The 288,358-nt window shown below is 42.2% G+C and overlaps 2 protein-coding genes, 1 non-coding gene and 1 pseudogene across 11 annotated transcripts; 3 read left to right on the forward strand and 1 right to left on the reverse strand.

Moving 5' to 3' along the window:
* The first annotated feature begins 1,658 nt into the window (after positions 1 to 1,658).
* LOC147424547 (uncharacterized) lies at positions 1,659 to 10,472 on the forward strand. Of its 6 annotated transcripts, XM_086499831.1 has the most exons (11): positions 1,659 to 1,846; positions 2,847 to 3,040; positions 3,114 to 3,158; positions 6,720 to 6,818; positions 6,949 to 7,131; positions 7,213 to 7,916; positions 8,000 to 8,073; positions 8,162 to 8,231; positions 8,336 to 8,458; positions 8,594 to 9,470; positions 10,000 to 10,472. In XM_086499831.1, exons 2-10 carry the CDS (start codon positions 2,989 to 2,991, stop codon positions 8,615 to 8,617), a joined length of 1,374 nt encoding a protein of 457 aa, XP_086355957.1. In that variant the 5' UTR covers positions 1,659 to 1,846; positions 2,847 to 2,988; the 3' UTR covers positions 8,618 to 9,470; positions 10,000 to 10,472. The 6 variants fall into 6 exon arrangements, 5 of the variants coding, with proteins under 5 accessions (XP_086355957.1, XP_086355953.1, XP_086355956.1 ...); XM_086499827.1 differs by lacking the exons at positions 8,000 to 8,073; positions 8,162 to 8,231; XM_086499830.1 differs by lacking the exons at positions 8,000 to 8,073; positions 8,162 to 8,231 and having other exon boundaries at positions 7,051 to 7,131.
* Positions 1,731 to 1,815, forward strand: LOC147424548 (small nucleolar RNA SNORD25). The gene has a single exon (XR_015186515.1). It is a non-coding gene; the product is annotated as a small nucleolar RNA SNORD25 (small nucleolar RNA).
* Positions 10,473 to 37,856: 27,384 nt separating the features above from the next.
* Positions 37,857 to 56,614, reverse strand: LOC147424549 (aspartyl protease AED3-like; annotated as a pseudogene).
* Positions 56,615 to 88,694: 32,080 nt separating this feature from the next.
* On the forward strand, positions 88,695 to 183,535 carry LOC147424550 (adenosine/AMP deaminase family protein). Of its 4 annotated transcripts, none has more exons than XR_015186486.1 (11): positions 88,696 to 88,952; positions 89,038 to 89,108; positions 89,191 to 89,282; positions 89,402 to 89,461; positions 124,149 to 124,355; positions 124,419 to 124,495; positions 124,615 to 124,684; positions 124,769 to 124,882; positions 151,344 to 151,410; positions 152,258 to 152,880; positions 152,984 to 153,224. XR_015186486.1 is itself a non-coding variant. In XM_086500695.1 (11 exons), the coding sequence occupies exons 1-11, from the start codon at positions 88,768 to 88,770 to the stop codon at positions 183,041 to 183,043; spliced, it is 1,188 nt and encodes a 395-aa protein (XP_086356821.1). In that variant the 5' UTR covers positions 88,700 to 88,767; the 3' UTR covers positions 183,044 to 183,535. The 4 variants fall into 4 exon arrangements, 3 of the variants coding, with proteins under 3 accessions (XP_086356823.1, XP_086356822.1, XP_086356821.1); XM_086500695.1 differs by lacking the exons at positions 152,258 to 152,880; positions 152,984 to 153,224 and adding exons at positions 182,515 to 182,619; positions 182,904 to 183,535 and having other exon boundaries at positions 88,700 to 88,952; XM_086500697.1 differs by lacking the exons at positions 152,258 to 152,880; positions 152,984 to 153,224 and adding an exon at positions 182,475 to 182,597 and having other exon boundaries at positions 88,695 to 88,952.
* The last annotated feature ends 104,823 nt before the right edge of the window (positions 183,536 to 288,358 follow it).

Consider the following 288,358-nt stretch of genomic DNA (forward strand, 5'->3'; position numbering starts at 1 on the left):
ACTTCAGAAAGCTCAGAAAAGTGCTTGACAAGCTTCCTACCCAGAATGTCATTTCTTTGAACGAATTGATTGCGGGATATTCTCAACAAGGGCAAGGCCAAGAAGCTCTAGGTTGTTTCCATTGGATGCAAAGCAAGAGCATTTCTCCACATGTAACTACTCCAGATTGACAACATTGCAAGGTCCGTTATTTGTATTCGAATTTCTTATAATTTTTGGAGAGACCACAGTGCCAACTCTCCACCATACTTTTGTATGGCACACTTCTGCATGACTTGCACTGTATATTTAGCATTTTCACTTTGTGCCTTATTGCAAAACGAAATGTTTAACTATTCACATTGCTTTTACATAGCTTGATTCAAACATTGTCCTCTAGCGTGCACAATTGGAGGACACCCGTACACGATTGCCACAGTGGTAGTGCATTTCAATTTTTAGTATGTTGATGCTTTTTGTATTTTTTAAGTTTTTCAATGCTTCATTAAGTTTAGTTTAGCGACATGTTTTCCTCACTAGTGCATGCTCAATATCGATCATTGAATATATATATCTGATAGGCACGCACTTCCTTTCTCACAATTCTGCAATTCAAGTTATGTATTACAGTACTCAATGCATTCTACACATGTCTACTTTATTCAAAGACAGTTGATGTGAATCTACATACATCCTTGTTTGAGAATGCATCTTATATATTGCAGCCCAACGTTCTCCTTTGCATAACAATTCTATAGCACGAGTAAACCCCTATGACACACGTATACATACACACATATATATATGAGCAAACCATGGTAAAGAAAAGAAAAACCGGTGATATATGTGAGAACTTAGTTTAAAAATTTTGCAAATTTCAAAAAAATTGCTAGTATTACCGCTTTGTTTCTTTGCAAGGAGGAAAATCGGTCGCTTAATAAGAGAGACATTCTCGAACAATGCTGCACCTTTTATAATTCTAGTCAGACTCCACCTAATGATTTTATCACTCTTTTACTGTTTTAAAAAGCCATCGTGACCCTTTCACTTGTTTTTTTTAGCAAAACAAACAAATTGTGAGTGAATTGTATTAAGCACAACATAAAATTACAAAACAACCTCAAGCTTAGGCCGAGCCTTGAGGTGTTGAAGATTACACATCGGATGTCTACCGCCTCTCATTGAGGCTTATCACCATCGGCTTAACAAAGTAGGTGAACGATAGTTCTAAGCTTTACTTATCGCACGTTGAAAGCATGGCTTGAGTAGCCCTATACCAACCTTCTAAGTCTTGCTTGCATTCGAGCATATAGATCACCACCTTGCTTTCTTGTATAATCTCTGAAAAGCTTGCCACACCCAGATTTCCTTCAAACACACGGCAACTCCTCGCCTGCCATACATGATGAAAGACCTCACAGTTTGAGAGCATAGCAGGACTTCCCAGCTTCTTGCCCCAAGGAACAGATCGGTCCTGAAGAATCTGACATGCCATGTCATGTGGACCCATTCGCAGACTTTGCATGCCAAGCCACCTATACACATTTGTGAATCGTAATGCAACTACTCATTTGCAAAGGCTGGTGGTCGATGGATGTGGACACAATACCCTAGAGGTAATAAAATGATGGGGGTTTTTTTTTTTTTTGAGTAGCTGTAAGGATCTGTCCGGTGTCCGGGCAGTAGGTGTGAAGGATTAGACACAACTAGGGGTGCTGTCTGAGATCTGGGGAGAGCTACGAAGAAGCAGCACGGTGATGAGTCCATTGTATCGCATCAGCGACGAGTTGCGGAGATGATCGCAAAATCTAAGAACATCTATGGGACTGAGAGAGAAGCATAGAGAGGACTTGGCTTCGATGATGAGGTATGTTTATCGTACTCTGAATATCCACTGCGTGATGTAGCACAAAATCAAGCGTATTCGTACTGTCTGAGAAGTCGTTGGTTCCCATCATAGCAGAATTGAAGGGCAGACCAAACCTCTCTTATTTACTCATGTTTTTCTAATGATCGAATCCGTTGAGAAGTTCTGTTACTCTCCAAGCCTCCTTTTCTGTTACTCAAACGCGCAAATAGAGCAAGCATTGGAGTAGCTAATATGGAAAGCTGCAATCTCAAGCGGCTAATCCTCTTTTCTTGTCTGTACTAACCAGTGATCAATTTTTGTTGCCATAATCTCATGATAGCAGGAAAGTGTTTAAACTAATCCCCTTTGAGAAGCCGTCAAGAGAGCTACAACAAGTTCCAGTTGATCATGCGTTGCCACATATAATGCATTTGCTACAAAATTGTTGATGGATCCTTATAAGCTCCAACACAATGCAGTAGTATAGAAATATGAGAGAGAGAGAGAGAGAGAGAGAGAGAGAGAGAGAGAGAGCCCTAGCACATGGAGCTGGTGCTGCCAGCCAGCCAACAAGGGGGAGGAGGAAGATAGCTGACTGCCATTGAGTGAATCTTGAGCACAACACGGCTGCCTGCTGGAAGATCGAAGGTCCAGAAAATGGCAGCTAGGAGAGGAGGATGCGGGAAGAGATTGCAGAGGGTGAAAAAAGCTTGCCGGGGAGGGTGAGCCTTGGGCTACACCGGCCAGCCAGCCATGGTCCAACCACAAAAAGGTTTTGGCCACGTTAGTGCACGCACCTGTAGACCTCCTCTTAGCCGGCTGGAGCCTATGTGCTCATTACAAAAGAGAGAGAGAGAGAGAGAGAGAGAGATATGTAGAAGGATTTTTGGCCTGCAGAGCAGCCTTAGTGAGAGTTTGGAAAGGCAGTTCATACATTTTGTCTTTTCTTCTTGCTTCTCACGCTACCTATTTGTGTGAGTTGGTTTGCTAAACTCTCTCGCTATTTTTGAACTGACAGTGTGCAGTCTTCTTCAATTGGCTATTCTTGCATGTATGAGTCTCCTTTGCGCAGCAACTTCGACACTCTCTGCACCTGGACACCTCTATTTTGAGGAAACTGAAGAAATCTGCCGATTAATTTGTGTGGCGCATTCAAAGCTATGCACATGTCAGGCTCCTCGAATACATCTACAACACAGTCCACCAATGCAAGTAAGCTATCAGTTTTCTTTCAGCTCTTGAATCGTTAATGAGACCTTCCCTCTTTCATTGTTTACTTGCAAAGCATCAGGCTCCTCAAATACATCTGCAACACAGTCCAGCAACCCAAGTAAGCTATCGGTCCTTTTTCAGCTCCTGAATTCCTCCATTGCTGCTGTTACTGCATTAATTAGACCCACGTTCTTTCATTGTTTACTTGCAAAGCATAAATTTTGGCATTTCTTCATGCTTCTGATCTGAATTGAGGTAATTGAGGTTCAACTTCAGTTCGCTTCATTGTCTTTTACTGGAAGAGTTAATATGTGTAGCGTGCATAATGCTAAAGGAAGTTATCCCCTTGGAAAGTTCAGCGTTTTCCCAGATGCACAACAAAGAGCAAGAAGCGACACATACCTTAACGTATGCTTCGAGGATGCCATAAAGCTTGGCTCCAACAGTCCAAACCTGTCTGATGCGATCTATGGTGTCCTTCACTCCAAGGTGCTACAGATCTGCATCTCCATGATATCGAAAGATTATGTCTTGCCACTGATCGATATGCCCATGCTAGCCCTCAAAAACATCTACATCCCTGCATCAATGCATACAATGGATAGCCCAAGCTGGCCTAAACCTGATCCTGATGCAGTGGTATGAATCAACCAACCCACTTTTGCCAGTCTCATTCTGAGCATCGGGAACATAATCACAATCCTCCATCCCTCTGACTTATCCTCCTCCTTAGGAGACGAGCAGAACCTCAAGTTATGGAACTCCTGCCAGCGTATATGTAATGAGCTATTTCTAGTATTTCTATCCTGCAAAGCATGCCTCGCAGCCATAAGTGGATCCCTACTCCTTAATGTCTCAGCCCATTCCATGTCAAGTGCATTCTGATAACAAGGGATTTGATTCATCAAGTATGTGCAGTCCAAATAAACAAGAGCAACCTCCCCAAAACCACAAACACATCGCGCACAATTACATAATGACAAGAAATTGATGGCTCTGTCCTGTTGTTGTCCTGCCCCTTTCTGATGCTTTCTGATGTCTTGTCTTCTTTATACTCTACTTGTGCTTGCAGCTTGTCTTGTATACGCTTCCAGCAGGTTACATAACGAGGTTACTGTGCATGTATAAGCCTGCATCTGAGCGCAAGTGCACATGCACGTGCGTACGTACATGTTTTGTCTTCTTTGAACTCTTTTTACCCTGTCCTGTTGCTGTCCTTCCCCTTTCTGATGCTTTCGTGTGTCATTGTGCGTATGCACATGCATAGACACAGATTGATCAAAACGTCCAAGTAATGCCGCTAGTGGCCATCACCCACCTCTTGGCTGAGAATGGCCTCCAGATACTTAGAGTCGCATCTTGCTGGTTTGTCTTTGGCTTGTGTGCATCCAGCAATGGAAAGCTTGGGCTGAGAGATTCTGACACATCAGCACGTGTAATTCTGGTCGCTAAGTTGGTGTGCTCTCATTGCTGCATGGAAAAATTTCACTTGGTGACTTGTGACAATGTCATTGGAGGAGGATCAATCTCATTACGACTGCTGATGTCTAACATCCATCGGCTGCATCTATAAATTCTGTCTTGGAAACTGCTGTTAATGGACGTCTCAGATGCCGTGCCCCCTAACCCTCGACTGTGATGGAGAGTACCACGTCTAGCACTAATCAATACCTTCTTGTGGACCTCCCTGAACCACTGCCCCAACAAGAGCGACAGTTCTTCCGGAAGGTATGGATAAAGAGAAATTGTTGAAGATGATGACATCTGGCCTGGAAGGATAGCTGAAGACCACATTTCGCAGCTCAATGTCACCTTTGACTTCAGTGAGCTTCAAACCATCCTCTACCTGGCAATTCATCTTCATCGGTTTATTCACCATTTCGATGATTTTGTATGCCGCCACCTTCCCTTTACTAAAAGCACTTATATTCCCCATAGCTTGACCGAGAGCCCTGCATTACAAGGCAATAAATACAGAAAATCAATCATGCTAGATTTTTGAAGGAGCTTCTAGATGCTATTTCACAGGGAAAAAAGTGCTTACATGCCCCCAAAAATTGCAGAGAAGATAGCACTTATGGCTTTCCCGCTTGTAGTCTCCTTACGACGAACAAGGACACCCCCATACCATAATATTAGGGCCCATGAAAAGAAGAGAATTGTGAATGTAACTCCAATACCCAATCCCTTGGCCAAACCCCCTTTATAACCTAATTTCAATGTCAAAGCTAAGGAGTCTGTAAAAGCCTGAGCAGCTCTCTTCTCACCAGCAAACGAATGAACAGTCAGAATCTGCCCAATTGTCTGTCCATAAAATCAACAAGGTGGTAATTAAGCCATTACTTTGTGCATTCAACATACACACACACACACACACACCCCATTCACCCATCTTTTTCTTAGTTTGTACCTGTTCTACAATGGCCCCTGCATTTCCATAAGTTTCTCGACTTTTAGTCGTCAATCGCGTAAGTGTGTATGCATACAAGCCCCCAGCAAATGCTATTGCTGGTACAAGAGCCACTAAAACCAGGCATAATTTCCATTACAATGAAAACCCCACTCCAAAACCTCCAACAAAAGTGCCCACATATTGCAAGAAATTTCCTGCCTGCAGATAAAACAAATTGCATATTGATCATGGATGAACATACTATAGGCAGTAGAATGCTCTTTTATGCAACTTGGGTCTGGATGCAAAGTCCCCTTGAGCTCACCACACCATGATAAGGGCTATTACCTACTTGAGTGGTCCATCCTTCTCTAAGGGTAGGTTATCCTTCAATGTTCCCAGAACGTGGCCCATATTCAACATCGTTTGTATGTTGTGGCTCCTGCGCATAGTGGAGGGTTATGTCTGGGAGTCTATCTTTCACTGGAGCACACATGAGGAGGATAGTCAAGGTCGCGAGGCCCACAAGCTATTCATTTCACGAGGCAAATCCAGCCCATTTTATCTATCAATTATATTGCCAGAGATGTGGATATGAGGCAGACAGGTGTGTACACGCATACTACCCATTGCCATATGTAGATTACCAGCCTGGAGCAGTCCAGTTATTTAATTCCACAGATACAAGCACAAGGAGAAGAGGACCGAATTAGGTGAAACTGGAGCAGTGCCCTCTACGTCTTGCAAAAATTGCACAAAAACTTCAATTCTACAATCAGTACAATGGCTCCCCCCTCAAGAAAGAAACATTTGGACACATTTATCAACGAGAAGAAGAAATCAAATGAAAGATGGGAAAATGAATTTCATTTGTCGCCCTTATGATAAATGTGGAAGCAAAGGCAAGTATGGAAAACAAAATCTGACAGCAGTCAGTTACCTTTTCACTTACAGCGTCTTGCACCAGCACTGTATCCTTGGCGATGCTATCGACTAGCGTGCCAGTGTGAGCATCCATGTCAAAGAAACCCACCTCTTGGTTGAGAATGGCCTCCAGATACTTGAGTCGCATCTTGCTGGTTTGTCTTTGGCCTGTGTGCATCCAGCAATGGAAAGCTTTCCTGTTGTTGTCCTCCCCCTTTCTGATGCTTTCGTGTGCTATGTGCTATTTTGATTTCTTTGATATGTGCTACTTTGATTGTCATTAATAATAATGATTATGATTAAGCCACAAACTGCTAATTGATTGAAACCAACATCTAATTGTCTTTTCTTCATTGTTTACAGGCTTAAACATGGATGGTAGTAACTTCATCTCAAGGGATGATAGAACACCTGAATGCAATGAAGATTTTAGTGCAAATGACAGCATGGATGTGGAGTCCGGTACATTCTTTTGAATTGTCAACTTACACCTTTGCATTCAACTTCATTCACTAAAACTCGCTTTCCTCTCCTTCACAAACTCAAAATTGAGAATCTACATAGTCTTTCCACCTGAATACTACTTTTACAGATTCATGTCAAAATACGAAATCTCCTTCGTCCTCTCATAAACATCAACAAACTCCTTGCAAAACTCTTGCTATCTTACCCACGGCATCTTGCGCCCCTTTAGGAGTACCACCAAAGGTTTTCAAGCGCATACAACAAAAAAACAAGGTCAAAAAGGACCTCCTTCCAAAATCCACACAAGAAGGTATGCTGTTTACAATTCTAAAAGCGAACAATATTTGTTAACTGCCTTGTATACAATTTGTAAAGTCATGTCCTTTTTCAGGCTTCTCCAACCCTCAAGCTGACAAAGGCAAACTCTCTCTTGATGGCACACATAGTGAATCGACCCAGCTTGACCCTGAAGACCACAACCTCAACTTAGTGCCTCATTCACCTAGCGCTATTCCTTTGTTGCATATTAGCGAGATCTCAGAATCCAATCCTAGGTTTGTCTTGGAAGGAAAAATTTTTAATAGATATGGTACTTATAAGGTACCACCCGAACAAGCAAAATATGGGCGCTTCTTAAAAGTAGATCTGGTTGATGTCCAATGCATGCATACAATCACATTAGTTGTTGGGCAAGAATGCATGCATACAATCACATTAGTTGTTGGGCAAGAATGCATTGAAAAGTATTCCAATAAACTATCTATTGGTGAGTTCATCAAGGTTGAAAATTTGTCAGTGAAACCGAATAACAAGAATGATGGGGGAATTGCACCATGCTCTCTTTACTTGGATACAGCTGCATTTGTAATTAAGGTTGAACCTTTCCCAGTCAGCCTTAGCTTCTGTCCCGAAACCAGCATAAGAGCTTTCTTGGATGAAGCTCCTGCACTGCATGGAAGAGGAATACGGATGCCCTTGACGACAGTAGCCTTTGTCATCATTCATAGAGAGGATCCATTGTCTACTTGTGGTACTGGTCGAGCAATTGGGGATCTCCTTGTGGCAGATGGTCCAACATCTTCAGACACAGCCATTGTAAGATTCTTCTTGTTTGTCTTTATCACAGCATCAAAGTAATCATCTTGAACTTGTATTGATTGCTCTTATTTGTCGTGAAGCTCTCTTTTGTTAATGAACGAAAGACAGAGCTACAGTCACTGTTAGAGGACCTTGAAACAGATGATGTTTGCATGTATGTTGCTCGAAATGTTGGCTCTTTCAAAAGGTAGTTCAAACAAGCTATTTGTTGTGGACATGACCATCATCACACCTGCACATAGCTCACGACTACGTGCAAAACTTACTTTTGTGTTTAAATCCCAAACCAAAGAACTTGGTTACGGAACTCAGGTTTGCTTATCGTCTTTTTTGTTTTAGACTCTTATTTTCATTATCGAGTTTGACAATAGAATTAAGTTTCCAATGTTTCTATGCGTTGCTTTTACTGCTCATAGGTCACTAGGAGCCTTCGAATTGTGAACATCGACAACATCCTCTTGGTGCAACAATGCGCTACATGCAACTCTTCAAAGATTCAACCCTCTCACCACTCTACTCAAATGGAATCTTCCTCTCAGGTTTGTAGCTTACTTTTGCTTTTGATTGTCCTTGTTTAGCTTGACATCTATGACATGTAGGATCATCCTATGACACCTGCCTTCCACCATTTTTTATTAACATTTTTATGTTTGTTTTGATGGTGATGGTGACAGGTAACAGGATCTTCCTTTGGCTAAAACATTGCAATTTAGCTCAAGCTACCAAAGTTTAAGCTTTCCTCTCTCTCCATTGTTTGTAAATAAGCATTTTTTAATTATAATGGCTTCCAATAAGAGTTCTATTGAGCATTCCTAACCTCTGTGTTTTAATGGTAAAAGTGGATCTTCATTTTGTAATTTCCTAGCAACCTACTCTCTCTCTAGTGGTCAGAGTAGCCCTTCACTAGCCCACTTGCTAGTATTTTTAATCTATTCCCCTTTTTTAAACAAAAGGGCTACCTCTGATCTGTAAGGACTTCTCTTTTCTTTATCACACCTTAAATGCACTATACTCTACTTTTGGTGTCATGGATTCCACTTTCACCTACACCTTCCCTTTGGTCAGATTTTGGCCGGTTACAAAGAACTTCACCTTTTTTGTACATCCCTTGATGAGAACTTTTTTACTTTAAAATTTGGGTTCCTTTCTAGCACACACACATCTTCTTTTTAAAAATTATCTCATTTTGGCTTTTTGATTTTTTGGACTCACCGCCTTTCAAATCTCTGGAGAGCGGGGTACCTCAAAAGAATTCTTTATTCGTGACTTGTCTCTGTCTCCCTCCCAAGGGGTAAAAAGACGAATTTTTTCGTGCTAAATCGATCTCAAGCTCTGCTACCCTCGCGGGATGACCCTTCGGTGGGCTATGGTCCTTGGAGGGTCGGTCTTGTGCGCGCGTGTGTTGGGTGTGTGTGTTTGCTCCCTTCTTACCTACGCTACAGCAGGAGGGGTTTGCTTCTCCTACTACATGGCGCGCTTCGACCTCACCTGCACCGCTCTTATCTCCATGATATTTGATTGCGTTGCAACAATCAGCAAGGGCTGTCACAGGTACTACCCGTCTTCTGCTTCTGCACACGATGCTGCGTTTCAATTCCTTCAAAAACTCCCTATGCTATTTTGCTTCTGCACACGCTGCTGCTTTTTTCAATTCCTTGCTCGCTATGCTACTTAACTTCATCTACAGGAAGCCTCGAATCACACACAGCATGGCGGGCATCTCTCATTGTCTCTCTCCTCTCCCCCCTTTTTCGGATCTACATGCTGATGTCTCTTGCTAGCCGATTGATTCTCATGGATCGGAACCTGCATTTACTCCCTTCTCTTGGCATGTTTGCATGTTGGGGTATCTTTTTTATGTTTCTGCCTCCTTGCGTCTTGGTTAGCCATTTCTTTGGCCCTCTTCCTTCTCTCTCTCTCTCTCTCTCTCTCTCTCTCTCTCTCTCTGCACTTTTATTTTCGCAAACCTGTTCCTTCCCCTTATTTTGCCTAACCCCGTACACAGTCATGTATTATTTTAAATTTTCCCTTTATGTTTCTTTATTCTTCTGTTTTCTAATTTCTTTTCCATGCCTTACAGCTAGCTGCGGCTTTCTCAGGATGGGATGAGAGCCTTATGGCTCTAGGATACTCTGCACAAAATTTCCCCCCTTAAGTTATTGTCCAGGGTTTGCTCCTTTGTATTAGCGACCCTAGCTTTCACTCCACTCTGCTTGAACTTGATGGAGCCACCCCTTCTCAGCAGGCTGAAGATACCACAATACTATCCACTCTTGACCTTCCCGCATGGTTCCGCTTGTATGCCATGGCACGGGAAAATCCTCCTGCTGCGATTTCCCGCCTACGTGATTTGGCAGCAAATTTGTCCGCAATTATTGATGCAGATGAGCGTGAGCAGAAAGAGTGGCTCGAGCATGCACCAAATTTGATGCAACGTTTCATGGAGAGTAATGGAAAGCGGCTGCGAAACGACCCACTAACCCGGTAGAGAAAGAGACATTTGCTTAATGGTTTTTCAGAGATCATCACAACGCCACCAACTGCTACCGGAAGCTCACTCTTACCTATGGATCTTGACGAAGAGGAGCAGATGCTTGCAAACAAAGACTTCACCATTACTACACCGAGTCGAAGCCTCACCACAAAGCCCTTCGAAACCTACACCGATCCCTTCATCCCGAGCCGGCTTTTGGAAATGTTTTTGGGTAAAGCTCACCACGAAGCTTGGTCCTTCGGTAATTTTACTCTACTTGCTCCCCTCCCCGAGAATCTTCTCCTTACTCTACTTAACGATCATGATAAGATTGCGATCAAGCAAGGTCTTATGCAGATTCTTGAGGGCAATAACTCCAACCTTTTTGAAAACACTCTAATTGCTACCCCTTTCTCTATGTCTTTTTTCGAACCACGCCAATGTAATGCAACTTTTGGTTGCGTGGTCGGGGTTAAGGGTGTCATCTCTACCACAAACCGAGATACTAATTATACTACACAAGTATGGAACATGCACCGACCTTTTCTTAAGTGCGGTTGCGAGCATATTGGGCAAGGGGATCATTGCCGGGACAACAATGTTTTGTGGTTCGATCATGCTTTATGGTTGGTTCTCAATCAACTACCTCGCTTCTTCCCAAGCTCAAGCCTTAAACGGTCTACTATTGCCTTTATGAGTTGGGTTGCTAAAGAAGCCCAAGAAGTGATTAAAGCTCTCCTCCTCCATACATTCTACAGGCAAAAGCTAAAGGATGCTATCACTCATTCTGTTTTGTTTAGCCAAAAAGCACCTTCTTGCAGTTCATCCACGGAAGTGGATACTTTTGTGAATGCGGCAGTTGCTCCAATTTCGAAGGCATCCCATGATACGCGTTCGGCCAAAAAAGCACGCGGAGAAGGGAATCAAACCGCACGTGGAAGAGGAAGGAACTTCCCCTCTCAACGCTCGAATACCTCTACTACACCTCCAAGATGGAAGACACCCTCCCCAGCCAACTCCACCGCTAGTAGCCACACCCCTCAAAACCCCACCCCCACTTTTCCACCTTTCTTTGTCCAAGCTTCTGCCCCACCCCCCATCCCAACTCCAAAAACCAAACCAGCCTTCACCCAGGCATGCGTAACTAGTGCTAAATCCCTCCTTTATGATTGATGTAGGTTTCCCAAGATGTGCATGGACGCTCTTGGTTCATCCCCAAGTGCAAGGCGAAGGGCACCTTTGTACCCCTTCATTTTGTCAACCCCTTGCTTGATATCAAAAATCTCACCTCTTTCTTTAGCTTGTTTTTCTTTGGGCTTGGCATTTCCACCACTCCCCTATGGGATGAATGCATGTTTAGTTGGGCTTTTGATCCCCCTTTGAAAGTAACTCTCTGTAATGCGAAGGAAGTTTTCACCTCTCTCACACCCCATGAATGCTTTTGTAATTTGGAAAACACCGCACAACACGTAATTTCCACGAACTTTTGTGATTTTATGAGTACCTCTCTTGCTCATCTTTGTGGACACGGTCTTGGTCACATACCAACTAAGCCACCTAATTTCATAGAAGCATTTGAGGAGCTAAATCAAGCACTCTTATATCTCATAAAATCCGGTTGCATCACTCTACCTTCTGGCCTAACACTCGGAAAATTAACTAATGCGTTCTCAACTTATTGTGGGAAGTTCCTCCCTTCTAAAATACAACACCACATCCATAATGCTCTCACAAGAGAAATCAAAGAACTAAGGAACAAATTCTTTATTACTAGCATCGACAAGACTCCGAACAATATGATTATCATTTGTAAGGCCTTTGTTCTTCTTGAAGCCCAAAAACGCCTACAAGGCAACGATTTTACACCATCTCCTCTAGGGATCAAGGGAGTTACCTCCCTTGTGCTAACATTTCTTTCTCAATACACCTTTCCAGAACACCACTCCCTCCCCTACCTTACCGGCATATACAAACTTCATAAGGCCTCTTTTAGATGGATTACATGTGGGGCTACCTGTTGCTACTCAGAAATTTCTACACTTATGGCTTGCTTGCTAAAAACTTGTATACCACTTCTCAAGAAACGGGCCAAAAAACTTAATAACAAAGCGCTTTTATGTCACCATCTTCATTTACAATCTTGGTGGATTGTAGATTCGGTTTACGATTGCATCCTCAACCTCCCCTCTCATGCAACACAATTCTATTCAGGGGATGTGAAAAGATGCTTCGAGAACATCCCACATGCAAGGGTACAAGGCCTCATCCATCATCTTACCTTGTTAATCTCCCATGCCTTCTCCGCATCTCTAGAAACGTTCATCTCTTTCAAAAGATTCCCATCGAGTTGCATAGAGGGTACTTGGTCTTCCTATAGATACAAATCAAGCCTTTCATTTAATCTCAAGGAAGTACTCCAACTTAACGATTGGCTCATTAATAACATGTTTTTACAATGTCAAGGGAAAATATATAGGCAAACCAACGGAATCCCAATGGGACTTGCATGCTCCCCACTATGGTGCAATCTCTACCTCCACTCCCTAGAGTTTGAGTTCCTCTCTAACACTCTCAACACACATAATGCTAAAGAGATTCTCTCAACTTTAGGCCATCCCTTTAGATATTACGACGATATCTTACTCATAAACTCTACAAACCCATCATTCTTCATAGAGCAACACAATATCTACCCCAGTTGCTTACCCATTGAAACCACCTCTGGTAACTCTACCAAATTTCTAAACCTCCATCTGTCTACCCAATTTGGCTATCTCACAAAAAGCCTCACGCCAAAAGAAGATAAAATCCCGTGCACACCCATAAGATACCTCAAACGATCCAGCAACCGACCAACTGAATGGGCACATAAGGTCATTATCTCACAGCTCAAACCAATACTCTATTGTAGCTCCAACGCTACGGAAGCCGCTAAAGACATTAAAATGCTTGTGGACTCTTTTTGTAAAAATGGTTTTGAAAGAGCTCAACTTTGGAGACTTGTGAGAAGATTCCTTTCAGATTTTTCAGCTTCAAAATTCTCATGCCACCCAACTCTACTCTTGGACTTGCTAGATTTTGGAGGGCACTAGGACCCTTTTGGGGGGCCTAGTGCCCCCTTTGGGACAAATCCTCATCCTTCCTAGTGCGGGTGGAGGAGGGTCTCTCTCACTAGCACAAAAACCACCTCTAAAGACTAATCTAGTGCACACATTAGAGCCTAGACCAAGAGGCTTATAAGGTTACAAGATTTTGGATGGAAGTATCTTTTACTTCAACCTCACCCCCCAATATATATATATATATATATAAAAGACTCCACTACCCCCACTCCACCCCTCCTTAACCGTGCACCCTTTGGGCTTCCCTCTCTTTGTTTTTGAGGTTGCACTCTTCTTTCTCTCTAGCCTATAAATATAGAGGTTTGGTTGTCCATTTCAAGGTGACATTTTTTCACAAACAAGCTGTCAAAAAAAGAGAAATCTCACCACACCCTCTCACCACTCTAGTCAAATGGAATCTTCCTCTCAGGTTTGTAGCTTACTTTTGCTTTTGATTGTTCTTTTTTAGCTTGACATCTATGACATGTAGGATCATCCTATGACACCTGCCTTCCACCATTTTTTACTAACATTTTTATGTTTGTTTTGATGGTGATGGTGACAGGCAACAAGATCTTCCTTTGGCTAAAACATTGCAATCTAGCTCAAGCTACCAAAGTTTAAACTTTCCTCTCTCTCCATTGTTTGTAAATAAGCATTTTTTAATTATAATGACTTCCAATAAGAGTTCTATTGAGCATTCCTAACCTCTGTGTTTTAATGGTAAAAGTGGATCTTCATTTTGTAATTTCCTAGCAACCTACTCTCTCTCTCTCTCTCTCTCTCTCTCTCTCTCTCTCTCTCTCTCTCACACACACACACACACACACACACACCCCCCCACACACTCTCTCACTCACAAAAACACACACACACGCGCACGCATAGGCACACACATGCACATTTACATTGCATAATCCAACATCTAACCTTTTTGCAAGCATTAGCATTCTCTCTCTCTCTCTCTCTCTCTCTCTCTCTCACACACACACACACACACACACACACACACACACACACACACATCTATCTTATTAGATAACCATTTCTCTCTCACACACACATATATTTATCTTTGTTACATAACCTCCTCTCCCTCGCCCCTTCCCTCCCCCCCCCCCCCCTCTCTCTCTCTCTCTCTCTCTCTCTCTCTCTCTCTCTCTCTCTCTCACACACACACACACACACACACACACACACACACACACAAATGACTAACACATTAAATGACACTTCACTACCTTAAAAGATTGTTTTGCAAAAGACTTTTGCAAGTAAAAATCCAAAAAATATTGACATTATTTTAGCGCTTTACGCTATCCTACAAACTCGTACAAACTTCTCTAAGTTTAAAGAAAGTTTAACACTTGCTATGTTTGACAATTTCAAAAATGAAAAAAATTGCAAGTCCTACACTCCAGCACTGTTACAAAACACTGCCTCAACCTCTTCAAACAATTCAAGTAGTTTTATAGATTTATTGTAAACATGTAACACTTCAATGGGTCTAACGATGGAGATAGCAACTGTTTTTGCCTTCACTTTCCAAAGAAAATTCCTTGTAGTGTTTTGCAATGACCAAAACGAGTATCAACGTTCTTGTTTTGTTGGTAATGATGACCATAGTGCTACTGGAAACAATCTTGGAGTTATCTCATCAACACATGGTTTCGTGTTTCTTCCAATACTTCCTCTAAACCAAGGCAAGCGTAAGCGTCTCTCTTGGACTGACACAATGACACATCTCCTCGACATCATACTCAAACACCCACATGACAGCTGTACCATTATTGCTAAAAAATTCATGGAAGCTCACCCTTCAACACCTTTCACATTGTCGTCAATTCTTTGTAAAGCAAAACGCATAGTGAAAAACCTTCCGGAAGACATTCAAACACTTAGACGTAACCAAGCCACAACCATCCACAAAAACAAAAACAAAGCCATTTCCACCTTCATAAAAGCAATAAATGATAAGCCCACTACTCCATGCAAATCTTGTGGTCGCTTAATGTTTAAATCACAATTAACATATATCAAAAGAAATATTTTACCAGGTCAACGAGCCATACCCCAAGAAGACACAAACCTAGAAAAGGTATGCACAAGTTGCAAAGGATCTGCCAAATCTGCCTTCTCTCTCTCTCTCTCTCTCTCTTTGTCAACACTCAACACAATGGGTTTTAATACACCTTTGCCAAATGTTGCAACTTTAAATAATGTAGAAGCACGCTTAGTATCCACACGTATTCCATTTGCTAAGATAAGAGAACTTACTTTCGATGGACAATATGGAATTCGCGGAAGCGTTGTGAATGTCCTTGCAAACATCTCTGAAACCCACAAAGTGCTGCCACGTTTTGTGCACGAAGAAGCGTCTATTTTAATTGGAATTAAGAGAAAATTAGAGTACAAGCATTGTTATTTAAGTAACATGGTTAGACCATTAGTAACTACGAGGGCTACACAAGATCTACTGACTACTTCTTTATACACGCAAGAAAATGTTACTTTGAATAAGTTCTGGTTGGATCATTTGGCACAAAGTAAAAAAAAACTCAAATATGTCACTAGAAACTCCAATCAACCTAAACCTTGACGATGATGACGAGATTTACTCTGACGTTATGCTACATGGTATAGATACTCCTCAACAAGTTGTTGACTACAATGACAAAATTACATACGTTGCACCAAGTGAAGGAAACCATCCATTGGGATTATTTAATGACGAATTTTGTGAAGAGCTTAGCTTTCCAACCCTATTTTATGGCGAACCTAGAAGATATCACCAGTTTAAAACACATTACCAGACCATAGTAAAATGGGAGCTTATGCATAAAGATAGGCGCTTTTCACTAAATATTGAAAACTTGTTTTTCAAAGCTGTTAAAATTATGACTCAAAAAGTATTGTCATCAATTTGGATTCGGTTACGCAAAGGAAAATTACAAGGTCTACCCTTACAAGCAAGTGATGTTCGTGAGGATACCAACATTGAACGCATCTTAGCTTCTCGAATTGGTTATAGAGATTTTGAAAGCTTGCGTTCCTCCCCAGACTACAAAGACAAACTTAAAAAAAATGCTTTTGCAATGATAAGACAATTAGGTCCTCCAACCTTCTTTGTCACAGTCTCAGCAGCAGTAGAGAGACGTTGGGATACGTTGCTCCACACTTTACACGAAATAGTTCCACTACCTAAAGAAACCAACGAAACCAACAACTCTTACCAAAAACGCCTAATTCGCTCAGATCCAGTCACTACTGCACGATACTACCTTCATAGATTCAAAGCTCTTAAAAGACTGTTGAAACACGACAACTCAATTTTAGGAAATTTGTTGGATTACTTCTTTGTCACAGAGTTTCAAAGTAGGGGTAGTCAGCACGATCACAGGTTGATTTGGATAAAAGATGCTCCAATACTTGAAAATGCTCCCGATGACACCATAATCACTTTCATTGATAAGTACATGAGCACAAACAAAACACTTCTTTCTGAGAGCCTACGTGATGTATATACCCACAAACATCGAAAAACGTGTCAAAAAAAAAGGGAAGACGTGTCGTTTTGGCTTCCCTAGATTTCCAATGCCTTACACCATGATTCTTAGACCACTAGATTCTAACATGCAAAATAGTAAACTTCACAAACTAACACTTCGCGCTGTCAAAGAAAGCCTTCTTGAACTTCAACCTGAATGCACTGTTACATTTGACTCATGGTTAAAAACTCTATCAATATCCCTTGAATCATATATATACTCATTACGCACAAACATAAGTGAACCTACAATTTTCCTGCAACGTGAGCCAAAAAATGTTTACACAAATAATTTCAACCCAACACTAGCTACACTATGGGATGCCAACACTGACATACAATTTATACTCAATGCACATGGTGCAGCTAGTTATTGTACTTCATACATGACTAAGTTTGACAACACTCTAATCCAAGCCATAAAGAGTGAACTAGAGTTCTGTGTGCAAAACAATTCAAACACCATCGAACGTCTGCGAAGAGTTGGCAACACAATTCTCAATACACAACAAGTAAGTGCCCAACAAGCTGTCTATATTGCACTCTCATTACCACTACATAGCAGTACACGTGACTTCACTTTCATTAATACAAACACAGCAACTGAACGAACATTATTACTAAAACGAAAGGCCGTTCTCCAAACACTTGATCCAAATAGTACATCAATATTCTTTGACTCCATAATTGACAAGTACGCAAAACGACCTAGAACACTTGCAAATATTTCTCTTGCAGATTTTGCTTCATTATACAAACAAATAGGCAACCAATATAGACCGCTTAAGAAAGCCAAGATCATACGATATATACGCTACAACATTGTCAAAAACCCAGATGCCTTCTATAGAGAACAATGCCTTTTATTTCTTCCTTGGATAATAGATGAGAACCAACATTTGCACAACTTAGGAACTTGGGAAAATGTATATTCAACACACAAAGACCTCATTACTAACAATGAAGAAAAATACAACAAAGCAATTACAGTCTACAACACAACAAAGATCCATACCAATAATACTTCAAATATTACCACATCTACCTCCCCTTGCAATCACAATCTCATCAATATTTCAACTTATTTAAATATGCATCCAAAAACACAAAAACCATTCTCTCTACCTGCAACTAAAACTCTCACAATGTCAAATGCAGATTACTATCTTGCAGTGAGCAAACTAAACTCAGAGCAACACCTAATCTTTGATGACATCATGCTAAGGAAAAGGGTAGAGCCAAACACTTCAATTCATTTGTTTCTCACAAGTGGTGCAGGCAGAGGAAAAACATTTACACTATTACTACTAGTACAAGGATTGCTAAGATATTACAACTACCGCGCCAACTCCTCACTTGAAACACCAAAAGTACTCTTAATGGCCTACACACGAAAAACTGCTTTTAACATTGGAGGCACAACCATCCACTCTGCATTACTTTTACCGTTGATCACTTCTACAAACATAAGCCTTCATCCGGATAAACTAAATGCACTCTCTATACTTTACCAAGATCTTAAACTAGTCGTGTTTGACGAGGTCTCCTCAATAGGAAACACATTCTTCAAACTAGCAGACTCACGACTCCGAGCAATTAAAAGAGTGCACAATAAACCTTTTGGGGGCTTGGATGTTATACTATGTGGTGACCTTTGCCAAGCAAGTCCTGTCAAAGATAGTTGGATTTTTACTCACAAACTAGACTTATTGGAAACAGTATCACCTTCATACTGGCACACACACCCAAAATGTTATGAGCTTAAAACAACTATGCGACAAGACGATCCAAACTTCATACAAATTCTAAATCGAATTAGAATAGGTACACAAACAAACTTAGACATAGACTACTTGAACAACTCGTACTTCAAATCTGTACCTACAAATGTATCTATCTCACATCTCTTTTACTCAAACAAAGACAAAGATAAACACAACAAAGAAGTCTTTGAGAAAGCTCTTGGCCATCCAAAAACATTCCTTGCCATTGACAAACGACACAAGTCTTGCAATAAAACAATAGCTATACCGATTGGCTCAAAGCTAAATGCGGGGCTTCACTTAGCACTACATCTTAAACCTGGCATTATAGTTGAGTTGTGTGCTGGCAACATAGACATTCTTGATGGTTTAGTCAATGGAGCTGATGGAATTTACAAAGCCCATACACTAACATCCCAAGGTCCTCGCTTATGGATAGAGTTTGGAAATCCTAAAATAGGTCAACGAAAACGATATGAACATAGTACCTTGTTCACCATATCAACACCAAAACATTGGACACCAATTGAAATGATCTCACGTGAGTTCCAAATAGGGAAAAATTCTCTGAATTCTATCACAATAACTCAATTTCCAATTCAGCCAGCAGTTGCACGTACAATCCATAGAGCACAAGGCCTTACATTGCACACACTTGCATTTAACCCTCAAAACATCAGAGCAGATGGCCTAACATACACTGCCCTCTCACGTGTTAAGGACCCAAACAACCTATACTTTCTAGAAAAAATAAAATCACAACATATTCAAGTAGACCAGCATGTGTTAAAGGAAATAAATAGACTACAAACACAAGCACAATGGATCCCATTACAACTGAACCTCTTTGCCTTTGCATTAGACCATTTTGTAATCCAATCACTTAACGTAAACAACTTTAATACTCACTATAAACAACTTTTAAATGACCAAATTTTTACATCTTCCCATGTCATTTGTCTACAAGAAACAAGGTTAAAATCAACTAACTCCACATTATTTCACAATTTTGAACATATACAATCATCAGGATCGGTTGGGGTATCTATCTTCTATAGGAGCATAGTTCACCTTTTATCGAGTGAAGTAATTACTACCAACAATGTCGAAGTAGTTATTGCAACACTACAAATAAAAGCACAAACATTCATGATAGCTTCATTGTACTGAAAACCAAACACACCATTTAAAAGCTTCTTACAAACCTTATCAAACATAATTACAAAACAAAAAATCACACATCCTTTATTGTTCTTTGGTGACTTCAACATCGACGCATCTTCAGATAATAAACAATATAATCACCTATCTTCATTCTTGCAACAACATAACTTCACCTAACACATCACACAAAACACAACTATCTATAACTCCAAATTAGACCACATTTGGACATCACCAACTTTGCAAGGAATGATCACAGGAACAAACTTCTGCTATTGGAGTGATCACTCAACAACCTATGCCTTACTGCCTCTATCTATCTTCATTCTTGCAGGCCCTCGTGAATCCTCACCTTGTTAACATCATAGGTAGAGTCGAGAGGCTTTTATAGATCTAGATCATGAGTCTTGAACTCAAGGCCTATTATTCAAGAGAGAACAAGGAGATCCAATCAACGAAAGAGATAAATTTAACATATATACTCATGTCAGATGTGACCATGAGAGGCAAAGACACAAGGACTCAAGGAGGTAGGCAATATGCGACAATATGGTTTGAGATAGATAGAGAGGTGCACATGTTTCAACACATAGTATGAAGCCCTCTAAGAGGCTTGACTAGCAGCAAACATCAAATAATGAGAAATAATCAAATACCTTTCTCTTACTAGCTTATGTGCAAGTTTTAATTTCTACTAGTAAGCGCTCTCTCTCTCTCTCTCTCTCTATATATATATATATATATATATATATGTCTTAAGAATCTTTCTTTTCATCTAGAAAAGTGATTTGATTTGTAAGTTCAACATGCATATTTAAACTTTATCCAATAACAATCTACTAATGGTTACTAAAGGTAAATTTTATGCGCAAGTTCGAAATCTGCATGGTTCAACCAAACAACTAACTATCCATCTAATTTGCTACGTGTCATATTAGCCTTCTTCCCCCTTTGTCTATAAGTACTAGGGCTCTTCTCCCATGGCTCTCTCTCTCTCTCTCTCTCTCTCTCTCTCTCTCTCTCTCTCTCTCTCTCTCTCTCTCTCTCTGTGTGTGTGTGTGTGTGTGTGTGTGTGTGTGTGTGTGTGTGTGTGTGTGTGTGTGTGTGTGTGTGTGTGTGTGTGTGTGTCTCTCTCTCTCTCTCTCTCTGTCTCTCGCTTTCCCTCCCCCTAACCAAATAGGCCAATCATTAGTCTATAGTTCTTTCTTTTGTCATTGGTGATGACAACCACCCCACCAATGTAGTATTATTGGAGAATTACACCTACTTTAGTGACAAAAGTGTTGCAAAGAAATGGAGATAGGTAGGTAATTTATAATGTTGATCGCCATTTCTCTATGACTTTGAATATTTTAATTTTATTGTCGTTGTTAGCATTGCAATGAGAGTCGCACTCATGCATTGTAAAAGTTGCTCATTACAACTGGCATCTATACTAGACATGAAGCGAACTGACTTCATAGAAATGCACACTCCACATGTCAGTCTTTGCTCCCTTTAACGAGTCCACACTCCTTGCTCTAAGAAGATAAATGAAGATGTTGGAAATCGCACGTTGCTTCCCAAGATGTGCTTCCCAAGAAAAACATCCACACAAGTGATGTGTTTTGACAGTCATGGCAAAGCTAGGTTGTTGAAATCTATACTTCTTCTACCTATATGCCTAAGGTCTTCACTATTACAATACCCTCTATATCATGCACGTTCAAGCAGCATTTAAGTAACTTATCTTCACATATATATTTTCATGAGTGAGATAAGTGCATTCTGTTAAAACCCTTTTTATGGATGTAAAGTTGTAACTTTCTTGAAGTTAAAAACCCTTCTTGATAAACTCATGTGCTATGGTAACATAATGTAAGGTGACTTTACGGGTTTTAAAGGTTACCAAGTGTGATGACCATTCACATGTAGGTCAAGAAACTAAAGAAGAAGCCCAACTAGTTGAGGTTCTTCATGTTCATGTACACAATTTTAAGACATTTGGAGGGTAATAAGCCATGGCCAATCTATGCAGCTTGTGATGGGTACCAATTGATGGGGGTGAAGTTGCATCGCACCCAAGGGACTCAAGAGTGGTCAGAGACTTGCATAATGTTGGAAGCTGCTACTATTCGGAGCTCCAACTTGGTAGTTTTTTTATTCATAGCTATTTGATTCATTTTTTTGGCTATCTTGTAAGTGAGTGGATGTCAAAGTCACCTATTTATAGCCCAACTAGTGGAATCTCTCTCACAATCTTTGTGTTCTCTCTCTCTCTCTCTCTCTCTCTCTCTCTCTATATATATATATATATATATATATATATATATATATATATATATATATATATATATATATATTCATGTTAAAAAAATTGGCCAAGGAAGATCTAGATTGTTATTGATGGATACTAGAGGAGGGAGGCACCCTAGATACAACCACTCTCGTTTGATGCGTCCTTGCGCTTAGTTACTAGAGACTACCAAATCAAGGAGAAATGTACATTGATAACATGCACCAAATAAATTGTGATCAAGAATATTGTCTCGAAATCTCTTATCCTAGTATGTGACTAACATGACTAGGGCAAAGAAGTAATGTTTGTTTGTAGAGGATACAAAGTGTCTGCTTCTCACCAATCAAATCACATATGTTTGCATTTCAAAAATTTCACATTTGCGAAAATCAAGAGATTGACAACCTCTTGTAGCCTTTATACACTAATTGTGTGAGCTCTATCTTAAAGATTGACAATTATGTACATGGTTTTTGCTATGTTTACAATAATATAAAGTGAGGCTCGACAATCCACTCATACATTTGATGTCACTACTAGGGACAAGGTGACCTAACTATGAAAACTCTCTCAGTGCTTGGATAACATTGTCCATCACCTCCACTATGTTTACCTAGATAAAAACATCATCTTTCAGAAATTGCATAGTTGAGGATGTCGTCTTGGAAGTAGTCATACTTGTCGAGAGTCTTTTAGGCATAAATTAAGTTGTTTTTTAGTGTTGTATCTTGATTCATCCAATGACGTTTGTGCCTCCAAATCCTAGTCGGATTCTCATGCGGTGGATTGATGATTTTGTTAGTCATGGGTTGCGATTATGTCGTTGTTGTAATGACCCCCAACATTTTTCTTCATTGTCATTATGTCGATGTTGCAATGACCCGCGTCGAGGATATTATGAATGGAGTAATTTCATTACTAATTCTATCGGTTTTGAGTGTGTAACTCAAATTAGTGTGATTTGATTATTTGTTTGCAAGTAGTTGAGGAACTTGGCTCTTAAATAAACTATAAACAATTAATGCAAGTCATTTTTTGATCCAAAGCCAGAAGCTAAGTATTGTGTGCGTCTACTGTCCCAACCAAAGGCATGAATGTCCCAAAAACCTGTTTGTCCTTTTGTACGCTTACCATTCTCTTTAGTCCAATCAAGAGTCTCGAGATGAATATGGTTGTTTTGTGGTAATGTTGTGCTCTTTGTTGTATTCATGTTGGTGTAGCTAAAGTTGTTCAATGCTATGAAGAGGTGCTCAGTTGGGGCGGATTCACACTGCGGGGACCCATGGGGTCCCTCCCTTTTCAATGAGATGAACTTGGCCTCTTAATTTGGAAGTGGGGCATCTGGTTGACTTCCTAATGGGGGCATTCCCTGTAGTCACTCATGCAATAGATATCAAGGGGACCTCAGACATGTGTTTGGTGAAGAAAAGCTTGCCAAAATTGTCACACACGCCCCATAAATGGGCTTTTTCTTGTACATTTTGAACAAGTTTCATCTTATAAGTTAGGAGAAGAAGCCATAGCTGAGAAGAAGTGTGTACCTTGTTCTTATTTAAAAACAAATTCAAAGTTCCATAGCTCCCATATGCTATCTCTTCCCCCCCTCCCCCTTCTCTTGCCTTCCTATGTGTGTGTAGGTGTCGATGTGGGTGTGATCCTCGAGCCATTTGTGGTGTGCTTAGTGTACAAAGAGCAAGATTTTGTGTGCTATGGGGTGTAAGATTGAAGCATCAAGGGTTATGTGTAATGGAATTTGCCTATTCAATTTGAGAATAGCGGAATTTAATGAGAGTACTTTCAAGAAATGATTTTGTGAGCATAGCGACATAATCATAGCAATTAGTTAACTTGGCATAGACAATACTTTTGCAAGAGAGAGAGTTTAGAGAACATGACAACAGTTGAGGACCGGATTTATGTGGGGCCGGTCCCCCCTCCAATAGGCATTTGTATTATGATTTCTCCCATAAAGAGAGACTTGTTACAATACAGTCTTTGTGTTCCTTGTGACCTAGGTGATGCCATAAAGAGGGAAGGCTTCATGCATCACAAACATAACATAAACTTGAAGAAAGCTTTAACTATCCCAAGCCTCAGTCCCAAGACCTCAAACACCTTCGAAGGTGGAGAGAGCTAGCAGGGAATGAGGGTAGGGAAGAGGAAGAAGAAACATTTCGTAGGAGAAAGAATTAGTTCCTCACTTATCATACTCTTGCTGCTAGCATACATAATAGCATAGTAATGAAGAAGAAGAAGATGGCAAGCTTAAGCATTGAAGCATGGCTCTTGGTTGGATTTGCACTCCATAGCCAAGAATGTTGGTGTAGGCTCTCAACCTCTACTTGCTTGGAGAAGGAGAGGGAGCTCTTGCACTTTGCATAGTACACAATGAGAGTGCTTGTGAGTGTGTGTGGGTGAGTATACCCCCTAAGCACCCCCCTAGCTTGCTTTGGTCGACCCCCCCTTGTAGCTCATGCTTGAAGCTCATTGGACCCCTCCAGGCCTAGCCAATCACAAGCAGAGCCTATTACAAGCAACAGGGATAGCCTTGGGACAAGTGTCCCCCTTTCCCCTTTGAGAGAGAGGACTTGATAAATGCAAAAACAATTAGATAATTCAAGTAATCTATCATTGGACCCCTTTGAAGCCTAGCCAATAGGCTTCAAGCAACACATGAAGGTAACATGGGTAGGGACCTGACATGTGTCCTTGCTGCCTCTTCAAGCTGGGGCTTCCCTTGTGAGTGTGAGTGTGTGTTCTCTCTCTAATCCCTAGGAAAAGGGCTCGCCCCCCCTCTTGTAGGGATGCTTTTGACTTTAGGAGCTCAAGCACCTTAGTCATCAAGCATGACAAAGCACTTGGACTAGGGGGTATTCCCACAAGCATGTCAAGGCACCTCAAGCACCTTAATCAAGCGGCAAGTCAAGCACCTCAAGCATGGAGTAAGTCAAGCACCTCAAGCACCTTAATCAAGCACCTCAAGCAGGACAAACACCTCAAGCACGACAAGCACCTCAAGCAGGACAAACACCTCGAGCTTGGGCCGGGTTCCCACCTCAAGCTCAGCCCTAGCTTACCTAAGGTCAAAGGACTTTTACACACATTATTGGAGGTCTTCAATGAAGCTAACCCTAAGGTCTTATGCTCCATTGGTTAGCCTTGCTCTTGATAGACCATCTCCCATTTGGGCCCCTTTACTATTGGCCTCGTGTTGAGATAGATCTATAAGCACATATCTATATCTTAACACTTGTTCCCGTTTATTCTCCCACATTAAGTGATCAATTTAATATGAGAAAATCATTTGGGTTGGTTAGATATTAGATTTTATGACATTACCTCTCTCTTGAAATCATAGTCGTCCTCGACTATGAGGTAGAAGAGATAAAGGCTTAGTCATTAGTCAATCGTACTTAGCAGGTAGAGGATCCCTTTTTTACCCTACGACATCTTTCCAAGATGGATGACTAATCCATTTGGTGCTTGGGAGACATAGCTGCCGCAAGCATGTCTGCTCTTTAGTCCATTTCATTCTCCCAAAGTAGAGTGACAAATTCTACTTGGTGTTTGAGAGACGTCGTCATCACAAACATGATTCTAAGCATGCATACTAGTTAAATTTGTACACAATTAAAAAGAGGATTAGTCTTATAAGACAAAAACATGAGTCATTTAAAAGAGAGTTGTACATTTGCTTACTCTAATGTAGCATTGTAAGCATTGACAAGGTTCATACTATCCTTAAGTTGTACTCCTTGCATCCTTAAGTTGTACTCCTTGCATCCATTTAGCATCTTCAAAAGGATAATTTTTGAACTTAATAAGATACCGTCGGATTATCTTACCATGTCGTAGTACCTTGTCTTCATGCCGAAGGACAGCTTCGGGTTGTAGCACCTCTTCTTGGTCTTCAACTTTGGGAGGGTCTTCAATAATTGGTTCAGTTGGTGGATCTCCTTTGTAGGGCTTAAGTAGGCTTACATGAAAGGCATTGTGTACAAGGGTCGACCCCCCCTTGTAGCTCATGCTTGAAGCTCATTGGACCCCTCCAGGCCTAGCCAATCACAAGCAGAGCCTATTACAAGCAACAGGGATAGCCTTGGGACAAGTGTCCCCCTTTCCCCTTTGAGAGAGAGGACTTGATAAATGCAAAAACAATTAGATAATTCAAGTAATCTATCATTGGACCCCTTTGAAGCCTAGCCAATAGGCTTCAAGCAACACATGAAGGTAACATGGGTAGGGACCTGACATGTGTCCTTGCTGCCTCTTCAAGCTGGGGCTTCCCTTGTGAGTGTGAGTGTGTGTTCTCTCTCTAATCCCTAGGAAAAGGGCTCGCCCCCCCTCTTGTAGGGATGCTTTTGACTTTAGGAGCTCAAGCACCTTAGTCATCAAGCATGACAAAGCACTTGGACTAGGGGGTATTCCCACAAGCATGTCAAGGCACCTCAAGCACCTTAATCAAGCGGCAAGTCAAGCACCTCAAGCATGGAGTAAGTCAAGCACCTCAAGCACCTTAATCAAGCACCTCAAGCAGGACAAACACCTCAAGCACGACAAGCACCTCAAGCAGGACAAACACCTCGAGCTTGGGCCGGGTTCCCACCTCAAGCTCAGCCCTAGCTTACCTAAGGTCAAAGGACTTTTACACACATTATTGGAGGTCTTCAATGAAGCTAACCCTAAGGTCTTATGCTCCATTGGTTAGCCTTGCTCTTGATAGACCATCTCCCATTTGGGCCCCTTTACTATTGGCCTCGTGTTGAGATAGATCTATAAGCACATATCTATATCTTAACACTTGTTCCCGTTTATTCTCCCACATTAAGTGATCAATTTAATATGAGAAAATCATTTGGGTTGGTTAGATATTAGATTTTATGACATTACCTCTCTCTTGAAATCATAGTCGTCCTCGACTATGAGGTAGAAGAGATAAAGGCTTAGTCATTAGTCAATCGTACTTAGCAGGTAGAGGATCCCTTTTTTACCCTACGACATCTTTCCAAGATGGATGACTAATCCATTTGGTGCTTGGGAGACATAGCTGCCGCAAGCATGTCTGCTCTTTAGTCCATTTCATTCTCCCAAAGTAGAGTGACAAATTCTACTTGGTGTTTGAGAGACGTCGTCATCACAAACATGATTCTAAGCATGCATACTAGTTAAATTTGTACACAATTAAAAAGAGGATTAGTCTTATAAGACAAAAACATGAGTCATTTAAAAGAGAGTTGTACATTTGCTTACTCTAATGTAGCATTGTAAGCATTGACAAGGTTCATACTATCCTTAAGTTGTACTCCTTGCATCCTTAAGTTGTACTCCTTGCATCCATTTAGCATCTTCAAAAGGATAATTTTTGAACTTAATAAGATACCGTCGGATTATCTTACCATGTCGTAGTACCTTGTCTTCATGCCGAAGGACAGCTTCGGGTTGTAGCACCTCTTCTTGGTCTTCAACTTTGGGAGGGTCTTCAATAATTGGTTCAGTTGGTGGATCTCCTTTGTAGGGCTTAAGTAGGCTTACATGAAAGGCATTGTGTACAAGGGTCGACCCCCCCTTGTAGCTCATGCTTGAAGCTCATTGGACCCCTCCAGGCCTAGCCAATCACAAGCAGAGCCTATTACAAGCAACAGGGATAGCCTTGGGACAAGTGTCCCCCTTTCCCCTTTGAGAGAGAGGACTTGATAAATGCAAAAACAATTAGATAATTCAAGTAATCTATCATTGGACCCCTTTGAAGCCTAGCCAATAGGCTTCAAGCAACACATGAAGGTAACATGGGTAGGGACCTGACATGTGTCCTTGCTGCCTCTTCAAGCTGGGGCTTCCCTTGTGAGTGTGAGTGTGTGTTCTCTCTCTAATCCCTAGGAAAAGGGCTCGCCCCCCCTCTTGTAGGGATGCTTTTGACTTTAGGAGCTCAAGCACCTTAGTCATCAAGCATGACAAAGCACTTGGACTAGGGGGTATTCCCACAAGCATGTCAAGGCACCTCAAGCACCTTAATCAAGCGGCAAGTCAAGCACCTCAAGCATGGAGTAAGTCAAGCACCTCAAGCACCTTAATCAAGCACCTCAAGCAGGACAAACACCTCAAGCACGACAAGCACCTCAAGCAGGACAAACACCTCGAGCTTGGGCCGGGTTCCCACCTCAAGCTCAGCCCTAGCTTACCTAAGGTCAAAGGACTTTTACACACATTATTGGAGGTCTTCAATGAAGCTAACCCTAAGGTCTTATGCTCCATTGGTTAGCCTTGCTCTTGATAGACCATCTCCCATTTGGGCCCCTTTACTATTGGCCTCGTGTTGAGATAGATCTATAAGCACATATCTATATCTTAACACTTGTTCCCGTTTATTCTCCCACATTAAGTGATCAATTTAATATGAGAAAATCATTTGGGTTGGTTAGATATTAGATTTTATGACATTACCTCTCTCTTGAAATCATAGTCGTCCTCGACTATGAGGTAGAAGAGATAAAGGCTTAGTCATTAGTCAATCGTACTTAGCAGGTAGAGGATCCCTTTTTTACCCTACGACATCTTTCCAAGATGGATGACTAATCCATTTGGTGCTTGGGAGACATAGCTGCCGCAAGCATGTCTGCTCTTTAGTCCATTTCATTCTCCCAAAGTAGAGTGACAAATTCTACTTGGTGTTTGAGAGACGTCGTCATCACAAACATGATTCTAAGCATGCATACTAGTTAAATTTGTACACAATTAAAAAGAGGATTAGTCTTATAAGACAAAAACATGAGTCATTTAAAAGAGAGTTGTACATTTGCTTACTCTAATGTAGCATTGTAAGCATTGACAAGGTTCATACTATCCTTAAGTTGTACTCCTTGCATCCTTAAGTTGTACTCCTTGCATCCATTTAGCATCTTCAAAAGGATAATTTTTGAACTTAATAAGATACCGTCGGATTATCTTACCATGTCGTAGTACCTTGTCTTCATGCCGAAGGACAGCTTCGGGTTGTAGCACCTCTTCTTGGTCTTCAACTTTGGGAGGGTCTTCAATAATTGGTTCAGTTGGTGGATCTCCTTTGTAGGGCTTAAGTAGGCTTACATGAAAGGCATTGTGTACAAGGGTCGACCCCCCCTTGTAGCTCATGCTTGAAGCTCATTGGACCCCTCCAGGCCTAGCCAATCACAAGCAGAGCCTATTACAAGCAACAGGGATAGCCTTGGGACAAGTGTCCCCCTTTCCCCTTTGAGAGAGAGGACTTGATAAATGCAAAAACAATTAGATAATTCAAGTAATCTATCATTGGACCCCTTTGAAGCCTAGCCAATAGGCTTCAAGCAACACATGAAGGTAACATGGGTAGGGACCTGACATGTGTCCTTGCTGCCTCTTCAAGCTGGGGCTTCCCTTGTGAGTGTGAGTGTGTGTTCTCTCTCTAATCCCTAGGAAAAGGGCTCGCCCCCCCTCTTGTAGGGATGCTTTTGACTTTAGGAGCTCAAGCACCTTAGTCATCAAGCATGACAAAGCACTTGGACTAGGGGGTATTCCCACAAGCATGTCAAGGCACCTCAAGCACCTTAATCAAGCGGCAAGTCAAGCACCTCAAGCATGGAGTAAGTCAAGCACCTCAAGCACCTTAATCAAGCACCTCAAGCAGGACAAACACCTCAAGCACGACAAGCACCTCAAGCAGGACAAACACCTCGAGCTTGGGCCGGGTTCCCACCTCAAGCTCAGCCCTAGCTTACCTAAGGTCAAAGGACTTTTACACACATTATTGGAGGTCTTCAATGAAGCTAACCCTAAGGTCTTATGCTCCATTGGTTAGCCTTGCTCTTGATAGACCATCTCCCATTTGGGCCCCTTTACTATTGGCCTCGTGTTGAGATAGATCTATAAGCACATATCTATATCTTAACACTTGTTCCCGTTTATTCTCCCACATTAAGTGATCAATTTAATATGAGAAAATCATTTGGGTTGGTTAGATATTAGATTTTATGACATTACCTCTCTCTTGAAATCATAGTCGTCCTCGACTATGAGGTAGAAGAGATAAAGGCTTAGTCATTAGTCAATCGTACTTAGCAGGTAGAGGATCCCTTTTTTACCCTACGACATCTTTCCAAGATGGATGACTAATCCATTTGGTGCTTGGGAGACATAGCTGCCGCAAGCATGTCTGCTCTTTAGTCCATTTCATTCTCCCAAAGTAGAGTGACAAATTCTACTTGGTGTTTGAGAGACGTCGTCATCACAAACATGATTCTAAGCATGCATACTAGTTAAATTTGTACACAATTAAAAAGAGGATTAGTCTTATAAGACAAAAACATGAGTCATTTAAAAGAGAGTTGTACATTTGCTTACTCTAATGTAGCATTGTAAGCATTGACAAGGTTCATACTATCCTTAAGTTGTACTCCTTGCATCCTTAAGTTGTACTCCTTGCATCCATTTAGCATCTTCAAAAGGATAATTTTTGAACTTAATAAGATACCGTCGGATTATCTTACCATGTCGTAGTACCTTGTCTTCATGCCGAAGGACAGCTTCGGGTTGTAGCACCTCTTCTTGGTCTTCAACTTTGGGAGGGTCTTCAATAATTGGTTCAGTTGGTGGATCTCCTTTGTAGGGCTTAAGTAGGCTTACATGAAAGGCATTGTGTATAAGCCAATGGTTGGGCAACTTGAGTTGATAAGCCGTCTCATTAATGGGCTTCAAGATTTGGAAAGGACCATAGTACCTTTTTGCTAGTTTAGCATAATACTTTTGATGGCCCGCAGGATTTTTGCCCGTCATTTGCCTTAATCGAGCCTTAGGAAACTTGAGTAAGACCCAATCATTTTCTTTGAACATTAAGGCTCTTCTGTGCTTATCAGCAACAGCTTTTTGCCTTTGTTGAGAGATGTCTATAGCCTTCCTAATCTTTTGAAAAGATTCTTGTAGGTCACGGCTATACTCATCGGCGGCGAAGATCTTCCCATGTACTTTGAGTAGCAAGGGACTTTTAGGTCTTCCCTCTATGATCTCGAAAGGTGCTTTCCCCGTAGAAGTATGTACAGTATTATTGTAGGCATACTCAACTATTGTAGGCTTGCTAAACCTGTCGACTATTGTCCATATTCCTGTATTCCCATGGATAGACTTGGGTAATCCAAAGATGAAATCCATGGATATACTCTCCCATGGTGAATTTGGAATAGGCAATGGCTGGAGTAATCCAGGTTGCTTCCCTCTATCATACTTGGTCTTTTGGCATACTACACATTTTGAAACATACTCTTGTATGTCCACTTTCATGGTAGGCCAATAGAAATACGTCTCTACTCCTCGGAGAGTAGGTTGAATACCTCTATGCCCTGCATATGGAGGAGCATGGGATTCATACATAACCTTCTCACGAAGGGAATGGGTAACACATAGCCTATTGCCGTGGACAAGATAACCATCCTGCAAGGTGAATGGTTCCTCTTTCTTCCCCAAAGCAAGGACTGACATTAGGTCTCTAAAGTCAGGGTCAGTAGCATACTCATCTATCATAGAGGATAGATCATTGTGAGTAGCTATAGACACCGCATTAACTTTTGGTCGTCGTGAAAGTGCATCGGCAACTTGATTGTGCTTACCAGCCATGTGAGCAATATGGAAATTAAATTGCGAAAGAAAATTTTCCCACCTCATTTGTTTGTCAGAAAGTTTGGTTTGCGTCATGAAATACTTGAGACTTTGGTGGTCGGTTCGTAGGATAAATGGAGTCCCCAATAGGTAGTGCTTCCATGTATCTAGGGCATGTAGAACAGCTAAAAGCTCTTTCTCATAAATGCCCAAGACTCGTTCATCACTATTGAGCCTTCGGCTCTCATATGCTATGGCATGCCCTTCTTGAAGCAAAACCGCTCCAAGGCAATCACCACACGCATCACATTGGACCTCAAATGGTTTTGAGAGATCCGGAAGCACGAGGACTGGTTGGGAAGTAAGCTTCTCTTTGAGTTTTTCAAAAACATTTTGCTCCTTAGCAGTCCATACAAACTTAACGTTCTTCTTTGTTAAGTCGTGTAGTGGTCCTGCTACTTGAGAGAATTTTGCTATGAAGCGTCTATAGTATGCACCCATACCAATAAAGCTTCTTAGCTCATGTAGATTCCTTGGGTTAGGCCATGATTTTATTACCTCTAACTTTGATGGATCCATACGAATACCATCGTGAGAGATAATATGACCTAGATATTGAATCTCTTGAAGGAAGAATTCACTTTTCTTTTGGTTGAGAAAAAGTTTGTTTTCCCTCAAGGCTTGAAAAATCACTTGGAGATGTTGCTTATGTTCCTCCAAATATTTGGAGTAGATGATGATATCATTAAAGAACACTCCAGTGAATTTACGATAAGGTCTAAAAATTTTCTCCATGAGATGATTGAAAGTAGCTGGTGCATTAGTCAAGCCAAAAGGCATAACTAGATATTCATAAAGACCAAATGTTGTGCGAAACGCGGTCTTTAGGATATCTTCATCCACTATCCTTATTTGATGATAGCCACTCTTAAGGTCAATCCTACTGAAGTAGGTAGAGCCTTGTAGCTTATCAAACAGATCTTCTATCCGAGGCACGGGAAATCTGTTTTTGATAGTGATACGGTTTAGTGCTCGATAGTCCACACACATACGGTATGTACCATCTTTCTTTTGCACTAAAAGGACTGGAGAACAAAAGGGAGAGGAACTAGGCCTCACCATCCCTTTGTCTACCAATTCCTGTACTTGCCTCATAATCTCCTCTTGTTGAGCTTGTGAGACTCGATAAGGAGGTTTGTTAGGCGGTGAGCTTCCTGGAAGGAGCTCAATACAATGGTCATCATCCCCTCGTTTTGGAGGTAGGTCCATAGGGATATCATCGATGAACACATCTTGGAATCCTTTTAGAAAAGTAGACAAGTCTAACTCTTCTTGATTCTATCATTTTCATTTGATGAAACATTATTAGCTTTTAGAGACTCTTTGACATAAATCATGTACGCAGAAACGGAGCTCTTCATTGATTTATCAAAAGAAAGAGGATTTACAAGTGGAATAGTGAGACCACGCTCACTAGCGTCTATATACATGTTCTTTCCCCTGTAGGTGAAGTAAATTCTCCTTTCAGGGAACTTCATGTTGGCAGCCATGCGATCAAACCATGGTGCCCCTAGGATAACATCCTGATGTTGGAGAGGAGAGATGAAGAAGTCTTCTTTGTCGACATAGCTTTGGACATGAAGCCTCAACTTCCCAATCAAGGGAGTAACGGATGCTTGTTGTCCCTTGAAAGCTGCATCAGCTGTTACTATATCTCCCATCTCAAAAGCTTGAGCAACTTGGTGGCCAACTCTATTGATATGAAGTTGAGAGTAGAGCCAGGGTCAAACAAGATGAAGGCATCATGCTCTCTTACCTTTCCCCAAGCATAAGAGAGTGATGATCCTTTGCAATGAGCATCCTCTTTTGGAGCTTCGATGGCGGAAGCCTTAGGAGTCTCATTGCGAGTATTCTTTTTGGGGCAAGAACGATAGCCATGTCCTTGCTCCCCACACTTGAAACATTTATGGTCCTTGCGAAAAGCTTCAAGCTCTTCAAGAGAGAGTTTGTTTTTACCTTTGTAAACTCCCTTCTCCTTGGACCGATTGTTGTTGTTGTTATTGTTGTTGTTGGAAGTGCCTTGGGAATTATTTTGTGCATTGGATTTCCCCTTTGCATCATTTTTATCTTTGTTTTCCATGGGCTTGACATTATGTCTAGCCCCTTGATGGAAATTGATGCGTGAAGCAACCATGGTGTGATGGATTACTTCAGTAATAGCACCATGCCGTTGAGAGTTGATGTATTCGGCCATCTCTTCAGGTAATCCCGCACAGAATTGTTGTCTTTGCTCGACAAAGTCTATCTTTTGAAAGACAGTAGCTTTGAGATGTAAATCCCAAAACTTATCTACATACTTGTTGATAGACTCATGAGAGAGAAGCTTCAAGCCGCGCCATTCGGTAAGAACTTTATCTTTAGTATCGCTTGGAAGAAATTGCTTCATGATGGAAACTCGTAGAGTTTTCCATGTCTTTGGGGCTTCTCCATTGCCACGAAGGCTAGCCCACCATTGACGAGCTGATTTTTGGAAGTGCATAGCTACATGGCGTAGCTTGGAGGACTCTGTGAAGCCCTCGTCCCCAAAGGCCGCATCAAATTGTTGGATGAAGGCCAACACTTTGTCGGTAGCACCAAAGGTGCCATCGTAGGTGAGAAAAGAGATACTCTTTCCTCCCTCCTTGAGCTTCTTTAGCTTTTGTGACCTTCGCCATGCAGGAAATGATTTGCGATGTCCTCCCCTCTTGTATTCTCTAGGAGAATAGCCATAACTTTCATCGGAAGAGGAGGAAGGTGAAGAAGAAGGAGAAGAGGGTGACCTCTTCCTAGCCCTTTTCTTCCTTTGTTTCCTCTCTTGCCTTTCAGAGTGATGAGGAGAAGGACTATAGGTTGCTCTTTTCCTCTTGGGAGGAGTTAGCGATCGTCTAGACCGCCGTCTTCGTGGAGCCACATCTTCAGAAGAACTTAGACTGTCATTGCTTTCTTTCTCTTTGGATTCCTCCTCTCGAATGGGAGAGAGTCTTCTTTTGGGGGTCTCCTCAAGAGGCCTCCTAAGCTCTCTCTCCTCTGGGAGAGGAAGGGAAATTCCATAAGCACGAAGTTGTTGAGTAACTTCGGCTTGCAAAACAGGGTTGCCCATAGCTTGTTGCAACCTAGTGACGAGATAATTCACAAACATGGGAGCATCATCATTAGCACCTTCATGTGCAAAATCAAAGCTATCAATGTTCATTCTACTCTCCTTATTATTGTCAGCCATGTTAACAAAATTTATGTTTATACTTAGTGTATGCTTTGGCAATACAAAACCTTAGTTGCCACTCCTCTTAGCCTTTGAAAATCCGCTCTTAAGTATCTACACCCACGGCTCAAAGTGGTTAATTATAGAGAGTAGAGGAGTAGGTCTAACATAGCAGAGTTGCCAAGGGCTAGCTCCTTTCAAACTTCTTATGGCTCAATAATGGTAAAGCCGTAGGCAAGTCTAAAAAGACTCCATTATTAAGTCCAAAGCTCCCGAGGTGTGCACCATCCCCCACATAGTGGGCTTAACAAAACCGATATTAGATCCCAGTTCCACTTACTCTATTATAATTAACAACATCAACCATTTATAGGCTACTTAAGAACCTCTCTTCTTAAGCAAGAAAAGAGAAACCAAATGCTCTGATACCAATGTAATGGAATTTGCCTATTCAATTTGAGAATAGTGGAATTTAATGAGAGTACTTTCAAGAAATGATTTTGTGAGCATAGCGGGTAGACATAATTGAAGATAGCAACATAATCATAGCAATTAGTTAACTTGGCATAGACAATACTTTTGCAAGAGAGAGAGTTTAGAGAACATGACAACAGTTGAGGACCGGATTTATGTGGAGCCGGTCCCCCCTCCAATAGGCATTTGTATTATGATTTCTCCCATAAAGAGAGACTTGTTACAATACAGTCTTTGTGTTCCTTGTGACCTAGGTGATGCCATGAAGATGGAAGGCTTCATGCATCACAAACATAACAAAAACTTGAAGAAAGCTTTAACTATCCCAAGCCTCAGTCCCAAGACCTCAAACACCTTCGAAGGTGGAGAGAGCTAGTAGGGAATGAGAGTATGGAAGAGGAAGAAGAAACATTTCGTAGGAGAAAGAATTAGTTCCTCACTTATCATACTCTTGTTGCTAGCATACATAATAGCATAGTAATGAAGAAGAAGAAGATGGCAAGCTTAAGCATTGAAGCATGGCTCTTGGTTGGATTTGCACTCCATAGCCAAGAATGTTGGTGTAGGCTCTCAACCTCTACTTGCTTGGAGAAGGAGAGGGAGCTCTTGCACTTTGCATAGTACACAATGAGAGTGCTTGTGAGTGTGTGTGGGTGAGTATACCCCCTAAGCACCCCCCTAGCTTGCTTTGGTCGACCCCCCCTTGTAGCTCATGCTTGAAGCTCATTGGACCCCTCCAGGCCTAGCCAATCACAAGCAGAGCCTATTACAAGCAACAGGGATAGCCTTGGGACAAGTGTCCCCCTTTCCCCTTTGAGAGAGAGGACTTGATAAATGCAAAAACAATTAGATAATTCAAGTAATCTATCATTGGACCCCTTTGAAGCCTAGCCAATAGGCTTCAAGCAACACATGAAGGTAACATGGGTAGGGACCTGACATGTGTCCTTGCTGCCTCTTCAAGCTGGGGCTTCCCTTGTGAGTGTGAGTGTGTGTTCTCTCTCTAATCCCTAGGAAAAGGGCTCGCCCCCCCTCTTGTAGGGATGCTTTTGACTTTAGGAGCTCAAGCACCTTAGTCATCAAGCATGACAAAGCACTTGGACTAGGGGGTATTCCCACAAGCATGTCAAGGCACCTCAAGCACCTTAATCAAGCGGCAAGTCAAGCACCTCAAGCATGGAGTAAGTCAAGCACCTCAAGCACCTTAATCAAGCACCTCAAGCAGGACAAACACCTCAAGCACGACAAGCACCTCAAGCAGGACAAACACCTCGAGCTTGGGCCGGGTTCCCACCTCAAGCTCAGCCCTAGCTTACCTAAGGTCAAAGGACTTTTACACACATTATTGGAGGTCTTCAATGAAGCTAACCCTAAGGTCTTATGCTCCATTGGTTAGCCTTGCTCTTGATAGACCATCTCCCATTTGGGCCCCTTTACTATTGGCCCCGTGTTGAGATAGATCTATAAGCACATATCTATATCTTAACACTTGTTCCCGTTTATTCTCCCACATTAAGTGATCAATTTAATATGAGAAAATCATTTGGGTTGGTTAGATATTAGATTTTATGACATTATGTGTGAGTTTTGATCATCACGAGGTCGTGTACATTGGCTAAGGTGTAATCGGAGATGTGTATCTCGAGGATTGTGTTATTTGTGGTGTTTATTTTTAGTGGATTTGGGTGTTGTGAGTGCCTGAGCTATAGGGAGGCATTTTGTGTGTGTATTGGATGTGTTCCCATTTCCCCCTTTCCATCTTGTGTTGCCTCCACCAAGGGGATGCTGCCACATGGTGGCGCATAGTGCCTCCACCCCTTTCAACTTCAAAGAATTTCCTAACCAATCTCCCAAAAAAAAACCATTTTTTCTGTACCCAATTTGAAAGTCTCCAATTCGTTGCTCACTCACCAAATGAACAAGCCATAAGGACCACTTGGAAGCTGGTATTTGAGGCTTTGACTCCATGCCTTTGCTCTGTACTTCACCACAACCTTGAATGGTGAGCCCAAAAATTGAAAAAAGTCACCAGCTCCCTCACCATCTCTACCAACCATCAACTTCAAATGAGCATATCTTGACACTTACAACCTTGATTGATGCCTTGACACTTTTTGGTTCATAAGCTGCATACCACCTTTGTAAACCTTGGCAACCTCAAAAAACACACACCAAGGTGTTACAAGGATTGGGGTTGTGTAACTTAGTATTTAGCGAGACACGGTGTTGCCCATTATATGAATGGCTAATCAAATCCCTGCTTAGCTTCGTTATCAGGGGCGGCCCTATGTTTTGCTTATGATTGCTTGCAAGCTTCGTCAACGTGAACTCCAGGATGTCCACTTGATCTGCTTTCGGCAGTCCCATCTCCACTCCTATAGCACCATCGCACGCCGACATGTGCTCCCTGCAGCAAGTACAACAGCGAGTCAGGTGTCTCAATAGCTTTGACAAAATGGCTTCTGGAAAATGTGAGCAAACTTCTCATGCATCACAACAAGGCCGTGGCCAGTAACTCTATATTTAGTGCCACCATGTAATACAATTCTGCCAAAGAAGTGGGCTTGAGGTCCTAGGGCGAAAGTAAAGAACACAGAGAAAAGTTACAATTGCATTGCAAGAAAATCCCACACAGAAGACGCAAACCCATGCTCGATGGTGTTTTCCACTATCATTGGCAGAGTAGTAAACATCCGAAGCTGAAACATGAATTGTTGATTGATAAGGCAGTGAGAGCACCGTGTGCAGAAGTACTTGCAACTGCACTATCCAGACCACTCAAAGCTAAGTAAGCATGGCCCCATACCGTGTATCTCTGCACGTCGCTGAGGGCTATCATGGCTCCACAGCGAGTGGCGCCCTCAAGGCCTGAGTCTTTTCCTGTAGTAATGATCACATGCCGGTGTGCACACAACCCTCAACAAACGATTTTGATTCAGACTGCTCAAAGCTAAGTAAGCATGGGCCCATACCGTGTAGCTCTACACGCCGTTGAGGGCTATCTAGCCGTTGTCATGGGTGCCCTCAAGGCCTGAGTCACTTCCTGTAGCAAGACGATTGCACGTCGGCGTGCACACAACCCTCAGCAAACAATTTTCATCTAGACCGCTCAAACCCATCGAGGGCTATCTAGCCGTCGTCATGGCTCTGCAGCGAGTGGTGCCCACTGCCCTCAAGGGCTCATTCACTTTCTGCAGACGATCGCATGATGGCATGCACACAACCCTCTATTGTGGAAATTTCCAAAATGCCCCTCAAATTTCAAAAATTTCCACTATACCCCTCATATTTGACCAAAAATTCCAAACTACCCTTCAAATTTCTCCAAGATTCCCAAATTAACCACGTAAACATCTCTAAAGACAATTTTTTTTGCAACTCTTCATAGGAAGATTGATTCTCCCTCAATAGAAGATGATAGAACTAGGATTTTATATGGTATTGTGGGCTCTTAAGATGAAATTGTTCATCATTTTAGACACAGATGCTTCTATTTGTGAGCGCATTCGTGAATAGTTTTGTCTAGAAAACTTAAAAATAACTCCCCCTTGTCATAAATATTATAATATACAAAAATTGGGGCAAATACATCCATCCCAACATGATACAAGGATATTTTGGGAATTTTTGAAATTTGAGGGGTACTTTGGGAATTTCCACAAATTAGAGGGATATTTTGGTAGTTGTTCCATCTTGAAATAATTTGAGTTGTGAAACTCCTTATGGGTGAGCTTGAGAGGTACTATATAGATGATAAGATAATGCATATCCAAATGTTGTTGAAAATCCATTGACGGTTCTTTCCGATGGAGAAAAGCATGCAAATTAAATAGCAACATCCGATTCACTAAGCCCTGCATGAAGACCCTCTGATGGGCCTTAGCCTAGATAACAATTTGTTCATCTCACATTGTGATCACAATCTAGCCACCATCCTCTAAGGGGCAAGATTTAATGGGGCATCAAACTCTGCTCTGTGCCATTTCCTGCAGCAATGACCACACTCCGACGTGCAGACAAGTCCTCTGTAAATGAGCATCTTACGCCTTACACAAAACAAAGCCCTATACTCTCAAAGTACTCTTCGCTTCCATAGAGATCAAGTGTTCCACAAAACTAATGAAACAAAATTCATAGTTTGACATATTTGATTGAATAAATTTGTGCAAAAGACAGATCGGACACAATTTTAATTTCTTTTTATGTTTTGAACTATTTAAGGATCTCACATTCTAAATTTTGGTTCAAATTTTTATTTATTTTAGCATCTTCAAAAATTAAGATCAGTAAAGCATTTTAATGTTTTACCCATGAGCAGTAATCAAGGTTATTATTGACAGTACCATGCGTAGTAATAATGGTTGTTGCACTGCGCCATTTCACATTTATACAGCTAGGTGGAGAAGGAGAGCCAAGATTCTTGATTGTCCTGCTTTGTCAGCTGGAAGCTACACTTTGGCTTCATATGATTTAGAGCTCCATTGACCCATCTTGAGTGAGCCTACAATCAACAATGACTAGACACATAACCATTTATGGACCACAATGTCGCCGCAAGCTTGTTTATATGAAGCTTCTAGGGCAAATATGGCAATAGTCGTGCTTCAAATTGTTAAGTACAATGCATGTCTTATAGGTGCAAAGAAGAGCATTGGCACCAGTATGCAAAACCTTGCCCATAGATATTTAAGCTGCGGTTGTTGATGTTAGAATTTGGTTGATTTCATTGTTGCTTGATGGCAAGAATGGTTTTGCAAAGTCCAGAGATAAATAGGTCAAATGTAAGGGAGAAAAGTGTGAAGCAGAAGATGCCAATCTTTGTGGATGCTGGTGTGGTATCGGAGAAGGATAACCGTGGCCTAAGTATGTTACGGCCACCGAACCCATTTGTGGGAGAAGGTACTATGCATCTGCACATTGGGATACAGAATATTGGCTCGAGGTAAAGGCTACAAAGACGATATGGGAGATTATAAGAACTAAACTAGGATGTAAGATGACATGTTTTGGGATTCTACAAAATTAAACAGAGAGATGTGCATGATTCATTAATGATGGCTCATATGATAATAAGCATGGGTTTATCGCACCATGGTTTTGGGGTTGTAGAAAATATCTCACAACCAGGTTGAACCATAAGGGGGTTGTGGAGGGTTATGTTTGGTTTTGCATTACAAGTAACATGCACACATACAAGATTCATGCCATGGTGGTGGGACCACTCGAACCTGCCCATGTTTAAGAATCTTTGAGATGCAACATGTTTACTTTGCTACATTATCCTCTATAGACTAACTATTGAGGTCTTGATCTAGTCCTTTTCATTGAATTTGCTCGCTCGGTTTCTTGTCTGCTCGGAAGTACTTTCTCGAAGATGGATATTCCTCGTGGAGTGACATAAGAGGTGTTAGTAATTATGAGCTTTGATGCATCCTCTATCCAATTTGAAGTTGCTTTGTATGTCCGTATCCAAGGAACACCTAGGATGATTGCCTCATTCAAATCTCTATAAACCATGATATAGAATTAATGTGGGCATTGATTGCCGTCAATAGTGATTGGCAGATTGATTTTGCCTAAGCTCACAATCTTCCCTTGATTTACAACATTTAGTTCCATTTGATTTGTCGATAGTGGTGCATTTGTCATCTTCTTGCATGTAGAATAATTGATGACATTGGCTCTTGCTCTTGTGTCCACAAGTGCTCGTTCTATTGATCCATCTAGAAGTTATATTTTGATACATACACCCATGCATCCAAGCTAATTATGCTCCATCTGAATTGCTTCTATTTGAGGAGGTGTCATTTTTTGTTGTGGTTGAAGTTGCTAGTTGTTTCTTTGTTCTTTGCACTTTAAAATCCTCAACTTAGCCTTCTCTGTTAAGTATGGAGCCTGATTTACCCTTGTAATTTTCTGTGGTAAAAGCGCACATTTGTAAGGCCCCCATTATGAGGAGAAGCCATCGTGCGTGAAGGAAAATCACTCACCGAAAACCAAAATTTTCACGGACAAGAATCAGGGGCATATTCGCCGGAATATTCCGCCGACGAGAGAGAGAGAGAGAGAGAGAGAGAGAGAGAGAGAGAGAGAGAGAGCGGGGGGGGAGGGGAGGGGAGAGACTGTGAGAGGGGGAGAGTGGAGTGTAGTTTTTTTTTTTTTTTAAGGGAAAGAAAGGGAGAGAGAGGAGTGCTTAGGCCCCCCCCAAAAAAAAAAAAAACCATCCAAAGCAATATCGGTGCTTAGGCCCCCCAAAAAAAATAAAATAAAACCATCCAAAGCAAGCGATATTGCTTTGGATGATTTTATTTTATTTTTTTGGGGGGGCCTAAGCACTCCTCTCTCTCCCTTTCTTTCCCTTTTTTTTTAAAAAAAAACAACTACCCTCCACTCCCCCCCTCTCACAATCCCCCTCCCTGTGTGCCCAAACCTTCCCTTCCCTTGCGGACCCCTCTCCCCCCTTCTCTCTCTCTCTCTCTCTCTCTCTCTCTCTCTCTCTCTCATTTTATTTTGTACCCAGACATTGTATTAGATCCACCAAGAATGTATCATTTTGGTCGCATTGGTCATTTTCGCCTTTTGATGACAGTTAACATAGCATTTCATTTCATTTGTCATTAGGATTGGAGGGACTCAAAAAGCGACAATGTGACAAGAGGCAGAGAAAGAAAAAAGGAAGATGCAGTGGGAGAGAGAGAGAGAGAGAGAGAGAGAAGGGGGCGACAAAATTCCGAGGGAGAGAGGTGAAGTGTATTGTTTTCTTTTTTAAAAGAAAGACGGGCTCATTCTGTACAACCCCTCCCCCCCCCCCCCCTCCCGCCCCCGCGCTCCCTTTCTTTCTCCCTCCCAGTCTCCTACTCTCTCTCCACATTCCACCCCTCTTCTCTTGATCTCTCTCTCCCTCCCAATGCCCCCCCTCTCTCTTCCCCTCCCGCTATCACTCTCTCTTTATCTCCCCCTCTCTCCCTCTTTTACAAAAAAGGGAGGCACTGGAGATACTACTAGTGCTTTTTTTAAATAGCTCTCTGCACCCTCTCTCTCTCTCTCTCTCTCTCTCTCTCTCTACCCTTGCCACCCTTCCCTCTCGTCCTAGTGTGTGTGTGTCAAGGAGGGAGAGAGAGAGAGAGAGAGAGAGAGAGAGAGAGAGAGAGAGAGAGAGAGAGACTACCCTTGCCACCCTTCCCTCTCGTCCTTGTGTGTGTGTGTGTGTGTGTGTGTGTGTGTGTGTGTGTGTGTGTGTGTGTGAGAGAGAGAGAGAGAGAGAGAGAGAGAGGACATGGGGGACAGAGGGATGAAGCTCACTCCAAGAAGGGAGGGAAGGCAAGGGGGATAGAGAGAGAGAAAGAGAGAGAGAGAGAGAGAGAGAGAGAGAGAGAGAGAGAGGGAGGGGGGGGGGGGGGGGGAGACAACGAAAGAGAGGGGTGGCGGGCGAGAGAGAGACTCACGCACAGAGGGAAGACAGTACGAGAGAGGGGTGGAGAGAGAGAGAGAGAGAGAGAGAGAGAGAGAGAGAGAGAGAGAGATAAGGAGAGGGGTTATAGAGCGACTAAGAAAAGAGAGAGGAAGAAGGGAGTAGGAGATAGGAGGACTTTAGGGAAGGGATGGTGGTTTCTAGAGGAGGAGTTGGAGAAAGGGAAGGTGGTTAGAGGAGTACATGGAGAAAGGAGGTGGAGGAGAGGAAAGATTTTGGAGGAGGAGGCTAAGGAGGAGGAGGAAGGGGAGGTAGACAGGGCGGCACTCCAAAAAAAAACAAATCTCGCTCCGTTGAGCTCGCTCGAAGATCTAACTCGTCTGCTCTTCATTCTATTATTGTCTTCATAAGCACTGTGTTCTCAGCCTGTCCGTTAGCTTGAGAGTGATAGGGTGTTGATTTGTGATGAACTACTTCATTTATAGAATGAGTCCCTTTGTCTCGCTAACTATCTCAATTGGTAGCCCATATCTTGTAAAGATATTCTCATACAAGTATTGAGCTATTTTCCTTGCATCATTCTTTTGTGTTGCCTTAGTTTATGGCCACTATGATGTATTGAGCATGTATATAATATGTTGGAGGTGCTATAGGTCCTACAAATTCTATACCCCATTTGGCAAATGCTCTTGCTCCCATCATTGGTCATAAAGGCATCTCGTCTCTTTGCATAGATATCTTTGTTCATTTGGCAATCATCACATCTTTTCACGTAAGCTTATACATCCATGAGCAAGGTAGACCACCAAATTCCCGCTACAAGAATTGCTTTTGCAATTTTGTCGATAGAAAAATATCCACCTCCTTGTCCAGCATGAGCTTGCTCTAGAATAGGAATGTATTCACTCTTTGTAGCACACGCCCATACTTGATCGTCCTTTCCTCTCCGATAGAGGTGATCTTCAATCAACACATATTCCCTGCTTGAGTTTGAATGGATTTAATCCTTTCTTTTCTCAACCCTTTCGACAAGGTTCTTGTTGTTAGGTAATCCACAATGTATGAGCTCCATGTAGGTGCTACAATGATTCTGAATAATGTTACATGAACTGATACAGTCATGAACACTTCTCTACATTTTAGGCCAATATATGATGAGTCTCCTCAATCTCTAGTATGCCTGCTTATTTCCATTGTGAATCTCCTTGTTTTGTACATGAGCTTGACTCAAATACATGTCTCTTGTTTGCATCTATAATAGCCTTAATATGCTATCATTTCCTTGCTTATATAGCCTTCCAACTAATAGCACAAGCATTTTGGTTTTCTCAATGATGAATGGTTGTCTCTCAACTTCTAATGATCCGATGTGAGAAAAGGTATAACATGTTCACTCCACCTTGGTACCATCTTAATGTTAAGAAGATATGAATTAGGCAAAGTCATCATCAACCCCAATGGGTGATTCCCCATGAGTCCAACCTTGATAAATGGTTAGCCCTTTGATAAGTAGTTCCTCTCTTCAACACAACTATTATGAATTGTCTAACATTATGCCCAGTATTGCAAGGTTTGTTCACCAAGTAAAATAATGCATGATGATCCACAAAGAAGGTAGTATGTAAAGAAGGTAGTATGTAAAGTGCTCTATAGCATAAATTATCCCTAGTCCTTCTCTTTTCGTGGTCATAAAATTCTTCTCTGCACTATTGAACTATCTATTGGAGTAACATATACAAACATCCATGTTGTTCTCTCCACGCTATGCTAGAATGCATCTTAGAGGATAAGTTGATGCATCTATGTAGACGTGAAAAATGTTTGTCCAATCAAGAGCCTTCAAAATTGGAGTAGAAATCAATCTCTACTTCAGTGTCTAAATGGCTTCCTCACATTCATCGGCCCACTCGAATTTTGTGATAAGATACTAGAGAGGTTTGACAAGAATTGCGTACATATAGATAAATCATAAATAATATCCGCAATGGCCCATAAAAGCTTGTATCTCCCTAACTTTTGTAGGTCTTGATAGAGCAATAATCACTTGAGTCTTCTCAAAATCCGTAGAAATGCCCTTCTTAGACACAATGTATCCTAGAATCTTTCCCTGTCTTACCATGAAGACACATTTCTCTAGATTTAAGCAAATACGATATGTTCTACACTTTTCAAAAAAAAAAAAGTGTTCGATTTGCTCGTTCCTCAATGGAGAATGCACACATAAGTCATCCATGTAAATTCTAAGAATAGTCTTAGATACTCCTTAACATTTGTTAAGCCAAATAATAGTACTCTGTAAGCAAATATGTCCCATTCTGTAGCAAAATTTGTTTTATGTTGATCCTTTGGCTTTATGGTAAGATGGTTATAGCTCAAAAAGTTGTCAAGAAATATATAAGCTTCCTTTCCTACAGCTTGTTCTATCACATGATTTGTAATAGGCAGGGGATAGTTGTGTGTTATCATAGTTACGTTTACCTGCTTGAGATTTACACATACTCATAACTTCCCAAATTTTTTTGGTACTACCACAATTGGTGAAACCCAATCTATGTGCTCAATCTCATATATAAAGTCTGCTCTTTAAGCTTGTTTATCTCCTTATCTTCCTTGAAAAGGTTTCATTATAGTATAGAGACGTTGCCTGCGAGGTTTTGCATCACTCTTAAGGGGTATCATGTGTTGACAAATGTCTAGATCTACACCCTTAAAATCTTTGCAGGACCATGCAAACATATCTTAGGACCATCGTAAGATGTCCGTGGTTCTTAAAGTTCTCACATTGGTTGCTGAACTTTTATCTTTTGATCTTGTATTGTGTATCTCTTGTAGTGAGAGAGTATACCAAATTGATCAATGTTGAGCTCTCTTCACTCTCCATCTTAGTTGTCCAAACCTCTTTCATGGTTTGTTTCATTTTTTTTTATTTTCGCTTACACTCAATTTTTGTCATCCTAGATGACGTCTCAATTGTGCCTTTGGTTTTTGACTTGCTTGGTTTCTTAGAAATTTTCATCTTTGTTGAAGCACGCCTCTTAAATATCCTTGTGATCTTGTCCTTGACAAAATTTGTTGCTCCTACGAGCATCAAATACTGCATTATATTCTTTGTAAGAGGCATAGGTCTTCCTCTCGTTTGCTTTTGCCTTTTCACTCGTTTGTGTGATCTTTCTTGTCTTCTGAGTTTCTAGTTACAGCAATCAAAGAAGATCACCTCTTTTTCTTTTGGTTTTGTTTTGTTTTCAGAGCTACTTGTAAGCTCATTATCTCAATCTACCTCTAGTCGCTATCTTGTCAATCCTTGAATTCTTCCTTGTTTTTGGCACTCAAATCCCCAATGGAAATCTCATCAACTATACATTTACACTCAACAGTTTCATGTGTGTCCAAGTGCTTGGTCTCTGTCCTTGATTTGATGATAGCACTCACCGAGGGTGATATGTCATAGCCCTCATTGTCACAATATCGATCACCACTATAATGAACAGACACTAGGTCTTTTAACTCACTAGGCCTTTCCTCTAATTTCACACAGTAGCAATCCATACCATCTTTGTAGATCTTTGCACTTTGGTTGTTTTTGAATTGATATTTTAAGTACAATAATTTTGGTTTGGGTGCTTGTTGAGATGGTCCTGCTTCCACATTCGATCCCTCCTTAAAAGTCACCTTGTTGAATCCTGAAAGATATCTCTGATGATATATCAGACAAACTTTTCTCAATTATTGGCTCTAAGGGAGCTCTAAGGGAGCCAACGGTCCTTGATTCACACTCTCTTCAATAGAGATAATGCTCACTTGGTCTGCTGGAGTAGGGTTTCCAAGCGGGTAAGATCTACCAGATCTCAAATACATCAAGAAATAATCACTCTTGCAAAACCCTAACATCTAACCTTTTTTGTCGCTTCAAAATTCTCCAACTCGGAATCACCTCAAGCTACAGTGCTCCAACCTTCACAATTTGCACAATAAACACTCGATACTATGAGCTTATAACCATTTTTTTAGTCAAAAAATTGATCAAACAATCACACTTTTTCAACAAAACCTATTGTGGCTTGCAGATCCCCTAATGATCCCAATTCAATTTTGAGAAGACCTATGTACTCCTTATGATTATGTTGAAATTAGGGTTGCAGAGAAACACACACAGCTTGGAGAAGACGAAGGAAGCTCAAGGCACACAATAGAGAGTGTGTTACTTAGTGTGCAATGGAAAGATAGATAGCCCTAGAGTGATAGACGTATATACAATATAGGGGGGGAAAAAACCTCCTAAAGAGGGAAAAAATGCCACGGCGGTCCTAGTGTGTTCACACACATCACTACCACATGTATATGGTAACAAATCCCCCCTGGAGTGATGCGGTGAATGAGAGCTGGCACATGAGTGAAGGGAAGTGCCATGCCCTAAGGACATGATCAGTCCACAAAGGGGAGTAAGCCCAAAGCTTTGCGGAAAGCTTCAAGCTTCTCACGAGACAATGCCTTTGTGCAAAGATCTGCAAGGTTGTCCTGTGTTGGCACATAAGCCAAGCGGATCTCTCCTGTTGAGAGTCTCTCCCTGACATAGTGGTAATGCACCTCAATAAGCTTTGTGCGAGCATGAAAAACTGGGTTCCTCGCAACTGCCAATGTGCTCTGACTGTCAGTGTAGATAGTGTTGGCAGTGTCCTGTCCAACACCCAAATCAGCCATAAGGCGTCTGAGCCATACACACTCAACTGTAGCTGTGAAGACTGCCCTGTACTCAGCCTCACAACTCGAAGTGGCCACAGTAGGTTGCTTCTTGCTCAACCATGATATACATGAACTGCCAAGCATGAAACAAAAACCACTTGTGGACACTCGCGTGTCGAAACAAAGAGCCCAATCTGAGTCCGAAAAAAGCATGTAAGTATGGCGGCAATGATCCCCCCTTGGGATAAAACAAGCCAAGATGTAAAGTGCCACTAAGGTAGCGGAAAATCCTCTTGATAGCCTGCCAATGCTTAGACCCTGGGCTATGCATAAATCTGCTGACCTGTGAGACTACAAACTGAATATCCAGCCTCGTGTTGCATACATAAATGAGGTAGCCAACAGCAGTTTGGTAAAGAGTGACATCAGGAGGATCGCCAGCATCATGTAGACTCAACTTCAAACCTATTTCCATGGGAGTGGCAATAGGTTTGCAATCCTCAAGTCCAAACTTACATAGCAATGTCTCTATGTAACTTTTCTGACACAAGGCAATACCACCATCACACTGCTTAAACTGTATACCCAAGTAATGATGCAATAGCCCCAAATCTTTCATCTTGAAAGTAGCATTCAAATCAGCCTTAAATTCAGCAATATGTCTCTCATTTGGTCCAGTGATCGGCAAATCATCAACATAAAGAACCACAATGAGAAATACATCATCCTCACGCTTTACATACAATGTGCTTTCTGTTGGACTGTTACGAAAGCCTTGTTTGACCAAATGAGTGTCAGCTTTGTCATACCAAGCACGAGGAGATTGCTTCAGCCCATACAAATCCTTGTTACATTTGCACACTTTGTCCTCTTGTCCTTTTATGACAAAACCGCGAGGCTGCGTTACATAAACTTCCTCAAATATGTCACCATTCAAGAAAGCAGTAACAATGTCTGATTGATGTACATCCCAACCAAAATGAGCTGCCAATGCACATAGAAAACGCACAGTAGTCATACGACAAGTGGGAGCAAAAGTCTCTTCATAATCTATACCTTTTTGCTGTGCATAACCCTTTGCAACAAGTCCATCTGCATCAGTAATAGGCTGATCTAAAACATTTTCAGAAACCCCCATAGGCTGTACATTTGCCTCATTGCAACTTACATTCGTATTTCCACCACTGAAAAGAGGCAACAAAGTGTCATAAATGTCCTGTGAGCTTACATTACTGTCTCTAGTACATGACAACAAGGGCTGAACAGAATCTTCCACAAACACTACATCCCGAGAAACCAGAATACGTTTTGTTTGCGGATGATACAACCTGTAACCTTTGCTTTCATCACTATAACCAACAAAATACATTTGACAGCCTTACCATCCAATTTTCTGCGCTGCACTTGTGGCACCAAAGCATATGCCAAACAGCCAAAAACACGCATGTGCTCAATAGAAGGTTTTCTATCATGCCATGCTTCATATGGAGTAATAGACTGCAAAGCTTTCGTAGGACACCTGTTAAGTACATAAGTGGCACACATGATGGCCTCAAGCCAAAAAGAATGCGGTAAAGCTTGACTTTTGACCATACATCGTGCCATTTCCGTCAATGACCTGTTTTTCCTCTCAGCAACACCATTTTGCTGAGGTGTATAAGGCATTGTACATTGTTGTTTTATCCCACGACTAGCCAGAAATGCATGAAATTCATGAGACATATACTCCCCCCCTCGATCGGAACGGAGGGTGCCCATAGTACATTTCGAGACATTTTCAGCCATAGCAAGAAATTGTTTGAAGCGCATAAAAACTTTGGACTTCGCTTTTAAGCGGAAATACCCATACATGCTTGGAGTAATCATCAATGAAAGTCACGAAGTACAGGTAATTGCCCAAGGACGGAGTTTGCATGGGCCCACAAACATCACTATGCACAAGCTGCAACCTGCATGTGGCCCGAACTGAACCATCCTTTGGAAATTTAGAACGCTGCATCTTACCCAAAATACAGCCTTCACAAACATGTTTGACAGGTGCTTCAAGAGGCGGCAAAGAAGCAACCGTATCAGATTTCTGCAAACGCAACAAACTGGCAAAATTCAGATGACCAAAACGTGCATGCCAAAGTTTTGCATCTGAAATAGCCCTTGAATCTGCAACAGCATTTGCAAAATTTTGTCCACACTTGTCATACAAAGTGAGCTTATACAGCCCACGGCACAAAAGCCCAGATGCAACAATTTCATCACCAAAACTGAGATCATGAACTGTACATCTGTCATCCACAAATTTGACTACAAGTCCAAGTCTGGCAAGTGCGGATACAGACAAGAGATTCTTCGTGATCCCAAGTACATAAAGTGCATCAACAAGTGTGAAGGAATTGCCATTAGCAGCAGTGAGCACAATCTTTCCAACTCCCTGAACTGGATAAGAGGCGTTGTTGGCACAAGTGACTGAATTCCCATGACGGACAGACTCCAGAAAGGTAAACAATTCACGATGTGAGGTAATGTGCTTTGTAGCACCACTGTCGAAATACCACACATGTGAATCTGAAGCAACTGACAAGCATGCATCATGGACATCAGGATTGTAAGTGCACTCTGCGCTAAAAGCCCATTCTGCATCAACATCAGCAACACAGTCTCCTTTCACAGAAGACTCAACAATGGCTGCATTTGTAGTGGAACCAGCATTTGCAGTGGAACCACCCTCTTTCTTCTTAGCCTCTTTGGCCTTCAACTTAGGACACGACTTGATCAAGTGATCATTGGCTTTACAATAATGGCAATGCGTCTTCTTTTTGCCCTTATCACCAGAATTGCCAGACGAAGTGCTGCCAGCAGAAGCATTAGGAACAGAATTTTTGCCACTCGCAGCAGAACCATAAGAAGTGGCTGCATTACTGTTACCACCCTTTCTTTGAGAAGCAATAAAAGCCTGTTCAACTGCACGTTGCGTAGTTCTGTTTTTTGTGGAAAGTGACTCTTGCAACAGCAATGTGCATAATGCATCAAACTTGACAACTTCAGGATTTCCTTGGGTCACTAGTCTCCAAGTACTAGCAAAAGTCTGGTAGGAATCTGGTAAGGCATCAAGAACAGTCTGCACAAGGGAACTGTCTAAAATGACTTCACCTGCAGAAATAAGTTGCTCATTGATATCCTTGATACTAGCAAGGAAAGTGTCCAGGTCATCTTCCTCATGCATAATCTTCGACTCCAGCTCTTTACGCAGCAAAGCAATTTTAGCCTCATTACGGCTTGCATAAAGACCTGCTAGAATATCCCAAGCCTGTTTTGCAGATTTTGTTGAACGGATGTGAGGAACCATGGTGCGCTTCACAGACAACGCAATCAATGCATGAGCCTGCGCATCCTTAACATCCCAAGGAGCTTGTTCTGCCGTAGGCAAAACAACTCTAACAACTGCAATCCTTGCAGCAAGACCTGCAACATCCTCAACATCGCCTACATCCTCAGAACCAGGACGTACATCAATGCCCTGCACAATGTTCCAGACACCCTTTGACACAAGAACATGTTGCATCATATAACCCCACATAGGGTAGTTGTCCCCATCCAACCTGTCCTCAGCAGCAGCAAACATCTTGAACACATCTGTGTTGTTGTTGTCAGCCATGGTAAATGTTGCACCTGATGTGAAAACTGCCCGAAAATAGGAGAAATGGAGCGGGAACAACCTGTGCTATATAGCACAAACCGTAGAAGACTATAAGGCACCTGTTATGCAGAAAACGGCACTGACAGAAATTCTGCACAAAATGACGAAATAGCCTGTGCAGTACTACCTGTAGTGGAAACGGAGGCCGAAATGAGCCCAAATCAAAATTCTGAGCAGACCGAGCTCCTCGAGCCTACCCAATATATTTGTCGACCTGCGAATGCTCGCCAAAGCTCACTGAAATCGGAGAAAGTGAGCAGGCGTGTGCTGGAGCAGCTGGCGACTAAGCCCGGGAGGACGTGACCTGCTCTGATACCAATTGTTGAAATTAGGGTTGCAGAGAAAAAAACACAGCTTGGAGAAGACGAAGGAAGCTCAAGGCACACAATAGAGAGTGTGTTACTTAGTGTGCAATGGAAAGATAGATAGCCCTAGAGTGATGGGCGTATATACAATGCACGGGGGAAAAAACCTCCTTAAGAGGGGAAAAATGCCCCGGCGGTCCTAGTGTGTTCACACACATCACTACCACATGTATATGGTAACAGATTATATCTATTTGTGGTATCACTCTGGGTTCATTCTGCTCTACAAGGGACATGGATCGTGTCCCATGTTTGGAGAGCTTTGAACTCTAAAATTGACCCACCTATAAATGTGGGTATGTATAGGCTATCCCCAAAGTCTTTTTGGATTTGGACAAGAAAAAGTCAAATTCTTACTTAATCTTGGTCTGCTTAGCCCTTTTCAGGACTATCTCTTCTTGTTGGAAACTAACTTCTACTCTTTTTACACTCAAATGATGATATCTAAATAAATACAACCCATAAAAAACAATCAAATTTGTTTTAAAAATCTCAAAAAAATTCCTAGGGACATGGATCGCAATCTACGTACCTTAGTGACCAAATGTGATGAAATTTTGTCCAAAACTTTCCCTTGGTACCTTGATACCAAATAAATGCTTTTTATGTGATTTGGACTAATTTAGATTAGTTGAAAATCAAACCCTAGGTTTGATTTTATGAGTTTTTCATCATAAATTGTTTTTTGCCTTTGTGGTCTACTTTTTGAAAAAAAAATGCGAATTTGTTTTTGGGAAGTATGTTTTCATAGATCTCTGCTACCAACTGTATAGGTTTCTGCCAAAAATCTCAAATGGGAGACATGGATCGCGATCCGTGTTCCATCTCCTCCAGATATGAAACTTAGTCAGTGGGTAAACTCTGCTATTTGGAGCCTATTCCCAAAATCTTTTTTTATTTGGGCTAAAAAATGTAGAGAACCCCCAAATTTTAGTCACATAGAATAACTCTAATTGTTTTTTATTTCCTTCTTTTGAATGCGTTTTTATCTCAATTTGATCCCAAACTTTGGTTCAGTTGATTGAAGTCGGTATTTCTCAGTTTGTCTTTGTTCTACTCCAATCAGTCTCTGGGGGGACATGGATTACGATCCATGTTCCTCCACAGAATCTTCTAAAATTCTCAATTTTGTTTTTTATGAGTTTTTTGAGGTTCTTTGGCACCCTCTTTTTGGTTTTGAATTAGCTTTCAAGTCTCTACCTTCAAATTTACAATATTTTTGAGTTATGGTCTTCTTGCTCAGAATATGGTTTTTTATCCTTTTGCCTCAATTTTTCCAACCCAATTTGATGGTGATGATTCCTACTTACCCTCCTCATATGTGCTGAAAAGAAACATGAAACAAAAATGAACAAAATAATGCAAATAAAGGTCGTAACAAAAAATATAGCAGCACTCTCAGAGCAATGAGAGTCGAAGAATGAAATACTTTTGGCTATCTCACTCACAAATCTTCTTACGTCTCAAGGAGTGTTACCATGCACCGAGCGATTTTTTTCGAGCAAGGACAAAACCGAGCAAGTGTTTGTATACGATATAGTAAATTTTATTTTCAACAAAATATTTATCGTTTGTTATATATTCATGCACCACAACAAAAGGGGTTATCAATGGATAGAAAGAACAGGTGGCAAGGCTTGGTTTGACAAATACACCAACTATTCGTGTAAAATTAGTTGGTGTATTTGTCCTCCAGAAAGAACGATGCCAAGTGAGAGAAGATGCTTATCTCTCTCTCTCTCTCTCTCTCTCTCTCTCTCTCTCTCTCTCTCTCTCTCTCTCTCTCTCTCTCTCTCTCTCTCTAAAAATGAGAAACAATATCACTATCATGCGCACATCAATTAGTGATCGATTTTCAACAAAAACGCCATAGAAAATTGGTCTTTAGTGTATATTTAAAGCACAAAAACTGAAAATTCTCGGTTAGTTTTGAGAGTTGTCTTGAAGGAAACCGGCTAGATTTGGCATATTAAAGTAACCCTCAAAAAATCCTAAATTTTATGTGGAGATTTTCAATGCTCTCCTTTTTCCATTGATTCCTCTAGAGGTGTTTGGGAAAAATGTGTATCAGCTTAATATCATTCCCTTTTCAATTTAAAAAATGCCAGTATGTCCCAATAATTTTTGAAAAAAAAGTACGACACGAATCCCAAGAGATGCCTGTTGCGAAGACAAAGGATGGGACTGACAAAAGGAAGGGCGTGGAGTCATCTACTATAGCACGTTGGCATGAGCAATAGCATGAGGTCAATGACACACAATCATTGACGATAACGTGGCCAAGCAGGTTTTGGGGGGGCTTGGTTATATTTTTTTATTAATGCACTGCACTATGCCGTGCAACATATGCAGCCTCCTACATTGTTAGCTCAATTGACTTGAAGATGCACATGTGGAGTAGCAAGAGTTCGAGTCCAACTTGCTAAGTTTTTGGTTGGACAACTTGCAAAGGGCCAATGTTGCACCCGTTGGAATCTCGGCAAGATTGCAACAAATATAATAATGAACCTATAAGTATGTTGAACCGAGTAGTAGGCCAGTTGAGGGTAAGCGGAAAAGGAGAAATTCCGCCCCAATATAGAGAAAAATAGTGTAAGCCCCAAAAAATAAGCTTAATATTCTTAAACTTTCTCTTGGCAAATTCAACGAAAGGAATTTGTATGTTTGAAAAAATGGTTTTTCCTGAACAGTTGAACAGGTGAACCGAATATGGCTAGTCGTTTTGAACAAATCGGCGAAAGGGAGAATCTGTTGGAGATACCCATTTTTTAATCAGATGTGGTAACATGCAGGCTGCCAAGCTCTCTCTCTCTCTCTCTCTCTCTCTCTCTCTCTCTCTCTCTCTCTCTCTCTCTCTCTCTCTCTCTCTCTCTCTCTCTCTCTCTCTCTCTCTCTCTCTCTCTCTCTCTTTAGTGACTTGCTATACGATGCAGGCGAAGCAGATGCGTGAGGAGGTGGGGAGGGATTTGTTGCTCTACGATGAAGCCAATATAGCAGGTGTTGGGCAACTGGGGTGGGACAGGCTGTCTTCGTCTCTCTTGTCAGTGTGCTAGTGGAGAGTATGGAAACATGGTCACATGTGCAAGGACTATGGACACAAGAAGGCGCGATGGCAACCAAAGGTCTGGGTTGCTGCAGGTGTAGCGAGTGTGTGAGCATGTGTGCACGATTTTAAGAAAATTGTTAAAAAAAGGGGATCTGAAGATGATGCGATTCAAGCGAAGGCCAAAAGTTGGCGGAGTTTCAAGTGGGGGAGGAGGATTTTGAGGCGCCCTTCTCTTTGGCAATTGCAGTTGCTTTCAGAGGTGGTGGGCGACGGCTCTAAGTTCTTTGCTTTGTCTCGCCCTGTTGGGCGATGGGCAGCTGCTACTACTCTAGTTGCTCGCTCCTCTCTCTACTTTCTCTCTCTCTCTCTGCATTTTTTGTGTGTGTAACGCCTCTCAAATTACTCAGAGACTCGTCCCCTTCCCTGCTTCCTTTCAGGAAGCAACTCCTCTTCTTGTCCCTTGAAACCCCCGGTACCTTTTTTATGACCCCTCAAATAGACACACTGACATTGTCGGGCTCTCTCTCTCTCTCTCTCTCTCTCTCTCTCTCTCTCTCTCTCTCTCTCTCTCTCTCTCTCTCTCTCTCTCTCTCTCTCTCTCTCTCTCTCTCTCTCTCTCTCTCTCTCTCTCTCTCTCTCTCTCTCTCTCTCTCTCTCTCTCTCTCTCACACACACACACACACACACACACACACACACACACACACCCGAGAAAGAGAACTTCCAGCGCCCTTCGTCGTCGGGGGAGAAGCAGGTGTCCAGTAGATCCATGTAAGGCTCACTCAAGAAAGCTGTGGGGAATAAGCATCTGTGGGAGGAAGTCGAGTGATGACTGCAATGGAGTCGATCTGTAAGCTGGTGCGTGGGGTCGATGTCAAAGAGGCCAGATGTGAATTCGGATGCTGATACTTGTAAGCTCGACGTAGTAGTAGCTTGGATGTTGAGGGTTGACGATGAGCGGAGTGAAGACGGGCAGTGCTCTACGACGCAGCTATGATGGAAAGGCGAGGGGGCCGTGGCTTAGACCCATGATTCCGGCCATGGCCTCGAAGCCGCCCTCTTGGTCACAGCAGCTCCGATCGCGCCGAACAGAAAGTCAAGTAGCGCAAGTGTCGGAGACGAGCTTGTCGGCGGTCATACCGCCGTCCTGGTACACTTTGAGGTACGTGCAAATGGAGATATCCGACATCGACATTTAATTGGAGGTGGTGTCCAGGAGATTGCAGAGAGGGGATCAGTCGCCTCTGATTATGGAAAGACTTGTGGAGACCACTCGGGGGTCGAAAATGGGCTGGTCCAGCTGCTCGAAGCACGGGTGGCAGGGCTTGCATTGCAACCACGTGAGGTCGACCGCTGTGTCCATTATCATGTGAAAGGAGCGACGGGTGTTGTCCACAATTACGGGCCGCACATAGTAGTTAACGCTACCAAGCTCATAACCGGAGACGAGCGGTAATGTTCAACGCCTTTGATCTTGGAGCGCCTGACTAATTAGCTGGCTTGTATTGTGTCGTTGCTCATTTCCAGCACGTCCCAACACCGGCATTGCAACGTGGCTACTCTGCTGAATGACGAACGTGAGAATGGTGCTGACTTTGCTCAAAAACTCGTCTTGTTTGGTCATGATATTGTAGGTGCAAGCGCATGCCTGCGCGGTTGAAACTAGAGCTACCAATCTGTTTAATTCCTTTATATGGCAGACCAGGAACTCAGTAGTATTTGATAAAAACTCCCATGCATTTTGACTTCCATGGAGTCTCCTAGCCTCAAGATCACACTTCTTGAGGACTACATATCCTTGCCTTGATATTGTCCATGTGCAAAGGATTATGTCCCAAATTCCTCCATGATGGACGTACATCAGTATAGTGCATGATGCGTTAGGGAATTTTGACAACTTGGACCCTTGTTCCAATGTGATTTTCATAGAGAAGCAGCTGCAGCGGGAGTAAAAGGTGGATATGCAGCTAGACGGTGACAAAGAGAATGGCAGTAAGGAGTTTACGATGATTTTGGTCAGCCGCATGTCTGCATGGTTGGAGAGGTATGCATGCAACGTGCTGTTCGAGGATATGCCTGCAAAATTTTTTAAGGGTGTGTTGGCGCCGCTCAAGCACATGTGTCCGCACCCAGCTTTGTGCGAGGCAGTTGTGACATATCTTAAGAGGCAGATGTTGGAGGTCTTCCCGACTGGGTAACACGATGTGTGTGTGTGTGTGTGTGTGTGTGTGTGTGTGTGTGTGTGTGTGTGTGTGTGTGTGTGTGTGTGTGTGTGTGTGAGAGAGAGAGAGAGAGGCTATCCTTTCCCTACTAGAGATTCTTTCTTCGCTTTCCTCTTCGTTGCTATTTTCTTCCATGCCGAATGGCAATGACTACACCCCATCAAAAGGAAGGGGAGAGAGAGAGAGAGAGAGAGAGAGAGAGAGAGAGAGAGAGAGAGAGAGAGAGAGAGAGAGAGAGAGAGAGAGAGAGAGAGAGAGAGAATGATCCCTATCCATTCTCGCGTAGCACAGATATGGAGGTCCATGGGGCGGGCTGAGGAGGAGGGTGTCAATCTCATCGAGGGCAGGCTCATATCAAAGTCGAAGTTTGGTATCTCTAAATGCTCCTGAAGAAAATAGAGAGAATCGTAGACACGAGCCCACTTCCTGTTGTCATGTGGCAGTTTCGAGAGATGCATATCTCCATTATTATAGTTAGAGTTAGAAGTTGCCAAAAAATCCTTTCAGCGTAAGGGCATTGCACATTGTGTTAGTAATCTGGGTCGAGGCATGATGGACAAGTCAGTAGACTAGGAATCCCAAGCAGTCTACGAACTTCAAGCAATGCTCATATAAAGATGGAAAATTTAAGAGAAGGTTTTTCTGCTAAATTTCTCTAAAATCTGTAGGTTTTCTAAACCTACGTTTCTTTTGTTTATCAACATGGCTGGGTGAAAGAGAACTTGCATGGGGAGAAGTTGCCTAAGAAAAGTGTTCATAACTTTATCCACCTTGCATACTCTTTTATCAAAGCACTCCTTATAATCCCCCATCATGTTTGGTTTTTGTTTTGTATATGTGCCTTGCCCTATCTCGCTCGTTTTATGGATTGCTCAGAGAATCTCGCTCGAGCTTTGAGATTCCTCCGTCTCAAGAATAAAGCTATTCAATCCCTTGACTCTAGACTCTATCAAGCACTAAAACCCTCTGTAGCTCCTTTGCTGCTAATGTGGATCGAATTGAGTGACAATTCTCTAGATAACAAAAACTCTAGATATGCACTAGGTCACTCACCTACTCAGGATCATTCCTTGGCAATTGGGCCACTGTTAGCGGGTCGTCAATGCACATCCATAGCATAGCCTTCTAGCACTAACATACTCTCGTCAATACTCACGGAAGTGACTCAAATGGGGCACGAAGACTCTTTATGGGTGTCAACCTCAAGAAGTGAACCTAACAAGCAAAGATGTTAGTCTCTATAAGTTAATCAACAATTCAAAGACCAAAAATATGTCTATGTCCTATCTCACTGCTCTCAATCATCAAGCTATTTCAATGATTGAATGGATTTGGATAGCCACGAAAATTTAGGGGAAGCTATACTATGTTTAAGTGGACAAGTGTACAAAATCTAACAACATCCTGACAAGGTATAAAAATTACAATCCATCATGAACCATGTCACCAAAACTGCAACCGAACCATCCAAATAGGTCACCCCAAGATCTAATAGCACTCAATTTGACATAAAACAAAGCTTTACGCACTTAAAACTGAAGATATGGCTCACAGACACTTGGTCACAAACCACCACAGAACTTGAAATGTCATAAAATCTAATATCTAACCAAACCCAAATGATTTTCCATTTAAACTGATCATTTAATGTGGGAGAATAAATGGGAGCAAGGGTTAGAATATACATGTGCTTTCAGATCTATCTCGACACGGGGCCAATGGTAATGGGCCCAAAATGAGAGATGATATGTCAAAGAGCAAGGTTAGCTAATGGAGCTTAAATACCTTAGGGTTAGCTTCATTAAAGACCTCCAAAGGTTAGTGTTAAAAGTCCTTTGACCTTAGGTAAGCTAGGGCTGAACTTGAGGTGGGAACCCGGCCCAAGCTTGAGGTGCTTGTCGTGCTTGCCTACTAGAGAGCTTGAGGTGCTTGTGGGAACACTACCCAAGCTTGAGGTGCTTTATCACACTTGTTGACTAAGGTGCTTGAAGGTGGGTGTTCCACAAATTCAAATAGAGCCCTACAAGGAGGGGGAGAGCCCTGCAAGAGGGGCCTAGAGAGAGCACACACACACACCCTCACACAAGGCAAGCTTGGTACAAAGAAAGTAAAAAGGACACTTGTCAAGCTACTCCTCATGTTGCCCTCATGGTGTGCCTAAAGACTATTGGTTGGCCTCCCAAAGGGGTCCAATGATAATTTAGTAGATTCAATTAATTGTTTTTGCATTTATCAAGCCCTCTCTCTCAAAGGGGAAAAGGGGACACTTTTCCCAAGACTACCCTTGTTGCTTGTTATGCGTCCTACATGTGATTGGCCAGTCTTGCAGGGGTCTAATGAGCTTCAAGCTTGAGCTACAACGAGGGGTCGACCAAAGCAAGAAGGGAGCTAGCTTGGGGGGTATACTCTCCCACACACACTCACACACACTCTCATTGTGTGAAGTGCAAAGTGCAAGAGCTCCATCTCCTTCTCCAGGCTAGTAGAGAAGCTGAGAGCCACTCCAACACTCTTGGTTATGGAATGCAAATCCAACCAAGAGCTATGCTTCAATGCTTAAGCTTGCCATATTCTCCATCTTCATTACTATGCTATTATGTATGCTAGCAAGAAGAGTGATGATAAGTGATGAACTAATTATTTCTTCTATGAAATGTTTCTTCTTCCTCTTCCCTACCCTCATTCCCCGCTAGCTCTATCCACCTTCGAAGGTGTTTGAGGCCTTGGAACTGAGGCTTGGGATAGTTAATTTTTTTGACAAAGTTTATGTTATGCACGTGATGCATCCATCTTCATTGTATCACCTAGGTCACAAGAAATACAAAGACTGTATTGTACCAAGTCTTTCTTAATGGGAGAATCTATAATACAAATGCCTATTGGAGGGGGAACCGGATCCACATAAATTAGGTCCTCAATTGTTGTCATGTTCTCTAAACTCTCTCTCTTGCAAAAGTATCGTTCATTCCAAGTGAACTAAGTACTATGTTTATGTTGCTACTGTCAATTAAGTTCGCCCTCTATGCTCACAAAGTAATCTCACAGAAGTGCTTTATCTAATTTTCTAATTCCACTACTCTCAAAGTTCATAGGCCATTTCAATTACATTGGTATCATAGCATTTAGTTTCTCTTTTCTTGCTTAAGAAGAGAGGTCCTTAAGTAGCCTATTAAAGTAGTCTATTAATGGTTGATTTTGTTAATTAAATTTTGGTAAGTGGGACTAGGATCTATTATCAATTTTATTGAGCCCACTATGTGGGATATGGTGCACACCTCGGGAGATTTGGTCTTCATAATGGAGTCTTTTTAGACTTGCCTACGGCTTTACTATTATTGAGCCATAAGAAGTCTGAAAGAAACTATCCCTCGGCAACTTTGCAATATTAGACCCACTCCACTACTCTTTATAATTAACCAATTCTAGATACTTAAGTGCCAATTTTCAAAGGCTAAGAGGAGTAGCAACTAAGGTTTTGAATTGCCAAAGAATACACTTAGTAAGCACACAAATTTTGTTAACATGGCTGACAATAACCAAGAGAGTAGAATGAACATTGATAACTTTGATTTTGCACATGAAGGTGCTAATGATGATGCCCCCATGTTTGTCAATTATCTTGTTACTAGGTTGCAGCAAGCTATGGTCAACCCTGCTTTGCAAGCGGAAGTTACTCAACAACTTCGTGCTTATGGGATTTCCCTTCCTCTCTAAGAGGAGGGAGAGCTTAGGAGGCCTCTTGAAGAGACCCCCAAAATAAGACTCTCTCACATACGAGAGGAGGAATCCAAAGGGCAAGAAAGCAATGAATCCCTAAGTTCCTTTGAAGAAGTGGCTCCACGAAGACGGCGGTCTAGAGGATCGCCAACTCCTCCCAAGAGGAAACATTCAACCCACAGTCCTTCTCCTCATCATTCCAAAAGGGAAGAGAGGAAACAAAGGAAGAAAAGGGCAAGAAAGAGGTCACCCTCTTCTCCTTCTTCTTCACCTTCCTCCTCTTCCGATGAAAGCTATGGCTGTTCTCCTAGAGAATACAAGAGGGGAGGGCATCGCAAATCTTTCCCTGCATGGGGAAGGTCACAAAAGCTCAAGAAGTTCAAAGAGGGAGGAAAGAGTATCTCTTTTCTCACCTATGATGGCACCTTTGGTGCTACCGACGACAAAGTATTGCACTTCCAAAAATTGGCTCGTCAATGGTGGGGTAGCCTTCGTGGCAATGTCAAAGCCCCAAAGACTTGGAAAACCCTACGAGTTTCCATCATGAAGCAATTCCTTGCAAGCGATGCAAAGGACAAAATGCTTACCGAATGGTGTAGTTTGACACTTGTCTCTCATGAGTCTATCCACAAATATGTAGACAAGTTTTGGGATTTACATCTCGAGGCTACTATCTTTCAAAAGACAGACTTTGCCAAGCAAAAGCAACAATTCTGTGCGAGATTACTTGAAGAGATGGCCGAATATGTCAACTCTCAACGGCCTGGTTCTATCACCAAAGTAATCCACCACACCATGGTTGCTTCGCGCATCAATTTCCAACAAGGGGCTAGACAAAATGTCAAGCCCATGGAAAACAGACAAAAATGATGCAAAGGGAAAAACCAATGTCCAAAATTCTTCCCAAGGCAATTCCAACAACAATCGATCCAAGGAGAAGGGAGTTTACAAAGGTAAAAATAAACTCTCTTTTGAAGAGCTTGAAGCTTTTCTCAAGGACCATAAATGTTTTAAGTGTGGGGAGCAAGGACGTGCTATCGTTCTGGCCTCAAGAGAAATGCTCGCAATGAGACTCCTAAAGCTTCCACCATCAAAGCTCCAAAAGAGGATGCTCATTGCAAAGGATCGCCTCTCTCCTATGCTTGGGGGAAGGTAAGGGAGAATGATGCCTTCATCTTGTTTGACCCTGGCTCTACTCACAACTTCATATCAATGAAGTTGGCCACCAAGTTGGGTATTCAAGCTTTTGAGAAGGGAGATGTTGTAACGATCGACACTCCTTTCAAGGGACAACGAGCCTGCGTTACTCCCTTGATTGGGAAGTTGAGGCTCCATGTCCAAAGCTATGTCGACAAAGAAGACTTTTTCATCTCTCCTCTCCAACATGAGGATGCTATCCTAGGGGCACTTCAACCGCATGGCTGCCAACATGCAATTCCCTGAAAGGAGAATCTACTTCACTTACAGGGAAAAGAATATGTATATAAATGCTAGTGAGTCTGGTCGTACTATACCACTTGTAAATCCTCCTGCTTTTGATAAATCAATGAAGAGCTCAGTTTCTACATGATTTTTGTCAAAGTATCCCTAAAAGGTCCTAATGTTTCATCAAATGTAAATGGTAGGAATCAAGAAGAGTTAGACTTGTCTAACTTTCTAAAAGGATTCCAGATGTGTTCATCGATGATATCCCTATAGATTTACCTCCAAAACGAGGGGATGATGACCATCGCATTGAGCTCCTACTAGGAACCTCTCAGCCTAACAAGCCTCCTTATCAAGTTCTCAAGCTCAACAAGAGGAGATAATGAGGCAAGTACAAGAATTGGTTGACAAAGGGATGGTGAGGCCTAGCTCCTCTCCCTTTCGTTCTCCAGTCCTTTAGTGCAAAAGAAAGATGGTACATGCCGTATGTGTGTGGACTATCGAGCACTAAACCATATCACTATCAAAAAAAAAATCCCGTGCCTCGAGTAAAAGATCTGCTTGATAAGCTGCAAGGCTCTACCTACTTCAGTAGGATTGACCTTAAAAGTGGCTATCATCAAATAAGGATAGTGGATGAAGATATCCTAAAGACCGCGTTTCGCACAATGTTTGTTCTATATGAATATCTAGTCATGCCTTTTGGCTTGACCAATGCACCAACCACGTTCAATCGTCTAATGGAGGAAATCTTTAGACCCTACCGTAAATTCACTAAAGTGTTCTTTGATGATGTCACAAGTCATTGGAGGAACACAAGCACATCTCGAAGTGATTTTTCAAGCACTAAGGGAGAACAAGCTTTTTTTCAATTAAAAGAAAAGTGAATTTTTCCTTCAATAGACTCAATACTTAGGTCATATTATCTCCCAAGATGGTATCCGAATGGATCCATCAAAATTGGACGTAATAAAAGCATGGCCTAATGCAAGGAATCTACATGAGCTAAGAATCTTTATTGGTATGTTTGCATACTATAGACGCTTCATAGCAAAATTCTTTCAAATAGCAAGACCATTACATGATTTAACAAATAAGAACATTAAGTATTCATGGACTGCTAAAGAGAAAAATGCTTTTGACAAGCTCAAAGAGAAGCTTACCTCCCAACCAGTCCTCATGCTTCCGGATCTCTCCAAGCCATTTGAGGTCCAATGTGATGCTTGTGGTCATTGCCTTGGAGCAGTCTTGCTTCAAGAAGGGCATGCCATAGCATATGAGAGCCGAAGGGCAATAGGCTATGTGTTACCCACTCCCTTCTCGTGAGAAAGTTATGTATGAATCCCATGCTCCTCCCTATGCGGGGCATAGAGGCATTCAACTCACTCTTTGAGGAGTAGAGACATACTTCTATTGGCCTACCATGAAAGTGGGAATACAATTGTATGTTTCAAAATGTGTGGTATGCCAAAAGACCAAGTATGATAGAGGGAAGCAACGTGGATTACTCAAGCCATTGTCTATCCCAAATTCACCATGGGAAAGTATATCCATGGATTTCATCTTTGGATTAGTAGTCGACATGTTTAGCACGCAAGCACACTTTATTGCTGTCAAAAAGACTGTTAAGGCACACCAAATGGCAACTCTCTTCATATCTCAAATTTTCAAACACCATGGATTGTCAACATCCATCGTGTCAGATAGAGATCCTAGAATGACCAGTAATTTCTAGAAAGGTCTCTTTGAAAGTCTAGGTACAAGATTGAATTTGTCTTCGGCCTATCACCCACAAACAGATGGCCAAAGTGAGATAGCCAATCTTACGATTCTCGATCTACTAAAGACTTATGTTACAGAAGTAGATCAACACTCACAATGGGAAAAGTACTTACCTCTTGTAGAGTATGCGTACAATAATAATGTACATACTTCTATGGGAAAAGCACCTTTCGAAATCATTGAGGGAAGACCTAAAAGTCCCTTGCTACTTAAGGTACATGGGAAGATCTTCGCTACCGATGAGTATAGCCGTGACCTAGAAGAATTTTCTCAAAAGATTAAGGAGGCTATATCCATCTCTCAACAAAAGCAAAAAGTTGTTGTTGATAAGCACAGAAGGGCTTTAACATTCAAAGAAAACGATTGGGTCTTACTTCAGTTTCCCAAGGCTCGATTAAGGCAAACGACGGGCAAAAATCCTACGGGCCATAAAAAATATTACTATGTTCCTTTTCAAATCTTGAAGCCAATCAATGAGATGGCTTATCAACTCAAGTTGCCCAGCCATTGGCTCATACACAATGCTTTCTACCTACTTAAGCCCTACAAAGGAGAGCCACCAAGTGAACCAATTATTGAAGACCCTCACGAAATCCAAGAGAAGAATAGGTGTTACAACCCGAAGCTACTCTTCGGCATGAAGACAAGGTACTACGACATGGTAAGATTATCCGACGGTATCTTATTAAGTTCAAAAATTATCCTTTTGAAGATGCTAGATGGATTCAAGGAATACAACTTAAGGATAGTATGAACCTTGTCGATGCTTACAATGCTACACTAGAGTAAGCAAATGTTCAAATTTCTTTTAAATGATCAATTTTTTTGTCTTATAAGACTAGTTCTCTTTCTATTGTGCACAAATCTGAATAGTATACAAGCTTAAAATCATGTTTGTGATGTCGACATCTCTCAAACACCAAGTAGAATTTGTCACTCTACTTGGGAGAATGAAATGTACTATAGAGCAGACATGCTTGTGGCAGCTATGTCTCCCAAGCACCAAATGGATTAGTCATCCATCTTGGAAAGATGTCATAGGGTAAAAAGGGATCCTCTACCCGCTGAGAAAAATTGGCTAATGAAAAAGGCTTTATCTCTTCTACCTCATAGTCGAGGACGACTATGGTTTCAAGAGAGAGGTAATGTCATAAAATCTAATATCTAACCAACCTAAATGACTTTCTCATATTAAACTGATCATTTAATGTGGGAGAATAAACGGGAACAAGGGTTAGAATATAGACATGTGCTTTTAGGTCTATCTCGACACGGGGCCAATGGTAATGGGGCCCAAATGAGAGATGATATGTCAAGAGAAAGGTTAGCTAATGGAGCTTAAATACCTTAGGATTAGCTTCATTCAAGACCTCCAAAGGTTAGTGTTAAAAGTCCTTTGACCTTAGGTAAGCTAGGGCTGAGCTTGAGGTGGGAACCCCGGCCCAAGCTTGAGGTGCTTGTCGTGCTTGATGACTAAGGTGCTTGAGGTGCTTGTCGTGCTTGCTGACCAAGATGCTTGAGGTGCTTGTCGTGCTCGCTGATCAAGATGCTTGAGGTGCTTGTCATGCTTGCTGACTAGAGAGCTTGAGGTGCTTGTGGGAACACTACCCAAGCTTGAGGTGCTTTGTCATGCTTGCTGACTAAGGTGCTTGAAGGTGAGCTGTTCCAAAAAGTCAAAAAGATCCCTACAAGGAGGGGGCGAGCCCTACAAGGAGGGGGCGAGCCCTACAAGAGGGGGCTAGAGAGAGCACACACGCACCCTCACACAAGGCAAGCTTGGTACAAAGAAAGTAAAAAGGCCACTTTTCAAGCTAGTCCTCATGTTTCCCTCATGGTGTGCCTAAAGCCTATTGGTTGGCCTCCCAAGGGGTCCAATGATAATTTAGTAGATTCAATTAATTGTTTTTGCATTTATCAAGCCCTCTCTCTCAAAGGGGAAAGGAGGACACTTTTCCCAAGACTACCCTTGTTGCTTGTTATGCATCCTGCATATGACTGGCCAGTCTTGCAGGGGTCTCATGAGCTTCAAGCTTGAGCTACAAGGGGGGTCAACCAAAGCAAGAAGGGGGCTAGCTTGGGGGGTATACTCTCCCACACACACTCACACACACTCTCATTGTGTGAAGTGCAAAGTGCAAGAGCTCCATCTCCTTCTCCAAGCTAGTAGAGAAGTTGAGAGCCTACACCAACACTCTTGGCTATGGAATGCAAATGCAACCAAGAGCTATGCTTCAATGCTTAAGCTTGCCATCTTCTCCATCTTCATTACTATGCTATTATGTATGCTAGCAAGAAGAGTGATGATAAGTGATGAACTAACTCTTTCTCATATGAAATGTTTCTTCTTCCTCTTCCCTACCCTCATTCCCCATTAGCTCTCTCCACCTTCGAAGGTGTTTGAGGCCTTGGAACTGAGGCTTGGGATAGTTAATGCTTTTGATAAAGTTTATGTTATGCTCGTGATGCATGAAGCTTTCCATCTTTATTGCATCCCCTAGGTCACAAAGAACACAAAGATTGTATTGTACCAAGTCTCTCTTAATGGGAGAATCTATAATACAAATGCCTATGGAGGGGGGACCAGCTGCACATAAATCTGGTACTCAATGGTTGTCATGTTCTCTAAACTCTCTCTCTTGCAAAAGTATTGTTCATGCCAAGTTAACTAAGTACTATGTTTATGTTGCTACCATCAATCAAGTTCACCCTCTATGCTCACAAAGTAATCTCACAAAAGTGCTTTATCTAAGTTCCTGATTCCGCTACTCTCAAAGTTCATAGGCCATTTCTATTACATGAAATGCTAACACTTAAAAGAAAGAGCAAGAGAAGAGGAACACAATACAAGTTTTGGAATTTGAAATAGATTACCCAATCAAGAGTTATGTTGAGTAGAAAGTAGAACTGGGAAGCAACTTGATAGCATGTACGATAAGAGCTCTTTTTTATCCAAAAATATTATCCTTTCAAATTGGAGCTATTGCCTCATATACCTAGGGCTCTAAAAAATGGCCATTGGCCAACTACTTTGGGCCTTACATACATAGTAAGACGTTTACAACTCAAAAATATGTAGCCCTAGGATTAAAATTACATTAGCTCATGTACATGGCTCTCAAAGAAAATAAAGTACAATGTATCAAAAGGGTGCTTCTAAAATTTGTATACGACTAGGAGGATGCCCATAAGCTATAATAACCAAACACAAGAAGATAATATTTTCCGCTACACCGATCATTTCTAGAAATGCCTTCTACTCCTTCGCATGGTAGAAGAGGTACATGCTAACTTCCTCCCCTAATGATTATCTTCCTTACCTTCCACCCTCACGAGGAGAATTAGACCACAAAATTGAGATATTTCGAGGATCACAACCCCCACATAGAACATCAGATAAACATGTCCTCTACACCAACATGAAATCCAAAAACAAATATAGAAAAAGGGCTTGTTTGCCCTAGTTCATCCCCCTTTGGTGCCCTAGTACTTCTTGTCCAAAACAAAAACAAAACATATTGCATGTGCATAGATTGTATAGCATTAAACAAGGTCACAGTCAAACCGATATCCCATTCCTCCCGTAGACGACCTTGTAGATCAATTACGGTGTGCTAAAATCTTCAGCAAAATTGACTTGAAATCAGGTTACAACCAAATACATATGCATCCCTGTGAAATTTTTAAAACTGGCTTTTGTACATAGTCTGGACACTATGAATTTATTGTGTTACCTTTGGCCTAACCAATGCACCTGTCACATTTGCCAAGATAATGAATAAAATTTTCCTAGATTATCAAGATTTTGTTATTATTTTCTTTAAAGATATTTTAGTTTTTAGTCACAATGAACAAGAACACAAGGATCACATACATGTCGTTTTTTAACTGCATTCACCAAAACCAAATGTTTACAATCCCTAAGAAAAGTAGTTTCTTTCCAACAGGAATCGATTATTTAGGCCACATCATTTTTGAAACGGGTGTTTCCATCGACCTAAAAAGATTAATACCATTCTAACCTGGCTTAACCCAAAATCTATCATTGATATCAATGTTGGAATTAGAGTTCACGAAAACACACACAAGTTGGAGAAGATGAAGAAAGCTCAAGGCACACAACAGAGAATGTATTACTTAGTGTGCAATGGAAAGATTGATAGCCCTAGAATGAATGGGCGTATATACAATGCACAGGGGAAAAAACTCCTAGTGAGGGAAAAAATGCACCGGCGGTCCTAAGTGTGTTCACACACATCACTACCACATGTATATGGTAACAATCAAGTCATTCCTCAACTTAGCAGGCTTTTATCATAAGTGTCAAAAATTTATCCCACATTGCCTCACCTATGACCATATTGATTTGCCCAAAAATACCATTCAAATGGGGAACTGAACAACAAAGCTCACTTGGCACTCTGAAGTACCTTTTGAACTATGCCCCCATCCTTCAATTGCTTGACTTATCAAAACCCTTCTTTGTAGTTGTCATTGATGCTAGTGGTTCAGGTATAGGAGCTGTTTTGATGCAAAATGACCAACCGCTCGCTTTTGAAAGTAGAAAAATAAAACCATTCAAAACCAAAAATAACAAATATGATAAATAAACATTGGCAGTGGGCATTGCCCTTGATATTTGAAACATTATCCTATGGGTTCTAAAATCTTATTAAGATCGATCAGCAAAAAGCAATTAAACACATAGTCACACACTGTACCATTTTACATTGTCATATGACATGGATCGGGTTTATTCAAAATTTTCATCCAATAATTCAATATCAATCAGGCAAAGCAAATGTAGTAGCAGACGCATTAAGTAGGAAACATCATGTGAATGCACTCTTTGTTACTCGGTCCATATTTCAGTAAATGAAGTGCAGTCGTTCAGTTCTATGCATGACATGTATGCTGTGGATTCCGATTTTGCACTTGCATGGTTTGAAATACATCAAATTAATGGTCTTCCTTGGCTTCTAATGCCTCTTCCTATCTCTAGCAGTCCTTGGGAGCAAATCTCAATGGACTTTATCAAAAGACTCCTCACTTTTTCCTCTCAAAATGATATGATATGGACCATAGTTGACCGTTTTAGCAGGTAAGCATTTTTGTACTTTGCAAAAAGACCCTATCCCCACCACACACTGCAAAACTCTTTCTCAAACTCATTTTCCCCTATCATGGCTTCCCCGAAGTCATTCTCTCTTATTGATATGGCCACTTTTGCAATCACTTTTGGGTTGGATTGAGCAAAAATCTAGGATCTACAATGGTCTTCATGTCATGGACCTTCTTAGATAATACACGACTAAAAACACTGCAAATTGGGAACAACTTCTCCCTATGCTTCAATTTGCATACAATAAGGCACCTCACTCGGCCACAAATCGAGCAACTTTTGAAATTTTTAATGTATCTCTACTATTAGCACTAATGTCCCAACAACTAATACTTTGGCAAGAGACCACACCAACATTTTACAAGAAGCCACATACTATTTTAAAAGAGCACGACAAAGATACACAACACAAGCTAACAAAAAAAAGGCATGCATTGTTTAAAGAAAATAATCTCGTTTGACTTAGAATAGAAAAACAAAGATTAAAAAGTGTCAACAAACATCCTAAAGTAAAATTGGCCCTAGATTCTTTGGCCCACTTAAAATCCTTGAAAAGATCAATGACAATGCGTTCCGCTTGGGCATTTTTTCACACTGGAAAATACATAACTCCTTTCACATCAGTTTACTAAGACCACAAGGGACCTATTCTCGATACGTCTCTAATAGCTAACAACCCCCCCCCCCCCCCCCCCCCCCCCCCCCCCCCGCCCCCCGGCATTGATCAATAATGACAAAGAAATTCTAATTCTTGAAACAATCCTTGACCATGACCCCACCACTATTCGCACAGAAAATCGATACGAAAGATAGTTCATAAAATATAAAAGTCACTCGCCGAAAGAGTGTCAATGGATATCCAAAGGATCACTACGTCCACACTACCATCACTTGATACTTGCATACCACACACCTAGAGACACAGATTCGCTGATTTAGATAGTGCTTCTCTTGTAAGGGTATATTCATCCATTTAGGCAGCATAAATCTAAATGTAGATTAATTGGTTGTGTGCATCATTTAAACTATGTTTGGCTTTGTGATATGATTAGAGCATGATCTTATTTGACACTTGTTGTGTGTGTGTGTCATTTAAAGAGATCAACAGCTTTTTTCAAATTTAGCACATAATTGATTGTGTGTGTCATTTTGAGTTGGTGTACTTTGTTCACTCTAAATATAGCTTTAGCACTACGCCCCCCCCCCCCCCCCCCCCCCCCCCCCCCGCCCCCCGGCATTGATCAATAATGACAAAGAAATTCTAATTCTTGAAACAATCCTTGACCATGACCCCACCACTATTCGCACAGAAAATCGATACGAAAGATAGTTCATAAAATATAAAAGTCACTCGCCGAAAGAGTGTCAATGGATATCCAAAGGATCACTACGTCCACACTACCATCACTTGATACTTGCATACCACACACCTAGAGACACAGATTCGCTGATTTAGATAGTGCTTCTCTTGTAAGGGTATATTCATCCATTTAGGCAGCATAAATCTAAATGTAGATTAATTGGTCGTGTGCATCATTTAAACTATGTTTGGCTTTGTGATATGATTAGAGCATGATCTTATTTGACACTTGTTGTGTGTGTGTGTGATTTAAAGAGATCAACAGCTTTTTTCAAATTTAGCACATAATTGATTGTGTGTGTCATTTTGAGTTGGTGTACTTTGTTCACTCTAAATATAGCTTTAGCACGTTGTCATTCACATTGCCCATGTAGACTGTTGTAGATTGATAAAATCATCCATCAGCTATATAATGTTTAGCTAATACAAAATTATTTATTTTTAGATCAATATTGAGTTTGGCATCGTCACTAACTTGACCAATTATGAGTGTGTGCATATCACTCAAAGTGAAGTTGCAGTTGAAGGCAATTATCTATAATTCCAATGCAGCTTTATCAATCAAGCCAGTTGATCGTTCTCAATTGCATGCTCTTTCAGCCTCCATTATTGGGAATATAGTTAATTGTGCCAAAGATCTCTATGATGATTTTTTTCAAAAGCGTCAATGAGGACCGGCTCAAAGAATGGGACACTCAATGGTGAATTCAAAATGAGAAAATAAAATGGCCCACCACATCGATATCCACCAATGCTTTCTTTCGAAAAAAATTGCTATGAGCAGGCGCTTCATGTAGTTTTGAAGGAGAAAGAATATGTAAAGATGAAGCTCATTCCTGAGTCTATAAAGCCAGCTATATTGAAGAACACCAAGTGTACACTTACTATAGGAATACCTTGTGATTCTATCATATCTATCAAGGTGGATATGATGATTGTGAGAAAATATAGATCAAAGATATATCCATCTTTCCATCATCCGTATTCTATGCTGCTAAAAAATATAAGGGTATTCCAGAACATTAATTCAAATCATTTCAAAAGGAGATCAATCTTTATTTGCATCAAGAAAGATTATTTTGAAGCATTAAGCAGACAAGGTCACATCCATGGGTAGATCTATTTCCCTTTTTGAATGATGAAAGTATTGGATCTACGATGACTACCGTATGAAAAGGTTACCCTTGTCAAAATAGTTCAAAAATTGAAAGAAGTGTCCAAAGTGAAGATCCAATCCTTTCACTAACATGTATGCTACTCACATATACATTTTGCCTCAACGCTCCACATATTATAGCTACCTTAGTACATTCAATAGCATATTATAGTTGCCTTGGCACATTCAATGGCATATGCTTATAGCCAAGGTGTAGTTCATTGAGATGTACACCCAATGAACATCGTGTTAGATTTTACAAAATCTAGTATACCATGGGTTGGAAATATGATTAGGGGATGCTATTAGACTCGAGCAAGAGAAGCAAAGCTCACTTAATCCATAGGTTGTGGACCACATGTATTGGCCATGGCTAGCCCTTGACCTGATCCAACAATAATGATAACATGGTTTACACAAAATCTATTGATGTTTATGCTTTAGCATGGTTGATCTTACATATTTGCACTTTTTGTGCTGAATTTGATGCAGTACATGAGACTTGATGGGTAGCTACAAAAGTAGACAGTGAGCTAGAGCAAATTGGTTGTAAAAGTCAGTTATTATATCGAAGGTCAATCTAGCCGAAAAACTCTATCTCAACTTCATGCTGCTTAAGAATGTGCATAGCTAAGGGGTTGGCAAGGAAGCTTCAACACTTCAACCAGTCCAAGCAAGCAAGAGCTCAACTTCAATGGGTGTACTACTTGGACCATCGGTGGATTGTGTTGCTACAAATCAAAAACTTATCAACAATATTTGTAGATCACAGAGACTTGGAAGAAGACTCTCTCCAATGCTTTTAAAAAAGTGAATGATGAGTCATTGCAAGAAATCTATCTCACATGTGATCGATTGGAAGTGAAGCATGCATCTTCAATTGATGCCATCAGTGACTTAATATGCTCGATGACAGAGAGCAAAGGTGGTCTTTTATGGAAGGTGAGAGAAGAGATCAAAGCCTTCAAAAATCAACATATAAAACATCGAAGTCAACCCAAGAGGCATCTTTTACAAGATACATCTCACTTAACCAAAACTTCAAGAAGAATCCTACTTCTAAGTTGTCTAACTCTACAATCAAACTGATTTCTAGTTCTGCCTTTAGAATGACTATTTCACTATTTTGTTTAGAACAAAATTATCTATATATTTTTTATTTTTTTATTTTTTTATTTTTTTATTTATATTGGCATTCTCACAAAATTTGATGTTTCAGAGAGGAATGTATAGACACACATAAGCAATCATGATAATACAAGTTACCCTTATGTAAACAAAATTTCCTCTCAAACATCCCTACCACATGAGAATTTAAATAAGAGATAGTGCTAGAGTAGAAACGATCATTATTCACTTCACATCAAACTTAATCAATCAATTCACTACATACCACATAAATGATGTTACATATCGGTCTTCAACTCAAGGTATTGGTGACCTTGTCTCTTTCCTAGCCAAATATTTCAAATCAAAATCGTACTCACATAATAGTTGAAGCCATCGCTTCTATCTATTATTGAGTAATGGACGAGTGAAGGGTTTATTCTTGACAAATTCTCAATCATACACATGATAGTTTAAATCATGCATTCTCAACTTTCTATATTCATATATTACAACTCTTTTCTTCTCATATAAAACACATCCCATTGCTCTCCACTTGGATCACATATAACCAAACAAGGTTTTTCTAATTCTAGAATCTTCAAAAAATAATATTTTCAATCCCTCTTCTTTCAATGTTTCAAATGTAACTTTACATGCTTCAGATTATACAAACCTTATTTTTCTTTGTTAATTCAGTTAGACGTCTCGCAATCTTAGGAAAATTCTTAACATGTGTTCGCTCATATGGTACTAACCCCAAAATACTCCTCATATCTCTCATAGTTTCTAGTATCGACAATTCCTCAATTGCCTTGACCTTGTCAAAATTAATATGAATGCTCTCTTTAGAGACTACCCTTCCCATATATATAATTCTTTCCTTGACAAAGAAACACTTACTTAGTATGACATATAATTGTTGTTCACATTGTACTTTAAGAGTTTTCCTTAAATGAAATTCATTATCTTTTTTATTCTTAGAATAAACAAATATATTATCCAAAAATGCCAAAATGAAGTCATGAACATATGGATGAAATATATTGTTTATTAAGTCAAACCAAAAGCCAAAACTGTAAACTCGAAGTGCCCATATCGTGTACAAAATGTAATTTGAAAATATTTCCTTCCTTGATTATGGTCTGGTTGTATTTATATCAAAGGTCAAGCTGTGAAAGCATTTGCGCATCGCTAAGTTGACACAACAACTCATCAATGTGTGGAAGGGGATATTTATTTTTTAATGGTTTGTTTATCAAGACCCATGTAGTGAATACACATCCTATAAGTCCCATCCTTCTTTCTCTAGAAAAGAACACGGCTACCCAAAGGAGATACACTACGTCTAATTAACCCTTTCTTCACAAGTTTTAGTTTTAGTTCCTTAAGTTCATCTATGTTGAATCTGTAAGGGCCCGAGAGTACGACAATTCCAAATCCTGGATATAGATCTATCCCATGGTCAAGTGATTTAGGAGGAGGCATACCTGGTAGGTCATCAGTAAAAACATCCTTGAACTCATGAAGAAGCTTTTCCACATACTCTAGATTTTTTCCCTTTCCTATTTTAGGTTCATTTTTTTAACTCATCTGTAAAAGTTATAAAAGTCTCACATTCTTGTCTGAGTCACCTCATCAATTTCATGACCAAAACTAGATTTAGAATCCCTTTCTTCCCCATGAAGATTGTGACTATCCTCATCAAATGATTTAAGAGAGATTTTTCTTTCTTGACTATCAATCAGAAAATGATTTTTAGTCATCTAATTGATACCAATAATTATATCATGTTTATGACATAAAAATTACCCTTTTGATTATGACATTCAAAGAAAAAGACAAGTTTTCAATTAGTTCTTTCGTGAATCTTTTATTATCACTCGTTAAATCCACAAGTCTCTTAATTTCTTTGTTTAATTTCATGTTTAATTTCTCAATCAATTCAAAGAAGAAGAAGCAATGTGTACTACCCAAATCAATTAAGAAATTCGATTTAAATCTTAAATTTTACTCATAAATTTGATTAAAGAAGCTTTCAAAGAATTCATCAAAGATGTAAAGCATTAAAAAAGAGGGTCAAATGACATACCTTTATCATGTGCATCGCTCATAGACTCCACTTTAGTCATCTTGCTCCGTACTACATTATCGACCACTTTGTTTGGACATTCAGAAGTGTGGTCATATTGAAAGCATAAATCCAAATCTTTGAGTTTTACAATTTGCACTTATAAATCTTTGTATGTCTTTCTTATGCCGTCAAACTCATTAAGCTTAGCCTTCTTGAAGAATTAATTGACTATTGCTTCTTTCGCATCGTCATCCTCATCATTGCCATTGTTGCTTTTTTGCTTCTTCTTCTTCTCCACTTTCATCTTCTCCTTTCTTCAATTGTTTCTCATATTCTTTCATCGTTTTTGCAGAATCAAAATTGTTGTGATACCACTTGTGACGTGATACAGGAAAGTGAAATACATTGATAACGAAAAGTACAAAGTGTGTAGAATAAATAGATGAAATAAAGAATCTGTATGGATGTAAGGTAATCATTACAAGAAGAGCATAGCTCGTTTCACCCCCAAGCTATCTCAATCACACTCTCATTCTCAATCTCAATCTTGTGCACAATCACAATCACACTCTCAATCTCAATCATAATCACAATCTCAATCTCTGGATGGCAACAAGGATCATAATCTGAATCGCAACACGATCAAAATCTCAATATCATGACACCTTGCACATATCCCTTTTTACTTTGTACAGTAGAGATCACATTGGTTTCTGCAACATCTACAAAATAGCCAAAAGAACATACTCATGCAACCAATTCAATATGATAATCAAATTAGAAAACATAATTTTGTACCATCATAAAAGAGTTTGTCCCTCGATATCTCAAACTCATTTGCGTACGACTAATACTCTCTATCTTATAAATTATTCAATAATCTTTGATACCATATTTAACAAAAAGTTCCAACCTATTATATTCTTTTTCGACTTTAAGAACTTCAAAAAGTAGTCCATGAGCGGTTTAACATATGCTCAAGCTTAAATATCTCACTTTAAAGGACACAGAATAAGATTCTTAGTAATATTGAAGCTCTTCACAATCAAAAGGAGGATCATGTTATTGCTTTGTACCCAAAGTCAGAAATGCAATAAATAGGTTAACTGCTATAGCTAAGGTCTAGAACTGTAGTGTATGTGATGTTAGAGCAATAGCAACTAGATTGAATGCAATGCTTGAATGCCATTTGGAGAAGCTTAATTCCTTGAAAAGGAAAGAAAAAATATCTATAAAAGTATTATGTACTGATTGACTATTTAAACATCTTTTTATCTATTTCAAATTTCTTCTGCTTGGTTTTACTTTTGTTGTGGTGTTTATGCTTAAAAATAAAAAATCATTTTTTTAAATCTTTAGTTTCATATTTGTAAAGTAATTATTTTGGTCTGGATCACAAATTATATCGCCTGGTCATGCAAGACAAGCGAGACTTGTGATGCAACACGTAGAACTAGGCGAGGGAGCTAGAAATCAAGTCAGATGTCCTTTGCAAGAAATTGGAAATTTCATTCAAAGGAATGAAGTGAAGCCAATAGCATTTTTCACACGATGTGAAATATTTCCGCTTCAATATCAATTCCCTTTCCATAATAATATCATGTTAATATAGAAAACATTGAGGCTATTCATATGGGCGATAGACAAAATGAATCCCTTGAAGATATCAAACCTATTTTGAAAAATGTGTTTTCAATCAATCTAGAAGGAGATTGCACAAAATTGGAGAAAGGTTTTTTATCAATTAGATATCCAAATAATGGCATACTATGACAATATTTATGTTGCCTCTCTTGCATGGAAAATGTGTAGTGCTTAGTTTAGGTGAACTTACCTATGAGCGATTGAAGTGTAAAGTTCTTTGTTAGAAATAAGAAGATAGGTCTATCAAAGACTTTGTGGGAAAATATTGTTGTGTGGACAAAGCACCAAATTAAATACTATCCTTTTTGAATACGTCAAAAGAATTAGAACTCTTATGGAAGGAAGCTCTTCTCTTAGTAAATATTTTTTGGAAAATATATGACTGTACAGTAGTGCTTTGGCTTTTGCATCTCTAGGTGCACACGTCAATGAAACATTTTTGAGAGGGAGAGGAGTTTACTACTTTAGAGTGCATGCTGAAATGTATGACAAAATTGGGTTTTGATGCCTTTTGGAAGTAATGATCAAATACCTCACTTAGCTTAATTATATTTTTTTGATACAACGCATGAGCTCAAAATAGATTGCATTCATGTGTCTCATGTTGATGAGAGTATCCGCAAAAGTCTACAAGATACGATACATCGTTATAATCCATATGCTCAAGCCATTCGTCCTATGGGTCTTACATGCAGGGTACACTATCTCTATGTCAAATGGTTGGCAATATTTAGCTCCATGTGGAGATGAAGTAGCAACCATAATACCTGATCAAGGAGATGAGAGAACTATTAGACATTGAGATCTATATTTAATCTTTGTGATGGAAGTATTAAAATAATTTTAAACTTGCACATATCTTACATACCTTTGCTTTATGTGCTCTTATTCCCTAGAGGAGATGACGATCGCCATGTTTCTTTGGGCCCAAGACAAAAAGACTATTATTATTATCGGCTACAAATTAGAGATGATATTATAAAGTGTTTGCTACATAGTATTAGACTCTTTTAGCAGTATATAGTTGATGCATATAGCTCTATAGAAGAGTCTAGATTGTTGTGGATGCAAAACAATCAAAGGATTCTAAGAGCCTAGCTCTATAAGGGATTAGTAGACATAGTCCAAGGAGAGATGGTGTAGATCGAATTGCTAGCACATTTGTTGGGAGGAGAGTTGTTTTGCCACCTCTTTCATAGATGGACCAAGGTACATGCATCAGTTGTATCAAGTTGCTATGGCCATTGTCCAAAAAAGAGGAAATCTAAATCTATTCATAACATTTCTTGGGAGAAGAGATGGGGAGATCGACTGCTTAGATTATTCAACACATGCTCACAAACTTCACCATCAACCTGTCCACCTCTTTTCCCAACTTCCAAGCACACACACACACACACCTAAACTATCTCTCTCTCTCTCTCTCTCTCTCTCTCTCTCTCTCTCTCTCTCACACACACACACACACACACACACACACACACACACAAAGAACATAGAATTGACATAGACAAGCTTGTAAGAGTGTGTAAGAGAATTGTAAGAGATGGAGACTAGATTAGAGAGTACACAACAAATAGAACATAGCATAAGAGAGTAGAGAAGAGAATCTGCAAGAGAAAGGCCTAAATCTAGCCCCAAACTCCACGGCACCTCTCTTGTGGAGTTGGTATTTAATATATTATTTGTGAGTTTAAGGTGCCAAAAATTGAGGCCCCTCTTTTTACAACCACTTCACTTTTGTAAATGAGTGAAGCTCATTAGTTCTTGCATGACCCATAAGGGAAGTTCCCACTACAATTATTTATAGAGCCATAGTGGCTTATTGGAATGAAATTCTAAAATATTGTGCAAATATTAAATGGCCAAGAGTAATTGCCAATGCCTCTTCATCAATTCCCTGCATTCCACTCTACAAAATCATCATCATCAACTCAATTAGAAAAATAAATAGACAACACATAATTAACCATTACGCGAGCTATCCCAATTGCAGCTAACCAGTACAACAGGAGGGTGCCCAGTCTCGTAACATCCCTCCCACCAAGGATAGCAATTGTCTTCAGTTGCTCAATAGAGAAATCAACTAGGCCGTGAGTGATCAAAATTGTGGAGAAGGTGGGGGAAGTTGCAAAAAACTTTTCAGGCATCCATTTGGCATCCTCTCTAGGGTGGCCCTTGAAAGTCAAAGGTAACGGTTATAAACCATGTCAGTGCGTGTAGTGGTGGTCTCGTGATCAACTATTTTGTCAAGGATGAGTCGCTCTTCTTGGTCTACAAGTGAAGGTGGGTCTTCATAAATGTGGTGTGTAGGTAGGGATTCTTTGAAAGGACTTAAAAGACTAATGTGAAAAGTATTGTGAATGTGCCTGTGTGAAGGTAATTAACTATTAAAATACATTACAAGGTTAGGCTTCTTGTTGAAATAAACACCATGATCCAAAATATAGTGAGTATCCATGCATGAGCTGAAGCCATTTTAACAGTCCTCCTGCCCACAATATCCTGCATTTAACCATAGAAAGTGGCACATAAAGTGGCCACAAGGCTGAATATCTGAAAAGAAAACTTCACCAAAATTTTAGTACCTACTAGGGCTAGGAAGCTCAAAGCTACAAGATATGCAATATCATATCAACTTGTTAAAGTTCACTTTTCTGTCAAATAAGTAAATGCTATTATGAAGAAATTTGTGTATTTTGTTATACATAGAGTTAGCATACTAGTAGTAAATAAAGTAATGATGTCATTTTAGCAACTTACTGACTTGACATTCAGCTTTTTGAAAAGAATGTAAACCATTGTAAATCTGGAGTTTGAAGCTCACATTTTGTGAGAGAATTTGTACTAACAAGTGATTGCATTTTTGATCTATTAGTATAAGGATTAAAAGTGGCCTTTGTGCTTTGATTAGTAGCATGAAGATTGAAAAATATGTAGCATGCAATCATCAATGATTAACTACAATTGTCAAGTAACGATCCATAAATGATAGCAAAATGATTATTACTATGAATGAATGTCATCAAATTTTGTTTTAAAGAGAAAGAAAGGAGAGAAACTTACAAAAGTGAACAATTACATTAAGAAACACACACTCAACACGTGATAGGATCAAAACAAGCCCAATCTGGCAGCTTATCAAGTGGATAGTTTCCAAGGATGTAGGGAGAGAAATGGTACGACAATGGTAAGAATATTTTTAGATATATATATATTTTTTGTTTTGACGTAAAAACTATAAATTGATAATGCTTGAAAACTTCAAAGCAGGTCTTTGGAAAAATTTCAAGTTAGAATAAACACTTATCAATTTATTTGATATATAGACTCGCGGTGAGGTTATCCTTGGCGTGGCATGTTAAACTTGGAGGCCATGTTCTTTAGCATCGTTGTCAGAGTACTTGTCAAAAATACCTCAAACCAAGACTGCTTGGTCTTGATTAGTAGCTATACAAAGTTTCATTGTTGAACCATAATCAGTAAGGGAAAATGATGGATGAGTGCTCCATCTACAGGAACCCAATTTAACAATCATCTATGAAGACAAACACTTTATTTACCATGTAGTTGATATGTGTCCCATTTGGTGTGGTTCTTGATAACATTTGATTGATCATGGTCAGAGTGGATGCAGTGAGTTTCTTATAACCAAATAAGTCGCTTGAAAATATTGAATGTGTAATATGAAAGAATTGAAAATGAATCTTGTGAACTATATTAATAAACATGCTAATCTTCAAGGTAACCCATACATAAGTACGAGTTTGAAATTACGATCTATGGCACAATTGAGGTTAATGATACCTATCTGTAGCATCGAGGGAAGGGTTATCTCAAGTTAATCTTTTGATTATTGGCCTATGAAACGTCTTCACGTTGTTTCAAGAAAGGTAGCTCCAGTGAAGGTGGTTTGCGAATTCTAGACGATGTAATTTGCATGGTCGATACTTTGAGAATTCAAAAAATTAGTTTCTTTTCCCCCTCAGAATGAGCATTGGCCTCTTGTGGTTGGGTGTATTGAGGGTTGATATGCAAGCTCACACAAGGCCAGAGTGGTCAGGACGGGCACTTTTTTTTAAGCTCATCCAAGCACTGTTTGAGCTTGAACCCGTACTCTCCTTGAAGTGTGGTTTTCGAGACTATTATCATCTAGTCTCCTTTGAAACAAGGGTGAAAGACATGGTAGTCCATGGCTATGATTCAAAAACTCTATCGGTACCTGTCTCAAATATTGTCTCCACAATAATCTTGGGTTGGAATTTAATGTGGTGGGAATGAAGCCTTGGTAAACATTCTCATTTTCAAACAAAAATAGGCATTGCCAGTTTTATTTTTATAAAGAAAAAACATTGCTGCTGAGTATAAAGAAAAATAAAGGAGCGGGCGTCAACATGCAGACCTTTTGGGACTTTATGTGTGGTGGAGAGCAACCCAAAGTGGCGCAATGCAGGCAAGAGATAGCAACTATGCATGGGACATGCAGAGTGTGCAACTTCAAAGTCCAAGCTTATGGGTGTCATCATGAAACAGTTAGTTGGTCATCACGTAAAGAAGTTTGTGCGCCATCAATTGCTACAACTTTTGATCGTGGTAGACTGTAGTGCAAAGCTGGCCCAAAGTGATGGAGTTTCTCGGGGTCGGTAGTACCGGTAGCTTATCAAGGACTGGTGATAATTTGATAATATGTGGAGAGGCAGACGAAGGGTCCAGGGAAGTTCGACTCGGCCGGTATCTGAGTGGAATATGGACATTGGGACTCTTCTCTGCAGCTACCTGGCTCCCAGACTCCACTATTCCAGAATCTCTATGTACATCCCTTCTTACAGGCTGCAGTCAATATATTCGATAGAGGAAGAAGGAGTATGATGATGCCTTCTCCACCCACTCCAACTTCCAAGGAAGCACCCGACTACAAAACAGCAAGGCTTGACTCTTGAGTAAGCCTTTAAGTGCATATATAAAGCATTAAATTTGATTTGAGAGTTATCCCTCTTGCACACGGTGGCATCAAAACCTGTGATACTCTCTCTCTCTCTCTCTCTCTCTCTCTCTCTCTCTCCCCCCCCCCCCCCCCTCAGACACCTGGTCCTCTAAGCTGAGTAGCGTTATGAGTCGTCTCCATTAGAGAATTATCCTCTTGTTACATAGGCAAGTTCATAAGGCATACTTTAATCACCTTTTTAGCCGATTGTTAAATTAGCCTATATATTTAACTATGTTTACCCTATTTTTCTTGCAAAACCCAAAGATAAATTTGGTTGAGATCCTCGATTCAACTATACTTGTGCCCATATTTAAATCTCAAGTGACATGGTCAATTGCAACACGTGATGAAGGAAGGAAAAGCAATAAAATAAACAAGGGAATAATTCAAAAATCCAACAATTTGAAAAATACTATTACTCTCTCTGGTTGGTAGAATCTGGATGCATAGATGATAAATTTTTGTCTTCCTTACGCTTGTTTCAAAAATAGCTTGCCACGTCTCTCGATCTCCTTAACATGAGCTTGTCGATTGTTAATCGAGCCGCCATGTTCACACAATTACTCAGTTGGGTGCAGCGGCTATGGAGGATGCCTTTGAGGAGATGCCATGGCGAGGTGAGGAAGAGCAGGGGAGGAGGTGAACGAGATGAGAAGGGAGAGAGAGAGAGAGATTCGACACAGCATATTAAAATAATGCCTTGTAAATTTCATCAAAAGATTATTACATATATAGAGTGGCTTTCCATGCAAACTACTAAAAAAGGATTGGAGTGCATTTGTATGCTCCAAGAGAGTGATCCCACGGGATTAGACCATACAGGGCTTGAACCCAACAATCCCCCCCTCAAGCCCGAACTACACCACTTTCATGATATCTCGAGTTTTTGGTATACTTGGCAACCGTGAGTATGAGGTTCTCTCACAACCAAGGATCTTGGTGTATCCATAACCTGGTGCTAAGTCAGTAACCCCCCCTTGAACAGATAGGGTGTAGGTCAAAAAGTTAGCTACCAATGATTGGAGTTTTTGGTTCACTGCCAAACCTTGGGTTTAAGGTGTACCCAGTAACCTCATGAGAAGCGGTAATAAAATAGGACTTGAGAACAAAAACTGACAATTTGGGAGGTCTTACCACTCATGTGTGCGTGGTAGTGTCTAACCCGTACAAATTTTTATCATGGCAACATGTGACATCTGATAAGAGAAAACGAGGCTTTTGACTGATTGTGTTGACAATAAACAGACAAAACAAATCTATGATACTTAATAAAAGAAAAATAGCTTTTTGTACTATGTGTTGATGTACCGAGTGCTCGAGAAGCGAATGGTTTGCACAATGATTGTAATGATTGTGCATCTCCCAACAATTGGCAACCCATGTATCTTCTCGCTTCATCTGGTTTCTTTGCCGATCTCAAGCTCTTGATCCTACCGTTTATTTTTACCTTTGTGTGTGTCACTAGCAAGGAACCCTGTGGCTAGCAACCTTTTGAAATGCTCGCAAAACTACCAAGAAGTTTGACCAAAAAACTATGTTGGATTGCAATACAAACAGCCAACTTATAGTAGCATTTTGAAATGCATCCTTGGTGTCAATCATTTGCAGCAGCATTTTGGTATACTAGTGAAAGGAACCACCTTGTGGAGAAGCTTTTGATATGCTAGTTGAAGGGAGACCACCTCTACTACAGTTGGATAGACATCATCTCAATGTGCTCGAAAAACTGCCCAAAAGCCTTCAATGTCTTTTGATATGTTGTTGTTTGTTGCAAGCTAGGGATGACAGTGTTTTGAGAAGCTTTACAAAGCTGCCTGTCAAAAATGACCAATCTGCAACGTTTTGAAATGCCGATGCTCACCGCCTAGGCTTTGCCAGTAGAACTTCTTGCTAAGAGCGTCGGTGACTTTGTGTGCCTGCGTTTCAATATGCTTCCTGGAGCGCCTGGGACTGCAACGTCTTGAGATGTGAGGCCGCCCTTGTCTGCCAGGGAACAACCGCCTGCAACACTTCAATAAAGCCCCTTCTGATATGCACGCCTGGGAGCCCGCCTGAGAGCAACATGTTCATATGTTGCACGCCTGGGGCTCTGATACCAGTGTTGGGTGCAGCGGCTATGGAGGGTGCCATCGAGGAGATGCCATGGCAAGGTAGGAAGAGCAGGGGAGGAGGTGAACGAGATGAGAAGAGAGAGAGAGAGAGAGAGAGAGAGAGAGAGAGAGAGAGAGAGAGAGAGAGAGAGAGAGAGAGAGATTCGACACAACAGGTTAAAATAACGCCTTGTAAATTTCATCAAAAGATTATTACATATGTAGAGTGGCTTTCCATGCAAACTACTAAAAAAGGATTGGAGTGTATCTGCATGCTCCAAGAGAGTGATCCCACGGGATTAGACCATACAAGGCTTGAACCCAACATACTCCTCATGAAACAAAACCTTCGCTTTGATACCACTGTTGGGAGAAGAGATGGGGAGATCGATTGCTTAGATTATTCAACACATGCTCACAAACTTCACCATCAACCTGTCCACCTCTTTTCCCAACTTCCAAGCACACACACACACACCTAGACTATGACACACACACACAAACAAACAAAGAACATAGAATTGACACAAAGACAAGCTTGTAAGAGTATGTAAGAGAATTGTAAGAGATGGAGACTAGATTAGAGAGTACACAGCAAATAGAACATAGAATAAGAGAGTAGAGAAGAGAATCTGCAAGAGAAAGGCCTAAATCTAGCCCCAAACTCCGCAACACCTCTCTTGTGGAGTTGGTATTTAATATATTATTTGTGAGTTTAAGGTGCCAAAAATTGAGGCCCCTCTTTTTACAACCACTTCACTTTTGTAAATGAGTGAAGCTCATTAGTTCCTGCATGACCCATAAGGGAAGTTCCCACTACAATTATTTACAGAGCCATAGTGGCTTATTGGAATGAAATTCTAAAATATTGTGCAAATATAAAAATGGCCAAGAGTAATTGCCGGTGCCTCTTCATCAACTCCCCACATTCCACTCTACAAAATCATCATCATCAACTCAATTAGAAAAATAAATAGACATCACATGATTAACCATTACGCTAGCTATCCCAATTGCAGCTAACCACTAAAACAGGAGGGTGCCCAATCTCGTAACAACATTCATGTGTAATTCAATATGGATAGAGATCAAAGATGCATTGTTGCAAGGCAAGCAGCCTCAAATAGTCCAAATTTGGTAAGTAAAGTTTTTAAATTAAAAAATTCATAGATATGATAAATCTACTAACAAAAAAAGGCATTGTTTGGAGATGTGGTGGGTCATATATCTGTAATTAAGTTTCAAAAGAGGTCTTTCCCATGCTTATAATTTGTTAATTCTTGCAGCGAGGTACAAGCCCATCTAAGTGTATGACTATGATAAGTTGGTTTGTGCCAAATTTCTTGATAAGCATATATTCTTGATCGATATGAGATAATTTGGCATTGCAACGTGAATGACCCATGCGGTCTCCTTAAGCCTGAATCCCCATGCATGGTTGAAGAAAGATGTTGATCTAAATATCCTTGAGGGTTTTGTGCCTCTAAAACACGTGATAAAAATAAATATCTACTTATAGGAGGTAAGATGATGGTAGTTATATTTTGGTAAATAATATAAAGTTTCATAATCGGCGGATTGTTCCGTATAAAAGGCTCATATCAATGTCGAGATATGGTTCAAGATTAGTGCTATGTAGTATTTATATATGTGTGTGTGTGTGTGTGCGTGTGTGTGTGTGAGGCAGTATGGAGAATTTACGATTTTGACTTGCACCGTGAAAAACCCAATGCTCAACGTTTACAAGTTCACCTTTAGCAAGAAAATTTGGGATTTTGAGGATGTGCAAGTTTAATGGGTGCACTTATCCAACCTTCAAGGATGTTTGCAATGTTAGGGGAATGCTACGAAGTGATGAAGAGTGGGTGATGCACTTGGAAGAGACTGCTTCTTTATGTAGTGGAGCATGATAACATGAACTACTTGCTATATTACTGATGTTTTGCATGCCAATCTCTCCTAAAGAACTATCGGATACATTTCTAAAGTACTTTTGAAGGATTATTTATTACACAATCATGAACGTGATTTACACATTTGTGGGCAAATGGCAAAGAAGAAAGCGCTCTCAAACTTTGATAGGCTTTTAAGAGGATATGGAAAGACTTTGCAGGACTTTCCTGGAATGCCTCAACTTAACTAGTTAGAAACACTAATGCTTGGAAATTTTTTGATAGTTGAAGAGACGATGTTCGATATGGAAGAACAACTACATATTACTTCTCAAATGGAAAGACAACTAAATCAAAGTCAACATGAAGTTTATGAAAAAGTGCTCCAAGCAATTGAGTGAGATGAAGCAATTATACTCTTTCTTGATGGAATTGGTGGATTCCAAAAGACATGTCTATAGAATGCATTGCTTTTTAGGATTCAAAGCCAAGGACAAACTGGCATTGCATGTGCATTGTCAAGTATCATTGTGGTTCTTCTCAATAATGGTAGAAGCGGTCACTCACAATTCAAAATATCGATAGAAAATAAGAGTGAATTGATAGGTAGCATAAAGAAGAACAATAATCTTGTAGAGCTAGTGAGAAAAATGAGTATGGTTTTTTGGGATGAAGCTCCTATGGTTCATAGGTATGCTTTCTTGATGCCTTGGATAGAACTTTAAGAGAAATTATACAATTGAACAATTTATTTGGAGGAAAAACAACATTGTTTTAGAGTGATTGTAGACAGATTTTACATGTTTCTCTCAAAGGACGTCATGAAGATATAGTGGATGCTTCATTATGCCATTCATGCATTTGGAATCATATAAAGTTTTTACATCTTATTGAAAATATGTGTTTGGAAAATTGCACGTGTTGAAAGTGAGAGATTCCTTTCTAAATGGGTGCTTGATATGGGCAACAAAATGTACATACAGATAATTGCGATGAGGTCGTATAATTGCCTTCACGTATACGTCTTAAAGGGAATTGTGTTCAATCTCTAATTGATTTGATATATCTAGATGTCATATGCCTTGAAAACTTTGCATTCTTTTTTTAAAGAGCGTGGTATACTTGCACCTAAAAACAAGGATGCCGATGTTAAAAATAGTATGGCATTATGTAACAAACTCAATTGGCTCCTATAATGATCATATCTACCATTTATACACCATTGAATTTTTTTTATAGATTAGATCTTGGAGGTGGTTTTCCTTCTTATGAACTATGCTTAAAAGCAAATGCTCTAATCATGCTACTTTGCAATCTAAATTTGAACTGTGGCCTATGTAATGGTACAAGGCTTATATGCAAAGAAAGTTTATGCCAAAGTCATACATAGTAAGAATACAATAGATATAGTGCCCATGTCAAAAATTGATTTCATTTCTTTAAGCTCCCTAAAAGTACCTTTTGAGAAGCAATGTAGATAGTTTTCTGTAAAGCTTGCATTTGGAATGATGATCGATAAAGCACAAGGACAAACACTTGGAACCTTAGGATTGTCTTTGGAATTATCTATGTGTAGCCATGGATAATTGTACGTTGCAGCGTTGCGTGTTAAATCTTCTACTGCTATCAACGTTGCAGTTGATGACACTGAAATAGATCAACGCTAAATTAGTACGATAGCTAGTGGAAGAACTTCCAATATTGTCTACAAAGAAGTGCTGCATATGACAAATGGAAGAACTTGAAGTATATGGTGTCTTCTATTGCTTGGTTTCGTAGATTTTTACGCTTGAATTGAATTTTGTGCAAGGTAAGATTTATCATATATGTCCCATTTTTTGGGCTTTGAAAACTTTACCGCTGACAACAAGATCAAATCAAGTATTGCAAGGTTTGGGTGTGTTAAGGTAATAGATCTATCAACGAGTTCTTGAAGTTTTATTTTGTGATTTTTTCAAAGCTAATAATTTTCTTTACTTTGAAGCCAATGTTCCAGGTCTGCATGTTTTTGTAGGCATGTATGAGATAGTTTTCTACATCTATTGAATGACTTCAACCCTTTTTAGATACTACCATATCTCTTTTGATCTCTATGCAGACGCTCACAGTTTGGTTTGCTGGCTTTGTGCGGCCCATAAATGCAACACTCGATATTAACAATCGCCATGAACAATATCGATTGAAATTGTTTATTCAAATGGAGACACCTCAACGTGTATATCAGAACTTGAAAAGTTTTGGACTTTGGACATTCAGTACACTTGTTGTGTCAAGAAGACTTAATTTCTAATGTTGATATTGTCTATGACAAGTGCTGTATCAAGATGATCGCAATTTTAATGATGAATTTGTATATGTAAGTGCTGAAAATTCTCTCTCTCTCTCTCTCTCTCTCTCTCTCTCTCTCTCTCTCTCTCTCTCGTTTGGTATATTAACTATAGGTGAAATGTTTTAAAAAGGTGACTCCAATTCTAATGGTGAATTTTTCAATGAAATTGTTGTCAATATTCTCTCTCTCTCTCTTGCCTTGAACATTTATTACAAGTGTTGTTATTCTCTCTCTATCAAGAAATGCTTTCTTCTGTTGTCTTGGAGTCGCTCTCTCTGCGTCTCTATCTCTTGTCGAAGAGGGAGTGGAACAAATAAATCGATAGACCGATTTGAACTTTGGACGATTAGTTAAACGAATAGATCGATAGACCGGTTTGAACTTTGGACCATTAGTTGTAGCTGTCTACGTTGACTATACGAGATTGAGAGAGAGAGATAACCTGCACACATGCAGTCTCTCAACAGCTTCTCCTGGCGAAAAATTCTTGATGTCCCACCAGAGGCCCGCCATGTCCTTGTACCTAGCCATCGATAATTTCACCGATAGCTGATCAGCAGCATCACAACGTCACCAGGCATGCCTTAATGGTCACCCCCGATGAGAGCCGTCCGCGTGGAGGGAAAACGCCTCACTGGTTGACGCAAGGACAGTGCAATAGAGTAGGTTGACTTTTCACTCAATGGCCAAACTGATCCGGTAGTGGTGCAGCATGTGTGCAAGTAGCCGACAGGTGGTGAAGCTCCGGTCTTAGCCGGCCAGTCATCAGTGACCAATGCATGTGCGCACTCTAAGAGAGAGATAGGTCGAGCACATAAAGGCAATCGGCCAATCACCCTCAACCGTGGCTAAACCTGCCATCTCGAGCACATGAGGCTAGTCGCTCACAGAATTCACCTCCGCCCACCCCAAATCTGAGCACATAAAGGCGTTGTCTCTGCTTCGTGCTGAAATATTGCAAGAAGCGTGGCTGGCTGGCTGGGAAAACTAGGCCCCGAGTTTTCTTATCTCGCCTCCAGCCCCAGCCACCCAAGAAAGTTGGCTGGCCGGCTGCCTTTATGTGCTCACCACGAGAGAGTTGTAAGAACGCAAGTTTAGTGAGGAGGAAGAATGAACGTTGGGCGTCCCATGTGCGCATTTGAGCTCGAGGCGATGGCAGCAGCGGCAGTAGACGACGGAGAGACCACTGCGCGTTTCGAAGCAGAGGTGCGCTCCTGGTTGGCCTGGTGTCGCGCCCTCCCCAAAGTCGAGCTGCATGCTCACCTTAACGGCTCTGCCCGCTCTTCCACCCTCGTGTAAACCTTTGTCTTTCGTGTCACGCATGCACAAGCAAGCATGCTATGTGAGAGGGAGGGGTTTATGAGTACTCTTTTGGCTCAGGGAGCTTGCCTCTGGCCTAGGCGAAAAGGGTCTAATCAACTTTCCTGAAGTTCAAGCCATCCTTCTCAAGGGCAGGCACCTGAGCCTATTCCATTTAAAGCTCTCCAATAAAGCACAATCATACCAACCTTAGTTTTTTTCTTCTTTTGGCAGGTGACCGTTCCCTTGCAGAGTGCTTCAAGCTCTTTGATTTGATCCATTTGTTAACTACTGATCACAATATTATCACGCGCATTACTAAGGAGGTGTGTATGTGTCCTCTCTCTGTCTATCACACACACGTGCACGTGCACATGCAGAGAGAGAGAGAGAGAGAGAGAGAGAGAGAGAGAGAGAGAGAGAGAGAGTTTTTCCAAATTTCTAGGTTATTGAAGACTTTGCTGCAGAAAATGTCATTTACCTTGAATTGCGAACAACTCCAAAGGTATTTGCTGGTAAGCCTGTTTAGGCGTGTTGGTGGCACAATGGTTTTTTTTCCTTTGTGTCGTTTATTTTGCGATTGTACACACTTGCTTAGCGTATTTCTGGTTTTTACTTGCTACATAATTAACCCGAACTTAGAGAATATAAGAACTGAAACACTCAGGCCACAAGGGGAGAGAACTTGGTTGAGAGCGTAACAGTGTAAAGAGTTTGCGAGTTTACCTAGAAAGGTGGATGTAGCCGTGTGCATGACTAAGTCACCTCAACACATGTGGACAACGGACATTGGGACAAAAAAGACTTCATAGAAATTTGAAAGTAGACATAGAGGTCTTCATTAACAAAAAAGGCTACACAAGGAGGATGCAATCCGCTTTAGTCGGATTCTTGCAAAGCATTCATTTGTGCTAATAAAGACCACATTATTGGCCTTGTGGACACTAAGCAAATTCATCTGGCCGTCTGGACACCAAGCCAATTTCTCTTCTAGCAATGTGGACATCTTGTAACAGAAATGGAGAGATTAGGTAGAATTGAGCAATCACACAATCACAATCCTCTTTGTTAACCTTGCGTAGACCCCACATCTATCACAATAGTTAACGTGCACCCCATTCAAAGATTGGATAAATGTCTAGGTGTAACAGACTTGGACACTCCAAGTTAAGAATCTACCGCGACAACACCAAATAACCACTTCAAAACAGTTCACAGTTCACAATTTATTCGACACTGGCCCGACGGAGTTCCATGCCGAGAGATATTGGCCCCAAAGACTGGCGCCCCTTTGGGTATTTCTTTTTGTATTAATTTGAGTTCAAAGTACAAGAGTGCGGGCAGGCGCTCACACTCAGACTCTGCGTCTAGATGCTCTGAGTTGTGAGTGGCCTAACCACTAATTTAAAGAGTACAAGGGATGCCAAAAGCAGAGCCTCAAAAGCTGAAAATCAAAAGCCTAAAATTCCAAAAGCTTTTGAAGAATAAAGCCCTCATAAAAAAATATAGGAGAGGCTTCTTCTTTCTCTCTTTTATGCTTTTAATAAAATAAAGCAAAAGAATTCTTTCTTCTCTTTCTTAGGCTTTAATAAAGCAAGCCCAAAAAGCAAAGGCTCCAAAAGCTGTCGCAGTGTGCTGTCTGTCCATGAAATGCGCTCCAATTCGCGGAGATCCGTACCTGTTGCCACGTGTCAGTATGGACGCCACGTTAGCAGTGCCACGTGTCATTCTGGGCAGCCACGTCATTAGTACGGGTCCGTACAGGGACAACCACAGGCAAATGTGAGAGTACCATCGGGGTGTGTGTGGATGTGCACTGGCATGCCACGTCACTGGTTTGTGATATACCCCCCTCTTGAAAGCATTGTTATCGCCCTCGATTATGCCTGCAAAATAGACAAAAGCCATAAACGGCCTGAGCAGACACTGACTGTTAGTACCTACGCACTAGGAACACACATCTAGCGCACGTATCAATCGACAGTCACATCACAGGACATCACCAGACATCACAAGACATCACATGACATTTAACATTCATTCGGATTTTAGACCATGATTTATCGGCAATGCAGTTAGCAATCGCATCTCGATCCAGTCGGGACCTCATAGATGCCTGATGGACTAACCTCTATTGCAACCATATCTATTCGAGATCAATTAGACTAAAATCCATGCAGATGTCTATAACTACCAAGCCGCACACTTCCAAGGACTTGGCAAGCTTTCAAGAAAAATTTTTTGTCGGAAGTTTTATGGTTTCTGATATCTTCCTTCGGAGTGCAACTTCTGGCAGAGTGGGGTATCCTGAAATGCTTGCCATGGAAACCCTAGCAGATTATAACTTGAAGTTTCTCGACATCTCCTAGTAGATGTCTCTTCACGATCATATGACCTTGGAGGTCTAGTGCGATTGCTATCTTGGGACTACCATTGTCGCCAAAGAAACACTGTTTGTCCAAAAGCTGATGGACCATGCTGTGCTCGGCTACGACCTTATCGAACCTAACCCTAATTTTTGTGTAGGTTTCAGGATGGAAAGTTAGCCGACTTTTCGAGCTCGATGGATGTCGAGATTGCTTTTTAAGTTTGAAATCTGTTTGAGAACTTGTTTGGTGATCCTGTTTGAAATTTGTTTGAAATGGATGGTATCTGTTTTGAACCTGTTTTGGTGCCGATTTGAAATGTTTTGACTCTGGTTTTAATATGGTTTCATTGATTGGTGATTTTACTCTCGGGTGGAGAAGTGAGAAATACTGTTTTGGTATCGTTTGAACCTCGAAACGACGCAAGTTGATGCTTGGGGAGTGTTTCATTGTATGTTTGAAAACCTCGGAACGACGCAGGGCGATGCCTGGAGAGCGTTCTGTTGTATGCTTGAACCTCCAAGCGACGCAGATTGCGGTCTGGGGAGCGTTTGGTTGTATAGTCCTCTGAGCTCATGGCCCTGACCTATTTAGGTTATTTGCGGGGGGAGTGACGAGGTAGTCGTTGAGTAGCTTCATACCGTAGACCGTTTGTCTCGGGGGAGTGCTCAGCGGCGCTGTTTGTTGTGTCTTGTAACATGCATATGTGAGCATTGGTGTTGCATTGTGATGTGCCAACCACTAAATACTCCAAATTGGATGAGATTGCTTGGGTATGTAATTTTAGTGCATCAAGACACCCTTGGAAGATCAGTACGGTCTGGGTGTGATGGCTAATTTTTACTACGTCAGAATATCAAGAGTTCTGATCTGGACGAAAGGAGAAGCTAACTCCTTGATCAAAAGAGCTGAAAGGAGAAGCTAACTCCTTCATTAAAAGAACCGAAAGGAGAAGCTAACTCCTTAACAAAAAGAGCAAACTGAATGTCCCTCGGAATGTCCCTCGGGATGACCCTCAGAATTTTTTTTTGAGCTAACTTGAGTTGTTTTGCAGATATGCTGTAATCGCGGACAATTACTCTCTTTCAAGAAGGGGAGATGTAACAAACTGTTGACGTGTCGATTTGTTGAAGAACGGAGCTACTGGTCAAGGGGCCTAAACCCTAGAAGAAGCAAAAGCAACAATAGATTTTCGAAAATTGCGTAGCTGTTGATGACGTGGCAGATTTTTGAAAAATACGTTGGCTGTTGACATGGCAGGCTGTACGGATTTCCGCATTTTGCGTTGATTGATGACGGCAGCTGTACTGTAAGGTGCAGCGGAATGAATGATGAACTTTGCTCAAGATGAGTGCTCCGAATTGTGCTCAAGGGTTCCTTTTACTTACGGAAGGGAGAGCCTTCCGTTCCTTTAGTGAGAGAGTGCAATGGACACAAACAAAGTGAATGGACACTGTGCGTGAAGATGCATGAGACTGAGAGATAGAGAAGAGAATACGACACCAGAGACGTAAAACCCTCCTCCAAGGGCCCCACTCTCGATGGCGAGAGTGGTCTACTATTGATTGCACAAATGTCTACAATGCTTGGACTTGCCGATGATGTCGACGACGATGAGGACGACGACAAGACGGGCTGAAATCTGAGAATGCTAAGGGCTGAAATCTGCAAATCTTTATCTGCTGAATTCTGCCTCTATGTCGGTGACGATGTCTATGACGACGATGCCATGACGACGCAATGAAAACGCAGATGTTGAAATCTGCGTTTTTCGGGCTGAAACTGCAAACTTCGATGAATTTCACCGTGCGGCGAGGAACTGCTGCGGGAAGGTGAGATCTGCGAGGTTGGGGGTTCTATTGCGGGTACAGAATGCTGAAAACTGAAAACGTTGGGGTTCCTGATGGTCTTGTCGCGCCGGAATTGCAAAAACGTTGATTGTCTATGCTGCTCCAAAAACGCTAGGCTGAAAACAGTCTTCTGCGGTGAAATCTTGCTAATGCTAGGGGATCAGCTGTCTTCTGTGGTTGCCGGGGCTGATCTGCTGTACAAACCACTAACGCTAGGGCTGATCTGTTCCTTGTAGTCGCCGGTAGTCCTGCCAAAGCAAAACGCTAGGCTGATCTTGTCCAAAACGCTAGGTCATTGCTAGGGATGCAAAAACACTAGGCCATCTGGGGGTGTCCTATTGAGAAGTTGCCTGCTGAGCAAAGTGCTCCTGCTGCCTCTTCTGCCAGAAAGTGCTAACTTTGGTTTGCTTATATATTATCTTACCCAATTTTCTCTACTCAGTTCCCAACAAAAGTCACTTAATAAATAAGTGAAAAATGTCAAAAATAGGGAAAATAGGTTCAATGCACTGGAAAATTCCCTTGACAGATTCTGATGGGAATGCTTATGATCATGCTGTGTGCAACCGGAGATGTATCTAATCTAAGTGATTGGTCATGCACGGTCTACGAATAGACTCACAAAAGTGGTAGATCACTTTCTATTCTAGACTTGACTTGATAGCATGAACCCTGGTCATGCTGTAGCTTGTCCACGGACACATATGGTTGGATGTGTCACGTGACATCCCCTCCTTTTCAAAGTGAGGTACTGGTACCGAACTGTATGGTGTCAAGGGAGATCGCCAACAGCGTCTGGAATCTTGGGAAGGACTCTTCGCCGGCCCACTCGGATGCGTGGGTCGTGCGATACTTGAACTTCATAAAGGTCTGTCACAAAGTGATGACGTGGTCGACAGTAGAAACCCTAAAATTCTTGCAAACCCTAATTTTTGCCAAAAACCCTAAATTCCGGAAATCGCGGAGGCGGATTATTATTATTATTATTTTTTTTTGGAAAATGATGAGCGACGCGAATTTTGCTTTTGCTTTTTTTTATAAAAAAGAGAAAAGACTCTCTAAGAGAGAGAGAGAACTGATGCTTTTGATTTTAAAAGCTTTTGGGGCTCTGCTTTTGGGCATCCCTTGTAACCTTTAAATTAGTGGTGAGGGCCTCACTTCTCAGAGCATCTGGACGTAGAGTCTGAGAGTGAAACCCTAACCGCTCTCTTGTACTTTGATGATTGATTAATATAAAAAGAAATACCGAAAGGGGCGCCAGTCTTTGGGGCCAATATCTCTAGGCACGGAACTCCGCCGGGCCAGTGCAAATCTATTGTGATCTGTGAATTGTTTTGAAGTGGTTATTTCGTGCTGTCGCGGTTGATTCTTGACTTGGAGTGTCCAAGTCTGTTACAGTGGTATCAGAGCACGGCCGATTTCTCTTCTACGGGAAATCCGATCCTCGATTTTTTTTTTCCGCGGCACCTATGGCTTCAGGCAATGATCAGTCGACTCCCTCTGCATCTGGAGATGCGGGCTGGGATCACAACGAAGATTCAGGCAAAGAGTATGGCCCGCCTTGGCCTACTTAGGCGGAGCGGCGAGAGATAGAGCGTCGCCAGTTGATCAGCGATGCAACAATGATGATGCTCAATTTTGCCAAGGATCCGAAGATGGCAAAATATATGAACCAAACCTCTTTGGAAGAGGTACAGATGGAGTGGCAGAGAACCACAACACCACTCCCGAAACCCGCTCTCAAGAAACCTTCTGCCTCCAAGAAAATATACGGAGCAGGAACTGGAGAACGTGGTTGATGCACGGATTGCTCAGCTTTTTGACACGCAAAAGAAAGCCAAAAAGCACGGCAAAAAGCAGAAGAAAGGCACTGACTTCCCGGGATATTTGGGTCGTCGGTCGACATTTGACAAGGCAAAGAAATTGAAGAAGCGCGTCAAGTTTGAAGACCTACCCAGTTCTTCTTCTTCTTCTTCTGACAGTTCTTCTAGCTCCTCGGATTCGAGCGAAGAAGACAGAAAAGGTAAAAAGCGAGGCAAGAAGCAACGCTTTGGAAAGGGCAAGAGAAAGGCAAAGAAGGCTAAATCTCGCCTAGAGATTGACAGTTCTACTGAGGACTCGTCTACAGACAGCTCAGATTCCGATGACGGAAAGTTTTATGCGAACAAGAAGAATTTTTACAAAGCCAACCAGTATGACTTTCTCGAAGATAAAAGCAAGAAAGTCCGAGAGTTTAAGGAAGGTGGCCACTCGATCAAGTTTGATACTTTTCAGGAGACTCAGATGCTTCGAAGGCTGTGTCTTTGACATCGCTTTCGCGGGAGGACTCTATTCAGAGCACTCCAAGATTCGGAGAGCTGCCTCTTACTTTAAGGGGAATGCTCGTACTTGGTGGTCCACGCTTCTATTAAGCAAGACTGTGCCAGTTACATGGCTGAAATTCAAGAGGCTTTTTATTTCTTCTTGGTTGACTCAAGAGTTTGAGCGAGATATACGAGCTGCTTGGAACCATCTCCGGATGACCAAGAGCGATACAGTGAATTCTTATTGTGAAAGATTCTGGAGCTCTTCATTCAAGAAGATCTCGTTCAGAGAACAGATTGAGCGGTTTACCTTGGGTCTACCTACAGAGATCCGAGATCACTGCTTGGAACAGAAGTCAGCTTCTATTCAGGAGTTGATGAGTCATGCGAAGCGGGGCTTTGCCATTCACTCTGGCAGTCTGACCTACCCCACAGATGAGGCCATGACACAACGAGCCGAACAGACTTCTGGGAATGAAAGTAGAATGAAAAAGAGCAACCCAGAGAAAAAAAAGGATGCACGACCCAAGCTTACTCCTGAGGAGAGAGCTCGCTTCATCAGAGAGGGGAAGTGCTTTGGATGCGGGGAACATGGACATATTTCCGCAAAGTGCCCTGATAAGGCACAGAAAGAACAGAATGATAAAGACGACGACAGGTCTGAGAGTTCGAGAGCAGCTGAGGAATGTGGCAGAAAAGGCAGATAGAAAAGCAGAAGTGGTACCACATGGCGTGGGACCTGCACCGAATCTAATGAATGAAAGTACAAACTTTGTCGCTTTCGGGGCAAAGTGAAGGATCAGGAAGCTCTTTTGAAGGAGCCAAGGCCAACTTCTTTTCACTTGGAATTGGCGGCTCGATTTGGAACTACGCCCGACAGACTGACACCACAGGCGGAGGTAGTTCCACTGGCACCCGGATGGGATGTTGCCATTACACCGAGCATTGGCAAACTTTGTTTGCAATGACAGGGGTGTTTAGGGCACGCGAGTGACGTTCTACTCGGGATCCCTTGGTACCACAAGAACTACGCCGTGGTTGACTACCGGGCTGAGAAAGCAACTTTGATAAATGAAGGGCTTAGGGATTGTACTTGATGAACTTCAGTTTTCTTACTCATTCTTTTGGGAAAACTGAACGATGGATAAAGGTTGAATATGTTTTGACCTGAAGAAAAGAACGCCAAGATTTTTTTCTCCACGCTCATGCCGATTGCTTTTGAGAGGGCCTGAAGATCATACCATTGATCTGATATCTGGACGCACGCCACCGAATCGGCCACCTCGTGTGAGCCGAGTACAGAATGAAAAGATTATGAACTCAGTGAAAGACCTCTTGGAAAAGGGTCTTGTCCAGCTTAGTACTTCACCGTATTCCTCTCCAGTGTTGTTGGTTTTGAAGAAAGACAGATCTTGGAGAATGTGCATCGATTATAGCACTCTCAACGAAATCACCATCAAGAACAGATTTCCGATTCCTAGGATCGATGATACACTTGATAGGTTACAGGGATCCTCGTGCTTTAGCAGGATTGACTTGAAGAGTGGATATCATCAGATCGGGATAGCGCCAGGAGATGTCTACAAGACAGCTTTTCGGACGACTTTTGGGTTATTTGAGTTTTTGGTGATGCCTTTTGGCTTAACCAATGCTCCTGCGACATTTAACCGGATGATGGACAAGATTTTTCGAGAGTATAGGCTATTTGTTGGCACTTTCTTTGACGACATCATTGTTTTCTCCAAGAATGAGGCAGAACACAGAGATAATCTGCTTCAAGTCTTTCAGGCATTACAAGATCACACGTTAGTGATTAATGCAAAGAAAAGTGAATTTTTCCTACCAGAGATACACTTTTTGGGACACATTGTGTCAGCAGTAGGAGTGCAAATGGACCCGGCCAAGATAGAGACTATCCGTGATTGGCCCGATTTGAGGAATGTCCATGAAGCTAGAAGCTTCTTGGGACTGCGTTCGTACTACAGGCGGTTCATACGAAAGTTTGCAGAGGTTGCTTCCCCTTTTGCATATCTTGACACAGAAAGGAGTACCCTTTTCGTGGGGACCCACAGAGGTGACTGCCTTTCGGACATTGAAAGAGAAATTGACTACGAGACCTATTTTGACTTTGCCGGAATTGCAGAAGTCATTTGAAGTATATTGTGATGCTTGTGGTCGTAGTCTGGGTGCGGTCTTGCTGCAAGAAGGCCATGTCATAGCTTACGAGAGCCGTTTGTTCTCTAGGCCGGAGATGACAGCACAGATCTATGAGAAAGAGCTTTTGGCGGTTATCCATGCTCTTACTCAATGGCGGCATTACCTACTCGGAGCGGATTTTATTGTCTTTACAGACCATCAGAGTTTGCGCTACTTCTTGTCATAGAAGTAGCTTTCGGAAAAGCAGATGCGGTGGGTGAACATCTTGTCACAGTTCCACTTCCAGATTGTCCATGTGCAGGGTCAGAAGAATGTGGTGGCAGATGCTTTGTCTCGGAAACCGTTGGTTTTGGCTATTTCCGCGATACATCATAGGAGCTTCGAGGATATGGTCGATCAGTGTGCCACAGATACAGATTTTGCAGATATTTTCACACGGATACGGGATGGGGAGACAATAGCTGGATACTCCCTTCGGGAAGGCTACTTGATGAAAAAGACTATGTTGTGCGTTACACAGCCGTTGAGGGAAAAGGTTATGACTGATTGTCACTGTCCACCTTTTACGGGTCACCGCGGCATTGCTACCACCATGAAAGGGGTAGAGAGAGATTTCTTTTGGCGGAGACTGAAGAAGGATGTGGAAGAGTTTGTGCGCAGTTGCTTGGTATGCCAGAAGGTCAAGTTTGACAGGCATAAGGCACAGGGATTGCTACAGCCTTTACCCATACCCACCCGCCCCTGGGAAAATATTGAAATGGATTTCATTTTTTTTGATCTCCCGAGAATACAGAATGATCACGATGATTTTCCGATTACATGGCACGCCTGAGACGATTGTCTCCGACAGAGACCCCAGATTTATGAGTTTGTTTTGGAAGGCAATTTGGGAGAACATTGGCACGCGGTTGCAGTTCTCGTCATCGTTCCACTTGCAGACTGACGGGCAATTTGAGATTGCCAATTCAGTGATTTTAGATTTATTGAAGTCTTGTATCTCGCATCAGAAGACTCAATGGGAAAAGAACTTACCTTTGGTGGAATTTGCCTACAATAACACGATACACTCTTCGACGGGGAAGACGCCATGTGAGATTGTTGAAAGTGCTGCGAAGGTTCCATCCTTCCTAAGCACGAAAGATTAGAAATTTGAAGCGGATGAATATTCGCGAGATTTGGATACGGCTTTTGCCAAGGTTCGCGAGACTTTACAGAAGTCTCAAGAACAACAGAAAAAGGCAGCGGATCGCCATCGTCGCGACTGGAAACTGAAGGAGGATGATTGGGTGCTCTTACTTTTGAGAAGGCACGCCTAAGAAAGAAAAAAGGAAAGGAGAGGCTTTTTCCAAAGCTTAGTATGTGATACTACGGACCTTTCCAGATTACAGAAAAGATGAATGATATCTCCTTCCGATTGAAACTGCCAGATACTTGGAGGATTCACAATGCATTGCATGTGAGTCTCTTGAAACCTGTTAAGGTGATGTGCCTGATGATGGGGAGCCTGATTAGCAACCCAAAGTGGAAGAAAATGAGGAGATCCTTGTCCTGAATAGATTTTGGCACATAATGATACGAAGAGAGGTAAAGTCCGAAGGCGGTTCTTGGTTAAGTTCAAGAACTTTCCTGCATTTGATGCGAAGTGGATGGAGGAGGAGGACCTAGCAGATACTCCTCGGATTGTGAAACTTTACCTCGATGTTTTGGTTTAGCATAGTCTACTCCAAACGGAACCCAGAATTCAGCTTGGCCGGAGATCTGGTGCAGTGTGATGCACAAGAGGGGAGTCACTCCACTCCTTTGTCAACAGATGTCTCGATTTTGATACTAAAGTCACTGATGTCTCTTTGAGCTTCAGGGATACTGAGAGCTGACAGTATTCTGCTGGATGACTTTATGAAATGGAATTCCTGATTATGATACTGATTTGTTCTTGACTTCTTGTGAGTGCAGGAACTGATAGCCGAAATGACTGCAGCATTTTGGTCTGATTGATCTCGAATAGACATGGTTGCAATAGGGGTTAGTCAATCGGACATCGATGAGGTCCCGATTGGACCTAGATGTGATTGCTAGCTACATTGCTGATAAATCATGGTCTAAGATCCGAATGAATGTTGAATGTCATGTGATGTCCTGTGATGTCTGGTGATGTCCTGTGATGTCGTGTGATGTGACTGTCGATTTTGTACATGTGCTAGATGTGCGTTCCTAGTACGTAGGTACTAACAGTCAGTGTCTGCTAAGACGGTTTATGGCTTTTGTCGGTTTTGCAGGCGTAATCGCGGTCAATTACAATGCTTTCAAGAGGGGGGTATGTCACAAAGTGATGACGTGGCCGACAGCAGAAACCCTAACTTCTGCCAGAAACCCTAAAATTCTTGCAAACCCTAATTTTTGCCAAAAACCCTAAATTCCGAAAATCGTGGAGGCGGATTATTAATTTTTTTTTTTTTTTGGAAAATGATGAGCGACGCGAATTTTGCTTTTGCTTTTTTTTATAAAAAAGAGAAAAGACTCTCTAAGAGAGAGAGAGAACTGATGCTTTTGATTTTAAAAGCTTTTGGGGCTCTGCTTTTGGGCATCCCTTGTAACCTTTAAATTAGTGGTGAGGGCCTCACTTCTTAGAGCATCTGGACGCAGAGTCTGAGAGTGAAACCCTAACCGCTCTCTTGTACTTTGATGATTGATTAATATAAAAAGAAATACCGAAAGGGGCGCCAGTCTTTGGGGCCAATATCTCTAGGCACGGAACTCCGCCGGGCCAGTGCAAATCTATTGTGATCTGTGAATTGTTTTGAAGTGGTTATTTGGTGCTGTCGCGGTTGATTCTTGACTTGGAGTGTCCAAGTCTGTTACAAGGTCTGCAACGCTTGCTTATTTGGGTCGCGCCGAAAGCGACAGAGTCTTCTGTGGCTCCTTCAATGCTTCAATTTCATCTAGAGTCATGCTTCTTTCTTCTTCAAGAATCTCCATGGTTGAAAATTCCTGAAACCACTTCCAACTCAAAAACATGAACATACCTATTCTATGTAAAGTGACTGGAAAAAATCTTGTCTTTCTCAAAGACTGTGCATGCAATGTAGATGAACAAAGAGACGGGGTGCCAAACCGTTCACCACACACACGCAAACAATGAGATCAAATCTTTCTCTTCTGATCTAAAGCAATGAATGGTGGCAATTCACAATGGAAATGCCCATGCTTGGCGCTCATACTTTCATGTGCTCTTTCTACAACTGTGTCGTGCCAAGGAAGAGACATGAAATGTGACTTCCTTGAATGCATACTTTTCAGCTTTTCATGAATAATCCTCATACATCTGTGCTCATTCATGAGGGAAACGTGCTCAACGTCCAATATGTCATGCCTAGGAAAAGGAATCACATAAAGATGCTGACTAAAATACAGGAAACGATCACGAATGAAACACTCGAACAATGCGTGTTGACGAATCATTTGAACACATAGTACTTCCTGTAAGGGTTCTTTGGACTTAGGCTCGAGAGCCAAGATCGGTTCTTCGTGTTTGATCGAATCTTCCTGTGGGGGTTCTGTGGACCTCGACTCAAAAGCCAAGATCGATTCTTCGTGATCGATCGAATCTGCAACGAGGTTAGCTTCACTAGAGAAAGTATCAACTAACACATCATCCTTGTGAACAATCATGTCTTGATCATACAAATCATCATGCTTGTGAGAAATCACATCTTGATCATGCAAATCATCATGCTTGTCATTGGCATCTATCATTCAAATCATGTGAGTCATGCGTGGGAAAAGAAGAGACAGAGAGTCTCCTTCTCCTGATCTTGTGCAAATTGCGTCTGCACAATAGAAAAGAGTCGCAAGAATTCTTTCATGTGTTGGTCGCTCTTTTCCTTTCTTGCTTTGTTCTTGCGATCAAATTTGGCTTGACTTTCTTTGGCTTCCAAGTCGTACTTACGCTCTATGGCTGCCACTCTTTCTTCGTAGGCCTTTCTTTCTGCTTCGCGTTCGAACTTGTTGTCCATAAACAACTGCGTCAACTCCTTCATAGGGGTTAGTGCAATCCTTGGCGTAGATGGGGAAGGGGGAGGGTCGGAAAAACCTCTTGGTGGGGAAAATTCTTCTTCGCCTCTCTCATGCTCATCACTTCCAAGCGAAGTATCCATTTTGCTTCGAGTGATGACCATCCCCTGAAGTCTTGGGTTCTTAAGTTCTCGAGAAACTTGGGTTCTTGGGGTTCTTGAGTTCTTGAGGTTCTTGCGGTCTTGAGGTTCTGGAGGTTGCAATCTGTGTTAGAGAAGGATCTTCTCTTCACTCGAGTTCTTCTCTTTTTCGCGGGCGCACCCCTTGGTGGCCTTGGGCTCACACCAAGGTTGCTTTTTCCCACCTCATGTCGATTGGCCGGCCGCTAAGTGCACGGTCCGCTCTCAATGAGTGAAAAGAGGCACAAGGGGAGGCTGGACAAGCCCTTCTTTCTTCGGTTTCCCGTCACTCTTCAAAACACGATCAGGAATCGACACGCCCAAGTGAACTTGGGTTTGTGCGACCTCAACAAGCAAAAAAAATTCTTGTGGTTCTTTCCTTCAGTGATATAGAACACTGCCAAAGCTTTGATACCAATGTAAAGTGCAGCGGAATGAACGATGAACTTTGCTCAAGATGAGTGCTCCGAACTGCGCTCAAGGGTTCCTTTTACTTACGGAAGGGAGAGCCTTCCGTTCCTTTAGTGAGAGAGTGCAATGGACACAAACAAAGTGAAAGGACACTATGCGTGAAGATGCATGAGACTGAGAGATAGAGAAGAGAATATGACACCAGAGACGTTGTAAAACCCTCCTCCAAGGGCCCCAGTCTCGATGGCGAGAGTGGTGTACTATTGATTGCACAAATCTCTACAATGCGTGGACTTGCCGATGATGTTGACGACGACGAGACGGGCTGAAATCTGAGAATGCTAAGGGCTGAAATCTGCAAATCTTTATCTGCTGAATTCTGACTCTATGTTGGTGAGATGTCGATGACGACGATGCGACGACGATGCGCTGAAAACGTAGATGATGAAATCTGCGTTTTTCGGGCTGAAATTGCAAACTTCGACGGATTCCACCGTGCGGCGAGGAACTGCTGCAGGAAGGTGAGATTTGCGAGGTTTGGGGGTTCTAATGCGGGTATAGAATGCTGAAAACTGAAAAAGCTGGGGTTCCTGATGGTCTTGTCGCGTCGGAACTGCAAAAACGTTGAGTGTCTATGCTGCTCCAAAATCGCTAGGCTGAAAACTGTCTTTTGCGGTGAAATCTTGCTAACGCTAGGGGATCTGCTGTCTTCTGGGGTTGGCGGGGCTGATCTGTTGTACAAACCACTAATGCTAGGGCTGATCTGTTCCTTGTAGTCGTCGGTAGTCCTGCCAAAGCAAAACGGTAGGCTGATCTTGTCCAAAACGCTAGGTCATTGCTGGGGATGCAAAAACGCTAGGCCATTTGGGGGTGTCGTGAAACACGTTTGAAAATAATTGGATTTGACGTATGTTCCACCAACCCCTAATCCGGGGTTCCAAAAACCAATTTTCTATAGCAATTTGAATCGGGAAAAGAAAGAGAAGGAATCCAACATATTGGAGGGAAACAGAGGCTTGGTTCTTAGCTGAGAAGTTGCCTGTTGAGCAAAGTGCTCCTACTGCCTCTTGTGCCAGAAAGTGCTAACTTTGGTTTGCTTATATATTATCTTATCCAATTTGTCCTACTCAGTTCCCAACAAAAGTCAATAAATAAGTGAAAAATGTCAAAAATAGGGAAAATAGGTTTAATGCACTGGAAAATTTCCCTGATGGATTCTGATGGGAATGCTTATGATCATGCTGTGTGCAACCGGAGGATATGCATCTAATCTAAGTGACTGGTCATGCACGGTCTGCGAAAAGACTCACAAAAGTGCCAGATCACTTCCTATTCTAGACTTGACTTTACTGATTGAACCCTGGTCATGTTGTAGCTTGTACACGAACACATATGGTTGGATGTGTCACGTGACATGTACGGATTTTCGTGATTTACGTAGGCAGCTTTTTGGGCATTTGTAACAGACTTGGACACTCAAGTCAAGAATCAATCACGACAACACCAAATAACCACTTCAAAACAGTTCACAGTTCACAATAGATTTGCATTGGCCCGGTGGAGTTACGTGCCTAGAGATATTGGCCCCAAAGATTGGCGCCCCTTTCGGTATTTCTTTATGTATTAATCAATGTTCAAAGTACGAGAGCGGTTAGGGTTTCACTCTCAGACTCTGCGTCCAGATGCTCTGCAAAGTGTGCCCAAAACCGCTTATTTAAAGTTTTACAAGGGATGCCAAAAGCAGAGCCCCAAAAGCTTCCAATCAAAAGCAAAGTGTTCTCTCTCTATCTCACATACACTCTCTTGAGTTTTGTAAATAAAGCAATCCAATTCTCTCTCTCATAAGCTCAACTTGTGTAGAGAAAATAAAGCAAAAGCTGCAAAATTCTGCCGCAAATTCAGCTAGCGCAAATTTCGCGACTGCCGTACTGCCACGTCATCAGCATACTAGCGCGTTTCATGGAAATTCAGCCTGTTGCTAGGGTTAGGACTAGGGTTTAGGACAGGTTTTAGGGTTAGGGTTAGGGTTAGTGTTTTTGGCAGATTTTAGGGTTTGCAAGTTTTAGGGTTAGGGTTTGCAAAATTAGGGTTTTCAGCAGCTCGGCTCTCGGGCAGACAGGTCATCACTTTGTGACATACCCCCCTCTTGAAAGCATTGTAATCGTCCTCGATTACGCCTGCAAAACAGACAGAGGCCATAAACCGTCTTAGCAGACATTGACTGTTAATACCTACGTACTAGGAACACACATCTAGCACATGTACCAATCGACAGTCACATCACAGGACATCACAGGACATCACATGACATTCAACATTCATTCGGATCTTAGACCATGATTTATCAACAATGTAGCTAGCAATCGCATCTAGATCCAATCGGGACCTCATCAATGTCCAATTGACTAACCCCTATTGCAACCATGTCTATTCGAGATCAATCAGACCAAAATGCTGCAGTCATTTCGTCTATCAGTTCCTGCACTTAAAAAAGTCAAGAACAAATCAGTATCATAATCAGGAATTCCATTTCATAAAGTCATACAGCAGAATACTGTCAGATTTCAGTATCCCTGAAGCTCAAAGAGACATCAGTGACTCTAGTATCTAAATCAAGGCATCTGTTGACAAAGGAGCGGAGTGACTCTCCTCTTGTGCATCCCACTGTACCAGATCTCCGGCCAAGCTGAATTCTGGGTTCCATTTAGAGTAGACTATGCTAAACCAAAAGCCTCGAGGTAAAGTTTCACAATCTGAGGAGTATCTGCAGGTCCTCCTCCTCCATCCACTTCCCATCCAATGCAGGATAGTTCTTGAACTTAACCAAGAACCGCCTTCGGACTTTACCTTTCTTCGTATCCTTATGTGCCAAAATGTGTTCAGGAACAAGGATCTCCTCGTTTTCTTCCACTTCGGGTTGCTCATCAGGCTCCCCATCATCAGGCACATCACCTTTAAAAGGTTTCAAGAGACTCACATGAAATGCATTGTGAATCCTCCAAGTATCAGGCAGTTTCAGTCGGAAGGAGACATCATTTATCTTTTGAGTGATCTGGAAAGGTTCGTAGTATCACATACTAAGCCTTGGAAAAAGCCTCTCCTTTCCCTTTTTCTTTCTGAGGCGTGCCTTCTCAAAACGTAAGAGCACCCAATCATCCTCTTTCAATTTCAAGTCGCGACGATGGCGATCCGCTTCCTTTTTTTGTCGTTCTTGAGATTTTTGCAAAGTCTCGCGAACCTTGGCAAAAGCCGTACCTAAGTCTCGCGTATATTCATTCGCTTCAATAATCTTATCTTTCGTGCTTAGGAGGGGTGGAACCTTCGCAGCACCTTCAACAATCTCAAATGGCACCTTCTCCGTGGAAGAGTGTATCGTGTTATTGTGTTGGGTTAAAGGTCCAAATGGCCCCCTTTTGTGTATAGTTTTAAAGGTTATTAACCTTTGGCCAAGTTCACATTGAACTTGGCCACTAACTTTAAATTGGTCCTATACTTTATAATAAAGGGAAGAGATGAGCCCAAAGTAATTCACTCTGAAATTCCCCTACTGCATTGTGTAGCGCTTCCGCTCTCTCCTCTTTCGATTCCTAGCGTTCCCTCTGCTGCAGGCTATCGCCACCTCTCTCTGCACAAGCCCTGCACTCCTCCTCGTGCTCTATCACTTGCACACACTGTTGCGCGCTCATTGATTCGTATCAGAGCCAAATCAGGGTTTGCTCCTAAACCTGCAAACGCTGATTTTCAGCCAAGGAGGTCAACTTTCACGCGAGATTTTGCAATTTTATTGCCAAAGGACTCATCCCCGGACACTAGAGGGTTCTCGGCAAGTCAAATTGACCTAAAACAGGCTGAAATTAGGTCAAAATAGAAAATTACAGGTTATGACAGCAAAATACAGGTTTTGTAAATCATGTATTAAGGTGTGGGAACATCTTTACTAGGTCCCCGTTACCCGAAAACAAAGAAATTGCCAAAAAACGGGTCCCAAAACAGGTGTTTTCAACAAATTTCAGATTTACGCAGGTTTTTGCAAGTGTATTTTTGATGCATCTACATTGAGGAAAGTGCAAATTAATGCAATTTATGCACATTTGACAAGTTTTGGCTATGTATGACCATTTGTGGCTCAATCTTTTGCAATTTGATGCTACAAATTGGGGCTTTTGCTCATACATGCTTCTAAAGCTTGTGCATTAGCCTTATGTATGTTCTGTGAGGCTAAAAACAACTAAAATTGTTGTTTTTGAGCACAAATTCACTCGCTGCAATTTCTTGCGAATAAATTTCAGAAAATGCTTTTTGTGCCTAAATCGACCCATTTTGCCCCAAATTGCTCCTGTGACCATTTGGAGCTGTAGTGCACACTTCTGTGAGGTTACATTCCGGTTTTGGTGCATTTTGCCCAAAAATTCAGCGTATAAGTCCTCTTATTTGTGCAACTATGGCCTCATCTTCTTCGGATGTGAAGAATCTTTTCGAGATTAGGAAGTTCGATGGAACAAGTTTCGACCTTTGGAAAGACAGGATCCAAGGAATCCTATTTCTTAAGGATTGCGAAGGGGCACTTGAAGAGATAAAGCCACAGAATATGAGGGATGAAGCATGGGTTAGCCTGAACAGGAAGGCAGTTACATACATTAAAATGGCCATGACCGATGAGACAGTCATTGATTTGAAAGGTCTCACAAATGCTTTTGATGTGTGGGAGAAGTTAAAGGCGATGTATGAGAATACAACGTCTGTCAACCAAGTGCATTTGATGCGAAAACTTGTTGGCATGCAACTTGATGAGTCCAAGAGCGCTGCAGAGCACTTGTCATTGTTCGAAGGTACTTTGTCGCAGTTATAGGATTCAGGTTTGCCTCCTCCTGATGATAAGCTGAAAGCTATCTTCTTGCTTATGACCTTACCTGATTCATGGGAAACTTTGGTGGTTTCATTGTCGAATAACCCCAATTTGACCTTTGATGGTGTTAGGGATTCTATCTTGAATGAGGAAATCAGGAGGAAAGCAAGTGGAGAGGGAGGCAGCTCTGCCAACATGGTTAGAGGCAGGACAGAGAAGAAGAATGTCTATGCACAAAGGAGTAAGAGTAAGAGTAAGGAAAGGGGAAATGCCAGCAAAGGCAAGGGTGATGTGACTTGCTATCAGTGTGGTAGGAAAGGTTACAAGAAACCAGATTGCAGGTACTATAAAGCCGAGTTAGAACGGAAAAAGAATGGCGAAGACAGAAAGAAAGAGAAGAAGGAAGTCAAGACAGATGCACAAGATAGCTCAAAGGACAAAGAGAAGGCCAATGTGGCTTCTAGTGTTGTGATTGAGGAGCTGTCAGATGTAGAGGACATCTTTTGTGCCACTTTGTCAGATGATGATGCTTATGACTTTGATGCCTCTCTTAATGTTCACACACAGGACATGCAGATCACCAAGAGTGATCTTATTGATGCTTTGTTGACTGTCAATGATGCATTATCTCAGACTTGGATAGTTGATTCCGGTTCTTCATTTCATGTGACTCCTATCAAGGAGTGTTTCTCTACTTTTGATGCAAGCAAGCATGGCCATGTATACCTTGGAAACAATCATGCATGTTCCATTGAGGGTATTGACACTATGCATCTCTCCATAGATGGCACAAATGAGCTTGTCTTGCATGATGTTAGATATGTGCCGGGAATCAAGAAGAGTCTGCTTTCTGTTGGTCAGATGGATATGCATGGTTACAGCATCTTGTTTGAGAGAGGATCATGGAAAATGACTAAAGGCTCAAGGCTGATTGTAAAGGGCACAAAGAAAGGGACACTTTTACTGCATGTATGGAAAGGTCGTGTTGGGCAAGTTTATTGCATTGGCTGAAATTAACTCTCACATGGAGTTGTGGCACAAGAGGCTTGGCCATATGAGCCAAAAGGGCCTTTCTAAGCTTTGTACTTTGAACAAGCTTGATGCTAAAGGCACAAAGCTTGACTTTTGTAATGAATGTCAATATGCCAAGCAAGTAAAGCGTTCTTATTACTCCGGTGTCTCGTAAATCTTGTGTGCTTGATCTTGTACATTCTGATGTATGTAGCATGCCTACTAAGTCTATGGGAGGTGCATGCTATTTTGTCTCCTTTGTTGATGATCATTCTAGGAAAATTTGGGTTCTAACTGGATTAGTGGTTGCAGACTAAAGAAATACAACCTACCACTAACCTCAGAGATGCTTGCCATTATTTGCTTAAATGTAAGGATGAAGCCTTTGCCGCGTTTAAGAAATTTCATGCATTTGTGACCACCCAAACAGGTAGAAAGCTAAAATGCTTGCGTACGGACAATGGGGGGGAGTTCACAAGTGCTGAATTGGACAAATTTTGTGAAAATTTGGGCATTAAGAGGGAGCTTACTGTGCCATATAGCCCCTCTTCTAATGGGGTGGCTGAAAGATTCAATAGGACACTGTGAGAGGGTGAGATGCATGTTGTCCACAGCTAATCTCTCTCATGGATTTTGGGGAGAAGCTTTGAAAATTGCAGTGCATATATGCAATCGATCCCCTCACATGTCTTTGAAAGTTGACATCCCTGAAGAGGTTTGGTCTAGCAAGCCTGCTTCATATGATCACTTACGCATTTTTTGTTGCGAAGCTTTTGTGCATGTTAGACCCGAGTTGAGGAGCAAACTGGATGCCAAGTCAATTAAAGGCCTTTTCATGGGATAGGGTGAAGAAGGCGAAATGGGTTACAGGATTTGGTTACCTTAGCTCAAAAGGGTTATACGCAGCCGGGATGTTGTTTTTAATGAGGCAAGGTTTCTTCAAAACAATTGTGCCTCAAAAAATGACCATAAAAGGGTCAAATTTCAGCATGACCAGCCACCTGTTAGGCCTATTCTTGACCCTCAGGATGCACCACATATGGCTGAAAATGTAGATGATCCAGTGGTGTTTGAGCCAGAAGATGTTGGGCAGCAAATTGAGGCTCCTGAAGGGCATTTGCAGCCACGAAACAATGCTGAAAATGATGTACAACAGCCCATTGTTGATGATTTTATCATGCCACCTGATGCAGACCCATTATCGGGATAATGTGGATCATTAGGTGAGCGGTCTACTCGTCAAAGACGGCCTGTGAGCAGATATGATCCCTCTTTGCATTACATTATGTTGACAGATGAGGGAGAGTCTCTTACGTATAAAGAGGCAAAGACATGTGAGCACAACGACAAGTGGGAGCTTGCTATGCAGGAAGAGATTAAAGCTTTGTATACTAATCATATGGTGGAATTGCCCAAAGGAAGGAAGGGTATTCCTAACAAATGGGTGTATAAAATCAAGACAGTTGATGCAAAACCCAAGTATAAGGCAAGGCTAGTTGCAAAGGGATATATTCAAACCAAGGGCATAGACTTTCAGGAAGTGTTTTCTCCTGTTGTGAAGATGACCACTTTGCGTGTATTGTTTGCCACAGTGGCTGCTCTTGATTTGGAAATGGACCAAATGGATGTACATACCGTTTTCTTGCATGGTGATGTGGAGGAAGAGCTTTACATGAAGCAACCCGAGGGTTTTGTTATTCCTGGCAAGGAACATTTGGTATGTATGCTCAATAGAAGCTTGTATGGGTTGAAACAATCATGTAGACAATGGTACAAGAAGTTTGACCGCTTCATGCTTAAACATGGTTACAAAAGAAGCCATGCAGACCATTGTTTGTATACCAAACGTGATGAGGATGGCAGCCCTATCATTCTTGTGCTCTATGTGGATGATATGTTGATAGCTGCAAAGAAAAGAAGCACTGTTGATGCTCTTAAAGGGCAACTGAAATGTGCATTTTCAATGAAAGACCTTGGGGCAACTGAACATATACTTGGAGTGCGTGTTAGAAGGCAAAGGGACCGGCGCATATTGTATTTGTCGCAAGAAAAGTACATTGAAAAGGTGCTGGACATATTTAACAGGCTGAAGCAAAGCCTCTTGGCGTGCCATTACAACCATATGTCAAAATCTCCAAGGATGATTGCCCCAAGTCAAAGAAAGAAGCCAATGACATTTAAAGTGTGCCTTACGCTTCAGATTGTGGTTCACTTATGTATGCTATGGTTGCTACTAGGTCTGACATAGCCCATGCAATGGGAGTTGTGAGCCGATTTATGCCTAATGCAGGCAGGTTGCATTGGGATGCAGTGAAGTCCATTATGAGGTACTTGAAAGGGACTAAAAACAAATGCCTTTGCTATAGTAAAGGACCATTGGAGTTGATGGGATTTTGTGACTCTGACATGGCTGGTGATGTGGATACACGGAAATCCACAAGTGGCTATGTGTTTACTCTTGCAGGAGGTGCTGTTTCATGGTGTTCTAGATTGCAAAAGATCGTTGCATTGTCTACTACAGTGGCTGAATATATTTCAGCCACTGAGGCTTCCAAAGAAGCCATTTGGTTAGTACGTCTATGCAGCGAGTTTGGTTTGCCTGACAAGGCATCTATGCTTTGTTGTGATAGCCAGAGTGCCATATGTCTGGCAAAGAATGCCATGTTTCATGCACGCATAAAGCATATTGATGTGCGGTATCACTTCATTAGAGAAGTGCTCGAGGATGGCCTTATTACATTGGTTAAGGTCCATACATCACAAAATCCAGCAGATGCTCTCACTAAGTGCTTATCCAAAGCACAACATCATCCATGCATACAAATGGTGGGAGTCACGTAGCTTAAAGGCGCCATTTTTGCCTTTAAGTGGGAGGTTGTTGGGTTATGTTGGGTTAAAGGCCCAAATGGACCCCTTGTGTATAGTTTTAAAGGTTATTAACCTTTGGCCAAGTTCACATTGAACTTGGCCACTAACTTTAAATTGGTCCTATACTTTATAATAAAGGGAAGAGATGAGCCCAAAGTAACTCACTCTCAAATTCCCCTATTGCATCGTGTAGCCTCCCTCTCTCTCCTCTTTCGATTCCTAGCGCCCCCTCTTCTGCAGGCTATCGCCACCTCTCTCTGCACAAGCCCTGCACTCCTCCTCGTGCTCTATCACTTGCACACACTGCTGCGCGCTCATCATTATTGTAGGCAAATTCCACCAAAGGTAAGTACTTTTCCCATTGAGTCTTGTGATCCGAGATACAAGACTTCAATAAATCTAAAACCACTGAAATGGCAATCTCAGATTGCCCGTTAGTCTGCAGGTGGAACGATGACGATAACTGCAACCGCGTGCCAATTTTCTCCCAAATTGCCTTCCAAAACAAACTCGTAAATCTGGGGTCCATGTCGGAGACAATCGTCTCAGGCATGCCATGTAATCTGAAAATCATCGTGACCACTCTGTGTTGTCGGGAGATCAAAAATGAAATCCATTGCAATAGTTTCCCAGGGGTGGGTGGGTATGGGTAAAAGGCTGTAACAATCCCTGTGATTTATGCCTGTCAAACTTGACCTTCTGGCATACTAAGCAACTGCGCACAAACTCTTCCACATCCTTTTTGAGTCTCGGCCAAAAGAAGTATCTCTCTACCCCTTTCATGGTGGTAGCAATGCCGCGGTGACCCGTAAAAGGTGCACAGTGGCATTCGGTCATAACCTTTTCCCTCAACGGCTGTGTAACGCACAACATGGTTTTTCTCATCAAGTAGCCATCCCGAATGGAATATGCCGCTACTGTCTCCCCATCCCGTATCCGTGTGAAAACGTCTGCAAAATCTGTATCTGTGGCATATTGGTCAACCATATCCTCGAAGCTCCTATGATGTATCGCGGAAATAGCCAGAACCAACGGTTTCCGAGACAAAGCATCTGCCACCACATTCTTCTGTCCCTGCACATGGACAATCTGGAAGTGAAACTGTGACAAGATGTTCGCCCATCGCATCTGCTTTTCCGAAAGCTGCTTCTGTGACAAGAAGTAGCGCAAACTCTGATGGTCTGTAAAGACAGTAAAATCCGCTTCGAGTAGGTAATGCCGCCACTGAGTAAGAGCATGGATAACCGCCAAAAGCTCTTTCTCATAAATCTGTGTTGTCATCTCCAGCCTTGAGAACAATCGGCTCTCGTAAGCAATGACATGGCCTTCTTGCATTAAGACCGCACCCAAACTACGACCACAAGCATCACAATATACTTCAAATGACTTCTACAAGTCCGGCAAAGTCAAAACTGGTCCCATAGTCAATTTCTCTTTCAATGTCTGAAAGGCGGTCACCTCTGTGGATCCCCACGAGAAAGGGACTCCTTTCTGTGTCAAGATATGCAAAGGGGAAGCAACCTTTTCAAACTTTCGAATGAACCCCTGTAGTACGAACACAGTCCCAAGAAGCTTCTAACTTCATGGACATTCTTCAAGTCGGGCCAATTACGGATAGTCTCTTATCTTGGCCGGATCCATTTGCACTCCTGCGGCTGACACAATGTGTCCCAAAAAGTGTATCTCTGGTAGGAAAAATTCACTTTTCTTTGCATTAATCACTAACTTGTGATCTCGTAATGCCTGAAAGACCCGAAGCAGATGATCTCTGTGTTCTGCCTCATTCTTGGAGAAAACAATGATGTCGTCAAAGAAAGTGCCAACAAATAGCCTGTACTCTTGGAAAAATCCTGTCCATCATCTGGTTAAATGTCACAGGAGCATTGGTTAAGCCAAAAGGCATCACCAAAAAACTCAAATAACCGAAAAGTCGTCCGAAAAGCTGTCTTGTAGACGTCTCCCGACGCGATTCTGATATGATGATATCCACTCTTCAAATCAATGCTGCTAAAGCACGAGGATCCCTGTAATCTGTCGAGTATATCATCGATCCTAGGAATCGCAAATCTGTTCTTGATGGTGATTTTGTTGAGAGCTCTATAATCGATGCACATTCTCCAAGATCCGTCTTTCTTCAAAACCAACAACACTGGAGAGCAATACGGTGAAGTACTAGGCTGGACAAGACCCTTTTCCAAGAGATCTTTCACTTGGTTCATAATCTCTTCATTTTGTGCTTGGCTCACATGATAAGGTGGCCGGTTCGTTGATGTGTTTCCAGATATCAGATCAATGGTATGATCTTCAGACCCTCTAAAAAGTAATCGGCATGAGTGTGGAGAAAAATCTTGGCGTTCTTTTGTTCAGGTCAGAACATATTCGACCTTTATCCATTGTTCAGTTCTCTCCCAAAAGAATGAGTAAAGAAACTGAAGTTCCTCAAGTACAATCTCTGAGCCCTTCATTTGTCAAAGTCGCTTTCTTGGCCCGGTAGTCAACCACGGCGTAGTTCTTGTGGTACCAAAGGGATTCCGAGTAGAACGTCACCCGCGTGCCCTGAACACCCCTGTCATTGCAAACGACGTTTGCCAATGCTCGGTGTAATGGCAACATCCCGTTCGAATGCCACTCGAACTACCTCCGCCTGTGCCCTCAACTTGTCAGGCGTAGTTTCAAATCGAGCCGCCAATTCCAAGTGAAAAGAGTTGGCCTTGGCTCCTTCAAAAGAGCTTCGTGATCCTTCACTTTGCCCCCAAAAGCGGCAAAGTTTGTACTTTCATTCATTTGATTCGGTTCAGGTCCCACGCCATGTGGTACTAGTTCTGGCTTTTATCTGCCTTTTCTGCCACGTCTCTCAGCTGCTTTAGAACTTTCTTGCCTTTCTTCATCTTGTTCATTTGGTGCCTTGTTAGGGCACTTCGCGGAGATATGTCCATGTTACCCGCATCCAAAGCACTTCCCCTCCCTGACGAAGCGAGCTCTCTCCTCAGGAGTAAGCTTGGGTCGTGCATCCTTCTTTTCTGGGTTGCTCTTTCTCTTTCTACTTTCATTCGCTGAAGTCTGTTCGGCTCGTTGTGTCATGACCTCATCGGTGGGGTAGGTTAGACTGCCAGAGTGAATGGCAAAGCCCCGTTTTGCATGACTCATCAACTCCTGAATAGAAGCTGACTTTTGTTCCAAGCAGTGATCTTGGATCTGTGTAGGTAGACCTAAGGTAAACCGCTCAATCTGTTCTCTGAACGAGATCTTCTTGAATGAAGAGGCGGGTAGAAAAGAGCTCCAGAATCTCTCACAGTAAGCATCCACTGTATCTCTCTTGGTCATCCGAAGATGGTTCCAAGCAGCTCGTATATCGCGTTCATACTCTTGCGTCAACCAAGAAGAAATAAAAAGCTTCTTAAATTTCAGCCATTTAACTGGCGCAGTCTTGTTTAAAAGAAGCGTGGACCACCAAGTTCGAGCATTCCCCTTAAAATAAGAGGCAGCTCTCCGAATCTTGGAGTGCTTTGAGTAGCATCCTCCCGCGAAAGCGATGTCAAACTGCTGTATAAAAGACAAAGCCTTCGAAGCATCTTTGTATCTTGAAAAAGTGTCAAATTTAATTGACTGTCCATCTTCTTTAAACTCTCGGACTTTCTTGCTTTTATCTTTCAGAAAGTCATACTAGTTGGCTTTATAAAAATTCTTCTTGTTCGCATAAAAGTTGCCGTCATCAGAGTCTAAACTGTCTGTAGACGAGTCCTTTGTAGAACTGTCACTCACTGTGCGAGATTTAGACTTCTTTGCCTTTTTCTTGCCCTTTTCGAAGCGTTGTTTCTTGCTTCGCTTTTGGCCTTTTCTGTCTTCTTCGCTCGAATCTAAAGAGCTAGAAGAACTGTCAGAAGAAGAAGAAGAACTGGGTACTCCTTCAAATTGAACACGCTTCTTTTGTTTCTTTGCTTTATCAAAAGTCGATTGATGACCCAAATAACCCGGGAAGTCAATGCTTTTCTTTTGCTTGTTTCCGTGCTTTTTAGTTTTGTACTGCGCGTCAAAAAGCTGAGCAATCTGTGCATCAACCACCTCTTCTAATTCCTTCTTTGAATATTTCTTGTGAACAGAAGGTTTCTTGAGAGATGGTTTCGGGGGTGGTTCTGTGGTTTTCTGCCACTGCTCGTGCACTTCCTGAAAAGAAGTCTCGCTCATATATTTTGCAAATTTTGGGTCCTTTGCAAAATTGAGCATCATCTTTGTTGCATCGCCGATCAATTGACGACGCTCCATCTCTCATCGCTCTGCCTGAGTAGGCCGAGGCGGGCCATACTCTTTGCCGGAATCTTCGTTGTGATCCCTTGCCGCATCTCCGGATATAGAGGGAGTCGACTGATCCTTGCATGAAGCCATAGGTGCCGCGGAAATTTTTTTGGGATCAGATTTCCCGTAGAAGAGAAATCGACCGTGCTTTGATACCACTGTAACAGACTTGACACTCCAAGTCAAGAATAAATCACGATAGCACCAAATAACCACTTCAAAACAATTCACAGTTCACGATATATTTGCACTGGCCCGACGGAGTTCCGTGCCTAGAGATATTGGCCCCAAAGATTGGTGCCCCTTTCGGTATTTCTTTATGTATTAATCAATGTTCAAAGTACAAGAGAGCGGTTAGGGTTTCACTCTCAGACTTTGCGTCCAGATGCTCTGCAGAGTGTGCCCAAAACCATTTATTTAAAGTTTTACAAGGGATGCCAAAAGCAGAGCCCCAAAAGCTTCCAATCAAAAGCCAAGTGTTCTCTCTCTATTTCACATAAACTCTCTTGAGTTTTGTAAATAAAGCAATCCAATTCTCTCTCACAAGCTCCAACTTGCATAGAGAAAATAAAGCAAAGGCTGCAAAATTCTGCCGCAAATTCAGCCAGCGCAAATTTCGGGACTGCCGTACTGCTACGTCAGCATACCAGCGCATTTCACGGAAATTCAGCCTGCTGCTAGGGTTAGGGTTAGGGTTTAGGACAGGTTTTAGGGTTAGGATTTCTGGCAGATTTTAGGGTTTGCAGGTTTTAGGGTTAGGGTTTGCAGAATTAGGGTTTTCAGCAGCTCGGTTCCCAGGCAGACACGTCATCACTTTGTGACAGCATTGCTTTTGGACCAGATGCTTTTAAGTTTGAAGGCTTTTCATATAAAACTGCTTTTGGGAGCTAGGGCCTTTAAATATGAGGCTAGGTCTCATTCTGTGGCATGCTTCCTGGAGAAGGTGCAGAGTCTTGAGTACTAGCTTGTACTGTGTTGATGCAATATAAAGAAATACGGAAGGGGCGCCTGGGTTTGGGGCCAATACCCTCTGGGGTGAATTTCCGCCACTCCGTGTCGCGTGTCGTCTCTCTCTCTCTCTCTCTCTCTCTCAGTTTTGTTTTTATTGAAGTGCTAAAAGTCTGTTCAGTCTGTTTTTTTCTATTGGCATGTGGTGCTTGTACACGTGCTGCTCGTCGTGTGACAACCCACGTTCTTGGGGCTTGACCTTGGTTCAACAATGCGGTCCACCATTGAAGCACATTCCCTTTCAAGAAAGTGACAGCCTTGCGTATCTTTGAAGATTCCGTGAAGTTTCCTCCAGCATAAGCTGCATCGAACTGTTGTATGAAGGTCAAAGCCTTCAATCGATCCTCAGTTCCTCTGAAAGTTTCAAACTTCACTCCTTGCCCACCTACCTTCCTTGTAATCCTTAGGCTGACTCAAAGAAGCCACGTTGTCATAAATAGGTGCCTGTAACAGTGGTGCTCGATGATTGTTCATTCCTGCACTCGTATCAACTGTTTTACCTGTCTTATCTGCATTTTGTACGTATGGCTGCGAAAAACCAGCCATACCAAATTGTGTTCCAGGCACTCGAAATTGGCCATAGGTACCCTGAAAACCTGGTTGGACACCCATGTTCGCGTACATAGGGTTACCCATGCTTGTTTGCATTGTCTCGAACACATTCCCTAGCATATAACATGTGGAAGGTCGAGCCATAGCTTGAAACACTGAACCACCTCCAAAATAACGAGGATAAGTATTAGGTAATGGAAGGGTCTGACGCATAGCTTGTTCATTACTCCCTTGACCATTCACAAACGGTTCTTGTCCAGCTAAAGCAAGTTGCTTTTTGGATTATTGGACACCGCTAGTTGCTCAACCACATGGGCTTTCCCTCGAGCATTGTGAGTCCTCTGTGCATTGGAAATCTCCTTTTCCTGCAACGGCTCAATCATGCCCTGTGTAGGAGGCTGAAAACCCTGTGTCGGAGCCTGTAAGAACTCCTGCATTTTTGGGTTGCTAGCCAACTGCTGAAACATGTCCATGCAGCAACGCAGTTGAGCTTTCAACAACCTGTCCTCTTCTTGAAGAGTTGAGGGAACTTTCTCTGTGCCATGTGAGGAAGATCCCTCTTCAGGTGCTTGGTCTCTCGTCTCTGTCATGATGACAAGCTCTGTGTTGCTTTCACCCACAACAATCCACGCTGCACTTTTTGAAGAGAAAGTGACTATCCCGTCGATGGAACCATATAACCGGCCTGTACAACGTAGAGGGCGGTACTATTTCAATTACCTGTTAACTTTACACAGAGCACTATGAAGGAAAGAGAACATAGATGCGTCGAGCGACTAGAATATCTTGCGCACATGAGACCAACACCTTGTAGGCCCCAAAGACTGGCGCCCCTTTCGGTATTTCTTTATTCAATTTAAGGTAGACGATCCGACCACTTAGTACAAGCTTTCACAAAGCTGTCCAAACCTGGCGAGGGCTGAAAACGCAGGTTTTCGACTTGATTTTGGCAGCATAACGGTGCAAAACCCCCTGTAGGTCAAAAGTACTTGTCTAGGGCGGATTCCCTCGCTATCTGGAAGCTTTTTGGTGAGCTGTCACAGAAATTTAGCGGGTTGTAATTCTTTGTTTTTCATTGCCGGGTGCCCAAAAGCCTGTACACGCATCCCAAGGCTCTCACGAGGTTCCCCTGGTGTTCCCTTGCAGTTTAGGTGCGAAACCCTAAACCTGAAAAAAAACACAGCAGGCTATAATTCCCTGTTTCGGATCGTTTTTAGCGGAGCGAACACACCTACGCGTGTCCCAAGGGCTCCCGCACGCAATGGGACAGTTCCCTTGTAAATTGGATGAGTTTTCACGCGAGAAAACTCTCCAAACTCGCAATCTTTCTTGATGGAACTGTGCGTGCCTGTGGGGGATAGCAATTAGGTAATCCGGTTCCTGTTCAAAAGGCTCTTGCCTTGGCAAACGCGTGTAAACCCCCAGAATTGTACATATTCATCTGAGCCCAACTAGTGAGGCATTACCATATGTGCCAAAGGGGAGAGAGAGATTGGCGAGAGCAAGTCATCGCGCTGCATGAGATAGAGGAGAAGGCAAGCTTTCCATTAAAGCTGTAGACCTGCACCCACTACTCACTCACACACTGTAGGTCACTTATGTGTAAAAGTCCAGGCCCCAGCCTCAAATGGGTGCCTCCTCTTGCTGAGGTGTCTTGCAGGCTGCTCTCCTCCTGCCAAGTGTCCAGTTTGCCCCTTTGAGTTAATTCCCTAGTTCCCACTGACTTATAAAGTTATAAGTGACTTTCCGAGTGGCCCAGACTTCATTTGGCGCACACAGGCTTCCATACTCATCAGAATTCAGTGTTAACTGGCCTGACCAGTCCCAAATTGATCGACCCAGACTCCCGATGTGAGAAACCTATTCGGCCGCAACCGTTTCACACTGGCCATGCAATGTCCACTTGAACCTTCTCAAGGGTTCCGCGGAAAACAAGTCAATTAAATAAATAAATAAAAATATCTAGTACTTATTTACGGAAGGCATTGGGAAAAATACACCTCCTGGTGACAGATAGAGAATGAGGTTATACAATTCATAACATAACATAGTAGAGAAAGAGAGAATTCAATTCATATAAAGCATAATAGAGAGAGAAAATGAGAGAATGAGAGGGTGAGGGATGATGAGGGATAGAGGGGTGGAGTTCCCTCTCACATAGCAATGGCCCCTCAAATAGGCACCCTTGTGGTATTTCTTTTTGTATTAAGAATCAGCAGCAGTATAATGAAGCCCTAATAGAGAGATGGCGCCTGTCATGTGCGCACTGTAGTTTCGCCACGTGGACAAGCTTCTGCTACAGTTCTACGTCAGTCCTAGTTTAGCATAGGAGGCTAGCCTGGCACTTTGTGAGCCTCTAGCAAGACGTGCATGTTCAGGCGGGTCGTAGTTGCATACCCTCTCTTGCACAGTACAATCATTTCAACATATAGGTGGGCATGGGGACCTGTCGTTATTCAACAGTACTCCATTGTAGCAGACCAGCGCTTTTAGCGACAGTCAGCAGCGTTTTCAGCCCACAGTCCCAAGCGTTTTCAGCCATAAGGGTTTCAGCCCTTCATAGCCAGCCCTACAGATTCCGGCCCTTCCAAGCATCAGCATTTTCATCGTTCAGCCTTAGCCTTGGAGTACCAAGTATTCACAGCAAGTACCCCTCAACATCTCAGCAATACCAAGCATGTATAGCCAGTACCCATCAGCAGTACCAAGTAGATTCATCAAGTACCTGTCAGCATTCATCATCTAGGACCATTGTGTCAGCATTGTGCAAGTAAATAAAGCAAGTATTTGCTCCGGCAACAGAGCAAGGGGGCCCTTGAGGGTGGTTGGGACCCGACATGCATTGTCGTCTCTCTCTCTCTCTCTCTCTCTCAAAGAAAGTATTTGCTCCGGCAACAGAGCAAGGGGGCCCTTGAGGGTGGTTGGGACCCGACATGCATTGTCGTCTCTCTCTCTCTCTCCCCCCCCCCCCCCCCCCCTCTTCCCCCCTTTCAGTTCAGTTTCTCTCAAGTGAGGTAAAGTCCTTGTGTTTGTGCAGAGTACTAGATCCGAGCTAAATCCTTTAACACCTTTGTTGCACTTGACAACGCCCCAAAGCTAAGAATTCCAACCTACAAATAACTGGTGTGTGGCCTTAAATAGGTGTGGCTGAATATCCAAGGTAACGCCGCCATTTTGCAATTAGTAGCCCATGCAAGTGAGCCACTTGGCTAGTAATGCCTTACTGCAATTGATTCCCTTGTTAGAATGCAGCCCATGAGCCTTTTCTTCACATATCTACCTCTTGTAGATACGTGCAACCCCTACAAGAGGTAGTCCGCATGCATAATACTGTCAGCTCAATATTTGAAAATGCACATGAAATTGAAGAACTGAACCTAGAAGAGCTTCTGAGCATTGGCCGAGGGGCCGACCCCTAAAAATCCCAAAGCTTGAAGTCTGAGACCGATTTATGTCAAACGCGTTGATATGCTGACGTGGCAATCTGTACAGATGATGACGTGGTAGGATTGTACGGATTTTTCGCGAATTGCGTTGAGGTTGCCACGTGGTAGGTTGTACACCGCAAATTACGTTGGCTGTTTTTGGTTAATTTCAGCGCTAGCTTTTGGGAGTATATGTTTTTGGAGATTAGTGCTTTTGTGGGAAGTGCTTTTGGGGCTCTGCTTTTAGGCATCCCTTGTATTGTATACAAGCATTCTTGGGCCTCACTCTCCAGAGCATCTGGACGTAGAGTCTGAGAGTTGAGGACCCTCGGGAGTTATATTGTTGTGACATGTAATAATAAAGAAATACCGAAAGGGGCGCTAGCCTGTGGGGCGAGCGCATCTAGGCGTGGAACTCTGCCGTGCCATGTCAACTCTCTCTCTCTCTCTCTCTCTCTCTCTCTCTCTCTCTCTCTCTCTCTCTCGTAAAGTTCAATGATTTTGTAGTTTCTATTGATGTGTTGCTATTGATTTCTCACTGGGAGTGTCCAAGCTTGTAACAGTTTTCGGGCCTGTAATTTTGATTATGTAATACAAAAGGGTACCAAACCCCACTTCTTTTTGAGAGAGAGAGAGAGAGAGAGAGAGATTGCTTGTACCAACCGACAAGGCAATGAATTAGATGATTTTACAATGGGGGTAGAGTATACTTAACTTTCCTTCAAGGGTGAATCTGGGCTTATCCTGGATTCATCTAGGTATATACTTAAGTCTTATATACTCCTCTGGGGTATTATATACCCCTCACATGAATTGCATGACCCAAACTTATGTCTAAGTAAGTAAAATAAATACCAAAAAATGACAATTGAAACATTGGGCATTCACTTGAGATGCAAACCTTTAACATTAACTGGCGTCCAAAAGCACCCAAACGTCTCATGCTTTCAAAAATGTTACCAAAAAGCACCTTCAATGCCAAGAATCAATCATGTCCGCTCTGTCAGTACGCTACCACGTCAGCCTGCCACGGCAATAGTCCTTACAATACGATGTCCACACCATTCGTACAGCCCCAACAAAGCATGGCACTAAATTTGGGCTTTATGGGTCTACCCTAGCTCCTCTTGGATATAGTCATGCCATGCCATCCAATTTGTGACATTTATGCATACAAGATGTTGGCCTCAAGAGAGCTTGTGTCTACTAGATAGAAGCAAACAACTGTTTGAACATGAGCCAAATCTTTGGAGCCTGCCTCCCTTCAAGAAAGAAGAGCGAGATTGGGAATGAGCCATCAAACAAGGAAACCAAGGATATCTCGCTTATAACATCTGCGTTTAAGCCAACCCATCTCCCGATTGGAGTAGATCCATTGTGAAGAAGGTGGTGGATGCAGCTTCAGTCCTAGCATTTGTGGGCAGATCCAAATAGCCATCTTCCTGGCCTTCTCCTTACAAGCGACCCCGTATCAATTCCACATCAAATTTTGCAATGAAAGCAAAGGGCTTTCAACCAGTCCTTGTTCTCTTGACCTTCTAATTGGTCATAGGGAGTGGCTTGAAGCAATGTATTACGGGTTCCTCCAAAAGAAGTGCCAAAAGGTGGCGCCATCCCTAATGCATGCATCCTTGTCATCTCTCCATAATATGGGCCATAAGGAAATTCGTGTATGGCAGGCATCGCGCCATACATGCCCCCTCTACATCTAGGCCTAGAAGCTCCAAAAGCCCTATGACCTCCGTAAAGCATCCATTGAACATTCCTCCTTGGCACTGCCATCTCGGAGAAAGAAGGATCTCTCCCTACATATGTTCTGGGAAATTGGAACACTTGAAAGGGTTTCATGCTTGTTTGGGGGGAGGGGAAAGGGGGGGGTGGGGGGGGAAGGGGGTGCGCTGTAATATGTGATGTTTTATGACGATGATGCAAACTACCCCAAAGGTGTTTGGAGAAGTATATGTGATGCTGTGAGAGTCTTACAGATATATAAATCATGCTTGTAGAAAGCGTAGCTTCCTTGTTAAAAAGAGTTCGTGCCTTTGACCGTTGCTTTTATCTGAGGATTAATGGGCACCTTCAGGTGTCACGTGCGCATTGCACTAGTGCCACGTGGACAAGCTTCTGCCATAGTCTAGGGTTAGTCGTAGTTTAGCATAGTATCTAGCCTGGCACTTTGTGAGCCTCTAGCAGGACGTGCATGCCCAGACAGGTCATAGTTGCATACCCTCTCTTGCACAGTACAATTAGTTCGGCATATAGGCATACGAAGCACCTCTTATTAGTGGGTCTATCAATAAGTGACATTTAGCATTATTGGGTCAAATCGTGGGGCTCCATGTGCAGCCTTATATTGCTGTAGAAGGGACATGGGGGGTCACCTCCAAAAGCAAGAAGTAGAACCAGCAGCACCCGCAACACAACCCTCAGCACGCAGCACAAGTACCCTCAGCATCCAGTCCAGCGTTTTCATATTCAGCCAAGATCGCCAGCATTTTATCCTCAGCAACCAGCGTTTTCTGCAACAACATCAAGACCATTCAGCCAGCCTTTTTTCAGCATGAAGCCTCCAGAAATTCAGCCAGCAGATCAGCATTTCAACCATGAAGATTTCAGCCCTTTGTCGTATCAAGTAGCAGATCTCAGTCTCAGTACCTCTAGCGTTTTTCAGCATACTTCAAGCATTAGTGTGTTTCATAATTCAGCACTTAGCCTCTCAAGTACCAAGCATCTATCGCAGTACCCCTCAGCATCTCCGTAGTACCAAGTATCTACCGCAATACCCCTCAGCATCTACAACAGTACCCATCAGTATTTCAGCAGTACCAAGCATCTCTAGCAAAGCATCTCAGCATCTCAGCATCTAGAATCATTGTAATAGCATTGTGCAAGTAAATAAAGCAAGTACTTGCTCTGGCAACAGAGCAAGGGGCCCCTTGAGGGTGGTTGGGACCTGACATGCAGTGTCGTCTCTCTCTCTCTCTCCCCCCCCCCCCCCCCCCCCCCTTCATTGTGTTCAGTTCAGTTTCTCTTTTCAAGTGAAGTAAAGTAACCTTGTGTTTGTGCGGAGTACTAGATCTGAGCTAAATCCATTAAACACTTCCGCTGCACGTGACATTAGGTCTCTTCTCCTATGAACATATCTCGGATCCTTTGAGAACTCAAGGAAGTGACTCAAGGGAATTTCAATGGCAGCTTTCCTTCCATTATCACTAATGGATCGATTGTGGTTTGAGTTTTATTTGTGCCTTCTGATTCTTCCTCCTCTTCCTCTCCACAGAGACTTTAACTTCCTCATACTATCCTGATTAGGTTGATGTACTGCTTCCATGTTGGATCAGATCGCCATAGAGGAACAATTGACTGAACTTTGATAACGCTGAAAATAGCTACTTGCATAAAAGAAGAGAGGTGTAATTCCCTTGTGAGATTCATTGGCCTCTTAAGGACGGTGCCTATGGTGTTATTTCCTTATTATGTTGATGCTTACTAATACCATCAAAAACATCTGCTCAGAAAAGCAGCCACTTTGACTACCTGCCAAAAGCAACGCGCATACAGCCACATCGGTAGGGTCTGTACAGTCTGCCATGTCAGCTTTGTCCGTCAGTACGGTCTGCACTGCTAATTCAGGACCTGTCCGTAGTCATCTGCCACGTCGGCACTCTGTCTGCACAGTCTTGTGCCACATCAGCTTTCTGTCTGGATTCTCTAGAGTGACACATCATTATTTGGTAACACTTTTTCATGAAAAATCTCTACTAACATGACTGATGGAAGACCCAGGAAGAGACAAGGTTTTCAAGTTTGCTTGGAATGTTTTTTATTTGTGCTAATTGTATTCATCAAGTTTTTACTGTCTTGCATTAAGTATATTGATTTAATATATCTGTTCTCTTGGTGCTTGCATAGTGCAATGCATCTGTTGGAATGACGAAAAGGTCATATGTAGAGGCTGTGTTGGCTGGACTGAAGGCAGTTGAAGCTGTGCAAGTTATTTCTGGCAGCCAGGAAAATCATAAAAAAGTATTAGGGACAACTCTGTCAAGGCCAATCATCTATGTGCAGCTACTTCTTAGCATTGATCGGCGCGAGAGTACTGAGGCTGCCATTGATACGGTGTGTTTGAATTTCTTCATGCTTGTCGTTACTCTGATTGAAATAACCTTTTTGAATCTACAGGTTCAGCTTGCTCTGGATATGCGGAATTGTGGAGTTGTTGGAATAGACCTTTCAGGAAATCCATGGGTTGGAGATTGGTGTGTTTTAGATCTTTAGCCCATAGCAAAGACGTGCTTCTTATGCCTTGCTGAACGAGCATTCTGAAGCTTTTTGTGATTGTTTTGAAGCTTGATTTATCTATTTTTTTAAAATCCAGGAACACTTTTGTGCCAGCATTGAAGCTGGCTAGGGAAAAAGGTCTTCGAATTACCCTTCATTGTGGTGAGGTATTGTTAATACATTAGCCCATTTTTTAATATTTAATTTTAACGTTAGGATTATCTCATCACATGCTGGTTTGTTTCTTGAAGGTGCCAAACCCAACAGAAGTTCAGAACATGTTGCTGTTTCAACCTGAAAGAATCGGACATGCTTGCTGTCTGGAAGAGTCAGAGTGGACATCACTTCTACACTCCAGTATTCCTGTAAGATGATGATGATTGTTGGCCAATTATTGCAGTAGTTGATCAATTGCAAGCACTATTTGAAAGTTGATAGCTTGAAGCACATAATCACTGTATTTTTATTATTCTTTTCAGAAATTCTTTTGATTTACGCTTAATTAGAAGTTTTATGGGTTAATTATATATTATATAAAATCTCTCAAGAAAAACAATAATTAGATGTCGGCGATTGAGAACTTCCAAAGTAAAGCTATGTTTTGACATATGCATTGTGGTTGTTCAACCTCAAAAGAAGTTTTTGTGTCAGAGCAAGCCACATTGAACTGGTAATATGGGAGCGTTTTGCAACTATTACAAGGTGGTAAAGGCTGCTTTATATTTATCTTCAGTTTTGGCCACAAAAGTACCTTCAGTAATGAATTACATGTTTCATTGTGCTCAAAAGCTCCTTATAACCTGGGTGCAATTTCGCAGTTCATCTTATCATAGATATCTTCATGTATGTCCTTTTGCATGAGAAGAAATGCCGTTGCATGGCTGGTCCATTAGGAGTAAATCTCTCCAGCTTTGGGTTGAATGACACTTCCGTTTGACTATGACTTGAAAGACCTGTCTAATCCAGCTCAAAGAAAGTATTGTACAAGTCTTTTCGAGTGCAGGAAGTCTTTGTGACTGTTGGAAGTCCCCAAGAAGCATAGCAGTCCATGCAAGCTTCAGCTAAAAAAACCTGTATGACTGCAGAACATATGGACGTGAAGATCTTTTAAGCAATAACTGTATATTTTTCAATGCTGATGAGGAATTCGCTTGTACCTGACAAGGGTTGGAAATGCTGTATTACACATCAAAAGAAAATTGACTTTGATAAGTTTGTTTTAAAATTTTTATTTTAATAATCATGGTCACGTCGAAATGCATTTTGAGAATGTTTTTGTAGGGCTGGTAGTTTTGATATTCTGTTCAGTCATATAAAACAGATGTCGTTTGCCAGAAACAAGTTTCCACTCATGTTAATCTTTAGAAGGGTTCAAACCTTCCATAATCCATCCATAAACATTTCAATCCAACCTTTTAATGTGCTCCATCGCTAGACTGGAACATCTAAAAAAGAAGTCAGCCATTGACAGGGTTAAATGCTTTGGCATTGAAACATTTGGTAGTGAAGTTGCTTTTGAGCACAATTGTCTGGCAAAACGTTTATCCAGCCAAAGAACCTTTTAAAGGGTATATGACATCTTTGCAAGAAACGGATGTACCAAGGACTAACCTTACGTTTGGAAAACTAGAAGGATAGTTGTCACATTATGCACACACTTCGTTACAGATGTATGGCACCCATGCAAGAAGCCAACACCATGGCTACTAGCCTGTTGAGTGGCAAATTAGAAGGATATGTGTCACGTCATGCATGCATTGTTGAGAGATTTGTAACCATTCATCATTCCTCTCTTAGAAGCAGAGCATAGTTCCTTTTACAAAGGAGGACATAAGCAAGAGGGTTAGCAAGGACGGTTATGCACAAAAATGCTACTCAAGAAGAAGAGTTATTTAAGGGAAAGCTTATACATTTCATGGAAGGATGACACCCTTGTGTCCAAGAAAAGGTGTGTGTGCATGCACACCTAGGGGCCTTGCGCTTGCTTGCGCGCGTGCACACACACACACACACACACACACACACACACACACACACACACACACACACACACACACACACACACACACACACACACACACACACAAAGAGAGAGAGAGAGAGAGAGAGAGAGAGAGAGAGAGAGAGAGAGAGAGAGAGAGAGAGAGAGAAATGTTATATTAACGTCTTCAAAAGGCCATAATGACCTATGAGACCCGAAAGTTACAAAGTGGTGGATCTGATACAAAGTCAGAGTAACAAAATAACCTAACAACAGTACAAAACAAAGATATATACTAAGTTGATCGATGTTAACCAAGCAAAAGACTAAGCCAAAAAAAAAAGAAAAAGAAAAAAAAAGGGCGGCTTGTTGGGATAGCTGAGTCACAAGAGATCTAGCATCAATCGTTGGCGAATCTCATCAATTTCCTCCATGGTTAGTAGTCTGACCGGGCGTCGTGCATGCTTGGCCAACGTGCTCCGAATTTTCTGTCGTAGCCTTCGTCGATGCTGTGTAGTTCTTTGCAGTCGCGGGCGCCTGGATTTCCCCAGTTCAATCGCTCGGTCAATCAGTGTGCCTCTGGTGTGAGACGAGGGGGAGCTTTGCTGTGGGAGTGGCTCTTGCGGCTGTCCCGTGTTTGCTCTGAAGAAGTCTGTGATCCGTCTTTGAGACTGGCTAGCCTCGCCATTCATCAGGCTATCTCTGTGTCTGTGCAGCTCGAGCAAGAACAAACCCAGACATCTCTGATCTTCGTATCCCATGACCCTTGAGAGTGGTCCAAGCGGCCTCGTATCTCGTAGTAGACGGGGCAGCGACATGTATAGTGTAGCTCTGTCTCGGGTTCCATGTTACACAAGGGGCATGTCCTGTCCTCTGCTAGTACTCCGCTGTATCTCCCCGTCTCAATCCGCAACTGGTGAGAAGATGTGCGTAACTGGCCGATAGCACATCGTATCCCATGAGACAAGTGGGTATCCATGTATTTGGGTCTCGCCACAAAACCATCTTCCGTAAGCTGGAGAAGATGGTCTTTGTAAAAAGCCATCTTCATGCCGAATTCCTGTGCTGGTTGTATCCATGTCCTTTTGGTGTCTAGCTGGGTCAGGTCTTGGCGTATGAGCTTGGTGATCTCTGACTGTGTAAGGGTGAGAGATGGTGCATCCAATGAGTAATGGAATGGTGGCAGCCGGTCTATACTGAACCCATGTGCCTGAAACCATGATGTCATCTCCCCATACCAGCATGTTGCATCTCCTTGTATGGCTAGCTGTCGAGAGGATTCAAGTGCTATGCGAGCATATCTGTCTCTAGGAAGTGTCCATGTGCGGTTTATGAAGGAGACTGATCTGGTGAGCGTCTCCACCACAAGTGGGGGGGCCGCTAGCTCTGCTCGGATAATGGCCCGTGGTACTGATGCCTTGGCTCTAATGAGTCGCGAGATCATAGAGACGAGAGGTTTCTCCATGTTCCCCCAGCCGTCTGAGCGACCCGTCCTCCCGTGGTGATCCAGTGAAGGTCCCCATATCTCGGCTCCATAGAGCAATGCTGAAGCCACCAAGGTGTCAAAGAGCCAGAGCTTCGTCCGGGGCTCTTGAAATTGAACCTGCGAACACATCCTCTCCAATCTACCCAATGCTGCGTGGGCTCTGGTAAGTTTGGTTTCTGTTGCTCTTCTGAGTGAGAATGTAGGTCCGCTAAAAACCACTCCAAGGTAAGTGTAAGCGTCTGTGTACTCCACAGTCTCCTGGCCGTATATGAGTGTAGGTGCTGACCTCCTGATCCACTGTGGGGTGGTATTAAACACCATAACCTTGGTTTTACCCAGGTTGACAGACAAACCACTTTCGTGGGCAAACGTATGCAGAGCATCCAATTGACGTTGCATTCCCTCTGGGGATTCGGAGATCAACACTATGTCATCAGCATATAACAAAAGTGGAATCCATGTCCCTGCCAACTGAGCACCTTTATCTCCATCGCTGTCAATGTAGTCAGAAATCTCATCCACATACATACCGAAAAGAGTGGGAGAGAGCGGGCAGCCCTGCTTCACCCCAATAGTGGAGTGAACCGGTGTAGAAAGTCCCTCCGAGGTGCGTACATGCCCTACTACTGATCTGTACAATGCCATGATCCCCCAAATGAGTTCTGTGGGTACTCCCATTTCCTGTAATCTGCGCATCAGTCTAGCTATGGGTACCGTGTCGAAAGCTTTGCGGAAGTCCACAAAGCTACAATAGATCCGTCTCCCATGAGATCTGCCTTCCTCGATGATGGCCCTGAGTCTTAGGATATGGTCAAGAGTAGAGAAGCCTCTCCTGAATCCTGCTTGCCCAGTTGCACGTATTCCTTCCCTCTCTGCCCATCTACTCAGCTGTTGCTCAAGAATGGATGCATACAACCGTGCCAGTGTGTGCCCAATCAAAATAGTGCGATAATTCCTAGGCTCCATGGGGTCTCCTGATTTGAAGATAGGTACGATTGTAGATAGGCTCCAAGTGTCCGGTAGGCCCTCACACATGGCACGGTTAAACATAACTGCTAGAAGCTCTGCTAGTAGGTCTTTGGCATGCATGAAATGCTCAGCTACTAGGCCCTCATGATCATATGCTCTCCCAGTCTTCATCCTGTCAATGGCTTTCTTCACCATCTGAGCAGTGAAAAAGACACATGTATGTGGGCATGGGTCGGGGGGGTTGGGGAGGGGCGGCTGTCCAGGTACTGTGTACAAAGATGATGCGTACTGACCCCAGGTCTCTGTGGAGGAAATAGCAGGGGGGGGGGGACTGCTCATGAAAGAGCCGCCACGCCTCACGCGAGTCTTGACTCAAGAATAGCTGATATAGGTCCTGCTTGAGTCTAGCCAAAAAAGCCCTCTTCTTCCGCCGCACCAGGCGTCGGAAGTCCATTTGTGACTGTCTGTGAGTGACATCCCCCAACAACACCTCCTTCTGAAGTCTGGCTCTAGTGTGGCGGCACTCCTCATCGTACCAGCTGTTTTGAGGCATGCTCCCAAATCGGCGGCTCAGCTCAGGTTGGGTGTGTGGGTATGCTTCAGCTGCTGCCTCATGTAATGTCTGTGTCAGTATAGTAGTTAGCTCCTCCAGAGGTCGCCCCGGGTCCTCAGTGCATAGGCGTCTGTAGATTCCGTCCATGTATACAGAGTCCGTCTCCCTTGTGAATGTGTAGCGAGTAGGGACTGCTACTCGTGGCCTGTGTGCTGCACTGAAATGGAAGGAGATGGTCATTGACACCAGAGCATGATCCACCGCCACCTCGACCGGTCTGGGACCAACTCTGAGATCCTCGATACTAGAGATGAGATTCGGTTGTGCCATGACATAGTCCACCGTGCTGGCTCCATGTCTGTGTGGGAAGCATGTAAAGCCTCCTGCAGCAGGAAATCTCTGTAGGCCGTTCAAGATGGCCAATCCATGTGCAATGCCCATGTCTATCAAGTGTCGCCCATACTCAGTATATTCCATATCGTGTGATAGTCTGGAAAGGCCCGTCTCTGCCACATCTGTCTCTCTTAGCATCTCCTCTGAAGTGTCATAAAACACTGCCTGGTGATGGGCAGTCCTAGCATTGAAGTCCCTGAGGATGATAATGTCACCGTCCCTAGAGAACTCCCATATGTCATCATCCAAAATAGAGAAAGGGGACTGTCCTTTGGGTGGTGCATAAACTGATGTACTCGGGGGAAAGTAACAAATAGCTAGATAGAGGTATCTGCTTGTCTCTGCTTTCAGTCTCACCCACATGTACCTAGCCTGCTCGTCCCTGCGGGCTATATGTATCAGTGGCTGCAGATCCTCTCTAAATAACACTGCCACTCCTCCCGAGCCCCGCCCTCTGTGCTCTGAGCGTGTCTCCTGTCTGTAGGCTGTCTCCCACCTATATCCACTGATGTGAGGCATGGATTGCCCAGGGGCCTGGTGTGTCTCAGAGTAGAAGATGATATCTCTTCCAGTAAAGCTATCCTCAAAAGCACCCACATCAAGACGCATAGATCCATTGCAGTTCCAGGCAGCTACTTTTAGTGTGGTCCCATAAGTCTCGCACCGTCATGTGGAGCGTCGCTCAAGTATTACCACTTTTCCGTCTCGGTAAAAAGCGATCTTGCCTTTTCCCCTTGCCGCTCTAATCTCCGGCATTACTTCCTGCATATGAGCGATCTGCGAGAGGGGGAGATCGTCCCCAAGAAAGATGCCAGTCTCTTTAAGAGTTGGTCTTTTCTTCAAGAATGACTTCTTTGCTTCCATGGAGGGAAAACGGAGGATGAGTGCTCTTTCTTTTGAGGTTTCTCCACTGCCTCCATTTTTCTTTATGTTGCCCACTCTCCATGCCCTTGTGTGTGTCGGCTCATGAATCCCCATCAAGGCAGCGAGTTCTTTTACTTCTTCGTCCACATTGCCTTTGTCTTTAAGACCGCAAATTCTCACATGTAAAGCGCGCACCCTTCTCCTCTGCTCCTTCTCTAGTGTCTAGTTAATGATGTTGTTGGGTGTGGACGTGGGCGTTATCTCCTTGTCTTTTCCTTTCTTGGCCACCTTGATCCATTTCTCGGCTTCGTCTGCCTTCTGTTGGGTTTTGGTAAGAAGATCCATCCAAGAAGTCGTCATTGCTTTGTGCTGTTCTTCTCCTTCTTTGATGGCCCGTACTTGTTCCTTGATCGTGTTGATTTCTTCAATTACTGAGGGTTACAGTTCGCCCTCTTCCAGTGTGTTTCTTGATCGGGCTTCGGCGAGTTCTTTCTTGAGTGATGTGATCTCTTCCTCTTGGGTCGTCACTCGGTCTTCCAGCGTGCTTATCTTGCTCTCTTGGATCAGCACACGTCCTTCGAGAATGTTTATTGTGCCCCAGAGATTCCGGTTCATCTTGGTGATGGTCTCCGTCATTTCCTCTTTGCATTTTCGAATGGCATCCTCTAGGAGGTCGGCTTTTTGGTTGGTCTTCCTCATGTTTGATCGTCGTCCGCAAGGGGGTTAGATGCGTGTGTGCACCCACTCTAGCAGCGGGCGCGGCACTGGATGTACGTGTGCACCCACACTGGCGGCGATCGCGACGAGTGGCGGAGCGCGAGACGGTGTGGCCCGGTGCCCTCAATATGTTCAGCTATGTGTGTGTGCGCGCGCGCCTCGAAAACAAAAGTGAAGGGGGGAGGGGGAGGGGGAGGGGGAGGGGGAGGGGGGTAGAAATGAAATGAAATGTTATACTAAAGTCCTCAAAAGGCCATAATGACCTATGGGGCCCGAAAGTTAAACAGTGGTGGGGGCGGGGACGGGGTTATAAATTTGAAAAAAAAAAAAAAAAAAAGTTTCCTACGCGTAGAGGATGGACATCCTACGCGTGAAAGGGAAAGAGGGGGGATAGATTATCATCTACGCGAAGGAGAGGGGGGGAAGACATGCTACGCGTAGAAAGTTGGGGGGGGGGCTAGGGCAGCGTGCAGTGGACGTGGGGGGGGGGGGGAGTGCGAGAGCGCGCGAGCAAGGCAGGACAGCGGGCACATGGGTGCAGGGCAGGGCAGGGCGGGCGCGAGGTTGCAGCACAGGGCTGTGGGGTTGCGCGAGCAGGGGAAGGGGGGCAGCGGGCAGAGAGAGAGAGAGAGAGAGAGAGAGAGAGAGAGAGAGAGAGAGAGAGAGAGAGAGAGAGAGAGAGAGAGAGAGAGAGAGAGAGAGAGAGAGAGAGGCAATATACACAAACAGTGGAGTGCCCTCAACCCCTACCTATATACTTGGCTAGAGGGTTGGGTCGGGCAATGTCCATGAAACCCCACGACCCATAAATGAAAATAAATGGGGTACCTTTAACAGCGCTGGGTGCAAGACCTAAATACGGGCAGCCGCCCCAAAAGTGTCCGACCAGGATCGGATGCACTGTACCCTACATGTCACAAACTGTTGATGTGTCAAGCCACTGAAGGCCCAGAGGGTTAGGACAACTTACAATTCTCACCGAGTGGCCCAAATAACAAATAGGGTTAGGATTAAAAATCCTAACCCCCAACAACTTATAAAACTAGCCGAGGGGCCTAAACCTCTAAAAATAAAGTGGAAGATCACACACTTAAAAGCTGATGACGTGGCAGCGTTGTATGGACAACGTTTTAGGCGCTAGCTTTTGGGGACCAGATGGTTTTAGACTTGATGCTTTTCACTAACTGCTATTGAATGGCCAGGGGCCTTTAAATATGTACTTAGGACTCACTCTCTGGCATTCTACCCACGGGAGATGCAGAGCAGAGCAGCCAGTATTGTACCTCGTTGAAGCAATAGAAAGAAATACTGAAAGGGGCGCCGTAGTTTGGGGCCAATGCACTCTGGGGTTGGCACTACGCCACTCCGTCTCTCGTGTGAAGTCTCTTCCTTTCTGTTTAGTTGTTTAAAGTGCTAAACGTCCGTCTCACTCTGTTATTTTCAGTTGGCATGTGGTGCCCGTCTCGTTACAGTGGTATCATAGCTCCAATCGTGTGCTTTTCTGAAAGCATATCGGTCCTTCAAGACCGGATTGAGTAAGATGGCACTTCGAGATTTTAGAGAAAGTCCGGACCTACGTGAACCTTCATATAGAAGCTACGGAGTTGGATGAAGAAGAAACGACAACAGAAGTAGGAGATGAAGGAGAAGTTCGTTTTTGCCCTAAAAAGCAAAAAAACACATGCTTTTTGACACTTGTGTTGGAGAGGTCTCTAAAAATCTCTTCAACGGTTGAGAATTCGGATATGCAACAAAAGTCAAAGTTTATCCTCTTGACGAGCCCTACGCATTGATGCGAGTGGATTTTGATTCTGACAATGATGAAAAAGTAGGGTTTTCAGCAACAAATTAAGGTTTCTGCAGCATGGGTCAGAATTATATTTTGAGTGTTTCTGAAACCGGCCCGTAGTAGGGGCGGTAGGCGTTGGCTTTCACCCGAAATTCTTTACTTTAGACACACACACAGAGCACTTTGCAAAGAAAACCTACGACGGGAGTTAACACTTGAATACACACACGGCTCGGAAGCTAGAATGCTCCGAGCAGACGCCGACAACCAGTAGGCCCCAAAATTGGCGCCCCTTTCGGTATTTCTTTATTCTTTAGGAGGGTAAATTACAAGGTAAGGTCCCGGGAATCCTTCACGTGTATCCACCTAGATACCATTTGATTTGGCCAAATTTCGGCAGCATAACAGCCCCAAAACTTGCGCGAAACCAATTCCCCTGCTGGAACTCGCTTGCACTGTTGTATACCCTCTGATTCCTGTCCAAAAACAGTAAATTCAGCACGCTGTATTTACTGGTTTTTGCCCTGTTTTCAGCCCCAAACAGTCCCCTAACTGTCCTTTGCCAGTGGGACACGATTCCCAATGGTCCTGGCGTCCGTATGGCTGAAAAACAGTGAATTTACAGCGCATACACAGCGCTGATTTTGCACCTGTACGGTGAGGTTATGACCCTCACCAGTGCCTGCTTTGGAGCAGCAGTTAGCTACCCCTGTTCCTGCTCAAGGAGGCTCTTGCCTCAGCACAAAAGCATGAACCCACACAACTGTACATCAGTCAAATGAGTAGCCCTCTTGTGGGGCATCACATAACTGCACGTAGGGGAGAGAGAGAGCAGTGTGTAGTGTGCAGGGCATCACTCCTAGCACCACACTGTACATGAGAGGGAAAGGAAGCACTCCATAGCTCTTAACCTGTGACAGGCTCTCAATGAAGCATCCCCCCAGCATAAATCGAGCGCCCTCTCCTCTGCCCTTGACCTGTAATGCATCTGTGAACAAATAGATGCAAAAAGGAGAAGATTTCCATGGCTGCCAAAACCTGCGTATCGCTGAAAACGCAGCAAAACAGCCCTGTAAACACGCATCTGATGCCTTCCAATGCTGAAAATGAGCTCCTTATACCTAGGCAAAGTCATGGGAAGCTCAAAAATGGAGAGAAATGGCTGAAAATCCAAGTTAACAGCCTCCAAAAAGCTCTCAAAAGTCAGTTACGGGTTCTGTTCTCCCAGACTTGGTAAATTGACCACATAGTGCCACTTGACACTCATACATGCAATTTCCCCGCATTGGGCTTCCTGCTTAAAAATCTCTCAACTTGTGCATCAGTTGACTTTGCAGCAGAGTACTAAAATGTTCCCTTGGTCATACCGAAGGTAATGACGCGAACACATTTCACGGCCCAGAATAGCAGTTCCCTAATTTTTAGGAGATGCTTCCGTCGGGCTCCCGCTGGTCTTCTGACTATCTATCCTCATTGGGACCGCATCCAAAAGTGCAATGTGGCCCAACTGTCGAATACTTTCTGTTGGTGATCCCACCTTGACTTTATGCCTTTATTGAGTTCACTTCCTAGTATCCACCAACTTGCTAAGTGCAACGGGGGGGACCTGTATGATCTTGCTCTGAGCCTAGACATCCTCTTACTGTACGAATTCCAGTGCCGACCAACTTCCCGTCTGCGGGTGAAACTACCGTTCACATTGGCCATACAATGTCTGACCATTTGCAACTTCACAAAGAGGGTCTCAAAAATAAAACAAAAATCATTGGAAGAAACCAACAACTAAGGTTAGCAATTGCCACGTCCTCGTGACAGTTTCTTGCAGAAAACAGGTAATACTGGAAGCATTGGGAAGAAGGGAACTGGAAATCGATTCTTTTGCAATGAGGAGAACCATTTGCTTGAGATTTTGTTTGAGAATAGTGCCTAGAATTTGTTTGAAATGGATCTTATGTGTTTTGAACTTGTTTTGGTGCCTATTTGAGATTACTTGATTCTGGTTTCAATGTTTTTGGGTACAATTATGGATACTCATTGGAACCGGCTCGTAGGACGCTAGACTTTAGCTCTCACTCGATTCTTTACTCGAAAAACTTTACTGCATGCAACTTTACGACCCAGAGGAACTTCACACGAATAAACCTGTGATTATTGGAATTAACACTTCAAACAAACCACTGCTTGGCAGCTAAAGTGCTACCAAGCAGATAGCGACACCCTCTAGGCCCCAAGGACTGGTGCCCCTATTGGTATTTCTTTATTCTTATTGCAAATAAACGATTCGAACACTTTCACCTAACTCTCACCAAGCTGTCCAAACCTATCCATGGCTGTAATTGCCGGTTTTGGACCCAATTTCGCCAGCATAACGGCGCAAAAACCTCTATAGGCCAAAAATACACGTCAAGGACACTTTCCCTTGCGATTTGGAAGCTTTACAATGAGCTGCAGGTCAATTTCAGCATGCTGTAATTCCCTGTTTTATCACTGTCAAGTGCCCAAAGCCCTGTTTAAGCATCCCAAGGCTCTCCCGAGGCTCCCCTGGCAATGTTCTACAGTTACGGTGCAAAACCCTAAACCTGCAGAAAAACACAGCAGGCTGTAATTTTCTGTTTTGGATCGTTTTGGGCGGAGCGAACACGTCTACGCGTGTCTCAGGTGCTCCCGCACACAATGGGACAATTCTCCTTTGAAACGGCCAAGTTTTCATGCGAGAAAACTCTCCGTTTTCGCAATCCTTTGCTATGGAACTGTGCGTACGTGTGGGGGAGTAGCAATTAGCTAATCCGGTTCTTGTAGAGAAGGCTCTTGCCTTGCCAAACACACATAAACCCCCCAGAACTATACATGGTCATCTAAGAAGCCCAACTAGTGGGGCATTACCATATTTGCAAGGGGGCGAGAGAGATGCACGAGAGAAAATCATCGCGCTAGATAGAGCAAGGGATAAGGCAAGTTTTCCATTAAAGCTGTGATCACCTGCTGTAACCGGCCTGTACAACGTAGAGGGCGGTACTATTTCAATTACCTGTTAACTTGACACAGAGCACTGTGAAGAAAAGAGAACACAATTGCGTCCAACGACTAGAATGTCACTGTGCACACGAGACTGATACCCTGTAGGCCCCAAAATTAGCACCCCTTTCGGTATTTCTTTATTCAATTAACAGTTGACGATCCGTACACTTAGGCCAAACTCTCACAAAGCTGTCCAAACCTGGCGAGGGCTGAAAATGTAGGTTTCCGACCTGATTTCAGCAGCATAACGGCGACAAAACCCCTATAGGTAAAAAACACCTGTCTAGGACAAATTCCCTCGCAATTTAGAAGCTTTTTGATGAGCTGTAACAGAATTTCAGCGTGCTGTAATTCTTTGTTTTTCTGCTGTCAGGTGCCCAAAACCCTTTACACCCAAGGCTCTCATGGAGCTCCCCTAGTGTTCCCTTGCGGTTTAGGTGCGAAACCCTAAACCTGCAGACAAAAACAGAGCAGGCTGTAATTCTCTGTTTCTGAACGTTTTTAGCGGAGCGAACACGCCTACGCGTGTCCCAAGGGCTCCCACACGCAATCGGACAGTTCCTTGTGAATTGAACGAGTTTTCGCGCGAGAAAACTCTTCAAACTCGCAATCTTCCGCGATAGAACTGTGCGTACCTTGCGTACCTGTAAGGGATTAGCAGCCGCCATGTGTCCAGTTTGCCCCTTTTGAGTTAATTCTCTAGTTACCACTAACTTATAAAGTTATAAGTGACTTGTCGAGTGGCCCAAATTCCATATGGGGCACACAAGCTTCCATACTCATCAGAATTCAGTGCTAATTGGCCCAACCAATCCTAGACTGACCGACCTAGACTTCTGATGTGAGAAACCCGTTTGGCTGCACCAATGTCCACTTGCACCTTTTCAAAGGTTCTGGGGGAAACAAGTGAAAATAAAATAAATAAAAATACGTAGTACATATTTAGAGAAGGCAACATGAAAAATACACCACCTGGTGACACACCCCACCCTTGAAATACTGCAAGCGACCTCGCTTGCATGCCAATAATACATGCTGATATCTCCTGATATCACATATATTTTATGATGGGAATCCAATATATACATGCTTTTGGAAATGTAGTGTTGGACGATTAAACAATCCCACCAATTTGGCTACCACACATATATCAGCATAGAAGTCTTCTGTTGTACTCTCAAGCACAAACTTCTCTAGCCAAATTCTGAATAGAAAGAGTAGATACAACTGCTGAACTACTCATTTGAGCATCATGAACCATGCTCTCACATTGCGCCATAGAGCTACTTCAAGTCACTGTGGTTCCATTTGAAAGGCTTCAAGATATAGTTGCAATAGTTGAGGTGAATCAACCAATTCAGACTCTTCCATCCATTTTGCATCCAATGATGGATAGTTCTTGAACTATCCATCATTGGATGCAAAATGGAGCTGATGGTTATATTGTCTTGTGGGTGACTACCATGGGTCTATACCTTGCACTTTCCTTCAAGGGTGAATCTGGGCTTATCCTGGATTCATCTAGGTATATTTTTTAATCGTATTGCGGACATGCAGACTTCACATTGTGAAGTTTTCGTCCGAGTTACGACCAGTTGATATTGTGCTAATTCTTTCTATCTTTTGTGGTGCGTATGCCCTATCAACTACCTCATTTTTGTGCTAATTTTTCGGATTTAATGCTTCTTTTAGTGCTAGGCTTCATTATGGCTGAGTCTGCCCTTGATCCCCGGAGTCATGACAGAAACTTAGCACGCTGAACTTTGTGTTGATGTATGCTCATGTGTGTGTGTGCGTGTGGTGTGTGTTGTGTTGGGGAGCATATGTTAGTACCTAGTTCTACACCCACTATTGGGCACTGACGACGTTAGTGGGGATGTCGTGGTATTTAGTCAATACTATGCATGATGGAGCTAATTGTTATATTGTCTTGTGGGTGACTACCATAGGTCTATACCTTGCACTTTCCTTCAAGGGTGAATCTGGGCTTATCCTGGATTCATCTAGGTATATAGTTCTTGAACTTCACCAAGTAGCATCTTGCAACCTTTCCTCTAACCTTCCTTGCCTTAGGTGCCAATATCTGTTCAGAAACAAGAATCTCATCCAATTCTTCCACTTCGGGCTATTCCTCATCAAGCATATTCTCTGGCACATCACCAACAAAGGGCCTTAGAAGGATGACATGAAAAACATTATGTATTTTCTAGCCTTTTGGTAGCTTCAACCTGTAAGCTACATCGCTTATCTTTTCTGAAATCTGAAAAGGACCATAATATCGCATACTGAGCTTAGGAAACAAACGCTCTTTGCCTTTCCTTTCCTTGACCTGGATGATTAAACAATCCCACCAACCTTGCTACCACACATATATCAAGCATAGAAGTCTTCTAGTGTACTCTCAAGCACAAACTTCTCTAGCCAAATTTTGTATGGAAAGAGTAGATACAATTGCTTAACACTCTTTTGAGCATCGTGAACCATGCTCTCACATTGCGCCATAGAGCTACATCAAGTCATTGTGGGTTCCATTTGAAAGTCTTCAAGATATAGTTGCAATAGTTGAGGTGAAGTGAATCAACCAATTCAGACTCTTCCATCCATTTAGCATCCAATGATGGATAGTTCTTGAACTTTACCAAGTAGCGTCTTGCAACCTTTCCTCTAACCTTCCTTTCCTTATGTGCCAATATCTGTTCAGGAACAAGAATCTCATCCAATTCTTCCACGTCGTGAGAGACTTGGGTCACACTCGTGTTCTCATTTATTGCATTGACAGAGGAAGTGGGTTCTGTGGGTTCTTTAGATTCATTCAATTCAAGCTTAGGACATGTTCTTTTTATGTGACCCTTGATGTGACAATGAAAACAACGACCTTCCTTAGAAATAAGTGCTTTGCCCTTCCGACGTGATGTATCCTCCTAAAACTCCTTGTTCTACCTTTTCATCCGGAGTGAGCTTAGGTTTAGCAATTGTGTTAGCTTTACCCTTAGGTCCACTTGGAGAGTTCTTTTCTGAGAGACTGTTGGAAGATTGGTTAGAAGAGTTACCGTTCTTACCGTTCTGAGGGTTCTGAGAGATACTTGTCGAAGTCTTGTTTTCCTTAGACTTTTTCTTGTTGTGCTTCATCTCCTGTGCGAGAGCAATCGCTACTGCCTTGTTGAGATCGATTGGATCGAGCACCTCGACATCATACTTGATATACTTGTCCAATCCATAAAGGAATGCCTCCTTGCACTCCGCATCCGATTTGCGTAATTGAGTGCTGAGCTGCAAAACACGATTAGAGAAAGACATAGCTGGCATACCATTTTGCTTGAGAGCACGCCAATTACCATCATACTTACTGAACTGGACCTTCTCTGTGACGGGGTTGTTGGAGTCCGAATCTCGGCTTGCGCCACTTGATGAACTACCAACATCTTTGGCTAGCTCGGACTTTGAGACGAGAACCTGTCGAACCGATTCTTGCATGCGTAGTTCTCTCTGTGCCTCACGATCGGCCTCCAAGGCCGCTCGTCTTTCTACGGCCGCCAAACGCGCATCATCGCGCTCACGCTCCAAAGCTGCCTTTCTTTCTGCTTTTCTTTCTTTTCGTTCCTTGTCCGCCAAGCGTGCTTATTCACGCTCGCGAATCATCCGTTCCTCGTAGGATACCTGTTGTTCTTGGCGCTTTGGTACAATCCGTGGCGTAGATGGGGAAGGGGGAGGGTCGGAAAAACCTCCTGGTGGGGGAAACTCTTCTTCGCCACTCTCATGCTCACCACCTCCATGCGAAGTATCCATTCCGCTTCGGGTGATGACCATGCACTTGAAATCTTGGGTTCTTAAGTTCATGAGGAACTTGGGTTCTTGAGGGTCTTGAGGTTCTTGGGGGTCTTGGGTTCTTGAGGTTCTTCTTTCGCTTGCAATCTGTGTTAGAGAAGGATCTTCTCTTCACCCGAGTTCTGCTCTTTTCCGCGGTCGCACCCCTTGGCGGCCTTGCGCTCACACCAAGGTTGCTTTTTCCCACCTCATGTCGATTGGCTGGCCGCTAAATGCACGGTCCGCTCTCAATGAGTGAAAAGAGGCACAAGGGGAGGTTGGACAAGCTCTTCTTTCTTGGGTTTCCTGTCACTCTTCAAAAACACGATTAGGAATCGACACGCCCAAGAGGACTTGGGTTACGTGCGACCGCAACAAGCAAATTTTTTTTTGTGATTCTTGTGGTTCTTTCCTTGAGTGACAGAGAACACTGCCAAAGCTCTGATACCAATGTATGGTGCAGCGGAAGTGAATGTTGAACTTTGCTCAACATGAGTGCTCCGAACTGTGCTCAAGGTTCCTTTTACTTAGGGAAGGGAGAGCCTTCCGTGCTTTAATGAGAGAGTGCAAGTGATCACAAACAAAGTGAATAGACACTGTGAATGAAGGTGCTAGACTGAGAGATGGAGAGAGAAGAATACGACTCCAGGCAAGTTGTCAAACCCCCCTCCAAGGGCTCCTCTCTCGATGGCGGGAGAGGTCTATGCTATTGATTGCACAATTTGATACAAGGTATTGATGTTGTGAGTACTAAATGATGCTATGTCGATGTCGACGGTGAGGACGATGATGATGATGCTAAGGCTGAAAACTGAATGCTGTGAATCTGCAACTGTCGCACCAAGGCAGGGCTGATCTGTGGTGGACGCCAAGGGCGGTAACTGCATGCAAAACACTGGCTTACTGCTGTCTTCAAAAACGCTGGTCATGTTTTTGTCCCGTTGCTGAAGAAAAACGTTGCTTTGAAAGGCTGAAAAACGTTGAGTCTGTTGGTTCTTCAATACTGAACACGCCAGGTCTATGGGCTGCTGAAAACGCTGGATTATCCTGTGGGAAAACGCCAGCCTAAGGGGGATCTTGCTTAAGAAGTTGCCTGTTGAGCAATGCTCCTGCTGCCTCTTCTGCCAGAATTGCTAGCGCTAGGTTTCCTTATATATTTCACTACTAAATTTGCCCTACCGAGTTTCCCAACAAAAGTCACTTACTAAATAAGTGAAAAATGTCAAAAATAGGGAAAATAGGTTTAATGTACTGGAAAAGGCTCCTGATGGATTTTGATGGTAATGCTGATTATCATGCTTTGTGCAACCAGAGGATATGCATCTAATCTAAGTGTCTGGACATGTACGGTCTGCGAACAGACTCATAAAAGTGCCAGATCACTTCCTATTCTAGATTGACTTGATTGAACTGAACCCTGGTCATGCTGTAGCTTGTCCACGGACACATAAGGAGCCAAGGCGAACTTCATTTCACCTGAATTGGTGGCGCGACTCGAGATCACACCCCATCGGATGGAACCACTAGCAAAGGCAATTCTAGCGGCACCTGGCAAGGATGTAGCCATTACACCATGTAGCCATTACACCTGTCATCGGCAAACTTCGTTGCATTGTCAGGGATATTTGCAGCATGACGACTTCTACATAATGCCCTTGGAAGGTTGTGATGTCCTCTTAGAAATTCCCTGGTACCATAAGAACAACGCCGTGGTCGACTATCGGGTGAGAAAAGCGACTTTGACTACAGAGAAGGATCGAATAATTGAACTTGATGTAAAACTTAACAGCGAGTCTGTTCCTATTGTATAGGCTTCGGTCGTTTCCAAATTAATGAAATCTAGTGTGTTTGTTTACTCGATCTTTTTGAAAGAGTTGAATGATGAGAATAGGACTTCTGGACATGATAAAGAACGCCAAGATTTTCTGCACACTCATGCCGATTGCTTTTCAGAGGGCCTGCCAAGAGAGTTACTACCAGCTCGTCCTGAGGATCATACTATTGATCTGATACTTGGAAGCACACCACCGAACCGTGCACCTTACCGTGTGAGCCGAGCTCAGAATAAAGAGATTATGAACCAAGTGAAAGACCTCTTGGAACAGGGTCTTGTCCAGCCTAGTACTTCACCGTATTGCTCTCCAGTGTTGTTGGTTTTGAAGAAAGACGGATCTTGGAGAATGTGCATCGTTATAGAGCTCTCAACAAAATCACCATCAAGAACAGATTTCCGATTCCTAGGATCGATGATATTCTTGACCGACTACAGGGATTCTCGTGTTTTAGCAAGATCGACTTGAATCGCGTCGGGAGATGTCTACAAGAAAGCTTTTCGAACGACTTTTGGGTTATTTGAGTTTTTGGTGATGCCTTTTGGCCTAACCAATGCCCTGTGACATTTTTAATTGGATGATGAACATGATTTTTCGAGAGTACAGTCTATTTGTTGGCACTTTCTTTGACGATATCATTGTTTTCTCCAAGGATGAGGCAGAACATAGAGAACATCTGCTTTAGGTCTTTCAGGCATTACGAGATCACAAGTTGGTGATTAATGTGAAGAAAAGTGAAATTTTCCTACCAGAGATACTCTTTTTGGGACACATTGTCTCAGTAGCAGGAGTGCAGATGGATCCGGCCAAGATAGAGACTATCCGTGATTGGCCCGATTTGAAGAATATCCATGAAGCTAGAAGCTTTTTGGGATTGTGCTCGTACTACAGGCGGTTCATTAGAAAGTTTGCAGGGTTGCTTCCCCTTTGCATGTTTTGACACAGAAAGGAGTCTCTTTCTCGTGGGGACCCACAGAGGTGACTGCCTTTCATACTTTGAAAGAGAAATTGACTACGGGACTAGTTTTGACTTTGCCGGACTTATAGAAGTCATTTGAAGTATATTGTGATGCTTGTGGTTGTAGTCTGGGTGCGGTCTTAATGCAAGAAGGCCATGTCATTGCTTACAAGAGCCGATGCATGTTTTGACACAGAAAGGAGTCTCTTTCTCGTGGGGACCCACAGAGGTGACTGCCTTTCATACTTTGAAAAAGAAATTGACTACGGGACTAGTTTTGACTTTGCCGGACTTATAGAAGTCATTTGAAGTATATTGTGATGCTTGTGGTTGTAGTCTGGGTGCGGTCTTAATGCAAGAAGGCCATGTCATTGCTTATGAGAGCCGATTGTTCTCAAGGCCGGAGATGACAGCACAGATTTATGAGAAAGAGCTTTTGGCGGTTATCCATGCTCTTACTCAGTGGCGGCATTACCTACTCGGAGTGGATTTTACTGTCTTTACAGATCATCAGAGTTTACGCTGCTTCTTGTCACAAAAGCAGCTATTGGAAAAGTACATGCGGTGGGCAAATATCTTGTCAGAGCTTCACTTCCAGATTGTCCATGTGTAGAGACAAAGGAATTTGTTGGGAGATGCTTTGTCTCGGAAGCTGTTGGTTGTGGCTATTTCCTCGATCCATCATAGGAGCTTCGAGGATATGGTCGATCAGTATGCCACAAATACAGATTTTGGAGATATTTTCACTCGGATACGGAATGGGGAGATAGTAGCGGGATATTCCATTCGGGATGGCTACTAGATGGGGAAAACCATGTTGTGTGTTACTAGAATTACCTGTTTTGTGTTGGTAGCTTATTGGCGCCAGAGCTTTTAAAGACCATATGCTTTTGAGTTTGATGCTTTTCATGTAATTGATTTTCATAGGCCGAGGGTCTTTAAATATGTGCAGAGGGCTCAATCTCTAGCACTCTTCCGTGTGAAGGTGCAGAGCGCAAGTACCTGCATTGTACTGAGTTCAAGCAATACAAGGAAATACCGAAAGGGGCGCCAAACTTTGGGGCTAGTGCTCTCTTGGGATGGAGCTCCGCCAGTCCTCGTCTCGTGTCGTCTATCATTTTCGGTTTAGTTGTTTGAAGTGCTTAAAGTTACTCAGTCTGTTCTTTTCTACTGGCACGTGGTGCCCGTCTCGCGACAGTGGTATTAGAGCTTCAGGCGTGTGCTTTTTTGAAAGTATACCGGTTCTATGAAAGAGCAAACAAAGCAAGATGGCGCCTCCAAGCTTTACATCAAATTTTATTGAAGAATCTTTGTGTCCCGACCGCGAACTTATTAGCCACTCCCACCCTTCATTGCGCATCGGGCACGCTCCCGCCATAAAGATCACTTGTAGAGAAGGATGAAAACTTTCTTTTTTTGTTCGAGCGGCTGTTTTTCTCAGAGGCAGTGCATTCAATGGTGGATGTCTATAGCTACCAAGCCGCACACTCCAAGGACACTCCAAGGACTTAGCAAGCTTTCAAGAAAATTTTTGATCGAAGCTATATGGTTTCCGACACCTTCTGGCAGAGTGGGGTATCTTGAAATGCTTGCCACGGAAACCCTTGCAGATTACGACTTGAAATTTCTCGACATCTCTTATCAGGTGTCTCTTCCCGAGCTAAAAAACTTGGAGGTCTAGTGTGATTGCTAGGTCTTGGGACTACCGTCACCGCCATTGGAACATTGCTTGTCGAGGCTTGTTTGGACTATTCATGAGTTTATGGACAATGTCGCGGATGGCTACAACCTTACGAAATCTGACCCTAATCTTGGTGCAGGTTTTAGGATGGGCTACAACCTTACGGAATCTGACCCTAATCTTGGTACAGGTTTTAGGATGGAAAGCCATTTGACTTTTTCGAGCTTGATTGATGTCGAGAATGCTTTTTAAGTTTGAGTTCTGTTTGAGAACTTGTTTGGTGATCCTGTTTGGGATTTCTTTGAAATAGATGGTATCTGTTTTGAACCTATCTTGGTGCCGATTTGAATTGTTTGACTTTGGTTTTAATATTGGTTTCAATGATTGCTGATTTTACTCCCGGGTGGAGTATTGAGAAATGATGTTTGAGAATACTTGTCCATACTCATGGCTGACCCTTATGGTTATTTGTGGGGGGGAGTATTGAAATTTTGAAAAGTGCTCTTTTTACTCATGGCCCGGACCCTTGTGGTTATTTATGGGGGGGGATTAAGAAGTCTTGACGAGTGGTTACTCTCAGCACCTCCAAACGATGCAGGCTGCGATTTGGGGGGCGTTTCGTTATAAGAGGCCTCTATATCTACCGGCCTGGACCTTTTTAGGCTATGTGGGAAGAGTGATGAGGGAGTTGTTAAACAACTCATGGCCTGGACTTGGATGTTTATTTGCGGGGAGAGTGTTTATCGGCGACTTTTATGTTTCTATGTCTTATAACATGCATATGTGAGCATTTGTGTTGCATTGTGATGTGCCAACCTCTGAATATTCCTTATTGAATGAGATACTTCTGGAAAACCAACGACCATGATATCAAGAGCTCCAATCTAGAATGAGACTTCTTATTGGAGGAGATATTTTTGGGAAATCAACGACCCAGGATATCTAGAGCTCCGATCTGGATTGAGAAAACTGATTGTCCCTGGGAATGTCTCTCGGAATGACCCTCGGAAGTTTTTGAGCTAACATGAGTTGTTTTGCAGATATATGGTAATCGCGGACGATTACTTTCTTTCAAGAAGGGGGGGATGTCACAAACCGCTGACGTGTCAAGCCACTAGAGAACGGAGCCAACGTGCAGATACAGGCCGAGGAGCCTAAACCCTTAGTAAAGAAGCGAAAGTAGAACCAGCAGAAGAAGTTTTGCCAACTTACAGAGTCTTGCCGAGTGGCTTATTTTTAAAGAAGAGTTCTCACCAACTTATGGGACCCCGTCTGATGGGGCCCAAGGGACCTAAAGCTCTTAAAATAAAGGGGGACCACACACACACACACTTAATCTCTTGCGAAAGAGATCATGACGTGGCAGTTGTATTGACGCTCACAATTTACGTTGATGACATGGTAGGCTGTACGGATTTCCGCGTTTTACGTTGGACTGCTCACGTGGTAGTTGTACAGAATTCCTTGTTTCTTGTTGGCAACTTGTTGGGGCTAGAGCTTTTGGACCAAATGCTTTTGAGTTTGATACTTTTCTTGTAACTGCTTTTAAATATGTGCAGAGGGCTCAGTCTTTGGCACTCATCCGGGTGAAGGTGCAGAGCGCGAGTACCGGCATTGTACTGAGTTCAAGCAATATAAAGAAATACCAAATGGGGTGGAACTTCGCCACTCCTCGTCTCGTGTCGTCTCTCTCTTTCAATTGAGTTGTGATTTGAAGTGCGTAATGTTGCTTAGTCTGTTCTTTTCTGTTGGCATGTGGTGCCCGTCTCGTGACATTATGCCTTGCTTGAGACTTCTCGAGAGCCTGGCGCACCTTTGCAAAAGCAATCTCCAGATCCTGAACATACCGATCTATCTCAAAAATCTTATCCTTGGTGTTTACAATAGGTGGAACCTTCTCAGCACCCTCAATGATCTCAAATGGCGCCTTCCCCTTAGATGCACTGTGTTGTCGTAGGCAAACTCCACCAAGGGCCAAAAACTTCTCCCACTGAGCTTTCTAATCAGAGATCTAAGACTTCAACAAGTCGAGAACTACTGAATTTGGAATCTCCGAGTAGAAAGTGTCGCCACTGAGTAAGAGCATGGATAATTGCCAACAACTCCTCCTACATCTATGCAACCAGTTCTGGTGTAGAAAGCATTCTGCTCTCATAGGCTACAACATGGCCTTCTTGCATCAAGACCGCTCCCAGACTGCGGCCACTGGCATCGGAGCATACCTCCAATGGCCTCTTAGATCTGTGCAACCCATTTTCGTGTAGAAAAGATTTTGCTCTCTTAGGCTATAGCATGGCCTTCTTGCATCAAGACCGCTCACAGACTGCGGCCATTGGCATCAGAGCATACCTCAAATGGCTTTTGCAAGTCTGGCAAAACCAATACTGGTCCAGTTGTCAACTTCTCCTTGAGAGTCTTGAAGGCTGTAATCTCAGACAATGTAGCTGATGCTCTCGATGCTCTGCCTCATTCTTGGAGATATGATGATATCGTCCAAGAAAGTGCCCACAAATGATCTTTACTCTCGGAAAATCGTGTCCATCATCCTGTTAAAGGTTGTAGGAGCATTTGTGAGACCAAAAGGCATCACCAAATACTCGTACAATCCAAAGGACGTCGTGAAGGCCGTCTTGTATACATCTCCAAGAGTAATCTCTCATCTGATGATAGCGATTCTACTGAAACAAGTAGAACCCTGTAACTTGTCTAGTATATCATTGATCGTGGGTATCGGGAATTTGTTTTTGATGGTGATTTTATTGAGAGCCCTGTAGTCAATGCACATTTTCCAAGATCCATCTTTCTTTAATACTAAAAGAACGAGTGAACAAAATGGTGAGATACTGGGTTGAATCAATTCTTTTTCCAACACTTCTATTTCTTGGTTCATAATCTCTTCATTTTGGGCTCTTCTTACTCTGTAAGGTGGCCGGTTCGGTGGCATACTGCCTAGAATTAAATCAATTGTGTGATCTTCAAGACGTTGAGGAAGTAACTCTTCTAGTAAGACTTGTGAGAAACAGTCAGCCTGAGCTTGCAAAAATTCATTTCGTTCCTTCTCAAGGTTTGACAAATTTGACATTTTCTTGTCATCTACTCATTTAAGAAGATCGAGTAGACAAACAGATTGGATTTCATTAATCTCGAAATAGCCAAAGCCGATACAAGTAAGATTGAGCCCCCCTTCAATTTTACATAAAGTACTCTCTCTCTACCCTTTTCATTCTTCAAAGTTGCTTTTCTCGCCCTGTAGTCGAGCACCACATTGTTCTTGTGGAACCAAGGGATTCCTAAAAGGACATCACACCCCTCCAAAGGCATGATATAGAAGTTCTTGTGTCCCAAATATTCCTGACAATGCAACTGAAGTTTGTCTATGACAAGTGTAATTGCAACATCCCGTCCGGGTGCCACTAGAACTGCCTCTTGCTTTCCCTCCCTTTTGTTACCGTTGTTCGTATCTTGTTTGGTCTCAATTGTGACTAATCTATCGGTGGGGTATGTAAGGGTGCCCCAATGCATTGCAAACCCTTGCTTTGCATGTCCCATCAATTGTTGCATGGACACATTTTCCCACTAAAGGCTGTGTGCCGATAAGTGGTGAGAAGACTAGCCTACAATTAGAATATACAAGAGGTGAGAGAAGACGGCTCTCAACCTATGCCCATAGGTTCACTCTATAACCGCTCTAGTGTAGATGCAACATGCATGCCTCTAGGGCTAGAGCTATGATGACACTCCTGATGTAGGTATCGAGTGACGACTTGCATGGCTCCACAATGCACAATGCTAGTGTTAGTCATCGCACGACTGACAACTCCCACTGCAAATGCACCAACCGCATAAGCAAGATCAGGTCTTGAGACTAAACGGTCAGACATGAGAGACCCGAAAGCCGACGAAACATACACTATGTATGCCAACCTATTCCTGTCAGCAACTTTAGTGCCATATGCAGCCTCATCAGGAACCACTTGACTATGCATCACCATGTCAGTATCGTCTGGCAAAGGCATATCTGTTGAGAATGACTGCAAAACCGAAAAATCAGCACCACTGCAATCACACACAGCTGTCTGAAGGACATTGTCGCCCTCAAACGTATTAGATGCATCATAGAACAATGCATCGGTCTCTGGCTCAAATGATGTCACCTCAACTGATGACTGACCAAGCTGTGCACGCCAGAGATACCACTGTCTGCGTGAACGTCACCACAAGACAAATGCACAACCTGACGTACATCTCGTAGTGTAAGCAATGTACTGCTAGGTAAAGACATGCATACATCTCGAGCACCCTCTATGTCATATGCTAAACCATCAGCGAAATGCACACAACCAACTCTCCCACTAGAGAAAGAGCAAAACAAATCACGATGTGGCGTCACGTGAAAAACTGCATGCTCGTCTAGTAGAAAACGCGAAGATAATGTGCTATCCCAAGACACAAAGTAGTCTGAAGGCAAGCTAGACTCAAAAGTGACATGCCTGTCACATGCATACTCTCTAGCATCTGTCCTCATAGTATAGCACCATGCATCTGCCTCTTCCGCTGCCTCATACGTCTGAAGCAACGACGCCTAATATGCCCATCGTGGCCACAGTGCCAACATGTCAGTCGTTGCGATCGTGAGCGAGGACCGCCTCTAACCTGAAGCGTCTCCATATCCATGCCAAAACTATGGCAAACAAAGTGGGAGGTGACTCGACCACTACACAGTGCTTAAAAGCATGATCAATCGCCTCGACCTCGATGCTCACATATGTATAAAACAACTTCACAATCTGCAATCTCTGGAAGCATAAACTTGGCCAAAGATGCAAACCGCATCACTCTCTACACTATAGGAATCAAACTGCAAAACCTCGATATGTCGCTATTGTTGACAGGCTGCCACGAAAAATTCAGCGCTCAGAATTTCAAAATTCTGATATGACCAGCGTGTCTGGAACGTGTCAAAACCTGAGGGTAGACTCCTTGATCACATGTATCCGAGTCCGGGTGTGAGAGATATGCCAAAAACCTCCGTTTTGACCCAAAAACGCAGCATAAATTTGCTGTTGTTGCACGTGCTGTAATTCATAGCAGAATTTCAGAAAACAGACATCACCATCGCGTCCGGAATGTGCCAAAACCCAACCTAGACTCTTGGATCATATCCATCCGACTCCCTATGACGGAGATATGCAAAAAACAGTGTTTCGGGAGTCAAAAATGGCAAAAACGAGCTGCAACATTTCTTGTTCTTGCTCTTTTTCTGCAAAATTCAGCAATGGCTTGCTACACAAGCTCTATACAAGCTGAATATACATGCCTAAGCTGAGATCTGACACTGTCGAGCTGTATCCACTTCCGCCGAGCTCAAGCCGCCATAGCCGAGCTTCGTCGCTTCTGTCTCATTGAAAACCGTCGCACGCGTCGCCAAAGCTCTGATACCAATTGTGAGTGCGCGAATGCGGTGCGTGTGCGTAGAGTGAGAAGGGGGGAGAGAGAGAGTACAGAGGATGTGGGTGGAGCTCCCAAATCTCACTGGATGAGCACAATGTGAGAATGAGTGAGAGCTCCTTATTCTTTGTATGTATAAAGAATAAGGAGATAAATGTGGGCGGTCGGACATTGGCGGGCGGTCACGGGCAAAGCACGGTGAGGCACACCGCTTTTACGTAACACGGAGTTCCACCCTAGTAAAACACTGATACTTCATCCTCTGCACCTTCACACACAAGCATACCAGAGAAGGAGCCCTTGGCTCATATTTAAAGGCCCTTGGCCTCTCAAAAGCAGTTACATGAAAAACTTCAAGTTCTAAAAGCTTCTGGTCCAAAAGCTACCAGCGCATTTTGCGGAACCCCGTACGGCTGCTTTGTTATTAGCGTAAAATGCGGAAATTCGCACAGGTGCCATGTCAGCATGTCAGCGCGTTTTGCGGGCTGTTCGTACAGTTGTTGCCTCGTCATCAGTTCTCCACGCTAGTCGTCTAGGTGCTTTATTTTAATTCCTTTAGTCACTTGGGCCCCATCGGATGGGGTCCCATAAGTTGGTGGGAACTCTTCTTTTAAAATAGGCCTCTAGGTAAGACTTTGCAAGTTGGTAAAACTTCTTGTGCTGCTTCTGCTGCTTGTTTAGGCCCCTGGCCGGGATTTGCAGGTTGGCTCCATTCTTCAGTGGCTTGACACGCTAGCACTTTGTGACAGGGTGCAAATGCACCGTGACTTTCATTGGGTGAAGAGTCATCTTGAATGAAGGCGGGGGACTAGGGCACCAAAACCACAGGTAGGATATGGAGACAAAGTAGCAAGCTTAGCAAAACTCGAGGTACACGTGGTGACCTCTCCTGCGTTTTCCATCTTGAAGGTTTTTACGGTGCTTCGGAGTATGATAGCCAATTTGTTTGTTTTGAGGACTAGCCAGAGGGGGGAGTTCTTGTGTGGAAAAATGGCCTTTTCCAAGGGAATTTGCTTGAACTTAAAGAGTTGTAATAATAAATAAGGACAATCAGCCCTTTCCAGGTCACATACAGTGATGGATTGTGATTTTACCTTCTTTGTAGTCAAGAAAAAATAAAGGAATGTGGTTGGATTTTTTTTGAATGAGATATGCAGTACCAACTCACAGGTTGAGTGGGATGAGCTGCTAGTATATAACTTTGTCTTCCAATTACCATAAAAATTCCAAATTTAGTTTTTATGGTTGATGGTATGACATGATTATTTTTTGTTACAATTACAAGGAGCATTGTTATGAGCTAACTGATTCTCTTCTCCATAAATTTGTTCAGGTTGAAGTTTGTCTCACTTCAAACATGCGAACAGAGACTGTGCCTGTATTGCAAGATCACCATTTTGGTAAGTTCTTAGCTGTTTATTCAGCTTCTTCAGTTTTCTACCTCTACTGAGTGATACTTGACCGGCAGGTGTTTAGGAATTCTCAGGTATGATTCATGTAGTGGTCACAAGAATCATTTAAGGGGATTCTAGAAACTCAGATATCAAGCATTGGTACACACCCACGCCATAACACTAGTGCATCCCCCCCCCCCCCCCCCCCCCCACCTCTCTCTTTCCATCTTCCATTAGTGAACATCTTTAGGGCTTAGACCCCAAAGTACAGCTAAAAAATATGCTGATTATAATTAGAGAGTAAGCCTAAGTAAAACTATAGAAACAATTAAAGGGACAAATGCTTGAAATTCAATCTGTTGAATCTCCATGCTTGAAATTCAGTCTGTTGAATCTCCTTGCTCAAAATTTTTACATTATTTGGCCATAGAGGTGGATTGTTGCTCACAAGAGAGCTCATTTCTTCTAGCATGCCTTCGTACAGAGAGCTCATCCCCTCTACTAGCCCCATCACTACGGAGGCATGCTAGATGAATATGTGGAATGAGAGGCTCATCCATCCCCCTCAACAAGCACGGTATCGAGGCACGGTAGTCGTGTATGTGGAATGAGAAGTATTTGCAATAGAAATAGCCGACGTGAAGGGAAATCTAGAGGAGTTGTTTCACACCTGCATCTCCTCTTGTTTTTCTCTCGTGTCTGCTCCTTAGCATGTAATCTAAGCTTTGCACTCATAGATGTTGTGCAAGTCCCAATTTGCATTTTTTGATCGTTATTTACTGTTGCTTGGTTTTGCTGTTTTTACACCCTTTTACGGGTGCATCAAATGACAAAGTGTGCTTTTCTACCACAGACAAAGCAATTATTTAGCAACTCAGCAGAGAATACTCGCTGTTGGCATGTATGCCTCGCAAGGTAACCGTGAGGATCCAACATCAAAGTTAATTGGCCACCACAAGGGTCTTTGGGTAAGGGAGTTCCCCACGAAGCGTGGTCGGGCAAGCCACCTTCATACGCTCATTTAAGAGTGTTTGGTTGCGAAGCTTTTGTGCACATGTGTAAGGAAGACCGCAACAAGTTGGAGCCAAAGTCCTGTAAGTGTGTACTCCTAGTTTATGGTGACGATGGTGAAATGCGGTAAAGATTAAGGGATCCCGAAAAGAGGAGAATTGTCTGCAGCCATGATGTAATTTTCCGGCGGGATTGCATGCACAAACAACCTCAAAAGACTCAAGAAATCAGGAGAGTTGTTTTCTAAGAAGATGTACCTTTTAGACAGCAGTATATACCCAACGGTCAGCAGCAAATTGCTGATGATGTTCCCAAAAGTGGAGGGAATGGTGCTGAAAATGCTCAGCCAGAAATTGCCCATCGTAGTCCATAGTCGGAGCAGCACAAACCAGGACAATCAGCATTGGCCAACCTCCCTCCCCCCCCAACCCCCCCACAATCAGCCTGCCTGTCCCTTGAAATACTGTAAGCAACCTCGCTTGTACGTTAATAATACATGTTAACATCACTTGATATCATCTATACTCTATGATGGGAATCTAACATATACGTGCTTTCGAAAATGCAGTTCTGGTGGACGATTTAAAATCCCACCAACTTGTTTACCACATGTATATCAAACAGAAGAGTCTTTTGGTGTACTCTCAAGTATAAACTTTTGCTCTCGAATTCTTTATGGAAAAGAGTAGATAACAATTTCTTTATCTACTCCTTTGAGCATCTTGAACCATGCTCTAACATTGTACCATTGAGTTTCATTGTGGGTTCCAACTGGAAAGCTTCAAGGGGCAATTGCAGTAACTCAGGTGAATCTACCAATTGGGCCTCTCTCACCCATTTTGCATCCATTGGAGAGTAGTTCTTAAACTTCATCAAGTAACGTCTTGCAACTCTCTTTGAATTTCCTTTTTTTATGTGCCATAATGTGTTTAGGAACAATAATTTCATCCAATTCTTCAACTTTGGGTGTTCCTCTAGAACCATATTCTCTGGCACATCACCAGAAAAGGGCCTTAGAAGGCTGACATGAAAAGCATTATGTATTTTCCTATCTTTTCGTAGCTTCAACTTGTAAGTTACATTGTTGGTCTTTTCTAAAATGTGAAAAGGACCATAATATCGCATAATGAGCTTTGGAAATTGACTTTTCAAAGTGCAAAAGTATCCGATCACCAAGTGAACATACAAGTTCACGACCGTAACAATCGACAACTTTTTTTTTCCTTAGCTTGAGTCTTCTCCACAGCTTTTTTTATCTTCATGTATGCTTCATCCATATCTTGCACCTACTTGTCTGCCTCACATATCTTGTCCTTAATCTACAAAATGGGTGGGCCTTTTTCCTTCTTCCACTATCTCAAATGGCGCCTTGCCTGTTGATGTATGCACAATGGTATTATAAGCATATCAAACCAATGGTAGATAGTGTTCCCAAGTTTCCTTGTGCTCTGACACATAGCATTTGAGTAGATCCAAGACAATAGAATTTGCCTCTACTGATTGTCTGTCTGTTGTGGATGAAACAAAGATGAGAATTCTAGTGTAGTGCCTTAGGATAAGCAAGCTAAATTAAATTTAACTATTTGTGTCGTGGCAAATGGCCGGACAAGTGTAAACAGGTAAAGTGCCGGTGTGGCATTGTGTCGGGAAACCTTTGATGTTCTCATGGGAAGAATTAATGTTAACATTTGTGAGTTAGTTGCACATTGTTTAAGTGACTTGGGAACTTTTAAAACTTAAAAGTTCTTAAAAGTTGAAGGGTTTTAAAGTTTTAAAAGTAAGTGGGCACACTTGGCACACTTAATCATGGAAGCTCTCTCTCTCTCTCTCTCTCTCTCTCTCATGCTCCCTCATCTCCTAGCGTTGCCTTCTCTCCCTCCTGTCTATTTCTGAGCAGCACCCCTCCTTTTTGGGATGTTGGCAGTGCCCCTACGCCTCCTAATGTGAGCGTGCTCCACACGGTGGAGCTCTCCATTAGAGCTTGAGAGCAGCCCCTTGTGACATATGTGGTAGCTCTGAGCTCCCACTGTTTAGAACAAGGGCTCTCACAGCCATAGCCACCTTCTTGAGAAGTTTTGTCGCGAGAAGTTGCAGCAGACGCTCTCTTCCTAGAACGTAGTGGTTGTAATTTATTTGTTTTCAACCCCTAATAATCTCAATTAGGGCGATTTTCAGCAGAGCTCTGATAGAATTTCAGTCTTCTCTACTTATCCTACGCATACACGAAGTTTGGTGCAATTCCATTGCGAAAAAGGCCTCCATTTCGGCATTAGAATGTGCACATATAAGAATTTCAGGTTATGTACAGAAAAAATTACAGCAAGTGTGTGTGTGTGTGTGCATTTTGTGCGTTTCTCTCGTGTTCATTGTAGGAATGATTTAAGTATGAAGGGAACTAGATAGCGGGAGATAGACTCTCTCCTCCCGAGAAAAAGATCCTTCTATTAGTTAATGAAACTACCCATAGGGCTACAACCACCTCTACAAGAGAGGGCTACAACAATCATGATGGGGAGACTCTCCCAATGAAAAAACAGCATATGTACAATGAGGCTAAATCAAGAGATGGGAGGAGGGAAAAGCCACACAGGTGGACGGTAGTGCCATCTGAGTACACTGTGGACCATGGTGAAGAAAGGCCCAGGATGCCAGAGTCGAAGGAAAGCCTTTCTGCGCTCCCACATGTTGTCAGAGCTGCCCTGGAGTCTCTCAAGCTGTCCTCTGAGAGTATGGATCAGCTTTAGCCACAGATCCCGAACAGTCTCTGCTGGTGGTACAAGGCGAGCCTCGAAGATGCGGAATCAGCGGGTCCACCAGATGAACCAGAGTGTCAGACCATTGAAGAGCTCCCAACACTCCTCTCTCTCATTGCACCACTCCTGTGGAGTAAGCTCTGTGGCAGGCTGGAGTGTAGGTAGACCCCCTTGCATCACTATCATCCTGCTGGTGGAAGATAGTATAAATTGAAGTGCCGGGCCCGTGAGAGTGGACCAAGCAGCTCCCCCCCAAGTGTACTGCCGAGCTCTGGAAAGAGCTGTTATGAGTCGAAGAACATGAAGCCACACTTGCTGTGCCAAAGGACAGTCCCAAAGACAGTGACACTGACTCTCCACAAGATGGTCACAAGCTGCACATGCGGCCGAGAGACCGCTATGTACGAGCCAACTCCCAAGTGCTGTAGCTCTGTGTGCAACCAGCCATTGGAACAAAGTGACTCGTCTCGGCTGTCAGGAGTCCCACAACCTCTCCCATAAAACTGCCAAGAACTCAGCTGTGAGACCCTCCTCTTGCCAGTGACGTGTTGTAGTAGGACGAGCCTCTCTCTGTGCTGCCAGTATGTGACGTCCCAGGCGAACAATGTAATGAAAGAAAGGGACACTTGGGTGGTCTGCAGAGGAGAAAGGGTCCCTCCAAAGCCACTCTCAAGGATCCCACTGTACTCGTGCCAGTGGACAACTCTCCCAAGCCCACAGTCTCTAGTGTCCAGTCTTTAGAGCTGCTGGGTCAGGATCGATGACACAGGTCCTCCCACAGAGGCCCACAACTCGGATCCTTTGAAAACAGCACTCTGCAACTTGCGGGGCCTCTACTGCAACTCGTTGCAACCGTCCCTCACTTGTATCTCGAAAAATAGGGAGGCTACAGTCTTTGAGCAAGCCCGAACTTAGATGAGAACCTCCAGTCGCGTGAAGGCTCCCATCCATCTGGGCGCGGCTGACTCGAGAGGTGTGAGCCACTCAGTTGGTACTGCCTCTGAGATGTTTTGACACATGCTCTGCACCCCTCTCATGCTCTGTAGCTGAAAGCCCTGAAGCTCCTCAGACAAGCCCGAAAATCACCTAGGGATCGTGCAGGACCCTCTGCCATGGGACCCCAGGAAACATGACGCCGACTACCAACCAAGTGGCCTCTCTGATGCAAGTCTAGGCTAGGTCGATGTCGACGACGGGGATGACGAGACCGATTCAAGGGCTGAAAACGGATGCACTTGTTCTGCTGTCCAACGCCAGGGGCTGAAATCTGCTGTTGAAAACGCTGTTTTGCGGCTCATAAAAATGCTGATTTGCAGCCATGAGAGTACTCCATAAAAACGCTGGTTTGGCTGATCCGGAATGGCTGAATTCTTGATGCTTTAGTCTCTGATTTGCTGCTGCTGTGCACTGCTGAAATTTCTAGGTAAAGAGGTGGTAACTGCATGCTGAAAAACGCCAGCAAAGGGGGGAAATTGTGGTGATGATGCTATGGATGGAAAACGCCAAGGGGTAGGAGTCTTGGCGATGATGCCTGCTGAAAACGCTAGGTATTGTAGTCTCCTGGTGATGAAGACCCGCTGATGAAAACGCTAGAAGATGGGGGGTCGCTCGCTTGGAGGAAATCGCCCAAGGGTGGAAATCTTTATGAGAGAGAGGGGGAACCTGTTGCCTGTGGTCTGTGCTCTCCTTGCTCTTCTGCCAATTAGTGATAGCCTAGGTTTGCTTATATACAAACTTACTCAATTTGCCCTACCTACTTTCCAACAAAAGTCACTTAAAATAATAAGTGAAAAATGTCAAAAATAGGGAAAATAGGTCAGATACACTGGAAAATTCCGCTGAAGGATTCCGATAGATTCTGATGGGAATGCTTATGATCATGCTGTGTGCAACCAGAGGATATGCATCTACACTAAGTGCCTGGGCATGCACGGTCTGCAAACAGACTCACAAAAGTGCCAGAACACTTGCTAATCTAGACTGATTGGATCGACGGAACCCTTGTTATAAAGTAGCTTGTCCACGAACAGAAGGGTTGGATGTGTCACATGAGATCCCCTCCTTTTTAAAGTGAGGTACTGGTACCGAGCTGCATGGCTTCCTTGTAGTCTGCCAACAACTTTGGATAATCCTTGAAAAACTCTTCGTCGACCCACACCGCTTCGTGGGTTCCTCGATCCTTGAACTTCAAGGAGTATTGTCTTACTTGCTTCTTCGAACCATGTGGAAGCCGATGCAACAACACTTACTCCGGCTCCATGACTTCAGCTTCATCAATGATCGCCGGTTCTTCTTCTTTCGAAATGTCCTTTATAGGTGTTCTGTGAAACACTTTCAACCAAGAAACATGGAAAACGTTGTGCATTGACGATGAGTTAGGCAACTGCAATTTCATTGAAACCTCATTTATCTTTATAGTGACTCCATGAACACTGCTTTCCAATTTGCTTAAGACGTTGCTTCATGATTCTTAAATACACCCATTCCCCTTCCTTGATCGAAACATCCTGACGATGCTTATTAGTTTGCCGTGAATAAGATTCCTGAGCCTTGCTTAGCCGAAGCTTCACACTCTCAGAAATCTCATCCAATGACCGACTTTCAGCATTGACATTAGGCATTCGACTGACCGAGCGAGTCAAAAGTGACTGGAACGGACGGCCAAAAGCTGCCTCATACGGAGTTCGACCAATGGTAGAAGAGAAGGAGTCATTCAAAATAGCCTGAACCAATGGGAGATAGAGCTCCCACTGAGACTACTGATCATGTACATATGACTTTAAAACATCAAAAGCCAATTGATTGTAAATCTCTGTCTGACCATCTGACTGTGGATGGAAAGTTGATGAAAAATTTAATTTAGTGCCAAAATTTTCAAAGAGTGCGCGCCAAAAATTGGACGTGAACATAACATCCCTATCTAAAACAATTGATTTTGGCAAACCACAGAGGGGGTACCAATGCTAAAACAGTGCTACATCTTGTGCAGTAACTGTGGCTTTACAAGGAATCAACATGCAAAACTTGCTGAAACGATCGACAATTGTCAAACATTGAGTGTTCCTTGAATGCAAACTTGGTGGAAGGTTAGTCACAAAATCCATGGAAATATCTTGAAAAGGTCCGTCGGGAATAGGCAGCGGAAGCAAGAGGCCTTGCTGCTTACCCCGAGGAGCTTTTACCTTTTGATATATAGTGCACTGTGTGACATAATGAAACACATCCTTTTGCATTTTAGGCCAATAAAAGAATCTTTCTATTTTTTCCAAAGTGGTGTTCATTCCCTTGTGCCCACCCGTGAGAGAATCATGTGCATCATGCAATATGGTTGACCTGAGAGAGGGAAACACACATTAAGGTTGACGAAAATACAACAAACCATCATTAATGAGATAGTTGCTTGGCCCTTAGGAAGCAAGAGCTTGCAACCAATGCTTACCAAACTCGGAATCCGCATAGTGATTCTTCATGCTGTCGAAAGACACACCCTGAATAGAAAAAGTGGATCTTGAATCAAGAGCCAAAATCTGTCCTTTGCGACTCAACGCATTTGCATTGGGTTAGCTTTTCCAGGCACATACTCAATCAAACCTCCAAATTGCTCAAAAAATTGTGACCACCGTGCCTGGCGATCATTCCAATGTGCACTAGGGATAGACTGGAGCCACTTGAGGGCTTGATGATCTGTGCGAATTGTAAACTCTCTACCATAAAGAAAATGCTTCCAATGCTTAAGAGAGTGAATGACAGACAAAAGTTCTTTATTATAAACTGAATAATTCTTTTTCGCACTATTGAGCTTCCGGCCAAGGGAAGCTATAGGACGACCATGCTGTTGAAGCACAGCGCCTATCGCGACATTGCTCGCATCCGTTCATACCTCAAAGGGATAATTCCAAGAGGCAAGGATAAGACACAGTGCTTGTGTCACCGCAACCTTGAGAGTTGCGAAAGCCTCGATGGCTGCTTCGAGCAAGTCTACGTGCTGACGGCGAGTCTTTACCCCTTTCAGAACATCAGTCATAGGTGCAGCAATGCGTGCAAAATTCTCTATGTGTGAACTATATGCTTGACATAAACCAAGAAAAGAACGCATATCATATGCAGTTTTGGGCAAATGCCAATTACGAACGTGTGCCACCTTCGCGGGATCTAGCTTGACGCCTTCTGCAGAAATGATATAACCCAGATAAGTGACTTTAGTAAGAAAAATTCAGACTTCTTAGCTGCAATGTACAACTGACACTCATTTAAACGGGTTAGTACCCTTTCGACATCCCTTTCATGTTGTTCCCACGATGCAGAGAAAATGAGACTATCCAAAAAGATAAACACACATACACCGACCATATCGCCGAAACGACCTACCATGAGACGATCAAATGTACCCACGACACCTGTCAATCCAAAAGGCATAGCAATATACTCCCATTGCCCTCGCTCGGTCTTGAAGATTCGCCTTTGAATACCCGTACCTGATGGTATCCACTCTTGAGATCGACCTTGCTGAAAACCTTTGCCCCATTGAGTCTATCTAAGATATACTCAATGCAAGGCATCAGGAACTTGTTCTTGACGGTCATCTTGTTCAATGCCGTGTTATCAACACACAAACAAGACAAACCATCCTTCTTGCGAACAAAAAAAATAGGGGCAGCAAAAGGACTTACACTACGACGTATGAATCCTTTAGCCACCAACTCCGTGAGTTGTCGCTCTAACTCTTTCTCCTGTGTCTTGTTCAAACGGTAGGGAGCCTTTCTGACAGGCTGTGCCCCCTCCATAAGCTCTATGCGATGGTCCTCCGGTCGCTCGGATGGGAGACGGGGTGGAAGATCATCGTGCAAAAAGAGATGCTTAAAATTGGTAAACAACTCTGAATACTTAGCTCGAGCCTGAATGCTCTAAGAAACTGGAGCAACATAGATGAATGCCGCTTGTGCTCCTCGTCGTAATTCACGCTTTACCTCCACATGAGAGATGAGAGGCAAAGAATGCAAGCCCTTCTCAACACGAATGATGAGGGAGGAGTCAGTTTTGGCATTTAATGTGAGAGTATTAGCATCCCAATCAATGAGAGGGTTATGCTCACGAAACCATCTTATGCCCAAAAGCATATCACATCCTGAGAGAGGAGACACAAGAACTATCCTACGGAAAGCAGCTTGTTGAACGGTAAACATCACGTCAAGGCACTCTTTCGTGATGAGAGAGTCCATACCAAGAGCGAAGCCAGAAAGCTCGAGAGGAGATTTTTGACTAACCTCTAGGCGGGCTCTCTCAAAAAGAGAGGCACTAATCACGTCATGCATACTGCCTGGATCAAACAATATGATAAAACGTTGACTCTTTACATGACCATAACACTTCATGAGAGACTCATCAATGTGTGTTTCAGAGACATGAGAAGATTCAGCTTGGTTCATTAAAGTGCTTGTGGTTGCTGTGGGTGCCTTTGCTTCCTTAGGTGGGGCTGTCTTAGGACAAGCCTTCTTAATGTGACCCTTGACGTGACATTGATAACATCTACCTTCCTTAGCATAAATCACTTGTTCTTCAGCCGTGATGTATCCTCCTATTATTCCTTGTGCAACTTTTTCATCTGGGGTTAGCTTAAGTTTTGCAGGTGTTTTAGCTTTACCCTTTTTAGTGTTCTTTTCCGAAGAATTAGAGGAAGATGGGCTAGAAGAGTTACCATTCTTACCATTCTGCGTGTTTTGTGAATTCTGAGGGGTTCCTTCAGAAGTCTTATTTTCCTTGGGCTTTCCCTTGTTGTGCTTCATCTCTTCGGCGAGAACAATTGCTACCGCCTTGTTGAGATCGATTGGATCAAGTACCTCCACATCATAGTTGATATACTCGTCCAATCCATAAAGGAATGCCTCCTTGCGCTCCACATCCGATTTGCGTTATTGAGTGCCGAGCTGCAAAACACGATTAGAGAAAGACATAACCGGCATACCATTTTGCTTGAGAGCGCGCCAATCGTCCTTCAATCGTGCGAGGTATTGAGGTGGCATAAACCGTGCCTTGAGCTTGTCTTGGAAATCAGCTCAATTGAAGGAAAGGGGCGTGAATTCGTCGGCTTCCTCTAGGTGCGCGGCTAACTGTGCCTCTCGTCATGCATGGTACCAATTGATGGCATCACCGGCAAGATACATAGCTGCAGTCAAAACCTTGCTATTCCCTGTCTTCTTAGTTGTCGCAAAATAAGCATTAAATTGATGCAACCAAGAATGAATAACCGGAGCATCCATCTTACCATCATACTTAATGAAAGTCAACTTCTCTGTGACTGGGTTGTTGGAGTCTGTATCCCGGCTTGTGCCACTTGAGGAACTACCAACATCTTTGGCTGGTTCAGATTGGAGGCCAAAACTTGTCGAACCAATTCTTGAGTGCGGAGGTGTCTTTGAACCTCTCGATCGGCCTCGAAGGCCGCTCGTCTTGCTTCGGCTTCCTAGTGCATTTGCTTGCGCTCCCGCTCCATAGCCGCTTTTCTGTCTGCTTTTCTTTCTTTGCGTTCATCGTGCTCGCATTCCCTGTCAATGCGAGTCGCTTCTTGTCGTGCCATCATGTCTAACATTGACTTGACCATCGTCTCCATAAGATTTGGTACAACTCGTGGCGTAGAAGGAGAAGGGGGAGGGTCGGAAAAACCTAATGGTGGGAAAAATTCTTCGTCGTCTCTCTCATGCTCATCATGTGTATGCGAAGTATCCTTTCTGCTTCGGGTGATGACCATGCACTATGATCTTTGGTTCTTAAGTTCACGAGGAACTTGGGTTCTTGCGGGTCTTGGGTTCTTGAGGGTCTTGAGGTCTTGAGATTCTTGAGGTTCTTCTCTTGCTTGTAATCTGTGTTAGAGAAGGATCTTCTCTTCACCCGAGTTCTGCTCTTTTCCGCAGGCACCCCTTGGCGGCCTTGCGCTCACACCAAGGTTGCGTTTTCCCACCTCACGTCGATTGGCCGGCCGCTAAGTGCACGGTCCGCTCTCAATGAGTGAAAAGAGGCACAAGGGGAGGCTGGACAAGCCCTTCTTTCCTGGGATTCCTGTCACTCTTCAAACTCTTCAAAAACACGATTAGGAATCGACACGTCCAAGCCAACTTGGGTTCGTGTGACCTCAACAAGCAAAAAAATTCTTGTGATTTCTTGTGGTTCTTTCCTTGAGTGATACACAACACTTCCAAAGCTCTGATGCCAATGTAAGGTGCAACGAAATAAATGTTGTACTTTTCTCAAGATGAGTGCTCTGTAATGTGCTCAAGGTTCCTTTTGTTCTTAGGGAAGAGAGAGCCTTCCGTTCTTAATGAGAGAGTGCAATGACCACTAACAAAGTGAAAGTGTGTGACATCGAGATAGAGAGAGAAGAGAATACGACACCAGAGCCGTTGTAAAACCCTCCTCCGAAGGCCCCACTGTCATTGGCGAGAGTGGTCTACTAATGATTGCACAAACTGGTACAAAGTGGATGCATGTGACTGATGCAAGTCTAGGCTAGGTCGGAGTCGACGACGGGAATGACGAGACCGATTCAAGGGCTGAAAACGGATGCACTTGTTCTGCTGTCCAGGGGCTGAAATCTGCTGCTGAAAACGCTGTTTTGCTGCTCATAAAAACGCTGATTTGCAACCGTGAAAGGACTCCCAAAAAACGCTGGTTTGGCTGATCCGGAATGGCTGAATTCTTGATGCTTTATTCGCTGATTTGCTGCTGCTGCGCATTGCTGAAATTGCTAGGTAAAGAGGTGGTAACTGCCTGCTGAAAAACGCCAGCAAAGGGGGGAAATTGTGGCGATGATGCTATGGATGGAAAACGCCAGGGGGTAGGAGTCTTGGCGATGATGCCTGCTGAAAACGCTAGGTACTGTGGTCTCCTGGCGATGAAGACCTGTTGATGAAAATGCTAGAAGATGGGGGATCGCTCGCTTGGAGGAAATCGCCCAAGGGTGGAAACCTTGTTGAGAGAGAGGGGGAACCTGTTGCCTGTGGCTTGTGTTCTCCTTGCTCTTCTGCCAATTAGTGCTAGCATAGGTTTGCTTATATACAAACTTACTCAATTTGCCCTACCTACTTTCCAACAAAAGTCACTTAAAATAAGTGAAAAATAGGGAAAATAGGTCAAATACACATAAAAATTCCCCTGAAGGATTCCGATGGATTCTGATGGGAATGCTTATGATCATGCTGTGTGCAACCAGAGGATATGCATCTACACTAAGTGCCTGGGCATGCACGGTCTGCGAACAAACTCACAAAAGTGTCAGAACACTTGCTAATCTAGACTGTTTGGATTGACGGAACCCTTGTTATAAAGTAGCTTGTCCACGGACACATAGGGTTGGATGTGTAACGTGACACGGGCATAGGAGCACTACCAACCGAGAAAGCCACTGTCTTCCTCCAGTTGATCAATGCGCCAGATGCAGAACAGAAAGTCTCCAAAGCTTGCTCACACCTGTGAAGGTTGGCCTCCTGGCCATCCAAGTACAAGGCTGAGTCGTCTGCAAACTCAACGTCCAGTAGCTCATCTCCTCGAGAATAGGAAGTGCTAAGCCACGTAATCAACCTGCTGCGACACCAAAAACCTGCTCATCGCCTCAGCATAGAACAGGAAGAGGAAGGGGGCAAGAGAGCAGCCCTGTCCAACCGAACGTCTGAGCTGAAGCGATCACCTCTACCTCTTGACAAAAGTACCTGATTGTGTGCCTGTCTGTACAAAGCTATATCCCTCTGATCCAAGCATCTGAGAAGCAGATCTTGCGTAGAGTGCCCTCCAGAAAGTCCCCGTCAACTTTGTCGTATGCCTTCTCAAAATCAAGAAGAAGAATCACCAGATCCTCACCACGGAGCCACGCTAGGGCAAAAGCCTCCCAAAAAGTAAAGATGTTGTCGAGGATACTATGCTCCTTTACAAAACCCGTCTGAGTCCCATGTATAATGCTCTTTAGAAGTGGCTGAATCCTCAAACTCAGAGCCTTGGCAAGAATTTTGTAGGTTGAGTTGAGGATGGCGATGGGGCGTCACTGTCGAATCTTATCCAAGGAGCCACCCTCCTTGGGAATGAGGTAGATGAGGCCCTCACTCCTCACTCATGCTGTCAGGCATCTCGAATGTACTGAAAAGCACTACAGAGATCTGGGCCAAGCAAGTCCCAGTACTCCAAGAAAAAACTGTGGGTCAAGCCATCCTCACTTGGACAGCTACCAGTGCACTAACAGCCGTGTGCAACTCCTGTAGCTGAAGAGGCAGCTCAAGCCTCTGATGCATCTCCTCAGTCACAAGACAAGGTATCTGTGCCCACACCTGCTCTCTGCATGTAGCCTGACGCTCTGACTGAGGCTCTACAGACAATAAATCACGGTAAAAGTCAGTAGAAACTGCACGTATGTCCTCTGGCTCTGAAGCAACTGACCCGTCTGGCCTCCTCAACTGATTGACCTTGGCATGCGTATGCCGAGGTCCCACTGCCTCAAAGAAAGCACCTGTCACTCTGTCACCCACCTGGGTGCACTGAGATGCCTGTCGATGAAAGCAAACTCATGGCGCCTCTCCTCTGTGCGAACAAGCTCCCGGCGAGCCTACTGTAGCTCCTCCTCCAACGAAGGACTGTCTGGATGCTATTAGTGCATTCTCTGCAAGGAAGCAACTCCCCGTCGGAGACGTTGCTCCTGCTCTCTCGCTGCAACAGCCAGGCGAGCCAAAGACTCTTGAAGAAAGAATCGACTAAGCTGAGCAAGTCCTGAAGCCACTCTGTCAGTAGGAGAATCCTGCATGTCTAAGCTCTTTGTCCAAAGAGCCTCCACTCGCTCTCTGAGCGTAGAGTCCAGCAAGACCCTCTTAGGGATGTGTAGCATCGTGCTCCCCCTCCTTTGCCTATCTGTCACTGTGAGGATCACTGGTGCATGGTTCGAAAAGGAAGTCCCTGCGAGAATGCCAACTGTCCCACCCAAGTCACAGAAGTGGTCACTAGTGTAGAAGCGATCTATCCGCAATAGATTCACTCCTCTCACTTTGCGGTCCGAACGAGAGAAGGCCAGGCTGTCTGGGGGCCTCACAAAGCTAGAATGCTGCCACACATCCGAGACCCTCAGAGTCATACAAAACCTCTCCCAAGCTGCGAGCTCAACTCCATGCATAGTAGCATGGCTACCACTAATCCTATCAGAGGGTCCTCCAACATGTTGAAGTCACCCCCTATGCACCATTGCTCTGCCTGCGGCAGAGACTCAACAATCTGTGACCAAAACTCTGCTCGTGCACTCGCCACATTGGGCGCATAGTTGTTCAGGAAGCCCACAAGACAACCCTGAACTTGCACAGTAATCCACTAAGCCCTCCCTCTGCCCACAATGGCCTGCTGCAAAGAAGCCGCAATAGTCATACATACCCCGCCCTGGATACCTCCAGGTCCAAAAGCAGCTGCCAAAAAGTATCATATCGTCCATCCAAAGGTGACCACAACGTCTAATGCGGCTCTCACATTGATGAGGCTCCTGTAGCATAAGAAGGTCAATCTCTCCTCCCACAAGGCATCGCTGAAGCTCTTGACGGAGTCGGTCCCTCTGACGCCGAAGCTGGGGCCCACCTAATCCTTGTATGTTCCATGAGACGATCCTCATGGGGAGCGAGAGAGAACAGATGCTACGGCAACAACTTAATGTGTTGTCTTCGAGGCTGGCTTGGATGGGGAGTAATCCGCATCCGAGCGTCTTCGAGATAAGCGTGACTGCAAAGAGTGCCTAGCCCAAGCCCAAGTAGACCGAGCCGTGTATAAAGAAACCTCCTCTGTCCAGGAGTCCTTATGTATGTGTACATAGCAAGGCGGGCACTGCGTATCAGCAAAAATGTGAACCACAATGTGTCTACATCCTGCTGCGTCTGAGAAGTCACAACAAACTTGGCCAATGGCCAAAGAGTCTGAAGCATGTCTGTAACCCCTAGGTCTCCCATGTGATGAGAGAACTCTAGGGCTTGTGTCTGTAGCCACTCCAACACTTAGTCTATAGTCCACTCAGTCTGGTCCCTGCCGCAAAGGGGAAAAGAGAAGCCAACCGCTGAGTCCAAGGCCTCTATCCCCCTAGCTTCAAGCAACAGAACATGAACCCTGAACCAGGCTGCCTCAAGGTCTGGTGAGGAGTCGCCGAGGAACCGTGTAAAGTCGTAGACAAAGAAATCTCATCGACGCCGAATGTCGAAGCTCCTCAGACCTCGAGGGACTGCTGCAAAGGGAGACGTCTGTACCATAACAGGGGGCCGCAAGAAACGCAGTCTCTCTCTCCCCAAGCGACTCGTGGCAAAGGCGCTGCCAAGAGATCTCCTAGCAGTTGAAGAAGGCCTTGCCCCTTGGGGTGGCTGTGGGACTGGAGCGGAGAGAGGTGAGGGAGCGGGGGGGGGGGGGGGGGAGGAACTCGGAGGGAGGAGGGGGGGATGTCGAGGGTGAGGCTGAGGAGGAAGCGAGAGCAGGGACCTCGTCCTGTTGAAGAGGGTCAAATCGGTTCCCTGTGGAAACCCCCTGTTGCTGGGCAGGAGCCTGGGGACCACTCTGAGCGCCGGGCTGGCACGGAGGCCCCTGTCGATGTCGACCACGAACCTGTTGCTAGCCCTTCGGCTCTGCCTGTGTACTGTGAGACTCTGCTTGGTGCTGCTTGCCAGCCCTTGAGGGCTAGGGCTGGGCCTGTGGTGTAGGTCGGGGTCTCCTCCGTGGACAGGTCTTCGCAAGATGGCCCATCTGTCTACTAGTGAAACACTAATTCGGGAGGCCCAAATACTTTACGCTCCGTCGAAACCAACCCCCACTCACTCGAGGAAGTACGATGACCTTCGGGAGAGTGTGGGTGTCCCTAACCAGAACACGTACCGAGGGAATGCTGGCTGCCTTGTGGCTGCCGTACGAGGTGTCTCCAGGACAGTCCCAATCGTTGAGCCTAACTTGGACAAAAGTGGTAGGTAGTCCCTCCTCAAACCAGGAAAGAAGACGAAGATGGGATGGTTTGCCTCCTCTACCAGAACATCTGAAGCTGGGTCAAAACCATGTCTCCACTGTCGAAAGTGGGTTCGAGTTGCTTGGATGGTCAAAGGACTCATGGCAATGACCTTGGATGCCATCTCGGGGGTCTCAAACTCAATCTGATAGTAGCCTCGTCCGAGAAACTGGACGTGCAAGATCTTGCCCACCTCTGGGAGAAGGCGCCGGGCGGGCTTGGAGAACATCACGCAGCTCTCCTCTGTTGGTCTGGTGCCGAGAATCTTGCAGATGACGGAAGTCGCCTGTAGACGTTCCACCTCTGCCGCTAGGCTCGCTTGCTTTGTTGGTGAGAAAGCAAGTCGAATGGTGGGCTCAACTGAGTTGGGCGAGGGGACTTCATTGGAGTCCCTCTGTGGTGGAGCTTGAGCCTCCATCTACGTCTGCTGCTGTGAAGAGAGGGCGAAGAGTTGTTGACGAGAGGAGGCCTTCTCGCCCGAGTACGTCGAAGGAGATGACGATCTCGGTCAAGCAGAAAACAGGGGAGGATTGCGAGGCGGGGATGGCGGGATTGGGAGGCGGGATTGTGAGGCGGGCTGAGGCGTGGGATTGTGAGGCGGGCTGAGGTGAGGTGGGCTCGACTGATTGCGCGCTGGGCAGGACTTGCGCTCTGGTGACAGCGGGCAGCGGAGAGGGACAGCGCACAAATCAGTAGGGGAGGGGGAGCGATGGTGCGTGGAAGGAAGGGGCATCGTGCGCAGGAAGGGGGGGAGGGGGGCCTCAAGGATGGCGAGCGAAATAGTCACAGCGAGTGTTAGTTTAAACTCGTTTTATTTGTTGCTTCTGAGAAGGTTTTCTGGAAGATAGACTCTCGTTTATGAGAGCTTCCAAGGATATTTTGGAAGATTGACTTTCTTAAAGTCTCACAGAAGAGAAGAAATCCTCTTAGCAGATAGAGAGTGGGTACACTTTCTTAGTTAGTAGCAAGAATAGAACAAGAAAGAATTGAGGACGGACATTTACTCGGTTTTTGTGCTTGTAAAGATTCTCCCTTAGTAACGACTAGTTGATATTGTGCTAATTCTTTCTATCTTTTGTGTGTGTGTGTGTGTGTTTGAAGCAATCAGATACAAAGGGAGGAGTGTTTTAAAGTCCTTGCAAAACTCGTCGAAATGAGTTTGCGCTGTCGTGGACTTCAATGCAGTATTTTTAAAAGCATGCAAGAAAAGGGGATAGATATAATTGCGGCTTTGCAAGGAAAAACAAGTCAAAAGTAGCTCAAGAGGGCTGGAAGAGTAGCAAGGTCACAATAAGGGGCTTTGTGGATGGGATCGCCATATGATCAGAGCAATGGCTGAGGTGATGTGTCAGATGGTCGCCAGGTCTTAAGAAGCGATTTGTGAGGCATTGGAGAGAAGGTGGGGGGTGGATCGCCTTCGATTACCTTCGGGGTTGCAAAAAGAGAGCAAAGAGAGGATGACTTTGAGCGGGATTGGAGGGTCTCTGCAAACTATTTTTTTTGTTTTTTTAAAGACTCTTGTACAAGGTAAAGCTCCACTTCTGGGACACTTTATGTTGGGTTAAAGGCCCAAATGGCCAGCCCAAATGACCCCTTTTGTGTATAGTTTTTAAAGGTTACTAACCTTTGGCCAAGTTTACATTGAACTTGGCCACTAACTTAAAAATGGTCCTATACTTTAATAAAGGGAATGAGAGCCCAATTCACTCTCAACTTATTCTCTGCAAACTATTTTTTTTGTTTTTTTAAAGACTCTTGTACAAGGTAAAGCTCCACTTCTGGGACACTTTATGTTGGGTTAAAGGCCCAAATGGCCAGCCCAAATGACCCCTTTTGTGTATAGTTTTTAAAGGGTACTAACCTTTGGCCAAGTTTACATTGAACTTGGCCACTAACTTAAAAATGGTCCTATACTTTAATAAAGGGAATGAGAGCCCAATTCACTCTCAACTTATTCTCCTTACAAGAATCGTATAGTCTTTCTCTCTCTACTACTTTGACCTCTCACGTCCCCATCTCTGCACACCAACGCCTCCTCTCCAAGGCTCAAGTCTTGCACATCTCCTCGTGCTCTATCACTTGCACACATTGCTGCGCACTCATCAACTCGTATTAGAGCAAATTTAGGGTTTGCTTCCAAACCTGCAAACGCTGATTTTCAGCCAGTTGGTAAACTTTCACGCGAGGTTTTGCACTTTTATCGCCAAAGGACTCGTCCCTCGGACATTAGAGGGCTCCCGGCTAGTCAAATTGACCTAAAACAGGCTGAAATTAGGTCAAAATCAGCAACTTAGAGGTTATGACAGGAAAATACAGGTTTTGCAAATCATGTATTAAGGTGAGGGAACATCTTTACTAGTTCCCCGCTACCCGAAAACAAAGAAATTGCTGACAAACAGGTCCTAAAACAGGTACTTTCAGCAAATTTCAGATTTATGCAGGTTTTTGGCATTTGCAAGTGTATTTTTGATGCATCTACATTGAGGAAAGTGCAAATTGATGCAATTTATGCACATTTGACAAGTTTTGGCTATGTATGACTATTTGTGGCTCAATTTTCTGCAATTTGATGCTACAAATTGGGCTTTTGCTCATACATGCTTCTAAAGGCTGCGCATTAGCCTTATGTATATTCTGTGAGACTAAAAACAACTAAAATTGTTGTTTCAAGCACAAATTCACTTGCTGAAATTTCCTGCGCAGAAATTTCAGAAATTGTTTTTTTTGCCTAAATTGACCCATTTGCCCCAAATTGCTCCTGTGACCATTTGGAGCTGTAGTGCACACTTCTGTGAGGTTATACTTTGGTTTTGGTGTATTTTGCCCAAAAATTCAGCGTATTAGCCCTCTTATTCGTGCATCTATGGCCTCATCTTCTTCGGATGTGAAGAATCTCTTCGAGATTATGAGGTTTGATGAAACAGGTTTCGACCTTTGGAAAGACAGGATCCAGGGAATCCTATTTCTTAAGGATTGTGAAGGGGCACTTGAACAGGTAAAGCCACAGGATATGTTGGATGAAGCATGAGTTAGCCTGAACAGGAAGGCAGTTACATACATCAAAATGGCCATGACCGATGAGATAGTCATTGATTTGAAAGGTCTCACAAATGCTTTTGATGTTTGGGAGAAGTTAAAGGCGATGTATGAGAATACAACGCCTGTCAACCAAGTGCATTTGATGCGACAACTTGTTGGCATGCAGCTAGATGAGTCCAAAAGCGCTGCAGAGCACTTGTCGTTGTTCGCAGGTACTTTGTCGCAGTTACAGGACTCATGTTTGCCTCCTCGTGATGATAAGCTGAAAGCTATCTTCTTGCTTATGACCTTACCTGATTCATGGGAAACATTGGTGGTTTCATTGTCGAATAACGCCAATTTGACCTTTGATAGTGTTAGGGATTCTATCTTGAATGAGGAAATCAGGTGGAGAGGGAGGCAGCTCTGCTAGCATGATTAGAGATAGGATAGAGAAGAAGAATGTCTTTGCACAAAGGAGTAAGAGTAAGAGTAAGGAAAGGGGAATTGCCAGCAAAGGCAAGGGTCATGTGACTTGCTATCAGCGTGGCAGGAAAGGTCACAAGAAACAAAGCCGAGTTAGAACGGAAAAAGAATGGCGGAGACAAAAAGAAAGAGAAGAAAGAAGTTAAGACAGATGCACAGGACAACTCAAAGGACAAAGAGAAGGCCAATGTGGCTTCTAGTGTTGTGATTGAGGAGCTGTCAGATGTAGAGGACATCTTGTGTGCCACTTTGTCAGATGATGATGCTTATGACCTTGATGCCTCTCTTAATGTTCATTCACAGGACATGCAGATCACTAAGAATGATCTTATTGATGCTTTGTTGACTGTCAATGATGCATTATCTGAGACTTGGATAGTTGATTCCGGTGCTTCATTTCATGTGACTCCTATGGAGGAGTGTTTCTCTACTTTTGAAGCAGGTAAGCATGGCCACGTATACCTTGGAAACAATCATGCATGTTCCATTGAGGGTATAGGCACTGTGCATCTCTCCATAGATGGCACAAATGAGCTTGTCTTGCATGATGTTAGATATGTGCCGGGAGTCAAGAAGAGTCTCCTTTCTGTTGGTCAGATGGATATGCATGGTTACAACATCTTGTTACTTCGTTAGCGTAGTGGGCAAAATCTCAAATTTGGAAGCACGTTCATCCACGTGGCTGATTCCCAAGCTTTGATAAAGGAAAAATTACCAAAATACCCCTCTAACTTGTCGAAATTCCCAAAATACCCTTCGAATTTCAAAACTTCCCAAAACACCCCCAATATTTTGTCACAAATTCCCAAATTGCCTTTCAATTTTTCCAAAATTCCCAAAGTATCCCTGGTCGTGAGATTAAATTTCTTGAAAGACGAAATTTTTTGTATCTTTTCATAAGAAGACCGATTGTCTATTAATACAAGATGCTGAAACTAGAATTTGGGTATGTTACGTAGCCTTCGGAGATAAATTTCTTCATTATTTTTAGACATAATTGTCCTTTTCCCGAGGTAATTTGTGACAAATTACATGCTAAGCACTAAAAAACGGGTCTTAATTGTAAAAAAGGAATAAAGATTAGAAAATCTTGAATAGTCCAACCAAAATAGATGCAAGGGTATTTTGGTAATTTTTGTAAATTTGAAGGGTATTTTAGGAATTTCCACAAATTAGAGGGGTTTTTTGGTAATTTTTCCTTTTTTTTACACAGGAAAATAAAAGCTCTACTGGAATAACGTTGCCCTGGTGCAGCCTCCGATCAACCTCCAGCCCCCGCTCTTGCACACCTCAGTCCTCCACCTTTTTTGCACGCAGTGTGCCTCTGGGGCTAACCGACACCAAGCACGCTACACAGAAAGAAGCCATGCGTGCATTTGTTTTGTCTGCCCATCTGGTTGGTTCTCATGCCCTTTGCTGGTGCAGATTGGAGCCCTGCAGAGTGCCGCACTTCCCGTCCAAGATGTCATATCTCTCTCTCTCTCTCTCTCTCTCTCTCTCTCTCTCTCCAAAGGCAATTTCACAAGATAGCCGAGGACAATTTGGAAAAAGACTTTGTGCTTGGAACTGCTTTGGTCGACATGCCTGTCGCATTTGGTGCAGTCGCGAAAGCACGACACATTCTTGGCGAGCTTCCTCTAAGATTGGGATGGGATGCGGTCTCTTGGTATGCACTTATTGTTGCAGGACATGTGCCAAATGGGGTGTATATTCAGGGGAGAGCCTATGAAATCACCTATGCATGCATCTTGAAGGCATGTGGCACAAGATGCTGATATGGACACAAAAATCAATTATGTTGTTTGTCAGATTCTGTTGGAAAAAGTTGTCATGCTTGGCACTATCTTGGTTGATATGTATGTCAAATTTTGTGCGCTTGAGAAAGATGTCGTGCTTGGCATTGTCTTGGTCGAGATGTATGCCAAATGTGGTGCACTTCAAAAAGCACAAAAAGTGCTTGAGGAGCTTCTTGTCTGGAATGTCGCCTCTCGGAATGCACTGATTGGAGATGTGCACAACAACAGTAGCACCAGAGTCCGGAGTGTGGACTCGTGGAATGTAGTGATTTCAGAATGCTCTAGATTGTTCTCAGCAGATGCAATCACTTGCTGATGCATCTTGAAGGTATGTGGCTCTATGCACAACAAGAGCAGGGCTAGAAAGATTTCGTGCTTGGCACTACCTTGGTCGATATGTATGTCCAATGTGGTGCGCTTGAGAAAGCACAAAAAACTGCTTCAGGAGCTTCCTGTCTGAAATGTCGCCTCTTGGAATGCATTGAATGTGGGATGTGTATAACAAGAGTAGAGCCATAAAGCTCTAGGTTGTTTTTGGCGGATGTAAATGCTTGGAATGCACTGGTCGTGGAATACGCACTACAGAAGTAGGGCGAGAAAGCTCGCTGTGGAGAGTGTGGACTCTTGGAATGCACTGATCGCAAGATTTTTCCAATAGGGACAATGGCAAAAGGCTCTAGTCTGTTTTCAGCAGATGCGAAGTGAGGGCCTCTCTCCAGATGCAATCACCTATGTAGGCATCTTGAAGGCATGCGGCTCTGTCGCGCTTTATTAATTGTCGCAGGCAGAATCCAGATGGGAAGTGAAGGCCTCTCTCTAGATGCAGTCACCTATGCAGGCATAGATGCAATCACCTATCCAAGCATCACATGTCACAAGCTTTTCTAATTGCACGTCGATCGCAAGCGTTGACGAATTTCAAAACTATCATGCTCCCTGTTAGGTGTTACGTTCGGGATGTCATGGTCGATAGTATGCTAACTATGGTGCGGATGAGAAAGCACAAAAAGTGCTTGAGGATCTTCTTGTCTCGAATGTCTCCTCTTAGAATCGTCTTGGAATTTCCCTCTCAATTGCAATTGTCCAGTGTTCTATTCAGAATGTGAGTAGATGTCAGGCGAGGGCCTCTCTCCGGACACGCACAGGGAGCAAGGCCGGAGTGTGGACTCTTGGAATGCACTGATTGCAGCAGGGCAGAAAGCACGCTGTTGAGAGTGTGGATGCTGGGACTGCATTGATCACAAGATTTTCCCAATAGGGACAAGGGCAAAAAGCTGTAGTCTGTTTTTAGCAGATGCGAAGCGAGGGCCTCTCTCCAGATGCAATCACCTACGTAGGCATCTTGAAGGCATGCGGATCTGTTGCCCTTTTTTAATTGTCGCATGTAGAATCCTTTTATGGGAAGTGAAGGCCTCTCTCTAGATTCAATCACCTATCCAAGCATCACATGTCACAAGCTTTTTTAATTGCACGTCGATCACAAGCATTGACAAGCACATAAATTTCTTGATGAGCAAGGAAACTTTGTGTTGCTTTCATTTGTGGATGCGACGAAGGGAAGAGCTCTCTCCAAATGAAAATTACCTATGCTTGCACCTTTCAACCTTGTGGCCTTACTTACACAAGACATCAACATGGGTGAGAAAATTCACCGACGAGATCTCCAATCAAGGTCTAGTGAACAAAGTTGGCATGCTTGATAGTGCTTTAGTTTATATGAATGCCAAATGTGGTGCCATCAAGGAATCATGAAAAAGACTTGATTGGCATCCTCTCGGTAGTGTCACTTAATTCGTGGAGCTGTCAAAATAGGACTCTGTCAACTCAAGGTAATAGGATTTGTGGAAAACAAAGCACGAGTTCTCTCTCTCTCTCTCTCTCTCTCTCTCTCTCTCTCTCTCTAATTTTCTCTTCTAGGTTCTTGTTTTCTCTTACCCTCGGACTCAGTGCAATTCAATATTTGAGAGAGGATCATGAAAAATGACTTAAGGCTCAAGGCTGATTGTAAAGGGCACAAAGAAAGGGACACTTTACTGCATGCATGGAAAGGCCATGTTGGCCAAGTTTATTGCGTTAGCTGAAATTAACTCTCACATGGAGTTATGGCACAAGAGGCTTGGCCATATGAGCCAAAAGGGCCTTTCTAAGCTTTGTACTTTGAACAAGCTTGATGCTAAAGACACAAAGCTTGACTTATGTAATGAATGTCAATATGGCAAGCAAGTAAAGCGTTCTTATTACTCCCGTGTCTCGTAAATCTTGTGTGCTTGATCTTGTACATTCTGATGTATGGAGCATGCCTACTAAGTCTATGGGAGGTGCATGTTATTTTGTCTCCTTGTTGATGATCCTAGGAAAATTTGGGTTTATTTGCTTAAATCTAAGGATGAATCCTTTGCTGCGTTTAAGAAATTTCGTGCATTTGTGACCACCCAAACAGGTAGAAAGCTGAAATGCTTGCGTACGGATAATGGGGGAGAGTTCACAAGTGCTGAATTTAACAAATTTTGTGAAAATTTGGGCATTAAGAGGTAGCTTACTGTGCCATACAACCCCTTTTCTAACGGTGTGGCTGAAAGATTCAATAGGACACTTTGTGAGAGGGTGAGATGCATGCTCTCCACAGCTAATCTCTCTCATGGATTTTGGGGAGAAGCTTTGAAAACTGCAATGCATATATGCAATCGATCCCCTCACATGTCTTTGAAAGCTGACATCCCTGAAGAGGTTTGGTCTGGCAAGCCTGCTTCATATGATCACTTACGCATTTTTGGTTGCGAAGCTTTTGTGCATGTTAGACCCGACTTGAGAAGCAAACTAGATGCCAAGTCCATTAAAGGCCTCTTCATGGGATATGGTGAAGAAGCCGAAATGGATTACAGGATTTGGTTACCTCAGCTCAAAAGGGTTGCACGCAGCCGGGATGTTGTTTTTAATGAGGCAAGGTTGCTTCAAAACAATTGTGCCTCAAAGCATGACCATAAAATTGTCAAATTTCAGCATGACCAGCCACTACCTGTTAGGCCTATTCTTGACCCCCAGGATGCACCACATATGGCTGAAAATGTAGATGATCCAGTGGTGTTTGAGCCAGATGATGTCGGGCAGCAAATTGAGCCACATGTGGATACACGGAAATCCACAAGTAGTTATGTGTTTACTCTTGCAAGAGGTGCTGTTTCATGGTGTTCTAGAATACAAAAGATAGTTGCATTGTCTACTACAGAGGCTGAATATATTTCAGCCAGTGAGGCTTCCAAAGAAGCCATTTGGTTAGCACGTCTATGCAATGATTTTGGTTTGCTTGACAAGGCACCTATGCTTGGTTGTGATAGCCACAGTGCCATATGTCTGGCAAAGAATGCCATGTTTCATGCACGCATAAAGCATATTGATGTGCGATATCACTTCATTCGAGAAGTGCTTGAGGATGGCCTTATTACATTGGTTAAGGTCCATAGATCACAAAATCCAGCAGATGCTCTCACTAAGTGCTTACCCAAAGCATAACATCAGCTATGCATACAGATGGTGGGAGCACGTAGCTTAAAGGCGCCATTTATGCCTTTAAGTGGGAGGTTGTTGGGTTAAAGGCCCAAATGGCCAGCCCAAATGACTCCCTTTTGTGTATAGTTTTTAAAGGTTACTAACCTTTGGCCAAGTTCACATTGAACTTGGCCACTAACTTAAAAATGTTCCTATACTTTAATAAAGGGAATGAGAGCCCAATTCACTCTCAACTTATTCCCCTTACAAGAATCGTGTAGTCTCTCTCTCTCTCTCTCTACTACTTTGACCTCTCACGCCCCATCTCTGCACACCAACGCCTCGTCTCCAAGGCTCAAATCTTGCACATCTCCTCGTGCTCTATCACTTGCACACATTGCTGGGCACTCATCACTTTATATGGTACACATCTTAAAAAAGATCGATTACACAAATCTCCCCAATGACCACGTGCCAATGAGATGAGCACGAGCCACTCAGTCGTGCTCAAGTAGGGAGCATTGCTTGATCTCGTTCTTCGGCGTCAACTCAAGGTCTGGCAAGGAAGCCACACCACCACGCGATTGGATGAGGGGGTAGAGGCTGGGGGAGAGTTTTTAAAAAAATTAAAAGTCCTCTGCTTTTGATAACTACATTAGATGGGTAGGGTGGTTACCGAAGATGGCTAGCGAAGGATATGAGAGGCCATAGCTCAAGGTAATTTTGCTTGGTCCATGCCCCTCTATTTGAAGAGATAGTGACCGAATCTATGGGGATTGACTTCATGTATACAATTTAAGATGAGCCACTATGTCTAGTGAAACTAGACATAGTGGTGAAACTAGTCCAAACAAATCTGCACCGGTGCGGACCGGTTCCAGGACGGGGTGGCGCCACCTGTGGCGGCGACGGATGTGGGCAAAGTTGCAATGGGGCCAGGCGGTGCTTCGGCAAAGTTTTTTATATTTTTTATAGAATCGCCTTCTTGGTTGAATTGGATCACATTTATATGAATAAAAAATCCTTTGGCATGTTGGGAAAACCAAACAGCTACCGAAACTTTAACACTCCTATGGATTGCAATAGATTCAAAAAGCCCTCTTGTGGCTTGATTCAAAACAATCCAAAGCCCTCTTGTGTCCTTGATTTCTTGGCCACTCCTTGCTGGAAATTTGGTCCTCAAAGTGAAATTGATGATAATGCATTTCGAGGGAGAGAGTTGCACTACATTTGCAAAAATGACCCATGGTTCCCCCCTACCACTTATCACAGTGTTATCACACCCCCTCTTTTCTCTATCAGTTTTGAAAATGTCTAATTCACAAATGACTTTATTAAGGGACTTCCTCGTGTTTTCTATCGTTCGGAAAAACTTGCTTGCCATTTTGTAAGACTCATTCAAAACACTTTCCCGTTTTGAGATATTCGTCTTTCTGTTCCTCATTCAGTGGAGGTCGTGTATCTTTATGTTGTCTGCTTCTGTTATCGCTTGTTGAAGGTTGATCTGATGGATAGGTCAAGTTACTCGAATGGATAGCAAAGCCTTGCTTAGCATGTCCCATCAACTGCTGTATGGACTCAGATTTCTATAACAAGCAGTATTCTCGTATCTCTTTGGGCAATCCAAAGCAGAATCGCTCAATTTGCTGCTTGAAACCGATCTTCTTAAAGGATGAAGCAGGTTGAAAAACATCCCAAAATCTCTCACAATAAGTATCCAATGTTTCTGCCTTGACCATCCGAAGGTAATTCTAGTCAGTAATCACGTCTCGTTCGTATTCTTGAGTGAGCCTCGAAGAAATAAAGAGTCTCTTGAACTTCAGCCACTTTGTCGGTGCCTCTTTTTCTTAAGAGAAGAGTGGACCAGCATGTCCGTGCATTTCCTTTCGAAAATGATGCTATCCGTCTAATCTTGGAGTGCTCTGTATAGCGTCCTCCAAAAAACGCTATGTCAAAGTGTTGAATAAAGGCTAAAGCCTTAGAGCATCTCGAAACCCTAAAAAGGTTTCAAGCTTTACTGCCTGTCCACCCTCCTTGAATTCCTTGGTCTTTTTTCCTTTGTCCTCGAGAAAATCATATTGGTTGGCTCTGTGAAAGTGCTTCCTCTTTGAATAAAACGTATGGTCATCGGAGTCCGAACTCTCAAAAGACATCGAAACTGTCAGAGAAGTGTCAGGATCTGCTTTTCTTGGCCTTCTTCTTGTTCTTTCCCAATCTGTGGTTCCTTCGTCGTTTCTCGCCCTTGTGTCCTCATCACTCAGAAGAGAATGAGTTGTCAGAAGAAGATGAGGACAAACTGGACAATCCTTTGAAGCGTACATGCTTCTTTTGTTTTCTTGCATTCACAAAAGAAGATTGACGGCCCAAATAACCAGGGTAGTCAGTTCCCTTGTTGAGTTTCTTCAGTCTCTTCTTTGTCCCCAAAAGTTGGTTGACTCGTCTTTCGACAACGGTTTCAAGTTCATCTTGAGTAAACATTCGTGGGATAGGAGGTATCTTGAGGGCTCACTTCAGTGGGGAATCGATTGCTTTTGGCCAATGGGAATGCACTTCATCGATTGGGTGCCAGGTCAAAAATTTGGCATACTGGGGATCTTTTGCAAATTGGAGCATCAGCTTTGCACAATCATCAACCTGCTGTTGACGTTGCATCTCCATCAATTGATACTTTGGAGGCAGTGGGGGCTCGTACTCTTGTTCTAATTGTGTCTTTGAATTTCCCGTACTTTCACCTGATCCAGATTTGTTGGTGGGTTCGTATGATTCTTGTGGGATTCATCGTTTGAATCCATGTGTGCGGCAGTAAGAGGATCAGATTTCCCGATAGAAGAGAAATCGATTGTGCTTTGATACTACTATTACAGACTCGGGCACCCTAAGTCGGGAATCTGACACGACACACGAGAGAATCACTTAAAATACTTCACAACAGTAAAATTTGAATCAACACGGCCTGGCGTACTTCCCTACCCAGAGGTATTGGCCCCAAAATTTGGTGCCCATTTCGGTATTTATTTTTATATTAATGAATGAGCAAAGTTACAACTCCCGCAGGTCCTCTGCTCTCAGACTCCGCGTCCAGATGCTCTGCAGAGTGAGAGACCTTGGGTTCTATTTAAAAGGCCCTTGGCCTCAAAGCAATTACATAAAAAGCCTTTAACTCAAAAGCTTCAAGCCCAAAAGCTGTCCGCGAAAAACGCGGGCGTCCATACATTGCCATGTCGGCCTTTGTCAGCACAAAACGCGGGGTTCCTGTCCACCCACATCAGCATGTCAACGCAAATTGCAGCATCCGTATAGCCAGCAGCCCGCCATCCCTTTTATTATGCTAGTGTCCCTTGGGGCTCTGTCTACAGGTGCCCATAAGTTGGAACAATTTATAGCATGCCACGTCATCATTTTGTGACATCAAACAATTCCTTAATCACCACATTGGAGGTTACATTGACCTTCTCCTTGTTCTTGGAACTATTAGATACATCCGCCTTGTCATCCTTTTACTTCTTGTCACCTGCATTCTTTTTCTTTTCTTGGTCTTTCTTTTAGTACCTGCAATCTGGCTTCTTAAATCCTTTCCGACCACATTGGTCTTTCTTTTAGTACTTGCTCCTTTTAATCATGTGGGCCGAATATAAAGCCCCTGGGCCCTTACTCCATCAAAGGTAAGGTTTGGGTTATTAGACAATATGACCACTAGGTAGTAGGGCCTCTCAACAATTAGGCAAGGTCATAAGCAAGAAAATGGCCTTTAATTTATCATCAGAACGAGGCAAACCAGGAACCCTATATTGGGAAAGAATACTTTAAAAAGTACTAATGTGCTCAATTACAGATTTTGCGGTATCCAATGGCATACTCATCAATTTATACATCAAGTGCACTTGGTTTACCGCAGTCTTGTTTTCATAAGTGGCCTTGAGCTTTTTCCACATAGGCAGTGTCAAGACCCTTAAGGTCTATCAAAATTTCATCTGCAACTACCATCTTTATATACGCAATAGCCTTCTTGTTTAGATTAAGCCACGCCTCATCTGTCATAGCTACAGGTTTTGTATCTTAATTTTTTAAGAAAAGAATGCACAAAATTTTCTAGCCAAAAACTTTGGGGATTTTCACAATTTCAAGGTGCAAACCACAAATTGATACATGGGACAGTTATGTGCATCAAAATGCCCAATTTTGACTGTTGAATTTGACCTGTAAATGCCCAATTTGTCCAAAATTGGACCAAAAACACATGCTGTTCACAAATTTCCAGCAATTTCCACAATTCTCTTACATGAGTGGGATCTTGGCTCCCACTCAAGAGTGAAGCATACGCAAAGGTGCATTTTTTGAAATGCACTTGCTCTGAAGATATGAACTGTAATAAGAGAGTTGGAGATTGAACTCACTTGCCGGAGAGACTTCTCACAATGAAAACTTCTCAAAATTTGAGAGAAGACTTCTCGAGGGTGTAGGGTTGAAATATTTAGCCGTTCGCGACGAACTCCTGGCGAGGAATTTGCATGAGGCTTTGATACCAGTTGAAAGAGGAGGTTCGCGAACCTAGGTTGGGTGAGAACGAGCAGGTGTGCGCGCGCATGTAGGCGGTTGGCAGATGCAGAGAGAGAGAGAGAGAGAGAGAGAGAGAGAGAGAGAGAGAGAGAGAGAGAATGTTTTAGAAGTCCAAAAAACCTAAGTGATGAGGTTTTTGGGACTCTTTTATTAAAAAGATCCATTTGGCCACTTGGACAATGTGAAACCTTTAAAAGTAGACCAAGTGATCGACTCTCTCTCTCTCTCTCTCTCTCTCTCTCACACACACACACACACACACACACACACACACACACAGTGCACACACACACACACACGCACACACACACATACACATGGTGCCTTACCTGAGGGTGTAGTAGTCTGCCGTCACAGTTTTGGCAAGCAATTCTTGAGCCATTCGCAAGGACGCCTTCAAAAGGCAGGGGTAGAGGTAACTTTGCCAGTTTTGGTAGAATTACAGTTGAAAGCGGGGGTAGACAAGGAGTGGCGTAGGCCCCAGGGATTAAATCTGACGCACTGGAAAGCACTTCTTTAAATACACTCAAAAAATGCACAACGCTCTGCCTATGCATGCGTACTTTTATCATGGTACCCCAGGGACTTGAACTCTTGCTCTTAGTAGTAAACATTGAAGAGAGAGACCCAACAACCTCTTGCTCGGTGGAGAGAGAGAGAGAGAGAGAGAGAGAGAGAGAGAGAGAGAGAGAGAGAGAAGAAGAAGAAGAAGAAGAAGAAGATGAAGATGAAGAGAGTTTTAACATCGTAGGAAACTATCCCAAGAGACCTTAAAGATCTTGCCCGGGGGGGGGGGGGAGAGAGAGAGAGAGAGAGAGAGAGAGAGAGAGAGAGAGAGAGAGGACAATGAATAGGAAGATGAGGATGAGGTTAAGCGTCATTGAGCAAATGCAAAATTCTAGAAAAAGAGGGTCCACTCCACATGTGTGAGTGATCCGGCAAGACCTACGCAATATATATGAGAGAGAGAGAGAGAGAGAGAGAGAGAGAGAGAGAGAGAGAGAGCTGCACGAGCTGTCTGGTATTACGAGAAAGAGCCATTCCCTGAGGGTAAGATATAAGGATGAGAGCTTCTCAAGGACCGATAGATGCCAACGAGATGGTGAGCATGTGCAGAGGGGACTTCTGTGAGGAGGCCATGGGCAAGGAGCTGCTTCGCAAATGATGGGCCGCCTAAGCGGAGGATTATCATTCTTAAACATCAAATTGACCTATGGACCAAATGAAACATGGCTAGGAGAGAGAGATATTTTGGCAGTGGTTTAGTATGAAATGTGAGGAAAGCAAACTTGGATGTGATTAGAAACTGAGCCCTCATGTAGGGTATGATGCTCAAACTCTCAATTTCGCGATGGGCATATTGTCAATACATGAAGAGACTTTTCCACATTGCCTCAACATTACGTTCTCCATTAAGGGGAGTGGGAGCTACATTGGATGGCTACTATGGTGCGTTGTGGATAAGGGAATAGGCTCAATGTTTTAAAGCACGCTCAATGTGATGAGAAGTTGGTACGAAGCTCACGGACATAATGTGCATACACAGACACTTTTTCTAGTACCTCAACATTGCATCTTGCATCTAAGAGAGTGGGAGCTAAGGCGGCTGGCTACTATAGTGCAGAGTGTGGGTAAGGGAAAAGGCTATGGTTTTCTCCCAAGGAAAAATCTATTTTTTAAATTAGAGAGAGAGAGAGAGAGAGAGAGAGAGAGAGAGAGAGAGATCATGCATGCTTACGAGTCGGGACACCAATTTTGTTGCATGCCCTTAGTAAAGCATTGATTATTTTGTATTTGGAAGGGAAGATAGCATTATAAGAATAGAAGTCATGTTTTATTGGCCGCAACAACGCGCGGGTCACATATTAGTTTGTGGATTATGCATGGTAGCTATGGATGGAGCACTATTTAACGAGAATATTTAAGGTGGATAATCCCTTTTAGGTTAATGTTTACTGCTGTAATTGTTGATAGCAGGAGCTTTCAGTTTCATATGATGGTGGTTGTGGTTCTGCAGCTAGTCTATACAAATCAAAGCATCCTATAGTTATTTGCACTGATGATCCTGGAATCTTTGCAACTGACATTACCCGGGAATATGCTTTGGCTGCTGTTTGCTTTGGTAAACCCTGAGCTTTCTTTTTGTCTATTTTCAGCAATAAAGAGTCTATTATGTGTTTGTGCGCGCTTGTGTGTGTGTGTGTGTGAGAGAGAGAGAGAGAGAGAGAGGGAGAGAGAGGGAGAGAGAGGACTGTGGGGTTTATGTGTATATATATATAAATACATACACACATGCATATATATACATGTGTGTGTGTGTGTGTGTGTGTGATGAGCTACCGATCTACATTAAGTTTTTTGCATACGTATTTTGATTAACAGAGTCTTTGTTGTTCATGAAAACAGGGCTGAAAAAAGCAAATTTACAATTCTTGGCACAAAATGCTGTTAGGCATATTTTTGCTGATGATAAAGTGCAAGCTGAGTTACAGAAAATATTTGATGCAGCTGCAATAAATCCTCATGAATTCACACACAGACCTTGAGGCATGTATACGCTAATCTAATACGTTCATTGTCTTTACCGAGAACTACATGCCAGATTGAATGAACAATGGGGGCTTTGGTTTAGCCCTACGGGGGGTGATTCTACCCTACATTTAACACTAACAACAGCTGATCTCCATTAAAGGATTCCGTCTCATTTTGGTGAGGCTTGTGGATAATGGAGGAGTGCATTGCAAATTACTCTAGTCCGTAAGCTCTGAGGTGAGTACAAGTTGAGCCTGAAGTAAGACAACAAAGACAATCACGTGTGTGTGACATTCCTGACGTTTCAACAAGATGGAGCTGCTTCTCGACTATGAAGGCGAGTCCTTTTGAAGCTTGCAGGTGAGTAAGGGAATAATGCAATCACCTGTGCTTAACATTCCTGATCTTAGAACAAGACTGAATTGCTTCTGAACTGCCACCAAGAATTCTTTCACTCTAATATCAGCCCTATTGTAAAAAAAATAATTAACATGATTGTTACGGTAGTAGTTTTGTCATGGGCTCCAGTTCAGCGGTAGAGCGCGTCGCTTACACATGCGCCGACGTTTTTTTGGGAAGAAGTCACAATTTTCCCATGGTGTGGTTGGATCTGTACATGAAAGCAAGTATACGAAATGGGTTGCGGCTATTGTAGTCGTGCCCAAGAAGAATGAAAAAGCTGCACATATCTTTCAATTTGACTTAAGGTAGATAGACAGTTGTTGGGTTCTTTTGTTATTTATGGGTCCAACTATCTTAGGATTAGCTGGATGCTAAGATGGTTTTTAGACTTCCTGTGGTAGACTTAGCATGCATTTCAGAGTGAGGAAAGAGCTCCTCAGCTTGGATATACTGAAGTTGTGGCTAGAGTATATTCCTACCTGTTGACATTTGAGCCGTCTCTCTATGGGAGTACATGCATGTGTCTTAGATAGGGGAGTCTGAGAAAGGGTGTTCATTAAGCGTTGAAGGGCTAGAACTTCGTCTTAGACATGTCCTATTCTAAATAGATGGAACACGTGTGAGATCATATATGTCAAGCTATGTACCTAATGATGGGCCAGATGTTGGTAGCTCTGAAGAGTGGGTATTCTAAGAGGCAATTCTTTGTCTATAATGTGAAAAGTCCTAATTTAGATTTATAAATTTTCAATGGACTAAGCTAGATCTCCTCATAGGTCAATGCATGTGAACAAGCTCTCCTCTAGAGTCGACGAATGTGGATGACAGCCAAAATCTCAAAAGGGGACAAAGAACACTGTTCTTGCATGGTTGATCTTTTTGGATGTGCAAAGATTTTGGCAAAGATATAATAAGAGTTTGATGAGGTTCTATGTGTGTATCAACATGTGATCTTTTGCTAGAAAGACTCTAGTTGTGCTGCTTGAGACAAAAGCGACTCATTTCTCTATAGAACACAATCAAGTCATGGCGTCAAAAATTGCTGCATTTGAAAGACATTTCGAAGCCAATGTTTAAAGCATTTGATTTGATACAAGATGATTATGCCATGCAAGCTCGTTGTGGGTTGGGTTTCTTTGCTCACTTGAAGGGTAGAGAAGACGTGGACGAAGCATCGACAGTTTCTACACTTAAGACGTACACATCAATTTAATAATGAAATCAACTCCGTTCAACCCATGCAATCATATTTACACGCGGTGTGTTTTTTTTAATATCAAAACACGCCTACATGCATGCATCCGTGTGTACAAACATGCACAAAATCACACAAAAGCGAACTCACAGCGATTCATCCATTCATAGATTTATGCATAAACTCATTGCAGACAGAGATTGAATCACATACATGCACTCAGAACAAACATCAATGAAAAATACATGCGTGCACGCAATAACAAGTGTATGCATTAGTCATTCTCATTCAAAATTAAATTTATGTATATATACTAGGTACAAATATGTATTCACATTAAGAGAGAACAAGGAGTCAAGGCAGTGAGGGAGAGATGACACTTATGGAGATCTCACACACGACATCCATATGTGCATGCTTGCTATGTCGAGCAATCTTTGCATGCTTGGTTTTCCTACTGAGAGAATGAGTGCTTTAGTAGTGAGTTGTTTTATGGCTACATCAAGCAATTTTTAAAGAACAAGTGATCAACTGTCATTCGAGCTATAGGAGTGTGCTTGTGAGAGACTTAGCATTATCCTAAAAGACACAATGTGCATGATGTAGAATGAGTTATCACTACCCAACTAAAGAACAAAAAATTAACAATTAGTTTCAACTATGAATAACAGTGAGAGATGCATGCAAGCCAGACTCCAACTCAATTGTGTTGGGGACGAGGTTGCTTTGATGGATAAATAGGTAAGTAATTTAACCTATGCTTTTAAATTTTTTGACATCCTTTCAATTGAAGGTAGGGTTAGATCAAGCTTGATGCTGCCTCCGTGCGACCCCACTCCGAAGCTCCCTTGTACAGGCAAATATCTCAACTTGTCACACTGTCAATCCGCACCTACCTCGGCATTCAGTGTTGTATCAAACTTGTAAACAAATGTGCTGACTATAATCTCAAAGCTAGCCCCTCCTCAGGACTAAGTGGCACGGGCATGGGAGGGTGGGATCTACGGCCGGGGGATTGTGGGCCGTAGATCTGGAATGCGGGTACCCTAGATTACTTTTGTAAAAAGTAAACTAGGGTACCCGAGTTTTGAAAGTAAACTAGGGTACCCACGTGGGTTTTGAACCCGTGACCTCATCCATGAGAGGCGCACACCCTAACCACTACGCCATGCGTGCGTTGTGAAACGTGGGGACCCTAATTTACTTATAACATGTATGCACAAGGGTGACAGCCAAAAGTAATTTAGGGCACCCTAGTTTACTTTTTAATTATAAAAAGTAAACTAAGGTACCCTAGATTACTTTCGACGCCGCCACTGAGATCTACGGCCCACAATCCCCCGATCGTAGATCCCACCCTCCCATGCCCGTGCCACTTAGTCCTGAGGCTAGCCCCTCTCTTTGTGTAGCCTGCTAGATTTCACCCGACTATGCGTAGCAGTCGCTTAGCCTTCTGCTTGGTCTGGCCTCGATTTAATAAGATGAAGTTAGTGTGCCCTTTGGATGCTGAGTTGCCCATTCCCTTTGCTGTTGGCCCCACTAGCCAACTTCCCCTGTGAGCTGCGTCATCATCAGCAACAAGGAGCCCTCACATACTAGGCGAATAAGAAGTATCATTGAGCAACAAAATCAACAACTACACCACCACAAGTCAACAAAGACATGGTGACATCTTCAACAAACAACAATGATAAAATTTCACAAATTTGTGTGGAGATGAACGTCCTCAAAACCACCAACTAAAAATCACTTTGTGAATTTGCGTATGTAGTCTCAGTTTTGTGTGCCACCCTCTTCGTGTAGGGGAGGAGTGCGTTCTTTACTTCGTTAGCGTAGAAGCCAAAATTGCATCCCTGGCCTCTCGTAAACCCATGTGTCCGACTTTCAAATTGTTATTTATGCCGTTTAATATGGCTCGTATGCATTTCGACAGCGCTACGCCATCATCCTCTGGCTCTATTTGCCTGCGGCTACCTCCACCTTGTGTAGTCTTAAGAAAGCGCATCTCCTTGCTCCATGTGTCTTGGCCTTTTCAACAGTACGCACCAGCTATAACGCAGGGCTCTCTATAGCTTTCTAAAGCCAAGGTAGGAACGCAGCCCAGCCACTAGAGGCTGTTGAAAAAAGCTGTCGTGCTTGGCATTGTCTTGGAGGCTTGAGTGCCAAGTTTTGAAAACAACTAGTGAAGCGAGGGCTCGGCGAGGGCTCAACGAGGGCCTCTCTTCAGATGGAATCACCTATGCATGCATCTTGAAGATTGTGGCTTTGAAGCCATGCAACGGCAGGGAATCTCTCTTTTGAAAGCATGCGGCATCTCTGGAGCAGTAGGCAAAGACAAGAATTGGAATGCACTGATTGCGATATGTGCGCAAACGAGAGCAGGCCAGAAAGCTCTAGGCTGTTTTCTGCTGATGCGATGCGAGGGCCTCTTTCTAGTTGCACCTCTCTTCAGATGGAATCACCCATGCATGCATCTTGAAGATTGTGCCTTTGAAGGTATGCAACGGCAGGGAATCTCTCTAGATGGACTCACCTTCACCTTTCTTTTGAAAGCATGCGGCATCTCTGGAACAATAGGCAAAGACAACAATTGGAATGCACTGATTGCGGTATGTGCGCAGATGAGAGCAGGCCAGAAAGCTCTAGGCTATTTTCAGCTGATGCGACACGAGGGCCTCTTTCCAGTTGCACCTCTCTTCAGGTGGAATCACCTATGCATGCATCTTGAAGATTGTGCCTTTGAAGGCATGCAACGGCAGGGAATCTCTCTAGATGGACTCACCTTCACCTTTCTTTTGAAAGCATGCGGCATCTCTGGAACAATAGGCAAAGACAACAATTGGAATGCACTGATTGCGGTATGTGCGCAGACGAGAGCAGGCCAGAAAGCTCTAGGCTATTTTCAGCTGATGCGACACGACGGCCTCTTTCCAGTTGCACCTCTCTTCAGGTGGAATCACCTATGCATGCATCTTGAAGATTGTGCCTTTGAAGGCATGCAACGGCAGGGATCTCTCTAGATGGACTCACCTTCACCTTTCGTTTGAAAGCATGTGGCATCTCTGGAGCATTAGGCAAAGACAACAATTGGAATGCACTGATTGCGGTATGTGCGCAAACGAGAGCAGGCCAGAAAGCTCTAGGCTGTTTTTAGCTGATGCGACGCGAGGGCCTCTTTCCAGTTGCACAAGAATTCACAACTATGTTGTTAGTCAGAGGCTCTTGATAAAAGGTGTCATGCTTGGCACTGTCTTGGTCAATATGTATGCAAAGAGAGGTCTTCTCTCCAGATGCAATCACCTACGCATGCATCTTGAAGGCATGTGGCTCTACGCAAGATGTTGATATGGGCACAAAAATTCACAATTATATTGTTAGTTAGATTCTGTTGAAAAGAGATGTCATGCTTGGCAGTGTCTGGTTGATATCACCTATGCATGAACCTTGGCATGTGGCTCTACGCAAGATGTTGATATGGGCACAAAAATTCACAATTAAATGGTTAGTCAGAGGCTGTAAAGATGTCGTGCTTGGCACTATCTTGGTCAATATGTATGCCAAATGTGGAGCGCTTGAGAAAGCACAAAAAGTGCTTGGTGAGCTTCCTGTCCAGCATTGATTGTGGGATGTGCGCAAGAAGAGCAGCCCTAGAGGCTGTCATGCTTCGCAGTGTCTTGGTCGAGATGTATGCCAAAAGTGATGTGCTTGAGAAAGCACAAAAAGTGCTTGAGCAACTTGCTGTCCTGAATGTTGTCTCTTAGAATGTGGGATGTCCGACTTTCAAATTGTTATTTATGCTGTTTAATATGGCTCGTATGCATTTTGACAGCCCTACGCCATCATCCTCTGGCTCTATTTGCCTGCGGCTACCTCCACCCGGTGTAGTCTTCTGGGCCTGCGTCACCTGAAGTAACAAGAAAGCGCATCTCCTTGCTCCACGTGTCTTGGCCTTTTCAACGGCACGCACTAGCTACAATGCAGGGCTCTCTATAGCTTTCTAAAGCCAAGTTAGGAACGCAGCCCAGCCACTAGAGGCTGTTGAAAAAAGCTGTCGTGCTTGGCACTGTCTTGGAGGCTTGAGTGCCAAGTTTTGAAAATAACCAATGAAGCAAGGGCTCAGCGAGGGCCTGTCTTAAGATGGAATCACCTGTGCATGCATCTTGAAGATTGTGGCTTTGAAGGTATGCAACAACATGGAATCTCTCTAGAGGGCTCACCTTCACCTTTGTTTTGGAAGCATGCGGCATCTCTGGGGCAGTAGGCAAAGACAACAATTGGAATGGACTGATTGCGGTATGTGCGCAAACAAGAGTAGGCCAAAAATATCTAGGCTGTTTTCAGTTGATGCGACACGAGGGCCTCTTTCTAGTTCCACCTCTCTTCAGATGGAATCACCTATGCATGCATCCTGAAGATTGTGCCTTTAAAGGCATGCAAAGGTAGGGAATCTCTCTAGATGGACTCATCTTCACCTTTCTTTTGAAAGCATGCGGCATATCTGGAGCAATAGGCAAAGGCAACAATTGGAATGCACTGATTGCGGTATGTGCGCAAACGAGAGCAGGCCAGAAAGCTCTAGGTTGTTTTTAGTTGATGCAACTCGAGGTCCTCTTTCCAGTTGCACAAGAATTCACAACTATGTTGTTAGTCAGAGGCTCTTGATAAAATGTGTCATGCTTGGCACTGTCTTGGTCCATATGTATGCAAAGAGAGGTCTTCTCTCCAGATGCAATCACCTACGCATGCATCTTGAAGGCATGTGACTCTACGCAAGATGCTGATATGGGCACAAAAATTCACAATTATATTGTTAGTCAGATTCTGTTGAAAAGAGATGTCATGCTTGGCACTGTCTTGGTTGATATCACCTATGCATGAACCTTGGCATGTGGCTCTACGCAAGATGCTGATATGGGCACAAAAATTCACAATTAAATTGTTAGTCAGAGGCTGTTGAAAAAAGATGTCGTGCTTGGCACTATCTTGGTCAATATGTATGCCAAATGTGGAGCGCTTGAGAAAGCACAAAAAGTGCTTGATGAGCTTCCTGTCCAGCACTAATTGTGGGATGTGCGCAAGAAGAGCAGCCCCAGAGGCTGTCATGCTTGGCAGTGTCTTGGTCGAGATGTATGCCAATGTGATGTGCTTGAGAAAGCACAAAAAGTGCTTGAGCAACTTCCTGTCCTGAATGTTGCCTCTTGGAATGCACTGATTGTGGGATGTGCGCAAGAAGAGCAGTGCCGAAAATCTCTAGGCTGCTCTTTTCAACCGAAGCAAAGCATCGAAATGCATTGGTTGCAGGTCCAGAAAGCTCTAGAATGTTTTCCACTTCCTACGCATAGTGTGGACTCTTGGAATCCACTGATTGTATTATTTTCCATAGGAGAAAACTCTAGTGTTTACACCAATTGCAATCGCGTACGCATGGATCTTGAAGGCATGTAGCTCTACGCAAGATGCTCTTATGGACACAAAAATTGAGACTGATATTGTTAGTCACGGGCTGTTGATCACCTATGCAATCACCTATGTGTGCATCTTGGAGGCATGTAGCTCTACGCAAGATGCTCTTATGGACACAACAATTGAGACTGATATTGTTAGTCACGTGGTGCTTGGCAATGCCTTGGGTGATATGTATGCCAGATGTGGTGCGCTTGAGAAAGCACAAAAAGTCCTTGAGGAGCTTCTTGCGAGGAATGTCGTCTCTTTGAATGCACTGATTGTAGTATTTTCCATAGGAGAAAACTCTGGTCTGTTTACACCAATTGCAATCGCGTACACGTGCACCTTGAAGGCATGTAGCTCTACGCAAGATGCTCTTATGGACACAAAAATTGAGACTGATATTGTTAGTCACGGGCTGTTGATCACCTATGCAATCACCTATGCGTGCATCTTGAAGGCATGTAGCTCTACAAAAGATGCTCTTATGGACACAACAATTGAGACTGATATTGTTAGTCACATGGTGCTTGGCAATGCCTTGGGCGATATGTATGCCAGATGTGGTGCACTTGAGAAAGAACAAAAAGTCCTCGAGGAGCTTCTTGCTAGTAATGTCGCCTCTTTGAATGCACTGATTGTGGGATGTGTGCAACAAGAGCAGGGCCAGAAAGCTCTAGGATATTTTCAGTGGATGCGAAGCATTGGAATACACTTGTCCATAATACACACAACATGAAGCAGATGCAAACTGAAGGCGTTTCTACAAATGCATTCACCTATGCTTGCACCTTGAAGACTGGTGACCTTATGCAAGTTGTTGACATGGGTGAGATAATTAACGAGAAGATACCTGGTCTGACGTTGTTGGTAAGGGATGTCATGCTTGTAGTGCTTGGTTGATATGTATGCCAAATGTGGTACTGTCACAAAATGTCACCTCTTGGAAATCATTGATTGCGGGATGTGTGCAATAGGAGCAGGGCCAAAAAGCTCTAGGATGTTTTCAATGGATGCAAAGCATTGGAATGCTGTGGTCGTAGGATACACACAACATGAGCAATGCCAGAAAGCTCTAGGCTATTTTCAGCTTCCTATTTGGAGTGTGGACTCTTGGAATGTATTGATTGTGGGATTTGCCCCATTGGAGAAAGCTCTAGTTTGTTTTCGCCACATGCAATCACCTACGTATTCATCTTGAAGGCATGTGGCTCTACGCAAGATGCTGGTATGGGCAAAAAATTCACAATTATATTGTTAGTTAGACTCTGTTAAAAAAAGATGTTGTCTTTGGCATTGTCTTGGTCGATATGAATGCTAAATGTTGCCTCTTGAAATGCAATGATTGAAGGACGTGTGCAACAAGAGCAGGGCCAGAAAGCTCGAGATTGTTTTTAGCAGATGCAAAGCAAGTGTATCTCATAAATTCAATCACCTATACTTTCGTCTTGAAGGCCATGCTTACATTTTGGGCATGTGGCTCTCGCAAGTGTTGTAGGAGCTTCTTGTACGGAGTATGGATTCTTGGAATGCGCTGATTGCAAGATTTTCCCCAGAGTGTCATGGCCAAAAAGCTCTTGTCTGTTTTCAGCAGATGTCGCCTCTTAGAATGCACTGATTGCGGAAGGTGCGCAACAAGAGCAACGTTAGAGGGTGTTGAAAAAAGCTGTCGTGCTTGGCATCGCCTTGGTCGATAAGTATGTGAAGCGAGGGCTCAAGGGCCTCTCTGCAAATGGAATCACCTAAGCATGCATCTTGAAAGATGTGGCTCTATGCAAGATGCTGATATGGGCACAAGAATTCACAACTATATTGGTAGTCAAAGGCTCTTGAAAAGAGATGTCATGCTTGGCACTGTCTTGGTCGATATGTATGCGAAGCGAGGCCCTCTCTCCAGATGCAATCACCTATGCATGCATCTTGAAGGCATGTGGCTCTACACAAGATGCTGATATCGGCACAAAAATTCACAATTATACTATTAGTCAGAGGCTCTTGAAAAGAGATGTTGTGCTTGGCACTGCCTTGGTTGATATGTACGTGAAGCGAGGGCCTCTCTCCAGCCGCAATCACCTACACATGCATCTTGAAGGCATGTTGCTCTATGTAAGATGCTGATACGGACACAAAATTCACAATTATATTGTTAGTCAGAGGCTATTGAAAAAAGATGTTGTGCTTGGCATTGTCTTCATCAATACGTATGCCAAATGTGGTGCGCTTGAGAAAGCACAAAAAGTGCTTGATGAGCTTGTTGTCTGCCAACACTGATTGAGGGATGTGCACAAGAAGAGCAGCTCCAGAGGCTGTTGAGAAAAGATATCATGCTTGGGACTGTGTTGGTCAAGATGTATGCGAAATTTGGTGCACTTGAGAAAGCACAAAAAGTGCTTGAGGAGCTTCCTATCCAGAAATATTGTCTCTTGGAATGCACTGATTGCAGGATGTGTGCAAGAGCAGTAGCTCCAAAAATCTCTAGGCTATTTTCAAGGGATGCAAAGTATGGGAATGCAGTGGTTGCAGGATATGCACAATAGGAGCAGGGCCAGAAAGGTCGATAATGTTTTCCGGTTCCTACACAAAGAGTGGACTCTTGGATTCCACTGATTGCAAGATTTGCCGTAGGAGAAAACTCTAGTCTATTTCCACCAGATGCAATCACGTACGCATGCATTTTGAAGGCATGTGGCTCTACGCAAGATGATATGGGCACAAAAATGTTGATATTGTTAGTCAGGGGCTGTTGATCAAAAAAGATGTAGTGCTTGGCAATGCCTTGGTCGATATGTATGCGAGATGTGGTGTGCTTGAGAAAGTACAAAAAGTTCTTGAGGAGCTTCTTGCCCGAAATGCCACCTCTTTGAATGCACTGATTTCGGGATGTGCGCAACAAGAGCACGGCCAAAAAGCTCTAGGCTGTTTTCAATGGATGCAAAGCATTGGAATGCATCGAATGCAGGATGCGCACAAGAAGAGCATTGCCAAAAGTTTGTAGGCTTTTTTCACCTATACTCGCACCTTGAAGACTTTCACATGGGTATCAGAATTTACAATGAGATTTCTAGTCAGGGCTTGTTGGGGGTACAATGTCATGCTTGGTAGTATTTGATCAATTTGTATACCAAATGTGGTGTCCTCACAATAGCACAAAATCTTCTTGAAGCGCATCTTCCCTGGGATGTCGTCTATTGCAACAGGTTAAGTGCAGGAGATGTCCAACGTCATTGTTCAAAGGAAGAGCATTGGTGATAGAAATTCAATCACGTGGTGAGTAAGCATTATCATTTTTTGATTTGACACAGAGAACGGAGTTAATGAACACACTGAAAATTGCACGCTGTCGTGGGAATGGCATGTTCACTCATATTATAAAAATTGGGGAGGACTGTGCAAACTCCCCCATCCAAGGAGACTTGCATGCTTTCTTTCTTTTTAAAACATAAAAATGGAACAACAAATAATTAATAACATTGACATCTTACATGATCATGAACATTGAGCTTGAAAAAACTCACACTCATTGTGGTTTTTGGCGAGGTACTCTTGAGAAGCACTATGATCGGTATCCAATTTATGCGGAGGTACACCTGTGGACCACGATGATCGATATCCCAAACACTCTTAGGTAGAAAAAAACGCTTTCATGAAAAATCTCTCTCTCTCTCTCTCTCTCTCTCTCTCTCTCTCAGTTTCCAATATTTTGTTCGATCTCAATTCAATGTGAACGCAGCTAACGGTGCACTCTAGTTAATCCGCGCGCGCGCGCGTGTGTGTGTGTGTAGGGGAGGTTTTGTGTTTCCTCTACCTAGTTGTGTTCTAGGGGAGGATTGTGGGTCTTATACCCTTTGTGCTAGGGAAGAATTTGTGTACCTCACCCTTTGTGTTTTGAGGAGAGGCAGTTTTGTGTGAGTGCTGCTACCATACCTTGTGCAAGAAAACCCACAAGAAGAAGGTTGTTTGGGTGCGAGATTTGTTGCACCACAAGAGCCTATGAACACCCTTTACCCATGAAAATTGTTGTGTGTGCAAGGCCATGTATGAGCCATGTGAAGCCATGTGGATGTATGTGATGCCCTAAAAGCTATGTGAAGGGTCATGTGTCAGATTTAAAGGTCAAAAAGTATCTTGCCCTTTGTTGTGTAAATACCACATGATGCTTTTATGAAAAGGCTCTTTGTACTAACAATGTTAATCTCATGCAAGCATTTTCTCTTTCATCATGAACGCATCTCTTTTCTATCCATCATAATCTTTCAAAAGCAATTGTGTGGTAGCTATAAGCGTGGGTATGCATGTGGCTATATAAGCAGTTATTAGGGCAAATATTGGTATATGCATGAGCACATGCATATACCTGCAACTATGCTCGTGCTTATAGATGTTACAAATGAATTTGATGCATGATTGAAGGGGTATATTTCAATGTTAGAATTTGAAAAAAGAGTGAGAAGAACTCAAAGCGTTCACCATATGTCTGGATAGGAAGAGCGGAAGAAGAAGAATGGGGGATCACCTCTCCTCGACACGAGAGAGAGAGAGAGAGAGAGAGAGAGAGAGAGAGAGAGAGAGAGAGAGAGAGAGAGAGAGAGTTCCATTCCACATGTTGAGAGGTGGATGGGGAGCAACCAAGGACAATAGCTTGAGAGTTGATGCATCCAATGTTGGACATGACACTTTTGGATGCATGAGTGTAGAGGACATGATACTGTAGGAGGCATCTTCCACAAAATTGAAGGAATTTTTTTAAAATATTTATTTAAAGGTATATACATGCATCTCTCTCTCTCTCTCTCTCTCTCTCTCTCTCTACACGCACACACACACACACACATAAAGGGAGACAAATTGGTTATCCCAATCCACTCTCGAGTGACCAGTTTTGAGTGCAAGACTTGTCAAATAAATACTTTATGTTTTTAATTGTACCCAAGTTGGCCAAAATTTGAATGGTCGAGGTTTTTTTTCATCGGTCAACAATCACTTTGCCCCAACTGCCTCTCTCGTCGAGGACTAGTACTGTCTTTCCTCTCCAATGAACAAGCTTGCAGGAAAATGGGTTGTTAAATTCAAACCCCATTCTTGAATTATCTTTATTTACTCTCTCTCTCTCTCTCTCTCTCTCTCTCTCTCTCTCTCTCTCTCTGTCTCTATCTTGACTCTTCATGTCTACCCCTCCATTTACCCTGAATGCATTTTTCCTCTCCAACGACCAAGCGTGTGGGAAAATGGGTTTTTGAATTTAAACACAATTCCTCAATTATCTCCATTTACTCTCTCTCAATATTTATTCTTGTCTACTTCTTTGTATGCTTGATTCAATCCACTCTTTGCTCTCACATGCAAGAGAGAAGAATGGTTCTCTCTTCAAACTCTCTCACACATGTGGAGAAAGAGCTCCTACTTCCCCGTCCTCCTATAAAAGGCATGCCGTTTAGGAGCCTGGGGGCATGTTGAGAACTCCCAAGCTTGGCGATAACTCTCTACCACTAGTCTCTCCCCTTGATGTCCCCATGGAAGGATACCTTGCTCCTCTCCCTCCCTCTTAAACGTCTCTCATCTTCATTGAGTATACCCTAATTACAAGGTTAATAGTCTATATTCTAGACAAATTACTCATAATTTAGTGACCTCTATATAATTTATGATCATTGTTACGCCATTTGATCTTGTTGCCCTCGCTGCCAAGTAGAGGTTTAGCTCCTCAAACAATTTTCTCTCTCATGTAAACTCACTTGCAATGGCATGAGGACGAGTCCATGGACAAGCCCAAGGATAGCATAGATGACCCACAACAATCGTGGAACCCAACGTTGAGGAGATGGCCAATGTGGGAACTTCTCCTCTGAAACTTTGTATCAATGATGGGTCCAACCCTTGCACCCTAGCAGCTTGCCAAATGCCTTATCATTGTAATGTACAAGCTATTCACTTCCACTTAGCACATACATAGAACACCAAAAAGGCAAAATTAGAATGACAAATGCATGTCACTATGTTGTCTATTGTTTGACTTTTATTTCTTTTGCTTAGTTGTTGGCATGATGATTTCCTAGGCATGGTGGGTTCACAAATGAGATTCAATAGTTGGTAAATGCTTTGCTTGGTTCAAGGTATTGATAATAGTGATTGTTAATATAACTTTCCAATTTAAGGTTGTAATAAACCAACAACTATAGGGTAACCATTTTGGCAGGGCCCCAAGAAGGAGCTGTTGGGGTAAAGCCCCATGTGGCCTGTTAGGCCAGGTACCCGCCCACTATACTTATTCATTATGTATATAATAGAATAAGGGGGCTCATATGTAGAGAGTGAGTTTTAGCCTCTGCAAACACAAGGTCTCCTCTTCTCCATTGCTGCACACACTCACACACGCTCTCACTCGCGCACTTCAATTGGTATCAGAGCTCAGGGATTGGGATCACCATTGAAGCTCAGCGGGGAAGCAGGCGGAGAAACAACACAAACTGCATTACCTTTTTGCATATCTGTTTTGGCCTACCGAAACGTCTTCATTCAAGCCAATTCTTGTGAATCCTAACCAGTTTTTTGTCCTCTTCAACTTTGCAGAAGAAAGTTTTCTCAAAATTTTTACCAATTTTGAGATACATCACTCAAACTACCTGCACGTCTAGGGTACATAGCTGCAGATTTTTATAGATCTGTTTCAACTTGTAAAAATAGCACATTTCAGGTCCATTTTTGTTGCTCCCAACCTTTTTTGCGTGGTCTACAACTTTGCAGAAGGAAGTTTCTGCAAATTCTGAGCGGTTTCGAAGATATGGGTTGACAGGTTGTAGGCTATTTGGAAAGTTGAAGATTATGTATGCATATTGTGGTGATTTGCTACATTCGGAGAGCTCGGATTGAGCTTTGAAATTCTCTTGTTTTGTGCATTGATGTTTTGCTCTCAGTGAAGAGAGTGTGGGTTGAGATTTTCAACAAATTTATGCGCATACTTTGAGAACACTTTGTGGATGTATGCATTCTTGTGGACTCTCACGATTCGAGAGTCGGATTCATCACAGCTTATGTGCATTGACTTGTGCGATTAAGCAGATTTCAAAAGTGTGGTGCACAGATTTGCAGAGAGATTTATAAGCATTTATAGCATGATTGTGAGCTGAATTTTCAGCTGATTTGGATGCTCTCTGATACACATTTGGTACATGCTTGATGCTCGTTTATATTGCCATGTGGATGCACATGATGTGCGCTTTTCGGTGGATGATATTCTTCGCCTTGCAATGGCATATGTGGGTTGATTTTCAGCTCTTTTTAGCATCAATTTGTGCCATATTTTTTGGTTTGCATCCAAGTTTATGCTAGTATATGCCTCACTTATAGAGTGCGGTTGATGCACTTTGTGTTTCGGATTACATGATTTTTTTCCAAGTTTAGGGAGTTGAGACTTTGGGGCAGCTTATGTATGCTTGAGTGCGGATTTTGCGTATGATTTGCTCATGGTTAAAAGCATGTTTATGGCATGTATGGTTATTATGGTTAAATAGACAAATACTACCAAAACTCTGCCGGATTTTTCTTGCGAGTTTATTTGTTTATGCGCATGGTTTGCAATCGTGTTTTGATTGCATTTGGCACTTAGTGGTAGATTTGCCATAGTGTTTTGGCATCGCATTGTGAGAGTGTTTGCTCACCCGATTACGTCATTTGACATACATGTGGTAATCTCTTCAGGAGGGAGATTGTTGATGATAGTTTCATCGATTACCACGTAGTGCTCTTGGATTAGAGCAGGTTTTTTGGCATTATTTGAGCGGTTTTTCTCATTTTGTTTCGTTGCATTGATTGCCATATTTCTCTTAGATAGCTTATGCCAGCTTATGTTGTATTTTCACAGTACTTGATGTATGAGTTATCTAGGCTTTGGCTATTGTCAGTTGATCGATTTGTGCTTGGTCTTGTCACGGGTTATCGCCATGGATTTGGCATGTACATCATTGTCAGGATTTGTGCGTTTCCATACAAAGTTTGATGGTTAAAACTTTGAGCATTGGAAAGTAGGTATGCATGCATTGACTCAGTTGGGCCGAGTGTTGCCATTACAGGGCATGGATGCTAGGCCAGAGTCTATGACTGACGATGAGTGGGAGGACTTGGATGAGCTTGCACGTTCGATGATCATGTTACACCTTGGTGAGTCTATCTATCGCATTGGTTTGGATGCATGTACAACTAGAGAGTTATGGCAAAGATTGTGCAATGCTTTTGGCACAAATGAGTCTAGAGAGATGCTTGTAATCAAAGGACAACCTCGCAGACATAGAGATGTTGTGTGTTGGCATTATGGTCATACAGGGCATGTACGTAGGTGGTGTTGTAGATAGCGCAGGAGACAGCACAAGAAGGATGCTATCACTTTGGGTGATGTGGGAGTAAATGTAGCGTATGTGGCTACGCATGACGAAGATGTCACCTTTGCTTCCATTTTACTCTCGACTTTCTTATGTCGGTTTTTTAAGACACATTACCTTCGCATTGGATACTAGATGTGAGTGCTAGGTTTCATGTCACGCCGAGTCGTGAGTGGTTTAGCACATATGCTAGTGGTATGCTTGGACGTATGTGTCTAGTTGATGGTTCAATACATGACATAGTTGGTGCAGGAGATGTCAGACTATTGTTGCCGATTGGTGCATCATATGTGTTGCGAGATGTATGCCATGTGCCAGGTTTGACGCAGAGCTTGATCTCTGTGAGTCAGTCACGAGACAACGGATGCCAGGTAGTGCTAGACAAGCACAGTTTTAGATTGCATCGTGGATAGCTAGTCATAGAGAGAGGCGCTAGTGTTGGCACGATTCATGCGATGCGAGTACATCATGTACGAGACGGCACAGTCTACGTGAGCACGCAACAATGCAAAGAGATGAGGCATGTCTCCTTTGTAGATAGGTTGCATGATGCTTCAATTTGTGAGCATGTTGAGCCAATTGTGCAGACAATTGTGCAACAGGGTATGTCATTCGTGGGTATGATGACGGATATGGATGGCTTGAATGCCAAGGATTCAACCGTGATTCAGTCATTCATGGATATGCTTAGGCCAAAGGCTGATGTGTGTGAGTTAGAGCTAGGCATTCCTCTTACCACACAAGGTTCAGGATAGACAGATTCTCTTGGTGCGCATGTGACATGCGATGAACACGAGGATGGATTTCAGGGATCCGAGGTCGGGTGTCAGAGTGATTTCCATGAGTGGAGTTCTGAGCTAGATTTGACTGAGATGGTCAGACTGGCAGATATTACTAGGATTGCATCAACATTTGGGAGTCTCATGTACGAGATACTGATCTCGAGACCCGAGATTGCATTTGCGGTAGGTGCATTTGCAGTGGGAGCAGTTAGTCGTGCAGTGACTGACGTTGGCCTTGAGCATAGGGGCACTTTGTAGCGTATGGTGAGATACCTGCAGGATGTGTGCGGCTTTGGTGAGGAGTATGGTGTCGATCGCTCTATAATTTCTCTACGATTAGACCTGGATGCCAACAGATTCAGTGAGTTAGTGGGTGTTGGCTGAGGTCATACTTGTGATGGCCTTGTACAGGTTTTGTATGGTTTTCTTTTCTCTCTCACGGCCACATTGACCTTTACGTGGGAGGTTGTTGGGGTAAAGCCCCATGTGGCCGGTTAGGTCAGGTGCCCGCCCACTATACTTATTCATTATGTACATAATAGAATATGGGGGCTCACATCATTGCTGCACACACTCACACACGCTCTCGCTCGTGCACTTCAGGGGCAACCAATGTCGAGTAGTGCATTGGGGTAATTTCAAGTATATCCTCATCCCTCATGGTAACCAATACCGATTGGCGAATCACATTGGTTTGACTACCTAAGATCTAGACCTAGATGCTAGGTGGGGAATAGTGTTCCTATCTGAGGATACTAGATAACTAGGGGTTTAATGGAAGCTTGTGATGGAGTGCAAGATGACACCTCCCCATGGCATGAGTGCTTGTAGTGGAAAGGATGGTGTACTCCTCCATTTGAGAACAACTTGGTGCACTGGGATAACTCAATTGGGACCGCCAATTGAGGGTTTTTGTCTGCACATATATTGTTGGTAATGCTTAACACTAGGTTGGTAATGGGACACTTTTATGTCCTTGGACACTTTTATGTCCTATTAAGTGACCATTTTCCTTGAATGATATCAAGAGTTTCAAAATGGATTTTGAGGTTCTATCTATCTAGAAAGTTGTCTCATGAGCTGAAAAAAACTAGACATTTTTTTGGAATATCAATTCCATCTTTAACCTTGTCCTTGCACAACATTTCACAACCTAAACTGTGTGAAAAAACGGGTCCTGTTTTTGGCTTTTTTCAACTTTTGCAACTATACCACTCTAGAATTCATGTTTGTGAGGTCTATAATGCTAGAGAACTATCTTTAGTAGTCCTCAACATGTCTTGATGCTTCTAGGGATAAATAAATGTTAAAGTTGTAAGTTATGACCAAATTACAAAAATTGTCAAATCCTGTTTTTTAGCCAATTTTAGCTCTTCTATGATTTTTTTTGGTGGCTTTCATGATATCCAAATGCAGTTTTGATTTTCTATGTCGCATATTGTAACATAAAGCTAATATTCCCTGAGTTTTGGGGCACCTGATACCCTATTTTGCATAATACACAACGATGGTTGATTTTTTCAATTATAGAAGAAAACGAAACATTCTAGTGTATCAAGTATAGCTTTTTCAATATTTCTAGTTTCTTATGACAACTATATGCATTTTGTGGGTAGTAACCATATCTAGTCATAAGGATCAAATTTGGCTAGATATTGAATAGTTTCTATGGGATTCTACAACTCATAATGTTGAACCTAGTTTTTTCATGTTTGTTGTATTTAGCACTTCATCTTTGTCCCCAAGATTCCCCTTGGTAAGAGACGTATTATTCTTTTGACATGCTCCATGGATCCTTATGAACCTAAAAGACAACAGGGAACTAAGAAAACATGCATATATTATTTGTATTGAGCGTGGCTATAGAAACTTTGATGATAGGTTTGCAAATTGGTAAAAATTCAACTTTTTTGTACCTATTTCTTTTGGCAAAACAAAAAATAGTGAGTGAGAAGCACTCATATGTTCTGATCACCAACCCATTGAAGTTAACTAGGGAATTTATCTCAAGTCGTACAAAAATCCCTAATCTTATTTTTATGCAACAAATCATAAGAAATGATTGTTTTGATGAAAATGTACTGGTCCATCAACTTTGGAGGCTTGGTGTGACCAAAAGATGAGAAAATTTACAAGTTTCTTATTTTTTCCATGTGTAGTAGGCCTTGAACTATAACCTCATGAAAGGATTTTACAAAATGAGTGGATCTACTATGGTTTTGGAGGTTTTTTTCAAAACCCTGAAAGGACACTTTTATGTCCTGTTAGGTTACCAACCTAGTGTTAATGAATTTTCCTTGTCAAACTATCCCTTAGGTCTCCCCAATCTCGGAAAATTAAAAATATTTTCAAACCACCTGTAGTGCATAAGTGAAGGGTGAGTTTAGGAAATGAAAAGATCCATGGAACTCATGTCAACAATGCTACCCAGAGTGTACCCTTCACAGTCACAAAAGGTGAGACTAAACCAGACCCAAACAATTTTGAACTCTTACAATGAAGCAGGCTATAGTGATCACCCTAGGAAGGGGGGAGCTGTAAATCCATCAAGCTCAGCTTATGTACCAGGAAGTGCTAGACCAGTTAGAAACCCTAGGGTTTCTAGCGAACATACCCCTTCAAGGCAAAAACCAAGATCATATGGTTGTTGGAAGTTTCCAATTGACCCAGATTCTCTCAGAATCTGCAGACAAATGCTTATATGAAGATAATCAGGGACAAAAGTTTCAACTAATCTCCACAAATCAAAGTCAAAAGTCAAAAAATCCAATCGTATTCAAACAGTTACATGTGATCAAGCTCACATATGCATATCAAGATGCACAGGGTAATGAATATCAGCAAGATCACAACCTTGTACAAACCCCTATGGATGGCACGACTGAAGTCAAAGACTATCTAAAGATGATACAAAGCCTTAAGCTGCCAGAACAGGTGCAAAGCCTTAAGCTGCCAGAACAGGTGCAAAAAAATCAAAGTCAATGAAAGCTAAAGTCTAAAAAGCTACACAAAGGCCACCACCAAAATCTCCTCCGAAGAGACAAATTCTTTAGAAAGTACAGTGGATCTATTAAGATCAAAGGTTACTCAGATGCTACAGGTGGCAATGCTCATCAATTGCAAACAAAAAGTGCAATATTACAGCCAATAGAGCCAACATCGATTGAAGCAGGTGGTCAAAGCAAAGAAAATGCAGATAAAGATCACCCAAAGGACATTGCCATAGCAAAAGTAGTCAATTCATACACAATTCGTAAGACAATCAAGTGCAACATTGTTGGTGAAAACGAAGAAAAACTGTCAAGAGAAGTAAAGCTGGATTTTTAGTTAGACAACAACCTCATGTCTTTTTGCACTTGGAAAAGATGTGGCCAACCACAGCTGGAAGATGCTCCTGAATTTGTGAGCATATCAAAAAACAAACGAGTGGAATGCTAGGGAATCATCTCCATCACCATTGAAGTAAGTTCATAGATCATCATAGCTCAGTTCTATGTGATCACAACAAAGGATATGCCAGACAACATCATAATGGGAATGCCAATGGCCCAAAAGTTCCTAGAGATACAGAATGTAAACAAGATGCAGTCTTCAGAGACAATCAAGAATGGAGATCAAGACTGGTCACCTGCGAACGACATCACAAAGTCCTCAAGCACAATTAAAATGGAGACTGATATCAAAGAAGATATTATTGAAGATGATTCATATCCATTGAATAGAACTTCAGAAGAGAGTAAAGCAAATCAGGTAATAGCAAGTTCAGATCAAATAGAACAAAAAGCAACCACAAAAGTTATTGAGCAAAGAATGCCACCAAAGCTAGAAGTTAAGAAGAGCAGGATTACAGACAACTAGGAGAAAATAGGAAGTCCAAAGATCAATCACTAATCGCCAGTTGAATCAGCAGATGCAAGTCAGATTGGAAGACAGAGTCTCAAGTTACCCTCCATAGAGACACAACTAGATCAAAATGAGACCATGGCAAAAGCAGAACAAAGATCTTCAACAGAACTAGCAAAGAGAATAGCTATAGTTCTTAGTAGTACAAAAGGAACAGGTGTCAGATGCAATTCTCTACTCGATAAAGACGCAAAGTGCAATATGGTTGCAGACAACATCCAGAGTATTCTAGAGATTACTCAGGGAAAGACAGATAATAGAGAAATCATGGGTAAGGCTACAAGTAAAAAAGAAATGGTTGCTACCCTTAGCATCCAAAATCATGAAGAGCAAGTGAAGTTTTAGGTGAAGCCTTCAAAGGGAATGCTTGCAGATGTCATCATTAGACATCAGTGGTGGTTAGACCAACACAAGGCCTACAAAGAAGATACAATGCTAGTACTCTCTTTTCCAAGAGGTAGCAAGCAACATTTACAGGTATCGTTACTGCTAGATTCACTGTTGCAGAAGTCACAAGAAATAAAAACAAATATTGCACACAAAGGTAAAGCTAAAGTGGACCCTCCACCAACTAGCAAAGAAGGCATGACAGTATATGCCTCTACATCAAAGAACCCTCATGAATCAGCTTCTTCAAGCAAGTCAGGCTTTCAAAACTTATTGCTGACCCAATGGAAACCTCTAAGGAGACACCCAACAAATCAAAGGTATATTAGCCAAAGTAATCAAGAAATCAAAGGAACGCCAAGAAAGTGTTTGTTCCGAGCAGATTAGTCAATGTCCATGATCCAGTTTGGATTAAAGATAGGAAATCAACATAGAGAGACAAACACATGGGATGGATAGCATCACAATGGAGCTTAAAATAACAAGAGTACTATGGAGGTAACAGACAGATATGGGTACCAAAACCGTAGGTTAGAGCATATGAAGCCATGTCAAGTCCCTCCCAAGAAAGAAGGTCCACAAGGTATCAACCTCGACAATATCCTAGGATACCTAAGAAACAGGTATACAATAGAACAACATTGAAAGATGCTAAAGTCTACCACAACTCTCAAGAGGATACAGAACAAAGATGGATCTCAAAGAATGTTTCTCTTGGACAAGGATTCTACACAGGCTATACAAAGATTTGGCTACTAGTCAACCACAAGCCAACTGCAGCTACACCAGACCTGCATGAAGATCTCAAGAGCTCAACAAGAACTACAGCTCAACAAAGTCAACAAAGGAATCACAAAGGTCCTCAAAAGATTTGGATTCCTAAGTCTTCCAATGAACCTAGTCAAAGGCCAAATTTCGACAGCCAACAAAGGACTACAACAACATCAAAGACTCCTATCAACACGCCTAATTGGAGAATCAAACAGATAATGGAGTCTTCACAATCAAAGAAGTACAACCCAACCAACACGAATGCAGATTCAAAGATGATAAAACATGTATGGGAAAAGAAACCTTCAATGCCAACTTGGTCCTTCACTAATCCTCTTTTTGAGGATTCAAGCTTACTTTTACCTGAAGAAATGTTTGTAGTGATGGCTGGAAATGACATGCCATATGGGGTGATCTCTACACCACACATAGCCTGAACATCCCCAAGCATCATCTAAAGGTAGGAGTAATCCTATAGGTAGAGGGGGGCACCACCTAGCATAAGTGGAGCTAGGACGCAGACATACATGACCTAGGGTAGAAAAAGTGAAATGCCCTAGGTAGTCAACATGAAATGGTGGTATAGCACACATCCATATGTAAAGAAAATGCCTAATCACTAGTCATTAGTGTGTGCACAAGGGAGGTATGTGACAAGGTCGGAATAGGGCACACTGACTGATTGGAGAGATCGCACGTGATGGAGCACAAGCAGGGAGATATACAAGAGATGAAACAACCCATAACTATGGGAAATTAAAATTGAGAATGGACCCCAAAGATAAAAAAAACATTGCACCCTTTATTGGTGATGATGATACTTACAAGTGGTGGTCTTGATGACTACAAACCTGGCTCTTGGCATTAGGGATGCATCATGGAAAGTGGGTGCCATATGGTGCATGGCGAGGTTGGAGTTAGCGGGAAGGTTAGTTGAGGGAAAACATCGAGACGATATAGCCACCGACGACATCAATCACCAACATTGAGAGCGGGCCAAGGTAGAATGGCGTTGATGCCTTCAATCCAAGCGTGCTCATGTTGCTTGGCGGGAGAGTAGTGACTACTTCATGTGCATAGAGTGGTCATGATTAGTAACTCAACCATGATGTGGTGAATCATGGGGAGAATGATGATGTTGCCAATGCTAAAATGCCCAAGCTTGCAACCGAACATGATGCCATTAGCTCTCAAGCATAGGGTACACTACGTGTTTAGTGATGCTTACAATGTAGAGTGCATGGAGCTAGTGTGCTCCTCCTTCACTTGTGTGTTGTGTCTCTCTGTCCCCTTTGTGCTAAGCGGAGGCCTCTTTATATAGGTTTGAGAGGTGGTCCTTACCTAATGGTCATTGCAAATATCCATTGGTCGTTGTAGAAGGTCTAGATGCGTCTCTAGTAAAGGAGATGGAGAGAGAAGGTAGAGATAGAGAGAGAGAGAGAGGAAAGAGTGGGGTGGGGAGAGTTTTTTACAATCCACTAGCCATGGCTAGGCTATTAGGGAAGAGTGAGGGTTTTGGGCATCTACAAGGGTTTTGTCGATGGTTCGGGTTGTTGGTGTGAAGATTTAGTGCTGTTGGAGTCGGTTTTTGTCTTGAGAAGCCGAGATGTTTTGTGTTACCTCCTTTCGGTGATGGCCGGGGCGTGCTTTCGGCGCCACTTCTTGTTTTGGTGTTGGCGACGCGCAAGTTAGTCGCCTAATTTCCTTTGGTGTTGATGTCGTACTCTCCTTTTCTTTTGTTTAAATTGTGAGTGAGTATATGCGTGCGTGCGATGCGTGTGTGTATGTATGAGTGTATGTGTTGTGTATAGTGTGTATCATATATGGTAAGTATGTGTGTAGTGCCGTGTGTGGGAACGAGAGAAGGAGGGGGGGTGGTTTTTTTAATCAATTATGTATATATATACATAATATATATTGTGTATATACTGCATGCAGGGAAACGGACGAGTGAGAGGAGAAGGCGTTGGGGAAGATGGAGGGGAGAGTGCGTGTGTAGGGTGTGTGAGAGAGAGAGATGGCTTCAGTTCTGCAAACTGCACCTACGGGATACGAACGCAGAGAGCAAGAGAGTGAGAGAGCAAGGGGGAGGTGGCGAGGGAGGGAGTGGGTGTGTGTGGGTTGTGGGAGAGAGAGAGAGGGACGGTCTCATGCGCCCTCACAGACTGGTCCAGGGGATGCGCAAGGGGAAGAGAGTTAGGGGGGAGGGTTGCTTTCGGCCGACATTGAGCGAGGAAGGGGGGGGGGGGGGGGGGGAGTTTAATGGAGTCAAGGATGGGATATGAGGGAAATGAAGAGTTGCATTATTATCATCCCTTATGGGTTGTTCACACGCAGTGAGAGATAGAAGAGAGAGAAGGAAGGGGACGGAGGTAGTGAGAGAGGGGGAGAGATTGGGGGGTGGGGGGGGGGGTGGGGCATGGCTTGCCGGTGGGAAGAAAACAAGGGGAAGGAGAGAGAGGCATGTGCTAGGCAAAGAAAGGGGGGAATGAGAGAGAGAGTGTGGATCATAATGAAAGAGAGATATTTTGAAGAGAAAAAAACGATGTCCACCATTTGTTTCCTAGGACCTCAGTTCTCTAGCCGGGCTAGAGAGCAGTGCGGATAACCTGGCGTCATTAGCCCTCCCCATAAGGTTAGGGGCATTCATGCCTCTAACTCATCTGTTTGATCATTGTCATTGGAGGTGGCGGTTGATGGTGTATCCTCGTCAGGAATGTCGATAGGTGGAGCCTGATCAAATCGAAGAAAATAAGGTTTGAGCCGCCAACCATTTACCCTGGTTTTATGAAGTTTTCCATCAACTTCCATAAGCTGGTAACTTCCATTGGCATACTTTTTCCTGATGATGAAAGGGCCTTCCCATCGGAGTAGGAGTTTCTTATCTTTGCGTGTGTCAAAGCGATTGTCGTAGCGGAGCACCAACATTCCTTTCTTTAATTCTTTTTGCCAAAGATGCTGGTTGAAACTAAGCTGTCTGTGCTTTGCTTATGCCGCATAATAATTTATTGCTTCTTCTCTGTCCAGTTGTAGTCTTTCCAAGTCGATGATGTGATCTCTCAAATGCATGTTGGGCCGCTGAAGTTGGCTTGCCATTACTTTGAGACTTTGTAGTTGCACTTCAATGGGCAAGATTGCTTCCTTACCAAATACCAAATGATACGGTGTGAATCCGAAGGATGTACGGAATGAGGTTCTATAGGCCCACAAAGCTGGTAGTAAGTACTTATCCCAGTCCCCAGGATGATTGTTTACCTGCTTGGTAATAATTTTAGAAACCATTCCATTCACCTTTTTAACTAGGCCATTACATTGAGGATAATATGGTGAAGAGTGCCTCCTTGTAATGCCAAGTTTCTGCATTAATTTTCCTACCAAGTCTGCTTTGAAACCTGGCCCTCTATTAGAGATGATCTCTAATGGTGTGCCAAACCTACAACATATGTGCTCGTAGATAAACTTAGCTACCTCTACCGCTGTGATTCTAGTAGTGGCTGTAGCTTCCGCCCATCTAGTCATATAGGCGACTCCCATGATGATGTAAAATTTCCCTGAGTTGGCCCTAGGCAATGGTCCTATAGCATCGATACCCCACTTTTCAAATGGTCCATATGAAAGGATAGGTGTCTGAGGTTCAGGCATAAGTGACCTAGTGAGGCCTTTTGACACAACTTTCATGTCTTGCACTAGTGGTGTACATCACGGTTGAGGCTAGGCCATATGAAGCCAGCCTACAAGATTTTCCTACTTGTTATGTCTAGGGCAAAGTGACCACCACAAACCCCGTCATGACAACTAGCAATTACTCCCGTGATTTCATCAGAGAGAGGGACCTTCCTAAGTATTTGGTCCGTACCCTTACAATACAAACTGTCATTAATGAGCCGATACCTTGTGGCCTTCCGCGTCAGCCATTGCTTCTATCCCTTTGTTAAATCCGATGGGCATTCCCCTGTTTCCAAAAATTGCATGATGTCAGGTAAGGCATCAATACCTTGAAATAGAGGGAGCTTTAGCTTTATAGCCCCAACCAACACTTCCTGCAGTCTTTCACTTGCTAGGCCATCTGCTTCATGGTTTTGAGCCCTTGGATATGGTGTATTTGAATTTCTTCAAACTTACCCAACAAGGTTTTTACACCACTTAAGTGAGTCCTCAAACTAGGATTTTTGCATGTCCATACTCCATTTACTTGCCTTACCAAAAGTAGAGCATCCCCAAATACATTAAGGTGCTTTACCCCTTGCGAGACATACCATTGTAAACCCTTGGTTAATGCTGCATACTCAGCTTCATTGTTAGAATTTGAATCTAACAATTGGCCAAGCGAAAATACCTTGATACCTTTGTCATCAAAGACCACCATGCCTGCTGCTTTGTCGGATGCTCGCTTGTAGGCTCCATCAAAATAGAGAGAGTGTGCTCCTTCTACCATCAATGGTACTGGAAGTAATCGAATTTCTTCCCCTTGAGATTGCTTCACCTTCCTCTCAAAGCATTGGTAGGTCATGAGTCTCCCCAAGCTTTCCCTTATCGTGCTTTCCACCTGTACTGTGTAGTCAAATTCTTGAAGACGAACTAGCCATTTAGTAATCCTAGCAGAAACATCCATGTGTTGTACAACATAGGGAAACATCTCATCCATGGTTAGAATCACGAATTTCTTAGGCAACAAATATGACCTAAACTTTCTAGTGGCAAATCTAAGAGCTAGGACTAGGTGTTCCACATGGGTGAAACCTTTCTCTGCTGTCATCATTCGACTAGAGAAGTAAATTGGCCTCATGAAAGATGTTGTTGTATCCTTTTGGAGTAGCACAGCCCCCAATGGGTCATCACCCACACGAGGTGACATAGAATTTTTCATCCCACTTAGGTGGTGAGATAGTTGGCAGGGTGGCTAAGACCTTGTTGTAGTGATGTTCGCTTTCCTCGTCCCAGGTGAAAGTTGATTTTTGAGTGAGCTGTTGTAGTGGTAGAACCAATTGTGATAGTAGATCTATGAATCTACTCAAGTACCTCACCTTTTGTAAAAAAGAGACCAGTTGACGTGCGGTTGTTGGTGAAGTAGAGCTATGAGTGCGGACACCTTACTTGGATCGGCGTTAATACCTTTTGCTGAAATTTCATGGCCTAATAGAATGACTTTATCTTCCCCAATGTGGCATTTGTCCACATTTAATTACCCATCTAAGCTTTACAACCTTGCCAAACCCTCAGTTACCTTTTCTAAGTGTGAAATGCGAGAGCTATATATACAAAAATCATCAATGAATACTCTTATGGATGTTCCAAAGAACGGTTAAAGACATATGTGACATATCTTTCGAATGTGGTAGGTGCATTTGTGAGACCAAATGGCATAACTCTATATGCAAAACAACCCTATGGCGTGATGAAAGTGGTTTTAGCTGATCTTCCAAGGCTATGCGTATTTGAAAATATCCAGAATAACCATCACACACAGTGTAGCATTCAAAACCCGCTACTTTATTTAAAATTTCATCCAAGAAAGGGAGAGGAAAGTGGTCTCTCTTTGTAGATGCATTTAGTGGTTTGTAGTCAACGCAGACCCTCCACTTACCATTCTTTTTAGGCATCACTACTACGGGTGATACCCACTCTGAGTTTTCTACAGGATAGATGAACCCTGATTCTAGCAGCTTCCTTACCTCGGCTAGGAATGCCTTTTCTTGTATGACCCCCAGTCTCGTTGTAGCTTTTGCACACTTGGTTTTACCCCTTCCTTCAGCTTAATATGGTGTTCCACTACTGTAATACTTGTGATTCTTTCATAGTTGTCAATGAAAATCTCAGGAAATGCCATCAACATATGCAAAAAACTATCTTTCTCCTCAAATGTTAATTCCGTGGACAACATACCCTTCAACCTACTGTCTCCTAGGCCAAGTGATTTTCTCTCCTTTTCATCGCGTTGCCCTTCTGGTTACGGATCACCAGTTGTGCTTACCCTTTGTGGATACTTTATGATGATACCCATCCAATCGATGGAACTGTCACTTTCGTCGGTGGATGTGGTCTCCTCCTCAGAAGTGGAAGACTCACTAGTGGTTTTATCTGCTGATGTTTCTAGATCCATTTGCTTTTGCTTGCCAGTCTTCATGTCGTAGTAGATTGTCTCCCCTTTCTTACCAGTCATGAGTAAAAGGCCAGTGCCCCAGTCCTGTTTTGCCTTCATGGCCATCAACCATGGCCTTCCCAAGATTAATGGATAGCCCTCCCCCTTAGTAGGCATTACAAAAACATCTACTTCTACTTCAGTGTTGAAAGATTTTATCTTCACAGCACTTACCACACCTACACACTTTACTTTTGCATTGTTTGCCATCTTTGCCTTGCATGGAGAAGGCCTGTCAACCTCGAGCACCGACTGAAGCATCATAGCTTCGCTCATCACACAAATTTTTGCACCTCCATCAATGTAGGTGTTTCCAATCCTCTTTCCTTTTATGTTGACGTTGACAATTGGAAGGATGTCATCCATGTTGCAACCCGAACTTGCTCTAGCTACCTTTGCTTTGGAGCGTCTTGTACTTACCATTTTGGACCATTGCCTCCGTACCTTTGGTGCAAGATGTAGCAGCTGTGGCCATGTAATCTTTGGTCCTTGCTCTGCCACATCCAATGTTAGATCATAGGGCTTAGAACTTTCCCCTAACTGGAAGTCGGTGATGCCTAATTTCCGTCGTGGCCTGGATGGCCTCTTGCTAGTCTCTTTTTTCATGCTTCTCTCATCATTTGATTGTGTAGCTTTTTCCCTCCTAGTTATTTTCACAGTCATGGCTTCAAATGGTTCTTCAAAGGTTCCCTTCTCCTTACCCTTATCCCTCTCCTTTGCTCTGGGCGGATCCACTACTTGAAGGGGATCGTGGAGCACCACAGACAGAGAGTGAGCGAGAGAAGGAGACACATGACACATAGATATGGGTGGGGAGACTCAATGAGTGAGAAGCCCCCTATACACTTATGCTATGTATAAGGTATACAAGTCAGTGGGCGCCCAGACTATGGGCGGCCGGGCAAGGCACAGACGCCTATACCCCAACAACCTCCCACTTAAAGGTGACTGTGCCTTTAAGCAAGAGGACCTAGTCTAAAGACTACAAAAGGAGAGAGAAAACGGCTCTCAACCGATGCCCACTGGCTGGCTGTGATCGTATGCATCTGGCTGTCCTACTCCCGTGTAAGTCCATACACCAACAGACGTACCGCACACGTACTGCAAGTATGTACGCAATACCTGCATATCTCCCTCGTGCACTATGCCATCATCAGTCAACAAACGACTGCCAACCCCAACTGCAAATGCTCCCACTACAGCATCTTATACATGAGACCACCGAATGCCGATGCAATGCTAGCGGGCCCTACTAGCTCTACGGAGTATGCATCAACATATATATCCCTGGCAATAGGCATCTCTGACTGACAAGGCGTGTCAGCCACATGCATCCCCTGACTGTCCACAAAAGATGCATCAACCTGTCGTGCAACCTTAGAGCAAACCAGCTGCTCTAGATGTCTGCTGGAAGACATATCCTGCACAACTATATCCCCATGCTCACTGTCGAGCATAGAAAGGAATGACTACATAATCGCTGACATCTCAGTCTCCTTTGCAATCATCCACTGCAAACATGACCACTCAATCTGCTGTGACTCACTAGAGCTCTCATGCTCTAACTCCGTATGCATAGACTCTTGCACAACGTCCTCCTGTCGTGACTCACTAGAGCAAGACCGCTCTACCTGTCTATCCTGCATAGAAGTATCTCGCACAACTGACTCTCTTCTTTGCTCAGTCACTAGCAAAGCATGCATGTCTGACTCTGTCACCTCTCTGTGTGACTGCTCAAGTCGTGCCCCAACTGTGTGCACAACGAGCTCACTACTCTGCACTCCATGCAAAGTACCCTGCAACCCATGAGCAAAAGAGACTCGCCTGCTCTCTCGCTCTCTACCTGGCTGCATGGTCACAGAGAAAGCACCGTCTCTCGCGTGATCCACATGCAATGGGTAACCTGTACCACTCCTGGCACCTCTCACAATCACTAGCGAACCCAAATGCATCACAAAATCTCGCTCTCGTAGCGAAATCTGACATCCACAATCTCTAAGCTGACCAATCGAGATCAAACTCACTGTCAAATTTGGTACATAGCGTACATGTCGTAACAAGTAAGATGCACCACTCGGTAATGACAGTCTCACATCTCCTGCACCTGCTATCGCATGCACCGATCCATCGGTCAAACGTACACTTCCAAGCATCTCGCTAGAATAGCTACAAAACCATGCACGATGCGGCGTGACATGAAACATAGCATCTGCGTCTAGCAACCACTGCGAAGGGAGTGCACTATCCACATGTATAGCATCTCGTGCATAGCTCGAGGTAAAAGTGACATCCCCATCACTAGTATACTCTGACACTACATCTGCATCAACTGTCAAAGCAACTGAGTCCATGGCATCACTACATACATCTCTGAGACTTCCATGTCTCCTATGATGTCGCATACGACGAAAACAACGTCGTCTAACGTGTCCAGAATGACCACAATACCAACATGTCACCTGTCGGCGTGCTCGTGAATGTACATGTCTCACACGAGTCCGTGATGACTCAGATCTATCATACATATCATGAAATCTACGCCAAAGTGCTCTCGAAGTAGTCTCATACATAACAAGAGCATATACAGATTCCGCAAGGTACAAAGAGAGTGTAGATAGTGCCATCTCCTCTAGCTCTTGCCACTGATCGTCAGACATGTTTGAAGGTCTACCTGCATCACCACTCAATGGTCGATGCAACCCTCGCTGTGTCAATGCATCAAGCATACAATCTCTCCATGCCGCAAAGTCTGACCCATCAAACACGCGCATCTGTGAGAGGTCACAATTTGATCGATCACCTGTCTCTATCATGAGCACAATGTAGCAAACTAGAAAGCAAAACCACCTCACTAACAACACCTGGAAACTGTCTACAAATATGGCCAGAAACACAATGTAAAACCTGTGAGACACACTCCAAAATAGAGCTCCCACAATGTCAATACAAGCCTCGCATGCTCTAGTATCACACTGCAATGTGTGAGCTAATCAGCAAGCCCACACTGTGCGGTATCGATGCATACACACGCACAAATCTCCCACCTGCAGAGAACACCGCACGCAAATGCTGAGTGCAACCTGCAATCTCTACCTAGATCGCATAAATGATACGCATAAAACTCCTGGGAAAATTTCGCCAGAGTTTCGACGCACAATGGCTATCAACACAAAATAACCATTGTCAAGCAAGCTCAATACAATGAGCAATCAATGCGCATCAAACTACACTCAACATACATCAACGGAGTGACCGCGCATAAGCAAACGCCAAAAGATTTGCAATCCGGAAACTTGATCAATGCGAAAACAATGCTCTCAAGAGAGCTCACCGGCACTTGAAAGTGCTCGTCAAAATGCATGTATAATGGGCATCAACCATGCGCCATAACCATATGCAAACCATCCGCAAAGACCATGAATCCAAGCACAAAATCACTGCCAAAGTATCCTGTGAAAACCAGTGAAAGAAGCTCCACCCGTGTGCTCCAAAAAACTTCGTCTCTCAAGAGACCGCCTCGATGGTGTGTAAACGCCTCCGTACTTTGTTGCCCAAGTCTACCAAAAAACCCTCAAACCACAAGCTTAACACAAGCTGCAATTGCATCTTCAGCTCAGAATTTATGCACTCAACATCAAGCATCTCCCGTGCTTCCAAAAGTACATCAAACTCGCACACAATGCGACAACAGAAAATATGGAATTTCTGTATACAGTCAGTCTGAGCTGAATATCAGCAAAACGGTGAGGAATTTGTAAAAAGTTTCTTCTGCAAAGTTGTAGACCACGTCGAAACGGTTGGCCGCGAAGAACAGAATTCTCAGATATGCATTCTACAAGGAGAAAAACGAATCTGAAAACTGTGCTGCTGCGCACACAGTTTTAGGGCAGCACCTTCACTTACACACAATCTTCCACACTCCTTTCTGAGCTTCCACAAGAGCATACATCACTCTCAACTGAGCTCACAAGCTCCCATTGCATTCTCACAAAGCTTCCAAGCTTTCTTAATCTCTCTACCGTCAAGAGCGAGCGAGCTATCGCCTCGAAGCTCTCAAAGCCGTCGTGCTCTTCGCGGTCACCATAGCTCTGATACCAATTGAAGGGGATCGGGGAGCACCACAGACAGAGAGTGAGCGAGAGAAGGAGACACACGACACACAGATATGGGTGGGGAGACTCAATGAGTGAGCAGCCCCCTATACACTTATGCTATGTATAAGTTATACAAGTCAGTGGGCGCCCAGACTATGGGCGGCCGGGCAAGGCACATACGCCTATACCCCAACACTACTACGGCCTTTCCTTATGATGTTTGCAGGGCGATCAGGTGGCGGTGCCGATGGAAGAGGTGGAATGGATGCTTGTGGTGGTGCTTGGGGTGGACGTAGAATTTGTGTTGGTGGGGCTGGTGCTCGGGGTGGGGGTGTTCTTTCTAGAATTGGTTCCTCCTTCCTCCTCTATTATAGTTTTGTCGTGGTTTGGGACAATAGTACATACCGTGACCATCTTCTCCGCAGTTGTAGCAGTGATACTCCCTGTTTTGTCATCGTGCTCTCCCCGGGTCTTGATCTCTTTCTTGATTCCTTCCTTGCTGTATCAAGTGGACAGACAAATTCTGCAGTTGGTCAGTAATATGGGCCAACATATCTTGTTGGTCATCTCTTACCCCATGAGCCGGTGGTGGTGGAGGAGGGATGGTGGTTGTCGTGGTTGTTGGTTGGTGCAATGTTCCTGCTTCTATTGACTCGATTTCTTTGGCTTTCATTCGTAGCTTCTTGTCCTTAAGGCGAGCAATCTCGACGACTAACTCGTACGTAGCCAGGAATCTACCCTTCACCTTCTCTTTGAGAAGCGGCCATAAGCCATGCGTGAATCGGTCCTTCTTTAGGAAATCGGGTGCAGCTTCCCCCCTTGCCAGTGACTCAACCTTGAACCCGGCCTATGTATATCCACTGAGTTTGGCGTGTTGGTTGACTCTCCCATTGCAAATTGATTACCGTTACGCCTGGCACTCGAGCTTCGATGGAGATGCGGAATTCGTCTAGTTGTGCTTGGATTTCTTCTTCTTCTGTTGTCCAGTTAGCAAACCCTGCTAGCCATTCATCCATCCACAAAAGTTTAGGGGTTTCAGTTTTGTAAACTGGAGGGTTTCATGAAAGGATCCTTGGTGGGGGCGCCAAGAAAATGATAGCGAGAAATGACATGCCATATGGGGTGGCCTCTACACCACACATAGCCTGAACATCCCCAAGAATCATCTCAAGGTAGGAGTAATCCTATAAATAGAGAGGGGCACCACCTAGCATAAGTGTGGCTAGGACGCAGACATACATGACCTAGGGTAGCAAAAGTGAAATTCCCTCTAGGTAATCAACATGAAATGGTGGTATAGCAGACATCCATATGTAAAGAAAATGCCTAATCACTAGTCATTAGTGTGTGCACGAGGGAGGTATGTGACAAGGTCGGAATAGGGCACCCTGACTGATTGGAGAGATCGCACATGATGGAGCACAAGCAGGGCGATATACAAGAGACGAAACACCCCGTAACTATGGGAAATCAAAATTGGTAATGGATCCCAAAGATCAAAACAACATTGCACCCTTTATTGGTGATGATGATACTTATAAGTGGTGGTCTTGATGACTACAAACCTGGCTCTTGGCATTAGGGATGCATCATGGAAAGTGGGCGCCATATGGTGCATGGCGAGGTTGGAGTTAGCACTCGGGGGGTTCACTATGTGTAAAACTACCATATCCCGTGCGTTCAAGACATGTTTGTAAAACCCCTTATCTGTGAATTTTGTTAACAATATAATGTACCATTTACTTTTAAAATCTACAAGTTTTTTCAAATTTGAAAAAATAATGCTCTTCTGTATAAATATTTCTGTAAATTTCAAGAACGTTAAATACCCTTCTGTTGAACTCACGTGATAGGTTACATTTTTATTAGGTGACCTCCCCGGGAGTTAGCAGGAAGGTTAGTTGAGGGAGAACATCAAGACGATACAGCCAACTGACGACATCAATCACCAACATTGAGAGCAGGCCAAGGTAGCATGGAGTTGATGCCTTCAACCCAAGCGTGCTCATATTGCTTGGCGCGAGAGTAGTGACTACTTCATGTGGATAGAGTGGTCATGATTAGTAACTCAACCGTGATGTGGTGAATCATGGGGAGAATGGTGATGTTGCCAATGCTAAAATGCCCAAGCTTGCAACCAAACATGATGCCATTAGCTCTCAAGCATGGGGTGCACTACGTGCTTAGTGATGCCTACAATGTAGAGTGCATGGAGCTAGTGTGCTCCTCCTTCACTTGTGTGTTGTGTCTTTGTGTCCCCTTTGTGCTAAGCGGAGATCTCTTTATATAGGTTTGAGAGGTGGTCCTTACCTAATGGTCATTGCAAATATCCATTGGTTGCTGTAGAAGGTCTAGATGCCTCTCTAGTAAGAGAGATGGAGAGAGAAGGTAGAGATAGAGAGAGAGGAAAGGTAGAGATAGAGAGAGAGGAAAGAGTGGGGTGGGGAGAGTCTTTTACAATCCACGAGCCATGGCTAGGTTATTAGGGAAGAGTGGGGGTTTTGGGCATTTACAAGGGTTTTGTCGATGGTTCGGATTGTCGGTGTGAGGTTTTAGTGCTGTTGGAGTCGGTTTTTGTTGTGAGAAGCCGAGATGTTTTGTGTTACCTCCTTTCAATGATGGCCGGGCGTGCCTTTGGTGCCACTTCTTATTTTGGTGTTGGCGACGCGCGAGTGTTGACCACTGGGTCAACAACACAACATAACTCAAGTTTTGTACCAAAGTCTTATCTTTTGCGAGTTATGAAATGCTGCGGATTATGGCTATAAACGTCATTTGTAATGAGTAGTTATTCTAGTTTCAGAAGTTGGGGTGCAATGGCACTTCCAGATTGTAAATACAAAGCCATTTAACCCTTTCAACTCCATTTTTGGTTAAACCTAAGGCATCCTTAGTATATAAGGTACCTAGGTCATTTTGTAAAAGAGGACTTTAATCATAATCAAAACTTTAGCACTGCCGTCTACTGTGTGTGAGAGAGAAAGAGAGTGAGCGTGAGCTTTATCCTCTCGCTACGCCCGGCTCGCTCAACACATTGGAGATCAGACTGCACCATTGCTGTAGGCTCGAGAGAGCTACGCGACAACGCCAAGCATTCCACGCGAGACGAAGCGCACATGCCGACGCATCTACAAGCTATTTGTGGCCGTAAGTGTATCAAACGATGTCTGTTTTCTTCGTAGTAGTAGTCTATAGAGATTTCCTCCGTGTGACTATCGTGTCATCTGTGTCCTCGATTGACATTATGTTGATCTAGGTAGTGTTTGCATGCACTTCATGGGTGTGTGAGTCGCTCCCGTCCAACATTGGCGCCGCTGTCGGGGACACAAGGACCTAAGTAGGTTTCCTACTAACACTCGTGTGATGGTTGCTTGATTTAGTTTTGGCTAAAGAAAGCGTTTTTCTTAAGTGGATCCGGAAGAGGATATTCCACGATCAAGTGGATAGTCAGGAAGTGTGTGTCTTGCCGAGGGTCTGCGACTAGATAGGTTTAGTTAGGATCTGTGGATTAGAGTAGTTGTTGGTGGTCGAGTGATTTGTGAGGTGATAAAAGCGTTTACTAGTTCGTGTGTGGCAGTGAAGCGTTTTTCTACTCATAGATGCAAAACCCCATATGATTTGTAGGAGTAGCTTTAGGTAAGTGATCCGATTCTGATCTAGAGCTATTCTGATAAAAGCGTTTACTAGTTCGTGTGTGGCAGTGAAGCGTTTTTCTACTCATAGATGCAAAACCCCATATGATTTGTAGGAGTAGCTTTAGGTAAGTGATCCGATTCTGATCTAGAGCTATTCATCATTGAATTATTTGCTAAAGTACTTGATTGCATTTGAAATCACGGAAAAGTATGCTTTTGAGGGTAAAAATGCATTAAACAAGCTTTTGTGGATATTTTTGTATGACTGACTGATGCTGTGCATATAAAAGAGCATTTGCAAGGGTTCTGTGAAGAAAACCTGCAATTTTGTAAACATAGACATCCTATGCGTAGGATGTCTCAAGGGGGTTCTGGAGACCAAATTTGAAAATTTTGACTGCACCAGTGGGTTCAGAGGGTAGGTTTTACCCTATTTTCATATTGACTTGGGTGTTTTTCCCTATTTTTGTTGACCAAAAGCCAAAAGGCGGAGTCAGAAAACGTAAAATTTCAGAAAAGGCTTAAATTGAGTGATTTTTGCATGTTTTTGCAATTGTGAAGCATACTTGCACTGGCTGAGAGCATAAGGAAGCATCAGGGACACTTCAGTCTCAAAAAATAAGCAGTAGACATCCTACGCGTAGGATGTCTATAGGGTGATCTAGTGGAAATTTTGAAATTCTGAGTTGACCTGTGTGTTTAGAAGGTAGGTTTTACCCTATTTTCACCTGGAAAGTGGAAATTTGACCAAATTTTGACAGATGAAATCCAAAAGACGAGAATTGCCAGACATCCTACCCAAATTGTGTCCAAGGCCTAATTTTGAGACCAAACCATAGGATGACTCCATAGGCATGTTCTAAATGTTGTATTGAGTGCATGTGATAAATTTCATCTCATTTGGGTCAGTGAAAGGGAAGATTGAACAGACTTTAGCATTTTTGACTGAAAAAGGCAAGGATAGCTAGTTTTGGGGTCTTTTGACATCCAAACTCAAATCTAAGCATAGCATTGGGTTGCTGACATCAAGGGGAAGCTGTGGGACAAGTCTGGGGTCAAACAGGCCAAAAAGACTCCTACGTGTACGATGTCTTCTGTGTGATTTTGGACTCTAAACAAAATTATGAGCATACCACAATGATTAGCACCTTAAGGAGAGTCCGTGGTTCAAATTTGGGGCAATTCTGAGCAGTTAGACATCTTACGCGTAGGATGTCTAAGGCATGATTTAGAGGCCAAATTCAAACTGTGGACATGGGAGGGTGTTGTATAGCCTTAGGCAAGCCTCCTAGTCAATTTTGGTCCAATTTGGAGTTGATTTGACTGGTGAATACATCAGAACGGACATCAGGCCTTTGGAACAGATTCTTGATCATTTGACCAACCTATAGGTGTCAGAATCAAAAAGTAAAAATAGCTGTGAGTTTAGCACATCAAGGGGAAGCTACAGTGCAAGTTTGAGCTGAAATAGAGCAAAAAGACATCCTACGCGTAGGATGTCTCCAAGGTCATAAAATGGTCAAAATTCTACTTTGGCCATATAGGGAGGTTCTAAGTGTCTCAAGGATTCCAGAACTTTTTTCAAAAGTGCATTTGGACCTTGTTTGGCCTATTTACCAAGCAAAGACAAGAATTGTTAGACATCCTATTCTGGGAGTGCACTAGAAGCTCTTGCAGCCTAAATCTTTACCTATTGGCATCCAAATTCAATTTTGAGCATACCATTGGGTTGCTGAGCACTAGGAGAATCTTGGGATCAAGTTTGGACAAAATCTGAGCAGTTAGACATCCTACACGCAGGATGTCTCCAGCTTGATTTAGGACTCCAAACCAACCTATGAGCACACCACTGTGATCAGCACATCAAGGAGAAACTGGGGTGAAAATTTCAAGTCATTCTGAGCAAAAAGACTTCCTACGCGTAGGATGTCTCAAGGGCATTTTTAGGTCCAAAGAAAATTCTGAGCATACCATTGCGTTGCGGGACTTAAGGGGAGTCTCTGGACCAAATTTTGTTAAATTCTGAGCATATAGACATCCTACGCGTAGGATGTCTCTAGGCCAGTTTTAGGGTCCAAATGTACTTTTGACCATACAGGAGTGTTCACAGTGTCATGAGATCCCAAATCTTCTTTTAAATTTGAATTTGGACTCATTTTGACCATTATAAATTGCATTTCACTGTTTTGGCCTCAAAATACATCCGCAAGTTAGGGGTGTCTAAAAGCGACAATTTGCGAGAATTGTGACGACACGGTTGCGGTTTTGGACATAGTTTTGACTTTTCCCTAACCAAAGCACTTGAACACAGTGGACTAAGTCTACTTGAACCAAGCAAAAGCTCTTAAGCCCGGAAATCATGTCTACCCTAGATTCAAACGCAGCTTACACAAGCTTGGAGATCCCGACGATAGAGGAATATCCTCCCACAATGGATCTTCCAAACTTGCAATTGATAAAGACCCATCTTGTTGAGAGAGTTTGGATGATTGGTCATGAGAGTGAAGGACTATATAGATACATTGACGACAATGAGGTGAATCTATTTAGGTGCTCAGATCCATACCTAGAAGAGATAACGGATTACAAGCTCTTATATGTCTACACATACGGAGTCGACTGTCAATGGAGATCTATAGTTGTCGACAAGTATGGACGAGAATACAGAGTTGTAGAAAGCGCAAATCCACAGACTGTACTAGAAAGAGGTGGATATTTGGTCAATGAAGGACCACAAATGCCTCCACCAAACATGAGAATTCCTATAGGAATTCCAAGAAGAGAGCCACCAGGATTCCCTTCAAGAGAGATAAAGACAGAAGGATTGGGAGAGTCTCTGGTTAGACTTGTAGACAATCGACGAGTTAGACCATCCCAAGTCCAGAAATGGGTAAACAGAATATACTCCGGAGATAAAGATCCGAGAGATCACGTAACGGCTTTTAGAAGAGTGATTAGAGCAGAGGAAGTTTCAGATTTTGCGACATAGTTTGCGGGATTTGGATTGACTCTAGAAGATGATGCAGCTACATGGTTTGACTCGGTGGAAAAATGGGATTTTGAGACCCTAGATGAGCTGTTTGAGGAGTTTATTGAAGAATTCTCGCCAAAAGGCATTGCTCACAACACGGTCTTGCAAATCCATAGATTCAAACAGAAAGAGAATGAATCAGTACGCAAAGAATCATTACGGCTCAAGAGATATGTTAAGCTCTGTCCGAGAGAGGAATTACCTAAGCAAGCACGACTGATGCTGATCTTTATCCAGGGAATGAGACATGTGGGCCTTCATAAGGATCTGCATATGATAAGGAGGATGATGCTAAATGAGTTGATCAAAGAAGCTCTTTATCTAGTGGATAACTGTGAGGCTTACAAAGAAAAGGACTTAAAGAGTGAAGGAGATGACACATCCTCTCAGCACAGTGTTTCACAGATAAGTGAGTCCATTGCCAAACCAACGGCACCTATTGATCAAGAAAAGCTTATCGACGACTTGGTCAAGAGGTTGATTCCTCTTGTAAGGTCTGATTCGGGAGAGCCGAAGTGGTGTGAAATTGAGAGAAAATGGACGAACCATACGGAGGAAGAGTGCTATTATAGCATGGAAAGTGCTAGGGAAAGGTATGTACAACTTGGTCCAGAAGCACCTACTCCACCTAGATACATTACGAGGAATGAGCCAAGACCAGTAGGAGTTTTAAGGCCACAACTTGTCTTAGGACAACAACCTCCGCTGCTGCCAGGTGCTAGAATGGAGGTAGACATGAGATATGTGCCAATGATGGAAGCATCAAATAAACCAACGCCAGTACCAGCTACAATGTGGTATAGCAACCAAAGTGAGTATTACCCTTCGGAGCAACAAAATGTGAGAGAAACACATGGAGTGGTGAGGTCGGTACAACCTCCACCTCCTGGGTTTCAGTCAAAAGAAATAAGGTATGAAATGGACGAAAGGACATTGCGATTCATTGAAAATAGCAGCAACGATTGCTTATAGCCAAGAGGAAATGCTAAAAGAATCTCCTCAACCAGAGACAGATTGTCACAAAAGTCGTGACAACCACTTGGTCAAACAATGTCCTCATACGGAGATCACTGAAATAAATGCCTATTGTCTTGAGTGTGGCATCACTCACTTGATCCCCGATTGCCCGAAAAAACCAAACCAAATCAAGAAATCACGACAAATGTAGTAGGGATTGTTCAACTCCCTAGTAGCTCAGAAAATGAGAATTTCGTACCAGTTCAAGTGGTTACGAGAGCACAAGCTCAAAAGAAAGCTGATGAGAATCCAGAGACAAAGAACACGAAAAGTGACACGAGTCCAAAGACAGGTGATGGACCAAAGACAGACGCACCTAGTCAGAAAACCAAGAGAAAACAAAATAGTTGGAAAGCTAGAAAGACTAGGATGAAAGCACGCAGGGAACGAGAGCAAAAATCCCTAGCTGAGAAGCTTACCGAAGCTTAGGAGAAGATAAAACAACATGAGGAAAAGGAGGCACCTTCTCTTACACAGATGGTTAAACCTCTAGAAGAACCATCCACGGATGAGAAACCGAGAAGTGCTAGTTCAGGAGGATCTGTGTTGGTAGAGAAGGTTAATGAGACATTAGATGCCCTCTTGAAAGCCTATGATGTGAGGCTCAAAAAAAACCAAACCCAAGAACACACGTGGATGACATATCCCTATTCGGAACTAGAAAAGAAAAAATTTGAAATGTGCCAGAAAATGATTCAAACAACCCAAACCTTACTAGAACCACCAGTTGCAAAACCTGAGGATGTGATCCGTGTCATGCCTACACAAGTAATCCCACCAAACCAAGAACTAAAAGAACCAGATTCTAGTCATGAGCACAGACCAAACCTCAAAGACCCAGCATTAGAACTAAGGATAGTACTGAATACCACGGATAACTCTTCCAAGGGATTTCACCAAGCTATACCTGAGGATTGTAAAGAGATAGATGGTCTTGACGAATTGTGGAAACAAGTCAGAGAGGCCAATGAAGCCGATGACCTAAGAAGATGAGTAGAAAAGACTAGTGATGAACGAGGAGTGTTTCTACCACCAATAGAGGAATTTGAGACTGGATCTCAAATGAATCTAGACGTGAGATCGTATTGGGGCGACAAAGGATCTGTACAATCTATGGATAGTCAACCCCATTCGCTAAGAACACTACCGTCCTACATGGGACAGTACGAGACCAAGTCAGATGTGGTTGCAGTCCCATCACAGAGACTGTCTCCCAACAAGGCCATCGATTCAAAGGGTCTAGTAGATATTCTATCTACCCCAGTCACCTGTACAATAATTTTAGCCGAGTTGCTCAGAAGTAGACCAAACATGTGGGCTAATGTGGGTAAATTTCTAGAGAAATTTGGTGTAAAAACCCCAATGACTCAAATCGAGGAAGGCATCAAAGAGCTTGAAATGCCTCAACTAAATACTAGGCCAGTGCCATTAAACAAGGTAGGCGAGTATTACGAGGGAGAAGAGGGAAACACCACCCTTCCTGTGGAATTCAATATTGTAAAAACCATGGCAATCCTTGACAGTGGAGCTGGTGTGGCCATTGCAACCAAAGAGGTTTGGAAAAAATGGGGAAAACCTGTCTTGATATCCACACAAATGACCCTGCAGCTTGCAGATGGACACAAGGAAAAGCCCCTAGGACTGCTAGAAAAAGTACTTGTTAATTCTTGTGGCATTGAATATGAACACACTTTTGCTTTTGTTGACTTTGCCAAGAAGAACAACTATGACATCATTCTGGGAAGACCATTCATGCGACAATTGAAAATGATCCAAGATTGGGGTTATGACCATATATACCTGAGACATATGGAAACCATAACAAAGATAAACTTGAGGGACCATAGCTATAGGGATGTGACGAGAACACCGGTTGAGGAGTTTGATTCCGCCACAGTAGCAGGATCAGAACATCCAGCTTGGTTAGGTAAGCCTAAATAACTGTGGATGTGTGGAGCTTCACAATGTGGTAGCTTGAAACGTGAGGAATGTATCCTAGAGCGAGTTATAGAGGATAGGGACTATATCCTAGAACCATTTCCTGAAGAAGAGTTAGAGCCTTTTGGATGGGAACACATCTTGGCTACTCTGGATGTGTGCGCCGTGGAGGATGCTCCCACAACAAAGTTTTGTGATGAAAATGGCTATGATGTCATTCCTTATTTTGCAGTGAGTGTAATCCAAGAAAACGAAGAGAACTAGACATCAACAAGCTCTCGAAATAAGGAGCCAACAAAGAAATGTGGAGAATCAAAAGATGAAGAAGACGACGAGTTCTATGACTCTGTAGAACACTTCGAGCTTCAAGAAGATCAACAATCCGGGAATCAATGTCATCGCTACATGAATAAAGTGCATCAAAAGTGGATTCCAAAGTCCTCGGTGAAGACACAGCCACCACAAGCATCCTCATACATGGCTTCTAATAAGGATGCAAAGACTCAGCTAGGAGGAATACGACTAGAGCAATGAGCTAACAATGCTCTAATCAATGGGCTAGAAAAGTCCTCCAAGAAACTACCACCCACGAGCAAACAAACAGTAACTTTCCACTACCAGCCAAAAAATCAAGGGAAAGTACAAGAAGTCAACCTTGCTGAGGATAGTAGCGATAGTGATTAATCTTACGACATCCCCTATCATCAACTCAGGCCATCACTATCACCAACCCCTTCAACAACAACCATGACAGGTCAAAAGAACAGGACAACAAGTCAAAGCCAAAAAGCTCGACAAATCTGGATACCAAAAAGCCAGATCGGCCAAAAACAGATATGGATCAAGAAGACAAAGATCTCTAATGACAAATCACAAGATCCAACACCAAAACAAAAACAAGGAAAGCGTGCACGAACGGGTAAGAATATCACAAAATCGCAAGCTTTCACAACTCAGGTATGGGCTCCAAAGAAGTTGATTCAAGCACAAAAAAGTCAGGAATTCATTTGGATTCCAAAACAACCAGAGTATCAACTTTCAAAGCCTGAATCCCTTCCCCAACCAAGCGTACAAGGGCTCAAGCAAAGACCACTGTTGACTCACACAGCAAAAAGGTGGATCCCAAAGAAGTCTCTTGAAACACAAACGCAGCACGGGCAAGTATGGGTTCCCAAACGAGAGACAGCAACAAAACAGCCAATAATCGCAAAGAAATGGGTCCCAAAGAAGAACAACAAAACTGCTGTCAGTGCATGGCCGCTTGAATTCTTACAATTCTTCCTACGATTACAGTACAGTTAGAAGAGAGCAAGTCGCTTCAATCAAGCAAAGATACAGGAGCTTCAAAGACCATTACATTGCTTAGAATAGGAAGCCTTGCCAGCAAATGCCAATAAGCAAATTGCTTATACCCACATCTTGCACAACATAGATCTTTTCCATGCATTGACTGTGTATGCATAATAGGGCTACATTACAAGGCCTGCATAGGCACAACTTTTAATTGCCCAAGCACAACACATACCCTTTGCGATACCATGTCTCGTAAAGGATGACTCCAAATAGGAAGGGGGGAGGCTTTCTGAACGCGGACCTAACATTATGACTACTATTAGAGGGCAATGTTTTGTGAGATGCATTGAATTTTTGCGTTTTATTGTGATAATTTTTTGACGAAATTTAGAGTATATGCCCTCATAGTAGTGTTACAGAGGAGTATGGGGATAAAATCCATATATGAGCCCCTAGGAACATGTGTATAGTGTACATAGCATTTAGATTTCTATTTGAATGATTTTTCTTTTGTTGAGTTGTTTTGAGATTTTCTTTGTTTATTATTAAGAAAAAATTAAAAAAATCCATAATCCACATGAAGAAAATACTGACGAGAGGCCTGAGCACTACAAAGAGAAGAAGGTACAGGGAAACGATGAAACTTCACGAAGTATGTCTCAGCAGCCACTACAACAGCCGAAGAACTTGTCACAAAGCAGTGTCAACATGCAACCGACAAGTCATACAAGTCAGAGTCGAGTAGCTAAGCCACAAAATGAGTGAGGTGCTAGTCCCAAAGCTTCAAGTAATATTCTCTGTGGTCTAAGCGTCTTAGACCACAGAGAATATTCTCTGTGGTCTAAGCGTCTTAGCTATTCTAGGTACTGCTCAAGCTGGAAGAGTTGAGCATATTTACGTTGTGTCGCTCATGCTGGTATAGGTGAGCAAAAGAGTCGAAGTCTAAATACTTAAGTATGGTGAAGTGAAGGAGAAGGTCCAGAAGACACTCACGTACTAAGCACACTCACGTACTGAGCACAGTGAGATACGAGTGGAGAAACTTCTACATCGAAAACCCTTGTTGGAAAGGTGGAAGCTATTGAGACATCTTTTGATGTCACATGTGCTACATTTATTCCTCGAAACACCCATCATATCCTTCTTTCACATTGCATGCTTTTGTTGACAAATTTCTCATATGCATATAGAGTGTCCCATAATTGGCACTTGCATCAGGCACTCTTTCCGTGTTTCACCCAAGCACTCACCTTTCATGAACATGTACTTCATGTTCAACTGCTCAACTCCAATAAGAGCGTATACCAAAGGCATTTTTTTCCCACCGGGTTTTTTCCCTTTGGTCATCCAGGTTTTAGACCCTAATCTACAGACACCTATCACCATTCTCTTGTACATATTCATTCTACATCAACAATAAGGAAATGCTACTCAAATCAATTGACAAATTAATTGGAGCACCAATTTTAGATCATAGCATACTTCTCCTCAATGGCGAGTCGAAGAATGGCCTACAATGACAAAGCTGCAGACAACACTAACAACATGATTGCACAGGAACAAAGAAGTTACCAGTGAAGAAGAGCAGACACAAAAGTAATCAGAGGATCTCAAAAGATGAATGGTTACGATGATAGACGTTCGCTCTAATGGATCATAGTTCATGTTGTGGTTCGACAAAGATACAAGGAGTGCAACAGATGAAGCCAAAACAACAGCAAAGTGTTGACCGCTGGGTCAACAACACAACATAACTAAAGAACAAAGAAGTCCTCAATGACAAAGAGCAGACATAAGGGTAATCAGAGGATCTCAAAAGCTTGTCCTTGATAATGCGCATCGAATGCTTGGCAGGGTTTTGAACCTCAAATTAGAATAATTAAGTCCTGGATTCGGCTTGACAGACAGACTTTGCATTGGAGTGCAACTTGGCCTAAAGAAGTTAAGGGTTTAGCCATACAATTTCTACAAAATACTTACAAAGTTGTCATTGGCTCACAAGATCAGAAAGCCAATCACTCAATTCTACAGATTGTAGAAGTTGTTTCTGAGAATCACAAATACTCCGATTTGACAGATTTGCTGGAGCAAGTGATGGATGGAGCTTTCTCTATCCATGACGATAAGAGTCAAGTTAAACAACATTGGGTTCTTTTTGAATTTAGATTTGACAGTAGACCTATAATGACAGAAACAGATGCTGCAGCTTGGAGCGTGGATGTAAAAGACATAAAGTTCGTCATCAATTATGATTTTCCTGAATCATGTGAAGACTATGTACATCGGATTGGACGAAAAAGACAAGGTACTGCAAAGGCTATAGTCTATATTTTCTTTACAACAACAAAACGACAGCAAAGACCACATCGCCATCGACAATCAGGTCATGTCGGGGACGACATGAACGCGGAAGGGGGGAATGTTGATCGCTGGGTCAACAACACAACATAGCTCAAGTTTCGTATCAAAGTATTATCTTTTGCGAGTTATGAAATGCTGCGGATTATGGCTATAAACGTCATTTGTAATGAGTAGTTATTCTAGTTTCAGAAGCTGGGGTGCAATGGCACTTCCAGATTGTAAATACAAAGCGATTTGACCCTTTCAACCCCATTTTTGGTTAAACCTAAGGTAGCCTTAGTATATAAGGTACCTAGGTCATTTTGTAAAAGATGAATTTAATCATAATCAAAACTTTAGCGCTGCCGTCTACTATGTGTGAGAGAGAAAGAGAGTGAGCGTGAGCTTTATCCTCTCGCTACGCCCGGCTCGCTCAACACATTGGAGATCAGACTGCACCATTGCTGTAGGCTCGAGGAGAGCTACGCGACAACGCCAAGCATTCGACGCAAGACGAAGCGCACACACCGACGCATCTACAAGCTATTTGTGGCCGTAAGTGTATCAAACGATGTCTATTTTCTGCGTACTAGTAGTCTATAGAATCGTGGCGACATAAGCTACGCATAGGTACTCATAAATTTTAGTTTCGGGCACTTTCAAAATTCTGCTTTGTCATCCTACGCGTTTTCCGCAGATGGGTTTAGAGTGAGGGTTTTGAGTGTAGAAGCTTAGGGACAGGCGTATCCTAGTGAGGGGATGGTGTTCCTTAAGTTTCGTATGAATCTGGCATGATTAGGTGAGTTACCTTCCGTATGTGTGTATGTGGCTAGGTGGTGTAGTTGAGGGCATTGAGGTTCTTGATTGTGATTTAGTTGGCCTTCCAGAGTGTTGTATGTGTAGGATGGTCTCAGCCTGACAAGCTAAAGAGATTTCCTCCGTGTGCCTATCGTGTCATCTGTGTCCTCGATTGACATTATGTTGATCTAGGTAGTGTTTGCATGCACTTCATGGGTGTGTGAGTCGCTCCCGTCCAACAGCGAGTTAGCCTCCTTATTTCCTTTGGTGTTGATGCCATATTCTCCTTTTTTTAAAAATTGTGAGTGCATATATGCATGTGTGTGTGTGTATATATGAGTATATGTGTTGTGTGTAGTGTGTATCATATATGGTAAGCATGTATGTAGTGTCGTGTGTGGGAACGAGAGAAGGAGGGGGGTGGTTTTTTAATCAATTATGTATATATATACATAATATATATTGTGTATATACTATGTGCACGGAAACGGATGAGTGGGAGGAGAAGGCGTTGGGGAAGATGGAGGGGAGAGTGCGTGCATGTGTGTACTGTGTGTGTGTGTGTAGGGTGTGTGTGTGAGAGAGAGATGGCTTCGGTTCTGCAAACTGCGCCTACGTGCTACGAACGCAGAGAGCAAGAGAGTGAGAGAGCGGGGGGGAGGTGGCGAGGGAGGGAGTGGGTGTGTGTGGGTTGTGGGAGAGAGAGAGGGACGGTCTCATGCGCCCTAGTGGACTGGTTCAGGGGACGCACAAGGGGAAGAGAGATAGGGGGGGGGGGGGTGGTAGGGTTGCTTTCCGTCGACACTGAGCGAGGAAGGGGGGGGGGGAGTTTAATGGAGTCAAGGATGGGATATGAGGGAAAGGAAGAGTTGCATTATTATCATCCCCTTATGGGTTGTTCACACGTAGCGAGAGATAGAAGAGAGAGAAGGAAGGGGATGGAGGTAGTGAGACAGGGGGAGAGATTGGGGGGGGGGGGGGGGGGGGGGGGGGGGGGGGGCGTGGCCTGCCGGTGGTAAGAAAACAAGGGGAAGGAGAGAGAGACGCGTGCTAGGCAAAGAAAGGGGGGAATGAGAGAGAGAGAGTGCGGATCATAATGAAAGAGAGATATTTTAAAGAGAAAAAAACGGTGTCCGCCATTTGTTTCCTAGGACCTCAGTTCCCTGGCCGGGCTAGAGAGCAGTGCGGATAACCCGACGTTAGTAGTAAGCTCAAGAATGTAAAAAGTCGAGTCGCCAGGGTGCAAAAAACACTCTTTGGCATAGTCAGAGTCGGGCTGCTGAGCCATAAAATGAGCAAAGCATTAGTCCCAAAGCTTCAAGTCATATTAAACTCTGTGCTAAGAGTTGTAGTTATTAGGCTTACACTCAAGCTGGAAGAGTTGAGCATATCTAAGTCATGTCGCTCATGCTAGATGAGATGAGCATAAGAGTTGAAGTCTATTAACTTACAATTGGTCTATCAGCAAATAATCCCTTGAGTACTTCATTAATATTTCCCATGCTAATAAGTACTCCAATAATGAGTATATCCCAAAGGCACTTTTTTTCAACTGGGTTTTTTCCCTTTGGGCATCCAAGTATTAGACCCTAATTTAGAACCTCATCATTCTACTTCCCTTGTACATACTTTTCACAAATAAACAACAACCTCATCATTATGCTATTACATCACAAAAATGCAACATCATCTCCCACAGCAGACATATTTGGACCAATGAAGATGTTTGAGACTGAAGACGTATGGATGCACATCAAGGATGAATACAAAGAAGCAGTACAGATTGGAGTTACACATTCTCCACATTTTTTCAAAATGGTAACGTATTGTAAATTCTCGATTTATTTCAAGCAATTGTAATATTTCAATGTGTTATGGGCTCAATGGGAGTTCCAAGCTGTAAAGAACAGGTCAGTTAGTGTGCCTAGGTAGTAGATTCAGTAAGTGGTGGAGCCCTAAAGGCCTTGGGCACCCGGACATTGCATATTTTTACCCTAGGTATATAAGGCAGAGTGTAAAAAAAATTAGGGTTCTCAAGCTCATTGGTTGAGAGCACTATTTGGTGAGAGCTCTTGAGGTGTGTGGCTATGGAGTCCTTGAGCTTCTCCTTGCTCATGAGACTTGATTAACACTAATCAATGATTCATTCTCTTTCACTATGCCTCTCTCATGCTTTTTATGATTGCCTATGATGCTTAGATTAGCTAGATCCTAACTAATTAGTGGTCAATCCCTCTCTAATATTGTGTGATTTCCCTCTCTTTCTTGTGTGTGCATGTAGGTTTGATTGGAGTGTGGTGCTTGATAGATCTATGTGTGTGTGCTTGCAATTAGTGTGTTGCATGATAGGATTAGTGTTGTGTGCATCTTGCAATTGTTAGTGTGTGTGATTGGGTTGATTAGAGGAGAAGAGAAGTGGATGTGGAGATTTCCCTTCATGGTGGCTTAGCTCCTCCATAGGCCGAGAAGCTCACCTCATAGAGTCACCATTCGTGTTGCCATGATTAGCTCACTAATCGTGTGAGTGTTTCCATGCCCTAGCCGTGTAGCTCATCCCTCTGGATTAATAATTTTGTTGGTTATTGAAGCTATTGCAACGATGGGACCCCCAACAAGATGCAAAAATGAGAGTAAGTTCATCATAATTTCATTGGATTTGAGTGTGTGTAACTCAATTTTTGTTTGGTTTGATTATGTGTGTGAAAGATTTGAAGTTTAATTTGAGTAGTGCTACTCCCAAAACCCCCAATTCCACTCTTGTTTCTACTAATTTCACACTAACCCTTACTAATTTTGCTTCTATTTCATAGTAATTGTGACAAATTTCATGCTATTAACATTCACTAATTTCTACTTTTGACTACTTTTGCTAACCTAACCACTAATTTTTAATGTGTAATGTATGATTTATCTCCTAGTTAGAAATTGATTTGTCACCTTAATCAATTTTTTTGAGAAAATTTAGGCCTAATCTTGTGCTTTGAGTGTTTGATTTTGGCCTAAATTGATCAAGTTTGGAGGCAATTTGGTGTTTCACATACTTATGTGTGTGTCTAATGATGCATCTTCACATGGAGCAAGAATAGCTTGGAGTACAATTACAATGTAAGTGCACTAACTTTCTCATTTTATTCTTGATTGGGCCAAAAGCAAGCTTTAGTGGTGGTACAAAATGGGTTGTCCTTGACACCACATTGGATTGGGGGTTTTGTGGTGAAAAGAAACTCTTTTTGAGTGGTTTTAAAGAGTTGAAAGTGAAGAGGGAAATGGATTTTTTAAAACATGTAGGATTGTAAAATAAGTCTTTTAATGTTTCTAACAGGTTGTGGGTGGGACCTTACAACATGAAGGGTGTAGTTACCGGGCTTGCTCATGAGGCAGCTTGCTACTGCTACGTACTCCATGAGCAAGAACTTATGTGTGTGTGCATGTGCGTGCGTGTTTCTTGATATACCTCTATGAGCCACGGCTCTCTCTCTCTCTCTCTCTCTCTCTCTCTCTCTCTCTCTCTCTCTCTCTCCCCTATCTGTCTATCTGTGTAAAAGTTGTAATCTATGCCCTCCACAACTACCTCTCTATCCCCCCCCCCCCCCCCCCCCCCCCCTCATCTCTCTCTCTCTCTCCTCTCTCTCTCTCTCTCTCTCTCTCTCTCTCTCTCTCTCTCTCTCTCTCTCTCTCTCTCTCTCTCTCTCTCCATATATTTGTGTAGAAGCATCAACTTGTATCCTCCACAACTCTCTCGCTCTCTCTCTCTCTCTCTCTCTCTCTCTCTCTCTCATGGGCTGTGAAGCAATCCCTTCTATCGATGCGTACTCAAAGATACAAAGTGGAGCGAATATGATAGAAATTGGTTACCTTAGTCTCATCAATGAACCTCTGAGTAACCAAGCCTATATGCATGACTATGGAAATAAAAGAAATGCAATCAACAAAAGAAGTAAAGGAGTCCTCTTGGTACCAACATGTTTGGATTGCCAAATAACAAGTCAAGAAAGAACATATGCAAAGCAATGGCTCGGTGTTGGAAAATTCAAACTCAAGGGCTTCAAGTATCTGAACAACAGGAGATACTCGAGGAGCTCATGCAACATTTCCAACTTGAAGAAATCAGATATTGAATCAATTCTTGTTTCTAGATTTCATAATACATTGACTTAGCTCAAGGTACCCCACTCCACAAGGGAGACTTTTATGAAAAAAAACCTCTTTGATGATGCTCTTGAATAGCTCCAAAAAAACAAACAATATTGAATCAATAAAAAATTGGTAGTGTGTTGGGTGTTTATCAAAGAAACATATCGATAGTGAGTATTTGATTCGAGTTGAGAGATGAGAATGAAGCATTGCCACTTACGGATTGTCAGAGACAACTTACTCGACATAGGAGTATCACATATGAACCAGAGAAATCTGGTATGTGCCTTCTAGACATGAGACTAAAGTTTCACCTAACAAAAAGGATATATGCAAGGAAAGAATTGACTCAAAGTGTATTATCAAACATCCCATACATTTTCTCAATGACTTGCAAGTAACACATTCAAATAATAACAATCCTTTAATTGCATGGAATTCAATTTGGATTGATATTCATAATGACAACCTTGAAGAATAATCTTAGAATATATTTTGGAAAATACCAATTTTGGTACTATATTTCTCATTTGGTACCATGAAATGGTGCCGTTGTTTGCTCAAAATCAGTAGAAAATATACCATTGTTCAAGACGCTACCAAAGTTGGAGCTGTAACATATTTGCTACTTTATCAGATTTGGTGCATCAATCTTGTTACATCAGCATGATCCTCAAAGTATATCATCAACCAACTTTGGTTCTTATTCTTTTTGCTTTGGTTCATACATCACTAATTTTGGTGCTTTCACTTTATTTTGATATTACCAAGCATGTGACCCGAATATAAAGCTACCAATAATTATATAACTTTAGCAGGGCCACCAGTTCGGTACATTTTTCTTCTTTGATACTAGTTTATAGTTTGGTAAGATGTTCTATTTCTGTTTTCTATCCACTTTTGGTTGTAGCTGGGAGCTTTTGTTTTTGTTTTGCTATTCTTTAAAACTAGTTTTGGTACTCTACTGATTCCATGGGCGATTTTTATAGCCATGCTCAATACCAAAGCACATGGATCAGTTGGTACACCTTTCTCTATTGGTGCTCCTTTATAATTTGGTATGGTGTTCTCTTTTGCTACCCTATCCGATTTCGGTTCTAGATGGGAATTTATGTTCTTGTTTTGGTATTCTCTGACACTAGTTTTGGTACTTTATTGATTTCATTTGTGATTCTTATAGCCATGTTCAATACCAGAGCACTTGGCCATTTGGTAAATCTCTGTCCTTTGGTACTCCTTTATAGTTTTGGTATGGTGTTTTGTTTTGGTAATTTATCCAAATTTTTTCTAGCTAGGTACTTTTGTTTTAGTTTTGGTATTCTCTAACCAGTTTTGGTAGTATATTGATTTCATGGGTGATTTTTATAGCCCCCTGCTCAATAGCAAAGCACCTGGACTAGTTGATATATCTATCTCCTTTGGTACTCCTTTATAGTGTAATTTGGTTTTAGAGTTGGGTACTTTTGTTCTAGCTTTGATATTCTCTACTACCAGTTTTGGTACTATATTGATGTCATGGGTGATTTTTATAGCCCTGATCAATAGAAATTCTCTTGGACCAGTTGGTATATCTTTCTCCTTTGGTGCTTCTTTATAGTTTGGTATCATATTTTGTTTTGGTACTCTCCACATTTGGTTCTAGCTAGGTACTTTTGTTTTAGTTTTTGAATTCTGTACGATAAATTTTGGTAGTATATTGATTTCGTGGGTGAGTTTTAAGCCTTCTTGCTTAATAGCAGAGCACGTGGACTAGTTGGTACATCTTTCTCCTTTGGTACTCCTTTATAGTTTGTAATGATGTTTAGTTTTGGTACTCAATCCAAATTTGATTTTAGTTGGTTACTTTTGTTTTAATTTTGGTATTCTCTACAACCAGCTTTGGTATTGTATTGATTTCATTGGTACTTTTTATATCCTTGTTCAATACCAAAGCACCTGGACTAGTCTGGTAGTTCGACCAATTTGGACTTTTTTAAGTTCGATGTTGTGCTATAGTTTTATGTGAATTACACTATTTGTGTTTTTGCTTTGGTAATTTGTTTCTGCTTCAATTTTGGTACTATAGGATTGTTTGGTACTCTGTTAGCGTTTTTGATTGGTATTCAATAATGGTTTGGTACTCGATTTATGTGTGTTATTTGAGATTGTATAAAAGACTCAAGAGTACTTACCTTGCAGTGAGGCTTTCGTTTAATCCTTTGAGGTGCTAAAACCATTCTTTGTTCAAAAGTTAAAAGAGCAGTATACATGTTGCTATGTGTATCATGTCCATATGATATATTTTAAGGAGGTTTTCAATCAAATGCGCCAAAACAAGTTTGGGCATTATGGAAAATTTCATATTTTTACCTATTCCATTTGTTGTGAAAGGGGTCACTTAGGTGAGTGTTTTCCTAGCTTGGCTATATTTTAGCACATCATTATTTTGTGGGATTCCATACTATGCCCTAAACTTGTTGACAATGAATATCATGCAAAAAAATTCTTGTTTGGAGATTGCCCCCAATGTGGGGTGAGCAAGTTAACATTTTTCCCACATGAGATTGCATCAGACAACATGGAAGTGATTGTGAAAGTCTTCAAGGACGTGGGAACTAGACAAGTCGATGCCAAAGGAAGTGAGAAGAAGTGAAAGGATTTGGTTGTGGAAAGAATCCAGAGTGTGGCATTTATTCATCTCCTTTTTTATCATCTCACAAGCTTCATCAAGCACAACTTCCTCTTTATGCGGCATGCACAATAGTTTAAGGAATGCTGCTTAAGTTTTCTAGCGATGTAGTTGTTTTTGTTGTTGATTTTTTAGAGAATTAATTATCAAAGGGAAAAACAAGATTCAATCCATGCATTGGTGGTCAAACCAGGTAACCATATTGGTGCATATCTCCTATGTGAGAAACTCAGCAGGTGGTGTTGAGAAGATAGTACACTCTTACATATCAAATGACAAGCACCATGACACACTATTTGTTCAACATTGTTTTATGCTTCATGACCAGTGGATTAAATAGAAAGGTAATTGTTTGCGCTCACATTGGGTATGGTCAGATGGTGCCGCTTCTTAGTTTAAGGCACATAGACCTTACTATTTTGTGGCAAGGTACTATCAGTTTGACATGCTGACATATGATGCATAACTTCTTCACTTTAGGACACAATAAAGGAAGATGATAGTGCATGTGCCACGATCAAGAGAACACTCACTCGTGAGGAGCTCAAACCAGATGGTTGACCTATGAAGTGTGCAATTGATGTGTGAGATTTCTTAATGAAAAATTTCATTCCATAGGAGAAGCCCACAGGTATAGTACTCAAAGTTTTTTGGCTAGTATCAAAGGAGGATGTGCAGCATAGCTAATTGTGGACTATCAACACATTACATGCTCTTGCTCCTACTATTGTGTTGATGGATACTCAACAAGTAACCCATGTGCTATGAATTTACAAAGCTCTCATTTTTTGGTGACTTATGTCTAAAGGGTAGTTGAGGAAGTGCAAGAACAAACTACATGTAGTGATAGCCGTTTTTCGGCTCTCTGTAATTGCCATAATGAGCTACCTCACCCTACCAAAATCACCTAAACACTGTGGCTATTCTTACCTTTTCATTCTACATAGGCGTGTGTGAGTCAGGGGACTTTTCCCATATCTCCTTAAAACTCTCAGCTACCTAGTCATTGGGTTACTTGAGCAAAAAAGTAAATAAAATAAAAAAATAAAATATATTATGATCCATTTGTGTGTAAATATTTCATTGTATATAGGGCCTAAATATAGAGAATTTTCATAATTGTTTTGATATTTATTTAAATATTTCTACCTAGGTGTGCTAATTTTCCTAAGTATGCTATGTACATTTACTCACCAATTACCATAATCTTTCTTACTTATGTATTCTATAAAAAATCATTTCATGCAAGCTTCTCTTATTTTTGGTGTGAATCCACTCCAAGGAAAAACCTCAAAAATATCTTTCACCATCAGTCATTGCCTTTCACTAAATTCCTATTTCCTATAGGTATTATTTATTACCTCTTGTAAATAAATATACATCAATAAACACAAATGAGGGACCTCCACATTTGATTCTCTATATTTTCATATATTTATTTTTTATATATATTATTCTAGATTCCATGAATTGTTTATATATACTAGCCTTTTTTTTTCATCATATCAATATATTATATTTATGCATAATCCACAACCCTAAGAATCAATTAGGTCATGCTCTAATGCAAGGAGGGGCTCACCTTTGGAGCCATATGCAAATTCAACAAAAGGGGGGCCAATGAAGACTTTTTTTGTGAAGAAAAATAAGCATTTTGGTAGGATTTTTTATATTCATCTCCACTCCGAATTTGAAGCGGTGGTTAGAAGACAAAATGTGGAACAAAAGCTGAATAATCACCTCAAACATTTTCATCATTTTTGGAGCTACCACCGGTGAGGTATGATTTTCTGATTGGACCCCAGTCTGTCCACTTTTCTCACAAGTAGCCCTTAGTCTTCTCTCATCTCTTTCCACACTTCTACACACACACACACACACACACACACACACACACACACACACACACACACACACACACACACACACACACACACACACACACACACACATTCCTGTCAATCCCTCACTCAAACTTGCACCTTCCATGGTTTCTCTCACCTTCTTCACCATTAACCTCCCCTCTTACTTCCATAGCTCTCATATGAGCTCTACATGTACATACACTATCTCTATACCTCTCTCTATTACTTCCAAAGTACGATTCCACATTACCCCTTCCCTATATACATAAAATTCAGCATGTAGACCATGCTTAACCTCTGCAAATTGAGAGACCTCATCAACCGAATTGCCATTTTCATCGCGATAATCAACCTTGGCGGCGGTGGCATAAAGAAGAGAAGAGGATCGATAGTCATTTTGAGAACCTACACAAGTAAGTTCTTCTTCAAGCTTCACCATCACAAGGATTTCCTCACTTCATTCAACCATTTTACTTCAACCATCCATCTCATTCTACCCATTGTAAATATATCATTAACTTTCTAGTGATTACTAACACTAACCACTAACATACTAGCACAACATAGCCATTGACCTAACCATAAAAGAAACCTCACCTCAAGCCTACATGTGCATAGTAACTCTCTCTCTCTCTCTCCTTCGTTAAAACTCTACTTTCACCTTATCTACCATCAATAATGCTCTCTTTTGAGCCCACATCCATGACTCAAGCAGACAAAGAAGGCCCGCAATGTTTTGATATTCAGAAAAAATCATTATCTTGATTTGTTAGCTTGTAAATTAGGATTTTCAATAATCTTAATGAGGGGTCTCCAACCTATAAATAGGCCCCTCTCCTTCTTGTAAAAGAACCCCAATATCTCACATAGCACCCCAACACTCTATGCGTGAGGAGAGACTTAGGCGTAGCAACCACTTTTTGAGCTTTACTTTTAGTGTGAGAGAAGCTTTCAAACTACACATTGCAAGTGAGAGAGTGTGAGTTCAAAATCTCAAAACCACTATTGTATATGTTCCTCCATCATCAATAAATTGAGGTTTGGTACATCAAAGGTGTGAATCAACGTTCAAATCTTTGTCCTTCCACTTGTGCGATATGGTTTGGTGAATTCATGGTGACTTATATATTTTAGTTTTTCATCATATGATCTTGTTTGAGAAAGTGTTTTAGTGTGTTTTCATTGCCAATTTTGTGTCCATTGTAAGAGGGTATTGGGATGAGAGGTCTCCCACACCCTAAGACAATGTGTGTTGTTGTCAATGTTTAGCATTCACTAAGCATTGTGTTAGTTTTGTACAAGCTCTACGATAGCATAATAATGAACCATCTCCATTTGCAAGTCACAAACAAGGTATTACACAAGATCCATTCCTCTCTCTCTTCCCTTTGCCCTAGCTCTCTCTGCTTCATTTGCTATGAGTCTTGGTGTGAGATTTCTTGTGTGTGTTTTGTGGCGCATCTTCTTGGTTGTGAGAAAATCTCTCTTACGTCCTAGTTCGCCTACCATAACTAGGTGGGACTCATGCAGAGACTAGGCATGCACATCCATGAGACACCTGAAATCAAAGTCAAGATTGCAAACAATAGCAAGGCTAGGTGTGTAGGCATTTGTAAATTTTTTTTTGTGGAGGCATTAAGAAGGCAGTGGATTTTTATGTTATGTCAACCAAGGGAAGTGGCTATCCATTTATCCTAGGAAGACCATGGCTAATGAAAATACGAGCTTTGGAGGATTGGGAAAGTGGAAAGTTGATATGTGGGAATGACAATCATAAGAAGGTTGTCTTTCATATGAAGGAGAAACATCAAGAGGAGCTCCATGAAGAATCATCACAAAGTGAGACGAAGGAAGATTGGATTCATAGCACTTCAGAAAAGAAGGTAGCGGTAGCACTACGGAAGAGGAATCTTCCATTGAAGTCATGGGCATAAGGTTTAAGCCAAACAACCAAGAGACCTCTTGTCAAGGTTTGGAGGAGGTAGGTTCCCAAGAGAACCAAAATGTGGAAGATGAAGGAATGTTAGAAGGTATGTTGTCTACAACACTTACAAAGGATGAAAGAGAAGAGTTCAAAGGTGTGTTAAGGAAATTTCCTAAGCTTTTTGCTAAAGACTACACCGATGTGCTTGGAGTAGATGATGTTCAACACAAGATCGAGCTAAAGCCAGAGGCCACGCCTAAGGCTCAAAAGCTACAAAGGCTAGGAGTCATCAAGGAGCAGGCTTTACTCAAGGAGGTAAGAAAGCTTCTAACAGCACGTTTCATTTATCCAGTGAAAAATTCAGAGTGGGTATCTTCTGTTGTTGTCACCCCCAAGAAAAACAGCAAGTGGAGGGTGTGTGTGGATTATCGTCCACTGAATGAGGCAACAAAAAGATATCACTTTCCCCTCCCATTTCAAGATGAGATACTAAATGAGGTAGCTAGTCATGAGAAGTACACTGTGTATGATGGCTATTTAGGTTACTTTCAAATAGGTATCACATTGGAGGATCAGTTAAAATCAACCTTCATCATTCCTTGGGGTTGTTATGCTTTCAGAGTCATGCCATTTGACCTGACAAATGCTCCTATAACTTTCCAACGCTTCATGAACATGGTGTTTCAAGCATTCTTTGGAAAGTCCATTAGGGTTTTTATTGATGATTTTTGCATTTATAGCTCAAAATCATTACATCTACCAAGGGTAGAAGAAGGTTTGAAGAAACTCTATGACATGGGAGGTTAACTCAACCCCGACAAATGCCACATAGGTGAGGATGAAGTGATCTTGCTTGGTCACAAGGTTTCCTACAAAGGCATTGAAGTGGATCCTTCAAAGGCAAAGGCTCTTATTGAGCTACCATCACCCAAGAGTCTTAAGGAGGTCATCTCATTCATTCAAAAGGTGAATTATATGTCACGCTTCATTCACTTAGCTTCGGAGTTACTTCACCCCTTGTAGAAATTGACACAACAAGTTGAGTTTGTTTGGTCTGATGAGCTTGAATAATATTTTTGTAACATCAAAATCATTCTATCAGAACTAACAAAACTTATGCCTCCTTGTTGGGAGTACACATTCTTTGTTAGCTCTAGTGTTGGGAAAGAAACAATTGGTGTTGTTTTGCTACAACAAGATTCCCATAGTACCAGAATGCGACCCATCTACTTTGCTAGTAGAGTCATGAATGCTTTGGAGAGAGGCTACACAGAAGAAGAACTCATGATGCTTTCTCTCATGTTTGCGGTGAGAAAGTTTAGATCCTACTTGCTACCAAAACCTTTTGTAATTCTCACTGCAAAAAATTTGCTCCCTTGGGTGTCATCTCAAATGAATCTTAGTACTAGGATCTCTAAGTGGATCATGGAGTTGCAAGAGTTCCGATACTCTTTCAAGGTAGAAGATAGTGTGCGTGCACAATTGGCAGGGACTCTCACTTATAGGGTACATGAGAAGGAGATTAAGGTGCATGAAGTAAAAAACCTACCATTGCCACCATCTAAAAGTATTCCTAATGATTTTACCTAGTTCTTTGATGGAGCTTTTTGACGAGCCGCAGGAAAAGGAGGAGAAGGGTTAGTGTTGCTCAACCCAAGTGGAGAGGTGGTCATGAAAGAGAAGTTCAATCTACTAGGTTCAACTAGCAACAATGAAGCAAAATATGCACACTACTTCATGGTTTAAAGATGTGCATTGGCCAAGGTATACAACGTCTCATGGTAAAGGGGGATGCACTTATCATTGTGAGAAGCAGACTTTAGGCATTTTGGCATGCAAGAATGAAAGCTTAAGGACAAAAGTTCATGCCATTCGTAGGTTGTTTAATCAGTTTGAAGAAGTGCAACTATATCATATTCATAGGAAACAAAATGAAGATGCCAATTTACTTACACAACAAGCAGTTACATGTGCTGAGAAAGAAGTGCAGGTCATCATGGTGGCAGCAGCAGTCAAGCAACTGAGATACCAGGGATTAGAGTCATTGGCTCCCATTATTGGCTACATTTTTGAAGGCGAGTTTCCACAAGACTTCACAAAAGCTCAAAAGAGGAGACTCATGAAGAAGGCAAGTTTCTATCTCTTCCTAGAAGGCTCCCTCTATCAAAGAAGGAAGGATCAAGTGTGCAGAAGAGTACCAACTATTGAGGAAATTCCAGCCATTCTAAAAGGTTTGCATGAAGAGGCATGTGGTGGTCATTTTGCCCAAGAATTAACCGTGAAGAAGATTTTGCTTGTGGTATATGTTTGGCCAAGCTTGCATGTGGATGTCCAACATTGGTGTAAAAGCTGTCACAACTGTTAGGTAAATGGAAATAGAAGGCTGATGCATGGCCCGAGGCAAATAATGCTTGCAAATGGACCCTTTGAAAAGTGGGGCATTGATGCTTTGGGTCCTCTGCCTAGAACAAAGAATGGTAAACTCTACATTCTAGTGGCTTTAGATTACATGACTAGGTGGGTAGAGGCTCAAAGTGTGGCAAGGGTAAATGGGAAAACAGTGAGCAGGTTTGTCTACACTAGTATTTGTTGTAGATTTGGCACACCTCTAGAGATTGTTTCGGATAATGGTCCAGGGTTCAAGAAGGGTTTACTCATGGAAGTTTGTAGAGCTTCGCATTCTACATCGTCATAGCACACCCTACTACCCACAGTCAAATGTTTTGGTGGAGAAGGCTAATGGTGTCATTGCAGGCATCATTAGAAAGATGTGAAAAACAAAACAAAGTTATGGGATGACTTATTGGATGGTGCCTTGTGGGCATATTGAACCACATATAGGGAGAGGCAACAGAGTTCTCACCATGTTACTTAGTGTATGGTCAAGAGGCTTTGTAACCTATCGAGCTCAACATCCCAACAATATGGCTTCATGGCAGAGGTACACAAGATGATTAAGAGGTATGGATGGATCGACTTCTTACACTAGTGGAGCTTGAGTGGAAAAGAGAATTAGCTTACGAGTGCTACAAAAGAAAAGCTACACAAGCAAAGGAGAAGCTTGACAAGAAACTCAAAGACAAAGGCATCAAGGAAGGAGAGCTTGTGCTAAGGTATGACAATTGACTTAAAAATTGTTTTGATGCCAAGTTTGAAACTAGATGGCAAGGGCCATACGTAATCAAGAAAGATTTCAATTCAAGTTACTATCATCTTATGGACTTGAATGGTAAAGAGCACACCAGGAAGATAAACGGGTATCACCTGAAGCCCTATTTGAGTTGCCTTCTACCAAAGGATCTACCGAAGGACTGTCAAAGAGTGACTATCTCATGTAAGTTTTGTTGCATGAAGCATGAGTGTGACAAGAAGCCAAACAATGAAAATCCTGTCAAGGGACCAGATATCATAGACTCTTTGAAAAAGATGCTTTATGATGGTACATGAATATACCATCATCCTAGGGGAGGGCTAATGATATACGTTTTTTGGCTCTTTGTAATTGCCATAATGAGCTACCTCACCCTATCAAAATCACCTAAACATTGTGGCTATTCTTACCTTTTCATTATACATAGGTGTGTGTGAATCAGGGGACTTTTTCCATATCTCCTTAAAACTCTCAGCTAGCTAGTCATTGGGTTAGTTGAGCCAAAAAAGTAAATAAAATAAAAAAATAAAAAATATTATGATTCATTTGTGTGTAAATATTTCATTGTATATAGGACCTAAATATAGAGAATTTTTATAATTATTTTGGTATTTATTTAAATATTTCTACATAGGTGTACGTTATTTTCTTAAGTATGCTATGTACATCTACTCACCATTACCATAATATTTTTTACCTATGTATTCTATACCAAATCATTCCATGCAAGATTCTCTTCCACTCGAAGGAAAAACCTCAAGATTACCTTTCACCATCAGTCATTGCCTTTCACTAAATTCCTATTTCCTACAAGTATTATTTCTTACCTCTTGTAAATAAATATACATCAATAAAAACAAATGAGGGCCTCATTTGATTTTCTATATTTTTATATATTTATTTTTTATATATATAGCCCACACTATTCTAGATTCCATGAATTGTTTATATATACTAACCTGTTTTTTTCCATCATATCAATATATTATATTTATGCATAATCCACAATCATGCATATTTTCAAACCTCTAAGATTCAATTAGGTCATGCTCTAATGCAAGGAGGGGCTCACCTTTGGAGCCATATGAAAATTCAACAAAAGGGGGGCCACTGAAAACTTTTTGTGAAGAAAAATAAGCATTTTGGTGGGATTTTTTATATTCATCTCCACTTCGAATTTGAAGCGGTGGTTAGAAGACAAAATGTGGAACAAGAGCTGAATAATCACCTCAAACATTTTCATCATTTTTGGAGCTACCACCGATGAGGTATGATTTTCTGATTGGACCCCAGTCTGCCGACTTTTCTCACAAGTAGACCTTAGTCTTCTCTCGTCTCTTTCCACACACACACACACACACACACACACACACACACACACACACACACACACTCACTCATTCCTTTCAATCCCTCACTCAAACCTGCACCTTCCATGATTTCTCTCACCTTATTCACCATTAACCTCCCCTCTTACTTCCATAGCTCTCATATGAGCTCTACATGTACATACACCATCTCTATGCATCTCTCTAATATTACTTCCAAAGTACGATTCCATCTTACCCCTTCTCTATATACATAAAATTCAGCATGTAAACCATGCGTAACGTCTGCAAATTGAGAGACCTCATCAACCGAATTGCCATTTTCATCACGATAATCAACCGTGGCGGCAGTGGCATAAAGAAGAGAAGAGGATCGATAGTCATTTTGAGAACCTACACAAGTAAGTTCTTCTTCAAGCTTCACCATCACAAGGATTTCCTCACTTCATTCAACCATTTTACTTCAACCATCCATCTCATTCTACCCATTGTAAATATATCATTAACTTTCTAGTGATTACTAACACTAACCACTAACATACTAGCACAACATAGCCATTGACCTAACCATAAAAGACACCTCACCTCAAGCCTACATGTGCATAGTAACTCTCTCTCTCTCTCTCTCTCTCTCTCTCTCTCTCTCCCCTTCGTTAAAACTCTACTTTCACCTTATCTACCATTAATAATGCTCTCTTTTGAGCCCACATCCATGACTCAAGCAGACAAAGAAGGCCCGCAATGTTTTGATATTCAGAAAAAATCATAATCTTGATTTGTTAGCTTGTAAATTAGGATTTTCAATAATCTTAATGAGGGGTCTCCAAACTATAAATAGGCCCCTCTCCTTCTTGTAAAAGAACCCCAATATCTCACATAGCACCCCAACACTCTATGCGTGAGGAGAGACTTAGGCGTAGCAACCACTTTGTGAGCTTCACTTTTAGTGTGAGAGAAGCTTTCAAGCTACACATTATTGCAAGTGAGAGAGTGTGAGCTCAAAATCTCAAAACCACTATTGTATATGTTCCTCCATCATCAATAAATTGAGGTTTGGTGCATCAAAGGTGTGAATCAACGTTCAAATCTTCGTCCTTTCACTTGTGCGATACGGTTTGGTGAATTCAAGGTGACTTGTGTATTTTAAGTTTCTATCATTTGATCTTGTTTGAGAAAGTATTTTAGTGTGTTTTCATTGCCAATTTTGTGTCCATTGTAAGAGGGTATTGTGGTGAGTAAGAGGGTATTGTGGTGAGAGGTCTCCAACACCCTAAGACAATGTGTGTGTGTTGTCAATGTTTAGCATTCACTAAGCATTGAGTTAGTTTTGTACAATCTCTACGATAGCATAATAACAAACCATCTCCATTTGCAATTCAGAAACAAGGTATTACGCAAGATCCATTCCTTTCTCTCTTCCCTTTTCCCTAGCTCCCCCTGCTTCATTTGGCGTGAGTCTTGGTGTGAGAATTCTTCTGTGTGTTTTGTGGCACATCTTCTTGGTTGTGATAAAATATCTCTTGCGTCCTAGTTCGCCTACCATAACTAAGTGGTGCCCCTTCACTTGTTTGGTTGTGGGTTTATTGTTGTTTCTTGCTTGTGGTTGCCCCAACCCCAATTGAGCATCATGGGAGCCTTGAGGGGTGTTTAGAGGTCACCTCTCTTGTTGCCCGCCTCGGACCGCCTCAGTAGATGAGTGGAAATATATTTCGATTTTACCATTGGCAGAGACGATGGAAGTAGATACTATCTCAAAGGATGAGGATGAGGATGGAAACATTGATATATCTGGCATTCCCACAAGTCATGATCACAATGTGGTCGTGTATGAAGGAGACCCTAATGTGTTGTGCGAAATTTCCATAGGAGACAACTTTGCAGTCAAGGTAGTTGAGAAGAACGAGGACTGCTACCCTCTAAAAGGCACAAAAACAATGTATCAAACAACCAAAGCAGAGAAGGATAAGTGGCATTACAAAATTGGTAGAGGTGGAAAACTGGTTGAGGGCTTGTATTATGGTCAGGTGTATGGGGAAGCTGACACATACACCCTACTAGATCATCTCCCTCTAGTGATGATATACTCCCCCCTTGCAAGAGCCCTACGCTTCCCCATGGAGGCTACGCTTGAGCTACCAAACCAATTCAAATTATCCTATGAGGTATATAAGAACATTTACAACAGTATGCCATTGGATGATGATACAGAGGAAAATGTAAACATGACAACCTTGCCTCCATCTACCATACTTACAAATGAAAACATCTATACTTGTTGAAATTAAAGTTCACTTCTCAGACTAGTTAAGTGTTTTTGATACTTTTAGTGTGTTACACTTCTCAGACCAGTTAAAGTGTCACTTCTGAGACCAATTAAGTAGTTCTGATACTTTTAGTGTTTGTTACACTTTGTCTATCATTGTTTCACTATTTCTTTGACTTTAGCCAATACCAAGTTTTGAAATTGTACATTCAAAAATAATACTTACTAACACTTACCCAATACCTTCTACTTGCTTACCATTAAAAAAACCTGCACCATCTAGAGTGGCAAGACTGCTTTTGAAGCAGTACAAAATTGGTACCAACCAGTACCAAATTGGTTCTAACGAGCACAAAATTGAGACTATAGTAGAGCCAAATTGGTACTATAGATTACCAAAATTGGCACCAAATAGTATCAAACTATCAATAGTACCAAAACAATACCAAAACTTACTACTACTTATATACAAGTAAGCTAGATTGACCAAAGTAGACTAATGTACTGAAAACAATTCATTAGTAAAGACTACACATGTTATTACGATGGACACCAAGGTGGAATTTTCATTGATTAATAATATGCAAAGAAGAAATTGTACCAAAGGTGTATTTTTATCAAGTTGTATATCACAAAAAGGGGCACTAAACTCGCGTCACAATAAGTAGGGGTGTCAGACTATATATAGCTCACTAAAAGGCAAGGGGGTCAAAGCGATAGGAGTACCCCTCCATTGATATGAAATGATCATCTAAATGAAAGGTCATCCTCCACTTCAAAAAAGGGGGTCCTATGAGCATATGCAGTTGGGAACATGTCATCTATCCATCTAGTTAGCCACGGATAAATAGCATCCATCAGGTAGAGCCGACGATCCTGGTCGTAATAGGTCGGCTTGTAGGAGCAAATGCAAAAGCATGAATCAATTCATCTTTAGAGACTTTGTATCTAGAATTGTCCACTACAATTGTAGTGGTAGCATCAAACCGTGGGTGCCTTTCTTGCACCTTATTTGAAGTTTCAAGAATACAGGCTTATCACCAAACTCACGCACAAAAGGTTAGCTAACAATACAAACATATATACAAGGACTTATTAACAAGTAATGATACCTAAAAAAAAGTTTCCTTATCTTCATTAGTTTAGAAAAGCATGCATTCATAAGCTTCTTGAGATTTTCCCTTTTGCAACATGACCATAGCATGACATAAGCTTTCTCCCTTAGCTTTATGATAAACTTGTCTACATTGGACCTCACAACATAGTACACCCAATCAAGCACTTACATACCTCGAGGTCTAACCATCAAGAAATGACATCTTCCAAAGTTCACTTGGGCATAGCAAAACACCGTTGTTGTCAAGTATTCTGAGCTGGTCGCAGGAAGCATTTTTTTCTATGGGTAGTGCCGTGCTAGGAGCTTTCTCGTTAAGCCACCATGCCTCCCTTGCTACATCACCCAAAGGCCAAATGAGACAAAGGAGAGAATTAGAATAGAAGCAGTATATTGAGGTTTATTTTAACCTCTCCATTTGGTATTTAATAGCCATGTACGTAAGAGATGCTAATCATAATAAGTATACAATACCCAATTTGGTAGATTATATAAAACACAAATTGTCAACTTGATAGAATACACTAGCATACATGCTGTACAATAACTATAGAAGCATCATGGTAAACTTTATATGCAAGACAATACAAAAGGACCATCAAATATAAGAAAACAAAAGTGCTTTTGATTCATAAAAAAGAAGACTGCAAAGTACAAAATGTTGCATAGCAGCTAAGTCTTGCAGGCACGTGGCTTTTGATCATGACAAATGAGGTGCTTCTTTCCTTTGACACAAAAGAGTTCTGGCAAAGTGGCTGAGCGAGTGCAATCTCTTGCATTTTTCTCTACCCCACTCAACAAATCACTCGTAGCTCTACGCAACTTTGCACTTCCATTCTCAATTATACCTTCAACATTAGCACCCTTGTCAATGGACTCTTTCACAAGAGCACCCCCCCTTCTTGGCTTTAACAACCCCCTTCCTGCCAACTTACATCTGCAAAGAAAGGTGCTACAAATGGAAGGCAAGACAAAGGGGCCTAAAGGCGGATCAATAGAGTGGTAGTGAGAGAGGGAGTCTAGCTTTGTTCTCATGTATGGAACAATTAAGTACACAACTCATATGCTAAGCCAATGGGCTCATGTGATTGATTAATGCAATACAATCTTACCATCCTATTGTGTCATCTCTTTACTTGCAGTGAACTTTGTCATTGTCTTGCAGCTATTTTATGTTGTCATTTAGGTTAATTGTGTGCACTTGTCTTGAAATACTATTGTTTCCCTCATTTTTTAGGCCCCACAAAAGTTTGTGGCGAGAACCACGTTAGCCAAGAATGTTTGTAGTTGACACGTTCTTGTACATAATTGGATATCAATAGTGGATGGTGAAAGGATGGTCACATGGCACCATAAAACAAAGGAAAGCTCATTATTTGTATTTTTAAATAAAGTACAATTGAATCTAAAATGTGAACATGAAACATATAGTTGCTAATACTACAATTAGCCTTTATTGAAATTAGAGAGGGAATGGTATATAGGAGGGCCTCTTATTTGGAAGTTTAAGTAAGTAATTAAAACTTAAAGAATCTTTGAACAAATGCTAGAATGGTGGGGTAAGTGGTGGACATTAGGACATATGCATAAAAGTTCCTTGGATCAAGTTAGTGGCTTAGACCACCCAGCTCATGCTAGATTTTGATAATCTGACCATTACTGCTGTATACAATATTCGTGGAAGTATAATTTTAACATGTTAAAAACATGATAATACTTATATTTGATTTCAAGGGACCCAAAAAAAGGATTTAAAAAAAAAGAAAAGTTTGTGCAATAAGTTACAATTTATTGCTGAGATTAAATGAGTATTGAATTCCATCAATCTTCATTGAGATTCGTAGAAGCTTCTCAACTATACTACATACCTAAAAATGGAATTTTCAAAAAAGTTTGAGCCAACTTAAGAAATATTTGACCTAATTCATGACAGTGAAAATTCTTGCGATTTGACAAATTATTCTGTTAAAGATGGACATGGAAATGCATTAAGTATGGCGCTTGATTTACCTTTGTAATTCTTATTTTAGAAAAAAACATTTTTAAGACCCCCATAATGAGAAGAAGCCTCACTCGTCGGGAAAATAAAATCACTCGATGGAAAACAGAAATTCAATCCCGGATTGTGGCCGGAAAATTAAAGTTTTCCATGTGAGACCATGTTTTGGGGGCAGATTATAATCAAATCATGCATCTTTTGCACCAAAGAACCGCGTTGGGGGGTGTTTCGGGACCCAAGGGGTTTTGACCCTGGTCAAACAATGCTTTTGCATGCCGTGGTGCACGGAGCTTGGTCTAGACCCCTTGTCCCTCAAAACACCCCCGACGCGGTTCTTTGGTGCAAAAGATGAATCATTTGGTGATAATCTGCCCCCGAAACATGGCCTCACATGGAAAACTACAAATTTCCGCTTCAAAAATGAGGCATGTTGATTCATGGTGCCCATACTTTGATGGACCTAGTAAGTCCCGAACGCAACACATTCTTCTGATTTTTTTTCCAAGTGACCCCATTTTCTAAGATAAGTAGACTTTTTACAAAGAAGGTACGCAAGACTAGGCCCTTGGTGACCATGCCAAAGAAAATATTAAAGAGGAAGAAGACTACATCTCAACCCATAGAGGAACAGACAGTCCTATAGAGTGAAGAAAAAAGTACAAGAACGATGTACTTGCATGGAAACAACAATCACCTCCTCTCTCACCACCAATGAATAAGAAGAATAGGAAATGGAGATCCATCATAGTGGTTTTGCATGATAAAAAATAAAATAAAAAGATCATGAATCCCATGATTTCCAAAGCTCCATACTAAAGGAGGCTAGAGCATGAAATAATCAAGAATTTTTCTTATACTATTGAAGTCCAACAGTCTTTTAAAATGTCATTGAAAAAAAGAAATTGATGACCCTTTATCACCATTGCATGCAAAGTGAGTAGATGGAAGTCTAGAACCTCCTCTATCACCTCATCTCCATCCAGTACTTAATTTATGTTGTTTTGCAAGTTAGAGTCATGCAGGAGCACAAGCTTCATTGAGGCCTCTTCATGATCACATATCTTAAACCTCCCTATCTCTCCTCATGCTTTTTCCTTTGTTCTTATCCCTCTCCGTGTCCTTAAGCACTAGCAAAGCTAGGCCCATGTCCCAATTAAGAAATTGGATACCTATACACCCCATGCCCAATTCGATGAGACCATTGTGATCATGTACCTTGTAATCCCTCTTAGCAAGCCCTTTGAAAATTTCAATAGGCAATATCAAAAAAACTTGTCAGATTTGTACATATGCTTTAGAAAATCAATTGACAATTATATGGTGTAAGTCCTTTAAAATGATTTCATATTCGCACATGTGCGCCTCTATGTAGTACTACTTACTAAAAATTGAGTTTTAAAATTAATTTTTTGTGAAGAACATAAATAGAGAACTAAACTTATGCACTAATACAACTCTTGGATGCCGTTTTCTAAGACTTAGTTATTTCTAACTTTGAAATGCTCAGAACTCAAAAAATTCATGAAATACCAAAATAATCACACCTATAAAATTAAATTAAAGATTAAAAGAACTCAAATCAAACTTTACAATCAATAGTTATGCATAGAGTTGGGATGGAAAACAAAATTTTCATTAAGATAAGGCCCTATGGTTGAGCTTGTATAATGATACAACGTGGGAATGAGATGTCCCTACAAGTAAAACCCTTTTATTTTCTAGACCTTACAGTTTTTCTATTCACACAAAAAGAATACTATTCAAGGATTGAGGTACTTGCAAAGATTGCTAATATGCCAGTCATCCCATCGACACAACTATTGGGCACAATATCAGTGTGGGGGAATATTTGAAGGTCCACACTCTCTTGAAAAAAATATTGAGTCGAGCGCCTCCCATACTCCCAATGTATTCTCCCATCTTTTGTATGTCACTAACAAGCCTTGCTTTGCAATATGGTATCTGCATACCAAGTTTCACCAATAATAGAGCGTTTGATGTGGCATAAGCATGGCTATAGAAGAATCCTATGACGGAAGCTCTCAAGATAAACACTATGCATATAAAAACTTGCCAAGGTCCACATGGATAACTTCAAAGCCTCATGTAATAGATTCCATTGACTCCCACTCTACAAAGTTAGATGGAAAAATCTATGAAACAAAACCACACTGAATTATGCATATATTGAATCAACCTAAGAGGTAAAAGCATACGTGGTACAATTTGAAACATTTAAATAGAAGCAGAACATGTACAGTTTGCAAGAAACCTATGTTGAGGCAAAGACATATCAAGCACAAACAGAGAAGTTATATACACATGTTGTACCTTTGTTAGATGCTTGCCATCTTGAGTTTTCTTGAAACCCATGATCTTCCCCTTCCAATGATGTGTCTAAGAAGCCATATGTTTTCTTGATACCTTCTATAAACTGCATGAACCTAGCTGCATTTTCACCGGTATAAATAATTTGTACTCATGATAGCAAGAGAAGAACCATTATCGTCTTGTACATTGCTGCAACTGATTGAGTTGATAAAACTCTCACGTTGACGAGCACCTAAATAAGCCATGAAAGCAATGCAACACATGCTATGAAAAAAATGAAGACTAGTTTATATACAAGGTTTTCATTAGTGTGGCATAACAAGAAATGCTAAGATGTATACAAAGATAGACAATGCCTCTGCTACAAATCTCTACATGCAAGATGGAAACAAAAACCAATATGGTGAGTGAGTAAAGGTACAAGAACATTGAAAACATGAATGAAGCTCACTGTTCTTACCAACACATATGCTGAAGAAGCTTAATAATCTTACCCAACAATGCTCCTATGCCAAATCTCCAAAATGATGTGGATGAATGAGGGAGATCATTTTAGATCTAGATGAGGAACAAGGACCAGGAAGGTGTTGATGAAGATACTTAAGAAGTAGCTACTACTTCAGATCTATACCTTCCTGTAGAGGTTTGAAGGTGAGGTGATTTATCAACCTCACCTTCACACCTAGATGAGGAAGAAGGACCAAAGAAGGTGTCAATGACGATACTCTAGAAGTAGTCGTGTTGTAGATTTGCAGCTTTCCATAGAGGTGTAAAGGTGAAATTGAGTGATCAATGGAGAATGGAGGTGTTGATAAAGATACCATAGAATTTTCCAATGCTGTAGGTCTACAACTTTCTATAGAGGTGTGAAAGTGAGGCTGGGTGATCAATGGATAAGGGAGGTTTCAAACCCCTATTGCAAGAGGCATTTGGAGGGAAAAGTGGGCTTGAAGAAGGAGATGTAGGTCTCATAACTAGAGGGGAGAGAGAGTAGATGTAGCAGCCGTAGAGAGAGTAAAGAGGAGAGAGAATATCATCACGTTTTTTGAAAGATCCCTTTTTAGGGAGGGAGGGGGAGTCAATAGCCTCTAGAGAGAGAAAGAGTGGCTTTTTACCCCAGCTTTATGGAAAAAGGTTCAAATTTTCTTATTTTCTCATTTCATTAATAAAGAAAAGACCCCTCCACCTCTAGGCCTATAAGTTTGACCACTCACTTTTAGAGCTGACCACACCCATCATTTCAGACCACATGGAAGTCCCCCATTTTCTCATTCCTTAATCTCATTTTTATTCCCATGGAAAATAAAGAGGCCCTCAACTCTTGCCCCCAATCCATAAAGTGAGGTAATGAAAATGAGCAAAGATACACTCTGAAGGATTAAAAGAGACAATCATAAGAAGTCCTTGACAAGGAGATGGAAACAAAAGTGAAAGATGGAGGTAAGAATATTGTAAGAGATGAGGATATATTGCACTTTATATAGATGAGCCAGCTAGCAAAGACTGAATTAGTACTACATAGATGTTAAAGGTGTAACTTGTGGTTGAAGATTTACCACCTTACTTATTTATTCAGAGCTAAGGACATCTCTTTCTTTTTGTTGGGGAATTTGTAAGGGCCTCCTCCTAGCCCTTACTGATGTTGATGTTGATGTAGAATGGGCTTTTAGTGCAGAGTGCACTTATAATCCTGCACGTTTTGAACATCTAAATTCTACCAATTTGCTACGTTTGCAAAAATTTGATATGGTTTCTTCTTTGCTGCCTCTTGAAGCACCTGTCAAACATATTTGTGAAGGCTCTATATTGGGTAAGATGCAGTGTTCGAAGTTTCCAAAGGATGGTTCAATTAGGGCCACATGCAGGTTGTAGCTTGTGCATAGTGATGTTTGTGGGCCCATGCAAACTCCATCCTTGGGAAATTACCTTTACTTTGTGGTTACTCCAGGCATGCATGGATTTTTTGCTTAAAGCAAAGTTGAAGTATTTATGTGCTTCAAACAATTTTGGGCTATGGCTGAAAAATGTCTCAAAATGTACTATGGGCACCCTCCGTTACGATCGAGGGGGGAGTATATTTCTCATGAATTTAATGAATTTCTTGCTGGTTGTGGGATAAAACACCAATGTATAGTGCCTTATACGGCTTAGCAAAATGGTGTTGCTGAGAGGAAAAATAGGTCACTTATGAAAATGACATGATGTATAGTCAAAAGGGAAGCTTTGCCGCATTTGTTTTTGCTTGAGGCCATCATGTGTGTCACTTATGTACTTAACAAGTCCCCTACAAAAGCTTTGTAGTCTATTACTCCATATGAATCATGGCATGATAGAAAGACTTCTGTTGAGCACATGTGTTTTTTTGGTTGTTTGGCATATGCTTTGCTACCACAAACACAACGCATAAAATTGGATGATAAGGCTGTCAAATGTTATTTTGTTGGTTATAGTGCTAAAAGAAAAGGTTACAAGTTGTATCATCCACAAACAAAGTGTAATGAAAATGGCCCATGAACTTTGAGAATAACGGAATTAGGAGAATTTATGAGAGCATTTTTGTGAGACTACTTTGAGAACATAGAGGGTGAACTTAATTAGAGGTAGCAACATAACCATTATACTTAATTAACTTGGCATGAGCAATAATTTTGCGAGAGCGAGAGAGAGAGAGAGAGAGAGAGAGAGAGAGAGAGAGAGAGAGAGAGAGAGAGAGAGAGAGAGAGAGAGAGAGAGAGAGAGAGAGAGAGAACTTGACAGCAGTTGAGGACTGGATTTATGTGGAGCCGGTCTCCCATCCAATAGGCTTTAGTATTATAGATTCTCCCATAAAGAGAGACTTGGTATAATACAATCTTTGTGTTCCTTGTGACCTTGGTGATGCTATTAAGATGGAAAACTTCATACATCACGAGCATAACATAAACTTCATAAAAGGATTAACCATCCCCGACCTCAATCCCAAGGCCTCAAACACCTTCAAAGGTGGAGAGAGATAGCGGGGAATGAGGGTAGGAAAGAGGAAAAAGAATCATTCATAGGAGAAAGAAATAGTTCCTCACGTATCATCACTCTTCTTGCTAGCATAAATAATATCATAGTAATGAAGATGGAGAAGATAGCAAGATTAAGCATTGAAGCATGGCTCTTGGTTGGATTTGCATTCCATAGCCAAGAGTGTTGGTGTAGGCTCTCAAATTCTCAACAAGCTTGAAGAAGGAGATGGAGTTCTTTCACTTTCACTAAGTGAGAATGTTTGAAAAATGAGTCTGTGAGAGGGTATATACCCCCAAGCACACCCCTTGCATTCTTTAGTCTACCCCTTCCTTTTTGCTCAAGCTTGAAGCTCATTGGACCCCTCTATAAGGCTAGCCAATCACATGAATAATGTATTTCAAGCAACATGAGTAGCATTAGGATAAGTGTCCTCCTTACCTCTTTGAGAGAGAGAGCTTGAAAATATCTAGATATTTGTTGAATTGAACTAGAAGCTCATTGGAACCCTCTTTAGCCCAACCAATAGGATTCGAGCACACCATGTGGCTAAGCATAGGGAGAGATTGACATGTTTCCATGTGCCTTTTGAGAAAGGGGGTGCCCTTTGGGTGAGTGGGAAGTTAAGTCAAAGATTCCCCTAACTTTGAGGCTTTTCCCCTCCTTTTGACTCAAGCACCTTACCCCTCATGCATGGGAAGCTTCGGGAGCACCTTTCTCATCAAGCATGACAAACACCTTAGTGAGAAAGCATCACAAGCACCTCAACCAGCTTACTCACCAATCATGACAAGAACGTCAAGCACCTTAGTCACCAAGCATGACAAGCACCTCAAGCACCTTAGTCACCAAGCATGCCAAGCACCTCAAGCCTGGGCCGGCCCTCCCACCTCAAGCACAACCCTAGCTTGCCTAAGGTTTAAGGACTTTTAACACTAACCTTTGGAGGTCTTTAATGAAGCTAACCCTAAGGTCTTTTAAGCTGCATTAGATGCATGTTTCTCTTTGATAGACTATTTCATTTTGGACCCCTGTTGAGATGTAACCATCTCTCCTCTTGGTCCCCTGTTGAGATAAGTTTAGAAGCACTTATTGCACATTGCTCTTTGGTATACCGTCTCCTTTTGGACCCCTATTGAGATGCAACCATCTCTCCTTTTGGTCCCCTGCTGAGATAAGTGTAGAAGCACTTATTACACATTGCTTTTTGGTAGACCATCTCCTTTTGGACACCCCTATTGAAATGTAACCATCTCTCCTCTTGGTTCGCTGTTGGGATAGGTCTAGAAGCACATGTCTCTATTCCAACTGTTGTTCCCATTTATTCTCCCACATTAATTGATTAGTTTAATATGAGAAAATCATTTGGGTTAGCTAGATATTAGATTTCATGACATTACCTCTCTTGAAATCATAGTCGTCCTCGACTATGACCTAGAGAAGATAAAGCCTAGTCATTAGTCCATGTTTCTTAGTGGGTAGAGGATCCCTTTTTACCCTACGACATCATTCCAAAATGGATGAATAATCCATTTGGTGCTCCGTAAGCGTGTCTGCTCTTTAGCCCATATCATACGTCCAAAGTAGAGTGACGAGTTCTACTTGGTGTTTGGGAGATGTCATCACCACAAACATGATCCTAAGCATGCATACTATTTAAATTTGTGCACAATAAAAAGAGAACTAGTCTTATAAGACAAAAACATTGTTCGTTTAAAATTCATTTTCATTTGCTTACGCTAGTGTAGCATTGTAAGCACTGACAAGGTTCATATTATCCTTAAGCTAGGTTCCTTGCATCCATCTAGCATCTTTAAAAGGATAATTCTTAAACTTAATAAGATGTCGTCGGATAATATTACCGTTTCTTAATACCTTGTCTTCATGTCATAGGATGGATTCAGGTTGAAGTACTTCTTCTTGATCTTCCATTTTTGGAGGGTCTGCAACTATTGCTTCTTTTGGTGGCGCTCCTTTGTGAGGCGTACGTAGGCTCTTCTGGAAAACATTGTGCATGAGTCAATGGTTGGGCAACTTTAACTAATAAGCCATCTCATTGATTGGCTTAAAAATTTAGAAAGGACCACAGTATCTTTTTGTTAGTTTAGCATAATACTCTTGGTGGCCCGTAGGATTCTTGCCCATAGTATGCCTTAAATGAGCCTTGAGAACCTTTAGCAAGATCCAATCATTTTCCTTAAAGGCTAAGGCTCTTCTGTGATTATTAGGAGCAACCCTTTTTGCCCTTGCTGTGAGATGGATATAACCTCTTTAATCTTTGGAAAAGATTCTTGTGAGTCACGGCTATATTCATCAGTCGAAGATCTTCCCATGTACATTAAGTAGTAAGGGACTTTTGGATCTTCCCTCTTTAACCTCGAAAGGTGTTTTCCCCATAGAAGTATGTACAATGTCATTGTACGCATACTCTATAAGAGGTAGGTACTTCTCTCATTGAGAACATTGATCTACTTCCATGACATAGGCTTTTAGTAGATTCAAGAATCATTAGATTATTTATTTCACTTTGGTCATCCATTTGTGTATGATAAGCCAAACGAGAAATTTAATCTACTTCCTAGATTCTCAAAGGGACCCTTCTAGAAATTACTGGTCATTCTAGGATATTTGACCGACACTATGGATGTTGGCAAGCCATGATACTTGAAAATTTGAGATCTAAAGGGGTGAAAGCATGTTAACCTGTCACGTTTTTTGTGCTAGTTAGCAGTTTCAAGTTAGCACATCTTCAAAAAGTTGGGCGTCCGGTAAATTTTTTATAAATAATATCAAAATTTGTCGGAGGTTGTATATTTGGATTCCTTGTTTCAAGTGCTTTCTATTGATATATCATATGTCATAGATCTTGGAGATGTAGCTCAAGTTATTGTACTAGTTAGCATATGTCAAAATTATGCTAGTTAGCATTGTCCGGGACATGAAAAAGCATGACAGGTTAACATGATTTCACCCAAAGAGGGTTTCTGTTTGATGTTCTTTAATAGTCTTTTGACAAGCATAGAGTGTGTTTTCTTGCTGAGCCTGCGACTGAAACAATCCAAGTTGCTTCCCTCAGTCAAATTTTGACTTTTAACATATCACACATTTTGAAACATACTCTTCATGGTATGTTTAATTTTCATGATTGGCCAACATAAATACATTTCTACTCTTTGAAGACTAGATTATGGAATCCCTCTTTGCCCCGCATAAGGAGAAGCATGGGATTCATACATGACTTTCTTATTGTATGGGTGAGTAACACATAGCCTATTGCCGTTTAGAAGATAAACATCCTCCAAAGCGAGTGGTTCTTTTTTCTTCCCTAATGCAAAGGCTGTAATTATGTACTTAAAGTCTTGGGCAGTAGCATACTCATTTGTCATAAAAGATAGATCATTGTGAGTTGCTATAGACACCACATTTTACCCTTGGCTGTCGTGAAAGTGCATCGATCACTTGATTTTTATTTCCAACAATGTGAGCAATATGAAATTTAAATTGCAAAAAACAATTTACCCACCTCATTTGTTTGTCAGAGAGCTTGGTTTGCGTCATGAAGTTATTTAGGCATTTAAGATTACAAATCATAAAATAAGTATAAGCAGGGTATTGGGGCATCATTGCTAAGCATTTAGATGCATTCTGAGTAAAAAAATGACTAGGTCAAAAACTCACTGGGCTGTTAATAATCATGATTGTTGCACTTGACCTAAAGTGAGATTTGAGACCATAACCATGTGTGCTTAGGTCTTATAAACATGTCCTAGAAGTTTCATAACGTTTGGATGTCGTTTGAAGCTGTAACGGTTATGATTTGTTTGTCGATTAGCGACTAGCTTTTGGTGATTTCGGTCATTTGAGTGTAGCTTGAGTTAGATGTGAGTTGTATGTTGTTTTCCAAGAGATTGACAACCTCTTGTAGCCTCTATGCACAAGCCACATCATTTGTTCCATGGATTGACAATTATATTCGTGGTTCTTGCTATGTCTGCAAATAAGATAGGAGTGAGGTCATAGACACCCGTCACACAAATGTCATCAATGAAAACATCTTGGAATCCATTTAGGAAATTAGACAACTCTAATTTCTCTTGATTCCCTTTATTGCTACTTGTGGAACATTAGAATCATTTACAAATTCTCCAACAAAAATCATATACGCAGAAGTAGAGCTTTTCATGGACTTATCAAAAGCAAGCATATTTACCAAGGATATGGTGTTCCCCGACTCATTAACATCTATGTACATGCTCTTTTCCCTGTAGGTGAAGTAGATTCTCCTTTCAAGGAACTTCATGTTGGAAACCATGCGGTTAAATCATGGGGCTCCAACGATAACATCCTCATGTTTGAGAGGGGAGATGAAGAAATCCTCTTTGTCCACATAGGTTTTGGACATGAAGCCTCAATTTTCCAATAAAGGGAGTAACTGTGGCTTCTTGCCCCTTGAAGGCTCCATCGACTACAACCACATCTCCAATTTGATGAGCTTGAATGCTTAACAATAGAATGGTAACCTAACACGACATAAAAGTGTCCTTTCAAGGTTTTGGAAAAAAATTCCAAAACCATAGTAGATCCACTCATTTTGAAAAATACTCTTCTGAGCTTATAGTTCAATAACTACTACATACGGAAAAAATGAGAAACTTGTAATTTTTCTCATCACTTGGTCACTACAAGCCTTCAAAGTTGATGGACCAGTGCATTTTGCCCAAAACAGCAATTTCTTACGGTTGATTGCATATAAATAAGAGTGGGGATTTTTGTAGGACATGAGATAAAATGCCCCATTAACTTCAATGGGTTGGTGACCAAAAAATATGGCTGCTTTTACCTCACTAATTTTTTTTTGGGCAAAAAAAATAGGTACAAAAAAGTTGCATTTTTGCCATTCTGTGGACCTATCATCAAAGTTTCTATAGTCATGCTCAATACAGATACTATATACATGTTTTCTCGGTTCCCTTTGGGCCTTTGGATTCAAAAGGAGCCATGGAGCATGTCAAAAGGGTAATGGATCTCTTAGAATTGGAACCTTGGGGGCAATGATAAAGTGCTAAATACAGCAAACATGAAAAAACTGGGTTGAGCATTATGACCTCTAGAAACCCATAGAAACTACTCAATATCTAGCCAAGTTTGTAGTCTATGATTAGATATGGTTACTACCTACAAAATACACACAATTGGCCTAAGGAACTAGCAATATTTAGGAAGTTATACTTGCTACTCTAAAATGTATCGTATTCTTCAGCAATCAAAAAACTCAACCATCATCATATACTATGCTATATAGCATATTAGGTCCCCCAAAACTCAAGTAAGATTAGCTTTATGTTATACATTACACTTACACAATCAAAATTGAATTTGGATATCAAGAAAGCCACCAAAAAATCATAAAAGTGCTAATTTTGGCCAAAAAACAGGATTATGCAATTCTTGTAAATTGGTCATAACTTTCAATTTTAACACTTAGCTCTCCCTACAAGCATCAAAACATGTTGAGAACTATGAAGGCCTAACCTCTAGCCATCTAAACCTCACAAACATGAAGTTTAGAGTGGTATAGTTGCCAAAAATTGAAAAAAAGCCAAAAACAGGACCCTTTTTTTCACACAGTTTAGGTTCAAAAATGTTGTGCAAGAGTAAGGTTAATGGTGAGATCGATACTCCAAAAAAAATGCTAAGTTTTTTTCAGCTCATAAGGCAACTTTGTGGATATATAGCACCTAGAAATTCATTTTCATACTCTTCAAATAATTCAAGCAAAATGGTCACTTAACAGGACACAAAAGTGTCCAAGGACATAAAAGTGTCCTGTTACCATTCTAGTGTTAACTTGGTGGCCAACTCCATTGATATGAAGTTTTGAGTAGAGCCAGGGTCAAACAAGATGAAGGCATCATGCTCCCTTAACTTTCCCCAAGCATAGGAGAGAGGCGATCCTTTGCAATGAACATCCTCTTTTGGAGCTTCGATCATGGAAGCTCTAGGAGTCTCATTGTAGGTATTTCTTTTGGGACAAGAACGGTACAAATCACGCACAGTGCACAGTAAGATGAGAGCACATATCCTCGTCAACGAAAACCATTCTTAAAGGGGTGCCAGCTTGCAAAGCCATGTCATATGATTTTATAGCTACACCATCTTTCTGAAGAACCCCTCAAAATATTTATTACACAGCATGTTGTTTCCCATGCATTTTTGTGTATGCATAAATAGGATGCCCCATCATTGGACATATGCATTAGACACTCTTTCTTGCTTCCATCGATGCACCTTGAGTGGACTACAACAGGCAAACCAATGTTCCATCATGCTACCCTCTCATATTTGTTGCCTTTCTAATTCCATATCTATCAGCAAACAATCCCACCAGTACTTTATTAATATTTCCCATGCTAATAAGTACTCCAATAATGCGCGTATCCCAAACGCACTTTTTTCCCACTGGGTTTTTTTCCTTTGGTCATCCAGGTTATAGACCCTAATTTAGAACCTCATCATTCTACTTCTCTTGTACATACTTTTCATAAATAAACAAAATCCTCATCATTATGCTATTACAACGGACAAATGCAACATCATCTCTCACATCAGACATATTCGGACCAATGAAGATGCTGCAGCAAAGTGAACTTCATCAACAAATTCAATGACCAATGAAGACAATCAGCCAGTCAACCACCCATCAAAAACCTTCCACAACCTCCACGGACATTTTTCAACAGTGCCCAAGGACGGGCACTAAAATAGGAAGGGGGGAATGTTAACTGAGTCAAAGTCAGTTAGAACAGAAGCTGTTAAAGACCAAAGACGTACGAATGCATATCGAAGATCAACATGAAGAAGCAATAAAGATTGGAGTTACACATTTTTCACGTTTTTTCTAAAATGGTCATGTATTGTAAATTCTCGATTTATTTCAAACCATTGTAATATTGTTAATGTGTTACAGGCTCAATGGGAGTTCCAAGCTGTAAAGAAAAGGTCAGTTAGTGTGCCTAGGTAGTAGATTCAGTAAGTGGTGGAGCCTAAAGGCCTTGGGTGCCCGGACATTGCATATTTTTACCCTAGGTATATAAGGCAACGTGTAAAAGAATTATGGTTCTCAAGTCATTTGTTGAGAGCACTCTTTGGTGAGAGCTCTTGAGGTGTGTGGCTATGGAGTCCTTGAGCTTCTCCTTGCTCATGAGACTTGATTAACACTAATCAATGATTCATTCTCTCTCACTATGCCTCTCTCATGCTTCTTATGATTGCCTATGATGCTTAGATTAGCTAGATCTACACTAATTAGTCGTTAATCCCTCTCTAATCTTGTGTGATTGTCCTATTTTTCTTGTGTGTGCATGTAGGTTTGATTGGAGTGTGGTCCTCAATAGATCTATGTGTGTATGCTTGCAATTAGTGTGTTGCATGATAGGATTAGTGTTGTGTGCGTCTTGCAATAGTAGTGTGTGTGATTGGGTTGATTGGAGGTGAAGAGAAGTGGATATGAAGATTTCCCTTCATTGTGGCTTAGCTCCTCCATATGCCGAGAAGCTCACCTCGTAGAGTTAACCATTTGTGTTGCCACAATTAGCTCACTAACCGTGTGAGTGTTTCCATGCCGTAGCCGGGTAGCTCATCCCTCTGTATTGACAATTTTGTTGGTCATTGGAGCTATTGCAATGATGGGACCCCCAACACCTTCTCCTTGGACCGATTGTTGTTGGATTTTCCTTGGGAAGAGTTTTGGGCATTGTTCTTCCCCTTTGCTTCATTTCGATCTTTGTTTTCCATGGGCTTGGTATTCCTTTTAGCCCCATGTTGGAAATTGATACATGAAGCAACCATAGAGTGGTGGATTACTTCTGTGATAGAATCAGGCCATTGGGAGTTGACATACTCGGTCATTTCTTCAGGTAATCCCGCACATAATTATTGCTTTTGCTCGATGAAGTCCATTTTTTGAAAGACACTAGCCTTGAGATGTAAATCCCAGAACTTGTCCACATATTTGTGGATAGACTCATGGGAGAGAAGCTTCAAACTCCACCATTCGGTAAGCACTTTGTCCTTTGTATCGCTTGCAAGGAATTGCTTCATGATGGAAACTCGTAGAGCTTTCTATGTCTTTGGGGCTTCACCGTTTCCACAAACGCTAGCCCACCATTGACGAGTAGATTTTAGGAAGTGCATAGCTACATGGTGCAGCTTGGAGGTCTTCGTGAAACCCTCGTCTCCAAAGGTCGCATCAAATTGTTGGATAAAGGCCAATACTTTGTCGATAGCACCAAAGGTGACCTCATAGGTGAGAAAAGAGATACTTTTCCTCCTTCTTTGAGCTTCTTGAGCTTTTGAGACCTTCACCATGCATGGTAAGATTTGCAATGTCCTCCCCTCTTGTATTCTCTAGGAGAACATCTATTGCTGTTGTCGGAAGAGGAGGAAGGTGAAGAAGAGGATGACCTCTTTCTTACCCTTTTCTTCCTTTGTCTCCTCTCTTCCCTTTTGAGTTGACCGTTTCCTCTTGGGAGGATTTGAAAATCGTCTAGACGTCGTCTTCGTGAAGCCACATCTTTAGAGGAACTTAGGGATTCACTTATTTCTCGCTCTTGGATTTCTCCTCTCTTATGGGAGAGATTCTTATTTTGGGAGTCCCATCAAGAGGCCTCCTAAGCTTTCTCTCCTCTTGGAGAGGAAGGGAAATCCCATAAGCACGAAGTTATTGAGTAACTTCGACTTGCAAAGTAGGGTTTCCCATAGCTTGTTGCAACCTAGTAAAAAGATAATTAACAAACAATTGGACATCATCATTAGCACCTTCATGTACAAAATCAAAGTTGTCAATATTCATTCTACTCTCTTGGTTATTGTAATTCATGCTAATTAAACTTAAGTATAAATTACTTTGTGCTTTGGTATTCTCAAAAACCTTAGTCGCTACTCTTCTTTACCTTTGAAAATTAGTTCTCAAGCAGCCACACCCGTGGTTTAGACACTGTTGATTGCAAAGACTAGTGGGGAGGGTCTAACATTGCTCGATCGATAATAGTTACTGTTGAGCTTTCTAGTAGCTCAATAATGGTTAAGCCAAAGGCAAGCCCCGCGAGACTCCATTATTAAGACTATAGTTTCCAATGGTTTACCTTTGAAAATTAGTTCTCAAGCAGCCACACCCGTGGTTAAGACACTGTTGATTGCAAAGACTAGTGGGGAGGGTCTAACATTGCTCGATCGATAATAGTTACTGTTGAGCTTTCTAGTAGCTCAATAATGGTTAAGCCAAAGGCAAGCCCCGCGAGACTCCATTATTAAGACTATAGTTTCCAATGGTGTACCTCGAACTAAGTCCTTCTCAACCAAGAAAATAGATCGCTGTCCCACTTACCCTATTGCAATGAACATGCCCAACCTTTCATGGAAAACTTAAGGACCTCTCTTCTTAAGCAAGAAAAGAGAAACCAATAGCTCTGATACCAATGTAATGGAAATGGCCCATAAACTTTGAGAATAGCGTAATTAGGAGAATTAACGAGAGCATTTTTGTGAGACTACTTTGAGAACATAGAGGGTGAACTTAACTAGAGGTAGCAACATAACCATTATACTTAAATTAACTTGGCATAAACAATACTTTTTCAAGAGAGAGAGAGAATTAGAGAACTTCACAGTTGAGGACCGGTATTTATGTGTAGCTGGTCCCCCCTCCAATAGGCCTTTGTATTATAGATTCTCCCATAAAGAGAGACTTGATATAATACAATCTTTGTGTTCCTTGTTGTGACATTGGTGATGCTATGAAGATGGAAAGTTTCTTGCATCATGAGCATAACATAAACTTTGCAAAATTTATAACCATCCCCGGCCTCAGTCCCAAGGCCTCAAACACCTCCAAAGGTGGAGAGAGCTAGCGGGGAATGAGGGTAGGGAAGAGGAACAAGAATCATTCATAGGAGAAAGAAATAGTTTCTCACTTATCATCACTCTTCTTGCTATAATACATAATAGCATAGTAATGAAGATGGAGAAGATGGAAAGCTTAAGCATTGAAGCATGGCTCTTGGTTGAATTTGCATTCCATAGCCAAGAGTGTTGGTGTAGGCTCTCACCTTCTCAACAAGCTTGGAGAAGGAGATGAAGTTCTTCCACTTTCACCAAGTGAGAATTTTTAAAAAAGGAGTGTGTGGAGGGTATATACCCCCAAGCACACCCCTTGCTTTCTTTAGTCTACCCCTCCTTTTTGCTCAAGCTTGAAGCTCATTGGACCCCTCTACAAGGCTAGCCAATCACATGCATAATGCGTTTCAAGCAACATGAGTAGCATTAGGACAAGTGTCCTCCTTACCTCTTTGAGAGAGAGAGCTTGAAAATATCTAGATATTTGTTGAAGTGAACTAGAAGCTCATTGGACCCCTCTTTAGCCCAACCAATAGGATTCAAGCACACCATGTGGCTAAGCATAGGGAGAGCTTGACATGTTTCCATGTGCCTTTTGAGAAAGGGGGTGCCCTTTGGGTGAGTGGGAGGTTAAGTCAAAGATTCCCCTAACTTTGGGGCTTTCCCCCTCCTTTGTAGGGTCTCTTTTTGACTTAAGCACCTTTCCGGTACCTCATGCATGGGAAGCTTCTTAAGCACCATTCTCATCAAGCATGACAAACACCTTAGTGAGTAAGCATCACAAGCACCTCAACCACCTTAGTCATCAAGCATGACAAGAACCTCAAGCACCTTAGTCACCAAGCATGACAACAAGAACCTCAAGCACCTTAGTCACCAAGCATGACAAGCACCACAAGCTTGGGCCGGGTTCCTACCTCAAGCACAACCCTAGCTTGCCTAAGGTCTAAGGACTTTTAACACTAACCTTTGGAGGTCTTTAATGAAGATCTAACCCTAAGGTCTTTTAAGCTCCATTAGATGCACGTTGCTCTTTGATAGACTATGTCCTTTTAATACCCTATTGAGATGTAACCATCTCTCCTCTTGGTCCCCTGCTGAGATAAGTCTAGAAGCACTTATTGTACGTTGCTCTTTGGTAGAATCTCCTTTTGGACCCCTATTGAGCTGCAATCATCTCTCCTTTTGGTCCCTTGTTGAGATAAGTGTAGAAGCACTTATTACACATTGATCTTTGGTCGACCATCTCCTTTTGGATCCCTATTGAGATGTAACCATCTCTCCTCTTGGTCCCCTGTTGAGATATGTCTAGAATCACATGTCTCTATTCTAACTCTTGTTCCCATTTATTCTCCCACATTAAATGATCAGTTTATATGAGAAAATCATTCGGGTTAGCTAGATATTAGATTTTGTGACACAAAGTGTATCTTGGTCTCACCAGATGTTGTGGTTGTGGAAGATTCTATTCAGCCCTTGCTGTCATGTACTAGAGATAGTAATGTAAGCTCACAAGACATTTATGACACTTTGTTGCCTCTTTTGAGTGGTGGACGTTCAAACGTAAATTCTAATGAGGCAAATGTACAACCTATGGGGATTTTTGAAAATGTTACAGATCGGCCTATTAGTGATGAAAATGTACATGATGTACTTGATGAGGAAAGGGTTGAGAATGAACAGGCTAGAGGTATGCCTAAATGTCTGGTGCATACTTTACGTGACAGTAAATTGGATGCACCTTTGTCTCGTCATACTTGTTTAAGTTCTTTCCATGCATCTTACGCATCATATTGTTATGATTTGGTTATGTCTAACTCACATGATGTTGAAGAACCTCTATCTTTTGATGAAGACAGAATTGAAAAAATTGGATGGCTGCCATGCAATCAGAATATGACGCACTTATAGAAAATGACACATGTACTTTATTTGATTTGTCTCCTAGCAAAAAGCCATTGGTACAAAGTGGGTTTACAAGTTGAAATGCAAGCCGGATGGTGAGATTGATTGCCATAAGGCTAGACTTGTTGCAAAATATTATGCACAACAAAAGGGCATAGATTATGAAGAGACTTTTGCTCCCACTTGTCGTATGACTACCGTGAATTTTCTATGTGCATTGGCATCTCATTTTGGTTGGGATGTACATCAATCCGACATTGTTACTGCTTTCTTGAATGGTGACATATTGAGGAAGGTTATGTAATGCAGCCTCGCGGTTTTTGCAAGAAAGGACAAGAGGATAAAGTGTGCAGATGTAAGAAAGCTTTGTATGGGTTGAAGCAATCTCCTGGTGCTTGGTATGAGAAGGATGACACTCATTCGATCAAACAAGGCTTTTGTAATATTCCAAAAGAAAGCACATTGTATGTAAATCATAAGGGTGATGTAATTCTCATTGTGGTTCTTTATGTGCCCGTTTATGTGGATGATTTGCTGATCACTGGACCGAATGAGAGACATATTACTGAATTTTCCTTGTGTCAAAAAAGCTACATAGAGACATTGTTATGTAAATTTGAACTTGAGGGTTGCAAACCTATTGCCACTCCCATGGAAACAGGTTTGAAACTGAGCCTTCATGATGCTGGTGATCCTGTTGATGCCACTCTTTACCAAATTACTGTTGGTTGACTCATTTATGTATGCAACATGAGGCCGTATATTCATTTTGAAGTCTCACAGTTTAGTAGACTTATGCATAGCCCAGGGTCTAAGCATTGGTAGACTGTCAGCAGGATTTTCCACTACTTGAGTGGCACTTTATAACTTGGCTTGTTTTATCTCGGGGGGATCATTGCCGCCAGACTTACATGCTTTTTAGGACTCAAATTGGGATGGTTGTTTTGACACACGAGTGTCCACAAGTGGTTTTTGTTTCATACTTGGCAATTCAAGTATATCATGGTTGAGCAAGAAGAAACCTAATGTGGACACTTCCAGTTGGTGAGGCTGAATACATGGCAGTCTTCATAGTAGCTACGGTTAAGTGTGTATGGCTCAAATGACTTATGGTTGATTTGGGTGTTGGATAGGGCATTGCCAAAACTATCTACATAGACAGTTAGAGCGCATTGGTAGTTGCAAGGAACCCAATTTTTCATGCTTACACAAAGCACATTGATGTGTACATTTTCACTAGTAACTTGTGTGTAGCGGAAATTGATAACATAGTGAGCATTTCATTATGAACACGTTCCTAATGAGCATAGAGACCATGTGTCCATTATTCCCTTTGGAGAGAGCTTGGGAGGAGTGTGTATGTGTGTTTCTCTCTCATCCCCTACCATTAGGGCTCGCCCCCTCCTTCCTAGGGATGTGGGAAGACTTTTTCGTCTTCCCATAACCATCCACTTTTTCCCCACCTTTGGCCATTGGACTTTTTAATTAGTTTTTGGAACTTTAGCCTATGGAATTCTTAAAGGAGCTAAACCTTAGGTCTTTTAAGATCCAATGATGCACATTTCTCTTTTGCAGATTGTCCCCATTTGGATCCCTGCAGAGACAGGTATGGCAGCCTTACCAATATTCTAGCTTTTACTCCCCTGGTACCTCCCCATATTAAATGATCATTTTAACATGAGAAAATAGTTTTAAAGAACTAGATATTAGTTTTTATGACATTACCTCTCTCTTGAAATCATAGTTGTCCTTGACTGTGAGGTGGAGAAGATAAAGCCTAGTCATTAGCGGGTAGAGTACATAATTTACCCTACGACACCGTTCCAGAATGGATGACTAGTCCATTTGGTGCTTGAGAGCCTTAGCTGCCACAAGCATGTTTGCACATTAGTCCGTATCAATATTCCATAGTAGAGTGACAAAATCTACTTGGTGTTTGGGAGACACAAACATGATCCTAAGCATGCATACTTATTAACATTTGTGCACAATAAAGAAAAGAGAGTCTTATAAGACAAAAAAAATGTTCATTTATAATGTATTTACATTTGCTTACTCTAGGGAATTATTGTAAGCATTGAAAAGGTTTAGGTTATACTTTAATTGTATGCCTTGCATCCATCTAGCATCTTGAAAAGGATAATTTTTAAACTTGATAAGATGCCGCCGGATAGATTTACCGCCTCTCAATAACTTGTCTTCATGTTGGAGAATGGACTTGGGTTGTAGCACCTCTTCTTGGTCCTCGATCTCCGGTGGATTTTCAATGGTTGCTTCTTGAGGTGGCTCTCCTTTGTAAGGCTTTAGTAGGCTCACGTAGAAATCATTGTGTATGAGCAAGGTATGAGCCAATGGTTGGGCAACTTGAGTTGATAGGTCATCTCATTGATTGGCCTAAGAATCTAAAAGGGACCATAGTACCTTTTTGTTAAATTAGCATAGGACTTTTGGTGTCCCGTAGGATTCTTGCTTCTTGTGCCTTGATTGAGACTTGGGAAAGTTAACAAAGACACAATCATTTTGTTTAAAGGCTAGAGCTCTTCTCTGCTTATTAATAGCAACCTTTTGCCTTTGCTGAGAGATGGAAATAGCATCCTTAATCTTTTGAAAAGATTCTTGTAGGTCTCGGCTATATTCATTTACAGCGAAGATCTTCCCATGTACCTTGAGTAACAGGTGACTTTTTGATCTTCCCTCTATCACTTCAAAAGGTGCTTTTCTCGTGGAAGTATGTACAATGTTATTGTAGGCATACTCCACTAAAGTAGTTCTCCCATTGTGACTTTTGATCTACTTCTGTGACATAAGCTTTTAGTAGATCAAGAATTTTTAGGTTAGCTATTTCACTTTGGCCACCCGTTTGCGGGTGATAGGCCAAAAAGAAGTTTAGCCTTGTACCTAGATTCTCAAAGAGACCCTTCCAAAAATTACTAGTCATTCTAGGATCTCTATCCAACACTATAGACATTGGCAATCCATGGTTCTTGAAGATTTGTGATATAAAGAGGGTTGCCACTTGATGGGCCTTGATAGTCTTTTTGACATGCATGAAATATGCTTGTTTGCTAAACCTATCTACTATCGTCCATATTCGTGTATTCCCATGGATAGACTTGGGCAATCCAAAGATAAAATCCATGGATATTCTCTCCCAATGTGAATTAGGGATTGGCAAAGGTTGAAGAAATCTAGGTTGCTTCCCTCTATCAAACTTTGCCTTTTGGCATACGACACATTTTGAAACATACTCTTGTATCCTTGCTTTCATGGCAGGACAATAGAAGTATGTTTCTATTCCTTTTAGGGTAGATTGAATCCCTCTATGCCCTGCATAAGGAGGAGCATGAGATTCATGTACATTACTTTCTCATGTAGTGAGTTAGTAACGCATAGCCTGTTGCCATAGAGAAGATAACCATCTTATAGGGTACATGGTTCTTCCTTCTTCCCTAGTGCAAGTGTTGAAATCACATCTCTAAAATTGGGATCAATAGCATACTCATCTATCATAGAAGATAGATCATTGTGAGTTTCTATGGATACTGCATTCACTCATCGTCGTCTTGAGAGTGCATCGGCTACTTGATTATGCTTGCCAACAATGTGAGCAATATGAAAGTGGAATTGTGAAAGGAAATCTGCCCACCTCATATTTTTTTGTGAAAGAGCTTGGTCTGCATCATGAAGTACTTAAGGCTTTGGTGATCCGTCTGTAGAATGAAAGGAGTACCCAATAGATAGTGCTTCCACAAGTCTAGACCATGTAGAACTGCTAAGAGTTCCTTCTCATATATATACCTAGAGCTTGCTCAAGAGGGTCGAGCCTTCAAATTTCATAGGCTCTGGCATGCCCTTCTTTGGAGGAAAAAAGGCCCAAGGCAATCACCACAGGCGTCACATTGAACCTCAAATGGCTTTGAGAGATCTGGTAGTGTAAGCATATGTTGAGAGATAAGCTTCGCTTTAAGTATTTCAAAGCATTGTTCTCCTTGGCGGACAGTATATACCTAACGTTTTTCTTTGTTAGGTCATGTAATGGTCCCACAATTTGTGAGAAATTTTCTATGCAGCATCTATAGTATGCACACATACCTATAAAGCTTCTTAGTCACATGCAGATTCCTTGGATTAGGCCATCCTATTATTACCATTATGGATCCATTTGGACGCCATCTTGAGAGATAATGTGACCTAAATACTGAATCTCTTGTAAGAAAAATTAACTTTTCTTTCGATTAATATAAAGTTTACTCTCTTGTAAAACTTGAAATGTTACGTGGAGGTTGTGAGGCCATGACAGGCCGTCGACTGCACCATCTCCAAATGGATACACCATGATTTCGACCATCCCTCCTGCTTGAGGCCGACACCAAGAAGGACTTTTCCTGCTCTTTGATGCCAACTCAAGGGGGTGATAACATTCAGTTTTGTCTTACAAAACCTTAAACTCAAAATATCGTTCCTTATGGCTTTGAAATTTGCAGTCAAAGTCATCAGACTAAATGTGAACTCAACCTTCCAGGGTCAATTGGTGGGAGTCCTCTAATTCATCCTTGGTTCAAGGTCACTGACGTTTTTTTCCCGGCTATGATCGACCACAACCGTCAGTATGTTCCCCTAAGATGAGTGTTTTTAATAAGTACATGAATCTCTCGTTCCCAATTTTGATCCCCACTTCGTAGATCAAAATCCCTTTCCCTGTTCTTATCTTAATAGAAAAAATAAAAATGGGTTTAACTTTTTGCAACAATTAACCCTCCAGAATCCACCCACCCATCGAACCGTTTGATAAATGCACCTTTCAAGGTAGTACTATGATACTAGAAAACAGTATTTCAAACATGTCAAACCAAGAATACATTTCAAGCATTTGAAAGCAGCATGCAAATGGTTGCATACCCTTGCAAGTGCGCATTTATCAGGTTGTTCCCACCTTTTTTCTTTTTAGAATATTTTACTTCCTTTTTCCTTTAGTATTAGTAAAGCTATCTAGTTATCTTTCAAGCAATCACATATACTCCTCCAGGAATATCCCTATCCTTGTCCCAGGACTTAGGTATCCTGTCTCCTCTGCCACATGTGGAGGCGGCGCCTATACATAATTTTTTAATTATTATTTTTCTTTATCTTGTGTGGGAAAGACTTACAAAAATAAGATACTCCAGATTCATTTTTAAATCAATAATCTGAGAAGTAGATCAAAGGTCCTGCTGATGAAGACAATTGTGGAATAGCCCATTTAAGTTACTAGCCTGTTGAAGGTTCCTTTTTACCAAACAATTAGAAGAGTTCCTTACTTAAATCACATCCTCCTCCCTTATCCTGATTTATTTATGGATCCATTTTCCTTCCTCCTTTACCCGTCGGATTCAGGCCTACCTGGACTAGAACGATTTCCAGACGCATCCGCAGGTCCCTATAATCCGGCCGGGACTCACTCCCATTCAATCCCATTTCTAGAGCAATGAATGAATCCGATCTCAAAACATAGACCAATGGTTATTAGTCCTAGCCAAAAAGGACCATATCTCATTGTATCCCACATGCAAACACGTGCACCGGCCTTTTCCAAGCATGTAAGACAAAGTTCACACTTAAATCTTCTATGTTATGCTAAGGCTATCCATGTCAAATCTTCTCGGCGGTAAAGTTTTAATCCTAGTTTGAATTTAGATTAAGTTCCTTGAGTTATAATCTCTTAGTTCTTAGTTCATTTTAATATTTAATCAAACAAGACCTTAAGAAATACAACGAGTATCTTGGGAGTTTAAGGTTTTGTCGCGACGTAAGTTTCCAGTTAACCCCGACTTTGAAAAATCCCATTTTGGTCCCTTTGAATTATTTGCCATCCATGGGACATCTCCATGGAAGCGACACGGTCACGACATCTGTGAAGCTATCCCCTTACTCCCCCCTTTGAAAATTGCAAAACAAATTGAAAAGTTGACAAACTTGAAATGAACAATGCATACGCTTTCTACAATGAGTTTTTGCTTTGGTGTGATCTATGCGTGTTAAAAAAAGTTCCGTACTTAATTGTCCTTGATTATGTGGAAATTATCTCATGCATCTTAAAAATAGAGAAAGATATTTCTGGTGGTTTTAAGGGTATGCATAAATATTAATCATTATCCAACATGCGCGGCTATTTTAATATGATCTCCAGTAACGTGTGGTTAAAGAGAGTGATTTATACTCTCTCTATGCCATATTAGTCTGGTAATCTAGAAAACGGAACTTGAAACATAATTATGATCTCCAATCACCTATGGTTAAAGAGAGTTCTTTCTACTCTCTCTATGCCATATTAGTTTGGTAATCTAGAGAACTTGAAACAAAGGAACTTGAAATAACATCGGGGTTAGTTGTTAGCAACATGGTTAGTTATGATTAGTAATGAACCATAATTGGAGGGAAACAACAAAATTAAGTAGTTATTTCTTCTTCACAATCAAAAGGCTTGCTTATGGAAAAATGAGAGCTTAAGCATAAATTTATGTGAGCATGAAATTAAATCACTTTAAAGCAAGTGCAAGAGAATAAAAAGAACAAGAAAACATTACCTTAGTGTGTGTATGGTCTAGTCTTCTCTTTGATTTGGATGTAGTCGGCTCTTCACTTTGTTTGAAGACCACCAATTTGGCTATTTGGAATGAGAGAATGGTAAGAGGCAAAGGGGATTCAAGCTATGGAAATATTGAGAATTAGGAGAGAGGAGAGGGAGAGTGTAGTGTGAAGAAGAAGATCAAGTTTTTAACAAACTTGATTAGGGTTTTGGCCATGGCTTGTCTTGGAGAGATGTGTGTGTGTGTGAAAGAGGTTTGGCTATGGCTTTCTCAAGCTTACTCTCAAGTTTGCACCTTGAGAAAAATTAAGAAGAGAAGTGAAAAATGAGAAGAGAAGCCCTCTTTTTATGCACATTTTTTATAAGTGCTCTCACTTATCTTGATAGCTTATCTTCCTTATTTTGATAACTTATCTTACTTATCAAAACTTTCTCAACAAGTTACTTACTCACCTTATCCTTATCTATTTTTCTCCTTTATCTTTTTCTTTTTTCCTTTTCCCTTATCTCATCTTTTCCTTTATGCTATTTTTTCTCAAAATGAAAAGCTAATTTCCCATACATTGGTTATGTCCATGTTCCCATGGCATAAGCCGGAAGTGTCTCATGAGTATAATTTGGTGCCTAAAGTGAATCCAAATCTTTCTTGAATATTTTTTTTCTTTTTCATCTTTTAAATCAGTGGCTTAGATGTGTTGGTCTTATGTAAGGGCTAGGAGAAGGCCCTTACAGAGGTTTTGCTTATGTTCGTCTAATGAATTAGAGTAGATGATTATATTATCAAAGAACATTCTAGTAAAGGTTTGGTGAGGCCTGAACAGCTTCTCCATCAGGCGGTTAAATATGACTGGTGCATTGATCAAGCCAAAAGGCATGACAATGTACTCGTAAAGACCAAACGTAGTGCAAAATGCGGTCTTTACAATGTCTTGATCAACTATCCTTATTTGATGGTAGCCACTTTTTAGGTCAATCCTACTGAAGTAGATCAACCCTTGTAGCTTATCAAATAGGTCTCCTATCCATGGAACGAGAAACCTATTCTTGATAGTGATCCTATTTAGTGCTCTATAATCGACACACATACAATATGTGTCATCTTTCTTTTGCATTAATAAAACTAGTGAACAAAATAGAGATGAGCTAGGCCTAACCATGCCTTTCTCAACCATCTCATGCACTTGCCACATAATCTCCCCTTGTTGAGCTTGAGAAACTCGATAAGGAGGTTTATTAGGCGGTGAGCTTCCTGGAAGAAGTTCAATTGCATGGTCGTCATCCCCTCGTTTGGGAGGTAGCTCACAAGGGATATCATCAATACAAAATCTTTGAATCCCTTGAGGAAATTAGTTAACTCTAATTTCTTTTAATTTCTTATATCTTCTTTTGCTAAAACATTAGATTCATTTTGAGAATCTTTAACAAAAATCAAGTACACGAAAATAGAGCTCTTTGTTGACTTATTGAAAGCTTGCTTATGTACAATGGGTATGGTGCTACCTAACTATAGCATCAATGTACATATCTTTTTTCCTGTACCTAAAAGAGATTTTTCTTTCAGGGAATTTAACATTGGGAGATATGTGGTCAAACCATGGTGCCCCTAGGATTACATCCTCATGTTTGAGAGGAGAGATAAAGAAATCCTCCTTGTCCACATAGCTTTGCACTTGGAGTCTCAATTATCCAATTAAGAGAGTGAATGGGGCTTCTTGTCCCTTGAAAGCACAGGTAGGACATCTCCCATCTCATAGGCTTGGATGCCTAGCTTGGTGGCCAACTCTATGGATATGAAATTGTGAGTAGAACCAGGGTCAAAGAGAATAAAAGCATCATGTTCTCTTACCTTTACCCAAGCATGACATAGAGGAGATCCTTTGTGATGAGCATCCTCTTCTTGAATTTAAACCAAGGTAGCTCTAGGAGGCTCATTACGTGTATTCTTGTGGGGGCAAGCATGATATGCATGCCGTTGCTCCCCGCACTTGAAACAATGGTTATGTTTTTGATAATGCTCTAACTCTTCAAGAGAGAGTTTATTTTTGCCTTTATAAACTCTCTTCTCCTTAGCTTTGTTGTTGTTGGAGATGCCTTTGGGAGACCTTTGGACGTTGTTCTTCCCCTTACGCTCACTACGGTCCTTGTTTTCCATGGGCTTAAGATTTCTCTTAGCCCCTTGTTGGAAGTTGATTCTTGAAGTCACCATAGTATGGTGTATGACCGCAGATATGGTGCGAGGCCTTTGGAAGTTAACATACTCTGCCATATCCTCAGATAAAATCACACAAAATTGTTGTTTTTGTTCTCCAAAATCCATCTTTTTGTAGACAGTGGCTTTGAGATGTAAATCCCAAAACTTGTCTACATATTTGTGAATAGATTCAAAGGGAGAGAGCTTCAAGATTTGCCATTTGGTGAGTACTTTGTCTTTGACATCTCTAGCCAAAAACTTCTTCATGATGGAAGCTCTTATCCATGTTTGTGGAGCTTCAGCGTTTGCTCATAGGCTAGATCACCATTGCCTGTCAGACTTTTGAAAATGCATAGCTACATGATGTAGCTTACAGGACTTTGTAAAGACCTCATCTCCAAAATCCACATTGGATTGCTGGATAAAGACCAAGACTTTGTCCGTAGCACCAAAGGTGCCATCGTAGGTAAGGAAACAGATGTTCTTTCCTCCCTCTTTGAACTTTTTCAGCTTGGACGACCTTTTTGAGGTGGCATAGGATTTCCTATGGCCTCTTCTCTTGGGCGGTTTGAGAGCTGCATCATCACTTTCTTCAGAAGAGGAAGAGGATGAGGAGGATGGAGAGGAGAGTGACCTTTTTCTTCCCTTGTTTCTCCTTTTTTGCACCATCACTTTCTTCAGAAGAGGAAGAGGATAAGGAAGATGGAGAAGAGTGTGACCTCTTTCTGGCCTTTTTCTTCTCTTATTTTCTCTCTTCCTTCTTTGAATTATGGTGTAGAGGAGTATGTGGGGTGCTGGAGAGCATTTTTCCCGCCGTCTTCGTGGAGCCATCTCCGCTACGGTGGCAGAAGACTCACTTCTTTCTTGTTCTTTCGGTGGGGATTCTATCGTTGAAACTTGGGTCCTCCTTTGGGAGGGAGATGTCTCATCTAGTAGTAGGTTTTTGAGCCCTTTGTACGGATCCTCCTCTTCTTCCCTCATTGGAGAGAGTCCCCTTTTGGAAGTCTCATCGGGAGCTTTCCTAGGTACTCTCTCTTCTTGGTGGGGAGTTTGAACAATACCATGGGAGCGCAATTGTTGTAGCACTTCACCTTGGAGGGATGGATTGCCCAGGGCTTGTTGAAGCCTAGAAACAAGATAGTTTACAAGCATAGGGGCATCATTAGTTGCTCTTTCATTAGCAAAATCAAAGGTATCAACATTCATTTCAATCTCCTTTCCCTTGTCACCCATACTAGCAAATTTTAGGTGTTAATTTTTACTTGTACTTTGGCACTTCAAGCCCTAGTTGCTACTCCTCTTTACCTTAAAAAATAAGCACTCAAGCATTTATACCTCTAACATTTAATGTTCTAATAACTTGTGTGTAGCAGAAAAAACATAGACATAGTGAGCATTTCATTAAGAATAGATTCCTAATGACATAACAAGAGTGCTTGGTTGGAGAGAGCAACAAAAGCATAACACCTAGTTAGATAGGCATGAACAATACTTAAAAAAGAGAGAGAAATTAAGCAATTGACAACAGTTGAGGACCGGATATATATGGAGCCAGTCTCCCCTCCAAAAGGCTTTGTATTATAGGTTTCCCCCATCAAGAGAGACATTTTACAATACAATACTTTTTGTTCTTTCAATAACTTGTTGGTGCAATGAAGATGGAAGATTCAAACACCAAGCTCACACTTGAAAAACACAACATCAATTATTCCCTCACGATCTCAGACCCAAGACCTCACACACCTTCAAAGATGGTGAGAGCTAGCGAGGTATGAGAGTACTAGATCTAGAGGAAGAAGAAGTATTTTTACGAGAAAGAAGTATTTCTCCTCACATAATCAATCTTAATAGCTTAGCATAGCTTAGTAATTAGCATGGTAGAGGAGATGAGCATGCATTGGAGCTTGGCTCTTGGTTGTATTTGCATCACAAATCCAAGAGTTGTTGGTGTAGACCTCCCTTATCACAAGCTTGGAGTAGATGATGAGCTTTTCATTAAAGCTTGAGAAGGAGATAGTATTCTTTAATTCACACATGAGTGTGTGTGATGATCCTTGTAAAAATCAGCCCACCCCTCTCTCTTGGTCGACCCCTCTTGCTAATTGCTCATGCTGGCATCCCATTGGCCCCTGTAAAGCTTAGCCAATCATAAATTAGAAGCATTTTCTAGCCTTGTGACATGTGTCCCCCTTTTCCTTTTTGTGAGAGTTTTAGGTATTTAAATAATTCAATTAAACTCTCATTGGACCCCTTAGTCTTCTGGCCAATAGGAATCAGACAAGCGATTAGGCTATTGAATGCTCATTGGACCCCTTGGTAGACTGTCCAATAGTCTTCTAGAGAGCTTAATTTCCATTGGTTCTTTTATCAAGCGTTTTTAAATGAATTAAACTAAATTTACTGTAGCCTAATTCTCATTGGTCCACCTCTATGGCCATCCAATAGGATTTGAATGCATTTTGGTAGCAACTGGGCCAGGAACCTGACATGTGTCCACTATGCCCTTTGTGTAAAGGGAAGCCTTGAGTGTGTGTGTGGGGGAGATCCATATCCCGAGCGAACAAAACCGAGCGAGAAATTTTTTGAGCAAATCTTGCCAAAAACTTGATGCAAAATGTGTGCTTGCTTAAAGTATCTAGGCTAATAATATGCCAAAAGTACCTACAAGATACACACACGAATTGGCCATTGCAAGTCGGAACAAAACTTCCATCTAGATAGGATTGGGGAGGCAACAAATCTGTCCAAACTAGGAAGGGGGCATGTCATCACCACAGAGGTTCAAGGTGCCATAGAACTTTGAGGCTTGTAGTTTTAGTTGTAGAAGGAAAAAACAAATCTATTGACTAATTGTACTTTGAGTTCATGCTTATGATACGTAAGAAGACCTCTAGTTTATTTTTATTCTATAATTTTAAGTTCACGCTGGTAGGAAGGCCAAGTTTATTTTTATTCTATAATTTTGAGAATCTTATCTATATCTGCCTTGAATCAATGTCTGTCTTGAATCAATGAGTGAACTCTACAGCTTAAACGACCATTGGAAATTGATCTCTCTCTCTCTCTCTCTCTCTCTCTCCACACACACACACACACACACACACAAGGTTGCGCTTCCATCTGAGGTCCACTTTCCCTATTCAATCAAAGCCCATTATCTGTCTATGACGTACTGCATCTTGATTTCTTCCCAATGTATGAGCCCTTTAATTGGCATCGACCCTCCTTGTTATATCTCTTATGTCACTAGATCCTTAGCGAGCTAGTGGCTATCACTTTGCATGCCTGCCTAATACCCTTGGTGCCATCTGATCTGTGCTTCTGTCTACCGAACCACCTTTGCACTCCTATACCAGGCCCAAGATATCATCTCTGCGGTTCTTGCGATGGTGAAAACCTGAGAAAGCAATTACAGCCAGAGAGATTTTGAATTTTTTTAAAGGTGAGCCATATGTGGTCTAGACTTAGTATAGATGGGCAATCCATGAAACTGTCCCGCGCCGGCGCGGGACAATTTCATGGACTGTCCCTTGCTTATACAACAAGTAAAGCATGATCCGCTGGCCCAGCCATACTGCTCCATCCGAAAACCGGCTCAGCCCTCGCGATGAATATTGCCATGATTTTTTGCCCATCCAGCTTGGTTATAACAGCTACATGTGCAGTCTCTACGTTCACTACCCACTGCTTTATGCCACCATCTACATTGACCAACAGCCCTTCATGACCATCGACACCGCTTCCTTTTCTCATCATGAACAACGGCCAGCTTTGCATGGCTTGGGATGATTACATGTTGTCGAGGGTTCACTGTTGGCAGAGATGAGTGGTCGTAATGTGTTGGGCTGGGAGGCAGGTAGTGCTATCGATTTCCATGTCATTTTGGTAGGTGCACGGCGGACGTTCAGGTGCTGCATGGTGACGATGCTTTCAGCGACATTGCCGGCCAAATTTAGTTCTCAGTTTTAGCTTGCTTCTACTAGCCGTCATTGTCCCTTGGTTTTGGTCCAGCATTTACGTCACCTTTTCTTACGAGCAACAAAATATGATTTCACAAAACATCTTGCATGCCCAAAACCTCTTATAACCTGCAAAGTTAGTTCTTCCCTACATGAGAGAGAGAGAGAGAGAGAGAGAGAGAGAGAGATGAAATGGAATGATATATTAATGCCTTCCAAAAGACCAAAATGACCTATGAGACCAATCCATTACAACCTTGTGAATTTGATACCATATCTGGGTGAGGCTTCTTGCCCCTTGAAAACACCATTGGCAGGTAGGACATCTCCCATCTCATAGGCTTGGATGCTTAGCTTGGTGGCCAACTCTGTGGATATGAAATTGTGAGTAGAATGAGGGTCAAAGAGAATGAAAGCATCATGTTTTCTTACCTTTCCCCAAGCATGGTGTAGAGCAGATCCTTTGTGGTGAGCATCCTTTTCTTGGATTTCTACCAAGGTAGCTCTAGGAGGCTCATTTCGCGTATTCTTGTGGGGACAAGCACGATAGGCATATCCTTGCTCCCCGCACTTGAAACAATGGTTATCTTTCCAATAACACTCTAGCTCTTTAGGAGAGAGTTTTTTTTGCCTTTATAAACTCCCTTCTTCTCAGCTTTGTTGTTGCTGGCATTGTCTTTGGGAGACTTTTGGACACTGTCCTTCCTGTTAGGCTCGTTACGGTCCTTGTTTTTCCTGGGCTTAAGATTTCTCTTAGCCCCTTGTTGGAAATTGATTCGTGAAGCCACCATGGTATGGTGTAAGACCGTAGATATGGTGCGTGGCCTTTGGGAGTTGACATACTCCACCATATCCTCAGTTAAACCTGCACAAAATTGTTGTTTTTGCTCTCCAAAATCCATCTTTTTGAAGACAGTGACTTTGAGATGTAAATCCCAAAACTTGTCTACATATTTGTGAATAGATTAGTAGGGAGAGAGCTTCAAGCTTCACCATTTGGTGAGTACTTTGTCTTCGGCATCGGTAGCCAAAAACTGCTTCATGATGGAAGCTCTTAAAGCTTTCCACGTTTGTGGAGCTTCACTGTTTGCTAGTAGGCTAGACCACCATTGCCTGGCAGACGTTTGAAAATGCATAGCTACATGACGTAGATTAGAGGACTCCATGAAGCCCTCATCTCCAAATGCCGCATTGAATTGTTGGATGAAGGCCAAGACTTTGTCCGTAGCACCAAAGGTACCATCGTAGATAAGGAAAGAGATGTTCTTTCCTCCCTCTTTGAACTTTTTGAGCTTGGAAGACCTCTTCCATGTTGCATAGGATTTCCTATGGCCTATTCTTTTAGGTGGTTCAAGAGCTGCACCATCACTTTCTTCAGAAGAGAAAGAGTATGAGAAGGATGGAGAAGAGGGTGACCTCTTTCTTGCCTTTTTCTTCCCTTGTTCTTCCTTTTATGCACCATCACTTTCTTCAGAAGAGAAAGATGATGAAGAAGATGGAGAAGAGGGTGACCTCTTTCTTGCCTTTTTCTTCTCTTGCTTTCTCTCATCCCTCTTTGAATTATCATGTAGAGAAGTGTGTGATAGTCTTCTCCATTTAGGGGGTGTTGGAGAGCGTTTTGCCCGCCGTCTTTGTGGAGTCATCTCCGCCAAGGTGGCAGGAGACTCACTTCTTTCTCTTCTTTCAATGGGGGCTCTACCGTTGAAACTTGAGTTTTCCTTTGAGAAGGAGATGCATCGTAGAGTAGTAGATTTTGAGCCCTTCATACAGATCCTCTTCAACCTCCCTAATCGGAGAGAAGCCTCTTTTGGAAGTCTCACAAGGAGGCTCCCTAAGTACTCTCTCTTCTTGGTGGGGAGTTTGGAGAATCCCATGAGTACGTAGTTGTGGTTGCACTTCACCTTGGAGGGATGGATTTCCCATGGCTTGTTGAAGCCTAGTAACAAGGTAATTAACAAGCATAGGGGCATCATTAGTAGCTTGTTCATTAGCAAAATCAAAGCTATCAACATTAATTTCACTCTTTACTATTGTCAGCCATTCTAACAAATTTTTACTTGTACTTTGGCACTTCATGCCCTAGTTGCTACTCCTCTTACCTCTTTAGAAAAGCACTCAAGCTCCTGTACTCGTGGCTCCAATATCATTAATTGCAAGGAATAGAAGAGAGGGTATTTCACTACCAAAATAGTACCGGCTCCTGTCAAACTTCTAATAGCTCAATAGTGGTTAAGCCGTAGGCAAGCCCCGTAGGACTCCACTATTAAGACCATAGCTCTCGATGGTGATGTCCCGTTATCTGCACAAAGCAAGCGCGGTGCAAGGCTGAAAAATTCATATTCTACTTACTCAATTGCAATTAATAATACCAACCATTTATAGTCAGCTTGAGGACCTCTCTTCTTGAGCAAGAAAAGAGAAACCTTGTGCTCTGATACCAATGTAACATTTAATGGTCTAGTAGCTTGTGTGTAGCGGAAAATAACATAGACATAGTGAGCATTTCATTAAGAATAGATTCCTAATGAGCATAGCAAGAGTGCTGCCATTGGTGCTGCATAGTGTTTGCCAGAGCAAAACGTAAACCCGGATTACCTCTCACCCACATCTTGCAAGGCTGCAAGCGACGGACCAAACAATTTCGAGCTGTCGACCATAGTGCAACTGGCGCATAATTTTATTGCTGCACTAATTTGATTGGAAGGCACCTAAAAATGACAAGCAAGGCACTCAAAAATGACCCGAAATGAAACATTAGCCTTATTTGGCTGCCCTCGTGAGCAGCCTGCTCGTTCGCACGCACGGACGACCAGTGAGCTCCACACAATATCGACCATGGTGCAGCTGGTGCAGAAGTTTACAATTGCGCTAGTTTGATTGGTTAAAAAATTTGAATGATTTATAAATATATCAATATGCAGAATGTCCTGACAAGCAAGGCACCCAAAAATGAAACATTAGCATAGTCCGACCGCCCTCGTGAGCCACCTACTTGTCCGCACACGCGGACCGTACCAGTGAGCTCCACACACTATCGACCATCGGTTTTCTTCCCAAAATGTTATCACTTATTAGGATGCGCTGATTGCAAGGTACATTAAACATGGTTGTGTCAACGACGCCTTAAAAGGCTTTTGATTTGGTCAATATGTTTGTCGAATGTGATGCCGTACCAAAAGCATTAACAATTCTTGACTTGATTTTCTCATCCTTTGCACAAACAAATCTCGTACGATTTTATCAAAATTGGCATCAGCACTAAGCAGCATCAACCAACATTCTCAAGAGTAGCCTGCTTGTCAACGTGCGCGCGGACGACCAGTGAGCTACACACACTGATGACCAAACATGGTTGTGGCAAGGACGCCTTTAAAGGATTTTTATTTGGTCGATAGGTATGTCAAATGTGTTGCTTTACCAAAAGCATGAGCAATTCTTGCACTGCATCCTCTCACCTCATTGATTATAGAATATGCTGAACATGTCTCTAGAAAGGTTGTCTTCAGTGGATGCAATGGGAAGGCCTTTTTGTAAATGCAAGGGGAGTGCACTCAAACAAGCAAAGACTCACTGCAGCTTGATCATCCGCACACATGGATGATCGACGAGCTCCACATTAGTGGGTTTCTCATGAAAGATGCATATGTAGGGAGTGCATTGTTGAGTGTGTATATCAAATGTAATCTTCCTTCTTGGAATGTCAGCACTTGGAATAAGTTGATTGTAGGATATGCCAAACATGGCTTTGGAACGGAAGCTCTAGGATCTTTCAACTAGATGCAAAGACAACTTGCAAAAGATTTGTGTGTTCAAAGGTAGCTTGATCATCCACGTGCACGCGGATGACCAACGAGCTAGTTACTTCAATAAGATGCATATATGGAGAGTACATTGTTGAGTCAAATGTAGTACCCTCATGAAATTGTTGTACCTTCATTTAGTCAAATTGTTGGATGCAGTACCCTCATGTAGTCAAATGTTGATCCATCACTTGGAATGCGTTGATTGAAGGGTATACCTAGCATGGCTATGGAATGGAAGCCCTGTGTTGTTTTCACCGGATGTGAAAGAAGGGATTTCACCTTTAAGTCTCAGCAATGCTTTGGTCAATATGTATGCAAAATGTGAGGTCCTACCGAAAGCCTGAATAGTTCTTGATGGGCATCCTCTCGAAGTCATCGTCTCATTGATTGTATTATATGCCCAGCATGCTGGCAAGGACTCTCTTGATGGGCATCCTCTCCAAAATGTCATCTCATTTATTAGAGGATATGCTCAACATGGCTTTGGCAAAGAATCTCTAGGATGTTGCCACTAGATGTAAAGGGAAGGCCTTTCTTAAAATGTTTTCACTTATGCTTGCACCTTGAGGATCTATGGCCGTATGAAAGACTTCACAATGAGATTGTTGATCAGTGTCTATTGAAGAAAGATGTCATGCTAGGTTATGCTTTGATATTTGTGTACATGTCAAATGTAGTGCCGCTTTCTTAGAGCAAGTTTAATCCAAGATATGCCTAGCATGGCTGTGACAAGGAAGGTCTGGGCAATCTTATCCAGATGCAGAGAAAAGTCCTTTCTCCAATTTCATTCACCTACACTTTCATCATGAAGGCCTGTGTCCTTATGCAAGATGTTTACGTGGGTAAGAGAATTCACAATGAGATTTCTAGTTAGGAGCTATTGGAGAAAGATGTGCTTGGTTAATCTTTGGTTGATATATATATCAAATGTAGTGCCCTTACAAAAGCACATAAAACCTCATTTCTTGGATGAGCTTTCTATCCAGAACCTCATTTCTTGGACCACGTTGATGGCCAGATATGCCCAACCTGGCTATGCCAATGAAGTTCTAGTCTATATAACCCACATGCAAGTGAAGGCTTTTCGCTAGATGCAATCACCAAGGCTAGCGGTGGTTGGAGAAACACATTGAGCTTGGAAATGCTTATGTGGATATGCATACGGAGAAAAGGTCTTTCTAAAACACGCAATCATGTGGATATGCATACGGAGAAAAGGTCTTTCTAAAACATGGAGACCTTTGACCTTACACACCTTTACATGAGTGAGAGAATTCACATTGAGATTAGCGATTGAAGAAGTATTATGTTGTGCTTGGCAATGATTTGTTTGATATGTATAGTAAACATAGTGCCCTTATGAAAGAAAAAAAAATCTTGATGAGCTTTTTGTCTGAAATGCTATCTCTTGGAACATGTTGATTGCAAGATATGCCAAACATGGATATGCCATGCTTAGTTCTATTGTTCATTGGATGCAAAGGGAAGTATCCAATCACCTACGCTCTCTTCTTGTAATAGGACTAGTCTTTGAAGTTCTTAAAGTCGAAAAGAATGTAGCAGGACATATCTTTCGCTAGCATGATTTGAAAGATTGTTGGATAGTCTATTAAATAGAGCTTATACGAATGAGTTGAGATATTAAGAGAGAACATATATTCTTTTTTTAAAATAATACACTAAAGACGGATTTGATAAAGATAATGAATAACAGATAATCTGTCTATGAACAATAAAAATTGAGATTTTTATTAATATCAATGTTTTATATTTATGTGTTTTAGCTTAAAATGCATGGGTAAGCTTAAAATAAGTTGTAAAAGTAGTGGAGACCCAAAAATAGAGGTTTTATGAGTCGCGACCTAAAAGTTGCGTTTTTAGCCAAACAGAGATGTTTTTCGCAATTCTGTTTGCGGTGCTTTGTAGACCAGACCTATTATCGTCGTTTTGAGTACTTGGATTGCTCTGTTCTGAGTTTGTTTGTAAAAGTTATGATAAAAACAAACAGAAGATAGTAGCAGTGTAGTGTACACAGGGACAGACAGACATACAATATCATACAGTTCTCCCTGCTATCAACCAAGAAGTGGATTGTTTCTTCATGGTAGAGTATGGCAATTGAGATTATGAAGGTATATAATTATGTTTTTTTACTTTGATTATCATGTTGAATTGGTTGCACGAGTATGTTCTTTTGGCTATTTTGTAGGCGATGCAGAAATCAATGTCTGAAACAGGATCTGTGTAAAGTGTCATGATAGAAATCTAACCTTTACGGATCGCTTAGCGATCACGTTCTTATATTATTCTCGCAGGTATACTTGGTACGAAAATCGTGCAGGCTTTTCGAGGAAAAGAAGGATAAAAGCACGACAGGTGGTGCGTTTGGGGATCATTCACCGATCTCTTCTTCTGCGAGTGCGAGTGCGAGTGCGAGTGTGAGTGAGAGTGAGAGTGAGAGTGCGAGTGCGAGTGCGAGTGCGAGTGCGAGTGAGACGCTGCATGCAAGCGAACTGAAGCTCGAGGGTGGTCGGTAGGTTCGAGCTCCGTACAACGGATTGCGCCCATATATTTTGCTCCTCTGTTGTATCAAAACTCTACAAAGATTCATCAATACAAAGATCTCTTTCTCTATCTTTTGCTATCGATATCTATTATTCGGTTCCCGTGACAATTGGTATCAGAGCAAGCGGTTGATTCTGGACATGGAAGGATACGAGAGGAGGATGAAGAAGCAAGAAGACTTGATTCGGTGACTATGAGAAGATCTGAAAATTGCAAATCGGGAGCGTGCTGAGGCTCTGCGGGGCAAAGCAGCACGAGAGCTTGATATCTATGTAGACCTTGATGGCCAACATGAAGGTGAAAACCATGCTAATCCACCTGGAAACAATAATCATCGTGGCGGCGCTGGGGTTCCGCTAAAAGAAACGATGACGATATGGGAGAAGCGACAACCAAATCATTCTTAACAAAGGCTAAGCTTAAAGAGTTTGATGGAATAAAAAAGATATGCGAAGATTTAGAAGCGTGGATTGAAGAACTCAAAGATTTGGATTATACTTTCAATATCGAGAACACGACCACGAGACTTTCGAATGCTCGAGCAAGGTGACCGATAAGACAGTACGTACCAAAATGGCTCAATTGGAGACTTTTGGCGATGCGTACGATAAAGGTAAGTCATCTACCCCTTCTTTGTGATGTTTTATGTCTTTGATACGTCCTTTGAAAGCTTCTGTGAGATCAAATTTATGCGTAGAAGTTGAGATTAAAATTTGAATTTCTTAATTGATTTGGATAGTATTCATTGCTTCTTATCGTCTAAATTGATTGAGAAATTAAACTTGAAATTAAATCGAGAAGTTAAAAGACTTGTGGACTTAACTAGTGGTAATAATAGTTCCACGAAAGAGTTAGTAGAATTTTTTTTATTTTTTTATTTTTCTTTGAAGAGTCGAAATCATAAAGATGATTTCTATAACATAAACATTGATATGCATGATATTATCATTGGTATCAATTAGATCATTGAAAATCATGTTTTGATTGATTGTTAAGAAAGAAACATATATCTTTAATCATTTGATGATGATAAGTCACACTCTTTGTGGAAAGAAAGAGATTCTAAATCTAGTTTTGGGAATGGAATTGATAAGGTGACTTAGATAAGAGTGTGAGACGTTGCTTGTGTTTGCTAATAAGATTAAAGAAGAATCTGGGGATAAACATAAAGAGACAAATCCAGAATTTATAGAGGATCTCTTACATGAATTTAAGGATGTGTTTCCGGACGATCTTCCTGGTATGCCTCCGCCTTGAGCGGTAGACCACTCCATAGATCTATATCCAGGAGCAATACCTTATTCAAGAGCTCCATACAGATTCAATATTGACGAGCTTAAAGAGCTCAAGATATAACTTGATGATCTTTTGAAAAAAGGGTTTCATTAAGCCTAGTGTATCTCCTTGGGGTAGTCTTGTGTTATTCAAAAAGAAAAAGGATGGTACATATAGGTTATACATCGACTATAGGGGATTAAACAAACAGACCATTAAGAACAAATATCCTCTTCCTCACATAGATGAACTGCTTAGTCATTTGAGTGGTGCCACAATATTTTCAAAGGTTGACCTTCGTACTGGCTACCATCAAATCCGTATCAAGGCCGAGGACATTCCAAAGATTGCTTTTCGTACACGTTATGGACATTATGAATTTACAGTTCTTACTTTTGGTTTGACTAATGCACCAACAACTTTCATGTGCTTAATGAATAATATTTTTCACCCGTATCTTGATGACTTCATTCTGGTATTCTTGGATAATATTTTTGTGTATTCTACGAATGAAGAAGATCATGCATTGCACTTAAAGAAAACATTTGAGGTTTTGCGTGAACATAAATTGTATGCCAAAGCAAGTAAGTATTCTTTTGCAAAGGATCAGATTGTGTATTTGGGAAGAGTGATTTCTAAAGAGGGGATTCACATTGATCTTGATAAAGTTAAGACTATGTTAGTAAGAGATGTAAGAAGCTTTATGGGTCTAGCACAATATGAGAGAGCACACATTAAAGATTTCTCTAAGATAGCAAGTCGTTTGACCGAATTGACCAAGAAAGACAAGGGTTTTGTGTGGACTTCTAGCTGTGAGACTGCTTTTGAGACCTTGAAGGCTAAAATAGCGGAAAATTATGTTTTAAAAGTTCCTGAGATGGGCAAACCATTTGTTGTGTCCTGTGACTCTAGTGGTTAACAATTAGGTTGTGTTTTGACACAAGAAGGAAGAGTGGTTGCATATGAGTTTAGGAAATTAAGACGACATGAATTGAACTATGCAACACATGATCTAGAATTACTTGCTATTGTTCATGCATTGAAGCATTGGCGTCATCTCTTGCTTGGTGTAAAATTTGAATTGCGTACTGATAAACTTGAAGTATATTTTCACTCAGCCATTGTTAAATAACAGACAAAGAAGATGGATTGAATTGCTGGCTGAGTATGACTTTGATTTGAAGTATTTGTGTGAAAAAGAAAATAAAGTTGCAGATGCATTGAGTCGTACGCCCATGGGTAATTTGTTGACTGTTGTGCGATCCAATTTGATTGATGATATGCATGCTGAAGTTGAAAATGATTCTTTTTATATGCCTATTTTGAAATTCTTGCCTGAGAATATTGGTGAGAGGTATGAGAATAGATATCACTTGTATAAGGAAAATCTGTATTATTATGACCGCTTGTGTATTCCTGCAAATTCTGCTTTTAAGAGTCAAATTCTGCATGAGTGTCATAATTCACCTTTTTCTGGTCATCCTGGATTGAATAAGACACATGAAAAGATTAAAAGTTCATTCTTTTTCCGCGTATGAAATTGGATGTTAAGAATTATGTGCGTGAATGCTTTCAATGTCAACAAGTTAAGATTGAACATAAGAGGATACTTGGTGACCTTTAACCCTTAGACATTCCTTTACAGAAGTGGGAGTGTATATCCATGGACTTTATCATTAGATTTCCTACTACTCGTGGAGGGTATGATTCGATCTTTCTGGTGGTAGATAGACTCACAACACAAGCTCACTTCTTTCCTGTAAAAATAACTTATACTGCATTGACCATTGCATACTTGTTTATGAAAGAGATATTTCGTTTGCATGGCATGCCCAAGAGCATAGTGTCTGACAGAGATTCTA

This window comes from Adiantum capillus-veneris, chromosome 25 (assembly GCF_014529385.1).
Source record: "Adiantum capillus-veneris isolate H3 chromosome 25, ASM1452938v2, whole genome shotgun sequence".
In the NCBI taxonomy this organism is placed as follows: Eukaryota; Viridiplantae; Streptophyta; class Polypodiopsida; order Polypodiales; family Pteridaceae; genus Adiantum; species Adiantum capillus-veneris.

What these genes read in the sequence shown, in the direction of transcription:
- LOC147424550 (XM_086500695.1), top strand. Translation starts at nt 88,768, where the DNA reads ATGAACGTTGGGCGTCCCATGTGCGCATTTGAGCTCGAGGCGATGGCA. An exon ending in TCACGCGCATTACTAAGGAG is followed by an intron (nt 89,283 to 89,401) that starts GTGTGTATGTGT and finishes CCAAATTTCTAG; the next exon opens with GTTATTGAAGACTTTGCTGC. An exon ending in TTTGGCTGCTGTTTGCTTTG is followed by an intron (nt 182,620 to 182,903) that starts GTAAACCCTGAG and finishes TCATGAAAACAG; the next exon opens with GGCTGAAAAAAGCAAATTTA.
- LOC147424547 (XM_086499831.1), top strand. Translation starts at nt 2,989, where the DNA reads ATGCACATGTCAGGCTCCTCGAATACATCTACAACACAGTCCACCAAT. An exon ending in AACACAGTCCAGCAACCCAA is followed by an intron (nt 3,159 to 6,719) that starts GTAAGCTATCGG and finishes CATTGTTTACAG; the next exon opens with GCTTAAACATGGATGGTAGT. An exon ending in GAAACAGATGATGTTTGCAT is followed by an intron (nt 8,074 to 8,161) that starts GTATGTTGCTCG and finishes ACCTGCACATAG; the next exon opens with CTCACGACTACGTGCAAAAC.